This window comes from Anastrepha obliqua, chromosome 4 (assembly GCF_027943255.1).
Source record: "Anastrepha obliqua isolate idAnaObli1 chromosome 4, idAnaObli1_1.0, whole genome shotgun sequence".
Taxonomy (NCBI): Eukaryota; Metazoa; Arthropoda; class Insecta; order Diptera; family Tephritidae; genus Anastrepha; species Anastrepha obliqua.
The window spans coordinates 80,371,825-80,660,182 of record NC_072895.1 but is presented as its reverse complement, the minus strand read 5'-3'; the positions used below and the strand labels follow the sequence as shown (position 1 = coordinate 80,660,182).

The window sequence follows — 288,358 nt, the reverse complement described above, 5'->3', positions numbered from 1 at the left end:
CCGAGCACTGCGAGAAAAACGGCCGCAATACGCCGATAGACACGACAAAGTTATTTTGCAACATGACAATGCTCGGCCACATGTTGCACAAGTGGTCAAAACATACTTAGAAACGCTCAAATGGGATGTCCTACCCCACCCGCCGTATAGTCCAGACCTTGCGCCATCCGATTACTATCTCTTCCGATCGATGCAACATGGCCTGGCTGACCAGCACTTCCGTAATTACGATGAAGTCAAAAAATGGATCGATTCGTGGATTGCGGCAAAACCGACCGAATTTTTCACAAAGGGAATCCGTGAATTGCCAGAAAGATGGGAAAAAGTAGTAGCAAGCGATGGACAATACTTTGAATATTAAATTTGTAACCATTTTACGTCAATAAAGTTTCAAATTTCGAAAAAAAACCGCACGAACTTAACCATAGTCCTATTATTATACGAGTATTAGGTGCGCAACTAAGTTTTGATGAAAATACAACTTTATGCTGAAAAACTGACTACAAGTGAATCATTGAAAAGATTGCCCATCGCTGGCTATTACTTTTTCCATCTTTCTGGTAGATCTCGTATACCGTCGCGGTAAAACTGTTCATCTTTTGAGGCTATCCACGGATCAAGCCATTTTTTGCTGTCTTCATATGAACGGAACTGCTGGTTAGGTAGACCATGCGCCCTCGATCGGAACAGGTGATAATCGGACGGCGCAATATCTGCAAAATATGGTGGGTGGGGTAGGATTTCCCATTTTAGTGTTTCCAGATTGGTTTTAACGTGTTTGGTAATGTGAGGCCGAGCGTTGTCATGTTGTAGAATCACTTTTTCGTGCCTCTCCGCGTATTGCGGCCGCTTCTCGCGCACTGCTCGGCTCAATCGCATCAATTGAAGTCGATAACGGTCCTCAGTGATGGTTTCGCTTGGTTTTAACAGTTCATAATAAATAACACCAACTTAGTCTCACCAAATATATAGCATAACTTTCGCAGCGTGAATATTCTGCCGAGGCGACGGGGCAGTCGCCATGGCTTTCTTTTCTTTGGGTTGATGTAATGAATGCATTTTTCATCACCCGTCCTTTTTTGCCGCTGGAGCAGATGTTCACTGGCGAAAAAACGACGTTCAACATCCCTTGGTTTTAACCCATAAGGAACCCAAGTCCCAATGAATCATTCCCAAAGCATGCAATCGCTTGGAAATGGATTGGCGGGTAACTCCTAATACTAAAGCAAGTTCTTCTTGCGTTTTACATGGATCCTCATTGAGCAATGCCTCCAATTCAGCGTCTTCGACGGTTTTTGGCCTTATTAAATAAAATCACCGTCTTTGAAGCGACGGAACCGATCTCGGCACGTTGTTTCACTTAAGGGGTTAGGTGGGTTTGAAAATTTCAAAAAATCGATTTTTTTTTGTCTTATTAAATAGTATAATATGTTTGAAATATTCTCCTAAAATTTCAAATTGATCCGAGTAAAATTCTACGAGATAGACCCTTCAGAAGTTCCGCCCATCAGGCCATGTCAGTGCAGCGTTTCGCAGGTATACGCGTTTATCTCAAAACTCGATTTTTTAAGTCGGTGGACACGATTTCTCGAAAAGTCATGAAGCGATTTTGTTCAAATTTTGCACACATCTTTGGAATAACATTATCAAGTTATTGAACGAAGGTTTTTTTTTTTATTTTTATTACAACTAATTTTTTCGAGCCAACACATGACGAAAATTTGACCAAAAAATGTGTTTTTTTGTTCAAAGTCAGTCAAAAATTCAAATTAAATTTTTTTTTCCTTCATCCAGTAACGAGATTTATCCATGTACTAACGAAATATTTTTGGTTTTTTGATTTTAAATGAACCAATAATGAGTTATGCTGTCCACGGCAAGAGCATTTTTTTGTGAGACGTTAAGGGAGATGAGGTACCAACGGCTGAGTTTTCGGAATTTTTAAATAAAAATTTCACAAAATACTGTTTAAATATGTATCTTTGATATGCTGAATTGTTTAAATAAGATATATGATTGTATATATTAAAAAAAAAATAGTAAAAATACCCTTTTTTTGAACCTCTGTAACCCACCTAACCCCTTAAAGCACCATCTCTATAAACTTTTTGTAGCTCTCGATGCGCTTCAACCGCCGTTTTTTCGAATGAAAGAGGAAAATCAACACTTCCCGCAAATGACCATTATTCGGCATAAAATCCGACATTTTCACAAAACCAAAAATATATGATACCAAAACAAAATCACTAATGTGTCTAAGCTTGGTTTGTGATGTTTAGGTTATGTTAAAATCGACTAGCACACACTGCTGAAGGCATCTATTGACAAACAGCGAGAACTTAGTTGCGCACCTAATATAATAATTTTTCTTTTTACATTCATTTGTTTCATTTTTTAAAGAGTTTCGACTGTTGTTCTACGGCTTATTAAAATTAAGGAACATCCGAGCAAACAACTTTCCGACCAGCAGCATCACTCTTTTACGTATATTGTGGCCCTTGCATATCGGACACAAGCTGTAATTGGTTTTTTATTATTTCAGCAATTTGAGTAATTTACATAATTCGCCGCCTCTTGAAAACCGCTGATGTGACAATCTGAATGTAATTCGCCGTCATTCCTTATTTGCTTGTGCGATACGGAATAATGGCACCAGAATGCAACAAAAAGAAAGCAAAGCTCTATTTAACAAAATAAAACGTGCGACAGTACTACAATATCCACGTGCATGTGTGCACGTATGCATGTGTGAAAATATATGCCATAAAAGCTACAACTTAACACATGCGCCATTTTAAAAAATAGCATACACCACTTCTTGGCAGTTATTTTGTGTCTGCTCTCAAGCTGTTTTAATACGAATGCAGATTTTATTTAATGGATATGCAGATGTGAACAGAATCGTAAATGTTTAAGAAGCGCCAGCTAACGGATGTAGTGCGTGCGATAGTTGTTCCTGTTAAAGAAGAACACTAAAAGGCATTCTTTGCAAAGAATGTGGCAAACTGTAAATTCGAATTTCATTGAATTCGTTTATTTAACTTTAAAGAAGCAAAAGTAAGGAAGTCTCTTAAGCCGGACCTAACATAACCAATTATTCAGTTTTTTATAAAAAAAATCGAAAATTCTGCGAAAAAGTTAAAAACGATTAGAAACAAGCTAAATTGCTGCTGAGTTTGGGTACCGTGCTTGCAATTCGGCGTCCTCAAATATGTTTGGTCTCTCAGAGATTTTCGACGACATTACTTTGGAACCACTTAAACCAATATTCGCACGTAAGTTTCGATAGCCCTTGTTTGCCGTAATCCTCTTCAAGCAAGACACGTGTTTAAGCTGCATTTTTTGTCAAAAGGCAGAGCTGCCGGTAATTGACACAAAAGTGTGCTTGATCGTTGTTTTCAAAAAATTTCTGTTTTCCGGAATGTGATAATAGATTAGATGTTGACAGATATCCGCCCTACCCCTACATCTACTAAAAGCACGAGATTTTTTTAAATGGAAAAAATTCCGACAGGGACAACCAGTTGTGGTCATTTCTGCATATATACTTACATATATGTAAATGGCGTTTACACCCTGTTTGGGTGTTCGGACGAGCTCCTCCTACTATTTGTGATGTGCGTCATTTCTGCATTTCTAAAAACTTTGTTTTTGGATTATGGCACTATTGAAGTAAATGAGCAGCGATATGTCGTACATGCAAGTCTCCGCTCTTTATAGCGTCACGTTAATTTTTTTTTTGATAAAATGTTTCTTAAGAACATGTGCGTATAACGCCAAAATTATTATGGAGAATCAACAGATTTGTAGGTCATTCCAACGTTAACGATTCTCATTAGGCTTTGTATGTACAATTTAAATATAGTAATAAATTCGCACTCACTTGAGTATTAGCGCACACTTTTTTGACTATTAACGCTAAATGTTGATTGATTAGCCACTGATGTGCAAATATTTGTAAGTACTTTTTCTCAATTACTGGTAGGTGTATGTAAGCATGATATCGCACCCTAAATACAAAAGGGTCACAACTCAAAATGAGCAGATGCTCAAATATGAACGAGACGTTATCAATAAAACGGTCCGCGGATGACATATGGCAAAAATAAATTTTTTGTTTTTTGGTAGGACTGTTATAAGCTTACATGGAAAATTTCAGCGTGATATGTCACATAGTTTGTTTTCTGTGGTACTGTAAACAAGTCAAGCTCGAGTGTGGAAAATTTTGAGTTGTGCCCCTTTTGTATTTAGGGTGCGATATGTGAACACCACCAATATTGTTAAATTTTACCAAAGCGAGTGTGTTTGTGTGATGATAGAATCAAGTGCTCTCCCTCCGACATGCAACGGTAGGCTTTGAGTGTATTTCTGCCATTAAAAACTATGCAACTGCATGCCTCTCCATATGTAGTCTAACAGCTAAATTCTCACTATAAATTATATAAAAACTTCCACCTAGCACCAAGAGTTTTATGTATCAATGTACGTCCGTAGAAAATTATTTCCACTTTTTAGTAGTTATGGAAGTTAAGGAAGTTATGAGAATAATTACACTTCAAAGTAGGCTCAAATTTATTTGAAAAAACTCGTAAATAAAATCAGTAAAAAATAAATTATATAACAATTTAACGATTCCCTTTAAATTTGTTTCACGCAGGTTTTTATGCACACTGGCTTTGAATCTGGCACCAGACTTTCCAGATTGAAAATGATTCATTCAATATAATTTATATAAAATGTGCAAGTTTTTAATAAATTTTGAATCATCTCACTAAATAACTCTCAAGTCCCCCGTAACGAGCGCCTTTAATTTTGAAACCCTGGAATCAAAGTTAACAATGCGCAAAAACATCGATGTTAAGTTGAAAAACTTAAACAGAAGTTTTCTCAAAATCTTGTTTTCAGACGATAGGTCCTTTCAACTGTTCAAGGCAAATATACACTTACATATATATTATATATTCCTATAACAGCCAAATTTAGAAACATGAGGTACAAGTACGAGTTACTAAATGCCTGAAAATGGGAACAGCTGTCGTTGTCATCTCAAATACAACATTTCATTGACGTAAAAAGTAAAAAAAACGACTCCCTGAGCAGTCAAATAATTGTGATGTTCAAACGCATTCCAAACAACGCTTTACATCGTTCTGTAGCCGTGAACGATTCACGACTTTATCTCAAGACTACAGAGAGCACAAAACAATCGATACTCGTGCAGTGAGGGTGGACTGCTAGTGTTGAAACGTAAGCCAAGGTGAATATGCCGTATAACAAAACCATGGCGACGGTTTTGTTTTAGGATGCACTCGGCGTCTTTCACATCGATTACCTCGAAAAGGCTGTTGACGTCAATTAATAGCTAAAATTGTCAAATTTGGAGAAGAAAAAAGTTCTCTTTCACCGAAAAAATTGTAAAATTACATGAGATAGTTTGTGAAATGAGTTTCCAAATGGTACTGTATTTGGTCGACTAAAATACCTGACCCTCCATTAAACTAAATCTCCCTTGTCAGGAAACTCTTAAACAGGAAAAATTACTATATTAAATCATTTTATGAATATCGCTCAGATAGCTTATTTTAGTTTGATAGTTAAAGAATACTGCCTTAAAAGCAAAGAATATTACGAAGTGGTGCTGTCGATTTCACCGTACTTATATATGCACATGTCTACATATGTACGAGAAAATACAATGAAACAAATGATATAATTTATTCTTAATTCAGTTAGACAAACACTTTCTTCTGGCTTTCTGATGATCGGCATCGAAAAACACGAAATTGCACATTCTTAGTTTTTAAGGTTTGCTTTTGTTTGCTTAACGGCGATGAGTGGTTTAATAGGAAGAGGTCCATACAAACATCGGTAAATCACTAAGAATATTCATTTTATGCTATTACTAATTATTATTTTTGATCTAAAACGATGCTGATGTTCGGCGAAGATTTTTCTGATTGCAATTTATAATAAAATTACGAAAAAATGTTTAATATTTCTTAACAATTCAAAAATTTCTCTAGTTTCCGCAAAACTAAACTATGATGACCAAAAATATTTCCTTCTTGTAGCAGAAACACAAATTCTGCATTCAAAGCCATGCCCAAAAATCGTATTGGCCGATGTAATTAATCAGAATGTCACTTTCAAAAGGAAATAACCACTACTCAATTCCTCGATCCTAATCACACAAATTAACATTTCAAATAGTGTAGGCAAACACTTTCAAATTTATTTGTGGAATCATGTAAGAAATTTTTAAAAAAGAAAGAATTTGCTAAAAAAACGTAGGAATACGAAACACAAAATCATCATCTTACAATCTGAAATATTGGTTTTTGATGTGAAAAAAGGTTCACTAAAGCGCTTTTAGTAGCTCGTAGCGCTAACCAACTGGCAGTGAAATATGCACCTCCCTAATTTAACCCTTTTTTTCTTTTTATCTGGTTTTCTTTGCAGGCAAAATTTATAGCCGATTTGGTATCACGCGCCACAGGAAAAAGCTATTATACTCGTACGTACATATGCAAGTTTTTCATTAAGGTGCATGTGTGTGTGAGTACGTGTGTTTATCAGATATGTGCAGCTCGGTCAACTCTGTGATTGTTGTTACATCACTATTGATTACAATAAACTTGCCAAATAAAGAGAAAACAAAAATTCAATTACAAAATTTGACGAGCTGCCAAAAATCATACGGCTTCTCGGATACTGTTCAAAAGTATGTTTTTGTTGATATTTACGTTTTGTTTTTGGGATATGCGTACATACATATGTATTATAGTTAAAAGTTTATGTTTCCGATTTTCGACCCTGAACTTAAAAATTGTTTCTCAATTCAACGAGCAAATTCGTTTTTATTACCATAAGCGATATCATATATTTTACAGTTATGGGATTTTGGAAATCCGGTGGTTGATGAAATTTCAGCGATTTTCAAGCTAGAACTGGTACTTTCATGGAAACATGGCGCAGGAAGCGAAATGAAACGAAATATTAGAAAACAAGAGGAAATGGGATGAAATTAAATAAAAATTAGATAATTGTATTTGGTAAAATATTGGGTATCGTTAAAAGCTTCCGCAATCGTAAAAGAGGTGTGGTTGCTGTTACTACAATATTTTTGTGTTCGCTCTAGTAATATACGGGTGATTTGAAGATGTATGTATGGTATATGTGTGTATATGTGAGGTCTCGATTGCAGTAAATAATTCGTAACTTGGCTAAGAAAGGACGGACACTTATTTCCATACCCAATATATTTTAAAAGATTAAAAAATTGAATAAGTAATAATAAAATAAGATTAAAAGTATATATTTTTTTTTTTTTTGATTTTACACTAAAGACTCGTGTCAACAAACATAGTTTATATTTTATATGATATTTATAGCACAGTTTTTCTCTAACACTGCCGACCGCTCTCACATTTCTCAGTTGCAGATGTTATCTCGTTGCAAACAGTCATACAGTTGCAGAAAGTGTTGTTGTTTTGGTATTATTGAAATCATATTAGCCGATTCGACCAAAGAATATTAATGAGCGTTAATGAACGTGAATGAATTAGCATTCTCTGATTCGACTGATAATTAACATTTATGTAACTTCAAAAATGAATGTAAATGAATTAATATTCTCTGATTCATCTAATAATAAACATTTATGTAGCTTCAAAAATGAATGTGAATGAATTAACATTCTTTGAACTTTAACTTAACTTTTTATGTAACTTTCAGCCCATTTTTTAACAATATTTTCTTAGCGAGTTGGAAGTGAAAAGTTTTTTTGTGATTTGTTATTGTGTAGGATAGAAAAATACTTAGCAGATGATTTTATTGAAAGAATGACCTAGACCCGAATGACCTAGTCTTCATGCATCAGGTGCAATAAGGGCACATTTGGTGGGTACAAAATTCAAGTCTGCTACAATAGCTGTTAAAACGAAGATTGTTTGTTTTTTAAGTATTACATTTTTTTAAATAAAGTTTTTTGTTTTTGTATCTCATCCCAAAAAAATGTTTCTTGCGCATGTATGTATTATTTAGAAATGAAGATTAAAGATTGATGTAATAACCAAATGGCAAAACTTTTGTTGTATTATACCATGAACATATTAAAGCTCAAACATACTATATAAAACTTTTGTTGATGATTGATGCCTTAAATCCGAAAGAAGTCATAGTTAACTATATGTTAGTCGAATTGGTCAAGAATTAATATTTCCACATAAAAAGTAGCATTAGTACTCAGAGTATAGAGCCACGCTGCGATCGAGCCCAACGTGAGCCATGTGGGATTACTACCGAGAGCTAAGAAAAGAAGAGAGACGTATCATCCGAAAGAAGAAACGAGAGGGCGAAATACATGAGTGCGAGGAGCTTGAGATGCTGGCCAATAGGAACAACGCCCGAAAATTCTACCAGAAAGTTCGGCGGCTTCCAGAAGGTTTCAGTAGTGGGGCGTTTTCCTGTAAGAACAAAGACGGCGATCTGGTGACTGACATCCAGAGCATTCTTAAATTATGGAGGGAACACTTCTCGAACCTATTAAATAGTGACAGCTGCGGATGTCACAGAGAATGTGAAGATCCCGATACCCCAATCGTTGACGACGGAATTGTCGTTCCGCTACCCGACCATGACTAGGTGAGAATAGCGATAACGCGACTAAATAACAACAAAGCCGCGGGTGCCGATATACTGCCGGCTGAGCTGTTCAAACATGGCGGCGAGGAGCTGGTAAGGTGCATGCATCAGCTCCTATGCAAAATATGGTCGGATGAAAGCATGGCTCCCGATTGGGGTTTAAGTGTGCTCTGCCCAATCCATTAGTTTTCTAAATATCGCCTATAAGGTTCTAGCGAGCGTATTGTGTGAAAGGCTGAAGACCACCGTCAACCACCTGATTTCACCTTATCAGTGTGGCTTTAGACCTGGAAAGACTACTAGCGACCAAATATTCACAATACGCCAAATCTTGGAAAAGACCCATGAAAGGAGAATCGCCACACACCATCTTTTCGTCGATTTCAAAGCTGCATTCGACAGTACGAAAAGGAGTTTCCTGTATGCCGCGATGTCTGAATTTGGTATCCCTGCAAAACTAATACGACTATGCAAGATGACGTTTCTCAACACCAGCAGCGCCGTCAGAATTAGGAAGAACCTCTCCGAGCCGTTTGATACCAAACGAGGTTTCAGACAGGGTTACTCGCTGTCGTGTGACTTCTTTAACCTGATGTTGGAGAGGATCGTATGAGCCGCAGAACTTAATCGGTCGGGCACAATATTTTATAAGAGCGTACAATTGTTGGCGTATGCCGATGATATTGACATCATCGGCCTTAACGACCGCGTTGTTAGTTCTGCCTTCTCCAAACTGTATAAAAAGGCAAAGCGAATGGATCTGGTGGTGAACGAGGACAAAATGAAGTACCTCCTGTCTTCAAACAAACAGTTGGCGCACTCGCATATCGGCACCCACGTCACTGTTGACAGTTATAATTTCGAGGTTGTAAAAAACTTCGTTTATTTAGGAACCAGCATTAACACCGATAACAATGTCAGCCTTGAAATCCAACGTAGAATCTCTCTTGCCAACAAGTGCTACTTTGGACTAAGTAGGCAACTGAGTAGTAAAGTTCTCTCTCGACGAACAAAACTAACACTCTACAAGACTCTCATTATGCCCGTCCTAACGTATGGCGCAGAAGCTTGGACGATGACAACATCCGATGAAGCGACGCTTGGAGTGTCCGAGAGAAAGATTCTGCGTAAGATTTTTGGACCTTTACATGTTGGCAACGGCGAATATCACAGGCGATGAAACGATGAGCTGTATTAGCTTTACGACGACATAGACATAGGGCAGCGAATAAAGATTCAACGGTTACGTTGGATGGGTCATGTCGTTCGAATGGATACAAATGCTCCGGCCCTGAAGGTATTCGATGTGGTACCAGCTGGTGGTAGTAGAGGAAGAGAAAGGCCTCCTCTGCGTTGGAAAGATCAGGTGGAGAAGGACTTGGACTTCACTTAGTGTGTGTAATTGGCGCCAGTTAGTACGAAAAAGAAACGACTGGCGCGCTTTGTTGAACTCAGCCAAAATCGCGTAAGAGGTTATCGCGCCAATTAAGAAGAGAAGTACTCAGAGTTAAATCATCAGCTCGCCTCAGTTAAAGGTTTCGTCGTTCTGAGTTTTGTGTTTGACTCTGAACTCAGTTTTGTTAATAATACGTTTTTACATAACTGCGAAAGCTTACAGAAACTTTGCATTTCTGAGCAGATTTTTCTATCCTAGGAAAATACTCCATAAAAAATATTCCTTAGAAAAGTGCTTTTGTTTTTACTTAAACATTTATCGAGAAAAAGCCCTAAAAACCGAACAAATTAATGTTAAATATATGTATGTAAAGCGAATCAAATTTCAAATTAATATTTCCGCATAACAAATTATTAATTAGTGTTTCCGCATAATAAATAGTATTAGTATTCTATGATAGTTTAAAAAAAATAATAACAATAAACAATAGACTGATTCAGGATTCTAGTCCTAAGGAGCTGCTTAACCTGAATTAAAAAATAAGAGAAAAAGAATTTTTTAGTTCTCTCTACTTTAAAATTGGCTTGTGTGAACCAGCGTGTCGCGATTTAAGTATGGAATTTTTTAGACTTTTCTCGATTCTGTAACAATTTAATTTCCCGCTATTTAATTGTCTCAAACACACTGGCTCGCACACGCTACTTTGCAAAATTCGCCTATATCAAAAACTAAGCACATTAGGGTACACACAAAATCTATCGAAATTATAAAATTTCTTATATTTTAAGACGCCAAAATATTTCAGAAAATTTTAAGATCTACCTAAGTTGGAGTGTATTTAACATACCTGAAAAAATCCAGTTTTTTAAAAATACATTTAGTTGTTATATGTATATATTTTTCCCACAAAACTATGTTAGATGATAAAAGGGTTTAAACTTGAAAGATTTAGACAAAAAAATTTAAAAATAATAAGACTTTTTTTTATATTATCCCTTAAGTTTTTTGGAAGATAGTTTGAAGGAAATGTTCGATATTCGCTGGTTGTCGAAGATCTAAAATCGAATGTCAATTTAGTATTACGAGCGATGCAACCCTGTCGAAATTTTCGTTGTATACCGAATTTAGAGTCGAATGCAATTTTGCTTTCGATTGTGTAGCGTATTGTGGGAAAATTTGTTAAAATGTAAGTTGTTTGCAATTATTTACTGTTTTATAGTAACCAAATAATAAACATATACCAATTTTGTTAATTTTATGCAGGTCGAAAGTCGTGAATACCAAACAGCAATTAGAAAGGCTGGTTGCATTAATGGAAGAGAGTCCACAATTCACAAAAGGGATTTGCACCAAAGTTCAAGCAGCAAAAAAATGGGAGGAGTTTACAACGGAGCTGAATTACTTGGGCCCACTAGTTAGAACGGTAGCAAAATCGATTAAGGTTAATAATGGTTTTTTTTTTTTGTGATGTTTGTATTAAATTAAAATACGTAGAGGAAGTGAAATACATGTTTTATTTTCGAACGATGAATATTTGAAAAAGGAAAATGTATAACAAAAATAAAAAAGAAACTATGGCGTAAAAGTTTTTATTTAATACTTTTTAGTTTTTTCTATAATATTCTAAGAATTTCATTTCTTATGTTTACTGCTTCTCCGTTATTCGACTCCACTTCAATATCTCCAGCATCATCGTTAAGGGTCTTATCGGATAACTCTTCATCCAGAAGTTGAACATTGTAAAACAGACAAATGTTGTGCAAAGCTGTACACACATTAATAATTTGTGTTGCTTTTTTTAGAGAATAGTGGAGAGCTCTTGCCTGCAACAAACATCTAAATCGGTTTTTCAAGACACCAATTGTTCTCTCACTGATACTTCTCGCTTTAGCATGTTGTTTGTTGTATGTCCTTTATTCACGGTAGGCAGGAAGCATCGATAGGTTGCACAAAAATGTCGACAAAAACTGCAAGCTGGGTTGTATTTGTTGATGATTATAGGTTCAAAATCCGTTGGAATTAAAATCCTACCTGCTCCTTTTCAAAAGTTATTCATATTTTTATATTTCAGATTGGGACAATTTGGAATCAATATCAAAAGTTATTTTCTAAATAGATATGTAAAAGTGTTGTATACTCAATACATGGTACAATATATAATACGTATATCAATATTATGTAGCTATATTATTTATAATAGTTACGATAAATGCCGCTAGGTGGCAGAGGGCAGTCGAGTGCTTCCCGCAATAAAAAAGTACAGTTTAAATTTTAATTTAATTTATTAATATTAGTGTTTTCTGGCAAATGTATTTTCTAGTTTTAGAAATTCTTATATGAGAAGATTAATTAATAATGAATAGTCAGCTGAATAGTCGGGTGAATAGTCAGCATCCGCTTTATAAATGCGATCATGAAGAAAATCGCACAAATGTATGCCCTCTTTGTGGGAAAAAAATTATTTTCCAAAATATACCTTCCCATCATTTCTTGCTATCTGAAAAACATATTGAAGTTATAAAAAAGCACATTAATGGTGAATATAATATTTATAATAGTAAATTCCCAAAAAGTTTATGTAGCTCTTGCCGACTAACTATAAATGGAAATGATATTTTCAAAAGACCTTGTCCAACTATGCCCAATTACGAGGATCTTAAATTATCAAAAGAAACAAGAACGATGGGTTGTAATTGTTACATCTGTCTAACAGCACGAATTACGAGTCATAAAAAACAAAAAAAGGTAGAGGTCGAATTAGGGATTTCTCTACAAATATTGACGTAAACAAGTGTTTTGATAATACTTCGCAACAAAAAGATTTACTTTCTAAAAATGAGGCAAAGGCAACTAAACCGAGAACTTCTACTGAGTTATGTAACAGTTGTTTTCAACAAATAGGTAAAGGCATATCACATTCTTGCAGAGGTCCTTCTACTTCTAATGCTCGTAAGAATGTTTTGAATATAGTACAAAAGTTACCGGAGAAACAGCAGAACCAAATAATAACTAAAATTTTGAAAAAAAAAATATCCAACAATGATAACGAAGATAAAGATGAGCTCGTGTTAAATACTCTGGGATCGAAGGTTCGGGTAACTGTTAATAAAAAAAAAGAAAAACAATTAAGATTTTCTGCCGAAAGATTAGACAATTTCCAAGCTAATACTGGATCGTCTACAAATGATATGAAAAAATTGGCTAACTTCATTCGTAGCTCTGCTGGTAGAAACTCAGTTCCCAAGAATTACAATCAACATTTGTATGAAAAATCTAATATCCTAGAACACATTTATAAAGAAGGTTTCTACGAATTCGAAACATCCCAAGATGGTATTAAACAGAGACCAGTTGTGTATGCTACTGCATCAGAACTCGTAGACTTTGTCTTTGAAAATCGAAACATTGAACATATTGAACAATCAAAAATAAAAGTAATGGCAGATGGAGGACAAGATTTCTTCAAAGTTTCTCTTTCAATATCAATTCCAGAAGACGACTTGAAAGAAAATGACTTGGACAAAAGTAAAAATGTTTCAACTTACTCTACTGGTGGAAGTATAGCAAATAAACGTAAGTTGACTAGTGTATTTAAATTGCTTTTATTAGGCATAGTGCCTCGGATTAAAGAGACCTATGATAATTTCAAAATTTTGGTTGAATTGACGAAACTCAATGAGATACCATTTAAATTTGTTGGAGATTTAAAGCTCGTTCTATTGGTCAATGGGCAGCAAACTGCAACGGCTTTCTACCCTTGCCCTTATTGCTTCGTCACATTAAATGAATTAAAAAGTTATAATAAAATGATTGAGGAAAATTATATAAGCAGTGATGACAAAAATCTTGATTTAAAGACCTACAAGCATTTAAAAGATGACTACTTTAAATTCCAGAGCTTGGGTAATGACAAAAAAAGTCTAAAGAATGTCGCAGTACAGTAAATCACCCTTTATTCATTGAATACGGCACTACTGAAGATGATAACTTGTACGTACTTCAGAAGTGCATTCCTCCTGAACTACACCTATTACAAGGGTTTGTCAACCATCTTTTCTGGGACGGTATAGTTAAAATTGAGGAAATTGGAAAATATAGGGCGTTATTGTGGCCGAATAAATTAGGTATATCTCATAAAAGCTATCAAGGAGATATGTTTGAAGGCAATCAATGTCGAAAATTACTTAAAGAGGCCGATAAATTGCAGGATCCTGAAATTTACGAGCTTGCAGGACCATTTCGTTTACAGCCTTATATTGCTGCATTTAAAGCTATGAATAAAATTGTTGAAAAGTGCTTTGCTGCCAAAAAAGCTGATCTTACTGACTTTAACAAAAATTTAAAAGAACTCCGTGAAGCCTTAAAAAGTACTGAAATTTCTCAAACACTAAAAATTCATATTATCCTGGAGCATTTGGAGGAAGCAATCATATTCTTGAATAATGATGGCTTAGGTTTATGGTCCGAGCAGGCTGGAGAGTCAGTTCATAGCGAGTTCAATAAATATTGGAATAGATTTAAAATAAATTTGTTAGATGAACCATCTTTTATAAGTCGCTTAAAGAAAGCTGTCGTTACATTTTCATCACAGCATGTTTAAATTTACAAACTTAAGTTTATAAATTCTAAATAATATATACAGAAATAGTAACACATCTTAATATCCAAAAATAAAAAAATAAAAAAAAAATCTAAAAAAACAAAAAATCTGAAAAAAAACAAAAAAACTGAAAAAAATAAAAAAAATAGAAAAAAAGGTACAAAGTAAGTTACCTCCACGTGGTGTACCTTGGAAACGATTAAAATCGGCTAAAAACTTACGTAGGATTCTTTATTATTCTCTTGCATAATACAAATTCAAACGAAATTATACTTTTGATATTGATTCCTAATTGTCCCAACCTGAAATATAAAAATATGAATAACTTTTGAAAAGGAGCAGGTAGGATTTTAATTCCAACGGATTTTGAACCTATAATCATCAACAAATACAACCCAGCTTGCAGTTTTTGTCGACATTTTTGTGCAACCTATCGATGCTTCCTGCCTACCGTGTATTACTTCCGATAGCACAACAGACACTGTGGGTTGAGCAAGTCCTAGCATACCTTCATTACCAATGCTCAATTGGTACGATCGCAGAACTGTTGCTAGCTTTAAAATATTTGGAATGGATTTGGCTCGGGTGCACTGCTGCAACTGGTTTTCTGTACTAGACAGTAGGTTCATAAACGCCTCTTTAGATAATCTAAAGTTCTTTAAAAATCTATAAGGAAATTTCTGTAATACTAAGTACGTCAACACATTTTAAAAATTCTAGACTTACTCAATGGAAACCATTTCTAGGGGATTGGATGCTTCTCTCACCCATTTTTTACTTGTAGCTAGTTCCACTAATCTTTCATCGTCCGATGAATCGTCGAACCACAACTCCGTTGTACTCATTTTCACAAAAAATACCTTTTTTAACTTTTAAAAATGTTGTTAACAAAGAATTTCAATACAATCGCTTTTATTTATTTAATTTTGATTTGCTGTATCAGCTGAGCGATCGAAATTCACAATAGTCATATTCTTCAACGAATGAGCACCATAATACCAAATGAAAATTCGTTAGATCAGCACTTTCGACTACAGTCGAAGATCGAATGTTGCTCACAATTAGGGCCTATAACTCGACCAAATCTTGATCGATATAAATCACTAAAGTGCCACCGAATAGATATTTTCTTACCCTTTTACGTCATACCTTTCTGCCGCAAATATTAATACACATTCCCTTGACATAGTTGAAAAAATTTGTAAACATTTTTATTCAGACCTTTAGAGCTTAGACTATTCTATCACCTGAAGCGATTGTTTTGACAAGCGTATTTATAAAAACTAAATGTTTTGAGAAACTTTCAAATTGGTCCAGCTCACGTAATCTTAATATTTTTCTTTATATCGTCCCCTTAGTATAACAATAGCCTATGTGCTCATAGGCTATTATTTTTTTATTGAATTTTTGGATTCTCCATCGTCGATTTTATACGTGGTCAAAATTTTGTCAAATTCTAGTTCCACAAAGTGGGTCAAAACGTCAGTCAAAAAATGATAAATATTTACAGACACAACGAGATTTGAGTGAGAGCTACTTTCGACAAAAAGTTTGAAATTCATTTTCTCAAAACATCAAAAAATTTATAGGCTATTTTAATACTAAGGGGACGATATGATAGTTTCTGAAATATTGGCGGCAATCTTAAAATATAATAAAGGGTTTTCCTATAACAGGTGTTACAGGTGAATGGATTGCGCTATGGAGAGATGATTAACTATTTTTTATGGCCGGAATTGGATTGTATTGATCTGGACAATTTCTTTGGGGCCACGTGAAAGAGATGGTCTACGTCAACAGCCCAGGGTCGATTCAAGACCTCAAAGATGGAATTCGTGCAAATCGGTTATGGAAAATTTCATGAATAGGATATTGTCCTGTAAGCGTGGTCGTGGTGGTAATTTGCCTGATGTTATTTTCCACTATTAACGGCATACCTTCCTCTTTATAATGAAATAAACATCCCATCATTTATATTAAAAAATAGCATCATTTTTCTTTGAATATCAAAAAGCACCTCTTATTAAAAACCCTATATAATAAATTTGATAATTCCACTGAAAAACCCCTAACTTTCTTCTTTCTGCATATTCTGTCAGAAAAAGTAACGGAAATTGGGCAATAAAACCCAAGCAATTATTCATTTAAATGTATTATATCCGCTTCAGAAATAATACACTTATTCCAATGGATAATCCAATCATCAAAGCATTTTCCGAAATTGACTCAATTCTCGCCGCAAAATCTCTACTGCGTTTTCTACCGCCTGAAAACAAATGCATTTTGACGAATTTTCACTCTCAAGCGCGCATATCGCCCACATAATATTCTTTATTTACCGTTTGCAATTTTTTCTTTCTATTTTTTAATTCTATTTGATAATTCTTTTAAACGGGCTTTTCAAATAATTCTCGCTGCTCTTTTGACAGAATGTACATACAAACGTACATATGCACTGCATATTATTTTTTCCCAAACCCAATGAGTGACCTAATTTCCCATTTAACACTCTCACACGGTTTTTTTTCTTTCTATGTATGCGTTCTGATTACCTTTGATGACGATTTTTTATTTGCTGTTGCCTTGATAGTGTTGCAAACCACATTGCGTGCACTCGCGTAACGAAAAAATTCCCTATGTGTATATACATATATGCATACACATAAACATACCACTAATGTGTATGTGCAAATGTGGCGGCGTTTTGCTGGTGACAGTTCATTTTACAAGTTTTTCAAATAATTTCTTTATATTTATATTAAATATAAACTGTGAAAATATTCGCGCACGGTATTTTGTCTTCAAGAAAAAATATTTATGTTTTTCGTAACTAAGGAAATCTCTTCATAAGACCTTAAAATCTCGATGAGTATGCGGTGGGTCTGCAATAAGAGGAAAAGTAGGGCATAAAATAATCTAGATTTTTCCATAAAAACATCAACAATCTTGGTATGATTACTTGATCAAATTTTCCAGTCTAAAACTACTGAGAAACTCTCACGGTTCCATTCGTTAATCTCTCTCTTTTCAAAGAATACATCCACAAACAATATCGTACGTATTTCTTTGATTATTGCGTACAAAAGTATGACACATCTTAGTTGCTATGTATATCCATTCAATGAGTTTGGTGTTATATTTTGATAGCTTTTAACACTAAAGAGTCGGTTAGAGGTCATTTGGCCAGTTTTCAGGTTTAAGAAACTGAAATAAAATTTGTATGATATTTTTTAAATGTATAAACTTTTTTAACTGTGAAATATTAATTCTTCTTTTTTAGTGAAATTTTTTTAAAATTGTATATTATATTTTTAATTCCACACATTGTATTTCTTACAGTCAACTAACTCTTATCTATCTTCCAAGGTATGCGTCTATCTTTGTGGTGTGCGTCTTGATGTTGTTCCACAAATGGAGGGAGCTACAGTTTCAGGCCGACTCCGAACGGCAGATATTTTTATGAGGAGCTTTTTCATGGCAGATATACACTCGGAAGTTTGCCATTGCTTGCCGAGGGGCAACCGCTATTAGAAAAATGTTTTTCTTAATTTTGGTGTTTCGCCGAGATCCGAACCTACGTTCTCTCTGTGAATTCCGAATGGTAGTCACGCACCAACCCATTCGGCTACGGCGGCCGCCGTACCTGTACTAAAATTATGACACCGAAATTCTATATACAGGAGAATCAGAACCATTTGTCTATAGAATGCGAGCGACTACTAGTTGATGTGAACAACTCCTGCCATTGAGTATGGGTTCATACCTTAAGAAACATTGAGACTAAACTGTAAAGTTTGTCCTGTCTTGGGAAGGACTTTTTGAAAAATGGTATTTTCTTTCATTTAACAAACTTCATCGAATACTTAATCACTCATAACTTTAGTCGTCCGCCAAACTTTCTATTTATTCATCTCCTTCTTATTCACCTTCTTCTTTCTAAAATTCTTTAAACACTTCCCAGCACTGGTTAAACCGTTAACTTCGACTTAATTGTCAAATAGTTGTGAAAAACTGATGAATCCTGAAACTGCAAATACACAATTAATTAATGGTTGGAAGAGGTTTCGCAACAGAAGTAGTTTCTTGACTGCCTTTAATTCAGTAGGATCACTAGGCATTTGTTTATTAGATTTAAGTACTCAAGAGTCGAAAAGCATTTTCTAATGAATAGAAAGGTGTAAATACGTATACGCCCATCATATCTAGAAAAGTTTCTGGACATGGACAGGACAGGCAAATTTTGAAGAAGACCATTATTCATTATCAGATTATAAAAAATATTATGTATGTTTTATTTTTAATTCTGCTTTTTCTTGATTCTTCGCTTGTGCGATTTTGGGCCGAGTTTAACAAAATGCGTCAGTTATTTCTTTCTCATGATAACCAGGGCCAGTTGGACACAGCATGTGAAGAAGTTCTTCTCCACCTGATCTTTCCAACGTAGAGAAGACCTTCCATGGATTCTTCATGTTTGAAGCCACAATAATAAGATCCAATCAGTTGGTTGATTGTGGGTTTCAATCTTTCGCACAATACTCGTACTCTTGATAAAACCTTTTGTGCGATATTGAGAAGTCTAATTCCGCGGTAGTTGACACAAATGCAGAATCACTCTCCGTCAAAATGGCGTACTTTTTAATCAGAATTTTTAGAAAAATTACGGGTATGAAGTTTTATGGCCCAATACATTTTGAAAATAAAGTGCAATTTTGAAGTGGCTCAAAAATCGCACTGATTTTTTTACCTTTTTTTGGAATTTCTCCATATAACAAATGCTCGACCATTTTCCCTGTGAAAGAAAGCCTTCAGTGTAACTTCAGTAAACCCGTTCAACAGTATTGTATAGAAAGATTGTTTAATTTATTTTTATTGGAATTTAGCATTCAAAAACTGAAGTTGGTGTAGGTAAAACATTTATAAATAGCAGATCAAATAAACATTTTCCGGGTATAGTTCAAGGTTATAGATAGTGTAGCGTTACAAAAATCACATTCTATTTATATGTTGATTAACTGAAACTCTCGAGCAAGAATGAGTCGGCCATTCGAAATATAAATAGGTACATACACACACATACAAACATACATTTCGCTCAGCTTATATGTATAAGTGTAATCAAATAATTATTATCTACGCATAGTTGTGAGCCTATTTTTGCATTCAAATTTCCAATATTTTCTGTCTGGATTACATGAACCACTTAATAGCTTTTATGGTCTGCATAAATTTTAATGAGATAGTTTAACGCACGCACGTAGACCATATTATCATTCATGCAATATCCTTATATCTTTCCCCCCTTAAAGGGTCAACCATTGGCTTGTAGCTTTTAGAAATTGTTGCATCACAACACCGCTCAATATTTTCCAATCATCATTGCTTGGTAAGAAAAAGTAAATCGTCGTTATTTTCCAGCAACACCAAAGCCAAAGCTGCACCTAAACAGAAATGATATCGAACGCATGGTTTGCCACCAACTTCTGAGTTATGTAATTTAATGTTTTAGGCGAATAAACTGAAATTTTTAGACAGAACTCCTCTCAGTCTAGTACAGAAACTACTGACTTGCTGAAAACTGACACGATTTGATATTTTGTGGTTCATGCGCACGAAAAGGGAAAAACTTTTTGACAAATCGGCAATTTCATGAATATAACTCATACCACAGTGCATTACATGTTTAGAAGATACAAAGCTGTCTCTTCAATCGCATACAAAAGCCGCCTAGACCAAGAGAAGAAACTTAATGATCGAGGAAAATGCACGATTTCCAAAGAGGTTAAAAAAACTGCCTTTGCATCAGACTTAATAAATTGCTTACCGAAGGAAAGTACTAAAAACGTTGCTTGTGATGAAACAGTTCGAAAAACATAACTACCTTGGGCGAATTTCGCGAAAGAGGGTGGGAAACAAGGGCGCCCGCATGCAATTTGTTACTGAATATATAACTAACGCTATAGACTTCTGGAAAACGGTCACTATTTTGTATAATTATTTGATTGTTTGAAGGTATTACGATGGTCGTTTGAAAATTCCATGCAAAGTCAGAGGGATCGCACTAGTGGCGCCTATCGAGGTTATGTTTAGCTAGTGGCATCTCTTGGAAGAACGCACACCAAATTTCAGCCAGTTCGGTATTTTTCTTAGTGCTTGGCATTCGTTTGGATCGAGAAAGTCGAGTGCACGACAAAGCACCAGCTCACGCCTCAGTAGTTGTAATCCCATGATTAACGAAAATATTTCTCCAACTGGTTTCACACCCCCTATTCTCCAGACTTGGCTCTCTCGGATCACGCGGACTACTATTTGTTCACCAATTTGAAGAAATGACGGACGGAAAAAAATTCCATTCAAACGAGGAGGTAATTGCGGAAACGAATGGCTATCTTTCAGACTTGAAAAAATCTTATTATTCGGAAGGGATCAACAAAATATAACGGCGTGGACGAAGTGTACTCGTATAAGCCAAAAAGAAGACTATGTCAAAAATAAAAAAAGTTTACCCTTTAGTAGTAGTTTTTATTTTTGCACGGACTTTTAAAACTACCCTTATATACACTGATAAAGGAAAATATGTTGTAATTTAAATAGTGCGTATGGAAAGTGTTAAGTCTGGAAAAAGTGCAATATGGGTAAATTTCAATAGCGAACATCCTTAAAGATTTTTACTCAAATCAGTTGATTTTTGCTTTAAGCAATTTCAATTTCTATCAGGAAAACGATTAACCTCCGATGCTTTCCATTTCAATTCAACCAGGCTATTCGGGTCATGTTCTTCGATTTCGATGTAACTTAAATATGTTGCTCTCTGGTCAAAATAATGAGACACGTATTTTTTTGTTCGCCCGAAAAAAATTTTTTTCAAGAGTTATCGGCAATTTTGTTTTTCGGCTCAAACTCGATTTTTTTTAATTATATAAGAAATTTTTTTTTTAATATAAGTGCCCATAACTTAGTCAAAAATGAACCGATTTTAATAATTCTGGGTTCAAAATGATCGTAATTAATTACACGAGCGATTGTCTCATTATTTTGACCAGAGAGCAACATATGTAAGTTACATCGAAATCGAAGAACATGACCCGAATAGCCCGGTTGAATTGAAATGGAAAGCATCCTCCATGATTGCCAGGGCGTGGCTCATCCCCAACTGCCCAAAACTGCTCCAAACACTCACTCAATCGCCTGCTCTTAACACATATAATAGAGAATTGGCAGGAATTGTCCAGAAAACTAAGAATTAAAGTTTTTCGGAACACAAATGGGAGCTCTGAAAATCGAATGGTAAAATGTTTCACCTGACATATGTAAAAACTTGGAAAATTCTATGCCAAGACGTTTATACATTTAACCCATCTTCGGCCGCTACAAGAATTCGACATAATTTTTTCATTTCCTTTTTAGTCAGTGCTTATAGGACCGTAATCAAGAAAAATTAAAAAAAAAAAAATTCTGACCATCGGTGTTTTAGATATGGACTGGTCGAAAAATCGACCACTGGCCAAAAACCGTCAAATATATTAAAAAAAAAATACAACATTTATGAAAAAAATTTAGCACACGAAGTCAATTTATTTCATTTTATTTCAAATACAAATATTTTTTTGTTGTTTTATTGATAGAAAAGTCAGCTTACAAATTTGTATGATAATCATCAAAACATATAGTACATATGTAAATGAATATTGCACTTTTTGCAAGTAAAAATAGTATGTTTCTTGCAAAATTTACACCGCCAAAATTTGTTTTCAATGCTTCTCATGCCTTTCATTGATCCGAGGAAGGTTCGATGGACCTTCATCTCCATGTTCGTTTTCATACTCGTCCTCGTCCTTGTCGTAATTCAATAATTCTGTTGTGACTTTATTCTATACTTTGCCACCGCATTATCATGGAGATCCACACCACCCATGCCATGATTATACTCTTGAATAGCTTTTGGCTGCGGGATAGTGATAGTTTGTTTTTTCTTCCGAACAATATCTTTTAGTGCTAATAATTGGATTGACTGTGGAGTTATTAGTTATAACATTGACTACAACATTATCATTCCACGGAACAGTAAATATTTCTTGCTGATGATCAAGTAGTTGGTCAAATGTTCCTCGTATTTCTTTTTTTAAATTTCTCTAAGGAGAATCGCCCATTCTATTTTCGCGAATAGTACCAGTTGCAAAAAATCGACGTTCGTTCAGAGGGCACATTAGATGGTATGAAGAGAAAAAAATTATCAAAGAAAATGATGTGGCACTCGGGGTGAGATACATTGGCAAGCAAGTCTAAGACTGTTTGTGCGCCTAGACCAATAGTTTTATCGTGAGGGGTTGCTGCTCCCCCGTACAATGAACTAGAAAATAAGTACCCACTTTCAGATCACAAGCACCATGTTTTCAACCCAAACCGGATTGGCTTTCCCTTGATAAACATTTTGCAGGAGTGGCGTCCAAAGTATGGAATCATCTGTTCGTCTATAGAGAGATTATGGCTAAAGACTCCAAACTACATAAACTTTTTGTTGAGAGCGTCAGTAATAGGACGAACTTTCGCAATACGGTCTGCTGCGTTTAAATTCGTGTTGTCAGCGAGATGGAAAAACTGCTTAATTTTTTTAAACCAATTACGACTCATAGCCTGCTTCACAATTGGAACTCCCATGTCCGGTCGAACAGACCAGTAGTGGTCAATGTGTGGCAAAGTGTGGTACCCCGATAGGTACAATATTCCAATAAACCTACGTATTTCGATTGGCGTGATGTTAATTGGAGCATTGTGTTGGTTTGCATACTCATTTGTGAAAATGGTAATATTTGTGATCAAAAAACAATGTAAAGAGATCATAGAGGGATTTTGAGCCTACAAAATAGTGCAATTATATATACGTATACAAAAAGGATTAATTGCTTACCAATTTCAGAAAACATTTCTTCCAATTTGATTGCTTCCACATTTATTGCGGTCCTTGTGTATTGAAAATCTCTGGGTTTTCGCCATATGGGACGGGCAAAACCCGATTTACTCAAGCGAAAAACTCTAGAACTAAAAATCTTAGCGGAATGCCAACATTCCACCGCTGCATCCCTTTTAGGATAGTTCTGCCCTGGTTCGATATTAGACGAATGAGAACTAGTTCGATTTGTAGGCATTTTCTAATAGTCCCGTACCATCCAATATAGGACAGGTTCGATTTTGGAGGTAAGGTACTAGTGCTGAACTAGAATTTTGGTTCACTAGTAGTGATTCTCCCTGAAGGGGTAGTACCTTTCCTATACCACAAAGATAATCACTTCCATCTCTTTCAATAAGAAAAAAATATTGCTAGATTTTGTTCTATCCTACATGACAGTTCCTGGCCAGCGGTCGATTTCTCGACCACTAAAGTTTACGTCCATGAAACAGTAAAAATTATTGCAATATCGATATGTTACTTTTTTGATTCTCTTAATTTCATATTTTCTCTTCACAATAAATTAGTAACAATTATTTGTTTTTTTGTTTTTCATTATTTTTTCATCTGCACAAAAAACACGTAAAAATAGTGATAATTTCATTCTTTTACAAAAATCTGCCCTGAACCTTTTTTTCTTAAAAAATTATGCTCTGGAAATTAACTAAATTCCAAATTTAAAACTTGTGAAAACTGATCAATAAATTTACATTTAGTTTCTGAGATATTGGAGTCCGAAGTTGGTGGTCGAAAAATCGACCAGCTGCCGAAAATGGGTTAAAGGCCTATGTTAAAGGTCAAATAATTAGCAACTGAAAACTGATAAGAGAGTTCGGTATAATATTTCAAGGACACGCAATTTTATCCGATTATTCATGTGAATTGAATTCTATGATTATTTTTTTTTTTTGCTCCGAGTATGAAAATGTTGAATTTAAATACAACTTATTTATGTGAATATGGAGTACACTCTATATGTTGCAAATGAAAAATACGCTATTTCCGAAATTTAATTAACTTATAAGTACAGTTCCGATGTTCTGTTTTAATGTTGCGCAGTGAGTATGCACGATTAAGCGTTTGAGCCACTATATGGACATATCAATCTTGTGACTGATCCTTTGCTTTTACTACTTCATCGAAATTTCTGATTCTTGGAATAGTAAAGGCGCATAGGTCATTTACCTCTGAAATACGAGTCTAGCGCACTTTCACATATTTACCATACCTGTTTGTTCATGAACAGTGCAATTACTACTCACCCCATTGTCAGAGCAATGTTAACGCTTATTGCTAAAGATCTAATAGGACCATGAATAAGTTCGTGCGGTTTTACAACAGATGGCGTAACTTGATTATTATTCCATCGATCCACATTTCCAAACATTCATTGGAGAGCTACTGTCGTAAGGCACAAACGTCAGTATAAGTTTTTTATTTGAAGCGTAAACAACAATATTTTTACCACACTTGAAAATGTCGAATTTCGTGCCAAATAATGTGTTTTTGCGGGGAATTCTTCTTCATTATTTTAATATGAAGAAAAAAGCAGCCGAAAGTCATCGTATCTTGGTGGAAGTTTATGGTGAGCATGCTCTAGCTGAGCGAACGTGCCAGAAGTGGTTTGCACGCTTTAAAAGTGGTGATTTTGGCTTGGAAGACGAAGAACGCGAGGGTGCGCCGCCAAAGTTCATGGATACCGAATTGGAGGAATTGCTCGATCAAGATCCGGCTCAAACGCAAGAAGAGGTTGCAAAAACTTTGGGAGTTGATCAATCAACCATTTCCAAACGTTTAAAAGCCATGGGAATGATCCGAAAGGTAGGCCATTGGGTGCCGTATGAATTGAAGCCAAGAGACGTTGAACGCCGTTTTATGGCATGCGAACAACTGCTTCAACGGCACAAAAGAAAGGGTTTTTTGCATCGAATTGTGACTGGCGATGAAAAGTGGGTCCATTACGACAATCCAAAACGTCGGGCAACGTATGGATACCCTGGTCATGCTTCAACATCGACGTCGGCGCAGAATATTCATGGCCTGAAGGTTATGCTGTGTATCTGGTGGGACCAGCTGGGTGTTGTGTATTATGAGCTACTGAAACCGAATGAAACGATTACGGGGGATGTCTACCGACGACAATTGATGCGTTTGAGCCGAGCACTGCGAGAAAAACGGCCGCAATACGCCGATAGACACGACAAAGTTATTTTGCAACATGACAATGCTCGGCCACATGTTGCACAAGTGGTCAAAACATACTTAGAAACGCTCAAATGGGATGTCCTACCCCACCCGCCGTATAGTCCAGACCTTGCGCCATCCGATTACTATCTCTTCCGATCGATGCAACATGGCCTGGCTGACCAGCACTTCCGTAATTACGATGAAGTCAAAAAATGGATCGATTCGTGGATTGCGGCAAAACCGACCGAATTTTTCACAAAGGGAATCCGTGAATTGCCAGAAAGATGGGAAAAAGTAGTAGTAAGCGATGGACAATACTTTGAATATTAAATTTGTAACCATTTTACGTCAATAAAGTTTCAAATTTCGAAAAAAACCGCACGAACTTATTCATAGTCCATTAAATGAAATGTTGCTGCATTGAAATTTATACATTCTTTGTCCTAAGTACAATCATAAGTATTTAACACGTTTCAAATGGTGTTTACGTAAATTTAAGTAATGTTTTATGGTATCTAAGGAACTCTTACGACCTTTGCTCGTTGGCAGACGATGGAACAAAAAGCTGTTTGAGCTTTACGGCGACCTAAACATAGTGCAGCGAATAAAGATCCCGTGGCTCCTTGGACTAGGTCATACCATTCGAATAGAAACAACCGCCCCGGCTTTGAAAGTTTTCGATGCCGTACCACCTGGTGATAGCAGAGGAAAACCTCCTCTGCGTTGGAAAGACCAGGAGGAAAAGGACTTGGCTTCCCTTGGTTCGTCAAACAGGCATCGGCCAGCATGAGAAAGAAACATCTGTCGCGCTTTGCTTAAGCGTCAGTCAAGGAGAAGAAGAAGCATAAGTAATTCTTGCTACCCTTTTGGGCATTACTGCTACTAAATACAGGGTGGGCCATACAGCGTTTGCTTTTTGAACCACCTATTTTTTTGAGAATGGTAACACAAATGACATGTCAAATATGTTCATAATTTACTTAAAGGTTTGACATTTACGAAATGGGACGCTATACGTTTGAAAAAAATTGGGAAATATTGGAAACCTATTTCCAAAGTGGTGAGTCTTCTTCTTCTTCTTCTTGTGAAGCTCATTTTCACATCGGTGGCTACGTCAATAAGCAAAATTGTCGGATTTGGGGCTCAGAAAATCCACACGTTACTGTAGAGAAGCAAATGCATCCACAACGAGTCACTGTTTGGTGCGGTTTTTGGTCTGGGCCATCGGGCCATTTTTTTTCGAAAATGAGCGAGGAGCCGCGGTTACAGTAAATGGCGAGCGTTACCGTGACATGCTCAACGAGTTGTTTCCAAAAATTGAAGAGGATGACATGGACGACATTAGGTTTCAACAGGGCGGTGCAACTTGTCACACTGCCAAAGTTACAATCGAACTTTTGGCTACCGTTTTTGAAAACCGAATAATCAGGCGAAATTCCGATATCAATTGACAGCCTCGGAGCTGTGATTTAAGCCCGTTGGACTATTTTTTGTGGGGAGCCGTTAAGGACAAATGCTATGCGAACAATCCAGAGACGATTGATGCTTTAAAACACGAATTCGAAGTTGCCATTCATGAAACTGGAGCCCCAACAATCGAAAATGTGCTTAAAAATTGGGTTGATCGAATGGCCTACTGTAAAGCCAGTCGTGGCAGTCATTTGAACGATATTATTTTTCATTCATAAACCACAATGTTCAATCTTCAAAAAAAAAGTTTGAAAAAATATTGATTCGTTTTTTTTTATAGCCGATTCAAAAAGCAAATTTTACATGGCCACCCTATATATCTTAAGAATTAAAAAACTGTATATGAAACTTCGCCGGAATTCAATTTTTTTAAAAATATACATATTTACTCATCTTTTGCCCAATTTTTGAACAGATTTGTAAATGCTCTAAAAGTGGTTCAAACCATGCGGCCGAAAGCGTAGAAAGCTTTTGGAATCCCATCTAAGAACATAACAACTGCCAGTGTTATGGAAAATAAAGTCAATAATTCGATCTTGGCTATATTTTTTGGTGAAATTTTTAACACGCCCGCTTAAATCTACTCATCTAACACCTCCCTTTAATCCCACCCAGTCGCAATAGCCTATTTCCTTCGTTTACGGTTAAATGATGCTGACAATAAAGGCTGATAGTGAACCGTTCTAGGCAAAGACTAATAAGCTGTTACAGCAACAACAACAATAGTATTTCATAAGAAGAAAATATGTATTTATTTTCACTTCAGAGGAATAGTAATTTGAAAACTTTAAATTCAGTTTTTCGATATTTTTGATATTTGGAATATGGCCTCCTTCTAGCAAACGCTATAAAATTGTATATCCAAGGTCCATATGCAAGATAAACCAAACGAAAATTCATTAACATTTCAATTTTTGACACGTGGATTTATATTTATTTTCACTTGCTCAAGGCCATAGCTTTTTCGCTTTTCATATCCCTTCTAGTCACACACACTGACAGGCGCCACAACACTTCTTAAAGAGCCTTCGGGGAAAATTCAACGCGATTCACTAACTTATCTACCCAATTATGTACATATTGTATATGTGTATGTGTCTGCAATTATGGCAAACCAGTAAATGATTACAAGGCTAAAGTTGGATCAAAATGTGATGTGCCAACTGTTGCTCATCAAAGGATAGAAAAAAATTGTTATAAGCAGCAGTGACGTAGCACAACAACGATATTACGCTGGGTAGCTTAGCTGAATTATGGAATAATGCACTTCATACATTTTGAAAATTATTATATTATATTTTGTATGTTTCCTTTCAGTCTTTGTATCATACTATATTTGCGGTCTCATCCCACTTCCTAACCAATTGCGTTAAAAGAAACTGATGGGACAGCAACAAAGGAATCGTGAATAATGTCATCATTGTGGCGATGAAGAAGCTCAACATGAGTACTTCTTTTCTAATATAAAATAATAGGGCTTCCCTATCTACTGTATTAAAGGCAGAAAGCATATTTTAATTAAATATTAATGGGCATAGTTTATGTACGAGTGTTTACATAAAGTGATATTGTTGGTGTAATGCCATGACATAATACTCATTAGTAATTAACCTCAACATCACCCGATTTTTGCAGTCAATTATTCCTATCACAGGCAACGCATTTGAAATAAGAGCTAGGCAGATTAATATGTAGATATGTACAAGGTTTGCTAAAAACGGTGACTTTTTCCATTTCGCGTATGCACATTCGATTTTGGAATTTTTTTATTATGTTTCCGGCAGCTATAGAGATTAGACGTGTTTTAGTGTGATTTGCGGTTTCTACCGAAATTTCTTTAATTCGACCAATATAACCAACCGAGTGTAACTCAGAGCTCTTGAATGAGTTGAGTTCTGATTCTACATTTACTGAAAACGGTTTTTATTTTTGTAAAAGTATAAGCAATACAAGTAAGTATTTGGAAATGCCGCTGACATTGGCAGTCCTTAGCTGTGTCGTTTCGGCAGTGTAACCGATTAACTTTAATTATTAGGTAAGAGACAAAAAAACAAAAAAGCTAAAAATTTTAAATATGTTGAAAAGGGTCATGGCGGGTAATAAAATATAAGTATACGGTTATAACGTCGAAACCAAAGCGCAATCATCCCAATTGAAGCGACCAGAAGAGCAAAGGTCAAAAAAACCCCGAAGTTCGGGCAAGTATGAAGGTCTGTTCTTTTTCTTCGATAATGTCATGGTGCATTGTAAGTTTTTAGTAGAAAGTCTTAAAGTACTTTCACACATGCCGTGATTAGCAATAAATCCACAAAAATTAAGCTATCCATTCACATATGGCTGACAAGCTGCAAAATTGACAATCAGCTGTCAAGACTGTTTTGAAAGATTTTTCTGCATAAAACTTGGTTTGGTGGAATGTTTTAGTGTTTTTGGTTTCTTTAATTATCATTAACGATGTGAAGATAAGGCAAATAAAAGCAATTGCTAATTTTATTCCGCAATTTGCTGCTAGTAACAGACAGTTGGAGGAAATCCGTAAACCACGTCTGCTAAGGTAGCAAAAACTTGTGGCAGTAATACGCATGCGAAATTCGATATTACATTTTATAATAAGCAATAACATCCAATTCGATCACATCCGAAAAAAAACATTCGCACACAATCGTCGTGAGAGCCAACGGAAGTTTTAAGGAAGGCTGGAAACTAGGCCTTTCCGGCTCCCAGCTACGAAAAATCGAAGACTGGAAACTCGTCCTTTTCAGCTCCTATCATCCACATTTATCACACCCGAAAAAAAAATCTTGCACAATCGACATGAGAGATAACGAAAACTGGAAGCTAGGCCTTTCCGGCTCCCAACTACAAAGAATCGAAGACTGGAAACCCGTCCTTTCACATCCGATTTAATCATATATGTACATATATATTTCATTGAATAATATCATAATTAGTTTCTTAGCACTAGCAAGGAAACATACTCGTGCTACTCTAGCATATAAGATTTGTAAACTTATTGTTAGTTTCTTATATAAGAAAGATTCAATAAATAAAGAAAATGGAAAAAAGATTATGTATACAAGCTTCTTTTCTTTGCCGGCGTCCATTTCATTAAATTTTTACTTTGACGTTTCTAATTATATTCGTAATAATAATTATCGATAACACCGAAAACACAGGATTGTACGGAGATAAGTACCTTTATTATCTAAGATTTCTTTCATTTTATTTTCTTTCATTTTAAAGTGCACTTATTTTATATGCATTTAATTCTTTTTTTTTATGTTTACAGAAGTACAAAAATATCTATCGGCGGCCGCCGTAGCCGAATGGGTTGGTGCAGGACTACCATTCGGAATTCAGAGAGAACGTAGGTTCGAATCCGAGTGTATTTCTGCCATGAAAAAGCTCCTCATAAAAAATATCTGCCGTTCGGAGTCGGCTTGAAACTGTAGGTTCTTCCATTTGTGGGACAACATTAAGACGCACGCAACAAATAGGAGGAGGAGCTCGGCCAAACACCCAGAAAGGGTGTACGGGCATTGCATTTAATATTTTACATTCAACATTTTTAATACAAAACGGGCAAAAGATTATAAATTTATTTCTCCCAGGCAGTCATGGATTTCGACCAAAAAATATGTGATCGCATTGCAGCGTTTGCCTTCATGTGAGGGGCGCCTCAACAAACGTCTGTCTCGTAGCGAGCGTTTCTCACTTGAAAATGATACTTCGCACAAGTTTTACCTAAGGTGACAGCGCCACCACGAGAATAGGGATTCTAGGCTAAAAATCTATGACTCCGAAATCAGATTGTTGCTGTATAACGAAAAATACTTATAAGATTTAAATAGAAAAAATAGGCGAAAAATAGATTAAAGCTGCAAGCGCGGAAAAAGCAATGAAACATATACCCCCTGGCATTAAAAATAAATTAAGGGGTTACATACGTCCAGCAGCGCCAAAAATGCGCTAAAAGAAAAACTGTTTTTAGAAGGAATAGCAATAGAAATATATATAAAAAACTTTATTCATTGTTTATTAGTACTTTATTACTAAACTTTGTAAAGAAAATTATTTTAATTTGCCGGAAAAAGTAGTTTCGAGAAAAACAAGTTTAAACTCTCTGCCCCAAACGAAGGACAGCTACCTGTGCGCATCAAACTCTCATCGGGCAGTTACATTTTCTAACTTTGTATCTATGGGGAATTTTTAAAATCGACTTCCACAGAAATACACCGAAAACATTAAAGAATAATAATCTTAAAAAAAAAACGATTTTTTGAAAATTTTGGACGTATGTAACCCCTTAAATAGAAATAAATATACCACCCTGAACAAATAGTTCCTGGAACAACCGCCGGGTAACGCACTAAGTCAACTGATTTGAGCTCTGCCACATATTAACAGCCATACCAAAATTTTATCGCCATTGCTTGACATTTATAAAAGTTACGCTGCCTTGAGTTAATCTATCTCCGTGTTTTTGATTTTTTCAGTTTCAAAAATGGTTTTGAATTTGCATCAACGAGTTTGTATTAAATATTGGTTTAAAAATGCGATGCAGATCCTTGGAAAAACCAGCGAAAACCTTGGAAATGTTGCGAAACTGTTTCGATAAAGATACTCTAAAGAAAACAACTATTTACGAGAACACGAACGCTTTTGAAGAGGTCGTGAGTCCATCGAGGATAACGAACGTACTGACAGGCCTTCATCATCGAAAACTGATGAATACATTTAAAGTGAAAGAAAAGTTGATCGATAACCGCAAATTAAACAACATAAAGCTGGCAGAGAACATAAGCACTGCTTATGGATCCATGTTGCTTCAAAGTTGGCCCCAAAGGACCTGAATTTCATGCAAAAAACATCATCAAAGACTTGATTTCCAAGGCTGAATCCGATCCAACATCAATCAGTTGCATCAATCTTACGACTACTGGACACGAGGCGTGGGTTTGTGAGTATGAAACGCAATCCAGACATCAGGCGAGTGAGTGGAGAGCTCCAAATAAACCAAGAGCAGAAAAACCACGTCGTTTTGAATCAAAAAAGAAAGCGATGCTCACGGCTTTTATGGATTACAAAGATTTAACGGTATTGTAAACCAAGAATTTTTGTGCACCACCAGAAAGTCAAACAGTTAATATAGACTATTATTTGGCCCTTATGAGATGTTTACTAGAAGCAATTCGCCGAAAAATAAAGGATTTGTGAGAAAAAAACTTGTAGATTTTGCACCATAATAATGCACCGTCGGGCAGTGCCATCTTTATCAGTGAATTTTTAACCAAGGACGAAACAATATGATCGAATTCACCTATAAGGCTCTCTGTGATTTTTTCTGTTCGGTCGAGTCAAAAAACCACCACGGGGAAAACGTTTTAACAGCCGATGGATATACCGAAAATGGAGTTCCAGAAATGCTTCGAGATCTAAATAAAACCATCGCATAAATGCGTTGCAGTTGAAGGGAAGTACCGTAAAGGCAATAATATCACTTTTCAGGATTAATTTTATATTTTGAATTTTCTCAATATATTCCGGCAACTTTTTGATCAAAGTTGTATATAACATTCAAGTTGTTGGTAAATATAAAATTAATTTTTAATCATAAAGAATTCATACGCACACATACATATTTATATGCCCTATATTCATATATTTACATATATAGTACAAATACACACAAATTTTTTGTATATAATTCCATATAAAGTTTGCCGCTTTCGACTGTCACGATTTGTAGTGAAAGTGTCAAGTAACCCTAATTTATTAATTAAACTAAGGTGTGTTGTAATTAATTGCAAAAGCATTTGTAGCTCATGGCTCGCAGCACTGCCGCTTCCCTGTTATATTTTCTGTAGTGTTTTTTTTTTTTTTCATTTTACACTACCAAAAAAGTTAATTTTTTCCACACCACTTTACATCATCGTAATCATCAGTTTCTTAGTTAGTCTCATCTGCAGACACGGTTTATATTTACGCAGCATCCTTTTTTAGATTCAAAGTAAATCATGTTCGCTGCCTTGGTGAATGCACACGCTTAAATACACACTCGTACAAATAAAGTGCAGACAGTGGTGCACAGGTTATTTGAGCTACCATTTGAGTTATGTATGATAAAATTGTAACGGAGTATAATTCCCATTACAAGAAAAATAATAAATGACATGGCATGACATGGATAATTTTTCAAGATACAACACATACATATTTACATATAAATACATATGTATGTATATAAGTAATATTTTATTATTTAAAAAGTTATAAGCGTAAGCTATTTAAATTAGCTATTCTGAGAGCAATAGCGATGCCATTTAGTATGAACTGAACAATAAGCATTATATTGTTTCTTAATCGATTTAGAGACGATACTGATTATTTGCGTTGACTCTACAATGCATATATTCGTGGTATCTCGACTCTGGAAAACAGAGACTAACTAATACTCAAACACCTACACCTATATGCTATGAAAAAATAAGGATCAGCAAGACTGACCAAACACGTGTGAGACCAAAAGCTGTGGGCATAAAATTTTGTTATATGGAAAAAATGCGAAACACCGTCAAGGGAAATAATTATAAAAAATCAATGAATTGAGCAACTTCAAACTTGTACTTTGTTATGCTAAAAAATTCAATCAGCTATAAAACTACATACTTAAAATCTCGAAATTCGAAATAGAAAAGTGGAGTTGTGATGAAAACTTGGTTGAATTTTTGAAATTTTGGAATGGGGTTTCAAAGTTGAATTTAAGGGTTTGTATTCGATAAACAAAATATAATAATATACAAAAATAATGAACATTCAAAATTGATTAAAAAAGTGAGAAAAAATATAAAAAAATAATTCCCAAAAAAATCGAAAGTTGAGGTATTCTATGCTAAAGGTAGCGAGTTAGTTGTACATCACAAATCCTTTTTTAGTATAAAATTATATACGGCTAGATGGTTACAGTACTCGCCCTATTTATTTTGACACTACCAATACGTAGGTATTCATTAAAGGTGGTTACAATATACCGAAGAAAAAAGGAAAGAAAAAGAAAAGGACGAACTACATTCAGCAGCCGACATTCTAGAAGCTATCGATGATAGTGTAAATTTTTTTCTGGAGCCCCAATGTACCCGGCGAACGAAAAAAAACAAATCAGCCGGTCTATTGATATCACCTTTAATATAAGGCCTTTTCTATTCGCCGCTTCTTTGCTCGCTTTCTTTATGCTCCATAAACTTGACGAAACATTTGCATGCGAAAGCAACAACAAAGTTATCGAGCAAGATTCGCCGCTAGCGAGTATGTTATAACTCATTAAACTGGTATAACTCATATGTTCATTTATACCAGTTGCTTCATCTATCCGCCACTTGCTAACGCTTGGTGAAAAGAGACCTATATTTACCTTAGACACTCTCTTGCACAAGGTTGCACTTAAAAAAGGTGAACAAAATTAGAAAAATTAAATCCCTTTTGGTAAAAATCATAGCGTAAAATGGGCACAAACTGCGAAGGGTTTAAAAATAAATTTAAATTATTATTTGAATCAAATAATGCATTTTATGTGTAAATTCACCTCTTGTATGTACATATTTATGTGTGTAAATAAATATATAGTTTGTATTATACCAGAAGTTATTAGAGAAAATTTTCAACGGTGATATTAAAACATAAAATGGTTTAACTTAACCTAAGAATTTTTGAATTATTTTTTTAATTTAAAACTGATCGCAAAGTTGCGAAGTTTCACCAATATCAAGAAAAAAAATTCTTTCGTGGTAGAAACGAACTCATCATATCCAACTCTTTTCCCTTTTCTAGCTTTGCTAAATACTAGCTCGTTGCGAAACAATAATTCCTTCAAAGTCACCTCATCATCAGAAAAAAAAGCTTTCTAAATTCTTCATTGACGTGTAGAAGTAAGCCACAAAGCCGCTCGGTTTCATCAGTTGCACGTTACCACCACCAGAAAAACTTGCGGGGTTACAGGGTTGCGGGATGTGATTAGTTATTATTGCTAAACATACTTCACTTGATAAAAACAAACAAAATTAAATAAAAATACAAACTTAGAGCAACCGTACCTAGCCTAACCTTCCGCAACCTATATTTGAAATGCATCGGGCTCGAATTGTCAAAAAGTCCATATTTTGCACGCATTGCTCAAAAAAAAATGCTGTATAATGCCCTGATTTAAGCGATTTGTCAGGATGCATTCCATGCCATTATGTTTCTGGATATACGGATACAAGTCCTCGCTCAGGCGAGCTGTTGCTCATAAGCACACCATTTTGAAAATTAAATGTTTTTTCCACAAATTTTACTGTTCCTCCATTTTATTCAAAATTTCTGGAGGTAGCAATCCAGTGTCTTGCCGAGGGAGCCGATTTGTCTTGGCCAGGGAGCCGATTTGTCAAGAGGGAACGAGAAAGCTACTTACTGAGCAAACCTTTTATTTCTGAATCATGGGTTATACCTAACATAACTTGACTCCAACCTACTCTATGTGAAGTAGTTTTACGTGATCATTCCAGAGGTAACTTAATTAAAAAGAAAATTTACAAAGCTGTGAGTTTTAGAGTCCTAGGCTAAGGCTTTAACACCACTATAGGATTTTCAAAAAATTAACTTTTTTATTCGCTCAAAGCATGCTTTGAATCTTCGAAACTAAGACGAAAAAAGTCTAACCTAAAAAAAAATACCTCTTATGGCAATCCGAGCCTTGGCCTAGCACCTTGTTCAGGTCTATAATATTTTCAAGCACATCAAACGGCACGCAATTTAACACCAACAATTTTCAAGCATTCTAATTGAAAAAATTTAAACAGCATTTCAAAGTGAAATTAAAAAAACTGTTAGCCCTTTATGGTGGTGCTCCCAGAGCTGTAAAATTTTGAAATTATGTGCAGCCCGAAATTACTAATTAAAGATTATTAGATTTCATTTTTTCCTCGTTCGAAGTGAGTTTATACCTTTTTGTTTTTATTTTTATTTATTTTCACTCAAAGGAAATATGAGCTCACACATCAGAGTTTCCATTAAAGGAAAGGTATAAAATTGCAAATAGAAATAAGAAATTGTATAAATTTTTACCAATGAATGAACATTCAGATGAATGTAAGTTTTGCTGTGGGTGCATTCGTTCATTAAGTTCAAATAATTTAGTGCAAATGTAAGAAAACCCCTTACAAATTGTGAAAAACTATTCAGAGTTACATTTTAAGTTCATGATATTTCAAAAAGTCCAGAAAAGTAATTAAAAATCAACATTGTTGTTCTATAGCTATCTACAGTTACTTAGTTATACTATTTGGTATATTTATATTAGTAGTAGTCGTACAAGTACTGAATGATACGAGTATAAGTAAATGATCGCATTCACTCAATCTCACTTTAATGTACTTTTGATAGGAAATATTTCTGTGGCATTCGCATTCTCTATTGAATGCGTTTTTTTCCATTCGGTAAACGCGCAAGAATTATTAAATTTAAATTTCTCACTCTTTTCGAAAAACTGTTTATTTAAATTATATAAATTTAATATAAAAAATGTTAGCTTCTAGCTTTTCTGTATTTCTTTTCAATATTTTCAATATAGTTTAAAATAGTAGCTATGTACTACTATACATATATTTCGGCAGTAATTGGGAGACTTTTACTCTTTATGCAAATTTTTAAGTATTGGCAGATGGTAGGTAGGTAGAAGTGGCAGTCGGTCTTTAAACCAAATCACTTAGAGCGTTGCTGATCCATTGAGATACCACAGAAGTAGTTTATCTGCTGTCATTTTGTTTTAAGTGCAAACCCATTAATCTGGCTGACACTTACGTCCCTAAGGTCATCAGTATTATTGAAGAACGAGAAGCCAAAGTATCTAAACGTAGTGGCATTCCACGCGGGGCTGTACCAAAGAACTCTGACAGACTCTTCTTCCTCCTCATGTTCGCAGTTTTAGCAATAGTCAAAATGAAGGACGTTCAAACTTTTAGCATGACGACCTAGGAGATGGTGGCCTGTGATCAGAGCAGCTAACACAGAGAGGTTTTTTCTGGTATAGACACATACACATCACAACAAAACGATAGCACATCAACATTTTGATCATTTTTAACTATAATATTTTTGTCTCTTTTTTGAATGTTCATTATTACTATACTAAAGTATAGCTTATTATATATCATATAAATAAAATTTCAAATTTAATAAAAAATTCCACGGTTTTAAACTAGAGTTTGTGGGACTTTATAAGAATGCAATGTTACAGATTCTTAAATTTTAGTATAAAAAAGTGCAAGGTTCAATTTTCCAAAAAATGCCATTGTTTTTATAATTTTTTTAATTTTTTTTCTCTCTCTCAAAAACGAAATCTCGTGCATTCCTAATATGCAAAAAATGCGCAGCAGCTTGATAGAAAAAAATTATAAAATCTAAATTTCTTAATAACCTCAAACTTTGTATTTATTGTACTAAAATTTAATAAATTATAAAACTGCATAAAACTTCCAATTCCTAATTTTTGCATAAAGGTTGCACATTGGATTTATATGGTCTTTTTTAAACGACGATGATACTTTTATAAACAAAATTAAAGCTTGAAAAAGAAAAATAGTCAAATTTGGTAAAAATATTGTTGTGCAACCATTTGTCGCGAGCTGTATATAAATCAGTAGAGTTCGATGCCCACCGAGAACAGAAGTCTTTAAATACTAGAAAAAAATGTATAAATAAATTATAAGAAAACGTAAATAAATAAAATATGATATTAAAAACCTGATGAACTACATCAGCAACATAAAGCGGTTAGTACAACCGTAACTCAGTCGTCGTTCGTAATCCACAAATATTTAACCCCCCTTCTCCTTCTGTCTTATTAGTTTCCTCCACCTTACATCTTTTGCAATGGTATCACAAAGAATGCATTTAATTTATTCGTCCAAGTATGCCCCCTCTTTGGGCAACCATTTTAACCTGATCTAGCCTAACCTAAACACCGAAATAAAGAAAAACTTTTTTCTACTAGCGGTCACCTCTCGGCAGGCAATGGCAAACCTCCGAGTGTATTTCTGCCATGAAAAATCTCCTCATAAGAAATATCTGCCTTTCGGAGACGGCTTGAAACTGTAGGTCCCTCCATTTGTGGAACAACATCAAGATGCACAACTTAAATAGGAGGAGAAGCTCGGCCAAACACCCAAAAAGGGTGTACGCGCCAATTATATATGTATATCTATACTAATATTATAAAGAGGAAAACTTTGTTTGTTTGTTTGGTTGTAATGAATAGGCTCAAAAACTACTAGACCGAAAAAATTCTTTCACCATTCGAAAGCTACATTATCCACGAGTAACATGGATTATATTTTATTTTGGAAAAAAATAGGGTTCCGTAAGATATTTGGAGTTTTCGGACACAAACTGAAAAAAATCTTATATTGTAATATAAAATAAAGTCAACTTTTTGTGTGTGTTCGCTAACCGGCCGTGTCTTTGCACCGAATTAAACCAAACTTACACACATTGTTAAGAAGGTATTGAAGATGGTTTCCGTATAGTTTGGATACCTATTGGTGTATAGGGCTCGAGATATAGGTCGAAACGTGGACCCGGGTAACCTTCGGATGTGTATGTACAATATGGGTATCAAATGGAAGCTGTTGGTGAATGCTTTAGTTCAGAGTATTTTTCATACCGCTCTGTGACTAGGGTCTCGAGATAGAGACCAAAACGTGGACCCTAGAATGTGTTTGTACAATATGGATATCAAATTAAAGCTGTTGGTGAATGCTTTAGTACAGAGTATTTTTCATGCCGCTCCGTGACTGGGGTCTCGAGATAGAGACCAAAACGTGGACCCGGGTAACCTTTGGTTGTGTATGTACAATATGGGTATCAAATGAAAGTGCTTTAATACGGGGTAATTTTCATACCTATTGATGACTAGGGTCTCGAAATATATGCCAAAACGTGGACCCACCGTGTCTTTGCACCGAATTAAACCAAACTTATGCACATTGTTAAGTAAGTATTGAAAATGGGTTTCGTAAAGTTTGGTTGTAATTCGGAGCAGTGGCAACGGGTACAGCGTTCTTTTGAGCCAGCCATAATGTCGCTTACTTTTTTAACGCTTGGGGCGGAACTGAACTGTCAAATTGACAGTGTGAGTTACAATGTGTCAATATTTCTTTCTGATTTGGATGCCATAAGGAAAAAACGTAAGTGCAACATGTAAAAATTGTTTGTGCATTTTTTTGGAGTGGATTTTGGAACAGTGAATAATTTCTTACGAAATTTGAGAATTTAATGTGAAATCCGAATGAAATTATGTGTTCGTGCTCCAATGCTTAATAAAACATATAAATTGAAACGAAAAATTCATGGATGATCAGGAAAAAGACGATTGTTTATTCATATGCGTTGATTTGAAATTTAAAAACAATCTTCTTTTTTCCTGATTTTCAATTTATATTTTATATTTACTCAAAAACAAATAGAAAAACAAAAAATATTGTTTATGCCAAAGCGGTTGAATAAAGAATAAAGAAATAAATCGTCCCCTTAGTATAACAATAGCCTATGAGCACATAGGCTATTATTTTTTTATTGAATTTTTGGATTCTCCATCGTCGATTTTATATGTGGTCAAAATTTTGTCAAATTCTAGTTCCACAAAGTGAGTCAAAACGTCAGTCAAAAATAATAAATATTTACAGACATAAGGAGATTTGAGTGAGAGCTACTTTCGACAAAAAGTTGAAATTCATTTTCTCAAAATATCAAAAAATTGATAGGCTATTTTAATACTAAGGGGACGAAATAATATGAAAACCAGAAATTTTCTGTTCTAAACCATATCTATTCTATTTTAGTGTGCCCGGCGAAGGGGACCGGGTTTGCTAGTTTAATATATAGTATAACCTAACTTAAATAAAATACATAGTAACGGTGAATTATTATTAGAAGGCCATTACGCACTGCGACCAGAGTTGATCTATTGTGCAAGACCTATTTTTGTAACCCTAGAGTTTAAGGCTTTTTATAAATTTTAGCACTATTGTGGGTTTGTTGTTCCAAAGATTACATGGAGATACTACGATACCACCAAGGTGGTGAAGTCTTTGTCTGCCCAGCGCAGGACATTCACAGAGCACATGTTCTGAGCTTTCTATATCCATTTCGCAAAAGCGGCAGACATTGGTCTCTGATAGACCAATGTTATTTAAATGATACCTCAGGCTGCAGTGACCTGTGAATAAAAGTAAATAAATGAAAACCTTATAAATAGTAGCGGTATATGGCCGGTAAGCAGTGTATTTCTGCCTAGAAAATTTTCACATGAAAATATCAGGCAAAAACCTAAATTTATTGTATGCCAATAATATTGACAAATATGAATATGAAGCGATATATGCTGTGGAGCTCCTCCATATAAAAATAATATTTCAAAGTTTGTTGATACTAATTTTTACGATACTAATTTATCTGTCGCTTGGAGCCGGCATAAAAGTGTACATAGGTAGTGGGAGCTCGGCCAAACAACCAAAAAGGGTGAAAGCTACATTTATATATAGAACCAATAAAGTTTAAATGTGATTAAAAGAAAAGTATCTTTCATAATGTATCAAAAATTTTTTTGAATTTAAGTTAAAATCACAACTAAAAGTATCCAATATTTCACAGTTTCAGAATTATTCAATAGAATCCTTATAGAAAACAGCTCATATGTGCTTTCCAAATACATATGTACATATACACAAATATTCTTGAATATTCATTAAGTAAAAAATAATATTTTATTACAATTCATAACATAAATTTTCTGAAATATTTTTAATGCTCGAACACTTACTTGCACGAGTTTTAGTATTCCCACTTAAGAAATATTTCAAATATCAATTGACAAGATACACTTGAACTTGACACTTTAAGCTTTTTAAGTTTTACTATATATGATTTATAATCTCATTGAAATATCTCAGAAAAATGTATTTAAAATTAGCAGCATATAAATTTTATGTACGAAATTCTGCTTACACTTTGGGATATATATATTTTTTTTGCTTTTCAACACCATTAATTGCTATTGTATTTATTTATTTTTTTCACTTTTTTTTGCGAATGTAAATGAGCCTGGCACTAGACACTTCAAACACCCGTGCACCCAAATTTGGCAATGGATCAAAATTTAAACATTAAATCTTTTTTTCTTAACTTTTTCTACACGCGCATTTAAGTATTTAAATTTCTGTTTGTTTTCTTTTCCAACATTAATTCCGAGCCGTAAAATAGTTTGTTCACATTTATGACCTGGTACGCGCACCACCGTTTCGAAAGAAGTGCATTGATGAATGCCTCCGCGGCAACTGGCGCCAATAGCGCGAATCTGTGAGGAAAACATGTTGGCATTGTTTTGGAGTTTCCCGTCAACGGTCAGCTGAAGCAGCAGAAAGGGTCGTGGCACATGCCGATGCCGGCAATTGTTCGTGGCAGCATAGTCTCCACAAAGCGCAGGCGCAATAAATTTCATTCATGATAAATTTCAAATGCCTATATGTTGCCACTGGAGCTTAGCAACTTTTATTTAATGGCAACATTGTTGCCATAAACATCTTCGTATCTTAAACGCAAGCATTTTTCTGAACGACGAACCACATTGAAGAAATATGTACTATATTTGGTATATTCATAGATGCAAACATCCAATTATTGCTGTACACCTTAGAATGATCTATAGTAAAAATGGAGTTTTTTTTTACAGTTTTATGTTGTCGGCAAATGGCAGATGACAGAAAATTAACTCGGAAATTTACCACTGTTTGTCGAAGGGCGCGGCTGGCGAAAATCCTCCACTGAACCCTCCCCGAGGGTGCCAGCTGGTAATAAGTACCACAGTTTTCCTATTTATAGGAGGTACTTAGCTAAGTTAAGGATACTATGGGTTGGGTTCGATACTCCTCAATAGTACAGCTCTACCCAAAGTACTCTTAACGTGGTCGGGGGTGAAGGGCTGGATTAAGGTGTGATGCGACCCGTGCCGAGAATCTGTCAGGCTTGGGGCCCTTCTAACAAATAACCAAGTCTCGAACGGAGCTTACGGATACCTGGCGCCCTCCGTAATAACTAGCCTTACCCGTGTAGTTCGGAGCTATGCACGGGCGGACATCCTTTCTCCGACACTCGTGGGTCCAAACATGCAAGACGTTTCAAAAACAATTAAAAAAAAGGAGATCGGTCCTCCTTCGAAAAGACCGACAGGAACAAACAGTTCCACAATAAGAGCAACGGTTGCACCGAGCTCACATAGAACTCCATCCATCGGCCAAATAAGTCGATCAAAGCACACAGCGACAACTTCAGCGAAAGCGAGGCCAGCTGCCACACAACCAGAGCTGGACACAGGTCCAAGCACAAGTAGGGGTGCACTAGCCCGGCAATCTACTGTGATTCAGCCCCCAAAAACGGTCCCGACCGGAAGCACAGCTACTGCTAGCTCCGGTACCGAAGGATGGCCGCTTGTGAGGGTGGTAGACCCAGCGAAAGCGAGCTACCAGGATCGCAGAAATGCAGCCAGGCTCCTAAGGAGGGTGCACGAAACTCACCCAAAAGAAGGCGAATTGTCTCAGGAGTTGAAAGAGGCGATTGATAGAGCGAAAGCGATCATTCCTGATTTCAACCCTGACTTCAAACCAACACAGTCGGCTCCAAAACGACAGCGGTCCTTGGAGGAGAATAAGCCGAGTGCAAAAAGGCACAAACCAATGGGCGTGACGCCCAGAAAATCATTTGCGGAGGTTGCAAAAGACCGCTTTATCATAGGGGTCCTGGACCAGAACCATCCTGAAGGTATGATCCCCAAGGCCCAATGGAAATGGGTAGAGGCCGAGCTAACGAAAGTGGCACTGAAGGTCATTCTGGAGAACCCCGGCCCCCCGCCTGCGTGCGAAGACTTAGGCTGGCACCAAGGCCAGATAAAAATAATAGCGTGCGACGATGAGAGATCGGTTCAGCTGTACAAAGAGGCCATCTCCAAAGTTGGAGAAGTGTACCCAAATGCCAAGCTAGTGGTCGTGGACAGGAAGGATATTCCGTCCAGGCCTCGAGCAAGGGTTTGGTTACCTTCAACCGTCGAAGACCCGGTAGAGATTATGAAGCTCATCCGGGTCTGCAATCCAGATATCCCAACGCAGGAGTGGAGATACGTCAAAACCATCACCAACCAAAGCAGCGCGGACGAATCGAAAGAGCAGAAGCGCGCCACCATGCAGGCTCTCCTGCTCCTCACGGAGAACTCAATTGAACCGTTAGCGAAATGCGACGGGCAACTGCGGTACGGTTTTGTGAAGGTGAAACTCCACATTTACAAAACCGACACGGATGCTATTGAGTTCCTCGCCACGAAAGAAAGCGAAAAGCCCATGAGGGAGCTGGAGCCCATGAGTGAAATCGAGCCCATGAGCGAGGACGACCAGCCCACCGAAGAAGAATACGCCTCTTCAGGCTCAGAAATGGGCTTAGGGAGGTTGTACTTCGTACGGGAGGGTAAGTATCCCACACAACAGCGTAAGTATTCCGAAAGGGAACTTTTATGCGAAAGCAAAGAAGACCCAGACGTAACGTTAACAGCTAATGCATCTTCTTCAGATAAACCTACACCATTGTAAAGAAGCCTGCCATGCCCTCCTGGATCGTCTGGCAGAAGATCAGCCGGATGTAGTCCTCATCCAGGAACCCTGGGTACGGAATGGCGAAATCTGCGGTTTGAGGACACCAGGTTATAAAGTATATAAGACTAATTGTGAAGGTACTAAAAGAGCATGCATAATGGCAAAAGTACATCTTAATATCTTTATGATTCATAATTTCAGTAACGCAGATACTACGACGGTTAGCTGGGAAGTGAGCGGAAGCAACACCTGGCTAACCTCGTTCTATTTTGCCGGAGACGACACAGGTCCACTGCCGTCACCGCTAATAAGAAGCCTTGTGGAAGACTGTAAAGCTCACAACCGCAAACTAGTACTAGGAGGTGATGCCAATGCCCACCATACCATATGGGGGAGCTCGGATACAAACGAACGAGGTGAGTCTCTCTTTAATTATATTATATGTAGTAAGCTTTTAGTGTGTAACAAAGGCAACGAACCTACATTTATTACGCGTAATAGACAAGAAGTTCTTGATATTACGCTGGCAAGTCAAACCCTTTACGGAAAGATGACGCAGTGGAGGGTTCTGAATGAACACTCTTACTCCGATCATCGCTACATAGAAATTAAATTTGGGGGAAACAACCCACGGGCTCCACCCGCCAATAGGAACTTGAAAAAGACCAACTGGCATATATATAAACGGGAACTTAAGGAAAGACTTCCAAATTCCCAAAATATTACTATTGAAGACAGAGAATCATTGAACGAACACGTACAAACCCTTACGGAGGTCTGTAGAACTGCGCTAAACAAGGCTTGCCCTTTAAGTAGGTATAAGGGGAAGAAAAAGCCGCCCTGGTGGTCAGAAGACCTGTCTACATTAAGAAACGACAGCAGAAAACAGTTTAACAGAGCGAAAGCGACACGGGAGAGTAAAGACTGGGACTGCTACTACAGTAAACTAAAAATTTACAAAAAAGAAGTTAGGAAAGCGAAAAGGTCTGGTTGGAGAAAGTTCACAATCCCATCGGATACCTCCAAAAACCGGACAGGAGTTGGACTACTTCGAGTGACGAAACGTTGAAGTTGCTAGTGGACACGCACTTTCCCTGCAACGAATCATCTAACGTAGTAATCGACAATGGTACGGAAAGATCAAATTCTGACATTGAAGAAATAATCACTGAAACTAGGATAACCTGGGCAGTGAACACGTTCAAACCATTTAAATCACCGGGCCCAGATGGATTATTCCCGGCCCAAATACAACATTCACTCAACTACATCATGGAGTGGGTGACGGCCATATTTAAGGCCGCTCTGAAACTGAAAAGTGTCCCATCAACATGGAAAGAGGTAAAAGTGGTCTTTATCCCTAAAGCGGGAAAAAGTTCACACACAACACCTAAGGATTTCAGGCCAATAAGCCTATCCTCCTTTCTGCTAAAGACATTAGAAAGAATTCTAGAAGAACACATTAGGGCTAACATCAGCCCTAATAAGCTCAGCATCTCACAACATGCGTACTGTAAAGGGAAATCAACCGAAACAGCACTTAACTCACTTGTTACAGAAATCGAGAAGTCAATGTATAACAAAGAATTCACACTGGTAGCCTTCCTAGATATCGAGGGCGCTTTCAACAACATCCTACCGGATACCATAATAAAGGCACTGACGGATTTCGGGATCTCTGGAGCTCTGGTTGAGTTCATCAAAAACATGCTCTTGAGCAGATTTGTGATCGCAACCCTAGGGGCCACAGAGATCAAGAAAAAAGTTAGCAGAGGAACACCTCAAGGCGGCGTGCTGTCCCCTCTCCTATGGGTGCTGGCACTAAACTCATTGCTAAAGAGCCTAGAGGAGAGAGGACAACACGTAGTAGCATATGCGGACGATGTTGCAATGGTAGTAAGGGGGAAATTCCCCAATACACTCATAGAAATCATGCAAGATTTACTAAATATGGTTGAAAACTGGTCAAAAGCAAATGGGCTAAGTGTCAACCCCAATAAAACTGAACTAATCCTATTTACCAGGAAACACAAAATACCGAATATAACTCCTCCGACTCTAGGAGGAACGGCACTGTCATTTAGTGATGAGGCCCGCTACTTAGGTCTAATACTGGACCGAAAGCTAACATGGAAGGCAAATGTCGAAGATAGAGTAAAAAGGGCGACAATAGCACTATACTCTTGTAAACAGCTGATAGGACTAAGTTGGGGTCTCTCCCCATCTATCGTATATTGGCTTTACACGGCAATTGTCAGACCTATCCTAACATACGGCATATTAGTATGGTGGCCAGCTTTAGATAAATTGTACATCAAAAGAACCATGGCACACGTACAAAGAATGGCCAGTCTTTGCATTTGCGGAGCCCTCAGAACCACACCCACAGATGCACTAAATATCATGCTTAACATTTTACCAATAGAGCAGTACGGTAAGCAAACAGCTGCCAAAGCAACTCTCAGACTAAGAGAAATCGGCCTACTCAGAACGAACCAAAGAGGGCACTCCTCAATTTTAAAACAATTCCCCTGCATTCCCAACACAACGGATTTCTGTAGAACCAAGGACATCAATTTGTATAAATCCTTCGTCACAGTATTTCCTTCCAAAGAGGAATGGGATAACGGGCTCATTGTTAAGATAAATAAAGTAAACATCTACACAGATGGCTCAAAACTGGATAACAAAGTAGGGGGAGGGGTCTACTCCGACAAACTCGGAGTATGCCAATCATTCCGCTTACCTGATCATTGCAGTGTATTTCAGGCGGAAGTCACTGCCATAAAAGAGGGGCTTAAAGAGATAAAAACGAGAGTATTATCCACAAATGAAGTCTTCATTTACTCGGACAGTCAAGCAGCAATAAAAGCGCTGGAATCAAAAACACACTCGTCAAAAACAGTTCTAGAATGTTTTAAACTACTAGACGACGTATCTAAGTGCTACAAGGTGCACCTTATCTGGGTACCGGGCCACAGAGACATTCCAGGAAATTGTAAGGCGGATGAACTTGCAAGAGCCGGTACAACGCTCGATCTCGAACCGGATAAGGAACTGCTACCCATACCTATAGCCACCTGTAAATTACTTATAGAAAGGGAAACCATCAAAAAGGTAAATACAATCTGGCAAAACCTCACAACTTGCGAACTAAGCAGACAGACATGGCCGAACTGGAACAGCGGTCGATCGAAGATCTTGCTAAGATTCAACAGGGAATCTATAAGAAAAATGATAGGTGTTTTAACAGGTCATTGTTTAATAGGCAGCCACGCTAGAAGGTTAGGACTACCTTACTTCGATTTCTGTAGAAGCTGTCTAAATACAGAAGAAGAGGAAACAGTCAGACACCTTTTATGTGAGTGTGAAAGCCTAGCTAGGAGAAGGCTGCGCACCCTCGATACAGCATTTTTAACCGATGTAGCGGATATAGCCCATCTAAAGCTAACGAAACTCTGCTCGTTTATAAAAGCAACCGGATGGTTTGAAAGGGAACACGTAGAGTAAGGATAAGCTCCAGTGGCATCACAATGGACCTGCCGAAGGTCTAAGTGCGTCTTACGACAACCACCCTACCTACCTACCTACCTTGTCGAAGGGCGACCTAGAGGCTAATAGAAGAAAACTATTATATTTTCATTATGTACTCTGCTATGATGAAAGCAGTGACGGTTAGGCGAGTATTAATCGAACGATTTTCTTTATTTATTATAATAAGTTATACAATTCTACAAATAAAGACATACAGAGCATTAGCTGCCTACAATGGTACTATAATGCAGCTTACGGCTAGAAACATTTCAAAAAATATAATTCGGATTGATTTCAAAATATTAGCCCATTCTGCCCAGCATTGTCCGAAATTTTTTGTGCGAGTATTAACTTTTTATAAAATACGTCGATGGCTTCTATAACATTAAGCTAGAGCAGATTGCTGGCGTCTTTCAAGCGGCTTATTGTGCAAAGTTAGTGCAAAAACAAAGCAATTGTTGATCGAATTGTGATCGAAGACGCCCGAGAAAGCCAACAAAAATCGATAAGACAACAATGGACGTAATTTGGTAAAGGCGATAAAGGGACTATGTTCAAACAGACCAACTAGCTGAGATATTCACACACTTGCAAGTGTAGCTCTTTTGACAGTTTGTGAAAACTTCGGTGTGTGGTAAATCAAAAAAAAAAAATATCTTCAGAACAAATTGTATCATTTTATAATCTTTATACAAATATATGTGGTTCCTACGTGAAACATATTGCCTTATAGGAGATATTTGGAACCTTCCCAGTCAATGCAATTGAGTTTAGATTGCAGTCTGGCTTTGTTCAGAAAAATTACAAGGATAACTTGCTAATGCTTTAAAATTTAAGGAGGTAGCTGTTATTGCTCCTTGCAGCATTAGCACAAAATGCTACTCAAAGGCCGTTGTGGAAGGTGATAAATGCAATTAAAGTAAGCTTTTTCCCATCAACTATTTGCCAACCTTTTTTTTTGGAGGTTAATTGCAACTGCATTTTTCTGCAACCCACGAAGCTCCTCTCCACACGCTCTTCCCATATATCGAAAACAGCAACTTCGCTCCCCGCAGTCCATACCAGTCTCCGGGTTTTGGTTTTATTATGAGTATCATTTTCAAAAGAAATGTATCATTAAAGCATACTTTCATTGGAAAACCGTTGTTTGATTTTTTCTCTGTATGATTTCAAAGGCATTTAGTTTTTTTGTCATTTCGTTTTCATGATATTTTTAATTTTTTCATTGGAAAGGCACTTTGCTCTTCTCATTTAACAGGCTTCACAAGGTTGGACAGTGAATCTGACACAAATTTATTCGCAATGAAGTTTTAATTGGTAATTAATAAAATGAATTTTTGTGTGGTAAATTTGGTCGATTAAATTTGAAATTGAGGATACGAAGCACTATTGATGAAATGAAATGATTCCAGCACTACGCCAAAACGTTGTGAAGAAAATTTTTTCAAATTACCACTGAACGCCATCAGCCACGAGATGGCCCTATAATGAATGCTGAGTATATTTTTTACTCTTTTTTAATATATAATATCATATCTTCTTCAAATACATAAATACTGCAAACGATCTCAAAACAGCTGGGCTTAATGAGGGTTTTTAATAAGAGGGGATATTTTGATATTCAAAGAAAAATTTTATTTTTTAATATAAATGATCGGATGTTTATTTCATTATAAAGAGGAAGGTATACGCCACAACCACTCTTACAGAACAATATACTTTTCATGAAATATTCCATAACCGAATTGCAAAGTGGAACATAGGGCAGGTTCTCGATAGGCTCACAAATTCCATCTTTGAGGTCATGAATCGACCCTGAGCTGTTGGCATAGACCTTCTCTTTCACGTGGCCTCAAAGAAAAAAATCACAAGGTGTTAAATCACAAGATCTCGGTGACTAATTGTGATCACCTCTTCGAGAGATAACACGGTTCGGAAACTTTTCCCGTAAAAGATCAATGGTTTCGTTGCTTGTGTGGCACGTAGCGCCGTCTTGTTGAAAATAAACGTTGCCCAGATCAATTCCGGCCAAAAAATCGTTAATTATCTCTCGATAGCGCAAGCCATTCACCTGTTATTGGAAACCCCATTAGGCCTCCTAACTTTTATATTCCAATTTCTCATTTGAAGTAAATAAATAAATAAAGCGGTTTTGACACTCAACATCAACTTTCTAAGTTTCTCCACCGCAGGTAATGCGAAAAATTCTCGTTACTTGCACATACACGCACATATACACTGCATGCACCTGTATATCGTACATACTCGTACAAGTGTTTGCGATTAACACTCAAAAAGATGACAATGAAAGGCACTTAAGCTCATTAAACTTCAAAAGAGTGCCGCTCTCATTTGGCTTAGTAAATCAAATAATACCAACTCAGCCTCCGTTAAAATTGAAAAACTCTGCATACACATACATAAATATTGTATCAAATATACTTAGCGTTTGCATAGGTGAGCTTGAGCATTGTCTTATTTACATACAGTGGCTAACAGAAGTGTTTTGCATACTCCCTTGTATTTACAAATTTCAAATTTCTTTTGTAATAAGTAGACAAATCTACTTTTCTAAATGCGTTCTCTATTTGTTGCACATTTTCTAACGAAATTAAATAATCAGTTAGCCACATATTGTACCCGCAAGTAATTGTAACAAAAAACGTACGTGGCAATAACATTCTGTGCTGACAGAAGTATACTCAACCCCTCCCCCTTCTCCCAAGCCTCTCCTCTCTCTCTCCTTTCGCCCTATCGGTTTCCTTCATATATTTTCCTTTGCAATGGTATCAAAAAGGATGAATTTGAATTCTTTCTGGGCAACCATTATAACCGAACCTAACCTAACCATTCTCAGGGAACAATATTTTGTTTCGATATGATAACGATCCTAATCCTAAACTTTATGATAGTAAAATATGGATACTTTTCAACAAAAGGTATTTGCAAACACCTCCCCAATGTCTTAAGTATCACAGAAAATCGTTGGGGACATATCGGTGATAAAGTTCGAAAACATCAAATTTCATTAAAAGGTGACCTTGGGCTGTTATTCTCTAGGCATCCGAAAAAGTACCTGCCAAATTTCGTCGAAAATTGGGTCAATCTATGCCAAGACGCTTAGAGGGTGTTCCCAAAATAATAGTTATAACACGAAATATTAAACAAGCCACTAGAAGTCAAAACCAAAATACTTTTGTGAGCAATGAATTCAAATTTTTTTTACACATTCTTAAGTTGATTTGAAAATTAACAATCATTTCTGAGTTTTGCTCAATTATTTATGTAGTACGAGTATTAACCATTAATTTTGTGGAATAATTTATGAAAAAAATACAACAATTCCACGGTTTAAAGATTCGCATGCACAATATTTATATGGGCCACTGTATGTATGCGTGCACTTGTAATTGCGTATATACATACGGATGTATGCATGTACTTGGCAGGCGTTTATGTTTGTGCTGTTATTCGTTTTTGAATTGGAGAAAAGCAACAAGTTTAAAATTTATAAAAAAATACAGATACAGACTACTCTCTTAGTATGCACCTATAGACTCGTATATCTCAATCATTTATTTATTTATTAATCAACAAACAAAATGCTTACAGACTATAACGTTGGCAGATGCAATCAAAGGCCTTATGATAAGAGTCGTATAAGTAACTTTTTAAAAGCCAAATTAGAGTAAGAAAAATCAATATGTGTTGCTTCTAATGAGCAACTTATGGGGAGAGAGTCCAAAGGAAGCAAGCTGTTAGCTGAGTGAGTTCAAAGGGGCACGTGAATATGTGGTTAGTGTCGTGCCAGATGCATTCACATGCCGGTTATACTCGTATGTTGAGTATGTCGGAGTCGATTCTTGATAGGTAGAAGTTTTTGTTTTTTAATTATTTATAAAAATAGAATTAAAATTATAGATTAATCTAAGATAAAAGCTCAAGCTACCAGGGCTTAGTCAAGTGATAGTAAATGTAAGTAAATAAAAATTATAAGACTAAATAAGTTGAAATATGTTTATAGCTTTAAGAAAATTTGACATTTTTATTATATTTGCTTCAGAAGAGATGGAGAGAATGTTGATTGGATCTGCGTTATCCAGTGTTGTGGTGCGTAAGGCGGAGACAGATGGACAATGTAGTAGAATGTGGCGTATGGTTAAGCGGTTCGCGTTGCAAAAGTTACACATTGGCGGTGGACTCTTTGTTAAATGGTATTGGTGTGTTAAAAGAGTATGTCCTAGCCTTAAACGTACAAAGCATCGGTTCATCCAAGTAGTAGTCGAAGTTGGCAGTATGGTAGCGGAACCGTGTGGATTTACTTCTTTGTATTCATACTGGTAGATATACCAATTGGCACCCAGCTGAGACTTCAAAGCTCTGGAGTATATGATTTTAATTGATGTTGTACTAAATGGGTTATAAAAGTTTAACCTATATCCTATATCCTGATCGCAGTTGTGCCAAGTTTACGCGAGTCTCATGACGCAGCTGAAGCTCTTCGTCTGCGATGAGTGATGGTTAAACTCCAACGACACCATTCAGGGAGCTGGATGCGGTTTATAGCGTATCAAAAAACTCGTTGGTCAGGTAGGTGTCATGTTAAGTCCTGGACCTCGTCAATTTAGTCGAAAAGGTGCCTCTGGGTGGTGATGTGAAGTAGCTCAGTCTCCCGTAAGTGCCTGCAGGAGAAATTTCTGCAGTTGCAACGCTATAGGAATTGCGTGCTGGACATCTTACAAAATTTGGAGATGTTTCAGGAGGGCCACCAAGCGATCTGAGCTACTGTATTGGCCATCTTGAGCTATTTAATAAATCCGTGATGTCCTATCGAAAAAGCTACTTTTTATTTCAGAGCAAATTCAAAAAAAAATGTACTCAAAAGCATAAAAATTAAAACTCTTGCTAAAAAAGTTAGCAGGCAATACTGCTTTGCCCATTATGCTTTGTTTTCACTTTCGCATTTTTCAATAATATAATATATAAGTACATTAACGTTCCCTGAATCAACTGTAGGTTTAGGAGTGTTCCCTCCATAATTTAAGATTGCTCTGTACGTCAGTCACCAGATCGCCGTCTTTGTTCTTGCAGGAAAACGCCCCGGTCTTGAAACCTTCTGTAAGCCGCCGAACTTTCTGGTAGAATTTTCGGGCGTTGTCCCTATTGGCCAGCATCTCAAGCTCCTCGCACTCACGTATTTCGGCCTCTCGTTTCTTCTGTCGGATAATGCGTCTCTCTTCCTTTCTTAGCTCTCTGTAGCGATCCTACATGGCTCGCGTTGCGCCCGATCGCAGCGTGACTCTATAGGCAGCATCTTTTCTTTCGGCAGCAGCATTACATTCCTCGTCGTAGCAACGGTTTTTTTGGGCTCACCCGAATCCGATTTCTTCTTCGGCGGCGGTACGTAGAGAACGAGAAATGTTGCTCCATTGCTCGTGCATGCCGGTTTGTTGGGCAGTACTCTCTGAGAGCAGGAGTGAGAGTCGAGTGGCGAATCTTCTGGCTGTCTGTTGTGATTGCAGCTTTTCGATGTCGAACATTCTTTGTGTAGTTAGATGTACGCTTTTGGCTGCAACAAGGTAATGATCCGAGTCGATGTTGGGTCCTCGGATCGTACGTACATCTAAAACACTAAAAGCGTGTCTACCATCTATCATAACATGATCGATTTGGTTTCGCGTTTTCCGATCAGGAGACAGCCACGTTGCTTGGTGTATTTTCTTATGCTGGAATCTGGTGCTGCACACTACCATGTTTCGGGCCCTGATGAAGTCGATCAGCCTCTGTCCGTTACCGGATGTTTCTTGGTGCAGGCTGAATTTTCCGACTGTGGGACGAAAAATTCTTTCCTTGCCCACCTTGGCGGGTGGCGGGTCCCAAACCCAGCGCACAACCGGCTATCCTGGAATATTTCGTCTTCTCACTTTAGCTCACTCCCGAACGGGTGTTTGGAAGCAACCCAGAGGATACTTGGGCTAATCCCTGAAGTTGTGAGCTGCTTGAACCATATGCAGAAGAATCGTCCTGGCCACTCCCAAGTGAATGGCGATCAGTAACTTTCTCCACTTGCGTGGACTTCTACATATGGAACCATCCCCCAAGCACACACTATTAAATTTATATTTGTTTTGTTCTTTTTTTCTTTTATCAACTTCGCAAGTATTTTTTACACTATTAACTTCGTATGGGTATACAGATATGATTTGGTTATGTTTCACTCATGAAATATGAAATGAATTTTTATGAAATTGTCCTCAAAGCCTTATCCTTTGTTTCCTTTTTAATGTACAATAGAATTTCAAAAAACAAATTAAGTATGTACGTATTTCGATTTCTTAAAAAACTTAGAGAACGCATCACGACCATCCACGAAATACGTTTCTCGGGCAAGCAACTATCGCAGTGATTTATGAAGTCTACTACATTTGACATGTAAAAAAAAATAGTTTAAAAAAACTAAAAAACACGCTTTTATTGCTAATCGAACTAAAAAGTAGAAAATAAATTTTAATGACAAAGAGACCTATAATGAAGTAATAGCAAATCGAACGATCAGTTATAGTCAACTACCTCAGAACAGAATTATAACAAAAATTAAGATACAAATAGAGTAATTCAAATTAGGGTTAAAAGCGTGGGATGCATTTTGCTTCACTTTCATAACCCTCTGTACATAGGTAGTTGCCAATAGAATGATTGTAATATTTACTATATCAAGCGTGTTTTTTAGTTTTTTTAAACTATTTTTTATTTTCTACTTTTTAGTTCGATTAGCAAAAAAGCGTGTTTTTTAGTTTCTTTAAACTATTTTTTGTTTATTATGAATGAAAATTATTGTTATCATTGCAGTCAGTGAATAAATGATTCGATATATTATATTTGTGTTATATTTAATTCCTTTCTTATCGACTGTGAGTCTAAAGCTATGCAGTTATCGGCCGTGATAAAGAAGTAATCGGGATGAAGAACTTATTTCGTGGAGGGAGCCTGAGATACTGATTTACAAGAATAAAAAAAGATTTTTCATTTTACAACCAAATTCACCTTACTTTTTGCCCACAGGTAAAAAAAAGAAAATATTAATCCTGGCAATCCTAATAAGGATAATGGAAAACTTTTATCAAATTATTGCATTGTCATCGGTCCTTGATAGGTGTGCAAAATTTCAAGTCGATCAGATTTTTAGAAGCCAGTGAAAATTAAGCTCAAAGATTCCGTTACATGCACACATATATTACATACATACATACATACAACCCGACCTAATAAAAGTGTGTTAAAAAGCGGAAAAAGAATGATGGCGTGACAAAACTCATTCTAATGAGTATGGAGGGTTGAAGTAGCCCATGGGACATTGAAGAAAAAGGTTATCCGGAAGGTTTGAGAATTTTGACGCGTAGAAGATGATGAGTGCCAAAAACAAAGAAAGAATAAACTACGTAAGATTTATAACGGATATAGTCCAGAACCAAAAAAAATCATTTTTGTGGAAGCAGAGGAAAGGCCAAGCCACGTTTGAGGGGCAAAGGCCAAGTGGAGAGAGATTTCGTGTACTAGCGTTGGCCCCAGACTTCTCTTTAGGTAGTGAAAATAATCGCAGCGGAAATACTTGTAATGCAACTGGCATACAAATATCTGTCTCTCCCTTTTCCACAATCTCCATTTGCCTTTTATTGAGAGTGAGTTGAAAGCGTTACGCCTAATACAAGTTTCTGGCTTATGAGATACAGGTCAGGTACGGTTGGTTGATTAAAGTGGTGATACTTCCAGAATCCAACTAGCACTTCCGCGCCATTTTGTTGCCACATCCCGGTTACCAACTTGTTTAACGGTTATTGACAGCATGTCTATGATATACCCAGTCTGTACGGTTTAAGAACCTTATGAGGTTGTTGACATCTAAGCCAAATAGTTGTTCGAGATTCTCGAACAGCGGTTGGCCCAGAGTTAACATTCTTTCCTTCCATAGAGCAGGACTTTCACAGAGGAAATGGAAAATTGTTTCCTTTTTCTCCGGTTGCTTACAACTGTGACAGTATGTATTTTGAGGGATACCCACTTTGGCTGCTTGTTCTCCGATAGACCAAAAGCCAGTTATGACTGCCGTTAGTCTCCAGGCGTCCCGTCGTTTCATGCTTATTAATGCCGACGATTGCTTGAGATTGTAGGTGGGCCATAACGTTCTGCTAATTTTGCATTTCGTCTGGTCCTTCCACCTACAATCCGCGATTTGGAGGAATTTTTGGGAAATTGTACTCTTGACTGCACCTAATGGTGTGAATACCGATTCTGCAAGAGCGTTATTCATGGCAGATCCCTCTCTTGCCAGTTCATCTGCTTTTTCGTTACCTTCAATGTTCCGATGTGCCCGGGGACCCAGATTAAGGTAACTTTATGGTTTTCACTCAAGGAGGTGAGTATATTCCTACTTTGCTCCACCACTTTAGAGGTTGTAGTAGCCTAACCCAATGCCTGGATTGCAGCTTGGCTATCCGAAAGAATAGCGATATTGCCCTTAAAAGAGACTTCTGTAATTAGTAGCCTACAGGCTTCCCCAATTGTCAATACTTGCGCCTGTGAGAATATATACCAGCTCCAACACCGTATAGACTGTAGTGTCGAAGTTGTTTAGAGAGAATCCCTTATTCCATTCTTCCTTAGATGGAAAGAGAGTGGCAAAATTCCTATTGAATGTTACCGTCGGGACGATATAGTCAGTTCTCACCGAGGTTAACTGAGTTTGTGGCATGTTTGCCGTTTTCTTAATATGTAGGTCTATTGGAATAACGGGTGTCAGTGCATTGAACGCCTCTCTAGGACAAGATCTGATTGCACCGACTGTTATTGCACAGGCTGATCTTTGTATTCTGCCGAGTAATTTGGTATTGTACTCTCTCCCTAAAGCTTTCCACCAAACTACCGAACCATACGATAAAATAGGTCGTATAACCGTCTTATACAGCCATAATGTGTGGTTAGTTTGAAGACCCCATCTTCTTCCAAGCATACGTTTACAGGCATATAAAGCAATTTCTGCCTTCCTTACCCATTCTTCGACATTTAATTTCGAGCTAATTTTGGAGTCAAGAATTACCCCTAAGTACCTTCTACTCAAATATGAACGAGACGTTATCAATAAAACGGTCCGCGGATGACATATGGCAAAAATAATTTTTTTGTTTTTTGGTAGGACTGTTATAAGCTTACATGGCAAATTTCAGCGTGATATGTCACATAGTTTGTTTTCTGTGCTACTGTAAACAAGTCAAGCTCGAGTGTGTTCTTCGAATTCTCTTTTATGACTTCAATTGTCTCAAAATGTTTTCCACGGAGCGGCAACTTGAGCTTCTGAGTGAGAGAGTTTGTCCGTTAATATTTGGTAGAGTAAAAGTTGGTACCTTATATCTGGTGGTGAAAAGCATAAGTTCTGTTTTACGCGGGTTTAAACTTAGGCCACAGCCTGTGGCCCAAGACTTAAGCTCGCCTAACGCCCTTTAGATGATCCCACTGACCGTATTAGGACACAGTCCTGACGTCATTAACACCACATCATCAAAGTACGCCACCGCTTTTACCCCACCTTTATTAAGTTTTGTTAAGACTTTGCTAATAACGCATAACCAGAGAAGTGGTGATAATACTCCCCCCTGTGGAGTGCCCCCGTGGACCTTCTTGGTTATGCTGATATTACCCATATTAGCTTCGATGATCCTTGTTTCTAGCATAGAGATGACCCAATTACCGATGCAATCGTCCACCTCTAAGTCTATCAACGCCCGTTGGATGGCATCTGTACTAACATGGTTAAAGGCGCCTTCTATATCCAAGAGTGCCGCCATGGTATAATGTTTGTTCTCTAGAGAGTCCTCTATTGTTCGGATTACCGCGTGAAGTGCTGTCTCCGTAGATTTGCCTTTAAGGTGCGCATATTGTGCAGTTCATATACCAGAGCTCTCCAAAAAGCTTCTAAGATATATATCCAAAAGTCTTTCAAAGGTTTTTAACAGGAAAGACGAAAGACTGATTGGCCTATAGTTCTTCGCTGATTCATGTCCCCTCCTGCCTATTTTTGGAATGAAGACGTCCTTGACTAGTTTCTAACTATCTGGAATATGACCTAGGTTTAAACACGCTTTAAAAATTTCCTCTAGCCATGGTAGGATACAGTCCAAGGTTTCCTGTAACATTTTTGGAATGATCCCATCTGGCCCCGGAGATTTAAAAGGGGACAAAAAGTTTGAATTACCCCTGCAACTTTCTCCTTTGTAATTATTTCTTTTGCAAGATGCTGTGGATTATATTGGCTCCATCTGATATTTCCCCTCCCACTTTCGTGGAAGCTGCACCCTGGAAAATGCGTGTTTAGCAGAAGTTCTAACGATTCTGCTGTCGCAGCAGTCCAAGTACCATCAGGCTTTTTGACCCAAGAAGCCATTGAATGATCTTCGAACAGAGCACGGCTAAGCCTAGCAGAATCTCGGTGGATTCGATTGACGAACAAAATTCCCTCCAGCTCTCTTTCTTGGCGGCCCTAATTGCCTTCTTGTACTGTCTCCGACTCTCTCTCTGTACAATTCCCAATTTCCTGTCGAGTAGCTGAGGTTAAACGTTGAGCTATATTTTCCCCTTAGTTTTAAGAGCTCACTGCTCCACCAAGAAGGGTGAGATTTTTTGCTAAATTTTATGGGGCAGATCAGGTATACTGTGACATTTAATAATAACCGAAAACGTTACTCGCCTAAACCAACAAACACCTCACCCTATCTGAAATTACTTCAAATTAGTTTATAATTCGCCCTATGCAGTACGGCCTAATGCTCGTAAGTGTAGAAGCTCGCAATGCACCTTTGCCAAATTTATAAACATTAGCTTGAACTATGCTTTCCAACGCATTTGACTTAATCCGTACGAACTTTTCATATTCGGCGACTCCTGTAAAATTATCTACTTAAATTTTCGTGGAGCATTTTAAATGTAAATAATGTAAATGTCTTATTTTTATACCTTTTAACTACAGCTGTTTTGCGAACGGATGAAAATGCCCATTTAGGTGGGAGTTAGAGGGTTAAAATCAACTACAAGAAAATTTCTTATTAAATTCTATTGTAGATATTTGAGAACATAAATGTTATTTAAAGCCGTTTAATATTTATATGATACTAGCGTACCCTCGCCCGCTTCGCTAGACGATAAATTCAATGATTTGCTGAAAGAGAATAAAATTAATACGAAACCAAGCAAATTCTTTGATACAATTTCATTCGAACTTTATTGTAACACTTTTTGGTAGACAACGTTTTTGGTTTTTTCATCTTTCGCGTGAATAATGACGATGGTTTGCCAACTCGTGAGCAAGCTACATACAATTGTCCATGAGAAAAAATTGGGTATTCTAAATTAATACCGCACATTTGTAGAGACTGTCCTTGCGCCTTATTAATTCTCATAGCGAAGGCAAGGCGAATAGGAAACTGCAAACGTTTGAAATCGAATGGTAAATCCGCCGGAATCAGTGGAATTCAGGGTATCAAAATGTCTTCTCCTTTGTACTTCCCTTTCAAAATTGTTGCTTCGATAACGTTACCCATTAGCTTCTTCACAGCGAGTCTGGTACCGTTGCAAAGTCGGGGCACATTACTATTGCGCAGCATAATAATCGGTGCTCCAATTTTTAATCGTAAATTATGAGGTGGTAAGCCTGGCAAATCGAGTGAGTTTAAGAATTCAGTTGGATAATTTACGACCTCATCTTGATCAGTAATAGTGTCCATTGACTTATACGCAACTATGTCACCAGGTATTTGATCTAAAATAGCTGAATTTATATCATTGACGTCCTTATTTTTCCCAGCTAAAATTGCTCTTTCGCTGAGTCAATCATGGTTTTTGTAATGTTGAACTAAGTTTGGAAATACACTCTGTATCAATGCCTCTTTAGACTGTGCAAAAGTGCAGAAATTGTTAGGCAATGTTATCATTCCTGTTGTTTTTGAAAAAAGGTTTATTTTTTTGGTTAAAAAGTGTTTTTTGAAGTTTTGAAAAACACTTCGCTCTAACAAATTTCTTCTCAGTTAATTGCTGAAAATTAAATATTTTGAAAAAACTATTTTTTTTTAATTTAATGTTTTTGAGAAAATTTTGTTCTTGAAAGAATTTCATACTTTTGTAAAAGTTTAAATTGATTTGTTAAAAAAGTTTTTTTTCCGCTTTGAAAAACACCCCCTCGAAAAAATGTATTCTCTATTAATAGTGGAATATGAAATGCTTTGAAAACACCTTTTTTTTTTTATAAATTTTGTTTGGTTTTCAGAAAATTTTGTTTTGAAAAAATTTCATACCCTTGAAAAAGTTTTAATTTATTTGTTTAAAATTTTTGAAATTTTTTTTTTTGTAATTTTAGAAAAACACCTCTTCGAAGAAATTTCTTTTATCTTTTTGAGGAAAATTTGGTTTTGAAAAAATTTCATGCTTTCGAAATTTTTTTATTTTACTTTATTTCTTCAAAATTTTTGAAAACAATTTTTTTTATAATATAATTTTCGAAAAACACCCCTTTGAAAAAATGTTTTCTATGTGTCATAGTGGTATTCCATTAACTTTTATAGTCAAATACTTACAAATATCTACGCTTTCACAAATAGCAAAAATAAACAAATTTCCTCAAAACCAAAAAATTTACTTTTTTTCTAAAAAAATTCTAAACAAACAACGTAATAAATTTAGAATTTTGTGTTCACGAAAAAACAGTATTGTTTTTATTGTATTAACTGAAAACCAAAATGTTGCAAAAAATCAAAACAAAACTAAATTATTTTTTTGTGATCATTTGGTCCATATGTTCCATAAAAAGTTGATATGGTAAATAATATGCAGGGTCTGATACACGCAAATTTCCATTGACCATTATAGTGACAAAATTATCGATCACCAATTCCAACAGGATTTCAAAATCAGAGTAGGAATGAGTTGTTGTGTGGTGTACTTCTGAAAAAATGAGAAATAAACAAAATAAATCTAAAAATTCGAATTCTAACTTTATCTTGTGTATGCTCTTATTACCTTTGAATTTTTCCAATGAAGCACCATTCATTTTAAATTTTCCAAGAATTTTTTTTATCATTTCGCGTTTCTTTCCTTTTTCATTCGATTCCAACATTTGTTCATAGCCGAAAACATCGTTTGCAAACGCATTCATTTCCATATAGAATTGGTCAAAGAAAGCATTGCTCAATTGAATTGAAACATTATTTTCATAAATACTTAGGACCTTAACTAATGCACCTTGGTACATACCTAACGCAGATATTCATCGCGACCTTGACATCGATACTATTGATGAAACAATACAAAGCGCTAGCAGAAGACACATAAATAGACTATTAACGCATACAAATCCTATGGTGAGAAGACTACCAAATAAAGAAAAATCTACCCAAAGTCGGCTTCACCGTCAAACACCAACAGATCATGCAAAATCCTTGTAATCAATTGTCAACTAATCGTATATATCATTGTTTGTTAACCACTTGTTTTTAAAGAATATGTATATATTTCTTCCAAATGAGCTTGGGGGCATTGGCCCTTCAATATCACTCTCATTCCATCTTTTTGTAAATCAAATTACTTATTGTCTAACGACAGGTGTAATATTTTTTGGAAGAAATAAAAAAAAAAAAAAATTTTCATTCGAATCATTTGAAATTTCTGTATACAATACATTTCCATGATTCAATTATACAAGGTTAAGTAAAGTTTGACAACTGATTTCGGATGCTACTTAATCCATTGATGCAATGTGGAAGCAAGGGAAAAAAGGGCATAAGTTGATCCCCTTTCGGAAAATGTAGTAAAAAATTGAAAAAGGTCGTTGTAAGCCATAGAATAATCTTATGTTATTTTATAAGTGGTACTTAATTATTTATATTTTTAACTTAACTATTCCCATGGATTTGTGTCATATATATATGTATTTTGACCATGCATCGGATTGGAATCTATAGGTGCCATTTGTAAACCTACACTGAAGTAATAAATATAATAAAACAACTTGAGAATAGTGGAAACTCTTAACGAGGAAAAACCACTTTTATTTCGTCACGTCCGCTAATCATACATTTGACTTTTTGATTGACGAGATTACCTGCAAAGTTACAAGTATAAAATCTGTGTTAAAAAAAAGATAAATTCATATATACGCAGAAACGCAAGTAGACGCCCAAAGCATTGCATACTTTACTTACAATTATCTTATCGAATGCTCATTAATTTGAACAATTTTTGTAAAAATGATATCCCACCGTAAAGCTCCCTGCCGTTGAACTGGTTAAACGCTGATTCCAACATTTTAATTTTGTCCAAGAACTCGGTGCTTGGTTTAACTAATCCGCCCTTAGATAAAGTGTCAACCCAAGTAAATGTAGGCTCATTGCATGAACAATTGGTCAACTTTAATTTGCGTATTATGTAACCGGCAATATATTCAAGGGCATCTTCGTGTAAGCTATCAAAGTCAGCGTCCTCATTTAATGAATCGTTGGTATATTGGTTATTACTTCTACATTAAAACAAAACAACAGAAAAATTATTGTTTTTGTTTTAAAGCGAATATAATATTTACTTAGAATATTTTGGATGTTTATCTAACCCAAGAGCACTCACAAATATGTGATGTTACTTATGTATGTGTTTTAAGTTAGTTCGCAGTTGTAAAACAAATATTAGTTAGATGGGAAACGAGACAAAAGTAAAAAAATGGAGTCTCTAAAGGAGTATTTTTATTACATTAAAATGGAAATGCAGCTAGTAAACAAAAATATTTTGGAAAATTATTTCACTCTTATGCATATAAAGCCATGTTTAGTAACCTTTGCATTACGACGTGTTGCAAATTTCCTCATTTCAGTACCGTACGAACGTAAATGTACGCTTCATACCTGTTTTTATAAACTTTTATTCCTGAAATAAATGCTGACTTTTAGGATCCTTCATATGCATTAAGAGAGTAACTTGTTAAACCATTGAATTTGATATAGATTTGGCTGCCATGATATGTTAACGACAGGAATGAGATAAAACAGAAAATTTAACTTCGTATTTCGAGCATAACAATATATGACAATATATGTATGTCCATTTGTTACCGTAAAGACATTGCAAAGGCAGAAGTTCAGTCGATCATTCCTCCACGTAAGAAAAACATTGGAGTTAGAAGAGTTAAAATTGAAAAAATTACAAATTTATTAGTTTATTGTTTATTTATCTTGCAAACGCTCGCTTATCAACTCTGAATTGCTGGTCAACGTTACAAAGGCGCTCCTCTTATCCTCTATCAACTTTGGCGTAGAAATATATGGCCAACATGCAAAAATAACATCAAGCTCCTAGCGTCTCCTTACCATACTGCTGTCCGACGATCTTTACGTGCATTTCCTACATCGCCAATAAAAAACATCTTGGCAGAATCAGCTCTACCATCACTAATCGACAATGTGGAGGACAATATAAGGAAACTTTATCCTAAGCTTGCTCTCACTTCTAATGCTTTGCTACAAAAATGCTTTCACTCGGCAACCGTGCGTGCACGGGCTCCTAAGATAGCTTCATCAATTTCCAAATGCGCCTCTTTTGCAAAAGACAATGGACTGCCCTTAAGACTATTATCAACGAGACATGGCCATTACCCGCCATGGGTGCTAAAAAAATCATCTTTTATAAACGACTTAAGTTACATGCAAAAATCTACTACGACATCGGTAGAGTATTGCGCACATTTTTTAGAAGTTTCATCTCGCTTTAAAAGCACTAGTTGGCAGCTAATCTTCACCGATGGTTCCAAAGCGAATTACACTTCCTTTGCTGTCGTGAAAGAGAATGGAGAGCCTATATCGTATTGACTACTACTTCCGTTTTGTTCAATTTTCACCGCAGAAGCAACAGCAGTTCTCTACGCCATGCAGTATTCGTCAAAATCGAAGGGGAAATACATTATATGCACAGACAGTATGTCCTGTTTTCAGGCCATAAAGAACTATAATAATTCCAACCACATTATTGGAACCATAAGAAATATCCTGATTTCTCACCCTCATAATATCAAAATCATGTGGGTACCAGGGCATTCATGCATCAACGGCAATACAATCGCTGATAATACTGCCAAGGATATGAGCATTACTCCTACGATCACATCAAACCTTTTATGTAAAAATGATGTTTATCGACTTATAAAGCAGCATAGGCAAACCAAACTAGTAGCTGACTGGTTTCACTATAGCCACCATTACTCCAGGATTAATCCTAATCGTACTAAACCAACTTATCTATCATCCCTCCCATTTAACTATACTACGCCATATACTCGCCTACGCATTGGTCACAGTGTAATCACCAATGCATACCTACTGCAAGGGAGGCAACCAAGCCTGTGTCCATTTTGTAATACTCCAGTCAGTATCCTGCACTTGTTAGCCTTTTGCCCTGGACTAGATAGACAAAGACAGCAGAATTTCGACGGTCATGATGCACTATCGCTATTAATTAACCCTTCCGATTCCAACATTTCGAAAATCTATAAATTTCTGAAGGACTCTGATCTTCTACGACGTATATACACCAGGAATTCTTCACCAGCCAGCTGAAAGCCTCCGTTGCTAGCGCTGCGTTATCTTTTTGTTTATTTAGCAATTGTATTGTTATTTAAGCTTTTAAAAAATAAAAAAAATAAATAAAATAAATAATTTTCACAGAACTTTCAATATAATTGAAAGATGCGAAAGTCTAAGCAAAATGGAATAGGCAAAACAGTATTGCCTGCTAACTTTTTCAGCTAAAGTTTTAATTTCTAGGCTTTTGAGTACTTTTTCTTTAGAATTTGCTCTGAAATAAAAAGTAGCTTTTCCAAGAGGACAACACGGATTTATTAAGTAGCTTCAAGATGGCTAACACAGGGTGAAAATTGGCTACTTACATCACCTTTAATTATTGCTTCATGATACATTTCTGTATCACAATACAAATACAAAAAATTCAAAAAAAGTTGTAAACATAAAATGAATGTCGATTCGAAACTTACTTTAATCTAAGATTCGAGCAAGTTTTGTTTTGTACAATATTTTGATTTTTTCTTTTTTTTATATGAAGAAAATATTTAAAAGAAATTTTTTTTTGCTAAAAACCTTCCCCTAGTGGATCGCTATAATATGAAAAAAGAACGAATAAAATTGGCCTCGTATCGGCCCAAAAAAATGCGTACAAACGAACATCATTTCATTTTTATATATATAGATTTTTGATAAATTAATTGTATTTGCGGTTAAAAACTTTCGGTTCAAACCTCTTCCTCTGCTACCACCAGCTGGTACCGTATCTGGAGGACATCCTCTTTCATAAATATTATATTAGAGTTTGCTCGTGTTGAGTAACATTTTTGAAAAATTGCTGGACTGTTGGGCAATTCTTAATTTGGAATTCGGATTTCGAGAAACTGGAACGGTTCGGGAAAGCACTCTTGTTTCGAAAAAAATCTCAAAATAAACGGGCTGTGGGAGGTATGATTATAGCATTGAAAGGAACAACAACATTTTTGTTTCAAAAGGTTTGATGGAGGAGAGTCACATTTGCTCAGCTATTGTGACACAAAAAGCAAAAGTTGAACAAAACAAAAGCAAAATTGAAACTCAACAGCCTAATACCTTCGTATGATGAAATAGGGGGGATATAGATATCATAAAATCATCCAAAGAAATTGACTCTTGAAGTTTTCGACCATTTCATTGAGTTTGCATTGTAATGTGTTGTTGTAGTGCAAAATGAATTGTGAACATACCGAACTGCATCGCAAACTGGTAGGGCCTTTTGCCATTTCGTTATGATATTGTAGACGAACCTTAGCACGTTCAGCTCAAGAAGTGGAGGTTTCAAGGCGACTCTTGCAGAAAATGCTAGAAGTTGACCTGACCATCAATGTCGGCAACAAGCACTCGAACGGCTTCCACAAAGTTTAAGATTGAAGCAGCTCCATTTGCTTCTCTAGGTCATGATGAGATTGGGTTGCAATCCTTCGCATTGAATCTGTTCGAAATTTGTTTGCGTTTTATCCACTTTTCGTGCGGCCAACCGCTTTTGGATTACAAATTTGTTTGCCTGCCTTCTTGACACTTTTTCGATCTGATGATTTTCGAATGACACATTTTCCTTTGTGTTTTCTTCTTTTTTTTCAGGTTATACTCGTATTTCAGTAAGACTTTATATAAAGAAATTTCAACACGAAGTGATTGACAGAATCGAAAATGTTAATCAATTAAGTTCTTGTGCATTTGGAAAAATAGCAAAGCTGACAAAAGGAATAAATATGTATGTATGTATGCAAACAAATTTTCATGGCACACTAAGAGAAGATTATTTCTCGTTTTCAAATTTTTAAATAGTTCTACTTACCCACATTATTTGGTAGTCATGTCATTTAAAATGCAATAAGTAATTATAATTAATTAAAAAATAAATGTATTTCTACAAATCAACAAATTATTTACCAAATAAAATATAAAAATCGACTCTTCCCTTGCTAATAAACACTTTATCGGCGAATTGTAACTGTTCCTTAGCGCCCTATATATCTGTGGTACAATTATCCAACAGTGTAAGTTCATAGTGCCGGCTGGCACGGATTCACGTCCACCAATTAAATGTTTTTCTTAAATTCTTAAATGGATTTCAGAACAATTGCAATATATTTATAAATTTTATTCACACACAGCGTCACCTGTCGGTCAGATCTCCATATATTATGTTACTGAACACACTCGGGACAAAAAAAATTCACCATCGGTAACTTGACAACTATGCGCCGTATTCAATATGGCGCACTCGTTACATTCAGCTGACGTTTCGGCTGTTTCCGTCTTTCTGTCTTTTTCGGCTTAAACTTGGTCGCCTAACAAACGCCAAAATGGTATGTGACGTGTAAAAATCGAAAATTTGCCAAACAATCATTGGACTGATTCCAAATTTTTATCGTAAAATGAAGAAAAGAATGTCGTGTTTACTTTTGCATTTAAAAAATATGGAATTGGCCTTAAGCGGCTAAGACAACTCCGAGTTGTAAATTACTACACAATAGAGTTTTGAATGTATTTGTTAGCGCAGTTATTGGGCACTAAAAATGCAAATATTTATATTTTGTTCGGTAATTTATCGTGCTGTTTCTTATTTTCTTACAGTCGCTCGTAATCCCCGAAAAGTTCCAACACATTCTGCGTATTATGAATACCAACATTGATGGTAAACGTAAAGTTGGTATTGCCATGACTGCCATCAAAGGTGTGGGTCGTCGTTACTCCAACATTGTTTTAAAGAAGGCTGACGTTGATCTTACCAAACGCGCTGGAGAATGCACTGAGGAAGAGGTAGTATTTCGTAAATAATGTGAAAACCCAGAAATTATGTTCTTGTTTCCTCTTTTTAGGTTGACAAGATTGTCACCATCATTTCCAATCCGCTTCAATACAAAGTACCAAACTGGTTCCTTAACAGACAAAAGGATATCATTGATGGCAAGTACACACAATTGACATCTTCGAATTTGGACTCAAAATTGCGTGAAGATTTGGAACGTTTGAAGAAAATCCGCTCCCACCGTGGTCTGCGTCACTACTGGGGTCTGCGTGTGCGTGGTCAACATACCAAGACTACCGGCCGTCGTGGTCGCACTGTCGGTGTGTCTAAGAAGAAGTAAACAGTTTTTCAGTGGCATTGTCAAAATGTTCAATTGTTTATACAAATTTCCACAATGCATACATATTCGAATTTGATCTGTATGCACACCTAAAAATCAATTTTTATTAAAAGTGAATAATTTAAACTACATTTGTTAAGTGTTGTGTTATATAGTTTTATTGTTAATTTGTACGCGGAATATGTTCACATGGAGAAGGAGCTGTCATACATAATTTTAGATTATTTAACTCGTGGAAAATCGTAACATTTAACAAATAAGAAAGAAATCAAATACTTTCGAGAGAGGATAATAATTCTCGAGTGACATCGTGGTTTAAAGTACCAATTTACAGTTCTAATAAAACAGTGTGCAAAACTGCTTAAAGTCCTCACTCCGGGCACCTTGGACTTAAGTCAGCCTGAGAACCGTCTTCGGTATCATCCTAAAAATGTACAGAAAGAAAGATATTGTCAGTCATCAGTGTGTGGACGAGCTTGATACTATTCATTTTCGATTTAAACGATTTCTCAAACTTACATTATTTCTAGATGTATCCGATTATAAATAGCACAGTAGGTTAAACTTCTACATATCTGAAATTAATACCGACATGCTCAACCTCTGCTCGGAATGCGAAGAGTTGTTTAAGGACATGTGGGTCGTAAGTCTACTTATTTAACTCACTTTGTCGCAACCCCTCAAAATGTGTTTGTTTCATGGTAATATCGGTGGCATTGGCACATGGCGATAACAAATACAAAATCCATTTACGATTATTTTTTAGTGCCCCCGCTTGCATGTACAGTAGGTTCTGTTTTTATGCGGTAGATACGTTCCGCAAGAAACAGCATAAAAAAAAAACAGCATAAAAAAAGCTACTAGTTCTATAGTAAAACTATAGATACGTTTCAAACGCTAAAACCGCATAAATCTGAAATAATGTAATAAAATCGCATAAAAAAGGGCACTAGTCCCATATTATTACTATAGATACGTTCCATAGACCGCATGAATCTGAAATAATTAAATAAAATCGCATAAACAAAATATTGTATCTTTGAAAATTATATCTTTATATATCTTCCATACTTGTAGGGTTAGCTTTTCTGATGTAATCTGTGATGAGTTTTTGCTTAGCTGGTTTAGAATCTTGTTTATATGTACAATTCCCGATAGGTCAACATGCATTTTGTAATTAAAAAAAAAAACCGCACTATTTCAAAACCGCATAAAAAAAAGCCGCATAAAAACAGAACCTACTGTATATGAGCAAGCAGCAGCACAATAGAAACGGCAATTGGGTGCATTTTGTTGCGTTTGCCCTATAGATCATTTATTTTTCCTATTGCGAAAAATTGACAAGCGATTTATTATTAGTCGAGCTCATTATATATATGTATGTAAAGTGTGTAATATTACATTAATAATCACATGATTAAACGATTTCCTAGTTTTAGAGTTAAGAGTTTGTTATGAAAAAAACGTAAACAAAGAATTGGAATTTCTACGCCAGAAAAACAAGTCAGCTGTTGAAGCGAAAAAGTATCGATAACATATCAACCATTCGATGCCGATAGATTTAAAACGATATTTTTGGAATCGGGTACTTGAACACCAGTAGCGAATTGAATTTTTGAAGCAAATACGTTAGGAACAAATGTTTCTTGTTTTTGAAGGCTTGCCGAGGTAAACCGCTATTCGAAAAAATTCTTGGCATAGTACCAAAAACAGCAGTACGGAGAGATCTTAAATAAACATATTTTTAATAACTGTAAAAACAATGAGTAGAGCGACACCCTAAATGAGTATTACATAGATACTTTCCGATATAATTCAATGTTTTCACGGCAAGTAAATCATATACAAAAATTAGAGCAGACAACGATTTGTTCGTAATTCGCGAGATGATTGAGATTGGATTATATGCAAATGAGGGAATTCGCTCTCAAAATTGTGTATGGCGAATCATGTAATTCGAAGTGTAATTGCGAATTGAATTACGAATGAGAGGGCACATTACGTGCCGAGGAACATAGCATAAAGCAATGTCTGCGCCTGTCTGGTCGCCTGAAACTAGTGATACGCAGTGGGCAAAGCTCCAGACATACCAAAACACTGCTATTAGGACAGCGACAGGATGCCTCCCAATGTTCCCTCTACAACACCTACATAATGAGGCACAGATGCTACCTGTAAAGGAGCACAACAAACTGTTCAGCAAACAGTTTCTCCTAGGGTGTTACCGCAGGTTTCACCTATGAAAATACCTGCTTGCCTCCCAGGCACGTCAGGGGGTATCTCTTCAACTACTCCAACGAGATCCAACGCAAAACAAACCGACTATTACTGGACTGGACAGTGTTTAGACGTACACTTAACGACATTCATCGGGAGACACTCACCACCTTCTTAAGCTCCCGACTCCCTAATGCCTTAATCGGAGCCCAACTACTACCCACAAAGCTGCGAGAGAGCCGCGTAACCTTGGTACAATTACATTCTGGATACAGTAGCAGGTTAAACTCCTATTTATTCAGAATTGACCCCGACATACTAAACATATGCCCTGCATGTGAAGGCAAGCCGCACGATATTAACCACCTTTTCACATGCCCCAACAAACCCCCTCCCTCTGGACCCAACCTGTCGAAACAGCAGGTTTCCTTGGTCTGTCGTTAGATGAAGACCACCGGTTATCTACATTGCACTGGCTGGATTTAGTAAGCTGCTATAACAAAAACATAGCTTAAAGCAACTTTTGGCGTTTACTGTACCGATTTCAATAAATATGTATATATTATTGACGTGATAACGTCTTATAATTCGATTTAACAGGCTGCACGCACGAAAAAATGTGTCGTTACCTTGCTCATTAGTGTTACCTTGCTCATTGCCGTTACCTTGCTCATTTGTCGTTACCTTGAATGAACTGCAAGCGAAAGCGCGTAGCGAACGACAAAGCAAACGAACGGCAACGTTCGACATCTTGCTCTCTCCTACTTAAGTGAGCGTATATGTGTATATATATGCGCATATGTACATATATAATATAAATTCACGTATTTGTATTTGCATATGCCTTCTTATTGATTATTATTAATTTGATTTACTTGAAGAATTTAAAATAAAACCAAGTTTGTTAATAATACCTGTTGTTTTAATGTTATTATTATTTTTTGACGTGATAACGTCTTATAATTCTATGTAGACGGCTGGACGCACCAAAAAATGCGTCGTTATCTTGCTCATGCGTCGTTACCTTGCTTGAACAGCATGTTATGTTATGTTATGATATGTTATGTTATGTTATGTTATGTTATGTTATGTTATGTTATGTTATGTTATGTTATGTTATGTTATGTTATGTTATGTTATGTTATGTTATGTTATGTTATGTTATGTTATGTTATGTTATGTTATGTTATGTTATGTTATGTTATGTTATGTTATGTTATGTTATGTTATGTTATGTTATGTTATGTTATGTTATGTTATGTTATGTTATGTTATGTTATGTTATGTTATGTTATGTTATGTTATATTATGTTATGTTATGTTATGTTATGTTATGTTATGTTATGTTATGTTATGTTATGTTATGTTATGTTATGTTATGTTATGTTATGTTATGTTATGTTATGTTATGTTATGTTATGTTATGTTTTGTTATGTTATGTTATGTTATGTTATGTTATGTTATGTTATGTCATGTTATGTTATGTTATGTTATGTTATGTTATGTTATGTTATGTTATGTTATGTTATGTTATGTTATGTTATGTTATGTTATGTTATGTTATGTTATGTTATGTTATGTTATGTTATGTTATGTTATGTTATGTTATGTTATGTTATGTTATGTTATGTTATGTTATGTTATGTTATGTTATGTTATGTTATGTTATGTTATGTTATGTTATGTTATGTTATGTTATGTTATGTTATGTTATGTTATGTTATGTTATGTTATGTTATGTTATGTTATGTTATGTTATGTTATGTTATGTTATGTTATGTTATGTTATGTTATGTTATGTTATGTTATGTTATGTTATGTTATGTTATGTTATGTTATGTTATGTTATGTTATGTTATGTTATGTTATGTTATGTTATGTTATGTTATGTTATGTTATGTTATGTTTTGTTATGTTATGTTTTTTTATGTTATGTTAAAGTATATTATGTTATGTTAATGTTAACTCATTCTCTATATCCATACAAAATATCTATCAAACAAATAAAATTAAAATTTTCTTTTGAAAAATGCAACCATTCAATCAGTATTTTCTTATGACGTTATCACGTTAAACTATCGGCAGTAAACCGACTTTACAGACAACCTCTTTTATATTCAATATATGATTTGCAGGAGGGATATTTTTCTTGTTCTATTTTCATAAAAATTACACAACATTTTCACAAAGGTCAAGATCATGAGAAAACATTTTCTTTGAGAGAATAAAACAATATTATTCTTTAAATGCCCAACTTTTTATTTTCTATCGAACTGAATTTATAGGTTTGTTCCACGAACTTTCTTGTAGTTTAGTTTTAGACATTTCACACAGAACAGCGGCTTACAGAACCGAATACATTTAAGCAACTCTGAAATAATTGATATTGAAATATATATTTTAAGGTAAGAAATCAGATTATTTATAGCCAAAAAATCATAAAAGTGCTAACTGATTTTAAGTTCTCCATTTAAAATACTCACTGGAATAATTCGATTCTCCACTTCTCGGCTTGCTACGCTTGGCCTCTGCTCGCTTGACGAAAAATTTGCATGTGAAAACAACAACAAGTCGAGTAAGATTCGCCGCTAGCGAGTATGTTTATAAGCTCCTTCTATTCGCCAATGCTCTGCTTTGTGGTTACAATAAAATTAATTTAATATTGGAATAATTTTGTTTGCTATATTTGCGAAGCAACTCGTTGTAGCTCATTGCTACAAACAAACAATTTTTGAAGTGAAACTTCTTAGGCGTCGATGGACGAGCGAGAATGGAGAATAAAATTTCAAGGGCATGCAACGTTTTAGGCATTTTCGTTCCGCGAGAGAGAGAAAAGATAAAACGTAGAGGAAAAGGAGAGGTAGAGCTATACCTTATATATATCTTAGATACACTTTAGGCTATTCACATCTCCCTTTTGTGCGGTCCTTCGTCTTTTCTCCCACTCCTACGCTAAGGCTCTAGTCTAAGTCGTACGACGTTACTCGTGTTGTAGGAGCAAGAGAGAACCACATATACATTATATACAAGGCGTTAGAATATAACAGACATAGAAAGAGAGTGACGCGTAAGCGTACAGTACTGACGCCATATTACTATAGTAGAGCGAAAGAGAGCAACATATTGTTAGAATAGGATAGAGAGTATTGCGCATGCGTGTGACTTGTCTATGCACGTTATAGTGTTAGTCGCTATATGTGCGCACGGCTCTAACGCCACGCTAATACATCGGAGCGACAGAGAGCAACGCGTTGCAACGTATAGTTAGAATACGACAGACCGTATTTTTGTAAATTTTGTCTATTTGTATTCTCTGCAAATTTTGGGAATTTATTTAGATATGTATATATTCTTTCTCTCATTCTCTCTCGGGTATCTTCCTCTTTTTTTTTGTCTGCCTTGAAAGTGTCACTTCTGTTGTGTGTACTACGCTACACGCACTTTTTTTCTAAATTATTAATAATTGCAAATCGAATATTTGGTTGTTATTTGCCTGTTGTTGCTTGTAAGGAAACAAATTGTCATCAAGTAAACAGCAAAGCAACACGTCGGAGAAAAAAGAAATTAATCTAATTATTTTGACGCCGTAAAAATAACCGACGGCAGGGAATCCGTACCCGTCGTAATTCTGTGCAGCTTCATGCTATTAAATATGTTCTAATTTTGACGAGTACAACCCGTAACCCGCCGTCCACCGCAATTCTATTCAATCCTAGCCGCTTATGTTATGATCATATGCCTTGCAGTTGTTAGTTTTTGGTCTGCAGTCAGATCAACAATCAACATTGATAAGAACGACAACACAAAGAGTGTTGACAGAGTACGAGCATCACACTTAACGAGTTGAAGCAACAAATTTTTCATTGCATGAACGTTGTTAATACTCATTAAGTGCTTTCAAACAAATTTCACATTAGTCCACATTATTTCACATTAAAAAAATGGGGATTAATCCCCCATTCGGCGGGTTGGGTCTTGAGGGAGAGGAGTGTTAAGTGAGTGGGTTTAAGAGGGCATGCGAATAGGTGATTAGTTGAACTGAGGCAGCTGAGGCTTTTCATCTGCGATGGGTGGCGGTAGGACTCGGATGACAGCATTCGGGGATCAGGAGTGTAGGAAGGTACTTAGAGACTCCGGATGAACGTCGTTCAATGTATGTCTGTATACTAGTTGCGGTCGTGTCTGGTCCTAGATCTTATCGTTGCAGTGGAGAATAAATCTCCTCACTTGCCTGGGAGGTGGCTCAGCTTCTAGCAAGTGTCTGCAGGGATGATTCCTGCAGTAGCACGCCGGAAGGAATGTCTTGCTGAGCATCTTGTCGTGCTCCTTAACCGGGAGCAAGGAGGGGAAACATCAGATGCCAAAATTCTGGCATGCGCAGCGTAACCAACTCGACGAGCGCAGCGTAATTTAGAATCGACCGGCCAATTGCTTTAAATGTCAACAGCAACATTTCTTTATCTTAGCCAGGATCTTTTTGCGGTTTGGGACCTTAGTGGCAATTGCGGTTGTATGCGAAGGAGAGCAAACTATCGAAGGTGACTCCCAGGATTTTAGGATTCTTTACGGTTGGTATTGGTGTATCATCATCTTTCAACTGTAGTTTGACCTCCTTCGTTCAGGTGTATCATCATCTTTCAATTGTAGTTTGACCTCCTTCGTTTAGGTGGTAAAAAAGATCGCCGTGGATTTTGTAAACGAAACCACGAGATTTCTCGCGGTGAAGAGCCCTGTGGTGATTGAGGGAGTCTCGAGATGTAGAAGTGGAAAAGCAAGGGTTCTATGTGCCAGAAAGACTCGGATTACTTTCGATCAAGGGGTCTCGCTCCAGTAAACTAGCCCTATCTGCTGCGCTGAATCTCACCAAACTGTTATTTAAGTATGTGGTGGGCTTCTAGCGGTACCACTAGGCCTTTAAGGAATAATTTAATGGAAAAATGGAATACCAAAGAGAATAGGGGCACAACTAGGAATCAAAACTAAATTACCATGAATAAGTTAATTAATTAGTAGCAGATCATAAGAAGTAAGGAAGCGTAAATTCGGTCCACACTGAACTTTATATACCCTGGCTTATTTTAATAAATTTTAACTTGAGCTGGCTGCCAATTTTAGGAATGAAATAAAATAAGAGCTATAGTTTATAACATCAGATGCACGCATGAAAATTTAGTCTTCACATATAAAAAGTGGGTGCTGTTCATCTGGTCTCAACGGCAATTATGTCGGATTTAAATGAGGTGGAGTACAATGCGAGCACCAAACTTGGGTGAGTTTATTTAATTGCGAATTGTTAAATTTCGCTCGAGTTATCGCGAGCGCGGTTGGGTGAACGGGTAGACATGGCTTAATCGGTTCCTCTTATCGACTCTTATCGAGGAACTCATTTTTTCCCCTTTGCCTAAAACTTTTTTGTTGTTATTTTTGATGGTTTTGACGTGATAACGTCTTATAATTCGATTTAACAGGCTGCACGCACGAAAAAATGTGTCGTTACCTTGCTCATTAGTGTTACCTTGCTCATTTGTCGTTACCTTGCTCATTGCCGTTACTTTGCTCATTGCCGTTACCTTGAATGAACGGAACGAACGACAAAGCAAACAAAGCAAACGAACGGCAACGTTCGACATCTTGCTCTCTCCTACTTAAGTGAGTGTATATGCGTATGTATATGCGTATATGTACATATATACCATAAATTCACGTATTTGTATTTGCATATGCCTTCTTATTGATTATTATTAATTTGATTTACTTGAAGAATTTAAAATAAAACCAAGTTTGTTAATAATACCTGTTGTTTTAATGTTATTATTATTAATTATTTTGACGTGATAACGTCTTATAATTCTATGTAGACGGCTGCACGCACCAAAAAATGCGTCGTTATCTTGCTCATGCGTCGTTACCTTGCTTGAACAGCATGTTATGTTATGTTACGTTATGTTATGTTATGTTATGTTATGTTATGTTATGTTATGTTATGTTATGTTATGTTATGTTATGTTAATATATGTTATGTTATGTTATGTTATGTCATGTTATGTTATGTTATGTTATGTTATGTTATGTTATGTTATGTTATGTTATGTTATGTTATGTTATGTTATGTTATGTTATGTTATGTTATATTATGTTATGTTATGTTATGTTATGTTATGTTATGTTATGTTATGTTATGTTATGTTATGTTATGTTATATTATGTTATGTTATGTTATGTTATGTTATGTTATGTTATGTTATGTTATGTTATGTTATGTTATGTTATGTTATGTTATGTTATGTTATGTTATGTTATGTTATGTTATGTTATGTTATGTTATGTTAAAGTATACTATGTTATGTTAATGTTAACTCATTCTCTATATCCATACAAAATATCTATCAAACAAATATAATTAAAATTTTCTTTTGAAAAATGCAACCATTCAATCAGTATTTTCTTATGACGTTATCACGTTAAACTATCGGCAGTAAACCGACTTTACAGACATCCTCTTTTTTATTAAAAAAGACGTACCGCAAAATTTTCTAGGGTATATCTGAAGGTTTGTCTTATATTTAAATTAGACAAATTTCGAAGTACTCGGAATGTATTTTTATTTAAAATTTTGGCGGTATAAAAATCTGAATCATACTATATGTACTCGTATATGCAGGTGTGTTCAGCAAACTGTTCAGAAATTACGAAAAATTGAGTATTCGCAATTTCAGTATTTATCAGCTAAACTTTTTGTTCTTGTATTCCCTTGTCTTCAAATTTACTATTCGCTAAGGTATTTTTATTTCCATTTGCTGCAATAGGTAGAGGAAATATGTATGTGTTTAGAGAGGCACATGCGTCATCACTGAAAATCCAAAACATACATACATACATACATACATACATAGGTACATATGTGTGCACATACCTCTGAACATGTGTATTTGCAAAAAATGTGGTCATACGGTTTGTTAATGGACTTTAAACTTGACAATTTAAACAAGTTTAGAAAGTCTCATTTGCTTGTGAAATTTCAATGATAAACGTTTTTGACCCATATTGCTAAATCTTCCATTTACATACATACATACATATTCACATTTTTCATTTGTTCGCCTATATTTATGTACAGTAGGTTCTGTTTTTATGCGGTAGATACGTTCCGCAAGAAACAGCATAAAAAAAAAACAGCATAAAAAAAGCTACTAGTTCTATAGTAAAACTATAGATACGTTTCAAACGCTAAAACCGCATAAATCTGAAATAATGTAATAAAATCGCATAAAAAAGGGCACTAGTCCCATATTATTACTATAGATACGTTCCATAGACCGCATGAATCTGAAATAATTAAATAAAATCGCATAAACAAAATATTGTATCTTTGAAAATTATATCTTTATATATCTTCCATACTTGTAGGGTTAGCTTTTCTGATGTAATCTGTGATGAGTTTTTGCTTAGCTGGTTTAGAATCTTGTTTATATGTACAATTCCCGATAGGTCAACATGCATTTTGTAATTAAAAAAAAAAACCGCACTATTTCAAAACCGCATAAAAAAAAGCCGCATAAAAACAGAACCTACTGTATATGCACATATACATGTATGGTACTTTTTTGGTATTTGCAAATTTTTAAATTTCGCAAAGCTCATAAAGGAAAAATAAAAAAGTAATAAGAATGAACAGGAAAAAGAGAAATAACGAAAGTACTCCAGCGTGGCGTGTTTTGAACTTTGATAAATGTCGGCTTATGTGGTGTATTTGTAAAATCAGGAACGTGTGCAATTGTATGTTTATGCGTTTCTTAGCACTTTTAAATTGAAAGAACTTCTTACAAAAAACGTGTACGAATAAGCATAAACATGTGCATAGATATGTGTGCGTATGTATGTGTGCATAGCGTGCGTTTAGTAACGCTGTCTCATCATCGCCAAAGCAGCACGACTGCCGGCAATTCGATTTCTTGTTTAATTTGGTGAAACTTGGTTTCACATGGCATTCTAAATTAGTTTTTATTGATTCTATTTCTTCATTCCTTGCCTTCGGGCGCCAATTCGATAGAGCAATCTGAGACACAGCTAAGCAATAATTTTTAATTTAGATACAATTATTGGTGGAAAAGTACTCTGCCTTTCCAATTGCAAATTCCCAAAGGTCAATAAACAGGTCATACTGTAAAACAAAAACAAAAAACAAGTAACAAATAAAATGTATGTATGCATGTGTGCGTAAGTCCAAGCATATGCAAATAACATATTCACATTCTAAATGAGAAACTTTGGCGTTATTTATACGCTAGGAATTTGAAAATAAACTGTTAGTTTAGACCAAGACGAATTTGAGATGAATCTATACAAGGTTGTGTTTTTCAGCTGATTGGTGCGAGATTGTAAAAATGAGAGTATTTGTATTTTATTTATGGAAATTGGCAATAGCCCACCAAATTGCTGTATTTGTGGAATCGATATTGCCTTGTAACATTAAAAAAAAAACAAATCGCAAAAAACCACATCAGCAGCTCTACCGAACTCACCTTGTATGAATTCTCCTGCTCTCATGCATGTAATAAATATAACCTCAATATCTAGCGAATTAGTAACGGAAAAAAGGAGGTGGAGAAGTATTATGCCGTTTAAATCTCATTCAAGAATCAACTCAGTCAAACATAATTTTTGACTAATTCTTGTTACCTAATCCAATGTTTTTTATATTTCTGAAGAATATAGTACTGCAAATAATTATAAACTGTGTTAAGGCATTTATATTTAAATATAATATACATTTTTTATAAACTACTGTAAACATGTAATGTGTCTGAAGAGGGAGAGAGTTTTCGTTTTCTCCTGTTGATTACAACTGTCACTGTATATTTTGTAGTGCATAGCCATTATGGCTGCTCGCTCTCCTATAGGCCAGAAGTTATATAGTTAGCACTGCCGGGAGTCTGCGCGCGTTCCTTCGTTTCATATTTATCAATGTTGACGTTTGTTTGTGGTTGTAGGTGGCCCATAATTTTCTGCTAATTTTGCATTTCGTCTGGTCTTTCCATCTACAATCCGCGATTTGAAGGTATTTTGCTTATATTGCAGCCAATGGTGCGAATACCATTGGATGTTGTTGCGGCCGAATCCAGTGCCTGCACTGCAGCTTAGCTATCCGAAAGAATAGCGATATTGTGCTTCAAAACGAAGTTTGATGTATCCTGCATATAATTATAAACCGAAGTAGTAGTTAAATTCAGTAGCGTTAATTTTTTTGTTTTTCTGAGATGATTTGTGGGAATGTGGTTTATGCCGTTACTCATTTTAAACTAACAGTTTAGTTCAGACTCTTTTTTAACATTTTACTATTTTCCTTTTTGAACACGGTTGACATGCCACCTGAAAAGAAAGAAGAATTCTACACCTTAGAAACTGTGGGAAAAGGCACAAAAAACTCGCTTGTGAAATTTATATCTCAGTGTGTTTTTAAAAACTTCTTGAGGCTTCGGCATGAAAACTATGACCAGAATAAGAGCGCAGGGCAGAAGAATATGAAAAACGACGAACCATTTGGAAGCAGCGCTGAAAATAAAAATTCAATTTGTACGGTCCAGATGAATGAATGGTACAATCTACGGAAAGATATTATCAGCAAAGTCACAAATATTCCCGAGGAAAGGTATTCTCGAGGACTAGTTTTTTCCTGATAAAAACATTGTCAGCTGAATTCTGCATTTTGACAGTTCTAAATTTGAATATGTGCGTGGTTGCAAATAAAGTTGGTAAAAAGTGGAAAAAAGTAAATAAAATTATTAAACAATTCATAAATTATATTTCCGAATGGTAGCATATGAAGAAGGTGCTGAGCTAGAGCGTCAGATACTGGCACAGAAACTTTAAAAAGGTATATCAGTCTAAAGCAAACTCACTTGAATTGGCACAATCCTTCTAGGTACTAAATAAGTTTAAGATAAAATGTAGTTATCCTAATAACCAATTAATATTAGATCTGCTTCAGCATGTTTAAGTCATCAAATATCTGCATTGTACATGCACATAACTTCCCTTTTTCTTGTTTTTTTTTTTTCATAAGGGTTTTTATAGTAGTTTTCTCCCCTAATTTAATTTATATACCTGTATAATGTTGAAAAAGTATAATTAAGAATTAAGGTAGCGTACACCATATTCTGCAAATTAGGTTTAACCAAAAATTTTATTTTGAACTTTTTACTACTTAATAAATAAATAAATTAACAAAATTCTAGGTACTAAAAATATCAATTAACAAAATAATAGTTTTCGTTCTTTACAGGTTTTTAATTTCAATATCGTTAGAGCATTGTTAGATTCCACTTTTTGTTAGGGTGGCTTAGAATGCATATGCAGTAAAATAAAAATCAATTGGACCTTTCGCTTATTGTAAAATTTAGGGAATCTTTGCGCTTTTTTGCGTAAATGCACAGCCAACGGGGATTTGGAAAGAAAGAACGGATGTTTTTTTTGCCCTTTGTGCCGAAGTAATTGCTTTGACCTCCCAATTTTTAAGAAATAGAAAAGTACCTTATATAATCAAAAATACAAGAACTGCTAGAACTTCAAATAATTTAATAAAAAATAAACAAAAAGTTATTCAACGAAAATGATTCTCTTTTATCATTGCACTTTTTTACTACTAAATCTTAATAAAAATAATAATGAGAAAGAAAAAAATATTATTGTTATCCTCTTATTACTAATATAGGGTGTTCTTTTAGCTGCATGAGAATTACCGGTATTCACAACTATGATTTGACGGCTGAGAATGGCAAATTGTGTTAACATTTTGTTCAGTAAGATTTGGCAAGTCATCATGAATCGTTTAACGCCAGAATAATGCTAACCAACAATTTGGATTTAATTTTGTGCAATACTACTAAATTTAATAATGCTCTGCCCAAGGCTTGCAGAGAAGTGGGCTACTGCGTGAGTTGGTGCGGTTTTTTTCGTTCCAGCCATTCTTTCCATTTACCGGGATCAATTAGGGCTGAGGCTTCGCTATTTACATGGTGGCGTAGTCTTTCCATATGAGACTTAGCGTGTATGTTGATTGAAGTGGCAACTGATTCGATGCCAAGGTCGTGTTCGATATCGGTGTTGCAGACGTACCAAGGTGCATTAACAGCGCATCGTAGTACTTTTTTTTGGAATCTTTGCATAGATTTTATATTGGTTGAGCTTGAGCAGCCCCATAGCTTGATCCCAAATTGGTTTAAACACCTGCTTATATAAAAGAATTTTATTGTATAGGGATAAGGCTGATTGGTTGCCTATACATACATATTTCTATATCTGATTTCTAACGGTTCTTTTTTCTTTTTAACGTGAGCATTCCAGCTAAGCTTGGTATCTAGTGTCATACCTAAGTATTTGGCGTTGTTGTGATACGGGATTTGCACGCCGTTTATGTATAGTGGCAGATATTGGATTTTCTTCTGTGTGAAGTCTAAATGAACCGATTTTGTTTCATTTATTTATTTTATTTTATTTTATTTAAATAAATTTGAAGGTTTTTAATTGAGTCAATATGGGTTTCTCCAACCGACAAGTTGGCTGTGTCGTCAGCAAAAGTTGCTGTGGAGCAATTTGTGTCATTAGGCAAGTCACATGTGAAAATATTATATGTAGAGAATGGGCCCAGCACGCTGCCCTGTCGGACGCCAGTTTTAATTTTCTTAAGTTCGGAACATGTGTCTTCGTATTTTATTCGGAAGAAACGATCCGATAGGTACGACTTTGGAATATTAAAATATTGTGTTGGTAGAAGCGCATTTATTTTGTTGAGGAGCCCACTGTGGCAAACTTTGTCAAATGCCTTAGACACGTCCAGAAAGACAGCAGAGCACACCTTTTTTTCCTCAAAGGCGTTTCAATGATGCGAGTAATTCTGTGCACTTGATCAATGGTAGAGTGTTTTGTGCGAAAACCAAATTGAAGTACTGGTATTACATGTGGTTCCAACCAAAAGTCGCAAATTGCCATGCAACGCGCTTAACAATCGACTTATTGCAATATTCAAGCCACATTGGAGCCACACGGCCAGATTTGTTGGAAGAACTAGTCAAAAATGGGATTGATCGAATGGACCATATAACTTGTAGCCGCAGCGGACATTTGCCGGATATCATACTCAAAAAATAAATGCCATGAAATTATCTACCAGATTATTTTAAAATAAATCATTCCAAAAATATTTCTGTTTTGTATTATCATTTTAAGTTCTCAAACTATTTACTTTCTCACACTTTACTAACGGAAAATTCGTTTGAAAATACCATCACATTCTCCCTCTTTATATATTTGTGATACCTACTTTTTTCCAAAACATAATTTCGCCTTTTCGTAGTTTATTTGTAATAAGAGGATAGGAAAGTGGGGAATTGCAAAATGAATGTTTTGACTTATCAAGGCACACAGTTTGAAAACCTTCTTCCTTCTGGATGAATAAATCATATTCCAACAGGACAATGCGCCTATTCATACGGCAAACTACAAAAAGTTGTTCAAGGACTTTGTTATCACAATTTTATTATGACCAGTCTTAAGTCCAGACTTGTGCGTCGTTAGAAAATTTGTGGGGAATCCTGATAAGAAAAGTTTACGATCCGGAAAAGCCGTCTTGTCGTGAAAATTTCGATGAAGTAAAGGAAAAGATCAATAGCGCGTGCAAAGAAATTCCTACTGACTCTATTACGCATCTCGTTCAAAGTAGTGTAGTAAGCAAAAATATTCTTGTGTTTATTTTAACATATTTAATCGGGACTTGATGCACTAATATTAATGCATGCTCTGTAATAGGCTTTTTATGGGAGATGAGAGATTCTGGGCTTGCCTAAGCAATTTCAGACGCTGGGAAATACAGTTTGATGACGTACAAATCACAATTTTCGGCAAATAAAATTTTTCTTGGCTAATTCGGTGAAGGCATATTTTTAAGATTTTTTTTTGGCGATATAGATATTCGCACTGTTAATTTATTCAGTCAATTTCCATTTAATAATAAAATAATTAAACAATGTTTTCTTAAATGTTCAATGCAAAATATTGAAACATGCGTACCTAGCAAAAAAATTTGTTAAAGAAGATGTTTCTCGAGGCATCACGGGGAGACATTTTTTCGATATTTAAATTTTTCGTAGCACTTGAAAGCCAATACTTTTCCGATTTTACTTATGTTTTTAAAAATGAGAAAAGAAAGCTTTTTTTATTTTGTAGACAAAGTTTCTGCCACAAGAGTTCTGTAAGCTAATTTATTTACTGCAGATGCACCCTCATTATATTTATAACAGAAATTAATTTTTTTCCTGTCACCTAAGGATTTATTGTGGCACCTACTTGCGATTTTACTCTATTTTCCGCTAATAATACTGTACGTAGTGTCGAATTGCTTCAAGTCTTCCTTTCAAACAGTGTCAAATTGTGGGTTTAGCATACATCAGCTAATCGCTGTTAGTTTATCAACATGCAAATGAAATGTAACTAGCGGTTCTTATTACGTACATTTCTACTTATACTCCGTAAATACTCGTATATTATATTCTGAACTGACTTTCAAAATTCAGCGACGAAATTTCACTGAACTGGTGAAGCAGTGTTGTCATTATTTTTGTCCAAAATGATTTTAATTTCAATTATACATAGATACATATGTACATAAATAGACGAATGTGCTGTTATCATTTTGAAATTGTTAGTTTTAAGTTTGCATTATATGTATGTATGTATAAAGAACAGTTGATTTTGAATTTTATAACTTCCAACCAGTTGATGTATAATAAAAGATGAGTATAAAATAAGACCAGCAAAGACAGCCTGCATTGGCGCCTTTAACCTCAAGACAGGTATCGTACATAACCATGGTGAAAAGATTTAATGGTGCGGCCAATATCAGACCCTTAGCCGGCTCTCAGCAAATTTCACAGGATCAGCTGATGGGCTGACGTAGCAGGAGCTACGAATCGGTTAAGGAAAAAGGCTATAGTTTTCCCAGTCGCAAAAAAGACAAATGCTATTTATGCTGGTGACTATAGACCTATCAGCATACTGTCCGCATTTTCCAAAGTTTGCGAAAACTTGATGGCCATGCAAATTTCATCATTTGTACAGAACAATCGTCTACTCTCTCCACTACAATCTGGCTTCAAACATAGTCACAGTTGCTCGACTGCAATGGTTAAAATAATGGACGACATTAGAATTAGTTTTGACAACGGAGACTTGACTCTACTTTGTTTACTTGACTTTTCTAAAGCATTTGACTCAGTGAATCACAAATTATTATGTTTGAAGCTTAAACACTATTTCGGCTTCAAAGACAGTGCGGTGAAGCTCATGGCCAGCTACCTTAGTGACAGAACGTAGAAGGTCAAGACCAGTAAATTAACATCTCAGTCTAGATACGTACAAACTGGTGTTCCGCAAGGGTCTATTCTTGGTCCACTTTTATTCAGTCTTTTTGTCAATGATGTTTTTACCGTTTGTCAGTACGTGAATGTCCATGCGTATGCTGATGATATACAATTGTACTTGTCCAGTCGCATTGGTCTCGTTGAAGATTTATGTTTCAAAATAAACAGTGATTTGTCTGCTATTTCTGTATGGGTTAATGATAACTCTTTATGTCTGAACGCGTCAAAGTCATATGTCTTACCTATATGTAATAGTGTTGTGCATGTTGACAATATCCCAAAATTGTGGATAGGTACAAGTTTCCTTACCTTTATGGATAAGGTAAAAAATTTGGCGTTTATTCTTAACACAAAACTTACCTGTGCTGACCATATAAATAGGGTTGTGGGGAATATTTACGCTACATTGCGAAAGCTGAGTGTCTCCGCAACATTTACGCCAGAGAAAACGAGGCGCAAATTAGTTCTACAGCTAATTATGCCTCTCATCACCTACTGTGAGGTGGTATACAGCAAACTCGACTCCACATCTTGCCATAAACTTAATGTGGCATTTAATAACGCCACGCGGTATGTACATATATGGGATTGGCAGATATGGCCATATCTCAGCCTTCAGATCAAGGCTACTAGTCTGTTGCCTTAATAGTTATTTATCTGCTAGGAATTGCATATTTTTGTGCAAACTTATATTATTCAGGTCTCCTCCCTATCTGACAGAGAAGTTGATACCAATAAGGTCTCGCAGACACAACAAATTCATCGTTCCAAAATTTAATTACCTACCATCATCTAGATTATTTTTCATTAACGCTGTTAAAGTGTGGAACTCATTACCCGACACTGTGAAGGCTGGACTTAACAGATCTAACTTCAGGGCACTAGTCTATAATTATTTTAAAAGTGTTTGATTGCATTAAAGTAGCGTATTACATTTCTCTTTACATTCTCTAATCCTTCTCTTCTTTTCCTACTGCTTTTTTTCTTCTTATTGTTATAGTTAAGTTAAATATATTGGATTGATTTGTAAATGAACTGGTGTAAAATTTAGATTAAGAAACTTGTATGTTAAAAACATTCCAGTTTTTTATAATATTGTTGAAGTACTATTAAAAGACCTTAGTCTTACTATGTACTATTTATATAAATAAATAAAATAAAAAATAAATATGGCAAGACACCTCCACGAGTTTCTTCAATTGAACTTAAGAATCTCTCTTTAATACAGTATAAAGCCTTAAAATCTCGAGCAAGTGGAGGTAGGCGAGGCTTATAATTTTTAGAGTTTGCTACTGACCTAACTTAGCCATAAAAATACCAATTCGTTAGTATGGCAGAGAGATATGTGTATTAAATTTTTTATTATACTCTATTTATGGTTGCTTAAAGCGTAATCTGTTTACTGTCATGCACTTCTCATAGTAAAATATTTATTTTAATCGCTTTAGTTAGCAACACTTAAAACAATTCTGAAGCATTTCATTAAGGCCATCGTAATAGGTACCCAATCGGTGTTTTTTCTTTGCGACTTTGCGAGTTAGATATGTACATATGCATGTACTCGTATATTGAGAGCTTATCGCATATTACGTACGCGTTACTAACCATATGCATTTGTACTTAAAACAACCAATTGCCACATGCTGAGGATTTTCCTTCTGTTTTACTTCCAATCGTTTGCTCATCACTGCTTTTCATTTCCGAAACAAATAAAAATCAATGAGATGGCTGATTTTGTTCGCTAACCGCTGATAAAGCCTGCTGTTTCTTATCGTGCAAATGTAGTATTTTTATATGTATGCTATTATCAGTGTATGTATGTATGCTTATGCGCATCTTTTGAGGTGAGAATTAAAAAAATGTTAGAAAAAGGCAAATAATTGTGACTCAAGGCCAGATTATTTCAGAAATCAATGCGATTAGCAGAATATTTATTTGCAAGATTAAGAGGTGGATTTTCAAAAATTGATAAATTTATTATAAAAATACTACATACATGTACATATTTACCCACTGTCAACTCTGACAACCACCTACTTGCATCATTTGTTCGGAACTTTCTTTTTCTATTTCAGTTTATATTAGAATAGGGAGCGTGTCATTATTCTGTATTACAAAATTCTGGATGACAAAATTCTGTAAATTGCAAAAAAATTCTGCTTTTTTTAAATTCTGCTTTTTAAAATTCTGCTTTCTAAAATTCTGCATGTTTAATGCGAAAAATTCTGCTTAATTCAAGTTTTGTGATTTTCGTCATACAAGAAGTAACAAAATAAACATTTATTCCATAAATATACATACATACATATACAATATTTTTGGAATTATTTTTAAATATGTAGTGTGACTTAATTCATTTCTTTTTTTAATAATTCTTCGCAGCTGTTCGTTTTTTTTAGAAGAGTTCTACGCAAAAATACTGTGGATTCTATCGAAACTGAAGAAAAAATTATTATTATTATTATTATTATTTTTTATTTAATATCTCGAATAATAATAAAAAATAATAATAATAATAAATTAAATAATTACATTCCCTCCTTAACATTGTTCACATTATATTTTAATACAGAATTTTGTAATACAGAATTTTGAAAGCAGAATTTTAGAAAGCAGAATTTTAAAAAAGCAGAATTTTAAAAAAGCAGAATTTTAAAAAGCAGAATTTTGTTTTTAGAATTTTGTACATACAGAATTTCGACACCAACCCTTAGAATAGTAGACACAAGAATATTTCCACACGTTTTTGGACTCGAAGATATGTATAAATTAATTTTGTGATATTCAATTTACAATATTTAAAAATAAATATGTGTGTATATATAAACCATTTGTCAAGCGCGAATAAAACAAAGAGATGCGAATGAGTAAAGAGAGAGTGGACCGCTTTATGTAAAGAGTTTTATTTGTATACTTATGGTAAATTAACTTCAAAATGAAAATGAAATTCATCGTTATACTTTTGGATATTTAAAAGGTCATTCGGTTATATTTGGCAAATATTTTAAATGTACTACAATATTAGGTGCTTCAAAAATTATCATTTTGAGATTTTCATGCGCTCAAATCAGCCCTAAAGAGCTTATCGTGTGAGATTTTTAGCTCTACACTTTAAAGTTTTAGCAATACTCATTCTAAAAATACATTATTTACTTATAATAAATATATGTGAGTGCACATATATAAATATTTAAATATGTATTTGTGTTTAATCATTACATTCCAGAATAGTATAATTTCCATGATGTAAATACGAATTTTCCTTTACATTTTTTGTTAAATACTAGCCACTTTGAATGTATCCATGTACATTAGGATGAAGTGATCTTGTTTTTGTTTTAATCGCTTCTGGTACGCTTTGGAAAGTTGACTTTCTATAACAGGAATAAGGGTGTAAACTATTATTCGCTATTATTATGTTAAGAGGAGCCCCAGACACTACTAAATTTTGAAAACAAAAAATTTAATTCAAACTTTTATTTTTTACTATGCAAAACTACGTATGCATATGCCATACATGCATGTTTACATTTATACACAAATACGCTTGCATTAATTTTTTGTTGTTGCTAGTGTTCACATTGATTTCAAAGGTCTAAGGTGACTTGTAACGCTATTTAGTGTTGTTACATTTGGTGGAATCAACTGGCTTTCAGTGACAGTGAGCATGCATTGTGGATGATAAGTTATGTAGGTTTTTATTATTTAATATTTAAATTATTATTATTAAAATTATTATTTTCCGTTTACTTCAGAACTGCAGTCAAAACAAGTTTTTATATTTAAAGCTTATTAATAGCCGTGTAAAACTTCGTTTATTTTTTCAAATTTGATTAGGCTGGGAGCACCTCAAAACATTATCCTAAGAAGGTAATATTTTTCACTTTTATTAACTTTTATTAAGGCAGCATTTCATTGCTATGCCATTACAAAAGAAATATAAAAAATGTCTACATGCAAACGGCCCCCCTTAATGCACATAGGTCCATGAGTACACTTGCATAGGTATTATTGTGAGTTTTTAGCGATCGCATAGTGTTTTGGTACGTTTATTGGTATAGCACCATTATTAAATCGTTACAAATATTATTTTAGCCATAACTTGCTCCTGACTACTGTTAAAATGGAAGACATCAATACGAATAAAATTGGTTTTCTGCTTACTTTTAAAAGTTTATTTTATGTATTAATTTTCTTAGAAATAATTTTTATTTATTTAATTTTTATAAATAGGTGCATACAAGCATTTAAGTATCTTTAACAACAGTTTCAGTAGTAATGTTTTTATTAAGGGGGGTAAGGGATAAAAATCGATTTTTTTTTGCATGTTATTGTAGTAAAACATTTCAAAAATACCGTGTTAAAATTTTAAGTCAATCCGAGCAAAACTTTTTAAGTTATAGAGCATAAAGCCGAGCCGCCTCAAACATCTGCCGAGGCGCAGCAGTTGCGCGCGTAGTCCGTTACAAACTTTAAACGCGGTTTTCTCGAATCTTTTTTTTTAAAGTGCGTAGTCATTGGCATTTGAAAACTACTCAACCGATCCTTTTGAAATTTTGCACACATATGTTACATATAAAAAAACCTCCTCCCAACGTTTTTTTTTCGCCATTTTTTTTTTATATTAAGGTGGTTTTACACCTACAAAATGGCGGCATTTTTTCGTCAAAAATCACTTTTTACTTCAAACGACTACCAAATGGCTGAAAATGAAAATAAATCGTCAAAATAAACGTTGGGGGGAAGTTTAACTCATACTTTAACTAAATTATTCGATTTTTTTGATTTCAGATGATTCTACGCTGAGATATGCTGACTACTGCAAAATGTATTTTTGAAAAGACGTCTATGTAAATGTGCTCTCATTCGCTCATTTTGCAATATTTTTACATGAAAATTTTATCAAATATTCTTGAAATGTTACTTTATAATATGCAACAACTTTTAATAAACTGACTTGAACCGTTTCACTACAATAAATTCATGAAAAAAGTGTTTTTTTTAGCGTTTATCCCTTACCCCCCCTTAAAAAAAATGAATATATAAACTTAATATTGTGTATATCTATTTATTTCACTTATATCTACTAAAAAAACGACTTGGGTTTAAGTAACACGTTTAAAACTTTTAATCTTGTGATAGCAAATTACGGGTACTAAAAATATTCGAAAAAAATATGCCCACTGTGGGCATAAATAATAATTAAATTTTTATATTATTTGTATACACGTTTTCACACATTTTTCCAACCGCGAACCAACATTTCCATTATAGGTGTTTCTGTGAATACCCTTTATGTCATTTTAAGATAAAAAAAGGATATATAATTTAAAACTAGACAGAGGTAGATTTACATATAAGGGTATGCACAGTACGCCTCTGTAATAGTAGATTTCTAACCTAGTACCTCATGCTAAAAATGAAATTGAGGCTGGCCTATAATCAAATTGTGACTGCATAAAATGCTAAAACCTTATTCACATCGAGCACGCTAGTTTAACGGTGAGTTGCAGGTCAAATCGGAGCCAATTGAACCATTTTTTTTACTTTTAAGTTCTTTGGTCAAACCGCCAGGTACTGAATTACAGAGGTGATTGTGTATATTATATTCTAAAAGTAAGTTACATATCATTTTAATAACCTAATAAAAGAAAAATGCTCTTATTTAAGTAATTATGCACAGCAGTAACAAGAAATTTGTTTTACTAATTATAAAAATAAATAAAGTGCTAAGCATCAAGACTACGTAAAATTGTATGTTGTGAATTCATTATCTGCAATACCCCAAATGGCTGTAATTTGGGATCTTTGTATGTACAATTCAATGATTTTCACTTTTAACAGTAATAAATGCAACAAAGGGTATTGAACATTATCGCTACTTTCAGGAAAAAATAAACATTCGAACAACAAATTTTGTAGCTTCAAAGGGCTTTCACAGCCGTCTTCTCGGACATCCTGAATAGAGCACTATAAAAAATTACAAAGCCATCTTCAGGCTGTCTCAAGGAGATTTAGTATATGCGCACAGATGTATGGCATTACAGGTAGATTGCTTTACATTAAAAACATAAAAAATGATTTTCTATGAGCGCATATTAGACCGACGTCAACCGGCAAACTATTAATTAATGATTTCTTTTCCCTTATCGCTACAAAAGAAATTGTTCACGCCATCTAATAAAACTACAGATGCACAGTATACATATATGTATAGCGTGTTTATGCTGAGAGTGTATGTTACGTATTATGCGCCTGAGAAATATGTTTGATTTCCTATAGGTAACGATGTTTTGGATATAAAGCATTTCAATTATACTTGTGAACTAATTTACAGTATTTTTTTTTATAAATACTTCACTACTTTCTTATGTATTGGAAATTAATTTGAAGCGCCAGCTCAAAATAGTTACAGCTTTGTCATCTCCTCTGTGTGATTGTTCCTTAATCTGCGTGCGAGCGGTGGGATGAATAAATCAACATCAATTTGCTGATTATCTAAGTAAATTTGCTTGTTGTCGGCCCATTTCAATGCTTCCAGCAAAGAACTAAATCCATATCCAGCAGTTGTTGTAATTAAAAACCCAATTACGGAAAGCCATAAGTACGAAAGTCTATACAACCAGTAATATTCAATTTCACTCTCTTCTGAGGCCGGTTGCTGCGTTGCCATATTGAAGCTGGTGTTGTTGGCCTGCGTTAGAGCCTCGGCAACTAACGTGCTATTGTTTGCGCTCACACAGCTATCCACGTTGAAGTCTAGCGTTGGTGTTGGTGGCTTTGGCCCTCCAAACCCAATAATAAATGAAAATATCAATCCGAGCAGTAGACCCACTAGCACTCCGCGTTGATTCGCTCGCGTTGTGCATAAACCAAGAGTGAAAACAGCTAGCAATGGTCCACCCAGTATGCCGAAGATCGTGAGAGAGGCCTGCAGAACGCCACCCATAGAGCCGGCAGTGAACGCCATGCCAATACACACAAGTCCATAAATACAGGCCATTATTTTACTTGGCAGTGTCGATTTTGTTTCGTGCAGTGGGGTATTCGTAATCCGCTTATACAACGGTTTGATGTAATCCTCTAATGTGACAGTTGAAAGTGAACTTACCGCAGATGAAACAGTCGAAAGACTGGCCGAAAAGATGCCCGACACAAAAAGTCCGCACAAACCAGGATATCGACCTGTGTCAAAAGCAAAGATAATGGAAAACCATACATACATACATAGTTAGTTGAAATTGAGCATAAGTGGATGCTAATATAATATAAATACGAATTTAAATACATTCAGTGGAGGTCACAACCACAGTAGCACGTATTGCAAAATTTGGACTATATATGTATATATATTTTTTTTATAAAAATATAGTTTCTACTACAGTGAAAGTCATATAACTTAAAGTTTCAAACTTTGTATAAAATGAAAAACAAAAATCAACATTTTTTCATCAAGATTTCAAGCTTTTGAGTCTGAATTTAGAAAAATTCTGGGTATGGAGGTTTTTAATTCAATGCATTTTTTTAGTATTAGTATTAGTGTTTCTAGTATTAGTATTTCTTTTTTTTTTTTTTGTTGGAGGTGTTATGCACTTTCTTAAATATGAGAACATATTAATAAGGTCTTGTGTCTCATCTACTCATTTACCCATTGTATCCACGGCGAACAGTGGCATCAGTTGATCTCTTGATTGTATTCTTCCTTGCAGTAGCGGATCACAGTTTCTGTAGTAGTGGAATATAGCCAGTCCACTAAATAAGGTGCTAAAACTGAGTAGGCTTAAAATAGGCAGATTCCACCAGAGTGCCGATTGCGCGCTTTCCAGATTTCGCACACTTAGTAACCTTTGCACCTGCACCTGATTGACACCGTATAACGACAAATATGTCACCATGCCACCGATAATAAGACTCCACCAAGTGTGTCGCACTGTGGGATCCAAAGAGAAATCCGTGAAATTGAATCGATCTCTCTCTCCGGCTACCTTCCAAATTGGACCCAGACCGCCTGCGTTAATGGCCGACACCACAATTACAGAGTAAATTGCAGCAAACATTAAAAGCGATTGAAATACGTCAGTTATAAGCACAGCTTTTAGACCGCCAATGGTAGAGTAGAAGGTGCAAATCAGTCCTATAACCATTATGGCTGTTATCTTGCTCACGCCAGTAACTGCCTCGAGCGCAAGTGCTGGCGCGTAGAGAACAATACCCATATAAAGAATCATTTGTATGGAGTAAGCAATTGAAGCAGCGAGACGTGTCGAGTGACCGAATCGTCGTTCCAAGTATTCATAGACACTCATGGTTCGCATGCGGTAAAAAACAGGCAAAAACAAGTATGCGGCAATCGGTGTGCTGATGATGTAGGAGAGGTTGATTATGCAAAACATAGTACCGAACTGGTAGCTTTCACTGGAAACACCTAATAACGTGATAGATGACATAAAACTAGCCATCAAACTAACAGCAACTGGAAAAGTAGTCATGCTTTGATCGGCCAATAAGTATTCCTTAATTGTTTTTTGTTTGCCTCCTGTATAGCGGTAATAGATGCCAATCATCGTCGATATGATTAGGATGATAATTAATACCGCGAAATCCCAACCGTCAAAGGAAGGCTCCATTGTGAGTATTTATTTACAAGTATTTAACAGGAGATCGAAGCGATGAAAGCGATGCGTATTTACAGATGGCATGCGGTATATATCAACTGAAAGAAAACAGATAAAAATAGAAAACAGAAAAATATAGTATTATATTTATGTATGTACGAGTATATGCAGAGTACGTAAACAAGAATATTAGTTTCGCACGTGAGCAAAAGCAAAATCAACTTAGCTGGGCCGATTCATGGGCGCCAGCAACCAAATAACACATAAAGATAACCCTAACATATTAATCTTATTCCCCCACGCAAAATTTAGAATTTTTTATAAAGGGTGGTTAAATTTTAAGGGCCGATGTTGAATGTGAACCGCACCTAAACGCTCTTTTCTACATTTAATTTCAAATTTTTCAATTTCAGACTAACTCAATTTGAAGGATGGAAAGATTTCAAGCATCGTCAATGGTCAGAATGGTGGCAAGAAATGGCAACAGTGAATAACCAATTTTCGAAGAAAATCATCTTCAGTGATGAGGCACATTTTCCCCTCAGTGGATTCGTCAGAAAGCAGAATTACCGCATTTTGGCGAATGATAATCCAAGAGTGATTGCCGAAAAATCAATGCACCCACAAAGAGCGACTGTTTGGTGCGGTTTATGGGCCGGCAGCATCATTGGGCCGTATTTTTTCCAAAATGAGGCTGCCTGACCGGCCTGTGAATAGTGTTCACTATCGTGAGATGATAACGAACTTTTTATGGCCCGAATTGGAAGATATGGATGTGGACGATATGTGGTTTCAACAGGACGGTGCCACTTGTCACACAGCTAACGAAACAATGGCTCTTTTGCGCAAAAAATGTGATGGTCAAATAATCTCACGTCGCGGCGATGCCAATTGGCCGCCAAGATCATGTGATTTGACACCGTTGGTCTTCTTTCTTTGGGATTATTTGAAAGAAAAAGTGTGGGTCGATAAGCCAGCAACAATTCAAGAGCTAAAGGATGAGATAATTCGGCATATTAACCGCATATAACCTCAATTATGCCTCAGCGTCATCGAAAATTTTGACCATCGGATGGAGGTGTGCCGCCGAGGCCGCGGCAGCCATTTGGCCGATATTTTGTTTTATACGTAATTGAACTATACCAATATTATCATAATATAATAAAAAGAAATGATAATAATTTCTTGAAAAAATTGTATTTTATTCAAAATCAACACCGGCCCTTGAAACTTAGCCACACTTTATATAAAAAAACGGGAACGGTTTTTTTTTCCGAAACGTATTGTTTTCGCAAGGCCCAATGGAGTATTTAATTGTAATGCTTAATGTATCCATGTAATATACTTTATAAAATTGTCCTGGGAATGGATTTATTTCAACAACACCGTTCAAAATGATAGCACGGCACATAATCGGTTTTTCCACCGAAGAAAAACGATCAGAACGAGATTTCGTCGATGATTTTTATTTTGTTTTATGTTCATGTTGGAAAAGAAACATTTTGACTGTGATTAAAAATATCAGTAATCAGCGTATCGCATCAAAAATGCAACTTAACAGAATTGGGTTGAGGCCAGGTGACTGAGTCAGCCAGTTTTTGAGCTCATCCTTGTTTAAGGGGGGGGGTAGGGTTTAGCGCTAAAAAAAAACACTTTTTTTTTTTGAATTTTTTACAGAAATATGGCTTAAGATACTTTAATAAAATCAGTTGCATGTTATTGTACATCTTTTCAATAAGTTTTTAAAAAATATTAATAATAAAATATTGACAAATAAGCCCATGACAGAGTTTTTTTGGAGATATGTTTTTCGAGAGGTGCTCTGCGGTGCCAATCGGCATTCGTCGTAGAATCATCTGAAACTAAAAAAGTCGAATTTTTCAGTTAAAGTATGACGTAATGCTCCCCCCTACATTAATAAAATTTTTTTTTCATTTTTGTAGTTTTGGTGACGTAAAACGAGCATTTTTGGCGAAAAATTTCGCCATATTTGTAAGTGAAAAACAACCTAAAAAAAAAAAAAATAAAAAAAAACAGTGTAGGGGGGAGGTATTTTTGATTTAGAAAACGTGTGCCAAATTTGAAAAGAATCGGTTGAATAGTTTCGGAGTTGTGATTGGCACCGACTTTTAAGAAGTCGTTTCGGGAAAAACGCGTTTGAAAAAATGACTCTGAGAAATTATCGATGCTCCGCATTCGAGGTAGAGTGCCTACAAAGGCTATAACTTTGAGAGTTCTGCTCCGATCCACTTAAAATTTTGACACAACATTCTTGAAATGATTTACTATAAGATGAGTGAAGAAAAAAAATTTCGATTTTGTGACCCTACCCCCCCCCCTTAAAGCGAACGAAATTTCTTGCCACCTTGCAGGTATGCTTTGCATTGTTGTCTTGCATACCCGTTCATTTCAGAGGCAGCTACCACTCCGTATGTGGTCGCATTGTTGACTCCATTATCTGCAGGTACAACTTGGCATACATGATTTCTTTTACATAGTTTACTGGACCAGTACCATAGTGGGAACAGGAGCCCCATACTAAGTGCTTATTGCCAGGTTGCCATGTTGAGGGTTTAAAGATGCTTTCTTTCTCTAATATTTTTTAAGGTATAAAGGGGGTTCACGCGCCAAAACTGGTACTTTTCTCAGCTTTGACCTCGAAAGAGCTTCATTGCCACCTCTTTTTTTACTTTTTGACATTTATTTCTTAGCGCTAGCATTCCTTTCAGCTGAATAGCCAAGAAAATTGTGGATGGATTTATAATTTTTCTCCTTCGATGGCGATTTCTTAATAACCGTGATTTCAGCTATTTATATAAGGTTACCATTTTACCGTTATAAACCATTTGAAGAAACTTGGATTCAAAAAGAAGCTCGATGTATGGGTGTCATACGACTTGACGCAAAAAAACATTTTTGCCCGTATGGATGCATGAGAATCGCTTCTGAATCGCAACAAAATCGACCCGTTTTTGAAGCGGATGGTGACTGGCGATGAAAAGTGGGTCACTTACGACAACGTGAAGCGCAAACGGTCGTGGTCGAAAAGCGGTGAAGCTGCCCAGACGGTGGCCAAGCCTGGATTGACGGCCAGGAAGGTTCTTCTGTGTGTTTGGTGGGATTGGCAGGGAATCATCCACTATGAGCTGCTCCCCAATGGCCAAACGCTCAATTCGGACCTGTACTGCCAACAACTGGACCGCTTGAATGCAGCACTCATGCAGAAGAGGCCATCTTTGATCAACAGAGGCCGAATTGTCTTCCATCAGGACAACGCCAGGCCACACACATCTTTGGTGACGCGCCAGAAGATCCGGGAGCTCGGATGGGAGGTTCTTTTGCATCCACCGTATAGTCCGGATCTCGCACCAAGTGATTACCACCTATTTCTGTCCATGGCGAACGAGCTTGGTAGTCGGAAGTTGTCCACAAGAGAGTCCTGTGAAAATTGGCTCTCCGAGTTTTTTGACAATAGGGAAGCGAGCTTCTACAAGAGGGGCATTATGAAGTTGTCATCTCGTTGGGAACTCGTCATCGAACAAAATGGCGCATATTTGACTTAAATCGCATTATTATAACCAATTTTATGAACAATTAAAAATTCAATAAAAATACCGCAAGACTTTTTTGACAACCTTATATTTTTCAATGTATACGGAACTCACAAACTCCCTTTTTTCATTTAAAAAATAATCTATTATTTTCATGACACAAATTTTCTTTTTAATTTAATAACTGATTATAAATTTAACTATTTTACCAAAGTTGTTTAATAATTATTTTTAAAATAACAATAAGTAGTAAATCAATAATAAAACAAAAATTTAAATTTAATAACGGGAGGATAGTGGACTTCACATTGCTTAGTTACAAATAATCAATAAACAATATCCGAAAAAAGAGCGACAAGACAAGAAAGTTTGACTAAAAGGTCCTCCTATAGTACTCTGTAAAACTCGAAGAACCCAGGCGAGTGGCCAGCTACCGTATCTAAATTAGGAAGGAAGTTCCATCCTATCTTGAGGGAGACACATTACAAAATCCATTAAATTGCCTAGTCCTGGGACTGGATCTCAACTAATTTTCTGGACTTAAATCCAGTACGTGGCTCGAATGCAGCTAAGTCGAATTCATATAAGGTCGTTTCCACGACAGTCGGTTCTACGTTACCGAAACGACCCGGATTTACATACATATATCCGGCCAAGGACTGTCACTCCAGCAGCATTCCCCGTATGTAAGTGTGAGGAATGTTTATGCTGCTACAACAACAATTCATATAAGGTGGTGTTATTAGAACAGCTGATTTGATTTTTTATCGCCTGGCGTTGTTTACACTCCCATTGCTTACATTCAGATTATAAGTAAATATACACTATATATAATTTTTGTTTTTGTATTATCACTGCCACTTTACATGAATTTGCTTTGGGTAGGTTAAAAAATTCCAGAAGATAGGGTGAAATTTCATACATACTTTGTCACATATGTATGTGCATAGGGACGTTCGATATGTGCACTCGAACTTTGACTGTGCTCAGCGGTTACCTTGGTAAAGCTACTGCTGCCAAATTTGCCGGGAATACTTATTTAGTCTTGACTTTTAACCATGCAGTGCTACACAATCTAACAACGTATTGAAATAGTTAAAATTTATTATCAAAAGCATCTGTTCGCCAAACGGATTTTCATTAAAAGCACCTATTTTTGTCAATGTTTACAAAATTCGTTTTCTTTATTATTTCATTGAATCAAAGGTTTTTCACGAAATTAAGTAAAAATGTGAGGATTAAGATTTAATTCACAAAATCTTTGCAGGATTTGAAGTCAATAACTGGCATACATATAAAATGCAACAAATTCAGTGTGACAAATTTGGTAAATTGTTGACTGTGGGTTTTAGAAATAATTAAGGTATCCCCATTTAATGATACATACATGCATATGCTATAATGATACTACTTTACTTAACGGCAAAAAAAAATCCAAAAAACAGTCTCGGTTAACGTTGAGCAAAAAGTCAAGTTGCAATTTGTATTTCGAAATAATTTGCTTTGCACTTTGTCTCTCACTGTTTTTACATTTATTTACTTTTTTTTAGTTAGAACGCTGTGCGTACTTGTAGATAATGAAATTACGCTTTTTACTAATTTTAGTGAATATGAACAACATTCACACTTAAATTCACTCGAAAGTGAATTACAGAACGGCCCATATGTTTTTTTCGGATATTAGTTGTTGTTGCTAAAATTATTTCGACACGTTATAAAAATGCGCACGGATGACTTTTTAATTGTTAACTACTTATGTTCGTCAGTTTCAGTTGCTGTCAACTGTTTCTTTTGGAATAAAATACAGCTCATAGTCGATTAATGGTGGCACCACTTTACACCATCTGTTTAATATTAATTACACTTTTCTTGTTGCACATTTACTATTCGTCAACAAATAAACGAATATTAGGAGCACTTACATTTTGCACAAATTTTCTCAGCTTTGGTTGCTGTAATAAAATTTGCCTTCCACTATCACAGCATGAATGCTTACTACTTATAAATTCACATCTTTAAATGTTTATGACTGTAACTGTCTTTTGATTTTTAATGAATTGCAATTGCAGTAATGCGCTGCACATGCAAATAAATATTTCTTATGTGACAATAAGTAGCAGCAATTGAAACAGATGACAACTAGGAAAATTTCAATTACATTTTGTAGATTACAAAAAGGGACGTGCTGGAATATATCTTCTTTCTGAAATTCACAATTGTTCCAAATCCAAATCGAAAAACCACATCTACATGTAGATATATTCATATATGTGCATATTTACATGTGCACCTTTGAATAGCAATAAATTCTCATCAATATATATTTCATAAACAAAACTTGTGTTTTAAGTTTTTCCAATTCTCAATTGTAAAATCAATACACTAAAACCAACAACTGGACACACTCGGACCACTCACATTATAATTAGCGGCAAATTATTCACGGTACTTCATTTACTTATCATTAAGGATTAGCTAACATAACAGATTGAACTTTGAGTGCCAAACATATAAACTCACTCCACAACCGCACAGAACTTTTTATAATTTTCTGTTTAACGAACACCACGTCTTTCGCAAATATTGAACATACAACTAAAAACATACGAAACCATATGACTTCTATGAAAATCCAATAAGAACTGAGTGAATTGAGTAAATGAGTGAACATGTATTGGCAAGTTTAAACAAGGCGAATTCATGAAAAGTGACTTTAGTTGAGCATAAAAAGATTGATAGCATATTATAAGACACCAGATTGCGCCTGCCAAATTCGCTGCAACGTCATGCTCCACGGTCGTACAAAGAAAAGGAGACGAAGAGTAGGTGAAAGTAATAGAAACCGTCAAACAAAAGAATTATGTATACACACACACTTTCTGGCCACGGCGTCATACGCATGCAAACGCAGAAAAACCCAATCGAAGGAAAGAAAAACCAGCTGCTCTAGTCACCTTGTATGAATTCGCCGTGAGTTGAAACGAGAGAACGAAGAGACTGTTTGTAAATCAGCTGATATATGGTGTATGTTTTTTCTGCCCATATAGGGTGCTTAAAATGAAAAAGTATTAAATTGCGAAGTCTTCTTAAATGTCTTTTTTCATGGGAGCCATTCAGTCGCCGCAACCGCATGCTGCGTCAAAGCATAATCTGTCAGAGAACGTTGCAATAACGTTGTGAAGCGTTCGGTTAGTAATTTACTTTACTGAGTCTTAAGTAAGGCGACAGCGAAAGAAAAAATGTTCGAATAAGTGGAAAGACAAGTAATAACGAATTATATAATATATGAGTAAGTTTTGTTCATGAAATAGAATACAAATTCGGTGTACACAGAAATTTCTGTTTCTTTGGAATATTATTAGGCCTTCAAAACTTTTCTTACGAAGTGTTTGATGGCTATTCATTGAATATATGTAGTCACACGATAGTCAGTTCTAAGTACGGCCAAGGATTTTCACTTCATCAGAATTTTTGATATTTTTTTTGTAGCGACCAAAACAATTGAGAAAATAAAACACTACCCTTTAAATATGCAAAGAAGGGAAAAATTTGACAGCTTTGGTGCAGGGTGGAGTGAATGCGACATTATTGCGAGAAAAGCAAGACATCATTAGACATAATGAGCCTATGCTCGGCATGTGATGATATTCTGACGACACTAGCCGTTTATTCACAGGCCTTCTTGAACTCACCCCTCCCATCAAAACAGCATGTTTCTTGGACCTACCGTTAGATGAGAATGACAATGGCCACCGGCACATTCATCGTGTCCGGTAGAGCTTGATAAACTGCTACAATAACATTTACAATCTATTCACATTAAGCCGCCAATGTCCACTTATCTAACACCCTTTTCCTTAAGGAGCCTTATCGAAACAACATGTTCTCAGGGCCTACCGTTAGGTGAGATAGGCTCACGGTGCTTGACAAGGCTTTTTGAACTGCTACAACACTAACAAATATATTTGCTTATTTTGAGTGAACCAAAGTTTTGACGTCCACAACCAGCATTTTAGACCCTTTTAGTAAATTGCTATAACAACACATTTCGCCGTAGGCCAGTTAATTTTTAGTACTGTGTATTTCGTTAATCATCGTGCAGTTTTTATGTCCATTATCTGCTATTTACTGAACTTTCATTCAAAATTGACTTGACGTTTCTTGCTGTGAAAATATCGAAATTCGAAAAGCAGTTCAAGAAAATAAATTTAAAGGTTAAACTAATATTTTTTCCGTTTGGCAGCATCATTTTTAGACCAGCTGTCGACTATTTTCATATTGTTCTGCTAATTTGCTTGTGTATTTTTTGTTCTGTGAGATTTTGCGGCTAGTTTCACACGATTTTGCTGGTTTTGTAGCATAAGTTATTTGAAATAGATTTCCGGAAAAAGTAAAATATGGAGTTTACAATAAATCACTACTATAGCAAACAAAATAGCCGGTGCGGCTACTGCAAGGGCACCAAGTGCTCCGTATCCCATGGTAGGTGTTGAGGTGCTCTTTTTCTTGTGTGTGTGTATTGATTTGTCAACAAAATGTTGAATAACTGTTGATAAATTTCGGAATATGTGTTGAAGTAATAGTTCAATTAGTGTACACCATAAGTAAAAGTTTAAATAAATTCTCTGTGTTCGCGATGCAGCGTAAAACACTGCTAAAATCGCGTTTGGGAAGTGCTGCTGATGTGAAATGCGGTTCGTTCTTATCGATACGAATGTCATGGAACGCTTTAACTTAGTATAGCGGCCTGTTCGTCCTTTTTGCTTTGAGCTTATTCTATTTATGGATTTATAGTGAATCATGGTAGTACGAAATGTTCTTTAATGTGCAGTGTATTAGACCTGTGTAGGAGAAGGCTACAAGCATTAAGTGGAAAAGACACGACATACTCTTACATATATACGCAAACATATACATATATTTATATATTAAATTTAGTTGGAAAAATATAAACCTACCTACATACATATATGGACATACAAATAACTTATATGAGTTAAATATTATTTATGAATTTCTAGTGATAGCGATCTTTTTCTTTCACGATCTTTGAACTATCACGATTAAATGCAATTTTTTTAGAGGAAATTATTAACAATAACTAGAAACCTGTGAGTACAGATTGGTGGGAGGGCTGTTTACCGTGTTTCGCCAACATATGTATTTCATTGAAAATTTCAAACTAAGTTTCAAAAAATTGCCTTGGAATATTCTATTGTCATAAACATTACATTAACACGTTCACGCCGGCGCGTACCACCGGTGGCTCGCACAAGTCTGCTTCATGGGGCGGCGCGTACCACCGGTGGCCCGCACAAGATTGCTTCATGAGGCGGCGTGTACCACCAATGGTACTTTATTAAACGGTACCTATGAGATGAGATGCCATAAACGACTACCCTTATGAAAAAATTTCGTTTTATGACCTGCAATCGCTTCCGATAGAGCGAAAAGACTTAAACATTGCCGTCTGTGGGCGAAGACCATGAATAACAGCGCCGGCGGGAACGTGTTAAGCATCCTTGAATTTATAGTATCCATGCTATTCTCACCGCAACAGTCGTTGAAATTCACCATTAAGATCCCAACTCCACACTAAGAATGAAAGTATTTGAAAGAGTCTGCATTCTAACTTTCCCCTTCATATCGCACTCAAATCAATCAATACTTTTTCTTATTCAATATTTTACATATACTTATTTTGCAGGTATGCACGCCTACACAATGTTTCCTCAAGATTACCAGGAGTTAATAGATCGTGGCTGGCGCCGATCAGGACTTTATTGTTACAAACCATTAAATAGTGAAACTTGTTGCCCGTGTTACACTATTAAGTAAGTCCGTTTTGCTTTGTGTAATCGTATTCATTTTTATGTGTGTTTATATTGTCTTTTAGATGTGATGCCTTAGAATTTAAATTATCAAAATCACATAAGAAAGTCCTGAAACGGATGTCACGCTTTCTACGCGACGGGAAAAAAGACAAAAGTGAAGAAATCGAAGCATCTGATGCGGTTAAAGAAGATAAAGGCGAAAAACATGTTAATATCGATGAAGGAGGTGGTGGCGGCGCCAAGGAAAAGGAACCCGAATCCGTTGGTGGAATACGTGATGAGCCACAAGAGCCAAAGTTGCCTATTAGTGACGTAAATCTAGAAGCCGTGGCAGCCGCCAATCCGGAGAAACATGAAGCAGCGCGTAAAGAGAATGAACACTTTGATGACCAGACCTCGTCTCAATTCCAAAATGATGACGATAATGATAGGCAATGCGGAGGGCGATCTGATTCTCTGAATAGCTCTAGGAAATGTATTAACTTCGTTGTACAACTAAGGTTTTTAGCTAAAATTGTATATTCTTTTAGATTATGATGGTACAAATTCACCACGTCAAAAGGCGAAAAAAATGCGATTGGAACGAAGGCAAGCCAAATTAGCTGCCAAAGGTATTTCGGCCTCGGAAGATAAAACAGCATCGTCAAAAAAGCAGGGAAATAATCAAGAGAAAACACTTTCAGATTATATCGCTGATGCTAGTTCGAGTGACAAGCATAAATTAGAGGTAAGTATCTACCTGAATTTATATGTCTGCTTGTATTTACATGTGTCATGTATCTAAAAGTCAGCGGTATATGGGTATTCATTGTTCTAGCAATTTGGTAGTAGGGTATAAATAATAAATATGTTTTAGTTTCAGTACACAGTATTATTATGCAAATTCGCATAATAAATTCACATACAACTTGATCTTGATCTCGGTTCGACTTGTGTTGTTGCTATTTACAGGTGATTTTAATACCGCCGAATATGAAACACGTAACTGATGAAGCATTCAAATTATATAAGAAATACCAATTGCTCGTGCACAATGACGATCCAAATCGTCTAACACCGTCTAGCTTAGAGCGTTTTTGTTACAAATCTCCTATTAAGGTAAATAAATGGCTTCTTATTTGTTTTCACAGTTAAAATTGGTTCATGTAAAAAGTCAACAGTTTAAGGATTCGCTAAAATTCACATATGCGATTTACCAGAAGTATCAAACTCGCATACACAACGATCCACCGACTCATATAAGTGATTATTTGGAGTTCTTACAACAATCGCCAATTAAGGTTAATTTCATGGAAAATACTAATCGTTTGCGAAAATATCCACTAATTTCCCTTATTAATTCGATTTTGTGCATTTATGTTATCGTTAGCTGTTATGCATCACTGAACAGTTTTAATATTGTTTGTTTTTGTTTTTGTGGTTTTAGTACACAAATACACGCGATGGTCCTACAGCCGGTTATGGTTCGTTTCATCAACAATATTGGTTGGACGATAAGCTTATAGCAGTAGCAGTTATTGACATACTTCCATATTGCGTCAGTTCAGTATACTTTTTTTATGATCCAGACTATAGCTTCTTGTCGCTGGGCACCTATGGATCATTGAGGTGGGTGAAAAACGATGCGCAAATTATTTTTTCTATGTATGTACTTATATAAATAAAAATGAAAATTCTACTTGTTCGTTTTTAAAGAGAGATCGAGCTTGTTCAACAATTGGCGAAAAAAGTACCAGCTCTCAAATTCTACTACATGGGTTTCTACATACATTCTTGCCCCAAAATGCGTTACAAGGGTCGCCTGGTGCCATCGTATTTGCTATGCCCTGAGACGTACACTTGGCATTTGTTGACTGATGGTATAATAAATTATTTCACAAACATGCGAGTTATACTAAAGTGCGTATTTAATTACAGAAATTCGCACAAAGTTAGATCAACACAAATATCAACGTTTTAATTGTAATGCAAGTGCGAAGGATGCTGAAGATTTTCAGGAATCTGACTTAAATAATGTGGTGCTCTTATATAATAACACTTACCTTACATATCGACAGTACATACAGGTATGTTTCCCAAACAATTTGTGATGGTTCGGATAGTTTTAATTGGTTGACTTGTATAGTTCAGTTATGTGAAACTACTTGGCTATAATATTTTAAATTCTTTGGTTTATTCATTATTGCTTATTTCTTACATGTCCAAATTTAAATATTAGAAATTCTTATGACACAGATTTCATTCATTATATTATTTGAGGAAGAAAGTTTTACTAATCTGAATATGATATTTTCATAACGTGTGGAAGTTGTTGTTGTTGCTGTAGCAGCAAAAACATTCCTCATTCATGTACAGGGAATGCTGCAGAGAGTGACAGCCCTTGGTCGGATATAAATCCGGGTCGTTCCGGTAACGTAGAACCGACTAGCGTGTGGTAGTCATCCAAAGTCGTATAGCTAAATTGAATTTCCTTTTAAATGATATTTTAATTTAGGGCAATAAATTTGCGGGTTAGGCTCCGTACCCATTGATTATTATTTGGCGCATCATTTGCTTATTTTCGAGCAAATATTATTGTTCTTAACCCTGTACTGCATGAATTAGTAAAACGTTGCAAAAAAAAAAAAATAATAATAATATTTGTTCACGGTGGAAATAGCTTAAAAGATAAATATTTAAAAAGTTTTATATATTTTTTTTACAGAATATATAAAAACTAGCTGTAAAGAACAGAAAACAGTTGAAAAGCGACGAGAAAGATCCTTAAAAATATTTTTATTGTCAAAAAGTACTTACGTTGTACTCTTTCACCGTTGTTTTGAAAATTAATTACTCGAACTTCAATTCCGTCTTTCCACCCACTTGCACAAAAGTGCGGTTATTTCGAAATGCCATAAAATTATCGACATTTTTTGCGTTTTATTACTGCTAAATATATATTTGATGGATTAAAATAGTTTGAATTATTTTATAATACTTAATTAGGAAATAAAATAGAATCAAAACCGCAATATCATATATGCGCTCATATGCGGTACAGGGTTAATTGAAAATTATAATGTTATTATGTAACTTCCGACTATGTAGATTCTTAAACTTTGCAAATAGAAAGCACTAAATCGGAATATGTGATTTTTTAAAAACCCGATTAAATGTTTGGAGTCTCAGTTGTATATAAATGTCACAAATACACAAATCTCAATTTGCAAGAGAGTTTTTTAAACATTTGCACTCTTGTTCCTGAAACATAGATGGATCACACTCTGACATATGCTGTTAGAGCTTTCGATCGTGGATCAAATTGGTGTTTATTAAATTTTAAACAAAAACTTGCCAAAAATGGACTTTTCCTGTTTATAAATTATTATTATTAGTTGCTATCGCCCCGTCTTTTGGCGCATAGTACAAAAAAAAAATGCTTTCCAATGCTGTCCACTGCTCCCTTTCGCCCTAATTTGGGTCCATGAGAGGGATTCGTTAATTTCTAAAAATAAGGTTCACAATTTATGGAGAACCCATTGATAATGTAGACAGCTTCACCTATCTAGGAAGCCAAATTATCCTGGATGGTGGAGCAAAAGACGATATCGATGCGAGAACCAAATGAGCCAAGCCTCAAAAAGATCTGGTTTTCCAAACAGCTGACAACGCGTACCAAACTACGAATTTTTAATTCGATTGTTAAATCCGTCCTACTATTTATAAATGAGCCCATATAAAGGAATTATTTGAATATATACTGTATAGTATTATTTGTTTTTAATTATTATATTTTGTGTGTTTGAACATATTTATGCACATTTTATCATCAAACCAGCATTTAGGCAATTCTCGAGCTATTAATAAATTTGGGTGGCTTTGGACATGACTACTTACATATTCGACTTTAGCTATAAGCTCACACATTATTAGCTGCCTAGCCAACTTTTGTTCATATGGATGCTTCAATTGCTTTTTGAAAAGTTCACAGATTTGAGGAATGAAATCTGTGTCATACCCATAACATCCATAGTTTCATTGCTATATTTTGAAAACTCTGCTCCTTTTCCATGTTGTTTGAAATACCGCGCAGTCATGTAAAATACCGAGCATTGACAACATGTTGGACGTCATAAGGAGCAGAATTTACAAAAAGGTAAATAAACGCATTTTACTTGCATATATACACATATGTTTTGCTTTTTTGTTGCTAAATTTTCTGATTATTTGTATTTGTATTTTGCTTTTGGGCTTTTGTGATATGAAATTTCAATTAAAGACCAACTTTTTCAATGTGATTTTGAACTTTGTTGTTTCAGATTACTGGTGACGAAGATGATCGCGATTTAGTATTGGAGTATGGCAAATTGGTTGGCAAGTCATTAGCGCACCGTATGCTCTACGTCAAAAGCTAAAGTTGTCTACATACAGACGAACATACATATATGTTTATATATTTATAGAGAAATTTTGAATTTGTAAAAATATATATTTCTTTTGATTTACGTCTTCTAATTACAGTCAAACTGTTTATTATAGAAAAATTAAATACTTCTAGTAAACTAATTTATGTTTTGTTACTATGTAGGAAGCCATGCTTCTGTTGTGTTTATTTAGTCATGCTATTAATATTTTACTTAAATAAAATTATATTTTACTTACTATTAATATATTACTGGGGAAAATTTCTTTAATCTAAGGTGTTAAAAAGTGCTCAATGGGATGTAACAAATGACAATTCAATAAAAAACTGCTAGAAATTATTGAATAATGATCTTATATTCATTTGGTGAATATTGATTGTGTTTGGAATTGAATCTTTTAAGAAATGTGCTGAAATGTCTACGGTAAGTAAACTGCAGCAGACGGATATTGACGCGCAAGAATCGCGACATCTGAACAGAGCTTGATTTATATATGAACTTTTTGTAATTTTGGTGTAAATTAAATTTAAAAAAAGTAGTGTGATTATTTCAAAGAGTGTAAACAGGGGTATAACACTCCCAACTTATCTCTTGGCACAATTACTTTCTGGATACTGTAGCAGGTTAAACTCCTACCTGTCAAGAATCGACTCCGACATACTCAACATATAAACGGCATGTGAATGTATCTGGCACGACACTAACCACCTTTTCACATGTCCCATCAAACCCACTCATCTAACACCTCTCTCCCTCTGGACCCAACCCGTCGAAACAGCTAGTTTCATGGGCCTACCGTTAGATGAGCTAGACGAAGACGACCGGTAATTACACTACACTGACAGGGCGAAGATGCTGCTACAACAACAACTCCCAACTTACATAGCGCAACTAAGAGATGACGAGCGTTCGCTTCATTCCACCGAAACGGAAAGTCGTGCAAAAAATTTGAAGAAAAATCGATATGTTGGGGAAATTTTGGTAGTTCTTATTTCCCTTTGTTCAGACCATTGAAGATTTCATTATTACTCAAAGCTATTAAATATAGGTATGTATATATAGTCCTGCGATAAGTTCTGTTACAAGGTAAGTCCGTTATAGATATGAAATTATAATACTTTTTTTAATGAAGTTTTTTTAATAAAGTTTTGTTTAATCATGTAAATATTCAAAAAAAATCGCTGCTCGAACCAAAGATTGTTTGAGGCTCTCCAAATTTTTGTGAGGACTTCGACAGGCCATATTCTCCAATACTGACCACAAGCTGTAGTGCAATGGGTTCAGATCTGGACTTCCAGACGGCCAATCTTCTGCGGCTATGAACCGACAAATATTGTTTTTAAATATAAGACTGCCGAATATCAGAAAATGCACAGAGAAAGCTGCCGTATTACCTGTTTACCTTTTTTTTCTTCCGCTGCACCCATTATTTATTTTTTTCCGGGAGGGAAGCCGCTATTCTGCGCTTGTTCACAAAATTGTTTTTATATTAAAAGGAGTATATTTTTTATTTATATCTTAAATTTTTGTTCTAAATGTGTTAAGTGTAAGAAATGGGTAATGTTTTTTTTTTTTATGCGTGCGTTCTTATATATTTCTTATAATAAATATAATTTGATAATTTAAATATATAATATTTGAAAAAAAAAATTTTAATTTACGAAGTATCTTGAGTACGTTTAATTATTATAAAAAATTAAGATTACACGAGAGATAGGAAATTTCATTATTTTTAATTTGATACATCTCTCAACGTTTAACGGATTCTCGAGATATTAGTAATTTTTTTTTTAATCTGAATCCTTTATTTGCTGATATCTCGAAAGCTATATGACAGAAAAATAATTATGTGGATTGTCGGACTCAGCGACCGATTCTTTATGGAAATAGTTTGATCTGGTTCTTGGGGTTTGTGTTTTTGATATATGATAAACTACATAGTAAAATTCTTTCTACGTATTTATATTGGATAACTAATCCGTCGGATATAAATAAAAAAATATTGGTCATTATGATAAGTAGGTACCTGCACATTTGCATTTCATTTTGGCTGCAAATCGTAATCAAGATTCACCAGCTCTCGAAATATTCTTAATTCTTTCACATCGGGAAATTGACGGTTTTTGAAAATACGTGCCGTCATTTTCGATCTGCGGCATGACAAAAGAAAAAAAGAATTAGATTAATTGGGGTGAGATAAGAAAGAGTTTAACTTGCTCGCGTGGCAGCTTGAGCTTTCTCTAAAAAAAAAAAATAGACCTGTTTAAGATGCCGGTGTTTTATTATTATATTCCCAGTTATTCCTTTAGTAGCAACCTTCGTTCAATAATGTGTGTGACTAATTAATTAAAACACATTTTTTTTGCCAAAATTCGTTTTTATTCATCAACATAGTCCCCTTTTAGGGAGATATAATCATTCCAACGCTTTTCCAATCTTTCGATACCGCCTTTGTAAAACGATTTTTCTTTGCCTTCAAAATAGGCCTCAGTTTCGGCGATTACTTGATCATTTGAGCCAAATTTCTTACCACGGAGAATCTCTTTGAGGCCTGCGAAGAGCCAGTAGTCGCCGGGGGCCAAATCTGGAGAATACGGTGGATGGGGAAGCAATTCGAAGCCCAATTCGTTCAATTTTGCCATCGTTTTCATTGATTTGTGACACGGTGCATTGTCTTGGTGGAACAACACTTTTTTCTTCGCCATATGAGGCCGTTTCTTTAAAATTTCGTCTTTCAAACGCTCCAATATAATAGTCGCTGTTGATGGTCTGCCCCTTCTGGAGATAGTCGATGAATATTATTCCATGCGCATCCCAAAATACAGACGCCATAATCTTACCAGCCGACTTCTGCGTCTTTGGTCGCTTTGGGCGGCTTTCACCTGCTGCATGCCACTCAGCAGACTGCCAATTTAATTCTGGAGTGAAATGGTGGATCCATGTTTCATCCCTTGTGATGTACCGACGCAAAACCTCTGACTTATTGCGCGTAAACATGCCCAAACAGCTCTTTGAATCATCGATTCGTTGTTGTTTTTGTTCCGGTGTGAGCAAACGCGGCACCCATTTGGAAAACACCTTTTTCATACCCAAATGTTGGTGTATTATGGTGTGTACACTGCCTGCTGATATCTTTAGAATGTCAGCAATCTCCCTCACTTTCACTTTACGGTCGGGCATAATGATTTTCAGTGTTTTTTCAACGTTTTCCAGAATAACAGCGTCATTTGGCCTTCCAGTAGATGGAATGTCATCGGTGTCTGTACGACCACGTTTGAATTCGGCTTACCAATAACAAATGCTTCTTTTTGATGGAGCAGATTCCGTATAATGTTTTTCAAGCCTTTCCTGGCATTGAACAGTATTTTTTTTCATTAAAAAACAATGATAAATCAGCACACGGATTTGAATTAATTTTTTTTAAAAACTCAAAAGTAGCGTCACTTAAAGCACTGTAACTTGTAAACAAATGGTCGGATTAACATATGATTTTGACAGTAAGCCTAAAAAGGTTGCCAACTTTCGAAAAAAAAATTCATTTAGTACTAGTGCCGCCATCTATGTGTCAGTCACACATATTATTGAACGAAGTTTGCTGCCACATAAAATAAAATATTTTCAGCATACATAAAATTAAAATTATAAAATCGAAGATTTGGCAATGCCAAAACTCAATAATCTAAAATCTAAAGCTTCTTGAGAGTTTTAAGTTAAGTTTTAGCTAATGCCTAACACAGCTTTCCGCATAATATGTTGGACAAGAATTAAGTTACGTAAATTAAGTGTAGACTCCGAGCTCTTAGCATAAATAAAACACGCAATTAATACAGACGTTTTAGCACTTCGAGCTCTATTACCATAGCTCTGTGAATAATATTCCTCCGAATATAATATGGTATGCCATACAAAATATATTTTTTGTCGCCAAATGTAAAACCTATGGAAACGCGTCAAAGCGGAATTAAAGCCAAAGCAAAGCAAAACATTCTAAGTATGGACGATGGAAAATATCTTTGGTGCAATCGTTATGACGTGTTAAGTAGGTTTCTAGGAAAACTATGTTAAGTCTAAGACATGGCTAACAGACCTCTTATTGTTAGAAGCGAAATAAATGAAGAGAAGGAAGAATAAAACAAAAAAAGCGTTATTATATGGAAAGAAAAAATAAATATTTAAATAGAGAGACTGTAAGATATACTGAGCCACAGGATTTCAAACCTACAGTACTACAAATGTCCACCGTTTGAGTACGCAGACATATTATTAAACGCATATAAATTTAATTATTGTCTTCTGTTTTGTTACTAATGAAATAATTTTCATTTTAAATAAAAAAGTATAAAAGTAAAAATTTCCATCCCTAATAAAGGGTAATTAATTTAGAGGTATCGAATTGTAAATTGAAATTAAGCAACGAAAATTCCAATTGATTTTGCAATCTTAATTTTTTTTTGCGTATAGCCATTTATTTTTTTCAAATACAATATTACCACTAAAATTTTGAATGGACGCTGGAGGCCTTCGGTCGGTATCTCGTGAATAACTTAAGTAATGTTGACTTCCAATGCCTCAATGCCTCCACAAAGCATTTAGACGATGATTCCTCCAGCCCATAGACCGTTGTTCTTCAGCTTAAATACGAAAATTTTACTTATGACGTAGCCATTAAGCCGAAAATGGGCCTCATCGCCGAACAACATAAGTTGGTCTGAGCGCGCGTTAAACACTTTTTACAGTGCCATGATGTAGGTAATACCTACAATTGTAGATTTGTAAAGGTTGTTGAGACGTAAGACTTTCCATGATGAAATGTTAATGAATACTGAGCAAAATCTGATCTGCCAAAAAAACCCGTACTGGTAAAAGTACCTCCAATCTGATCATCCTTTACATATATTATATTTTCAAAAACAAAACAGTGCATATTATACATTTTTTTAGTTACATTAATTGTGGCGCCGTATTCTTTTCTTTACATTCAAAAATCTTTTTTGCATTCTATTTGTTTTGTCAGTTTTGTGTTCAATAATTACGGTTTATTTCTGAATGCCTCATCAAAATTTCCTAATTTCACATCAAAACTCATTTCAAATGTCCTTGAAGTTGCCGCTTTAACGAATCCGAAATAGTGATACGCATGGCGAATTATCCAGACAGTCCTATAAACACTCTAATAATACGTTTCCACCAAAGAAAAACTCTTTGATTGCAGGTCTTGGGTTTGAGAGAATTGTCAACTGTTTCCACTGCGTGTTTGATGGAAATTGGTTTTAAACTGTAATTCGTTTGTTTCATTCTTGTTTCTAAATTTTAGACGCCGGCAGCCAGTTAAATTGTCTCGATTTTGACATGCTATGTTTTCATAAGAATTCAATAAGCAAATATAAAAATGCATACAAACTCAACACAAATGCGCTGCGAAAGATGGGTTGGAAATGGTTTTGAGTTATAATAAATATCTGTAAGGGATTTGACAAGTGTTTTGGCTGGTATTTACGCTTAAACACGCTACCTGTAGCAAACCCAAAAGTAAGCTGCATTGGAAACATTATATGACCTGCTGTATGTCCAGCCAAAACATTAAACAATTTTGATTTGCCTTCAAACCGTCTGTCAAACATGTGGCTCGTATTATGATCGCGTTATTGTTTTGGTACTTTTTATTCCTGAGCCTGGCTTCGGCAAGTAATGCAAGTAATTTTGATCTAAGGCGAATTTATTAAGGGGACATATATGTACCTGTAAACGGCCATATTTTCTCTGATTTTAATTAAAATTATTTAATATGAAGAAGTCAATATATTTTTTTCAAAATTGGCATACATACATTCCAATAATATAAACTTTTTTTTTATTTTAATCATTTAAAATGGCGGATGTACACTTAATTCTTCCAGGAAGGTCGCAACGGGGCTTCTCAATCGGCGGGCATTGTAGCATCGGCCTCAGTGACCTGAACACAAAAAACCAAATTTTTTTTATTTATTAATGTCATAATTTCTATATTAACTAAAAAAAAATGGAAAAAAATCGCGGAATAAAATGCTTCAAAAAAAAAAAAAAACAAAAAAAAAAAAAGAAATGAATTTTGGGGCGAATTTTCCTACTATTTTTGCTTCGAAAAAATTATGTTTTCGAAAAATTTTCGAAAATTTGTATTCACATAGAAAGTAATATCATACAACAGATGTATGCAAAATTTCAGGGAGACCGGTCCATAACTTTTCGAGTTATCATGTGCTCCAATGCGAAAAATATAGTTTTGAGAAAAACGCGTCTAAAATTTGAATACAACGTAACTATGGTATAGTATACCTACCTCTCGCAGTGCTCGAACGCAAAGAATAGCGTCGTCACGGTTGATGATCTATAATATAAGAAATGCTTAAATTTACGTTCTAAAAATTTATTGACATATTCTTAAAGGATTGTATTAACATTTTCTGAAAAAGAATTTTTTTTTTTAATTTCACAGGTATCTATCCCCTTAAGGTGATTTATTTATTTATTTTTGATTTTCGCTGTGTACAGTAGCATGTTAGCACAAATTGAAATTACGAAAAGCCGTTCCATTCTCACCATAGTCATGTGTTTCTACCTCCCACTTCATGTCGGCTGTATAACGTAATTCGTCCTTTTCTTTGCCTTTTGTCGTAATTTTTTAGTGTTCAAAATGTTATTGTTAGTCTACCGCCGTTACCTTTAAAGAACTCGCTCGCATAAGAGTAATGGCAATTAAACAACAACTCTTGCTGCAGAAGAGTTCTGTCTACCTGGGCAAAACACCGCGAAAATAGTTTGTTTGCCGTTTAGTGTCGCTAAAACCTTCTTTTGTGCTAGGAATGTTTTTTGATTTTATGTAAATTTACTTAAAAGTTTGTTAGTTCGAGTGTTGTAGACGTTTTTAGAGAACTGCGTTTGTATAATTTGAAAATCCCTTGGTTTTTGAATTAATTAAATAAAATTATCCTAAACAAATGTGGCAGCTGCTCTTGTTTTGTGACTGTGGGTGAGTTGATTTATTATTTACTTACAAAAAAATGTAGCTGCTCGCGACAGGCAAACAGAAGAAAGGCTCAATGACATCAACGACTTCTCTGGCGGGTGGTGTCAGATTCTCAGATTTAGTTTTAGTTAAAAACCAAAGAGTATTTCAAATTATATGGTAGCGGTTTTTTATAATATTTGCTTTCTAGCAGAAGTGCTGTGGCGAAACTAAAAGAAGTCATTTGCGAATAACGGCTTGGAGGTAGAAATAGGATTAGAGCGAAGTCAGGGCAATGTAATGCAAATGCAAGTAGTGAGCAAAAAATAAAAGATGTGTGAAAATTAGAAAAATTAAAAATAAAAAGGGAATTACCGATGCATTCCAACTTTAAAGGCAAAGTCTTTGTGCTCGTAGATGCATCTGCTTGTACTACGATGAAAACGTACAAACTTTTTACAGATTTGTCATTACATAGCGAAAAGACGTAAAAGTGTGTATGAGGTATTACAACACTCGTGAGCCAAGATTGATAGAATAACGGTTTTCGGAAGGCGCCACCTTAGTTGCTTACTTCGCCTTGTGCGTGCACGAATAATATCGGGCACTTTCAAACGAATTTCATTAAAATATTCTGGTAATAGCATTGAAATTCACTCGGAAGTGAATTACAGAAGCTACCCATTTAAGTCATATTTTGGTATGCACTCTCAGTGAACGCACTCGATATAGTGTAATTGTTATTTCATTTTAATAGCGGCCTGTACCACAAACGGAAAAATATGAATAAATATAATTTAAATTTATTGAAGTAAGTACAGTTTTTACCATAATTTTCTTCAGTCTCACTGCGACTTTTAATTTGCTTAACTAGCAGAAAAACCATATTATGTGTGATTTTATTTTAATTTATAATGCGACAAGATTTGTCTTTCAAATCAATTTTCGCATTTTTTGACAAAGAAATCGTATCATCGTCTACCAGCTCGTTGGAAATCGTTTTATCTATTTGTTATTCAATCTACAGAACAAATTACCACAAGATTTAATATTAAAGCAACTATCACCCCATGACGTCACTGTAGCCTGCTGACTGGTCCCAAACAATGCAAGTATATTTGACGCAGAATTGCAAGGTCTACTATCAGCTTTGATTATGACTGAAGACACCAACAAATTGTTATATGCACTGACTGACTGTTTATTTGCCTTTAAAGCCGTCAAAAGGCTTCGCATTGACTAGGATCCTCTATACCATTTACAGTAACTACAATTAGTAATTATATAACTAACATAATAAATAATTATTATAATTAGCCTACCATCAAATGTAAAACTCATGTGGGTCCCCGGCCATACAGGTATCACAGGCAACGACCGAACAGCAAAAAGTATTTTAAAATCATGTCTCCACATGCCACATGATATTCGGACAAAAATAAATCAAAAAAATATTTTCGACAGCTCTGGGATAACGGCAAGAAATTAATTTGTCCAATTATAAACACCAATATAAAGAAGAGAGCTCTCATATGAACAGGGCCATTTTCCCAACAAACACTTCAACCGGGATGCATATTGTTTTATACGCCGATAGTTAGGTCATTGCCTTCTAAATTAAAACATTCATAAGTAATGATAATTATATGATATGATAATATTTATTAATACTAAATAATATTAAAAAATCAGGAAAAAAACTTAGTCAAGAAAACAGGTAATCTACTAATCCAATTAAACACACTCGCCAATTTTTTTTCTAAAAAACCAAGTTAACTTCTTATTTCCGTTGTGGGTACGAGGGTCGTTTGAAAAATCCGTGTAAAGCCAGAGAGATGGCACAACTGGCGTGTTATATTTAGTTAGTAGCACCTCTTAGAAGAATACAAACAAAGTTCGATTGTTTCTTCGTGCTTGGTATTCGTTTGAATCGAGGGAGTCGAGGGATTTTCCTTTTCCATCACGTTAACGCACCAGATACCGCCTCACCAGTTGTGATCGCAAAATTAATGGACATAATGTTCCAACTCGTTTCACATCCACCCAATTCTCCAGACTTGGTTCCCTCGGATCCCTTGGACAAATCCTATTATATGAAGGATTTACAAACTATAATAGAACAGCGATGGACGAAGAGCATAAGTCTTAATTGTTAGTTTTAATTTTTGCATTGTCAATAAAATGTGGCATAATTTCATAATTTTTGTCGAACTTATTTTAGACAAATTATTTTTTATAAACATCTCGAAACTGCTTTTCTGACTCCTGTAAAAGCTCAGCGCCTGAAAGAAAATTGCTTCATTATCATCAAACCGCATTCGTCGCCGCTTTGGTCATCTCGTGCGTTTGCTGGGAGAACACAAAATATCAAAAATCTTAAAAAAGTCTTCAATGTTTTCAATGCTCTGCTGCCATGAGCAAGAATTCTTATTCTCATGGGAATTATCCCCATCGTTTACGGACCCTTTAAAATTGAAGAGAGATTAATCGAAAGAGATACTGTAAATAGATATCGCTATGAATTTTTTACACAGAATTGCAGCTGGACAGAGGGTTGACAGCTGGTGATCAGCTGATCCATTTCCGTCGGAAAATTCTGTGCCTATTAGTGTGGGAATAGGCTTATATAAGTAAATATCACGCATAATGTCCTAGCGAGCGTATTGTTTGAAATACTGAAGCCCACCATCAAACAACTGATTTGACCTTATCAGTATGGCTTTAGACCTGAAAAATCCACAATCGAACAGATATTCACAATACGCCAAGTCTTGGAAAATACCGAAGAAAAGAGAATCGACACACGATGATGGACACTTGTCGATTTTAAAGGAGATGCCTTTATGCCGAATGGGGCTGGTGGTGAACGAGGACAGAACGATGTACCTCCTGCCATCAAACAAACAGTCGTGCACTCGCGTATCGGCACTCACGTCACTGTTGACAATTATGATTTCGAGGTTCTAAAATACTTCGTTTATTTAGGAACCAACTTTAACACGGGTAACAATATCAGCCTTAAAATCCAACGTAACACCTCTCCTGCTTTATACTAAGTACGCAATATAGTAGTAAAGACCTCTCTCGACGAATAAAACTAACACTTTATAAGGCTCTCTTCATGCCCGTCATATCGCATGGCGCAGAAGCTTGGTCGATGGCAACATCCGACGAGGCGTCGCTTGAAGTGTTTGAGAGAAATATTCTGTGCAAGATTTTTGGACTTTTGCACATTAACGATGTCAAGTATCGCAGGCGATAGAGCAATGGCAACATAGACACAGTACAGCCAATAAAGATCCAGCGGCTTCCTTGGCTGGGTAATGTCGTCCGAATGGAAACAAACGCTCCGTTTCTAAAAGTATTCTGTACGGTACTAGCTGGCGGTAGCAGAGGAAGAAAAGATCAGCCGGAGAAGGACTTCACTTGGTGTTTCCAACTGGTGCCGGTGAGCACGAGAAAGAAATGACTGACGCGCTTTGTTAAACTCGGCCAAAATCGCTTAAGTGGTTATCGTGCCAGTCAAGAAGAAGAAGAAACACAATTGCGACAACTAAGATATTATGGTTAAAATAAAATTAATTTTGTATTGAAATCTTTTATTATATTTATGATCGAACTCGTTGAAGCTCAATGTTACCAGAAACATCTTATGGCCGCAAGTCTGTGTAATTTCATGCTATTAAATGTGCTCTAATTTTGGCAGCGGGTAACCGTCAAGGGGTTGGCGGCCGCCGTAGCCGAATGGGTTGGTGCGTGATTACCATTAGGAATTCACAAAGAGAACGTTGGTTCGAATCTCGGTGAAACACAAAAATTAAGAAAAACATTTTTCTAATAGCGGTCGCCCTTCGGCAGGCAATGGCAAACCTCCGAGTGTATTTCTGCCATGAAAAAGCTCCTCATAAAAAATATGTGCCGTTCGGAGTCGGCTTGGAACTGTAGGTCCCTCCATTTGTGGCATAACATCAAGACGCGCACCACAAATAGATGGAGGAGCTTGGCCAAACGCCCAAAAAGGGTGTACGCGCCAATTAACCGTCAAGGGGTAAACGAAAAGCTTCTGATCATTCCCATTGCCTTGGCGTACTTATGTATATAAAAACATTTTTTTAGTTATGACGTTATTTTTGCAAACGGGCGGTATGATACTCTCAACTTACATAATTGCGACAAAATCCAGCCACAGCAATAGACTTAATTAAAGTTACCAACCTAAATTTGGAAGCACTTCCTAGAATAAAAAATTCGAAAAATAATAGCTTGGCGTTATTTGGACGATAATATCCCTGTTAAAATCTTAAGCCCTTCGTCCAAAGTAATGCAATGAAACGCATTGATTTTTGAGAACTGATTTCACATACGCTATAAACCCATTAGGTTATAATTAGATTATAAATATATATTTTTAACCCTTTTGAATGTAAAGCTCACAAATGTAATGATCTTCCACACATAATGATCGATCACACATAATATATATTTTAACTGTTATTTTCCGAATTCTATGATCACTGTTAATACGAGTACGCATTTAATGAGAAATTAAAATTATTTGAAATTCTGAAAGTAATACCTTTTCTCATATATGTTCCTAATATATTCGTATTTAATATAAATTAATATGAAAAGAGTACCCACATCATACTCTTGTAACGCAATACAGGAAAGGAATTTGCGGTTTTAACTTTTAACCCTTGTATGAATGCGCAGCTTGGGCTTATATTTAAAACGAGAAACTAAAATAAAAATGCTAAGGCTTTTTACGGGATCACTTATCCCACACATCACAGTGCTTAGTCGAGAACCCTAGATGCAATATGAAGTGGAGAAAAAAAGGGAGGAAAAATCACTACCAAAAACACCGATGATATTGATTCATTTATTATTTAAAGTCTCGTTTGGCGGAGGATTCTTAGAAAGTTGGTGATATTGATACAGGCAGCCCCTTTTCTTGCTGTTTAACAAAGAGATGCGTCGTTTTTTCTTGATTATTTTCCAAAGTTTGTCATATCATGACAATCAATTCATTAACGGTGGGTCTCAGTTACGTTGAGTTCAATACGGTTTATATAATTTTATGCTGAATATTCAGAAGGTAAATACCCCGGTAGTTGGTAGAGATTGTGCAATCTTTCTTTTTTTAAATTGTGCGTAAACGCTGCACAAATCCAAATTCCAATCGTCCATCCATATTCTCCATAAAAGTTATCATAAAATCATAGATCATAACAGCTCCTTACCGCGATATTTGAATAACTGAGCTCGAATAATGCTTTGCAGCTTGGCTTGACTTCTTCGTTTCTTGCTTGGAGAAAAAAACAATTTAAATTCGCTAAAAAAATTGTAATTAAAAATATAAATGTGAAAGTTTAGATGTTGCTGACATAATCCCGCGAAAACTATTGAACGGATTTACATGAAATTTTGCACACTCGCAAATGACAAATTGCGAACCTGCATTGAAAAATAGGCTGTTTTCTTAAGAGATTACCTGTTAAAAAAGTTAGATTAAATTAAATTAAAAAGTTCAGTCGAATATTACAATACAGCTATCAAATGAAAACATGATTTAAGAGAGCTTAAATTCGGAAATATTTCTGGAGGGGGTTGCCACCTGCTTGAAAAGTTAAGTTCAGTAAAACTAATATTGTAAAATAAATGTAAAACTAAAAAAATAACAATATGGATGTCAAATAACAAAAAGGTTTATGAGATCTTAACTTTGAAAATATTTATGAAGGGGGCTGCCACCTGTTTGAAAAATAATTAGTAATTAAAATAATTCAGTATGGGTGTCAAATGAAAGATATTTAAGAAAGCTTATTTGCGAAAATATTTTTGGAGGTGGCTGCAACTCGTTTGTAAAAGTTGTTAATTTAATTTACGAAATAATTTATAATTGTTTATATTATAAATTAAATTTAAATCAAGTTTAAATTATAAATATAAGGTTGTCAAAAAAGTCTTGCGGTATTTCCGCAAGCTTGTCTTTGCAAGCGCGTAGTTCTAGTTGTATTCGTCGCATTGGTTCACGCTAGAGCTTTTTTTAAAGCTATTTTCACGTGCTAACACGTGTTTGATTAATTGTTGTTTGCTTTTAGTCGTTCGTGAGTTATAGCGTCGCAAACATGGAGAAAAATAAAGAGAAAATACGGCATATTTTACAGTACTACTACGATAAAGGCAAAAATGCATCTCATGCTGCCAATAAAATTTGTGCAGTTTATGGACCCGACACACTTTCCATTTCCACCGCACAACGATGGTTTCAACGTTTTCGTTCTGGTGCAGAGGTGATCGAAGATGCGCCACGGTCCGGAAGGCCTGTCGTCAAAAATTGCGATAAAATCGCTGAATTGATCGTAAGAGACCGGCATAGTAGCAGCCGTAGCATCGGCCAAGAGCTGGGCATGAGTCATCAAACCGTTATAAACCATTTGAAGAAGCTTGGATTCAAAAAGAAGCTCGATGTATGGGTGCCACACGACTTGACGCAAGAAAACATTTTTGCCCGTATGGATGCATGCGAATCGCTTCTGAATCGCAACAAAATGGACCCGTTTTTGAAGCGGATGGTGACTGGCGATGAAAAGTGGGTCACTTACGACAACGTGAAGCGCAAACGGTCGTGGTCGAAAAGCGGTGAAGCTGCCCAGACGGTGGCCAAGCCTGGATTGACGGCCAGGAAGGTTCTTCTGTGTGTTTGGTGGGATTGGCAGGGAATCATCCACTATGAGCTGCTCCCCTATGGCCAAACGCTCAATTCGGACCTGAACTGCCAACAACTGCACCGCTTGAATGCAGCACTCATGCAGAAGAGGCCATCTTTGATCAACATAGGCCGAATTGTCTTCCATCAGGACAACGCCAGGCCACACACATCTTTGGTGACGCGCCAGAAGCTCCGGGAGCTCGGATGGGAGGTTCTTTTGCATCCACCGTATAGTCCGGATCTCGCACCAAGTGATAACCACCTATTTCTGTCCATAGCCAACGAGCTTGGTTGTCGGAAGTTGTCCACAAGAGAGTCCTGTGAAAATTGGCTCTCCGAGTTTTTTGACAATAGGGAAGCGAGCTTCTATAAGAGGGGCATTATGAAGTTGGCATCTCGTTGGGAACTCGTCATCGAACAAAACGGCGCATATTTGACTTAAATCGCATTATTATAACCAATTTTATGAACAATTCAAAATTCAATAAAAATACCGCAAGACTTTTTTGAATAATTGAATCCTCGTCAATTGAAATATGAATGAAAATCTTTATATTGCATATATTTTTGAATGGGGTTGCCACCTGTTAAAAAACTAAGTTCGGTCAAATAAGCATACTAATAAAATAAAAAAGGCATTTTAATAATGTATATAGAGAGCAATTTTTAAGTTGTCATATTCCCTAATAGTCCTTTGAACAATGATACATTACAAAACATATATGCGTGATAAGAAATTTTTTCTATGTTTTTCCTACATACATTGTTTTTCATATTCTAAAAGCGCCAGGCTTTAAAATCATTCAGATTTCACTTACATACATGAGACGTAATTTAAGTTAAAAAACATACACTTTATGTTTTTCGTTTTGGTCCGTTTATCAAAATAATTTGTCTAAAATGAGCCATATCAACTATGATATAAGAAAAATGATCCCGAGAAACAAATTGTTTGGAGGCTAATGAAATTTAATGACACGAGTTTTTACTATTTAAATTTTTGTTGTTAACTTTTAGCCCATCATTTCGCTTCAGCTTCATTAGAAAAAGTTGTTTCGCATTTTTGCGTTCGTTTTGTGTCATGAAATGAGTCCGTTTATAATTTTTTTTAATTTTAATATGTCAGGAAGAGGAAAATCGAATAGATAGATATGTAGTTAAAAGTGAAGGTTTTGGGTGAATGCCCATAACGTTTTTTTATTTTATAATTGGCGCTTAAGCCCTTTTTGAGTGTTTGGCCGAGCCTTTCCGTTTATTTTATGCCCTTCCACGAACGGAGGGACCTACAGGTTTAAGCCGTATCCAAACGGCAGATATTTTTTATGAGAAGCTTTTTCATGGAAGAATTATACTCGGAGGTTTGCCATTGCCTGCCTAGGGGCGACCGCTATTAGAAAAAGCTTTTTCTTCATTTTGATGTTTCACGAAGATTCTCCGAATTCCGAATGGTAGTCACACACCAACTCATTCGGCTACGGCGGCTGCCGCGTTAGCATTATTAAATTTAATTCTCAACTTGCAGTAACCGATCCTTAAGAAATTTAAACATCTTTTAATTGAATGCATTTCATAGAAAAAAAAAAACGGATTGCAGAACACAATTTCCTTTATTTGCGCAGAGAAACAAGGAATCACATAATTATCATTTTTCATATTTAACATATGTAGTTATGTATTTTGAACTCTTTGGAAGGGAGAAAATGAGCTGATCCCACGTACTAATTAAAACAAACCTACCGCTGAAAAATAGAGTCCAAAAACAATCTTTCAATGAGGCTGGACTGAACTTAAAAAATCTTTGCTTCCATGTGGCCAACTATTTATAGCTTACCCTGGACTTAGTGCTCCGAATATATTCTTCATCTAAGCCCCAAATGGAAAGGCCGAATTTATCCGCTGATTTGAGATAAAAAATTAATAAAAATAGTTTTGTTTAATATATGTATGTATTTCCAATTGGTTATTTTCACTTTGTTCATTGAGGCGTAGCAACGCATGCCTAGTAAATAAATAAATAAATAAAAAAGCCACACAAGATTACTTAACAAGATTTTATAGGGTTAAGAAATGTAAATAATATGGGTATGCTTTCGACGTATTTGAGTGCATTTCAATTTTTTTATGCAAACAATTATAAACAATCATATCGATTTCAAAATAGTTTTGGTCACGTGTTAGCACAATCTCGAAATCGCGGCGTACAACCGCACGCTAAACTTAATTAAGTGTTTTAATTTGGGTTCCCGCAATTTCTTGTGAAATATCTATTTACCATATCCGGAGTGGGAGCAGCTATCCAATTCACAAGTGTCAAATATGATTGACATACGACGCCATTTGAAAAATTAAAATCTTCCAATAGGGTCATTAATTTTGCGCCACCTTGTACTTATAGATTATTTCACACTCTGGGTATAAAATAATTTTTACGTTATTTACTATACTTACCAACAGCAACCTCTTTTATTGCTTAGATTTTTTTACACTGCGTACAAATTGTGATAAAAAAGATTTTATCTCCCTACTGTACATAAATTTGTACTCATGTTTATTCGGAATGTTTATAGGAATGTTTTCCTACGTGATAATTTATAACTAACTAACTTTTCTGTTCACATACATAAGTACACTATAATTTTTGACAAATTTTCCAAAGTATTACATTTTGTAATTTTTAATGCCGTAAAACTTAATAGAAAGACGAAAGTGAGAGCGCAAACTGTAATTTTTTGAGTGGAAGTTGCAAGGTTCCCCTGGATAAATTTTTGCCTGCAACAATTTGCCAGTAGGAAGACAGCTTTTTCAACGCAAAATCAATCATACCATCGGAGGATTTAGAATTTTCGCAAATGGCGTCGTATGCCAATCATATATGACACTTTTGAATTGGATAGCTGTGTATCTAAATAGACAAGCAATGGAGCGCATACAAGTTAAAATGAAGGTTTTTGTCACTCAAAATCAGTTTTTTTAATTTAATAAAGCAGTTAAAAAAGAAAAACAGGTTTGAAAAATTTCTGCTGAAAAACTTTATATAAAAATAAGTGAACGTATGAAAAATGTGTAGCTGTATTACTCAGAAGCTAAAATTCACAATTTTCAATGAAAACCAAAAAGTTTGCAAATTGCACACTTTTTTGAATAATTTTTTTTTTGTTTGCGATTGCTGCGGATTCGCAGAAATTTAGTTACTGGCCAATTCTTTCTGGAAAAGTACGTCAACATAGCTTATATGTACGAGTATGTGGATGTGGATAAGGCCGGTGGTTAGGACAAATAGAGTGTGTGCAAGCAAGTTAAATCGCTGTTACTACGCACTCGCACATTGCACTATCCAACAACATTTTTGCAATAAAGTATCGCTGTTTTACAACGGAATTGGATTTGATAGTGAACCTCATGTTGACAATTCTTGTCGCTTAAAACACAAATTATAAAAAATAGATTGTTCATGTTGTTAAGAAGAAGTAGTAATTCAAACAATTTTTAACCATACATCCAGAAGTGATTACGAGCTCTTCTTTTATCCTGTACAAAAGTTTGTAATGTTTTCTCTTTGTAGTACCTCAAAATTTTGTATGCAAAATTGTGACTGTTGAAACTCTGTATTGTAAAATTCTACTTGATAAAATCCTTTATTGCGAAATGAAGTATTCCAAATTTGTGTGAACGGAGACCGTGCACTTCTCAGTGTCTGTACGATTTTCAGAATTTATAATACTAGACATATAACAGAGGGTTATATCAAACCAATATTATTAAAATGACTAATCTAAATTTAAGAAAACGTTAAAATCGCTTAAAATATATTTGTATGTTGGATTCTTTTGTATCTTATATCTATTTACTTTACCGTTAGAGATATGTACATATCGACATTCAAACATAGTCATCTCGTATCTGCCCCGAATGTCATTTGTTAGTACCGCGTAATTTCAATATAAAGCATGTGAAGGTGGTTTGACTTATAGAAATGTTTTAATTCAATAGCCAAAACATTAACTCTAAATTATTTTGTCTTCACAAAATTTTCGAAATACAGACCATCATGACACAAAGGAATTTAGACTTTTTAGAATTTATTTCATATCCCATTCCAGCCCAGAATTTGTATCCAAAATATTATTGTAATACAGAATTTAGAATCACGTATTAATAAACCTTAATTACAGCTTTTATATTGAAAAAGAAAGCGAATATTAATAACCGTGAATTTTAAATCATTTCATTAAGGAGCGATTTCATGACAAGTGATCCAAGTCTTCAATTTGAAATTCAATTGAAAATTGGTTTATTTGTGGGTTTGAGTATAAAAAAACCGATTTGTTTTTTTGACCGATTCTTGTTTATTATACTTTCAAAGAACTCTGTGCAAAATTTCATGACAAAATTCGTTAAGTTGACGAAGTTATGCGTGATCAATGAAGTCGGCGCGCTCCATAGCAATAGCCGAGCCTTAATGCAACGAAAGATGCTCGAATTTTACGTCGCGGTCAGCAAATGGTACAAAATCAATTTTTTGAAGAGGAAGAGGGAGTACTATATGGTCCTGGAATAGCTGATTAAAACGAAAACGCAGTGAGTCTTAAATATATACCTTTTTTTTACATAAATATTTGAATGCGTTTTTCTCAAAACAGCATTTTTCTATACGGCCGCCATGATATCTCGAGAGCTATTCGGTCGATTCCTGTCAAATTTGACACGAATCTCGAAATAATATCTGTCTCTATCATAAATTACGGAAAATAAGATACATGCATGACTTTTTTTTTATAAATAAAAATCCGAGGAAAAAATGTGCGAAAAAACAAACTTTGTCTTTCAACCATCGCAGTTATATTAATTTTCGAAAAAAAAAAATTTCAGTAGCTCATCTGAAACTATATTCATACATAAGTAGTAAAATGCCATTTGAATTTTTCTTTTCAGACAACCTGAAGCTGAGTTATAGGGGCCGCCAGCGACCAGGAATTTTCATAGAAATTTCACCTCGAACGTTGTCAAAACCACAATTTTCCAGAAAATCGACCAAAAATTGAAGTTGATTTTATATAATGCATAATAAATATGGCTGTAAATTTTCCAAAAGATTCAACTGATAGTTTTCCCAATAAAAATTCGTAAAAAACCGTATTTTTTGTCGTTTGAAATGGGAATCCTCCCATAAGTGAGCGCCCATCACCCCAATCTTCGAAACTGGTAGTAAGAATGAAGTAACAAATTACACAGGCCGACAAAATTTAACCAACATTCAGACCCAGAAACCAGACTATATATTTCCGAAGGTTTATGATGCGCTGAATCCAAATCTGGCCTCAGAATTGCCCATATTTGAGGTTATGTAGCCTTGCAGATGTTTTCTTTCACCAAAATTAAAGGATGGCATCTTTAAATACAATCCTTCTTTTTTCAAATGGCGTTTTGTTTGCTCAAATATCATTTTTTTCGCAGAGATATCGCATTTTGATATTTTCATGGGCAAAAATGGTGTTTTTTGCACTTTTAGGTTAGGATATCTCGAAAACCAGAGCTGATAAAGCAATTCTGAGACCAGATTTGGATTCAGCGCATCATAAACCTTCGGAAATATATAGTCTGGTTTCTGGGTCTGAATGTTGGTTAAATTTTGTCGGCCTAGTTCCATTAAACACGAAAGATACGATTATCGTAAAAACTCAAACTAATAAATTAATTTTAGTTATCAATCCGAATTTTGCATGGACAGAGAAGCAGATATTAGTTTAAATTATTTCGGATACTTTTCCTTGTAGACTAGTGTTATAGGCCTATATCTAAATTATCGACTTATTTCAAACTTTTTGAGAAAGTGGTAAAGGACAAGCTAGCATTTGTTATCAAAGGATTAATTGATTCTAGTCAGCATGGGTTTGTTAGTGAACGATCTACAGTTAAAAATTTAGCTGTCTTTTCTCAGTTCTGTGTCTCTGAGTTCAAGAGTAAATCTCAAGTTGACACCATATACACGAATTTTTCGAAAACATTTGACACGGTTTCGCACAACATCCTCCACTGAAAACTTGAAAATCTAGGCTTCCACTCCGCTTTCTGTTATTTCTGAAATCAGACCTCAAATAGAAACTCATGTATTCAAATTGGGAATACTAAATCCCATACATTTGTGTCAACTGCTGGAGTAGCACAAGGAAGCATTCTTGGTCCTGTCTTGTTTATACTTTTCATTAATGACGTTGGTTGGTGTTTCAAGCATTCGAAATATTTACTCTATGCAGATGATTTGAAACTTGTTCGAAGAATCTCCTCTTCAGCGTATACATTGTTATTGCAGGAAGATTTGAATGCTTTGAATGACTGGGTTCTGCAAAACAAACCATGTGTTAATACTAGTAAGTGTTATACGATATAATATCTGGTACCATTGACTGTTCAGATCATCTACTCGGCCAAATAGTTCAATGTTCCTAATAGAGTAATTCGCTCTCATAATCCATTTTATGTTGAAGTTCTCAGATCTAATTACTTTAATTTCGCCCCTCTTACAAGAGAACTTGAAGAGTTTAATCGGCCTCGTAGAATTCTTGATGTTGATTTTGCGATGCCAAGGCCTCTATTTAAGTCATTTATTGTGCCTTATTATTTGTCAAATAAACTATCTATTTAATTTTAGTTCTTAAGTTTTTGTTATTTTAAGCATTGATTTAAGTAAAGGAATAAAGAAAAAAGTAGTATATGCACTTTTTTTACTTTTAGTTACGAGATGTCTGAGTCTTGACAATTTTGGTGTAGAGGTTCTTAAAGTGAAATATCTCCGTTTCTCCTTCTAAAATATCAAAGAATTTTTTATGTTTAACAATTTGGGGGAAAAGTTTTTTATTGCCATTTGTGAAAAATACCTCATACATTTTTTTTCTTATTTTTTCATTTAAAATTTTTATAGTTATGTGTAGGAAGGAAGGTACTATATAAACGGGTTGACTTTTATATTTTACGCTCGCTGATGAAAACCCAGTAAACCAATAATGAAAATGGCTTTACTGGCGAACAACCTTTGCTAGATTACGCTCGTCTTGGAACACCCATACAGTTTTGCTGTTTTGTTTCCGGTTCATATGCATAGATCCCAGATTCGTCACCTGTTACGGTATTAAACGAGAATAGATCTTCTTGACGACCAAATGTTCTTGAAATAGTGAATGTAGGCTGGCCCCTCTACATGACCATCTTGCGTTATCAATTGCCACACTGCGCACCGATTATTCCTGGCACAAAAAGATTTTTTGGACGGTCTTCACGAAATTCCTTTTGCACGGATCGACGGCCACGTTGGAACTTGTTGCACCAGCGTTTCATAGTGGCTAAGTGTGGTGCTTCAACGGCAACAGTCGGAAATCGTAATAAATTATCGCACGAAAATGTTCACGAGTTAATTCCATTTTTTGGGCGCATGCATTTTTCAACTCACTGAAAAAAGAACAAATAAAGCTCGTAAGTGAAAACGTTATACTCGTATGTGAAAAATACCAAACGCTACATTACACGTGGTGTTGCAAAGGCGTAAAATATAAAAGGCAGCCTGGTAATTCTTATGCAGATATACGAGGGCAGTTCAATATGTCCCGTGTTTGATGACAGAGGGCGTTCCTGATGGAAGTTGGTATTAGCATCATGGGCAAAACAAATTTCAAGCTGATTGATAGATTAGTCTGGATTTAGCAGCTATTCAAATAAGACGTGTTTCGTGATTTTCGCTAAGGTGAAAAAAGAGCAGTATCATTCGATAATTCGTATTTTTTTTGAATGGGGAAAAAATTCGGGGAGATAAAAGTAAAGTTAGATATTGGTTCAACGAATTTAAACGTGGGCGAACATCTGTTTTTGATAAGCGACCAGGACGCCCGGCAGATGTGATTACCGAGGAAATCATTCAAAAGTCCGCGACATGATTCTCGCTGAACAACGAACGAAAGTGCGCGAAGTAACGGAGGCCATAGGTGTGTTGACCGAACGGCAATTAATATTTGACATGAAAAGTTGGCGATGAACGAATTGTCGGCCCGATGGCTGTCGCGATTGCTCACAAGCAACAACAAGCGGATGCGGCTGTTAACCTCGAAGCAGTGTTTGGAGCAATTTACCGTTGGTACCGTTGATGAAACTAGGCAACAACAATGGATTTCTTCCGGTGAATCTGCTCCAAAGAAGACGAAGACAGTGCCATCGGCCGGAAAGGTCATGGCGACGATTTTTTGGGATGCGAACGGCGTCATCCGCATGGATGTTTTAGAAAACGGAAGAACGATCACTGGACATTACTACAGTGAATTATTGGACCGCTTTCACAAAAAATTGAAGGATCTCGCACCAGCACATTCGTCCGGAGTTGTAGCCGCCAAACTGCATGAATTACGTTATGAATTGCTGCCGTATACACCCGATCTCGCTCTCTGTGACTTTTTCTTGTTCCCTAATATGAAGAAAAGACTCGCGGGGGAAAAATGTAATTCAAATGAGGAGCCCTTGCCGAGACAGAGGCGTATTTTGAAAGGCTCGATAAATACTATTTTTTGGAGGAGTTAAAAAATGGCCGGAGCGCTGGGAGAAAGCTATCTTTCTAAAAAGGTATTATGATGAAAAACAAAAAAAAATGTTTTTGAAAAAATTGTGTATTCATTTCTAAGACGGGTACTCTTTGAATCCCCCTCATAAGTATTTACTTTTTCTAACTCTCAGACAGAGATCTTTGTTATTTAGAGAGAAACTCAACATCGCATTGTGGAAAACCTTATGAACAAGAAAATGTATTATATCTCAATGGACAGTGCCATGGCTTGAAGTGAAATCTATACTACCGATATTCAAATGCAAGTTTAGTACACTCGCCGTAGCCAAGCTCGAGTTCGAAAGCTACTGTACGCATAAAACATCAAATGACAGAAAAAAAATGTTCCTAATAACATGCAATGGTAAACCTCTGAATGCATTTCTGGCATGAAAAAAGCTTGGAAGCATTTACGCACCAAGTAAAAATATACAAGAACGAGTGTAATATACTTTCTGTCACTGCATACAATTTTCAATATGTAAAACCAAATACACGTTTAAGTTTCAAAATGCTAATTAATTTACTTGTAATAGAAGTGTTTGAATGCTGAGCTACATACATACATTTCTACCTAAATGAAAATATACATACCTACGTTTGTATTTAGTATAGAAAAAATATATTGTATATTGGTTTTCGAAGAAATTTAAGGTGCAAGTGCCCGAAAAAAAACTGGTTTCAAAGCTCAAAATATGATGAACAAAAAATCTCGACAAAATCATAATAATTGCGCTAAATGATTACATTGATTTTAAATGTTTACCCGTCACATGTCGAGAAACAAAAGTTCAACAAAAATTGGGTGGGGTGTGCATTTGCGCATTAGCGCAACCAATTTATTGCAATTAAAAATTTCCTCGCTCTGAGGATTCTACTCTTCATGGGGGCAGGGCATAGAGGAGTTCGTGTTAATTATCATTATTTATTATTATTTTGTTTTGTTTTGTTTTTTTTTTCCGAATTGGTTAGAGTCAAGGCTAATAGAAGAGCAGGCTGCGACAACCGGTGACGTTACTGAACAAACATCGCCAAACTTACAGTAGGCGAACTTCAACACTTTCATAAACAGAAAAAGCTATGTTAAAGTTTTTTTATATTAACGTTCTCGCTCTACATTGAAAATACTTTCGAGGTTTGATAAACAGATGTTTGGTTTTTTCCGATTACATGAATATAAAGCTCGCCTAAACAGTCCGACTGTCGCAGATCTTCTTGCCATTAAGCAGAAGGGACTGTAGGCAGCTAGTTGGACTGACGACGAAACACTTTCTGTGGGCGGAGTACATGGAAAAGGTAGGCATTCAGACAGTGCACTTTGTCTAGGGTGAAGTACATCACACTTAATGTTGACTGAGTACTGCACTTACTAGTTGTCCGGAATAAAGCTGTGGAAATATCTTTTATGTGTATTTGACTTTTTGTTCGTTTATTTAATTATTTATCTCGAAGAAGTCAATAAGCTACAAAGGTTCTTACTGACTAAAACAAAACAAATGACTAATGACTAAAATAAAATTGAGTTCAATAATTTAGAAAACGCATCTTGCGCAAAGAAAAATCAAGCAAAATAGAGTTCGAAATCTCGTTGAGTTCTCGAAGTGAACTCACTAATGGGAAATTTCTTGTGTAATTTGTGTTGAGGGTCTAGAGATAAAAAAGAAAATTAAAACGAAGTGTTCTCGCAGGAATACGAAATTGAAATTGAATAGCTAGCAGTAATACGAAGCTATCGATTACACTACGAGTACTTATCAAGCCATCTACACAAGACAAGGAAAGGATATATATATATTAGGGTGGTCCAAAAATGCATGGGAAAAAATTTATATTAAAATTTTTATGCTGCCGCCCCCCATAATGGTAAAGAATGAAAAATAAAAAGACCCGTATTTTTTTTTTTTTTAATCAGACCATATTTAATGGTGCCGCCGGGGCTTTGAAATATCCCATGTATTTTGCATGGGAAAAAAATACTTTTTCGTAGATTTCATGTAAAAACCTGGAAAATGAATATATTTTAACCGGATAACTCAGTTTCTCTTCATAATTGGTCAGGGAATAACAACCAATTATGAAATAATTTTTTTTGTATTAACTATTTTTTATAGAACCCCAAAACGATTTTTTCCCCCAAATTGGGGGACATCAGAATTCGTTTTAGAGGTATGGTTCCTTCGGCAAAGTTTCTTATTTTGATCCCTAGAATATGATTTTCATAGAGCAATGGGCGATTTTTAAATCGATTAAATAATTGGCGCGTACACCCTTTCCGGGTGTTTGGCTGAGCTCCTCCTCTTATTTGTGGCGTGCGTCTTGATGTTGTTCTTGAGTTTTGCCATTGCCTACTGAGGGGCGACCGCTATTAGAAAAAACTTTTTCTTGATTTTGGTGTTTTACCGAGATTCGGACCTACGTTCTCTCTGTGAATTCCGAATGGTAGTCACTCACCAACCCATTCGGCTACGGCGGCCGCCTTCTTCTTCTACCAAGAACTAATTAAGAACATGAAATCAAGCCTAGTATTTCTCCACGTGGAGAGAATCTGCTTCTGCCTCAGAGGTATCGTATAGAATACCTTCAGGGCTAGTACATATTTATCCAATCGCAGTGATTACTGAAAGCTGTAAACCATACGGATATGAGTAAGTGTATTTCTGTTCCATGTTAGTTTTTTTTTGTTTTTATCGACAACGAAAATGTCATATGTGTTGCACACTATTAGGGCATTCCCTTAAACGCGGAAAGTAGAAACATCAAAAATATCGAAACCACGGGATTCAGCAAATTAGTAGCTTTGTCAAATTTAAGCACCGTAGAGATAAATAAAATTTAAATTAAATTAACTTACACAAATTTTTTGAACGAATTGCACTCAGCGATTTAGCCACGGCTGACATATTTGGCATAAGAGATAGTTTCTACTCCGTAGGTAAGCGCATTTTTTTACTTAATCGCAGGAAGAAATCAATATGAAAAATAAAATGAAATTATTCATAACGAACAATATTTTTCAGTAATTGAAAGTTACTTACAGTACATCACCTACATTCCACTTAAACCAGTTCCGTGATCAAATACATTTATATCTAACTTTTTACTTAACTTGGCTGCAAAAGAGAATTATACCTACACTGCTATTATCATTTTTCAGTGATCAAATTCTTGACTTCCCTTGACATTATGAAGAATTATGAGGGCAACACTAAAATTTACGGGAAGTTCCAGGTTACATTCATACAAATTTCAAAAGCCCTTCTTCAAAGTTAGTAAAGTTTTGTGGTGTTCGAGGTCTTTTTAAATTAGGTATCGAGGTATATTCAATTATATAATAAATCATTCTTTTTGTTATCACTTGGCAGGAATGCGACTGTTTACAGCTGTAGCCGTCGTGACACCGGAGAAGCACACGACTTTTATTGAAGTATCTTTAGAACAGGTATAATTGACTGTGTGAAAACATAAGGATTCTAAACAAGATCCAGTGTTTATCCTGTGCCTTATTGATTATAATTGCAAAATCTAGACAAAGGAAAGCTAGAGTCTTTTGGAAGCTTCTCAATATGAATGATTCGAAACCTAACCAAGTTTTCTCTTACCCCTCTAATCTACCTAAGCGCCACCTATCGGTCCTTTTTTTGCAAACTTAATATACATGACGCTGATTTATATTCTGGATTATAAATACGATTTTTCTAAATAAATCGATGGCAGCGCCAGCTAACGTTTCAGAATAATCTTATGAATCTTCCAAGTATATAAATAACATTTTTCCAGTTAAGGATGGGCGCATCAGTTGTATGCCAACTTTAAACGGCATCGACATTTTTTTTCATATCAAAGAACTTGAAGGTTTGGTATTTTTTGCTAAGGGCAGTAATTTCTAAAAAGCACTTGCTTTTATCATTTTCATGCTTAAAAGCCATCCAAGTAGCTCATATAATACACGCACTTGACAAAGAACTGGCTATTACGGGAATGGGCACTCGTTCGCACTTCTTCAAGGATAGTCCAAAAATATACTTGTAGTTGAGGCTAAACTCTGATGCAAGGTGGAATGTGCTTATGTTTGTGCCGGGTCACCGTGGCGTTCGAGGCAATGAACTGGTTGTAGAATCAGTGAAATTTCGGAGTGTATACTTCGATCGGAATCAATTTTATGGTCAAGTATAGCGGGAATAGGCGAGCAATACAAACGCCTGTAAAACAACCAAATGTTTCACGAAAAGGTCTGGCAGTGTGGTAGCAAACTTCCTTCTCAGACAGAAGAAGAGTGGGCTACGGGCCGTACAGGAATAATGATGGCGCATAATCATGAGGACGACATTTGGTCTCCATAGGTATCATCGGCAATCCACTGCGTACATCTTGTTTTGAAGCTGAAAATTCTATACAGAATTTTCTCTGCCGCTGTTTGGCTATCGCCAGACTTTGAAGATAATTTTTTGGATCGGATGTATTGAGAGAAGCTACATTCTGTTCCTCTCGACAACCTGCTAAGATTCTTAAAAAATCTGTGAAGTTTGCAGAGGTGGAATGAATCCTCACAACTCCTGTCTCCGCCTATTTGTTAAATCCTCAATTCAATGCTAGTTAGTTGTATGTTACCGGAATGACACGGATTTATAAGTATATCCAGCCAAGGATTTTGCTCCAGCACTGTTCCCATACATGTATGGGGTATGTTTATGCTGCCATAACGACACCGACATCCATTAAATCTTTCTAGACCATAAGTGCTATGGGAAATGTTGCCTGAGTGCTTGGGAAATTTCCGGTCATCCACAATTTCATTCGAAGGCAAAAAATGAACCAATGAAAACAGCAACACGTACCAGCGTGGCATGGTCGGCTACGACATAACATACAGTGCGTTAAATAACCATAATTCAGGGACTTGTTGACAAATTTTGACAATTTAACTTTCTCTGATTTATTTTTATAGTCATATTCTTTGTATAAAATGTTGATGTTTCTACAAAAACTATAGAAATCCAAGTGAGAAACTTTGTGGATATTAAACAAATTTCAACGAAATTTTATATATTTTTGCAGTGGCATTGTGCATTTTCCCGTATTTCACGTATGCTCGATATGCTCAACATCAAAAGGATTTTCGAAAATTTACGCGATTTTGGATCCATTTCAAAGTCACTTGTACTTTATTGTACTAAAACTCATTGGTTTATAACCCTGGCCTATAATTTTTAGAAAAATTTCCATTGAAAAGATCAAAATTAAAAAAAATATTCAACAAAATTTCATAAACATAAAAAAAAAAATCAAAAATCAACGCGAATTTGGAGCCTCTTCAAACTTGTTTTTTATTATACTAAAATTCAATGGTCTACATATAACCCTGGCCTTGAAAAATTAAAAAAATAAAAATGTAGTTATAATAATTAATAATAAGTTCTTGCTCTATAGTTATTAACTCTTTCCGTCACGCTCTTTACTGCGACATAAAAAATTTATTTTTTGTTGTTAATTGGTGAATATGGAATACAAGTAACACACGAATGCAAAAAAAAAAATATTTATCGTTAGGTTTTTGAGAAACGAGGTGGTCACCACCAGTAACCACCATGACTGAAGGGTACAAAAATTTATTAAAACTAATGCACTCAATTACTTCACTTTTTTATTTATTTTTAGAAAAAAGACAATACAAAATTTGGTAATAAATTTACAAACAATTATTTCTTGTGAAAATCTGAAAAATATGTCTTTCCTTTTCGGAGGCAAAGAGGAACGTGGCATGTTCTGCATTGCCATACTGTGCGGACAGGGACGCTTTTGGTACTGCAAAAGGCGCATCTTCTAGGTATGCCTCTAAGCGGTTGGTGTCGATCACCAAATGCCTTCGGCAACATGCTAAACGTTTCCGCAGCCGAAATTTCATTCCGCAAACAAAATTTGATGGCACTTCTCTGCTCAATCAAATCAGACATTGTAAAAATCGAAAAATGCACTCTTGGTCGTTTGGTAAACACAACCGTAAATATATTACTGCTAAAATAATTATAGTGAAATTTTAATCCCGCGAACTTTGACAAATAAATTCACCTTACTTTTTGCCCACAGTAGTAATAATAAATAATAAGTCCTTGCTCTATAGTTATTAATGCACTGTATATGTAGCTGTATAACACATTGCATGCATACTGATTTTCAACAATAAATCAAGCACTAGTTTGAAATTCGCCCTACTCTTAATTATAACAGCCAGTTTCTAACATATAAGAACAACCTTAATGTGCATGCGCGTTATTGTGTAACTAACATTGTAGTTATGTATATCAGAGTGATTCTTTGCATCTTTTATCAGATGATGTTTATTGAGTTGTATGATACCTAATCGCCTGTGTCTTTATCATTCAAGCTCTTTAGTATATTCAGTGTATAAACATAAGTTCATAATACATGCAAACTCATTAGCGATTACTTTAGGCTTACTTAGCACAACATACAGGTACTAAATAAATTTCGCTGGCTGCATGCATCGTCACACTCGGCTTTTCTTTCCACACGCTCAGCATTTGTTGTATTCGGCTGCGCCAACAGCTGCCACAGCTTTGATGGCTGCGTCGAACGCTTCGAAATTCGCAACTTACGCTGCTTCTCACTAATTTTTCGTTTTCGGACGTATTTCGCATTCGACATAGCCGCGTTTGCGTTGCTCACGAGTATTGGCAGTGGAAGAGCGAACAATTTAACACAGACCGTTAGCCGTCAATCAATCGTCGGTTTGGCGCAAATTGAAAAAGTTAGTAGATTTGAGCCGTAAAATATAAAAGTTTGCCAACTGCTGCGACAGTACGTTTGATAATTTCGTAGCGTGCGGTACTTTAGCTTGAAAGCGAAGTGGTGATTAGTGAGAAGTTATAGCACAGAAAAAAATACGCGTGAATGCGAATAACAGTGTAATATTTATTGGTCTATTTGGCAGTTTGCAGAAGGTAAAGCTATGTTGAAGAATGGATTGTTCGAAGTATTCTAGATTGAAATGTAGTGCAAGTAAACAAAGAAGCAATGCTTGAGTGAACCGATGTTGGAGGCTAAAAAATGTTTGCAAATTGCAAAATCACCCTTTTAATGCATTTAAGTGCTTCTTTTTGTGAATATGCGTGATTGAAGTCGAAAAAGACATTTTTACTTGATTGCAACTAGCGAGAATGTGTTGTTAAGTGCGCTTTGGTTGTGAATGGTAAAGTAACTGCTTTTGTTATTTATTTTATTTTCTTAAGAGGAGTTTTGTTGAGAAATGAGATGATAAATAATAATAATGATCCTTAGAATAACTAACTCCATGCAATGCAATAACTCCTTTCTTTTAAATATTGATGTATAAGTGACACAGAAAAGTCTTGTGTTCAAAGTCAGTGGTTAATTATGGTATAAAAGAAAAGCCGAGTTAAACAAAACATAAAAAATACAATGAAAACTAAACTAAAATAATAGTAATGAAAATATAAATAATTTTGATCAATGTGTGCTAGTAAAATATTTTCCCAACATTACCTCTTTAGTACCTGCAAAAATTGACCTCCAAAATGTGTTCCTTTATCGGTGCTAAGCTATTTGTTTAAGGTGGATTTTTCTTCCAAGCCGTGTTTTAACATTGGGACAAAGATGCAGGAAGTCAGCTTGAATACGGCAACATTTCGTGGCTCTGTTCATAAAATTTATTATTATTATTATTTATAAAGGATATATACAATATAACATATTGTCTTCCTAGTCAAATGGGACAGTGTCTTTTTATTGCTGTAGTACCGTTCGCGATTGAACTTCTTTTGGGTAAAAAGGCTATGAGAATATTTTGTCTCGAATTTCAGATGGTTGGGCCTATTACCTTACGAGCCTAAAGTGCACTACTACAATTCCAAATGAACTTCTTGGTGCGTGATTGTGATGAACAGCCTGTTTTCTTAGGCAACTGTGACGATGTCTTCATAAGTATCATACATCATTGCTGTACTATTTTTTAATGATGGTTTTTTGCGAGCAAAAAGACTACGATTATTTCGTTTCGAAAGTTTCGGCAGGTTGTGCCTTCGGCGCATATCCGCTAAGGAAAAATCTAATATTTTCACTTTGCTTGGCCTTTGTGGGATTTCAATATAACTGAAGTGCTAGCAAAAAAAGATGTTTGTTGCTCGGATGGATTTTGGCGGTGAAAATGAAACAAACATTCAAATTTTTGTGCAACAAACATCATATACAGTTACAGTCAAAAGAAAGTGCACACCATATGTTGACAAGTTTTGACTATTTATATATTTATTTACTTTCTTATTTCAATTAATTAATTATATTATTTTATAAAAACACGATTCATACTACAGAAAAATTTGACACCTTTTATTCAGAATTTCTGAAAATTTCAGTTTTAAAGATCACTGAATTTTGATAATAAAGTGAAAGTTTCAAGTAAATCAAAAATCAAACTGATTTTTTTGGTCCCGCTCTTGTGCATTTTCTCCATTTAGCGTTTACTCCACATTTTTATATGGAAGAAAGCACCCAACATCGTTAGCAGAAAAAATTGTCAAACATCAACGCAATTTTTGAAACTTGCACTTTATTATGCCAAAATTCAATTATCTATGAAACTGCACCGAAGTTTTTCTAAAAATTCTTAGTAAAAAGTTCAAAATTTTACTTTATCTAGCTTTTGTTGTGGTATGAACTATATTTTTATAAGAAAATAATTGAATTTATAAAATAAATAAAAAAGGGCCGTTCTACCAAACAAAAGTAGCGATCTTTGTATCGTGGCCGCTGTAACCGAATGGGTTGGTGCATGACTACCATGCCAATGAAAAGCTCCTCATAAAAATATATGCCGTTCAGAATTGGCTTGAAACTGTAGGTCCCTCCATTTGTGAAACCACATCAAGACGCACGCCACAAATAGGAGGAGGAGCTCGGCCAGACATCCAAAAAGGGTGTACGCGCCAATTATATATATATATATATATATATATATAAATCTATTACATTTCAATACTTCCGCTAAAGCATTGCGGATATACATATACATATTTAGATTTACGTGAGCTGATCCGATTTCAAATGTCTAAAAAATCGAGTTTTTTATAAACAAAGTTAGTTTTTAAAAAATACGTTTTCGAAAATATTTCTTCAAGTAATAGAATTAAAGCTTAGCAGATCTGCAATTAAAATAATAAGATTTATATGCTATTTTGAGTTTTTGTCGTTCTGGCAATAAAGAGAAAATAAAAAAAATTTTCAACGCTCTGAAAATTAACCAATTAAAAAACTTTGTAAATTTCGAAAGCAAATTTGTTGAAAAATAAAGCCAAAGCAATTTAAAAAAATATCCTCTTGTGTTTTAGTTTTGATTATAAAAAATTTATGGTTAATTTAAAAGGGTGAAATAAAAAAAAAATTCGAAAATTTATTTATGTTTATTTGTCACAATGGTACTTAACGTATTAGGCACTTAAATATCTGACACACTTTATTTATATACTTTGAGTTTAGAAAGTCTTGAATAACTCTATCTTTACCGAGTTTTTTGCCAATATCATTATTGTGGCAGAAGTCTTCGGCTGCACAAAAATAAATTTTATAATTCCGATGGAAGTATAACAATACCAACTTTTTTTTATATGGAGAGTGATGTCATCTTCTGCCCATACGCATATAAATATTTTTTAAGCAAACAGTAGTTTGCCGCTTAACATCAGTTGATAGACCGCAGGTCTTCTGTAGTTTTTATGTCTTATTCTATGGCATTATTGGCTATATTGCTCCCCTATTTTCGTAATTCTATTCGAAATTTTTGGGTTAATATATTTTGAGTAGTACCGGCGTTAACTTTAATAATAATAATAATTGACACTTACTTGTTTCCATCATTTGGTGTTTCGTCCCCGAGGTACTACCGCATGGTATTCACGCACCAACACATTAAGCTATAGCGGTCGCCTTCACACTATTTTGCCACAAAAAATCCAAATCTGATAACTGTATATGTAATCTGAATGATGTCTCATGGAGGAATATTGCTAATGAATTAGTCTGGAACCCAAGCAAATCTCACTGCATTGCTATTTATAAGGAACCTTTCAATTTGTATCATTACCCCAAAGTACTCTGAACAATACACTGATAAGATTTACTGACACCGCTAAAAATCTTGATGTTTATTCCATAGTGTACAATAGGCAAAGTATATGGAATGTTAAGAGCAGCCTTACCTCCTTTTTAGATATTTGGCCGAGCTCCTCCTCCTATTTGTTGCGTGTGCTTTGATGTTTTCTACAAATGGAGGGATCTACAGTTTGAAGCCGAATCAGTACGAAAGATATTTTTTATGAAGAGATTTTACATGACAGAAATGCACTCGGAGGTTTGCCATTGCCTACCGCGGAGCGACCGCTATTAGAAACATTTGTTTTTATCATTTGGTGTTGTATGTACGGAGTTTCGAACCTGCGCGTTTGCGAATGGTAATCACACAGCAACCCGTTCCGCTACGGCAGCCGCCAGAGTTATGTTAGACTTCAACTTACACGATCAGTGCGGTCTATACAAATGCTGCATATGATATTTAGATCCCGAATTTGTGGGCGTACATTTTTTGTCTTCACAGTTAGTCTTTGGAACATTTCACCTCTGGATATCAGAAGTATCATTAACATATTGCATTTCAAACTAATACTATTGTGCTAAATAAATTTCAGTATCTGGCATATGTTGTCTATCGTCTGTAATCTCTCATCTCTCACCTGTCATCTGTCTATATTTTATTTTTTCCAGCTTTCCCTTTATCAACCTCATTATCCTATCATTTATCATATTCCTCACTATCTTCAAAATTTCATTGCTATTCTAATATCTTTTACTATGAAACAAATTTACATAAATAAAGCACCTGTTTGTTATGCTCGATAAATAAATATATAAATAAGTAAAAATAAAGGTTCTCCGTTTCGATACAAATAAATCTGATTAAAAAGAAGCTTTCCATTACAAGTGTTAACACTAAGCCTTTACGACTTATAATTACACAATATGTCTCTAATAAAACTTAATTAGCCAACAATAGGAAAATAGAGTTCTCAGTACACTCATTAATCAATTTACGTTCGCCTTAATTAAAATAATTGGTAATTTATTAGTCTTTAGTAGTAGTTATTTCCGCAACCCACATACATATGTTGACTGTAACTTTTCTTCGAACTATTCTATTTGCCTGTAGCTGCTTTTTACCAATTTTCAATTTTCAGCAAGAAAATAAAACCCATTCAGTTTAAAACAGAGTGGAATGCTAGCAAATATGCAACTATATTTACAATAAGTACAGTTCTGTTTTTATGCGGCTTTTTTTTATGCGGTTTTGAAATAGTGCGGTTTTTGTTTAATTACAAAATGCATGTCGACCTATCGGGAATTGTACATATAAACAAGATTCTAAACCAGCTAAGCAAAAACTCATCACAGATTCATGCGGTCTATGGAACGTATCTATAGTTATATTATGGGACTAGTGCCCTTTTTTATGCGATTTTATTACATTATTTCAGATTTATGCGGTTTTAGCATTTGAAACGTATCTATAGTTTTACTATAGAACTAGTAGCTTTTTTTATGCTGTTTTTTTTTATGCTGTTTCTTGCGGAACGTATCTACCGCATAAAAACAGAACCTACTGTATTTCATATGAGTCACTGCGTTCAGAAATGCATGACTTAAGCTGTCGTAAAAGTAAATACACTACGTGCCATAGAGGCTGTATAAATTCCCGAAATATATTTTACACTAAACTAGGTATAATTATTATATTATATTACTTATATTATTAACTATAATATTGCATTCTATTTATAACGTAGATTATTATACATACATTCAGGCACGCGCATGCCGTTCTCAACGAGGCGTATGAGTGACTTTGGCGTGATGTATTGCCTTGTGGTGAATCGTTTGAGCTCATATGCATGTGCATATGAATTGTTAATTATGTTTTACAGTAAAAGTTGTAAAAAAAGTACAAATCATAGGAATAATACATTTGCACTATTTATTATTCGTTTTTTAGTCGAAGTTCAAAGCGAATATTGCGAATATTTGACTAACTTATTTGTGAACAAAATACAAATGCATGCAACTGCTTTATTGTTGTTCTTTATTACACGTAAGTGCTTAAGTTATTTTACTCTCGTTACTGCAATTTGTGGATATATTATATTTAAGTAGTTGGAATTACGTTTGGTTGGCAATAAAGCGACAACCTAATTAAATGAAAAATGCTAATTAAATGATTATTTATAAATTTAAATATTAGTCCACTAATTGTTATATTTTTGTATTATTACTGATACAAATTCGAATATAATTGAGCAGTCTATTTTCTCATCAGTCTTAAACAATTTTTAATTTAATGTTGTGCTGAGGAACAGATGAGGTGAGCAATGTCTAAAGAACTTGTATGTAGAATAACTCAATTATATGCAAACGCGAACAATATGGCGATAGGCAGTAAAAAATAAATAAATTGGACTGAAAATTAACAGCGAAAGTACAAAATACTGCCACTGTATAGACTTTATAGGCTAAAAAAGAAGCAATCATCAAAAGAAGTTATTATTGGGAAGCACAAATTTGAAGTAATAAGTACACGCACATATCTTGGCTGCAAACTGCCAACAAATAAAACTACGTCTCTCACAATAGACGTACAAATTCAAGCAGTTAATAGGTCACATGCACCACTTATAAAACTCATCAAATCAAAGCTCCATAATAGACCCTACTTTTTTTTGGACTATGAAGCCGAAACATGAGTATTGAGTGAAAAAAAATGAAAATTCTCAGGAAAATAGAATGATGAATTGGATGAACTAATGATGAATTAATCAAGAGTGAAAATGTAGTAGGTAACATCAAAGTGCAAAGAGAATGGACAGTTCAAGAGCTCACAGAAAAGTTTTTGAGACGAAGGCATACACCATCACATTATGAGGAAAACCAAGATCGTGATGACTTGATGAAATGAAAGCAGGTCTAGAGCAACTAAAAATGAAAAAACTGGAAGAAAAAAACAATAGACCGATCAGCATGGAGGCATAGTGTTCAGAAGGCCAATGCTTACAAGAAGATTTATCGCCAAACGATGATGATGATAATGATTCAGTTATGCTATTCGATTCGTTCTTCGCTCTTGAAGCTTAAGTGAACTTGTATCCTCATATTTTTTGCGTCTATTGCTCATAAATCCTAAATCTCCTGATCTCTCTTTTTTCTCCTTTATTTTAATTATAAAATTATCAATAGCGCACGAATAAAATTGAATGTTCTCCAACAACTTAATTCTGTTCTAAGGGGATAGCGTGAGAATGAATTACTCATCTAATGCTTCCATCATCGATCTATTCGAGAGTTCAAAGTAATAAGTCTCCCTGTCTCCCTCGACTTTTCCGTTGCAAAGGCAGCTATTTTGAATCTTTTGAGCTCCAGTCTTTAGTTTTTACTTTGTTTTGTTACTTTAGTTTTAAGTTACTTTGTGCCATTCGTAGTTTCTTTGACTAATCCTGCTAATATTGCAAATGTGAAACTCAATCACGCGAGAGCGACTGAATGGATTTGCTTGAAATTTGCTTGGACTGAAAGATAAATTAAATTAGTAAGTTCAGTCAAATGTGGGAATACAAGTGTCGAATGAGAAACTATTTAACACAGTTTAATTTTGAAAATATGTTTGAAGAGATTGCCACCTATTTGAAAAATGAAGGTCTAGTATATATAAGAAAATAAATAAATTATAACAATATTGGTTTCAGAGATTACATGTTTGAAAAATTTGAGTTTCTAAGATACACATATTTCAGTAGTGTTGCCACCTGTTTAAAAAAAGTATAACAATATTGGTATCACAGGTTAGAGGTTTGAAAAATTTGAATTTCTAATATATAAATATTTTAGTAGGGTTGCCACCTGTTTAAAAAAAGAAATTAATTAAGTTAAATAATTAAAAATAAATAATTTTGAGTATGGATGTCAAATTAAAGAAATTTAAAAGGATTATTTTAGAAAAAAAATTTGGAGAAGATTTTAAATGGTTAATTCAATTTAATAAATTTAATTTGATTTCATATGAAAGTGAAGCGGCGTGCACGAACTGACAAAAAAACAAATAGAATAAATAAATATTTCAGTCCCTAAAATTTTTTATACATATTTTTTAATTCTGTTGTTTTTTACTAATATGACTTTAATTGTTTGCCTCATTCGCTCGATTTAATAATAGCACTCATTTTATTTATTTATCAAAGGAACTATACATTTTTTATAACACGTTTGATTACACCCTATTTTATTAGCTCTGTTTTTTGCACAATTACCACAATCAGAAAGCATTTGTATGAAATTTTGCGACGAGTAGCAAAAACTACAGTAAATTATTGTCGAACAAAACAAATTTTATTAATATCAATTAAATTTGTATGTAATGCCATAAAGCATACATTGTGGAGCTACTTAGGCATTCAGATTTTATTAAAGACTAATAAGCACTGTAACTACATATATGTACACGTACACATTTTAGTGGACCTCCAGAAAAACTAGTAAAAAACAGCTAGATTTTCATACGAATCCATCAATGGATTAGATGTTTCAAAAAAAAAAGTGTTAACAAATTGTATAAAAAGCTGGGGTAGATTAAAATAATTCGCCGTTTTATATGGTTTCGAAATTGCAGTTCTCTTCTATAAAATATTAAAATGCTTTACATTATTTTAATTACAAATTTTGAGAATCTTCTTGGTTTGTTGTTTACAAATATTTTCTCGAAAAGTGGTACCTCATTTAAAAAGGTTTTTATTATACCCATTCGGGATTGCTGAACACAAAAATTAAATTCATTTATAATTTCATATAAGCGTTTTCGGGATATAGGGAGAAAAAATATTTGTTTTCTAGGACTTTTTGATATTATTGAAAAAAAAAAAATAAAAATTAAAATCCATTAAAGCGAACAAAACCAACCTTTCCTGGATATCGTCCGAAAGTTATTTTTGGCTTTTTGCTTTTTGTTGATATATTTTTTGTGTCAATTGGAATAGTATTTTTTTAGTAAAAGTCGTTTTTAAACTTTTCCGACAATTTATAATTTTTATTCATTAGTTTTAGTTGACAAACTCTGTAAAAAAATAATTAAAAATGTTAAAATGTAAGGCAATCGAATACTTAGGTATTACCTCTGTATAGTTTCTTCGGGTGCAAAGAGAATTAGGCAATAGAACAACTTTTAAAGAAGTAGGTAATTTTTTTATGTAATTATTTATTTGTTTTTTAATAGTTCGTTTCGCTATAGGCAAATCTTTAACAGGCATAACTTTCGGATTTTTGCCATTCTAGAAATTATATCGCTTTAGGCAGCTGTCTGTTTTTAGAGATTTTGATACAAAAATATTATTATATTAAACATAAAGGGTGATTTTTTAAGGGCTATAGGAAAGTTTTTCAAAAAAACAGACGTAAAATTCAGAAAAACGCATGAAACTTTTATTTAAATCGATAGTAGAGTCCATATAATTTAATGTTTGAAGATTATTTCATGCAAATGTTGACTGCGACTGCGCTTCAAATGGTCCATCCGCTTAGTCCAACTTGGGCATTCTCTTTCCAATGTTTCGGCCGGTATCTCACATATACATGCTTTAATGCTGTCTTGCAATGCGTTAATTGAAGCAGGCTTGTCTAAATAAACATGCGCTTTAACATACCCCCACAATGGGTGGCCAATTGACAGGTCCCGAACGTGAAATAAAATGTTCACCGAACTCGCCTCTCAACAACATTGTTACGCGTGCTGTGTGGCATGTGGCACCGTCTTGCTGAAACCACATGTCATGCAAGTCAAGCTCTTGTATTTTGGGCAAAAAAAATTGGATATCATATCACGGTAGCGCTCACCATTCACAGTTACGTTACGATTCGCAGCATCTTTGAAGAAGTGCGGTCCAATGATATCTCCACCCCATAAACCGCACCAAACTGTGACCTTTTCTGGATACATTGGTAGCTCTTGCAATTCTTCTGGCTGATCTTCACTCCAAAATCGACAATTCTGCTTATTTACGTACCCATTGATCCAAAAATGAGCTTCGTCGCTGAACACAATTTTTCGATAAAAAGTGGACTTAAACTTTCTTAAAATAACACGCATTTTTATAATAAAATTCAATGATTTGTAAGCGTAGTTTGTTTGTAAGACGATTCATGGTTAAATTATAGACCAAACTGAAGATGGTTGACAGTGAAACAAAACACGAAAGGTGCGGCAGCTGTTTAAACCAACTGTTTAAAAAACTAAAAAACCACCCGTTATAATGAAATTAATTTATAATTACAAATATAACAATAGTAACAAATATATAAATAATTATAAATAACTAAAAACATAATTTTTCACATCCATTTTGTTCTTTTACTTATTTACTTTTTTGGCTGTAGGAAATGTTGATGGTATGGTGAGAAAATTTCTTATTTTACTTTAATGAGTTAAATGCTAAAGGAGTTTTATGAATTTATGAATTTATTTACCTGGAATACACATGCTTTCAATAGAGCTTTGAAGTGGCATTGTTTGTTTCTTAGGCTATGTGAATTGAATTTGAATGTACTAATGAGAACGGAGTTGTCCTATGAACTCGGACCATAAATACGATCGAGTAAATGTATGTAGGAACAAAAATAATTTCCTTCTATATTAATATAAGTTTCGCATTTGAGCCTAACTGGCTTGAATACAAATTTATCCTGTGAGTTTGAACTCAATTGGCTAGCTGCTTTTTCAGTTTATCGGTAATAAACATGCGCTGATAAGATATCTTATTCCTAGACCCCGAAGTTTTCTAAATCATCAAATTCTATATCGGTTGGTGAATTAATTTGTTTTAAAAACGCTTAGCCCTCTTGCTGTTTTGTAGGCTGGAAAATAAAGAATATGTATTTCTAATTTATCTCTTTAAATGTATTTTCCGGTTTATTGCAAAAATATTTGCTGCTCTTTAATTCCATGTAAACCATAGTACTAAGTTCGCATTTCACGCCAAATGGCAGTGAAATATGCGTGAAACTTCATATGCATCTGACGGCAGTGTAGTACTCGGTTCATGCCGTGAAAAGACCGCGAAGCCAGCAATATTTTTTCACGCTTATTTCAAAAGCACATGTCATTTAAAATTGAGCGAAAAGTGGCAGTTCGTTGGAGAGTTAAGCGCCTGAAATTATTTATTTCTATTATTATTATTACTTTTAATAATTGAGCCGCTCAGTGCACACATCGATTAACTCCATAAAACGAAAAGTTGAGAAACGCGATGATGTAATGTATATTGTTTTTAAAAATCCCTCTGTTAATATGAATTCAAATATATAATGTGGAATGCATAATTGCAGATATAGCTTTCATCTAATAGTATATAAAATTAATAAGAATGAATAGCCAACAAGCAATCGTCAATAATGCTACAGTTTTTATGTGACTGATGGAGTTAATGGATTTAGCAACTGAAAAAAGGAGTCTTTTTTTTAATTTTTAAGTTTTCATTACAGAAAAAGTTAGTTATTATACATTTTTATCACAGCTTTTCCATAAAAATGATTGTTGGAAGTTCGGTTATAAAATAATGTTCGTAATTAATTTATAACAGCTTTATGTTAGCGGCATTATCCTTTGGGATGATTCAGCAATATTATAAATAATGTTTTCTTCATCAGCTGTATGCGAGGATTCGTCATTTCGATTTGTTGACAAGTTCTTTAGTAATCTTGTTTAACAGGAAGAATTTTAGCAGGTCCATCATGTCTCTCCATTTTTCCTTTGTCACAGTTCTACCTTTAGGATATAATAAAGGCTGATCTATATTTTGCAAACTTTGCGGTCTATCCACTAAATATTTTCTAATATTAATGGCTTGAAATTCTGTATCTTCATTATAGTCACATTTGAATTGTATGAGATAGGGTTTGGACCTTTCTAACTTTATCCAGCGTATTTTAAGCCAATTTACTGGAAGCCCCGTGACGGTTACTTTTCTGTTAATGATTGACTGTTCCAAATGTTTTGTTGACAAAAAATCTTGGTGAGTCATTTGGATTAGATGAAACGGCGCTTTCCTTTTACATGTTTTGATTATATGGTATCAATCATCTGGTGAAAAAATGTTTTGATTTTTTTTCGCACATGACTCAGTAATGACAAAATCTGAGTCATTGGGCAAATAGCTGTGTCCACTTACCAAAAATTTCATGCCAATTAATTCAGCTTTGATTTTCGTGCTTTGAACAAGTTTCAATAAACTTAAGACGGTCTTAATATTTCTGTTTTGACCGGTACACGAATCCGAATATGTTATTATTTTTTCGAAGTTTGCAGCGTAAGTCTTTATGTACTGAAACGATTTATATTAGAGTATGGAGTTAATCGAAATAGCTTTTGAAATAAATTAGTTATTACTCAGTTGCCAAAAAAGTTTTCCATTTAACGGTGCTAATATTTATTATTCAGGAAAGTTATTATAAATATAAAAAAGTTATGACTATACCAAGGGCTTTGACACTTAAATTTAAGATTTTTCAAAAAGTGGAGTTAATCGATGTGTGCATGGATTGTCTACAGTCTTAATAATTGTCTAAAGTGTCAATATATATGTGTATGAATTTGTTTAAAAACTCTTTTCTTATTATCTTTCTCAAGAATTTAACATTTCTTCCATTTAACAATCAATGTTGCTAGCAACATTTCGTGGCAAGCCAAATGCATGTTGCTGGCGAAATTTCACCTTAAGACGTTAGTTGATTGCAGGTGTGAGATATACTTAAATGTTTATATTATATAGTATATATTTAAATGTTTTGCTGCTTACAAAAAAGGAAAATAATATTTTTGTTCACTTTTGGAGGAAAGTAACAATAAAACTACCCTCTTTTTTTATACAGGGTGGGCCAAATAAGTTCTTCTCATGTTAAGCACAAACAACTTTTTTATTTTGGGACATATTGATTTTTCTCTTTTTGTAGGTCATAATTGAATTGTTGGAAATTTATTATGGAACCCTATAGTACAGCACGACGCGTTAAAATTATCGAGTTTTTCTATTCTTGTCAACGATCAATTGTTTTAACGCAGCGTGAATATCGGAGACATTTTAATTCCAGATCAGCTCCCACAGCCTTCATGATTAGGAGTTTGGTCGGTCGTTTTGAGGAACTGGTTTCAGTGGTCGACCGTCCTGGACGAGGTGCCCATCGAAATATTCGCACTGAACACAAAGTGGAAACTGTGCGGCAGAGTGTTGCAGGTGATCCATCTGTCTCAACTCGCCGTCGTTCCAGCCAATTGGGCATTTCCAGAAAGACACTGCGTAGAATTTTAAAGTTGGATCATAAGATGTACCCATACAAAATTCAAATTGTGCAAGCACTGCTACCGCAAGACCACCAACAACGACTACAATACGCAATTCGTTTTACACAATTAGCCACACAAATTGATTTTTTCAATAATGTTTTGATGTCGGCTGAAGTGCATTTCCATTTAAATGGTTATGTCAACAAACAAAACTGTAGATTGTGAGGCTCTGAAAATCCAAGGGCAACACACTAACATCTGGTGCACCCATCTAAATGTACTGTTGGATGCGGCGTTATGGCCACTAGAGTTATCGGTCCATATTTCTTCGAAATTGAGGATGAAACGCCGGAATCGATTTCAGAAGCTTCTTACAGAACATTGATTGAAAACTTTTTGTGGCCAATGGCGAAGCAGTATCCTAATTTGTGGTTTCAGCATACTACTAGGCAAACTATGGCCCGGCTGCGTGAAATTTTTGGCGAACGTCAGATTTCCGACAGCTGAAGCAAAATATTCGAGACAAAATACTGAGCCTTCAACCAGAAACATTAGGTGGTGTAATGGAAAACGCGTTAAAAAGAGCCACTCTTTGTATCGAGAAAAATGATGGACATTTGTCAGATGTAATTTTTCATACATAATTTCCATAAAATATATTCAATGTATAAAAACAATTAACCAAAATAAATGATTATTGCAAAAGTTATTTGTCTTTAACACATTTAACACATATTTGGCCCACCCTGTATAATAGGTATTTTATATCAGGTGTATAATTTTAATAATTTATGTTGTATGAGAACTGTAAAATGGCAGGGGAACTTATATTTATTGCTTAAAAATCGATAATATTCGCTGCTCATACTAATTCGAAGCAGGAATTTTATGTACCGGAAGCGCCTAGGTGCGAGATTTTTACAAATTTATGCCTGCATTGCGACCACAGAGGCCCTCTACGCTGCAATTAAATTAATTTACATTAAATTTTTTCAGCACCGCCTAATTTCAGTTCAATAAAAAAAGAAAAATATAATTCCTAACTTGAGGGTGGCTAACAATCCAATCTTTATCATATCTTATCGATTTCTACCAAGCATTTCTAATAAAGTTTTTAGGTTTCTCAAAATGATTCAAACCACTGTTTTGGTTATTTTGTTCACCAAAACTCAAAGTTACATCTATATAAAAGTATATACACACTTACATATATACAGGGTGAACGATATGAAGTGTTACCAACTTCACACTGCTTGTATCTGTAAAACAGATGTAAACATCACCGTCAAAATTGTTCTAATGACAGTTTAATATATTGTTTGTAAGCCATCAAAAGCATTTGCGTCCCAGTTTTGTTGGATTTTTTTTTCTGTGATGGAATCAAAACGTAATAGAGCGGTTGCGTTATATTGAGCTGGAAAATCACAACCAGCCATTGTTCGTGAGCTCAGTCACCTCAAAGTAAATAAAATGTTTGTGTATCGCACTATAAAACGTTACAAAGATACTGGTAGCATTGCAAAACGCTATGGAAGTGGACCAAAAAAAAAAACCGCAACAACGCCAGAAATGGTTCGGAAAGTGAAGGCTCGACTTGAACGAAATCCACGTCGAAGTGGAAGAAAAATGGCCAAAGAACTGAAAATATCGCAAGACAGCATTCGACAGCATGAAAAATGAGCTCAAGGTCAAGGCTTACAAGTGCCAAAAAGCACACAATCTTTCACCCCAGCAAAAAAATGTTCGATGCGAAAGAGCAAAGGAGTTGTTGCGCTTGCACGAACGTGGCAAATTTCTTAACATTGTGTTTTTTGATGAAAAAAATTTCCCAATTGACCAGTTCATAAACACTCAAAACGATCGTGTTTATGTACTTGTACACTCGAAGCAATTTTCCATCGCAAGTAATGGTTTGGGCCGCAGTGACCGCTGATGGACGCTCTCCAATCGTTTTTATCAAGCCTGGTGTCAAAGTGAATGCGACTTATTATAGGGAAAATGTTTTAGAAGCTGCTTTAGAGCCGTGGACACGCGAACATTTCGGTCGTGGACCATGGACGTTCCAACAGGACTCGGCACCGTCTCATAAAGCTCGTGTGAACCAAGAATGGCTAAAAATCATGCTCAACACTTCATTTCGTCCACACAATGGCTTTCGAATTCGCCAGACGCAAATCCGATGGACTATTCCATCTGGTCCATTTTTGAGAGCAAGCTGAGGACTAGAAAATATGCCAGTATGGATGCGCTGAATAAAGCGATTACGAGGGGTGCCTTTTATATGTCGGGATTAGAGAACAAAAACAAATTTTAATCATCGAAAATCACTTTATTGTTTTTCAAAATATTCTCCATGAAGATCTATACACTTTTGCATGCGTTTGAACCAATTGTCGAAGCACTTTTGCCACTCTGAATGAGGTACCTCCAAAACATGCATTCTGAATGCCGCAACCGCTTCTTCAAGTGTCGAAAAACGTTAACCTCTCAGTTTGTTTTTTACGTACGGTGCCAAGTCAGGACTATACGGCGGATGAGCCATTAATTCGATGTTTTGGGTGCTCAAAAATGCAGTTGTTTGAGCCGATGTGTAAGAGCTCGCATTGTCCTGGTGAAGAGTGATCCGTCTTTGGCGATTGGTTTTCCTAATTTCTTGGAAGACAACTGGCAAACAAATGGTTGTGTACCACTCAGAATTTACTGTTCTGCGTTGTTCTAGTGGTACGGTTGCGACATGTCCAGTTTTTCTGAAAAAACAGGCGGAACAACTTTTGTTGGATTTGGCTCATCTTGAAACACCCATACAGTCGACTGCTGTTTACTTTAGGGCTCATACGCATAAATCCATGATTCATCACCTGTCACGATGTCATAGACGTGTTTCGAAGCCCTGCGATCGTATTTTTTGAGCATTTCCTTCGACCAATCGACACGAGCCTTTTTTTGAGCGATTGACCAATTATGTGGGATCCAACGCGAACAAATTTTTTTTGGCCGTCAAATGTTTATGCAATATTGAATGTATGCTGGTCCCACTAATGCCTAAGATTGTCTCAATCTCACGATAGGTCACATGACGATCTTGCAATATCAGTTCGCGCACAGCATCAATGGTTTTCGGAACAACAACTGATTTTGGACGCCCTTCACGAAATTCGTCTTGGAGTGAACTACGAACGCGATTGAATTCACCATACCATCGATAAACACTGGTCCTTGATGGAGCTTCATCGCCAAAAAATGAATTAAGTTCATCCATGCAATGTTGCAGAGTTAATCCACGTCGAAAGCTGTAAAAAATAATCGCACGAAAATGTTCACGATTTAATTCCATTTTTGGACCGAAATGAATCTTTATGTTACTGTAAACAACACAAATAGCGCTGGTATTTCAGAACGTTCTGAGAACGTAAAAGCCAAAAAATCTCAAACTTTGCGATACAGCTGTCAGTTGCCAGATTGCAACACCAGGGTTGCCAAATCCCGAAATATAAAAGGCACCCCTCGTATACGAGAATGGGCCAAAATACCTCAAGATCACATTCGCGCAGAATGCAACTCATTTTTTGACCGTTTGAAAACTAATTTCACACAAAAAAGTTATGGTGTTTTGAATAGATAACACTTCATATATTACTTCGGAAGAATACTAAATTGTTTTCTTTAACATTCGTTGATAACCCTTTTGTAGATCCACTATCTGGTCTGGAGCAACTTGTATCAATAAATATTAGTTTCATGACTTAATATTTACATAACTACACTAAACTTAAAAAAAAACTAAAAAAATTGAATTAGATGCTATAATTTGTTAATTTTAATAATCTGGTTTCTATTAAGCGTAAACTTGAATCCCTATAATAATTTTGGGTGCTCACCAGTCGCACATATGTGCATACATACATATATACTAAAGTATAATTATAAAAAGCAAAATGGAATTTTAATAAGGTGCTGATCTAGTATGAAATATTTTAATAGTTAATTCAATAATTTACTGAAAAAGCAAAATAAAATTGTTCGGCTTGGTATATTCTGTGTTAAGAATTATTATTTCCCAACGATGCAATTATAATTTGCAGAGCCACAAATCTATTGGCCAAAAAACATTGAAATCTATATAATTCGATATCCTTGAAAGAGATTTTCGCTTAGAATGTTAAATTAGTCAACGCACCGTGGCCTTCTGTTGCATCGGAGCTTTTCCGACTGCTTCAGGCCCGGCATTGGATACTCCGGTTAGTCTACCACCTCCTTATAGAAAACAAATGGAGAGGCCGATCTATATGTGTCTGCAGCGACAGCCAAGCTGCGCTCATGGCCTTAGCCCCCCAACTACTTCAGGTCCTATAAATCCAGGCTGATATATGTCGGTAGACATAATAGCCTGTTGTTAACATGGCTGCCGGGGCACGTGGGTATCGCGGGTAACGAGATCTCTGACACTTTAGCTAGGATGAGCTCTGAGGCCAACTTCTTTGGTCCGGAGCATGTTCTGTCACTCCCTACTACAGCCATTAAAGCCAAACGGCTTATTTCAACCCGCAACCGAGCTTGGCAGGCTGAGAGGCTGCAGATGGACAAAACTGATGTTACCTGTCATGTCCGACTGACTGTCGCAGATCCTCCTGTCATTAAGCAGAAGAGACTGTAGGCCGCTGATTTGACTAATGACTGGCCACTTGCTATGGTCCAAAACATATGTAAAAGGCATCTCAGACAGTGCTCTCTGACCAGCATGTGGAAAAGTGGATGAGACGGCGGACCACTTTCTGTGCATCTGCACAACCTTCACTCGAATCAGGCTTGATGCCTTTGGCATGTGTGTCAAGAAGCGACCACCTTGGATCTTTGGTATCACGAGACCTACGGTAATTTAAAGCAAATTAAACAGGGAACCCGGATGAAGTACACTGGACTTAATGTTGTCTGAATGCTTTACTTGCTAGTTGTGCGGACAAAGAAACAAAAAAAAAAAAAAAAAATGTCTACATATGTATGTTGATTGCCATTCGTCGTGAGGGTGTGGAGAATAGGCCTCCATTTACGCCTGGACGTCCATTGTTGGGCTCAAGTATTCCTCTCTAATTTCGAATGTAGGGAAAATAGCTTCCTCTCTCATGTGAACGTTTTCATGTGTTTCATCGCAGTTTCCACAGTTTTATACCGTCTACTAACGGCAGACGGTTTTTATGAGGAATTTTTCCATGGTAGAAAAACACTTAAAGGTTTGCCATTGCCTGCCCAGGCGCGACCACTATTAGAAAATGCTTTTCTATGAGATGATGTTTGATGCCCGGAGATTCGAACCCTGACTATGACGGCCGCCTATGCGCTTTTAATGCTACAAGTATATTTTCCAGTTATATTGCATTGTGAAAACTGTTTGCTCCAGACCAGCTTTATGGATCAACTCATGAAATGGATCGGATATGCCCGAATTGGAATAGCGCCAGATTTTCGGCAACGAGTAGCAGTGTGTTTGTAACCAGTATTGGTCTAGTTGGTAGTTATTTTAGGATCACTGTTGATGCCAGTTCGACATTTTGCCAAGCATGAGTGTCTGCTTTATGCCGCACTCATCAAGAGACCTTTTTAATTACCTTGCTAAAAATATACACAATCTCTTTTATTATTCTTGTTTTTGCATTTGAAAGCTTTTGCAAAGTACTTCTACTTGTATTTCAATTCGGCTTGAAGACGTATGACGACAAACAAAATTGCTAGATGTGCAGTAAAACCTGTCTAAGTGGTACATTGGTGGAACAGCACAAAGTGTTCGAGCGTTTAAAATTTATATTTTTTTCCAATACCATTTATTTTATTTTAAAAGTTAAATGACAGTTCATATTGATGAGCTTGCAATAAATAACTTTATAAGTTTGTTGGTAGTAAACTGAATATATTCGCTGATAGTTAAAAAATGTTGTTACTTAAATTTGATAAAATTTCTTTTATGGTGAAAGTTGTCATTTATCATTATCATTATCATGCATCTGAAGGAATTTTTTGAGATTTTTTTTAAATTCTTTTACCATATTTTTTAAAATATTATATTTACATGTAAATCAGCTACATTTCCAGATATACCTATAAATATTTCCATTTTTTCACAACTTTAGTAATACGAATGCATTTCGAATGTCTTCGGGATAATTGCAAGCTACACAATTTTATTGTGTTGGTTTCTTTTTTATAAATTTTCGCCCAATTTCTGCAAGTACCAAAAATAAATAATTGGTTTGTTCACCTTTGTACGTTTTACTGTATTTCGCGATTTTGATCTTTCCGGAATGGTTTGCTAGAAATTTCCTTGTTGCCATCTACTCTTCATACATCTCCATATTTGGATGAGAGTGCTAACTTTGTTGCCATAGTTGTTGTACTTTTTCAAGCATCACTTATAAACAATATAGGAATTGCAAAATTGAAATAATGGAATACATAAATTAATAAAACAAACAAATAAATGACCAACTAGTTTTTTAAATAAATAAAACAAACAAATAAATTACCAACTAGTTTATGCTTTGTTTTCTGTGAATTTAAAACCAAACACAACACAAAAACCGATAAAGGAAACAGTGCCAAATTTGAATGCATCATTGCTTTGTGAGACAAAACGAATTTTTGCTGTGCTATTGGCAGTGATTTTAACAGTAGTAGCTGTCATGGGATCTTTCGGTAGCGGTGCCATTCAAATTGAGCAATTAAATGCGAAAGCCATGCTAACACACCCGCGTGTTAATTATTGTCAGGTTTGAATGACGCGCTGAAGGTGCACACATAACAGCGAAGTAAACTTATCCGGCAATGGCAATAAACACTAAGCTGTTATAAAAGCTATATATGTGTGTACAAGCGAAATGAGCAAATATCGACACAGCAACGTGAACTTCACTTGTCAATGGAGCTTTGCGCATGGCGCGGCACACATCCATGCAATGCCACTATGCCGGTACGAGTATAGTGTGGACTAGTTAGATGCTCGAATGCAAACATAAAAATGTACATACATATATTTACATATTTATTATACATTTACACCGTGAACAGTAATATGATATTAAACATGGTTTGATTTTCATAATTGGGTATAAGCCAATATTTCATTCTAATTTAGAAAAATACAGGAAATTTTGAAATCGGACAAGTGTTAGGCCATTATTGAAACTCGGAGGCATTCTTCTTTTACAATTATCTATGTATGTATGTAGGTACACGGTTTGGAAAATGGTACATCTGCCAAACTAAAAGCCTTACACACACATATCTTAGTTAAATTAATAAATAGACAAATGAATAAAAATTCATGCACAAATATATTTAAGAAAAATTAATATTGAGTCTGGCTTAAAATCTTTAAACAAAAAATTGTAAGAAAAGTTGAAAAAATGGTACTTTCTTAACATTTTTTCGATTTTGAGGAACTTCCATCAGTATTTTCAGTATTCAAATCAGTTTGTCGTATATTATTTTTCTTCTTGAATATACTAATACCAGGGTTACTATTTAAATTTCTGGCCTAACAATGGAGAAATGAACATGCGTGGTTGAAAACCATTTTATTGTTTACCAAAATATTCTCCATGATGATCCACACACTTTTGCATTCGTTTAAACCAATTTTCTAAGCACTTTGCCCAAACGCGTTTCCAGGGCGTTTTTTAAATAGTGAGGGAGCCAACCACAGACCTTTTTTACCACAAGGTGATCATGCAAAATCTTACTAATGCATGTCATACTAATGCCCCAGGATAACTATATTTCAAGGTATGTGATATGAAGGTCTTGCTCTCACATCGATATTTTGTGACACATTAACTGATTTTGGACGATCAGCTCTGAATTAATCGGTGAGTGAACAGCGATCACCAGAGAATTTATTGCCCCAGTTTTTTATGTCCCTAAGAGATGAAGCTTTCCTGCAGCATAATGATTTTAATTCATGAGATGAATTTTTAAATCGACTGTAAACAACACTAATATGGCTCACACATCAAACACTTGTGCATATATGGCAAAATATGTCAAACTTTCCAATGGAAACGCCAGATGGCGCTTGACAATTCTAGAAGGGCTTTAGCCAAAATATGCTGAATGCGGGAAAACAAAATTTCAGTTGTTGAGATATATTCATTTCGAGTTGAAAATTCTGGTATAGAGTTTTTAAAGCGAAACATCTGCGGTTCTTTTTAATATTTTTTTTTTAATTAAATATATTTTTAACGAAAATACTTGGACCACTTCTCATGAAATCTCCCAAGTTCAAATCACATATTAATTTGTCCTTAAAAAAAACTCTTTTACTATACTTAAAAAGATAACAGTTAATTTTTTACTTTTTATTTCTTAAAGTTAGACATTATTTCCCCGTAAGTTAAAGTTAAAGTTAGACATTCGTTTTCCGTATAATGTGTAATTTTGTGGTCACCGCATTGTTCTTTTTACATGCATACAGATTTTGGCATTCGCCGTTTCTTGTGTAGGCAAAACGAACAAATTTTGCGTAGTCACCTGCTTGCTTGCGGTTTTTCACTATTTACTTAATTTGGGGCAGAGTTTTCTAAGATTTTCTCAATATTTCGCCTTCAGACGGTCGCACGTGCAATAATAGCTACTCTGTCCTTTAGATGTGGCTGAATAAAGTGGTTACGTTTCATTTATGTATGTATTCATGACGGAATTTCTAATTATTTTGTTGCGTCATACAAGTATTATGAGCAAAAATGCAAGGTTTAAATTACCAGAGAACTGACATACATATGTATACACTTGGCTTACTTATTTGGCGTTGCGTTTATTTCCAATACCTGATTATGTGAATACTTGCTTGTTTGCTCTTCGAAGGGATTTTCCAGTTTTCGCTCTACGCCAAGAACTTAACGATATCGCCTCTGCTGAAATTGGACTCCATTATAAGCTTTGAACCAGCTAGGTAATATGTACGAATGGGTGGAAAAGTACCGTGCTTAACACATAGATGGTACTAGTTTATTGCATTCACCTCTTTGTCAGTTAGTACAAACCTTTAAGGGACAGCTGTTGAAATTTCAAGATATTCTATTCATTAGTTCGTGAGATATTGTGCTAGGACTGACGCTACTTTTGCTATTTCCATTACAATGGATCAAAAAGAATTTCGTGTTTTACTTGCACACTGCTTCGTGGCAGGACAAAATAGCGTTCAAGCAAAAAAATGGCTTGAAAAGTGTTATGGCGACTCTGCTCCATCAGAAACAACAATAAAACGATGGTTTGCTGACTTTAAACGTGGTCGTAGAGACATTGATGATGCACAACGCAGTGGACGTCCAAATGAGGCGGTAAGACCAGAAAACATAAAAAAAACCACAAAATTGTTTTGATTGATCGAAAAGTGAAGTTGCGTGAGTTAACTGACATCGTAAAGATATCAAAAGAACGTGTTGACTTTATATTGCATGAGAATTTGACTATGAAAAAGTTCTGTTTAAACTGGGAGACGCATTTGCTCGTTGGTGACCAATACAAGAAGGTGTTGATGATTTTGAGCAATGACAAAACTACATGAATTGAATATAGAATTGCTCCCAGATCCACCGTATTCGCCAGATTTGGCTGCCAGCGACTATTGGCTGTTCGTAGACCTAAAAAAATGCTCGCCGGTAACAAATTTCTCACGAATGAAGAGTTTATCGCTGAAACTGAGGCCTATTTTAAATCAAAAGATAAATCGTTCTACAAAAGTGGTATTGAAATGCTAGAGTGACGCTGGAATGATTGTTGTTTTTGGTGGAAGTTAGGTTGATGAATAAAGCTAATTTTGAACAAAAAGAAAACGTGTTTTCTTTGTTAGGCCTAGGACTTTTCAGCCCATGTGTTATAATATTTAAGCTCTTTCATAACCAGAATGTATTCACGGTGGCTCAGCGCGAAGAGTACGTCTGCTTTCAAAAAATATGTTTGAAATGTAACTTTGATAATTGATAATTATTGACTAAGTAATACCAATAGGTGAAAAATATTAGCCTTCAAAATTGTTTTTTTTTTTATCTATAAATTAACATTTTTCATTCATAAGTTATATATAAATTAGGTGGCAGCAGTGTAATGAGCAACTTTATGTTTATAAACATTTTTAACTTGGGTGTGCAACTAAGTTTTAAAGGTTTTTTTTCGATTTAAAAAATTTATTGTTGGTACAACCTATTTTATCCAAAATACTGTCCATCACTAGCTATAACTTTTTCCCACTTCTCTGGTAATGCATGGATTCCGTCCCAATAAAACTGCTCGCTTTTGGAGGCGAAGAACTCATCAAGCCAATTTTGGATACCTTCAACCGAAGTGAAACGCACTCCCTTAAGGGCATTCTGCATCGACCTGAACAAATGGTAATCTGATGGTGCAAGATCTGGGCTATAAGGCGGGTGGGGTAGAACTTCCCATCGGCTACCATCGAGATAGGTTTTGACCACTTGTGCGACATGCGGCCGAGCATTGTCATGATGAAAGATCAATGTCTCATGTCTGGTTTCCCATTCCGGACGTTTTTTCGCAATTGCTCGCTTCAATCGCATAAGTTGTTGTCTGTAGAGTGCTCCGTTTATCGTCTGACCACTTTTCAGTAGTTCGTGGTAAACGATTCCCTTCTGGTCCCACCAAACGCAGAGCATTACCTTGCTGCCATGGATATTTCGCGCTCCTTGTCGGCTGTGTCAAAGTCACCACTTTTGAATGAAATTGATGGAGCATTCTCACCGTAAGCCTCACACAGCATCCGATAACTTTCCGCTGCACTTTTCTTCAGATGGAAGCAAAATAGCAATGCTTCCCGCGAATGAAGTTTTGTAGGCACAAAAGCTGATATAGTCTTTGTATAAAAAAATTTTTTGTTTACACTTCGACGAAGTGACACAAACTAAGAAACGACACTTAATGATGACGCTTTCACATGAAACTCGTTACACAAATACTCAGTACAATTTGACACTAGTATTACTATATGTTTTAAATCCTTTAAAACTTAGTTGCACACCCATATTATATATACATATTAATATGGTTTTAGTCAACATTTTACAAAAGTGGAACATGACATCGCTAAAATATACCAAAATTATAAATGGATTATAGTTTAAAATTTAATTACTAACACTCCGATCTGCATTTTATTTCTTATTTTTCAAAATCTATAATTCCTATATTTGTTTAATATTATATTTCGAAATTTTATTTTAATACAATTCTTTGTAAATTTCGCTTTCGATTTCTCAAGCGAAAAATTTCTATGCGAAAGCAACAACAATTTTCTCTGTAATGAGTTAATATGTAGTAGAGCGCTTAGCGTGCACCTATACTTATACATATGTATATGCATGTGTGCATTTATAAATACATTTGCACGTATGCGTTTGCAACGCACTTGAATACGCAAACCCCACTCCGATCGTTGTCTGCCCAGTTTACTTAGCTGTCTTGCCCATTATTTAGTTAATGGTGAGTGACTTTATTAATTGGAAATTCGCAAGCTTCTGAACCGGTTCGTAGCAATTAAGTCGAAATTTTTTTCAAGTATGAATTTTGGGGAAGTTTCAGTAAATTTATTTAAAAATGTATTTAAAAAAATTATTATTCCTTGTCATTTTAAACGAGTTGAGACATAGTAAAACATGTGTTTTAAATGTAAATTCCCCCAAATGTGCATTTTGTTTAACTTTTTATTTATTTTTAGCATTCGTAGACGGCTATCATCTAATATAATATTAACTATTTTAAATTTGTACAAACTAAAAATAAATTCAAATATTACTATTCACAAATTCATTTTCGTGCACCGATTTAGCCGTGTTTGTCTGCTCATACGTGAATAAGTCTCTGAACCCTTTATTAGGCAAAAAAAAAAACATTTTATTTGCAATATAGCCACCAGTTTGCTTGATAAACCAGAGGCTCTCAAAATAGGCATTTTCACCGATAATCCTTTTATTCGAACCAAATAGTCACAGAGGGCTAAATCTGAGCAACTCGTAACCTAATTTCGGAAATTGAGGTTGTCCTGGTGAAAAAGAACCTTCTTCCTCGTCAAATGCGGTTATTTTTATACATCAGCAAGAATGTCGAAATAAAAAAGTTCATATGTACCTACATAGTAATAAGAACTTACACGTAACAAAGCAGCTGAAAAAGAATAACTTGCTGTATTTTTGATACCAAATTTTCATTCACCAAACGTATTGATTATATGATATCCAAAGCATTTGCAATGGTTGGTTTCATCAAACGAAATTCTATTGACTTCAAAGACCCTTAAAACTTTGAAATCTGAGAACTGCTAATGGAACTACGAGCTTCATTCGAGGAAAATCGAAAATGTATAAAAAATTTTGACTGAAATAGCGGACTATTCTGAGCCTTACATGTATAAGTCGATGTAAATATGTAATCTTTGTCTATAATTTCGTTAATGGTAATATGGTTTGCAAGGAGTTATTAAGCCAATTTCAAAGCCATACTTCTAACCATAACCTTTCTAATAAAACGTCTAATTATGCATTAAATGAGACATTTGACCATTAACCATTAGGTTGGGGTAAATTTTGTTGATGCCCTCCCGCTATAAATCGTCTGGCCTGGTGTCAAAGAAGTTGTTGAGCCAGTTTTTAAGGATCTCTTTGTTATCGAAGGTAACGCCCTTAATATGGTTTGACAGGGAGCGAAAAAGATGATAATCGGCCGGTGCACGGTCCGGAGAATACGGCGGATGTTGAAGGACCTTCCATTCGAACTCTTGGAGTGCGGCTGTGACGACTTGTGCAGCATGGGGCCTGACGTTGTTGTGAAGGAGTGTGATTTTACCATGTCGATCAGGTTTTTCTAGTCGAATAGCCCTATTCACGCGGTGTAGCTGGGTAATATAGAGCTCCTTGTTGACCGTGGCATTCTTTTCGAGCATTTCCCAGTGCACCATACCGTCCCAGTCCTATCAAATACATATCAAGATCTTCTTTGGATAAAGATCCGACTTGACTCTCGGCTTTGGCGTATCTCCTGTAGCCACTATTTCTTATCTCCCGTGACGATTCGGTACAAAAAAAGCTGTTTAAGCTGTTGCTCGATGGTGGGCGAAATGCTGAGAAATAATTTGAAAGCGACTTTCTTTGTTTTTTTTCGTTAAGCTCGGGGGGGCACCCAGGCTCCAATTTTTTCGGTAAATTCCATTGATTGAAAAAGATGGAGAGTCTTTTTATGATCGCAGTTCATTTTTTCAGCAAATTCACGACTGGTGTCGACCGTTCTCCTTCAAAAGAGATTTGAGACGATCTTCATCGAACTCAGAAGGCCTTCCGCTACGGGACGTATCATCGACGTCAAAGGCGTCATTTTTGAACTTTCCAAACCATTCCCGTGCAATATACTTGCCTATGACAGGCCACTCACGTCACAAATGTCTCGGTCTGCTTCGGCAGTTTTGCCAAACAGCAAACAAATCGTTGTAAAATAAAATGGAATACAAAAACACTATGCATTTATTCTCCAACCCAATACAAAGAAAATATTGTAAAATTTAATCCTGATCTGTTTACCAAATTTATTTTTATATCTAACATTTTACCACCCTGTATCTTGGACTAACCTTCTTAGTAGTGATACTATTTATAAATAACACTAGTAAATTCACATATTAACTATACAAAAGGTTTTTCCAGAAACCCAATTATATATACCATAGAAATTTAATAGAATAATTACAATTGACGTTAAATAAAGTTAATTTTTGGAGCAAATATTATTTGAATAAGTCGCGATTAAAGGCATATGTGTTGTTGGCGTGGTCGAGTGCTACCATTAACTTAATAAATATTTACCATGTTATTATCCAATAGAAAAACACAATGCTTTTATTATACACACGAGTCCAAACGTAACATACGTACATCCATATAAGTATATATGTATACGTGAATATACTCGTATATATGCAATTGCTTTGTCGATTTGAAGGATGATGACGTTCGTATATAATATTATTTTATATCTATATACATATATTAACTTATTAAACGCTTTCATAGCTCTTTGGCTAACAAAGTGTGAACGTTTCTTAAAAATATAATTTTAGCAACTGCGATTGGCTTTGCATTGATTTAGTGTACCAGTACTACATACAAATACATATTAAAATATTAGCAGAATTCTATCAAAATTTGATGCATATTAAAGCAAACCAAATAAATAAATAAATATGTACGTACTTATATATACTCGTGGCTCCACAATTAAGTTATTTTATCTCTTTGCGAGTTTCACAATTTTTTTCATGGTAAATTTTTTGGAAAATGTTTTTGGTACATTTTTTATAAAAATATAGTAATTCTTAGCTTCTTCATCTGGATTCTTAGAAATATAGAAATAGAATATTTGAGTGTCTTTAAACTTTATTATACTAAATTGAATGGGCTATAAAACTGCATGCACAGAAATTTTTTAAAGATTCTTTTTTTGAAATGTGGTAAATTTTTATGAATTTTGTACAAAGCTCGTAACTTTAATTTATAAGGCCTTTTCTATGCAATGAATTATGTTTATATAAATAATTTAAAAAAAAATCCATTTATATTCCTTCAAGGGAAGAGTGGGCCCAGTGTAACATTTGGAGGCAGGGAATGGCAAACAGGTTTATGGATAGCTCGAAATTGGACGAAAGTGTTGGTGGGGGAGTATTTGTGAGAAGCTCCCCATCTAGCTCAAATTTAGGCTTTCGGACCACTGTAGTGTTTTCCAAGCGAAAGTACCTCAATTAAAGAAGCAGTGGATTGGTTGTTCGCTTCTGTAATATAATTACAGTAAAGGAGGTAAATATCTAACCCGACAGCAAAGCCGTAATTAGAGCCTTGGTCTAGTTATTTGTGCGTTCAAAATTAGTTAGAAATTAGGAATGCCTGACTTCCCTCTCGATTGCATCGAAATACTTCAATATTATCCTAACTTGGGTTCCTGGTCACAGCGGCATAGAGGGAAACTGCTTGGCCGATGAGCTGGATAGACAGGGGACCCTTGAGATGGCTTCATCGCAATATGAGGGGGTTGGAGTTCCCCTAAGAAGCTGTGGTCTGTTACTGGACAGATGGTCCTCGCGTCGCTGGGCTAGCGCGCAAACGTGCAAAGTCGCGAGATTCTTCTGGCCGCGAGTTGATCGGGTGAGCTCGAGAGAACTTCTAAGGCTAACAAAGCCACAGATATCGAATTTGGTAGGTATCCTCATTCATGTTGCGAGGCTTGGGTTTGCCTCAAGCCCTTTCTGCAGAATCTGTCTGGAGGATGAGGTCGAATCATCTCAGCACCTTCTTCTCGGCTAAGTTTTAAACATCTCACTTTTTCGCTACACCGGCGGATATTGTGGGTTTAAATATCACACATCTGGTGAAATTCATCAGGAGCTGGAAGTGGTTAATACAAACGTAAGCCCCCACTGTTGGTCGTCATCCTCTAATCCAAGCCCCTTCTTCCTTCTTTTTCCACCTGTCTGATTTCTCCCTTTTCCTTACTCTCAAGTTCATTTATCTGCATACATTTTTAACGCAATTTTTCTGTTTATTTCGAATTAAACTGAAACCTACAAATATACTAGTTTTCAGAAAAATGTCAAAATACTGTTTATGTTTGCGTCTGAGGGTGTATAGTACAAGGGTTGTTTGAAAAGTGCATGCCAGATGAGAGAGATGACACTACTGGCACGTACCTCGATGCTTAATTAGTAGCATCTCTTGGAAGAACACACACCAAGTTTCAGCCAGATCGGCCAATTTATTTGAGTTTGGCATTCGTTTGAATCGAGGAAGTCGAGTGATTTTCCTTCTCCACCACCTCATGACTCAGCAATTGTGGTCGCAAAATTAGTGGAAATGTATGCCAATATCCAGTTGGTGTTCCTAATTCTCTGTAACATTACAATACTGTAAATAGTCCATATTTCCTGAATTAATTATTTATAATTAATATTTTTACAGCTAATTAATATAATAATAAAATAACTAAATAATAACCTTGTACGAAAATTGCTCTTATAGCTGTCAAACCTTTAATGTGTTTGGACTACCGTTAAACATCTAAAACACGTTATTTTCAGTCGTGGCGGCACATTTTTAATATTCACTAACTGTCATCTGTTATGCGAAAAAAACTGTGGTTTCTTTCTGTCGAAGCTTTGGAGCACAAATAGCGCCCAATTCATATCTTGAGTGATGTTCGCTTATCTATAATGTTTGATGTAAATCATTTAAAATTTTTAAAAATTACTACTGATATGTCCAAAATTATCAATAAATCATTATATTCAGATCAAAATGGTTTATTCATGTCATAAAAAATGGCCTATAAAATTACAACAGATACTTTTGTCGAATACGGCAGCCCCTGCTCGTAAAATACGTATCTATGACGAAAGTTTGTATCAAATACCATAAATTATTTCATATTTTTAATTTCAGACAATTTACAAACAGAAATAAATTGTTAAATTGAAATATTTAGCTTTTAGGCCACTCTTACCAAATATGTATAAATGTATGAGTTAGTAACGAAATGGCCGATGCAGTTAGCCATTGACAGGGCACCCCAAATTATGTTCCGGCATGCTTTCTGTCACGCATGCCATGAAATGTTCACACCTTTTATAAAATAATATACAATTTGAGTTATATTTCTTAGAGCATGTTTCGGCATATTTTACAATAATTCCTTATTTTACATGCTTTGCGATAAATTAATATTTCGTTGATGATAATAATGTGGTGATACTGAGCGAAAAGAGTTTCAAAGTATATATTTATCGCGTATTTACTTATATACAGAGTTTTTTCTAAGGAAAAGATAAAAAAAGGAATACAAGTTTCCACAGCTAGAAAAATCTATTCTCAAAAATCAACGTAAATTTTGAACTACATTAAATTCGAATTTTATTATACTAAAAAGTCAATAGTCAATAAACCTGCATACGCGAAATATTACTAAATATTCTGAATAAAAAGTTAGAAATTTGCATGAAAAAATCATTTTTTTTTTAATTTGAACAAAGCTTAGTTAGTGTTCACAGGGTTTTTGTAGGACAATTGACTACATTTTTGCAAAGAATTATTAAAATTAAAAAAGGTCATTATAAGAATAAAAGTCACGATTGATGTGTGAATGATTGTCTTTATACTAAGTTTATTAGTTTAAATCAATTGAATAGATCGCGCGTGTTTCGATAAGAGTTCTAGAGCACAAATGACATTGTAATGCCCATATGTATGAGCGATCGGCTTAAAGGTTGTCTACGTCAGCAGCTAAGGAAGGCTTGCGATGCGGAGTTACGCTTGAGACACCCCACAGATTTAAATGCATTTTTGGAGCACATATTCAGAATTTTGTTTAAGATTTTATTTTCGGTTGTCCGGTCAACAGTATCTTTTCGCTTTGTAGTATTATTATTTTTAATTGGAATGTAATAAAAAATAAGTAGTATCGAAATACTCGTTTTTTATTTGTAATCCTTAAATTTTTAAAAACCTTAAATTAACTACCAAGCTGCAAAACCCCCAAATAACATTTAATCCTCAACCATCAATCATCAAACATCAACAATCAATATCCAATTGTCCAGGGTATTAATGTTCTTGCCTGGAACGAAAGACTTATATATTTTCGTTGTATTGCATTTGAGGTTTATTAATGAAATATTTAATTAAATTAGATTTTATTTTGAATTAAATTCAAATTTTATTCTCAATTTTGACTTCAACCCTTTGATTTGGTTTGCCCGTGATACAAAAGAGAAGTAGTTTCACTTAAATTTATTTGACGGATACAGGGATTTTTCAAGTTTCATTATTTGCTCTTGTTGCTAGCAGCGCTGCCGAATCGTTAATAAAAATAAAAAAGAGGTTGTCTGTAAAGTCGGTTTACTGACGATAGTTTAACGTGACAAAGTCAACAGAAAATACTGATGTAATGGTTGCAATTTTCAAAACAAAATTTTAATTTATATAGAGAAGGAGGTAAATGGAATCGCAATGGAATTGATCAAGTTACATTTACACAAACGTGAAAAATGACGAAACATTTATCAAATTCATGAAAGATATGTTCAATTTCGATTGTGCACCAGACGTTAATAAGTCAACAACACTAAGAGGCACCATCATCGATTTGCCTTTTTCAAGACACATTACACTCGAAACACTCCCTTTCATTTCCTACTTTTCCTATCATCGTCCTATTCTCAACAGAGAAATGGTTCATTACCATGCACACAGGAAGAAGGCATATGCAAATACAAATATGTGAATTTATATACAAATTCGCGTATACATACATATATATGCTCACTCAAGTAGGAGAGAGCCAGATGTCGAACGTTGCCGAATGCGGGGCCGATTGTGCTCTTTGTCGTTCGTTCCGCGCTCTCGCTTGCAGTTCAAGCAAGGTAACGACGATTGAGCAAGATAACGACACATTTTTTCGTGCGTGCAGCCGGCTAAATCGAATTATAAGACGTTATCACGTCATGAATAAATAATTGGCGCGTACACTTCTGCTAGGTGTTTGACCGAGCTTCTGCTCTTATTTGTGGTATGCGTCTTGATGTTGTTCATAAATGGAGGGACCTACAGCTTTAAGTTGGCTCCGAACGGCAGATGGCTTTTTTTGTGGAGATTTTTCATAGAGGTGTGCCATTGCCTAATCGTTAATAGTTACAGATAAATTACTGTATTTCGAAATTTATAAAACTGTACACCAGCTTCCTTGTATTGGTATTTAGGATTTTTACGGTGTGTAAATACGCATCTATTTTTTTCCTTTTATTAGGTTATAAAATTTAATTTGAAGTGAGTGTAGTTGAAAAATATAATCACAATTATATCTGTAATCTGATAGTTGTATTTTGATGAAGATGTAATAGTACCAGCAAAAGTCAAATGGCCAACATGGCTGCTAATGTCATTTAATATCTGCTTTTTTGCATTATGGGTTTATCTACAAGCCAGCCATGGAGTTATATAAATTTACAATTCATCGAAAGGTTTATTGGCGAATAATTAAAGAAAAATCAGCTTATGACCTTCCCTTTACTCTTTCGCACATGAACTTTGCACAAATTAGTAGTCAAGTCTTCAATAAATATCGCAATTATACATATGTATAGGTACAATCACACATACATAGGTACATACAAGTGGTTAAGCAAAACTCTAAAAACGGTAGTTAGCACACTTTGCATATTTCGAGTGTGTGGATCAGCTGTTGTGTTACACAGCCTGCGAAGTGCTTAAAATGTGCTGTTTACGAATCGATTTTACTTCTTACATTAACGTATGTCGCATAAGCTTTTTGTGCATATGTAAATGTATTATATTAGCTGATGCACAGCAAGGTTTGCAAGTTTTGAAAGGGGTTTTCTTTAGAAAATTATTAGCATCGTAATATAGGTATGTACGTATGTGTATATGTCATAGAGTCATAAAAATGATTATGCCCATGTAATTTTTTTAATTGCAAAGGCATAAATATTAGTAATAGCACTAGCGAGCAGTAATGATTGGATTGACATTTGAGAAAAAAAGCGCTTGATGATTATAGATTTTCATTGAGAAATGTAGTTGCTATTCGGTTTGTCTGTCACCTCAGTTCATTGACATTGAAATATTTTAGTTAGCGCTGTTTCTAAAGTTAGCCGAAAACAGTTAGCGTATAATTCCAAAAAAAAAAACACACACAAATCACTAAAATAAAATAAATATTGAACAAATGACTACTAAATGAAGACGTTGTACCCAATGCACATTTAAGACATTCAATGTCAGACTTATACACTCGATTTGCAACAAATAGTGCAAGCAGTAGAAAAACAAGAAAAAAATGAGAGAAGAAGAAGATTAAAAAGGAAAAAAAAGAAAATAAGTAGAAAAATAAAAGAAGAAGATTACAAAGAAGAATAAAAGAATACGAAAAATTAAAGAAGAATAAGAATAAAAATAAAAGAAGAGGAAGCAAAATAAAAGGAGAAGAAGGAGGAGCAAAACGAAATAAGAAAAAGTAACGTAAAGAAGAAGAGGAAGAAACATAAAAGAAGAAAAATTTAAAAAAAGGAAGAAGAGGAAGAAAATTGAAAAAATAATTTTTTTTACATTGAATTTTAAAAATCAACAGTGAAAAGTAAAAAAAAAGTTAAAAACTCTACATATACGAAAATATTAAAAAGTATTTAACAAAGATTGATTTATTATCTAGTTGATGTGTGCGGCTTAACATGCGTAAAAAATATATTATCACTTAACAATATTAAATTTTTGGAAAGGCAAGCAGTCTCTGCATTTAGTTGAAATGTGTTTTTGTAAAGTATGAACAGGTGGTAGTAGTAGAGCAGCTGACTTCATTTTTTTCTTCTATTTATTTGGTTTCTAAATTGTCAAATTTCGTTTGAGTTATTCTAAATCAATTCAATCGTTGTTCATTTCGTTTTGACATTGTAGGGGCCAAAAGCAAAATCAAAATACATTGCTTTTGTTGTTTTTTCTCTACTGCTGCTTCTTGTTCAAAGTGCCTTGGTGCCTACAAGTAGCGCAAATCGCATAAATCGCTCAAAAAATTCAACTTTTAACTCTCTGCCCTTGTCTGCCCTTGAAAAACACAAGAGCTTTTAAATTTCTAAAATCGTCTAATGCAGCTTCAAAAAGTAGATGTATGTACATAATTTTCATTGCAGGGCAATTTCAATACTTTTTGAATAGAAAAATAAGTGGCAACACCATTCAAAAAATAATGTTTAATTCAAACGTTCTAAAACAAATATTCGCGTGATACTCGCAACCTAATACTTAATTCATTTGTATTGTTATTTACCATTTTCATCTTAAATTTATGTGGTAGATTTGTTTATTCTTTTCAACACATTTGTTTGATATCCGTATCTAAATTTTTTGTTATTTATTTAACACGAGTCTGCATCTACCTCAGCCTCAAATGTTTCCAAAAATGGTTTTGGCCTCTTTGTTTAATGGAGCGTACACTTCTGGCCACTTACTGAAGTAGTCCATAACAACGAGCACATATTTGTTGGCGGAATCACTTGTTGGAAACGGACCCGCAACAACCATGGACACTCGCTCAAATGGTGAACCTGCGTTGTATTACTGTAATCATCCACGACTTCTCTCCTTTGGACTTTTCGCTGCTATACACTCCGCGGAATTGCGAATTCATTCGGCTACTGATTCTCTGCCATTTACTCAGTAAAACCGCTGCTTATTCTTCTCCAGCGTTTTAGTGATACCTATTCAAATACGCAGTAGGAGCTCGACCCAATTGAAGATGTACGCCAATTGGAAATTTTTCTATTTACCGTAAAATCGAAAGATTTGACAATTTTGAATATTCAATTGGTTAATTTTGAGACTCATTTTTATAACTATTTGTATTGTCATGAAATACCCTTTTTTAAATGCAACTTTGCCATAATCAGGATACGTGCATTTATGTGTGTTGGGTGTAAACAGTCTCGACGGTAAGTTATTTCGAAAATATTTGGATCAAGCAAAGCGCCACTTGATTGCTCAGTCGATTGCCTACTCTCAATTTGTCTATAAACAATGTAAGTCACGTGCGTTTGAGTCGATACGTGCTGTGTCTTATAAACTTATAACTTATAATTTTTCTTTTTTTTTAATTTCTTACTCTTTTACGACCATTTTTTTCTTGCGCTTCTGTTTTCTTATTTAACATTTGGAGGTTTCGTATGAGCGTGCAATCAAAACGAGATGTGCCATAGCAAACATAGACAAGGCGAGTTTTATTGAATGAATATTGCTGCTTTTGGTATTGCATAATTATTTGAGATTTCCGCTTCATTGAAAAATATTGCACGCATTTTGCCTTTTTTTGTGCACGAAATCCACACACTTCCCTAGATTTGTATTTAGTTGACAGTAGTTGAAATCATAAACTAAAAATTAAAAATAAAAAAAGATAAAAAATAAAAAATATAAAAAATTAAATAGTAGAAAAAAGCAAATAATTTCAATAGTGATTAAATTTTCTCCTTAGTTAAGTGTTTATAATACTTGTATATATATACTATTATATATACATAAATATATACTTGTAGCATAATTGATGGATAAATCTTTGTTTAGGTGCCTTTTATGAAACTGCTTTTTCATGAGAAATATGCGATCGGAAATTTGCCATTGCCTCTATTAGAAACCACGTTTGTAATAACTTAAAAGTTTCATGTACGCAGAGGCAGTCACGCACAAACCCATACGATTAAGTCGGCCGCAACTGCTTAGACCCAACAAATACGTAGTGTAATGTGCACATTTTAGTTGCAGCCGTAAATATTTAACAATTTTTTTTCCGAATGCAATGTTGTGTGCAATATTTTCGAAGAACATTAAAAGAGGAATTAATTAACGCAACAAAAATTACTACATTTTAAGAAACAGTTACATTGACATAAATACAAACATATGCACATACGTGTGCAATTACGATACTGTTGCATTAATTTTTTTTATACTTGTACGTACGTACATATGTATCCATACGTTTGTTCGTATGTATGCATACAATGAAAGAATTGAAACTCAGTTTTAGTTGTAAGAGCGGGTATATTATTTCTGTTTTGTTCACTGCTTTGCTTCTTAATGAATTTAGTTGGCATTAGCAAGTATTTGGCTTTACAAATGAAAATATTTATTTTTTTCTTTGACAAAAAAAGAAGAAAGAAAATGTATGTATGTAGAAGCTGTGGGCGGCATTTTCATCAAGAGGAAAAGCAAATATGGTTTGTGTTTAACAAAATGAGATTTCTGATATTATTTTTGGGGTGATAAAATGGATGGAGGCAGCATTCTGTAAATATGTCTATCTTAAAAAATAAGTTGATGCGTTTATGCGAATATGTTCTGGAAGTATAACAACAACAAAGTTTGGATTTTACATGCAATCTTAATCTCCCTTAGTTTGACAAATAATATGAGTTAGAAGTTGTTGTGAGCAATGCATTGAGAAATGAGAGAGGTAGTAAAACTAAAATTAAGAGGGCGTTTGTACGAATATGTGGTACTATATTAGGTGCTTTATTTTATTAAAAATTTTTATAAATTAATTTGTTTTGTAAAAAAGTCGATTTTTGGAGGTATTTTCAAATTGGCCCAGCTCAAGTGAATCTCAACATTTTCCCGAATATTTTGGCGAACGTCTTATGCTCACTATCTCTTAGTTTTCGGCATCTGCATTGTGGATAGCCGTCATCTGCACTGCGAGTTTTTTAAAGCAGTTTCTGGGGTACTTTCTTGTGCATTTATTGTTTACGTTTCAAGGATTTCGTAGATTGATTCTTCCGCATGGTGTAGGCAAAGTGTTTTCGTCACAATATCAAACATCAGTGGTTCTCTTATTTGAGCTGCATCTATTTTTAGCTTTTAAGCCATATCCAAATATGATAATATAAGTCCTCTGTTCTGCCGTTCAATCGCATACATTCAGCTGCGGGTTTGACCAGCTATCGGGACCATTTTTGTTTTCTTTTTTGGCCCTATACCTTTCCATGTTACGCATATGAATCATCTTGGACTACAGCGTCACCTATCGTCAATTTTGCTATGACTATATTATTCACCCAAGTTAACCAAATTTCATCGAAATCGAACAAATCAACAAACATTCATTTTAATAAATTAAATACAAGGATGTATAATTCTCACGGCAATAGGTGGCGACATACGCGAACTGCAATCCTGCTCTCAGTGAATTTGAAAGAATCAGTTCATTTGCTAAAGTAATCATTGGGGCTCGGAGTTGGCTTAAAGCTTAGAGGAGGAGCTCAGCAAAACATCCAAAAAGTGTCTCAGCGCCAATTATATGTATATAAAATAATCAGTGATTTTTATTAATTTTATTAGTGCATGGGTTTCTATAATTATTTTATTAATGCGTGAATTTATCAATTGTTACGCCATAGCCAGAAATATTATCACTTTCAATTAAGCTACATTTTCATGTAATGAGAAATTGTTAATACTTAATACAAGTAGATAACGCCATAAATTTTTAGCACAGCATAAAAGAAGAGTAGGTGGTAATTTCTGCAGACCTATTTAAAAAAAACTTTAGTTTTGGGTTATGTCGTTCTTCCAGCAAACGGGAGATATGTACACGCACGTATGTGTGTATGTGTAAGTGCTGTAAAATTCAGAAAGTTTTAGACTGTTGCAATGACAAAACGAATTGTTAACTGCCCATCTAAGTGGGAATGTACATACATACATTCACACATAGATATGCCCATGCCTACTATGGGATAGCAAATACTCATATCACGTGCGTGATACACTCATAAAACTAAATTAATTTGTTTATTTGATTTAAAATAACAAAAAAAAAAGGCTCAATTGAATGAAAATTACAGTTGACATTTGGATGCAGTGATTATTGCCGTTACCGACACGAAAGCACTTTTTCGCTGTTTATGCATTGCACAACCTCTTTTGAAATTGAGATTTTCGATTTGCTTGGTGACGTTGAATTTCTATATAAGAGTACTTCTATATGTAAAATGTATACACAAACAAAAAAATTAACGCTAAAAAATGTACGATGAAAACAAAAGGTAGATCAAGATGGATTGACGAACTGGAGGATGATATAAGGAAACTCAAAGTAAAACAAAAAACTGGAAGGAATCAACCAAATGAAGACATATTATTATTACAGATGGAAGTCGCTAGGGGCTAAATCTGGTGAATACGGTGGATGTTTCAACAATTCAAACTTTAATTCAAGGATTTTAGCCATTGTCAACCGTCAATGAATGATGAAAAAGATTTTTTTTCTTTTGTAAACTGGAATTTTTTTCTTTCAGCTGGTCTAAAGGTTTACAATTTTTTCAGAATTTATTGTTTTACCAGTTTGTAAGTAATCCACAAACAAAACTGCTTTCGCACCCCAAAAAACTAACACCTGTTTGGCCGATTTCTGAACACGAACTCTTTTCGGAGCCGAAGAGCCTGGTTCACACCACTCTTTAGCCTCCTATTTTGATTTAGAATCATGGTGATAGATCCAAGTCTCATCCATAGTGAAAGTCGCATTCGATTGTGTTTTTGTTCCATTGTGTACTCAGCTTTCTGAAACCCAGTACTTCATTAAAAATATTGCCTACACAGCCCAATGAGATGCTTAGGGCTTCTACTAAATCTCTTTCAGGCACTCGACAATTTTCCAAAACGATATCTTGTATTTTTCTACGATTTCTGTAGTTGTTCCTGTTTTTGGATAACTTTGACGTAAATCGACTTCAAGGCTTGTACGGCCAGGTTTAAATTCAGCAACCCATCTTTCTATTGCACTACTTGATAACGAAAAGTCTTTAGCAGAGCTTTAGCATTTGCTCATAAATTTCCTTTTCTTTTAAACCTTCTAAAAATAAAAATTCAATCACTGTACGCTACTTGATTTTCTCCATTCTAGAAAATACTGTGACCCGTCGATACTAAATGGTTTGTAAGCAAAGAATGAATTGACAGATTAAAATGAAACATGCGTTCATATGAAGAGTGTACCAATATAACAAAAAAAATGTAGGCTAGTAGCGAGGGTATGTTTTGCTTATCGAACTGCAAAACTTATTGAACAACCTGGTTTTTTCATACAAGGAGCACTCTGCCTGTCATTGCTTGATTATATTAAAAAGGAGCTTTGATTTCAGGCTTACACTTTTGAAATAGAACTGAAATAGCCGATACCCAAAAACAAGTATTCCTCTTTTTTCCGACCACCAAACTCATTCCAGAGGGACAAACGGAGAAAAATGAATAAGACTGAGCTGTTAGCGCGAGAGCACCTGATAAAAACGGCAAGATTTTCGAATAACTTATAGATTTGTCGCCATGCTCCATTGCACAAACCTAACTCATTGTTTAAGAAATTGAGCCAATGGTTGTGAATGATCAAGCACGAGATTTAGTATTTGATATGACCTCGTCTTACTTTTTCATTTTCCGATGCAAAAAATTTCACTTCGAAAAAACTGTTTATGACCACAACGAGAAGTGAATGGGAGGCACGAGCCAATTACCGTGCCAGCTGTGTCTGCTGCGAATATTATACCTATGTACACCTAGTATATTTGCCAAGACAACTGCATAAGTGTATTACGAGTATATACATATGTATTAGGGATGCCAATCCCGCATTCTTGATATTTAGTAGTTTATTGAGTACTAACAATTCATGGATTAGCTGGTACGATTATCGAGATAAGTATTTTAAGTGGATGAAAGATTTTTGTCTAGGTGCCTGTGTGCCAATTTTTAATCCGAATTATATTTGGCGCTTGTCTACTGATGCTATCTCACATTTACTCGCTGTTTAGTATTTTGTTGGTTATATTGCCCATGATTAAATGGCGAACTACATTATCCAGTGTTGGTCGTTCTTGTTTCCAATGCGTACTTAAGCTTAAGCAAATTCGATTCAAAAAATGCGATTAATTTTCCGCAAAGTTTATTTAAATCATAGCAGAGTAAGGCGAAATGTTTCTCGTTTTTAAAAAGCACTTCAGACTTATTGAATATTTACAAAACTTAGGAAATTTATGACCGGGAGGAATGTCAGGATCCCAGAACAACTGCTTTTTATATTGACACCCTTTATACGTATGCAAGCAAGTTTTGGATTTGATACCTGCCTTTGCATATAAGTATAACTAGCTGACCCGGCGAACTTTGTTCCGCCCTAGAGGCAATAAAAAAACAGATTTTTGATTTTATTAAGTTAATTTTTTTATTAATCAAGTATTTCAGTGAAGCTTTAATAGATTGCACTCTTCAGTTAAGCACCTTGTGATACACGACATTTTTGGTTTTATTATCAGGTGCAAGAACAAACAACGCATTTGGTTTTCCGACCCGTGAACATGCCACATATAATTGACCATGTGAGAAACATTGATTTTCTAGATTCAGACCTCAAACTTTCAAGGATTGGCCTTGTGATTTGTTAATGGTCATGGCGAATGCAAGACGGATCGGAAATTAAAGTCTTTTAAACTCAAACGGAAGATCGGTTAAGATCATCGGGATCCTCGGAATGAGAACTTCTTCCCCTTCGAATTTTCCTTTGAGTATCGTCGCGTAAACCACATTGTTCATCAATTTATTTAACACCAAACGCGTACCGTTGCAAAGTTGCAAGGAGTGTAAAAATTCAATTGGATAGTTGGTGGCTTCATCTTCATTTATTACACAGTCAATGGATTTGAATGAATGCACTGTTCCAATGATATCATTTAGAATTATGTAGTTATGGTCATCTACATCTTTATTCTTAGCCGCTAAAATTGCTCACTCACTCAACCATTCATTATTTTTGTAGTTATTAATGATGTTTGGGAATATTTTATTGATAGGTTCGTCTTTCGATGAGACAAAGTTACAAAAATTCTGAGGAAATGAAATCAATCCACTCGATTCTTCGACAGGTACTTGACCATTACCGATAGTCAGTAATTGCTCAGAGAAATCTTCAGTAGAAGTATCATTTAGTAATGCAACTCTCATGTTTGTTGTCAGCTGAAGTTTCTTCACATAGCGCCATAGATTTCATGATTTGAGGCAAGCGTTTATTTCGTCAGCAGCCGTTGATCTTGGAATTACTGGTAGCGTTTGGCGGAATAATGGCAATATCACTCTTCCACTAAGGCAGCACAATTCGGGCGTTTATCCGGAAAACTTCAATGCGCCACAATACTCGATTCAAATCAGCATTTGATAATTCTCTTCTTGTGCGTCGAAAATGATCTACAATACATACTTGTTGATCTCTGTTATTCGCTCGACGACTTCGCATTGCCAACCGAGCCGTTTCACGGGTTGCCTCGCTTTGCTCTTGTGATTGAGAAGCACGAAGTCGAGCCATACTAACGCGGCGCTCTTCACGGGCAATTCCTTGTGCTTCTTCAGTCGTTTCATTCGCAATGTTTTGTATCCTTCTTGCATTACGGTTTTGTCGGGAAAGATTCGATCATCTTGGTCGCGGCATTGATAATGATGATTCAAAGAGAATACAAATTAATGTGATTATATATTTCTGACAAAATTTATATTATCACATTTACTATTTAACCATAGACAAAATTACGTTTAGCTGTCATTTGCGTTTTGTTATTCCATATCAGATGCGTTTTTGTTATACCACATTTTATAGTGACTTCACGGAAACGCGTTCGAATGGGATAAAAAGTATCCTATGTCCGTCTCCTGGTTGTAAGCTACCTCTCCATCAATTTTCAGCCACTAACATGACTTTCTTTTATATATATAGATATACTTTTGTGTATATGAAAGCTCAAAATAATAGAAAAACCTTTCTCCTGGGCAATCAAGGACAAACCATCAGCTTAGAATAAACCTCTCAGGGTGACATAGAGATAAGTAGTATGATATTACATACATAGATATATACTTATATTCGTATATATTACTATACGTAGGTATCTTTAAGAAACAAACAATAAATTTTTAAAAATTTCAAAACACGTGTGTCATTAATTACCCAGTCTGAGTATTTTATTTAATATTCGTTCATTAGCCAAACAACATTCTGAGGCCAATAAATTATCGCTTTTGTAAGTAAGTAAAAAAAAGGAACAATACTTTTGCGAAAAACAGTGAAGTATACCAGGTTGTTTGAGCTCTGATTATTTTCAAGTGCGCCAGAGTGTGGTAATTATGTAAATACAGATTTTAATTTTTAAATTGAAATTCAAGACTGTAGCACAATTTTTATTCAAAGTAATATAATAAAGGCGATATTTAGCTGAAAATTAAATGTATTTTTTTTTTTAATCATTGCTTCACTTTAGTAACGATTTACTTGTTTTCCTTCGGGCGTATTCTATGTAGTTTTCCTGAAGATCGAATTATTGAAAAGTATTAATAAATTTAAATAAAGTTCAAAGTTCCAAAAATTAGTCCAAATCTCCTTAAGGCAAAAACTGAAAAAATATTGAAGAAAAATTGTATTATAATATATCTTTTCATTCCTAAGAACTGAAATGAACCCGAGTGATGGCAAAGATTTTCAACAGAACAAAATAAGGGTTCAATCACAGTTTTGCCGAGATCAACTGGCAAACTGTAACTAAAAAATCAATTGCATCAATGTCCCATAATAAACAGCACAATCACTCTTGCCAACGAGTGCTACATTAGACTGAACAAGATTTTTTAAGACGTATGTGTACTTACTGTCGTAGCCGAATGGGTTGGTGCGTGACTACCATTCGGAATTCACAGAGAGAACGTAGATTCGAGTCTCAGTAAAACAACAAAAGTTTTTTCTAATAACGGTCGTCCCTCGGCAGGCAATGGCAAACCTCCGAATGTATTTCTGCCATGAAAAAATATTTGCCGTTCGGAGTTGGCTTGAAACTGTAGGCCCCTCCATTTGTGGAACAACATCAAGACGCACACCACAAATATGAGGAGGAGCTCGGCCAAACACCCAAACAGGGTGTACCCGCCAATTATATAATATATATATATGCGTACTTGAAAGTTAACGCTAGTGCACAGTGCACTTGAATGAATTTAACTGTTCTTGACTTAAAATTTTTGAACCACTCTAAATTCGTGTCAGAAAATTGATTTTCCAAAGGATTTTTCATAACTTTGAAGTGCATAAGTGTAGTCGGTTGACTAGAAAAAATTACAAAGTTATTAAACAAGAAATAATAATGCAAAAAATATTATCACTGGTACATATAAAGGGTGATCAGATTGGAGGTACTTTTTCCAATACGGTTTTTTTTACATAATTTTTCTCAGTATTCAGGACAACTTATGGTGCGGCCTATGCGCTGGAGGAATCATCGCTCTAAATTTCTTCAAAGACGAGGCTGGCGCCAATGTAACAGTGAAGGGCGAAGGCTATCGCGCAATGATAAACAATTTTTTGATCACGGAAATTGTAGTTCGTGATCTCCACAACGTTTGGTTTCAAGAAGATGGTGCTGCTTGTCATACAGGCCGTTAAACAATGGATTTACGGCGTCGTCGTGTCGGTGAGCAATTTATCTCTCGTCTTGGATCAGTGGATTGGCCACCAAAATCGTGTGATATCGCACCTTTGTGCTTTTATTTTTGGGGGCATGTAAAGTCTAAATGCATTGTGCACAAACCAGCTTCGATTGAGGCATTGGAAGTCAACATTACTAAAGTAATTCACGAGATACCGATTTTCACCCTTTGTATATAGTAAATATATTGTCCCTTATGGCAGAAACATGATTGTGTAAAAGTTAAAATGTTAGGATAACAGGTTTGAAAATCTTTTGCTCTATGAAAATTTTAAGGTTTGGTTTCTGATATAAAAAATTATTTGTGGTTTCCATGTACGCATGCCATTCTGGGTTTTGTTATAACATAGATTATATCCAAAGGTTCATCAAGCCAACCCATTAACTCAAAATTGGAAAATGCATGCTTCTGACAGGAGGAGGACGATATGTATATTATAAGAGATTAGGGGAAAGAAAATAGTTGACGATTAGAAAATGCGAATAGAAAACCAATGTGAGCTCGAAATCAGGGTTAGGGTAATTAGTTAGGGTATTAAATTTGAATTGATCGATTAAGGGCTTCATCAGCAGATATTAGAAATTTTTAAGTTACACGTTTTTTGTTTTATCTCAAAACCGTTATTTGACGTTACATCGAAAATGACAGCGACTAAGCTTACATGGAAAGTGGATGGTCTAGTTTTTAGTTTCTGTTGAGTGTAAGCTAGTGTAATCGCACTACGTTCTATAAGATAAGCCCTGACTGTCACTTTAAATTGCTTTTCCTTATTGGCAATTAAATATAATATTACTTGCTTGATTTTAAAAATGGTTGGCGTTTGAATTTGCTCAGGCCTTTTACTATGGAAGTCTGAAATATGTACCAAGTGTCTATAAGATATTTAAACTCTTACGCCATTTGGTATTTCGTGATTGACGTTAATGAAAAAACAACTGACGCATACCCTTGAAATCGGTCAATGCCACTGGAGAGGCATTTAAGAAGAAATCAATTGATTGTACACCTACATACATACATATATGAAAGCATTTCAGACCGCTACATCCCCTATAGCAATACGGATAAGTATCTAATAAATACTTACATATATTATGATTATGAATAATTTCAAAACGCTTAGAAAACTACTCACTTTTTCTAATACCGGGCAAAAGCTGAGCACTTTTCCTTGGTGGATATTGTATCTCATTGCTCGAAAAGGGCAAAGTAACTAATCATATTACAATTACTACTGACTAAAAAATTGGTAATTGTTGTTGTGATCACAGATATCGCGCTATCTAAAGTGCTCAGTATGCAGTTTTACAACCCATTCAGTTTTAGTACTTATAATTAAGTGTAAGTGTGAAGTCGTTCAAAAATCGCGTTAATTTTGTACCTTTTTTTCTACGCAACGTTGAGAGTTTTCTTCCATATACAGATTCGGAAGTCGTTTATATGGCAGAAAATGGTAAACAACGCAGGGGAAAAATTATCAAAAATGAATGAGAATTTTTAACTACTTGAATCTTTCACTTTATTGTACTATGGGCTTATAAGTGAATGGGCTTATAAAAATGTATGAGTGTGAAATTTTGATGAACATTTTTTTTAATTTTTGTGAATTTTATGCAAAGTTTGGAGCATTAAGTTATATGATTTTTGTTGTAGATTGGACTATGCTTTTATAAAAACTTTTCAGTTTTTTTTTAAACTTGGGTATTTTTATTGACAACTGTCTACAAATTGAAGTTATACTGAAACAAAATGAAAGATAAGGAAGAAGAAAACTAACAATTTCAGGGTTTATAGACGAGAAAAATGGAGGTAGTAATAATAGTAATCCATTTTCATTAAGCATTTTCTGCAGAGTATAATTTTTTTCAATCGATTGATTGACATTTTGCTGCCGCATAATACGTAAAATCGTGAAAAGTAGACCAATTTTGTATACAAGTACGGGTTCTCTCTGCACTAATCTTCTTTGGACATTGGCTCATTAAAGATGCATTGGTAGTAACTGTAATTTGCCTATAAGACAATCATCCAGCGCACCTTGTAAGTCGGTTGCCCATTGACTGCAAAACGGATTTGACGAAAATCTTCACTGGAGGTCAAGCAGGTTTTTTGCGCGCCTCATGTTTTTGTACGAAATGGTCCTGTATGATGGAAGGGATACATTAGAAATTATCATAGCGCTATGTTTGCAAATATCAGCCTACATTGAAAACATAAAAAATTTCATGCAGTTTAAAGGGCAGCATAAGGTATATTCTGAAGCACCTTTCACACGCACACTTTTGTGCGACGGTGCACAACAAGAGATATAATATTAGCTGTCGCACAAAAACGTGGGCTATGGCACTCAACCTGTATAAGTAAACGTTTGGAAAATAAGATTTGCCAGTTCAGTGGAAGTAACATATACTTTGATGGCAGAGTGTGAAGGTTAAACCATTTTCCTGTTGTAAATTTGGGGCTATGTTTATTAATTTCGAACAGTCGCTGAATACGTAAGAAATAAATTGTCGATAGGGGGAAAAATTTACAAAAGGTTACAGTTGCTCAGGAAGTACTTTTATTTTCCATAAAAAAGAAAAAAAAAATTAAATTTTGAAATCATAGAGGTTTTTATTTTTATCAATCATGTCACAAAACGCTTATCTTTTTGGTCTTGATAAAATTATTTATTGGAAATTCTCTATCAAGCAAATGCAAAATCAGGCTATAAATCTTGGTACTAAATAATTATGACTATTATGGTATATCAGCGTGAATAGGGCTCCATAAAGCCTCCAACAACCCGTGATTATAAATGAGTTAACCAGCAATTAAGTCAATTTTTCCAATTGATAAGAAACAAGCACATTTGTATCGCAAATCAGCAAAATTCCACTTACCATATATTCTCAACTTATTAAATTGCAGGAGCAAAAGTTATGTACATATGCGAACACGCACATACTTGTAAATACCTGTTGAAAAAGTACTCATAAAGTATTGATTTATGGATTTAAAATTTTATTACATTTTGTCTGTGTCATTTCTCAATTGACTTTATCGCAGCAAGAGTTAAACTAATTTTGTTTTTTTTTTTTTTGTAACTGTTATCAGAGCAAGCAGCTCTTACAGAAGCGCCAGATTACAGCGACACTCAGACACTCAATTTGGATTGCCTGGCGAAAAGTTACGACAGTAATAATCATTATTTTGTCTGATAGTCGGATTAGCCGGTGCTACAAGACATCTGAACCTGTCGTGTGTCCTCATTTGTGTGTGGAATGTTTTTTATCGCGAATGCATACATTTATGTAACTTTATGGTGAGATATTTGAAGCTTAAGTGCTAACGTAATTTTAAGTGCGCTACTTTTCAATTTCTCTCACTCTTCTTGTGTATGATTGTTCTCAGTTATTATATGTACACATGTATGTATGTATGCCTGTACCGTTACACATATACTTATGTAGACATACAGTTTCTTATGGCCTAAAAATGAATGGCCAGACATTTTATGTGAATGTACCATAAGTTCATGCAATTGTTTTGATAGAGGGCGCGGAGAGGAGTAACGTCGAAATTATCTATGATGAGAGTACATGATTAGATCGGGAACTGCTGTGTGTTTCAGCTATTTAGCTGTGACTTTGAATAATAGGTTAGTTTATGTTAAACTGGTTGACTCGCAGTCACGCATACACCGGTTCGGTCCATAGCGATGCTATTTAAAGCTCATAAGTTCGCTTCAGAATTCAATAGTCCACCCGCAGAGTGTCTGTTTCTATTGCGAATTTAAGGAGTCATTTCCAACCTACTGCTGAGATATCTTCCAGTTCATCAAACTGTGGTGTCCGCAGATATTTTGCGTGTATTTTGTATAATGCAGAACATCCGCAAAGAAGATGCTCTGAATTTTCATTGAGCTCTGCTCCCTACATTTCCTGCATTTCTCACTGGTCATGATTCCTATATTATAAGCATACGCTGCAACTGGGCTATGTCTCGTCGGCCGCCTATCAGAGTTCTACAATCTGTTCGTGTTAGTGGTGGTGTAAATCGAATACGACTCTAATCGTCATTTTTACACAGAATCTAAGCCTTCCTGCAAGTGGACATGCTCTCCCATCTTGCCCTGAATTTTCTGATCGGGTTTTGTTTGTTGCATAGTATTCGTATTGACTTTGGTATTTCGTTGACAAAATCCGAGGATAGAGAGACCGCGTTTTTTCGCAATATCGTCTATTATCTCGTTTCCATCAATGCCCTTAACATATGGAAAAGTAGGCGTGGTTTTTACCCGACCTCAATATAATACTAGTTATGTTGGATCTGAAAGAGGTGGAGTGCAATACGTGTATCAAGTTCTAGTTATTAAGTCGTTATTGAGATGTTTACTCAAAAACGGGCGTGGTACCACCCATTTTTCAAGATTATACTCTCGTTGTTATTCCTTTCTTGGGTTTTCCTTTTTTTCAAAATTACCGTTAAATAGGAGGTGACCGACTTCGTCCATTTTGGTCAAAGAGTGATATGTGTAGCAGGTTGCACTTGTTCGAGTTTTCGTGTGCACGGACGTACGGACAAATGGATCTACAGACATGTAGACACGAAATCGACACCTATCATCATTTTGTGTATTTCAGTATACGAGTATATATAATATGTATATGTCTATCTCGATTTCTTTATGCTGTTCCATACAACCGTTATGTGAACAAAATTATAATACCCTTGGCCACAAGTGCATGGGTGTAGAGAGGCACAACGAACCTATGGTGGCATTAATCAAATATTTACACCAATGGTGTCACCCTTGCGGATACATTGACTTCTCGGTAGTCACGCGCGGGATTTTTTTATACCCAAATGTGGCAATTTTGTTTGTTTATATAGCCGCCGAGATAAAAGCTGCTTTCAATTTGTTAACCACTTAGCGACTTGCGAATAAAAAAAAATGTTTGTTGAATATGTGTGCACTTGGCCAAGCCCTTGAAAGAGTTTGGAGATCCGCCAGTTTATAATGGGTGTTTTTTAAAGAGCCTGAGAACTTAAAACGATAATATAGAACAGAAATATTCTTGGAATGAATTTTTTTTTTGGAATCTGGTGGACAATGCTATGGCATTTATTTTTTGAATATTATATCCCGCAAATATCCATCGCGGCTACGAGTTACATGGTCCATTCGATCACTCCAATTTTTTAACCCTTTTTCCAACAAATCTGACCATATGGCATCAATGGTGGCTTGAATATTGTAATAAACCGGTTGCTAAGCGCGTTGTATGGCAAGCTGAGCCGTTCTGTTGGAACCAAATATCATTGATGTTTAGCTGATTAATTTTCGGAAACAAAAATTCAGTCAGCATAGCTCGAGAGCGCTCGTCATTCACCGTATCAGCAGCTGCTTCCTCACTTCGAAAGAAATATACAGCGATGATGCCGTCAGTGCTGTATGAACTTCGCGAGCAGATTTTGTTTGCAAAGTAAATTTACACAATTTGGAAGCGTTGTTCTGGTGTTAAGCGATTCATGGCAGCTCACCAAACCTTACTGAATAAAAATGTCAACACAGTTTGCCATACTTAGCTGCCAAACCATAGTTATCAATATCGATAGTTCTCATGCAGCTAAAAAAACACCCGATACAAGCATAAATAGTAGCATATAAGTGCATCTCAAATTATTTGCTTAATTGGGCATTTAATTGGGCATTGAAGCCACATTTTATTTATAGTTTCTTTATAAATTTATAACTTCAAACTTATAAATTTAAATTTAAAAACTTATAAATTTTCCACCGCAAAGACAGAGAGATGGCACTACGGCCACATACAGAGGTTATGTTTAGTTAGTAGCATCTCTTGGAAGAACCCTCAAGAAGCTTTAGCCAGATTGAACTATTTCTTTGTGTTTGGTATTAGTTTGAATCGAGAAAGTGGAGTGATTTTCGTTTTCCATCACAACAACGCACCAACTCAAGCCTCATCAATTGTGGTTGCAAAATTAATAAAAATAGGGTTCCAACTCCTTTCACATCCACTTATTCTCAGACTTGGCTCCCTCGGACTACTATTTGCTCCCCAATTTGAAATGATTGACGGAAAAAGATTTTAATCACACGAGGAGGTGATTGCAGAATAAATGGGTACTTTTCAGAATTGGGCAAATCCTATTATTCGGAAGTGATCAACAAACTAGAACATCCTAAAAGAAGACTATGTCGAAAAATAAAAAAGTTATACCCCAAACAATTAAATAGTTTTTATTTTTGCGCAGAGTTTTCAAACCACCCTCGTAAAGTATTAAGGCTTATTAGTCTTTAGTAAAGTCTGAAAGTCTAAAACTTCCTGTGAAAGTAAATGTCGTGGAAATTTTTCATGCAACATAAAACCATAAAAGTTAATCTAGTAATAATTGATAAGTGGCTGAAGTGTGCCTGTTAATCCAACATAATCATACCTACAATATACACACATACAAACATATGCACTCATGTATTTCCTAGAATTTGTACAACAGGAAAACCTCTCTCGGCACGAACAGTCTTCACTAATCGTCTTATTCCGGATTAAGGGTAATTAAGATTAAATAAATATGCGAACGGATGTTTTATGAAAGTGAAAGTCATTGTGGCTTATTTTGGGATTGTGCGAAGCATGAAGCATTGATTACACATGAGCACTTTTTTATTACACGGGGTTTTCTGACTGATTTTAATTAGTTCGACGTTGCTGATTACAAATCTACTTTCACTTGCAGAGGCTGAAATTTATGAAAATATGTGTATGTATGTTGAAGTATTGTTCGAATCATCGTTTTTAGACAAGAGAGTGTTATGAACAGATTGTTTCTTATGGAAATCCAAATAGTTTTTATTACAATATATTTTTGGTGTGTACAAATTTCAAAAAAATCCCATGAATGAGTCTGACTTTGTTAAAGCAACCCCACGTGGACTACTTGGGACTCAAGGCCGCTCAATTAAAATTATCCAGATAAGTAAAATACCGGTTTTATATGTCCACGGGAGAGCGGAGTTAAATTTAAGCACTGAGGACATTTGATCTAAGAGGGATCTAGAGACTTTATAATATTGCCCCGCTTGCATATTCAATAAAGGCGAATGGAACAGTATAAACAAACTCTTAACAATGATGTGAAATATTTTAGGTGCAAAAGTCCAAAATTAGAAATAGAAAATCTGGTATTTTTGATGGTATCCAGATCAGAAAAATAATGAATAACTGCATGAAAACTATTGAAATATTTACATAGTTGCAATAAGCTCCATTCTATAGTGAAAATATTCTTTTAATATAAAAGGTCGTCGGACTATTCTCGGTACGAAGTTGAAGTAGCCCCAGAGAAAATAATCGCGTCGTGCCGTCTTATTGAAACCACAGCTCGAAGTTTTTGAATTTTGAACACAGAAATATGATTAACATCGATCGATAAAGAAAACTATTGACTATAACGGTATCTTCTTCCACATTTAGAAAGAAATAAGGTCTGATGATACCACCCAATAAGCACAATTTTGCTTCTTGACATAGCAGCTGAGCGAAAAAGTAATCCGTCCGTAACAATAGAATGGCAAACTTTAAACTTTTGAAACTTGAATAGCTGCTGCAACAAAGTAATCGGAAAAAACTATTATTGCTATCTGGTCACCTTTTGTTTAAAGAGATGCAAAAACGGTTTCTTTCAATATCCTCTCTCTCTCTCTTTCTCTTGTTATTGTTGCTGCTGTTGTAGCAGTTTACTAAGCTCTGCCAATGCAATGTAGTCACCGTCTAACTCATCTAACGGTAGCTCCAGAAAAGGTGTTGTTTCAAACGGTTGGGTCCAGAAGGAGAGGGGTGTTAGATGAGTTGGTTTGATGGGGCATGTGAATAGGTGTTTAGTTTCGTGTGGTGGGCCTTCACATGCTGGACATATATTGGGTATATCGGTGTCGGTTAAGAATGCGTAGGAGTTTAACCTACTACAATATTCAGAACGTAATTGGGCCAAAGTTACGCGGATTTCGTGAGGTAGCTGAAACTCTTCGTCTGCAATAGGTGGTGGTTGAACTCCGATATCGGCATTCTGGGGCCTAGGAAGGTGGTATGTGTCTCCCGATGAATGCCGTTTACTGCTAGCCCAGTCAAGTGCACCGTACCATCCTCTCTCTCTCTAACTGCCTAGTTCGAAAGTATTTTCCAAGCGTCGATTAGTTTTGAGACACCCTTTTTTACTTTGTGCTTGTTTTCAAAAAAATATATAGCACCATCTCTACAACTTATGAGATGATTAAAATTATAATACATTTTGGGCAATCCTACCAGAAATGGCATCCACATTTCGCACACATGCACGTCCGTGTCATTATAAATAATAAAACAAATTTATTTTCTAACGGTGTTGGTCCCTTAGGAGGTAATGGCAAACTCTCGAGAGCATTTCTGTCACAAAACTTCTTCTCTCTCTGATGTTCGGTGATGTAACCAAAAGAGAATCAACCAAACTGAAGGAAAGCTCGTCGTTGTCTTCTTATTATTATTATAAATATCAATTAACAAATACTTCTTAATAATTGTCTTGTAACACTTTGCATTATGAGTTAATATCTTTATAAAAAATCAATGCATTTTAAACAGTAATTTAATACCTCAAACTACATCCCTACATCTTACTTTCTAATTTTCATTTTCAGATTTTTTTAACTGTGACGTGCAATTTTTAACTTAAGGATATGAGTTGCTAAAGTTATTTGGAGATATCAATTGACGTTCAGATCCGAACAGAAATCAACAAAACTACCTCGTTATAAAACCACCAAAACCGAAAATATGGCGTTCATAAATTTACCTTGCCGTAAGTAAAAAAGCAAATAGTAAAATAAATGTTTTCTATAAAAGTTTTACGAATTTCCTATACACATACAACTAAAATCGAATGCGTTTTAGTCACTGTAGTCATATTTCAGCCTAGAATCTGATCATTTCTATGAGCACACAGTTTCGATCAAATTCGATATGGAAACTGTAATTGACTTTGAAATGTGTATGTGTAACACGTAGTGCAATTTCGGAAAATATGATTAACTTTTCTTAGAAAGCCTGGAATAAAAATAAAAATACTCGTGCCATTCATAGATTTATTCAAAAGTAAAAATTGACCCCAAAATATTTCACAACGAAAGCTTTAGAAGCGACCGCCATAGCCGGAAGGGTTGCTGCGTGACTACCATTCGGAAGACGTAGGTTTGAATCTCCGTGAAACACCAAAATGAAAAACAAGTTTTTTCTAATAGCGGTTGCAAAAAGCTCCTCATAAAAAAATCTGCCGTTCGGAGTCGGTATAAAACTTTAGCTCCCCCATTTGTGGGACCACATTAAGACACACGCCACAAATAGGAGAGGAATTCGGCCAAATACCCAATAAAATGGTGTAAGCGCCAATTATAATATATATAAATATATAAATATTCCAATTTAATAAGCCATGGTTTTCAAAATCATTATTAATCTTCTTTATTTGCCAATTCGATTTCGAATATAGCCAATCATACAATTTTATATGAAAAATAAATACATAATTAGCGCCTACACTTCTGTTATGTGTTTGGCCGAGATCCTCCTACAATTTTATATAATTATATTAATTACCCGCTCGAAGCCGAAGTGTAGTCGTCCCTAAATGATCCCATGGTTATCTATGCTAAGGCAGGAAGGCCATTCGAGGGTTGGCGCATAACCAGATCGTTTAGATGCGTTCAGAGCCAGATCGCACGCAAAACGGGAGGTCATCTCAACCGTGCCTACACTTCCAACCCAATGGCGACGAACGCAGTCCGAAGAGCTTTCATAAAGGAAATGGGTTTGGGTGATAGTGTATCTCCCCTACAGCTATATACGAGGGGTGCCTTTTATATTTCGGGATTAGAGAACAAAAACAAATTTTAATCATCGAAAATCACTTTAATGTTTTTCAAAATATTCTCCATGAAGATCTATACACTTTTACATGCGTTTGAAAGAATTGACTTTTGCCACTCTGAATGAGGTACCTCCAAAACATGCATTCTGAATGCCGCAACCGCTTCTTCAGGTGTCGAAACTCGTTGGCCTCTCAGTTTGTTTTTTACGTACGGGAATAAAAAGAAGTCATTCGGTGCCAAGGCAGGACTAAACGGCGGATGTTTTGGGTGCTCAAAAATACAGTTGTTTGAGCCGATGTGTGAGAGCTCGCATTGTTCTGGTGAAGAGTGATCCGTCTTTGGCGATTGGTTTTCCTAATTTCTTGGAAGACAACTGACAAACAAATGGTTGTGTACCTTTCAGAATTTACTGTTCTGCGTTGTTCTAGTGGTACGGTTGCGACATGTCCAGTTTTTCCGAAAAAACAAGCGAGCATTTGCTTGGAATTGCTTCGTACGCGAACAACTTTTTTTGGATTTGGCTCATCTTGAAACACCCATACAGTCGACAGCTGTTTACTTTCGGGCTCATACGCGTAAATCCATGATTCATCACCTGTCACGATGTCATAGACGTGTTTCGAAGCCCCGCGATCGTATTTTTTGAGCATTTGCTTTCGACCAATCGACACGAGCCTTTTTTTGAGCGATTGACAAATTGTGTGGGATCCAACGCGAACAAATTTTTTTGACAGTCAAATGTTTATGCAATATTGAATGTATGCTGGTCCCACTAATGCCTAAGATTGTCTCAATCTCACGATAGGTCACATGACAATCTTGCAATATCAGTTCGCGCACAGCATCAATGGTTTTCGGAACAACAACTGATTTTGGACGACCTTCACGAAATTCGTCTTGGAGTGAACTACGACCACGATTGAATTCACCATACCATCGATAAACACTGGTCCTTGATGGAGCTTCATCGCCAAAAAATGAATTAAGTTCATCCGTGCAATGTTGCTGAGTTAATCCACGTCGAAAGTTGTAAAAAATAATCGCACGAAATTGTTCACGATTTAATTTCATTTTTGGACCGAGATGAATCTTTTAAGTTACTGTAAACAACACAAATAGCGCTGGTATTTCAAAACGTTCTGAATACGTAAAAGCCAAAAAATGTCAAACTTTGCGATACAGCTGTCAGTTGCCAGATTGCAACACCAGGGTTGCCAAATCCCGAAATATAAAAGGCACCCCTCGTAGTTAGTGTTCTACTATTTTTTTTTTCTAATTACCAACAGAGTCGCTTCTCTCTTGACATAGTTCTTTCTTCCTTGCTTATATGCTTATTATAAAATCAGGCTAAATAAGGAAGTAAAAAAGCTCTTAGACAATGGATTGGTGAATTCCAAAACGATTTTAGTCCAATTCACACAAGAATTTATTTGAGTCTTAAACTCTAACGTACTTGGCCTAAGGAAATGAACATGATGAGCATGAAATATTTATAATAATATTATAAAAAATGGGTGAGTTTTCAAAAATTGTAAAGTTGAGGTTTTGGTCAGAATTGTCTGCTGTCACGATGTCCCTTAAAATTACTTAGCTATAAGTACACGAAAGCATGATTTTTGAATGAACCGTAATATGTGCCTGCACAAAGTGTAATCAGTAATTTTTTTAGAATTTACAGAAACGTTTTTACATATGCAAGTTTTAAGTAAACAATATTTTTAAACATTATGTTGTTAATTTTTCGAGGGTCTGACTTATGATTCTTAATAACACTTTTAGTATTATTTTGCGCAAAAAAAGTTTTAAAAAGTTTATTCGTATAACTTCCGCTATGGTTGGAATAGGTGGATTATGAACACATTTTTCCTTTTTTTATTTATTTATTTAAATGCATTTTAAATAATTTTTTACTGAAGAAAAATCTGCTTCGAGCAAATTTTATAACTCCAAACAGGTGGGCGTTGAGACTTGAACTTTTCTGTAAACCCTTGTAGAATAAATACAGTCTATGTACCAAAGCGTGAGCTGACAAAATTTAAACTTAGAGTTCCGTTATACAAAATAAGTGTACCCTTTTCACAATACGCGTTGTGCAATTTGAAAATGAGTTCGGCGAATGAAAAACGATTTGAGGGAGTGTTCATTGTACACATCCTAAAGTTCTAAAAATGTCAGATGAATCTGCAGCAAAATATTTGAAGAAGTCGCAAAAATGTATGGCGAAGTTAAATGAATGAATCGAAGTTGAAAACGTTGGCGACTTCGTCGGACGAGGTCCAAAAAATATATATCTCCAAAGCAAGATCAGAAGATCTTTGATTTGTTTCTGACAAAGCCGACCTTACAGTTGGGTGAAGTTGAAGCCTTTTTATGGAAAAGTGGTGTTAAGGTATACAAAGACACGATTCGAGAATGTTTAGATGAAGAAAATGTCAAATTCTGGAGCACATTGAAAAAACCGCTGCTCTCGTTATCACACACTGAAAAAATACTTGCATGGGCTAAGGCAAATTCAGAATGGAATTAGACAAACGCAATCCTATTTTTGGGCTAATAGTTGCGTACGTCGGTCCTAGTGTAGAGCTGATAATCGACAACTTCAACGAACTTTAAAACATCTAGTTAAGGTTTATGTTTGGGGCTGCTCTTCGAAAAAGGTTTTGGCTTTTTGTGTTTACCGCCAATTTGAATGTAGTTTTGATGAATAAAATTGACGAAAAGGCATCGTTGCCAACAGCTGCAAAGATGTTTAGAAGAACTAGCCAACCTTGAATTTTACAAGAGGACAACGATCCCAAGTTTTGAAGCTAAAGGTGTATAGAGTGGAAACAGTAAAATGGGATTGACATTTTGGATTGGGCTTCACAATCGCCTGAATTGAAAATGTTTGGCCAAGATTTAAGCAAAAAACAGATATGGAAGCCCAAACAGTTATCAAGAAAAATTCGAATGATTTGGAATTTGCTAATTGCAGAAATTAATTCGGAGATGGGAAGCCATTGTAGCTAATGGCGATGGCTATACAATTTATTGAATATATTGCGTTTTATAAATATTACAAGCTCATACAATGCAGTTTGTTAGAATCGAATTGGTCAAATATTTTCCAAGTTATGGCGGTCATGGTTTTGTTGAACAGACTGTATAATATGATTACAAGGAAAAAAAAATTGAATTTAAAGCAAAATAAAGGCGTGGTCGAGTAAGTTAAAATGTTTAAAAAAGATTCAGAAAATATTTATAATATATTGCATGATCTCTGTTTAACGTCATAACTTATATTGCATTAGCGCCCATACATATCTTCTGCTCAAATATAAACGAGACGGTATCAATAAAACGGTCCGCGGATGACATATGGGAAAAATAAACTTTTTGTTTTTGGTAGGACTGTTATAAGCTTACATGGCAAATTTCAGCGTGATATGTCACATAGTTTGTTTTCTGTGCTACTGTAAACAAGTCAAGCTCGAATGTGTTCTTCGAATTTAACGATGGAAATTTGCCATGTAAGCTTATAACAGTCCTACCAAAAAACAAAAAATTTATTTTTGCCATATGTCATCCGCGGACCGTTTTATTGATACCGTCTCGTTCATATTTGAGTAGAAGGTATGTATGCATGTGTACATATGTGTGTGCGGTTTATTATTTATCTAAATAGAAAGTAATTGAAACACAATGTTTGTTAATTTAAAGCCACATAACCACCTTAAGCATGTCACAAATATTGATCTTACTAATAAACAGATTTCCGCGAATTGTTTGCTGTTGGTTGTTGATGCTTTGGCAAGTAGAGTAGCGTGCGGTCACGATTGACAGAGATAACTCGCAAGAGGGAAATTAACAGAAAATTTAAACCTCAGTTATTTTATAACATTTTAACCAAAACAACGGAAGGTAGTAAGAAAAGAAACGAGAATTCATATAAGCAAGTTGCACTGGCTAAACAAACAAACAATTTAATTTATATGCTTACTTTCCATAAATAAACAAATAAATAATGTTTTTATATTTATAGAAAGTCTTTCGATTGTTTCATAATTTGGTGCAAGTTAAACTTAAACAGAAAAAAAAACTAGCGGCAAATTGAACTTCCATTTTTATTGAACTTATAATTTGTTTGTTGTTAACCATGAAAATTCGAAGGCATGTTTATTCTCGGCGACGACCAATTATACGGGGCAAATCAATTAACCGAGTGGAATCATGCATCCAAATCAGCGCGCGTTTTGCATATTTCTGAGTTGCTGGTAAAATCGGGAATACCATTCAAGCGGGGAATACTGTATGAAGTATAATATTAGCAAATTGTGGTATCTGTTTGGCATATGACCTTCCTTGATATAATAATACTGTACTAGGTAGGTAGGTAGGAGGGTAGAAGTGGCAGTCGGTCTTTAAACCAACTCACTTGGACCGATCCATTGTGATACCAGAGTTGCAGTTTATCCATTATCTGTTAACCATTTTGTTTTAAGTGCCAACCCGTTGTCTTTAAATTTCTGACGTTAAAGTTACTTAGTGGAATAAAAGTTGACCAAATTACTAAAGGAAAGAAGTACTAATTTTTGGTAATAAAATGCCAAAGTGGCAACCTTTACTTGACCGGTCTGTTTATTTGCGCTGGCAATCGCGCTATTTTTGGAAGCCACGCGCTTACTACGTTTGAAAATATATACACCTCACGCAATGCGGATTTACTTTGCCAATTCTAACCCCAACAAAAGCACCAATAAATGTCACGTATATTTAATTATCACATCAAACAAGTGCACAAATGTACACACATACATATGTATGTAAATTCATGCATTTAGGCTAACATACAATTTTTTTTTAATCTTAGTAGCAATCATGGAAAATCAATTTGAACAAAATTTTGTGATTCATTTATGGACTTATGTAATATATGTATGTAGAACACAGAGCCGATCAAAATATATATTGTATAAACTTTTATTTATACCTAAAATATAATTTATATAAAAAATAAGTCATCAAATTGGTTCGATACTGAGTTTAGTTGCCATAACACACAGCATGACCCCGTAGCCAAATGCTTCTCAAAACGATTAAGATGTTAACTGCTAAATATATTTTTGTTTGCCAGAAATATATTTTTTCTCGTATGTACACACAGGGTGCGTACGGTATTTGAGGATAACAATTGAATGAAACTTCACGAAATTTTTACCCAACATTAACTTATTATGTGACTATAAAATCATTCAATAAAATTTCCATTGGCTACAATAACCTCCTCGATCCGGGTCCGGAAGCGATTGCATGCCTTCAGAGAAGACATGATATTACGACGATGCCGAGGATCTCGGTTGTGCAATATAGTTCGTCGTTTTTTTTTCTACTGTCTTTTGTCGTGATATTCCTATATACAAAATGTTGCTGTTGGTCTGGCGACACCACCTCTAATGAATGCGCCTTGGTCACGTTTTAAAAAACAGAGTATAACCGTATTTCGGCTTCGAAGGCCTTTTGGCAATTCATCAAATCAAAAAAGTCTTGCTCAACGGTGCCAAACAATGTTTTTTATAATGGTAAATATGCAAATTCTGCCATAGAATCTGCCAATTTATTTGCCGACTTTTTTTGCTCTAATCTTGAACCTGGCTTACACTTCAATTCTAGTTTGCCCTCTAATAGTTTTTCACCTCTTAATTTTGGGACATTGTGCCTATCTGTTACTGATGTCGTCAAGGGTATTATGAAGCTCAAGCCTAAAACGAAAACTGACTCGGATGGCCTTTCGGGCATCTTGCTGAAGAACTGCTTGTGTCTCGCTGAGCCTCTTACAATTATATTTATTAAATCGTTGTCCTCCGGTATCTTTGTTGACGACTGGAAATTTACTTCCGTTACGCCTATATTTAAGAGTGGAAATAAAAACGATGTTAGCAATTACAGACCGATTTCGAAGCTTTCGTCTGTCTCAAATCTTTTTGAGATAACAGTGAATGATAAGTTATATTTTGCTGTCAAAGGCCTAATATCTACCAACCAGCATGGTTTCGTTGCAAGTCGCTCCACTGCCACTAATTTGTCTATTTTCAATGATTACTGCATTTCAGCCTTCCAGAACAGATCTCAAGTTGATACAATTTATACAGACTTCTCTAAAGCGTTTGACAAAGTATCGCACCGAATACTCTTGTCGAAGCTTGCATCATTGGGTATACACTCCACGTTTTTGACGTGGATCAAATCATATTTGTCCAACAGGCACTGCGTTGCAGCCGTTGATAATACGACATCCCGTGCATTTATTGCGTCCTCTGGTGTCCCACAGGGAAGTATTTTAGGACCCCTTCTCTTCATACTTTTTATTAACGGTATTGGTTCTTGCTTTTCGTTTGCTGAACACTAGTTGTGTGCTGATGAGCTTAAAATATTTGCGGTGATTAACAATGTTAGTGACTCTGAAAAGTTGCAAATCGACTTGCACAATGTCCGGAACTGGTGCTATTTAAACCATTTGTCACTAAATATAGGTTGTCAAAAAAGTCTTGCGGTATTTCCGCAAGCTTGTCTTTGTAAGGGCGTAGTTCTAGTTGTATTCGCCGCATCGGTTCACGCTAGAGCTTTTTATAAAGCTCTTTTCACGTGCTAACACGTGTTTGATTAATTGTTGTTTGCTTTTAGTCGTTCGTAAGTTATAGCGTCGCAAACATGGAGCAAAATAAAGAGAAAATACGGCATATTTTACAGTACTACTACGATAAAGGCAAAAATGCATCTCATGCTGCCAATAAAATTTGTGCAGTTTATGGACCCGATACAGTTTCCATTTCCACCGCACAACGATGGTTTCAACGTTTTCGTTCTGGTGCAGAGGTGATCGAAGATAAAATCGCTGAATTGATCGAAAGAGACCGGCATAGTAGCAGCCGTAGCATCGGCCAAGAGCTGGGCATGAGTCATCAAACCATTATAAACCATTTGAAGAAGCTTGGATTCAAAAAGAAGCTCGATGTATGGGTGCCACACGACTTGACGCAAGAACACATTTTTGCCCGTATGGATGCATGCGAATCGCTTCTGAATCGCAACAAAATCGACCCGTTTTTGAAGCGGATGGTGACTGGCAATGAAAAGTGGGTCACTTACGACAACGTGAAGCGCAAACGGTCGTGGTCGAAAAGCGGTGAAGCTGCCCAGACGGTGGCCAAGCCTGGATTGACGGCCAGGAAGGTTCTTCTGTGTGTTTGGTGGGATTGGCACGGAATCATCCACTATGAGCTGCTCTCCTATGGCCAAACGCTCAATTCGGACCTGTACTGCCAACAACTGGACGGCTTGAATGCAGCACTCATGCAGAAGAGGCCATCTTTGATCAACAGAGACCGAATTGTCATTCCACACACATCTTTGGTGACGCACCAGAAGCTCCGGGAGCTCTGATGGGAGGTTCTTTTGCATCCACCGTATAGTCCGGATCTCGCACCAAGTGATTACCACCTATTTCTGTCCATGGCGAACGAGCGTGGTAGTCGGAAGTTGTCCTCAAGAGAGTCCTGTGAAAATTGGCTCTCCGAGTTTTTTGACAATAGGGAAGCGAGCTTCTATAAGAGGGGCATTATGAAGTTGGCATCTCGTTGGGAACTCGTCATCGAACAAAACGGCGCATATTTGACTTAAATCGCATTATTATAACCAATTTTATGAACAATTGAAAATTCAATAAAAATACCGCAAAACTTTTTTGACAACCTTTAAGCAAATGCTCTCACGTAAAATATGCTAAATCAAACAAAACTTTGCATACTTCGTATAGTATTGCTGTCTTACCTTTGCAATCCGTTGAGGAAATTAAAGACTTAGGCGTTATTTTCGACTCTAAGCTGAATTTCACTAGCCATGTTAACCACGTCATAAGACGATCATATTCGATGCTAGCATTCGTACGCCGACCCAACACTCTCAAAACATTGTATTGTGCTTTTGTTAGATCAAGATTAGAGCATGCCGCTGTTATTTGGAGACCGTACTAAATAAGTCTGTCTAATCGGATAGAGAGAGTTCAGAAAGTCTTTCTTCGTTTTGCGCTCCGATCTTTAAACTTTTCTGAACCTGTACCATCGTACCGCTCTCGATGTTTATTGATTGACTTAAAACCACTTGATAGCAGACGATCTATTCTATCGTGCTCTTTTATCATTCGTATTATTTCTGGATCTATTGATTGTCCTTCCATTTTAAGTAAAATTCAATTTAATATACCCAATATGAGGCTCCGACAGTACGAAACCTTTAAAATTGGCTTCTCGAGAACCAACTATGGGGTAAATGCTCCGATTCCTAGGGCATGTGCAGATTTAAATATGTTTTTCAATTCTTCTGGTGCTGATTTTACATGGCCGTATAACATATTATTCAATCATCTTAAATTGTTCTTTTCTTCGTAACTACTAAACTATTGTACATTAGGTTAATATAGTCTGTAAGAATGTATCCAATCAAAGACAATAAATAAATAAATAAATAAATAGAGTAAGTAACCGTAAGCAGAGTGAAATTATTTACATCAGCTAATACTCAATTTTTATTTTTTTGTTATTTATTTAAATATTCATTATAAGCACATTAAGTCACTAGCGCAAATAGTGCAAATTTCTTTATTTTTTCATTTATTTTTTTTATTTAGTTTTTATTAGAAGAAGCTACTGCAGGCCATTATATTGTTTTTCCATGGCTTACGGCTTTTTTACAATAGTTAAAATAAAATCTTTCTTCGTCTGGTTTGAATTCGCGCTTTGTTACAAGCCGAATCCGACTGCAAGAAACAGCTACATTTGCTGATGACACAGTCGTTTTGGTGTTGGACAGTACCTACTAAAGGGTACGCCACACGAAAACGAAATACAATCAGAGCTGAACAAACTGATTTGACTGGTTTAAAAAGCGGATAATCGATATGAATAGTGACAAGATTGTCCAAGTTAACACCCACTAAAAACTCGAAATCAGATTAAAACCACGTTACACAACTTTACCTAGCTCCCCGGAAAATAATCAAAAGTATCCCTAAATAATAAACTTCTATATAGGTACATATACGACCATAATTCTACTAATATGGATGTATGGCATAGAAGTTTGGGTTTGAGTCCGAATACAACCTACATGCATATATATTTACTCCTTTTACGCCATAGCATAGTACTTATGGCACCTACAGATAGGTACATACAGTACCGCCGATATGCATTGTGACTTAAACATTGACGTTAGGTGCCTTCTATTCGCCACTTCTCTGCTCGCTATTACTATGCAGGACTCACTTCACAAAAAATTTGCATGTGAAAGCAACAACAACGTTTTCGAGTAAGATTCGTCGCTAGCGAGTATGGTTATACCTCATTAAAGTGGTATTACTCACTATCTCACAAACAAATGTAATTTAAGGAAGCTCCATTTCAGCGTTTCCAATATACATACATACTTTCTCACACAAGCCCTTTGATGAGGCTGCTGCCTTACAGGAAAACCAAAATCATAGAAGGGTGTATTTGGCTGAGCTCTTTCTACCATTTGTGATGTGCGTCTTTATGCATTTCCACAAATGGGGAGACCTACAGTTTTATGCCGCCTCCCAACTGCAGACAATTTTTGGTGAAGATTTATTTTATGACAGAAATATCAGTAAATTCGGAGGCTTGCCATTGCCTGCCGAGGGGCGCTATTAAGAAAATATTTCTATCATTTGGTATTTCATGCCTAAGCCATCGCACCTGTGCACTACCGAATGGCATTCACGCACCAACCCATTCGGGTACGGTGGCTGAATGTATTTCATGTATATATTTTTTTTTATAATTGGATTGTTTGACTTTTAAGTTTCGTGAAACTACTTATGGTAAATTTTTCAATAGTATTTACATTTACATTTCTGCGAATTTCTTAAACTTGATTTGTAGGCCAAAGGTCCGCAGTTTTGAGCAACCTTGCATACACTTTAATAATAATTACTTAATATCTCACCTCAGTTGTAATATGAAAGGAAGTAGTACAAAAAAATCATTCCAATATTTCAATATGTACAAAGAGCAAAAGATCTTTTCGTTTTTGGGGATACCTGGGTAAATGGATTTCTGCGTACTTAACTCAGATTTGCATATTCTTTGACGAAATGAAAAGCTTTTTGGCTGGATGTCAACTCCTTGGAATCTATTTGTCTGTTGATGGAATGTTCGTCAAAAAATTCATATCACGAGAAGTAGTTTCATTCACTATTTAATAAATTTTTGGAATAGACAAGGCTCCTTGATTCTTGCCATGATTCAACTAAAATCTTTTACTCCTTCAGAAATCGTCTCTTGGGTATTTGTAAAGTGTTTTGATAACTGCTATCGGAGGTGATTTAATAAAATAAATTATCATGTAAAAAATAAATATTGATTTTTCATTTGCAAATCTCCATCTGCTTTAAATCTTCCATTCACGTTTCTTACTGTTAGTTTACATTGCCCTTTTATGGGAGATGTTATTAACATTTTCGATAGTAGTAAATAAAATTGTATGTTATACCTCTACTCTGTAAGATATACCGGTCGTGTCATTGGCTAAACTAAACGAAACTAAAATGTATGATTACTTTTAAGTTTTATCTATAAGTATTATTTTCACTATGTTCCTCTGCAAGGCACTGTAACCATAGATTTATTAAAATTAAATTAAAATAACTTCCTAAGAGAGTACTTAAGTGTTGGCCAGTACTGTAAATTATATAAGTAAATGTACATATATGTGCATAAAGGAGCAGACATAGCTATATATTTGTTAATTACATGATTGCAGTCTTTTTAGCTTAGTATATTTTCAAATTTATTTAATATTTACTGCAAATGATTTTGCTTACTTTTCTAAAAAAAATAATAATAAATCATTTGCAATACGCAATGTGCTTACTCATAGTTGGAGTTAATTAATTTTTTTGGAATGACAATTTTAGCGAAAAGTACCATTTATCAAGTTCATATACCTGTATCTATAAATGTATGTATAAAAAATGGAAGCTGTTCTAAATTCTGCATTACTAAATTACTAGGTTGTTCAAACAGTTTTGCGGTTCGTTAAGAAAACATCATCAATACACTCGCACCAACGGGACTCCAATTTATGAATTCCATCCCTGAAGTGCTGCAAAATATGCTTCCACAGCTGTTATGACCACATCAATTAATGAAAACGCTTTCCATGCATGCAAGGTGCATTGACCTGATGAAAAATATTTCTTTCTTCTGCAAACTGGGTCTTTTTTCACGATTATTTTCCTTCAGCTGGTCTGAAAGGTTACAACAATATTCATAATTTATTGATAATAAATAAATTATTATCTTCGCATCCCAAAAAACTAAAGCAAACACCTTCTTTGCCGATTCTCGTTTCGGAGCCGAAGAACCAGGTTAACACCAGGTTAACCTCTTGTTTTGATTTAGGATCATGGGATCATCCCATCCATAGTGATGAATCGCTGTACAAAATCCACCTTATCCTTTTAAAAACGCTCTAAATGTTTCTGAGAAAGTCGCATGTGAGATGCCTAGGGCTTCTACTAAATCTCTTTCAGGCACTCGACGATTTTCCAATACGATATCCTGTATTTTTCTACGATTTCTGTAGTTGTTCCTGTTTTTGGACGTCCTTGACGTGAATCGTCTTCAAGGCTTGTACGGCCAAGTTTCAATTCAGCAACCCATCTTTCTATTGCACTAATTGATGACGAAAAGTCCTCATGTACTTTCACCATTCGTTCATAAATTTATTTTGCTTTTAAACCTTTTAAAAATAAAAATTCAATCACTGCACGATACTTGATTTTTTTCCCATTCTAGAAAATACTGTGACTGGTCGATACTAAATGGCTTGTCAATACCGAATGAATTGATAGATTGAAATGAAACTTCGCATGCGTTCATATGAAGAGTGTTCCAACATAAAAAAAAAGTTGGCTAGTAGCAACGCCTCCTCTTATTGAACCACAAAACTTATTGAACAACCTAGTACTTTGCGTAAAAATTCTTGAAAAAATGTGAAACAAGTTCTAAGCAGCTTAAATATCTGTGGGTCATAATTCTGTAAAGACAAAATAATGTAAAATAAATATTCTGGGTATTAAAATTATATATGCAAATTTATTTCGGGCCAAAATGATGTATTTTTTGAAGTGCTTTAAAGAAGAAATTAATGTTATGTTTTCAATGAAAAAATTAGTATTTTCAAAAGCCCAAATAGAAGTGAAAATAATTTGCATTTCAACAATAATATATCGATGTTAAAGCATTTACTTCTACATGCTCGTAGGTATGTGCACCTGTAATTGCTTTCGTCTTTAAAAGTTAAAACACTGCTGTAAGCTCAAGCACTGTCACATGCATATTTTACATTGTAATTACGCGGAACTGACTTATAACAATCGAAGCCGATTCGAGGTGTCAACATTTGAACATCGATATTTACATATCTCTCATAGAATTTTGCAAAGCTGTATTTTCACAATACTGAATTTTACACCAGAAAATTTTTAAATGCATAATAGAGAATCTTACCAAGCAAAATTTTTTAATATGGAGTTTTAACAGCCAGAATTTTTAATGCAGGATACTGGACCATAAAAATTGTGTGCCGTACACATAGAGAAGGTGTATTCCAAATCAAACAGGACTTAAGAAATAGAGAATTTCTTGCAGGTACCATCTACATACGAGCCATGCGTTCAAAAGGCATATTTTCTCAGACTTTGAGGAAAAATCTCATGCCCATTAGTTGACCCTGTGTTCCACACTGGAACTCTAGGAATTGATATATCTAGGATATAATGATGAATTAATTGATGGTATTTCGACACATTGAAAAGCAGAAGGCAAATCAAATTAATGCAGTATACGGAACAATTGTTGACTTTCAGAGCTAAAAAATAAAAAAAAAAACTTGCCAATAACTTCTTTTGGACATGAAATAAGTTAATTAAACAGTGAAACATATTTTTCAACAAATTTCGAATGGTCCAAGGTGTTTCAACTCATTCATTAATCGGCATGTGTTTAACTCATATTTTCCATAAATAATCTCATGATAGGCACAGAGTTCTTATATAGCTAATATGGAACAAATCTAAATTACGAAGCACTGTAGATGGGGTATTAAGATAGATTCACTCCAGAAGAGACAATCCACAACGCCTTAAATAGTATAAAATATGAAAGATAAAAGCAAAATAGGTCGCCAAGACTGCAGAGAGTTCAAATTGATAAGCAGGCATCTAAAATATACTAATATGAGGGTATAGGGTCATGAAAGCGAAGGTAACGTCGAGCAAAGCTAATGAAAACTTTTTGGATACATTTAAGTCGAGTTATATAACTTAAAATTAATTATTCTCCGTGCATGAAACAGCAAAAACGGCTTAAAACTGTAGGTTCCTTCATTTGTGGAACAATAACAAGCCGCACCCAACAAATAGGAGGAGGATCGCGGCCAAAGATCTAATAGAAGTGTATGCGTCAATTATTTTTATTTTTTTTTATGAACAACTTAATAAGGCTTCTTGTTTTGTTGATTAATAAATAAACTTTCCGCAATTAATTTGAGAAAAATACAATATGCATGTCATTCATTTAATTTAATTTTTTTTTTTGTCATAATATACCAATTTTGAAACTGTGTTCAAATGATTTTATAGTACCATATCGTGACAAAGTTAATACGTTTATTTTCATAATAGAAAATACGGTAAAGTACGTATGTATGTAGCTAATAATGTAAAAGTTGTGTGCGAAAGTATGCTAGTAAAAAAAAATTCCATACGAGGTGCGTTCTAAAAGTGAAGTAACGTTTTATTTATTTTTCCAAAAAAATTTTTATTCGTCTATATCTACTTTGTTTGTTCGTTTCAAAGCGGCCCCCCTCAGGTAGAGTACAATTGTGCCAACGATTTTTCCAATTCTCGAACCACCTCTTACCACAAAAACGCTTTGGTGTGGCCGTAGGTAGGCAGGTAGGTTTAGCAGCCGCTTGCACATAGAACAGCGATGCCACTTATACCACGAAATGGGTCGGTTGTGAGCCGAAGGGACTGGGCTACATTTCCCCTTCCAGATTGAACCATCCTGAGCTTTGGACAAAGCGTAAAAGGTTGTTGATGTCTAAACTATATAAATTGTCTATATCTTAAATATCGGCTCCTGCTTCTGGCTAGAGCCTGGCATGTGCAAAAAAGGTGTTGCATTGTTTCCAACTCCTCCTAATTCCTACAGCTGCGACAAAAAGTATGCATATAAACTCCTAATCTCCATGCGTCATTTCCTATGAGACTATGTCCTGTGAGGGCCCCTACTAAGGTCCTAATTGGAAGTCTACTCATTTTTATAATATTCGTGGATGAACGTAAATTTAGCTTCGGCCATGTTTGCCTAACAATTTGACAGGTATTGGCACTGATCCATCTTTGGTTTACAGAACTGATTAGTGCGTCCATAAAAAGAAGCTTACAAGTTGCAGGAGGTACCCCCATAAAATAATTTATGTTTGGCCTACAGGTACCTTCTCTTGCAACCCTACAGTTCCTTGGTATATCTCTGTGTCCTGGAACCCAGCACAAGATAATACGATACTGTTTAGCCATCTCATTAAGAGATTGGCGACTATACAAGACACTTCTTTACGTTATTTGGAATGCGTCCAGAGTCCCTAGTGCAACTTGTCTGTCTGATAGAATGTATATATCTTTTGATGATATTCTGTTTATCTTCAACAATTTCAAGGCTTCATGAATAGCGTTTATTTGCCCTTTAAAAACATTACAGTGATCCGGTAGTTTAAAGGATTTACTGATAAACAGCTCTTCGCAATATAACCATGATCCCACAGCGATATCCATTTTAGATCAGTTCGTGTAGATCTTAACGGGTGTGTTGGTATGGCCTGAGCTCTAACAAAATTCGGCTTTTATCTCTACAATTGTGAAAAATATCCGTCTTTTCATAAGTATTTTCTGTTTATGGAAGAAGAAAAAATCGCAAGCGACCAATTCCGGTGAGTACCGTGGTTGAATCAAAATTACGATATAATTTTGGTAAAAAAATTTCAATTTTGTATCTGTGAAAAACAAAGTACATACGCTATATAGTTGAATAGCATGTATGAGAAGCCATCTTACTTTTTGAACACACCTCGTACATATTTCCTTAAATACACTATTTCCATGTGAATATTTTAACAAATATCTAAAGTCATTATGAAAGCATGCAACGTGACAATATTGAGTTTAAACGTGGAAAGCGTACACTACCAAGGCCTTAATTAAAACTAATTACTTTGTTTTGCAATTCAACCCGTTCTGTAGATAACAGGGCAGAAATTTCTGGCAATAATGCCTCTTTTTGTGAAAGCTTGTTTCTAAAAATATGTCTATGTCTATACCTCTATACCATTAGAATTTTAACACTATTTTGTTGTTGTTTTTCCAAAATTGTATAACATTTCTCCTTCCTTTCTTTCTTTCTTTCAGTTCATATTCCAAAACGCTTCAACATAGCGGTGATGCTCTTTATGGCATGTCTCATGAGTTATATGATGCGTGTCAATCTTAGTATTAATATTATTGCTATGGTCGAGCAGACGCACTCAAATGCCACCGAACCGCTGCCAAATGTAAGTATAATTAAAAATGCGCTTGCATAGGAAACAAAACTTATTAAAAATAAAATCGATTTCAATTAAATAACCATTAAAATCTCTTTTCCAAGTACGGTCCTCGCTACAACTGGAGTCAAACGGACCAAGCCAACTTGCTGGGTGCTTACTTCTATGGCTATATGATCACCTCACTGCCAGCGGGCATGTTGGCTGAGAATTTCGGAGGCAAGCCGGTGGCAGGTTGGAGTTGCTTGGGTGCCGCCGCATTAACGGCGCTGACACCACTTGCTGCAGCTTGGGATAAATGGGCGGTATTCGCCATACGTTTCTTGATTGGTTTCTTGGGTGTAAGTTACGAAATTTCATTATGAGAATGAAATCACAGTATTCTAACTAAATATTTATATAAATTTCAGGGTGTAGTCTATCCCTGTTGCCATAGTAAGTATGTTGGCTTAACGAGAGTACCAAACATATTTTCATGTTCCCAATACTTCTACTAATTTACATCTAAACTCTTTGTAATGATCAGATTTAGTCTCAAAATGGTCGCCGCCCGATGAGAAAGGAAAGTTTGTTGCTGCACTAATGGGTGGCACATTTGGCACTGTGATAACATGGCCCATTAGCGGCATGCTGATCGAGGGTTTGGGCTGGGACTGGGCTTTCTATATGGTTGGCCTATTTGTATTGATTGTTACTTTGGTTTGGTTTTACATTGTCGCAGATAGCCCAGCACAACATAACTCCATAACGATCAAGGAGCGTGAATACATTGAAAAGAGCCTCGGTGATACTATCACTACCAAGAAGGTTGATCCATTTTTTTATTATTTTCTGGCGTAGTTTTCTTCAAATTTTTCTTTGTTTTCCAGAGGTGGCCACCATATAAGAGTCTCCTTATTTCGCTACCCTTCTGGGCGCTACTGCTCTTACATTATGGTAGCATGTGGGGTTTGTTCTTCCTAATTACGGCTACACCTAAGTTCCTCAGTGAAGTGAGTACTTACAACTACCAAAAAATCATTGACAATAGTCTTCAATTTACAAATTGTGTTACTTATTGAATAGGTGCTCGGTTTCAATTTATCCTCTGCCGGCTTCCTCTCCAGCTTGCCACATTTGGCTCGCTTGTTGTGCGCTTTTGGTTTTGGTGCCGTCGCCGATCTCATTCGCCGCAAGAATTGGTTGTCTGTGACGGCAATGCGCAAAGTGTTTTGCTTGTCGTGTAAGTTTGGAAAAAGTCGATCGAATGAGTTATAAATGTACACAAAAATATATATATATATGTATGTATTGCATTATCTTTATTGCAGCACATATTCTGCCGGGAATAATGCTCATTGTACTGGCATTTTTCGGCAGAGATCCCTACTTTTGTGTCGCCGTTATGACGATCTCATTAGGCTTCAACGGTGCGGCAACATCTTCCAACCTTCAAAACTCTCAAGATTTGGCGCCCAACTATGCAGGCACACTGTACGGCATCATTAACTGCGTTGGTACCACACCTGGTATTTTCTCACCAATGATAGTGGCTGCCTTTACCAAAGAAAGCGTAAGTTTAGTTAACTATTGCAAAAAAGTTGGATATTGAAGTTCTATTTACTATTTCTGAATTTCTCTTCCGGTTTTAGAATACCATCGATCAATGGCACAACGTGTTTCTGATAGGTGCTGCAGCCTACATAATACCCGCAGTGATATTTTGGCTCTTCGGTTCGGGTGAAATACAGAAATGGAACGAAATCGACAAGAAAAAGTCCAAGGACGATGTTGTTAATACAAAACTGTAAAAAACAACTGAAAGTGATAACCTATCGGATATTCTGGTATTATTGTAAATCTATTTGTAATTTAAGCTTTAAAATATATGTATATACAAACATATATTTTAGTGATATATATCTAAAACTGCAAACTGTGAATTTAATAAATATTGCGCTGATATTTAAACAGTTTTAAAAGATCATAAACAAATTATTTGGTTTTACTAAGAATAACATCGCTCGGAATTCTATGGTTTCAAGTCCTCTCCGGGCGATGGATTTGCCATTAAAATGCAGTAGGACTTTTAAATTACCTTTTGCGCGTCCACACCTTTGATTCAAAAAAAAGGGAACCCCACTATGGTTAACAATTTCGAGGGGTATTGGAATTAAAAAAAAAAACTAATAATCAGAGTATACCAGAGTAGGAAAATTTTTCTGATATTAATATATACCATATTATAGGCGGCCGCTGTAGCCGAATGTGTTGGTGTGTGACTCCCATTGGGAAGTGTACAAAAATTGATAGACACATTTTTAGCGGTCGCCCCTCGGCAGGCAATAGCGAGTGTATTTCTGCAATGAAAAAGTTCCTCATAAAAACCCATCTACCGTTCGGAGGCACCATGAAATTGTAGGTGCCTCCATTTGTGAGAAAACATCAAGATGCACGCCACAAATAAGAGGAGGAGCTCGGTCAAGCACCGAATAAAGGGCGCAAGCGCCAATTATACTATATATATAGAATAATATACTTATATATATATATTAATATTTAATTTGCCAATGTCTCTTTGGGGCAACTGCCTTAGATTCACTCTCTCTCTTCAGCGAATTCAAGCCGGAGATCCGTTGACACTCTTGAAAGGCACATCAGCTGACATAAAGTTTTTTTTACAATAATTTCAGACTCATCAAATTCATTTAAATTCAACAGAAAAAGCGAAGTGTTAGAATTTGCTGCAGAAAAAGTGCAAATATATTAATTAAATTATCATAAAACCACATTTTTATTTATGTCACTACTAGCGGGTGTAACACTGGACTGAAAAGTTTTGAGCCTAACATATAGATCGCACTGCTTATAGTTTTATTGCATTTACATCTTTGTCAGTTAGAACTAACCTTTAACCAGCTGTTAAAATTTTATGATATTCTATGCATTAGTTCCTCAGTGAAGTGAGTACTTACATTATAACAGGGGCCTATTTTGAGGCAAAAGATAAATCGTTTTACAAAAGTGGTATTGAAATGTTAGAGTGACGCTGGAATGATTGCTTTCTTTGATTGAAATTACGTTGATGAATAAAGCTAATTTTGAACAAAAAAACGTGTTGTCTTGGTGAGGCCCGGGACTTTTCAGCCCGTGTGTTATGAATGCAAGATATCATTTTTGGAATGGGATTCGATTTATTTTTCCTGCGGATTTCAAAGGCGGAATTGGAGTGTGTATTTATTTTTTAAATTAAAATATATGTATGTACTCACGTATTATATAATACCTACATTTCATTGGAATGAATTGTGACGTTGCCCATAGGATTATATTAGCTTTTTATTTCTTTAAGTAACAAAAGTTCACTTAATGACTGAAGGTATCTGATTCAAATTAACTCTAAAATTCATTCAACAATATTATAAATTTAAACTTAGACGAAAATAAATCAAAGGCCAAAGAATATCATTTCTCTTAAGACTCTACTTCTAGGTCGTTTCAAGAAAAAGTTTATTATTCGAACAGTGTTGAGGGATATGAAAATTTATGTATTCTATATTTATTTTATTTACTTATTTATTTATTCATTAATGTCTAACAAAATTCAGAACAGACATTTAAGATATAAATTCAGAACTAAAATACAAATTTACAATATTTAATATTAAAAAATGTGGTAAAATTAGATTATCAACATAAGAAACCATTCAATTGCTGAAATTGGTCCGACTACGTTCTAACGAGAGGCGCATCGACACTATATAATGCTATAATAAAGCCAACGCGAAAAATCTAGCAACAGCGAAAATTTCTGCAAGGAACATTAAACTGTATTTCTTCTAGGACGGGCCAATCAATTTTGCCATTAATGAGATCAAAGATAAATGATACTGCCTGAAAAGTACCTCTGTCACTTAACGGAAATAGACTAATCAAACGACAACGGGATTCGTATGATGGCTTCTCCACTCGATTTATATGGACTGCATGATAAGGTCTCCAAATAAAAGCAGCATAATCTAATTTGGACCAAACAAACGCAGAGTATAATATCTTAACAGTATATGGGTCAGTGCAGTGCGATGAGTGACGTCTAATAAAAGCGAGCATAGCAAGTGAATTGGAAACGGCATAATTTAAATGCGTGATAAAATTAATCTTTGTATCAAAGAAAACCCCTAAATCTTTTATCACATCGGACGAAGCAACATATTTATAACTGATATGATAAGAGGTATTAAGGGGGTTTTGAAGCTTAGAAAATATGATGTTATGACATTTTTTAATATTAAGAAATAGACGATTCATAAGGCACCAGGAAAATAAATTATTCAACTCGGGCTGTAGGACGGCTGCATGGAGAAGAAAATAAGCAAAGGAAAAACACGAACAAATATCATTAATAAATAAAAAAAAATAACAATGGCGATGAACTGTTTCGAAGAAACTCCATCGATAACTACAGTACTGCATCTCTTTATTAAATAGGATCGAGTCCAATCAAGGAAAGTTGAATGAAAACCGAGGCGTGCCAATTTAGTTACTAAAATCGTATGAGAGATTTTTTCAAAGGCTTTAGAGAAATTCGAATCTGCGTATATCACGTCAGTTTGGAAACCATTCTGGAAGCCTGCGTGGCAGGTACATTCTAGAAAAAAGTGACAATCAATTATCCAATTAATAATACCAAAGACAAATGAGAGCGAGAGCATAGTTCTACCGAATTTTAATGATTTTAAGATGATTAGCTTACATCTGGCAATATATGATACTATGGGTTTTCCACAAAATTCTGAGATCGAAGGGCGAAGCGAAAAATCAACTTTTAGTATAGCAATCAAAATAGGGCCTCCAAATGAAAACCACATATTCAAGTTTGGATGGAATTTATTTATTTATTTTATTTTATTTTTTAATTTTTTAGTCAAAAAACACTGTTCTTACAGATTACTGACTAGTAGTGCTAATATAAACCAATTATTAATTAAAATAAAACGGGCTGAAACTAAATACAACTTGATCAAAACAATAACAATTATTAATTAGCGACTTAAATGATGCATTCAACAAAGAAGAGCATTTATTGCAAAACTTAACGATATGGAAATCGAGATCTCATTAAATTTGCGCAGAGTTCGAGAGATAGCCGCATTGGACTCAAAATTCGTTTTGATTATCTTGAGATAAAAAGGGTTCGTAAATTTCTCACCGGAATGAGGAAGTAAATGCGTTGCAAAAGAACGTACAACGAATTTCATCTTGAATTAAATTAAACACAAAAGAGAGCGATAGAATCGTCCTTCTGCACTCAAGCGAATTAAATCCATTTAAGGGGGTGGTAGGGTTTAGCGCTAAAAAAAAAAACACTTTTTTTTGAATTTTTTACAGAAATATGGCTTAAGATACTTTAATAAAATCAGTTGCATGTTATTGTACATCTTTTCAATAAGTTTTTAAAAAATATTAATAATAAAATATTGACAAATAAGCCCATGACAGAGTTTTTTTGGGGATATGTTTTTCGAGAGGTGCTCTGCGGTGCCAATCGGCATTCGTCGTAGAATCATCTGAAACTAAAAAAGTCGAACTTTTCAGTTAAAGTATGACGTAATGCTCCCCCCCATTAATACATTTTTTTTTTTCATTTTTGTATAGGTCTATGAATAAGTTCGTGCGGTTTTTTTTCGAAATTTGAATTTCGGATCATTCCCATGGCTTTTAAACGTTTGGAAATGGTTGATTGATCAACTCCCAAAGTTTTTGCAACCTCTTCTTGCGTTTGAGCCGGATCTTGATCGAGCAATTCCTCCAATTCGGTATCCATGAACTTTGGCGGCGCGGCCAAAATCACCACTTTTAAAGCGTGCAAACCACTTCTGGCACGTTCGCTCAGCTAGAGCATGCTCACCATAAACTTCCACCAAGATACGATGACTTTCGGCTGCTTTTTTCTTCATATTAAAGAATTCCCCGCAAAAACACATTATTTGGCACGAAATTCGACATTTTCAAGTGTGGTAAAAATATTGTTGTTTACGCTTCAAATAAAAAACTTATACTTACGTTTGTGCCTTACGACAGTAGCTCTCCAATGAATGTTTGGAAATGTGGATCGATGGAATAATAATCAAGTTACGCCATCTGTTGTAAAACCGCACGAACTTATCCATAGACCATTTGGTGGCAAAAAAACGTAAAACGAGCATTTTTGGCGAAAAATTTCGCCATATTTGTAAGTCAAAAACAACCTTAAAAAAAATAAAATAAAAAAAAACAGTGTGGGGGGGAGGTATTTTTGATTTAGAAAACGTGTGCCAAATTTGAAAAGAATCGGTTGAATACTTTTGGAGTTGTGATTGGCACCGACTTTTAAGAAGTCGTTTCGGGAAAAACGCGTTTGAAAAAATGACTCTGAAAAATTATCGATGCTCCGCATTCGAGGTAGAGTGCCTACAAAGGCTATAACTTTGAGAGTTCTGCTCCGATCCACTTAAAATTTTGACACAACATTCTTGAAATGATTTACTATAAGATGAGTGAAGAAAAAATTTCGATTTTGTGACCCTATCCTCTGGGTTTCTTATTGAGGCAAACATTTTAAGTCGTCTGCATATACAATAATAGGTGCCTGACAAATGAAAAGCGTCTGCTAATATCATTTATAAACTATATGAAATAAAATTAGGAACGTATACAACAGCTTTAGGGTATACGGATCACTAAAATTAGTGGTAAAACGGCGAATAAAAACTAGGATAACATAGGATTTTGCAATGGTATGATTGATGTGGAGCTTTTCATAGCAGAAATACACTCGGAGGCTTGCCATTGCCCGCTGAGGGACGAAAAAAACGTTTTCTTCATTTTGGTCTTTCACCGAGATTCGAACCTACATTCTCTCTGAAATCCGAATGGTAGTCACGCACCAACCCATTTGGCTACGGCGGTCGATTTTATTTCATAGAAGAATGAAATTTATTTAGAAGGAATGTTACATTAACCCAATTTTCTTAGAAATATTTAAGTTTATATATATATAATTACTCCTTCTATTGGTACGCGGTCCCACATTAAACACACCCATTTCAATTCGGCGACAAATGGGTTAACTGCAAATACCTTAACAATAAAGTGCACGAGTCTCTTTTTTACTTAAAAACCGAATGTAAAAAACCTGGTGTTAATAAACAATAATTAGAGTTGCTGACAAATATTTGTAAGTTACGGATAAATGCGCATTTAAAACATTTGCTAATTAATAAAAAAAAAGTAAAAATATTAGAATGTTTGAAATGCGCAAAAAGTCAGTTTTTCAGTCGAACCACATTTTTATTGTATATAATGCATGAAGTTGAAATTCAGCTTTTAAAAATATGTATGTATGTACATATGTATGCAAGCACAAGTAAAGGGTGTTTTTTTTAGTGGTTAGGTTTTCAAGATGAAATAAAACGTATATAATTTAATGTTATGGCCAAGAATTTAGCTTTATTATAAAGATAAGGGTTTGCCAATATGTTTTAAAAATGATTTCGGGCAAGTGGCCGCCGCGGCTGGCTCGAATAAATTCCAGCCGAGAGGCCCAATTTTCGACCACTTTTTGCAGCAATTGGGGCCGTATGTCAGCAATAACGCGCCGAATATTCTCTTCCAAGACGTCAATCGTCTCGGGCTTATCTGCGTAGACAAGCGACTTCACATAGCCCCACAAGAAATAGTCCAGCGGTGTTATATCGCACGATCTTGGAGGCCACGCCACAGGTTCACGGCGCGAGATAATGCGCTCACCAAAAGTTTCCTTCAATAAATCGATTGTTGCGTTGGCTGTATGGCATGTAGCGCCGTCTTGTTGGAACCAAAGGTCGTCCACATCAACATCGTCCAATTCAGGCACGAAAAAGTCATTAATCATGGCTCTATAGCGCTCTCCATTGACTGTAACATTATGGCCGGCTTCATTTTTAAAGAAATATGGACCAATGATTCCCTCTGCCCATAGAGCACACCAAACAGTGACTTTTTGAGGATGTAACGGCGTCTCAGCAATGGCTTGTGGATTATGTTCACTCCAATTGCGACAATTTTGCTTATTGACATACCCATTCAACCAAAAGTGAGCTTCATCGCTGAACAAAATTTTCTTGTGAAAATTGGGATCGGTGGCCATCTCGTTTTGGGCCCAAATTTGCACGATTGGCAAACGTTGTTCAGGTGTAAGTCTATTCATTATGAAATGGCAAACCAAACTGAGCATAAATCAAGTGACAGCTGTCAAAAAGACCATCTACGAAAAAAGTAGTGCCAACTTGAAAACCTAACCTCTAAAAAAAACACCCTTTACAAGTGAAATTCATTAAGGTGACTTTTTTCAAACACTTTTGTCGCTTCGTTTACATACATATAGAATATTTACAAGCTGTAACTGCATAGTAAAGAAAAAGAAGTAGAAGTCGTTAGGTTCTCTTTTAAAAAAGTGTTCGTTTATTTCCCTAATTTATTTTAGTATTTTTAAAATACCGATATATTATTATTTTTTAATGCATTATGTTATTATATCTTTTAACTCGCCCTACTACTTAACGACTAAGAATAAGTTTTTAAATCTTAATTTGGCTTTCCTACTCAGCATTTACCTAGTAGATGATGTAGTTATGCAGAAAACTTCTTTTAGAAACTCTATGTTAAGTGAATAAAAGTTATTGGCTTGGCCAAGGCTTATACTCAATACTAGAACCAATATATTGTATTTGCAACCCCATCTACTACGTTCACTGCTTTATCTACTGGGGTCGTCCAATACAGCGAATTTTATGTTGTGAGTCTAATTCGTAAAATCGGTAAATTCACATTTGAGTGTGTGCGTATGCGACACGCTAAATTGCTGTTTCTTACCTATCTTACAGTTATTCCGAAAAAAAGATATATGTATATATATGTATATATATATATAAGATTTATATATATATATATATATATTTATATATATATATAAATGTTTAATAGCTTTTTTTACTTTTCAACCTCTATATTCTTGCTGTTTCATTTCACGAGGAAAAATAGTGGAACTTTCCTCCTACGAATAAAGTATACGCAATGGCAACTATAAAAAATCTATATTTGTTCTGGCGAAAAGTAATAGCTAGACATATCATCTTTCGTTTGATATTTATATTAAGATTGAGGATTGAGAAGAAAATTATTATTTTAAGGCAGTTTGGTGTTGGTAATTAATAGATATTTGTTGGGGCTTATTCTTTAACTTCATTAATCGAGCGTTCGTAAAATTCCGGATATTAAAAACAAAAGTATATAAAATTTATTTGAATATTTTATAGATTTAAAAACTACAGATACCAAGCTGGCCGCTTGCAAAAAGTTATTGAAGTTTGTGCGAAAATTAAAAATATTCGAATAGCTCCTAACTTAAACACCTGCAATGTATTACATTAACTTTGATCAGTACTCGTAAATAAAACTTAATGCGTTTGCCATTTTAATGGGAAAAACTGGGAAGTGACTAAAATTTTTTATTATTTATTTTATACTGGAAATTGGCACAGCTCGAGCAATGGATTGTTGCTCGATTTCAGATTTTGTGATTTGTTATTTATTTAGCTTCCTTGCTATTTTCAATTCATAATAGTATTAATTTCATAAATTTTGCAATTTTTTTATGTGGTTTGCTTATTGCTACGATTGTGAAATTGCTGCTAGGTTCTACGAGTACTACTCGAGTTGCAAGTTGCAATGAATGGAATATTGGATGCATCATCAGCTTTCTGTAATCGTAACTCCGAAAGAGGATTGATATCGTCGCAATCCCGTTCAGAAGCTTTTTCAAACAGTTTTTGGAACGATGACTGAAATGAAGTCGCAATAAGAGCATCCCATGCACTCTTGTATTTTTCAGGTCGATATTTCGTGACTCTTCGATAGTTTCTTCACGAGAAACAATGTGACTTAAGAGGGACGTTTTGTTGCTCAATTTAGTAAGCCGTTTTGATCCGTACAGTTTGGAGGAAAGCATGAATAAAGCGGAAGATTTTTAGCAATTTTTGATTCAAATTGAATTTGTATAAAAATGGGTTGATGGAGTAACTCTTATTTTATAATTCTCCTCAGATTTTTATCAATCGTATTCCATGCCTCTTTTCATAGTTTGCAACTCATTTTGGCGGCCGCGTGACTACCATTCGGAATTCACAGAGAGAACGTTCGTTCGAATCTCGGTGAAACACCAACATTTTTCAAATAGATGTCGCCCCTCGGTAGGCAATGGCAGAACCTCCGAGTGTATTTCTGCCATGAAAAAGCTCCTCGTAAAAATATCTGCCGTTCGGTGTCGGCTTGAAACTGTAGGACCTTCCATTTGTGGAACAACATCAAGACGCGCACCACAAATAAGGGGAAGAGCTCGGTCAAACACCCAAAAAGGGTGTACAATTCGAACCTACGTTTTCCCTGTGAATTCCGAACGGTAGTCACGCACCAACCCATTCGTCTACGGCAGCCGCCGTATCATTTTTAACGCTAAATATTGCTATTAATTCTTAATAATAATTTATAATAACATTTTTGTGTTATAACTTCTAAATTCAGTCCACGCACTTAGTCATTAGTACTTAGTCATTAGCACTTAATTTTAGCGTGGTAGCATGAGAAAACAACCCGTTTTCCTTTTATCTCGACCGGATTTCGACCGCGTAACAAACTTCTTTATGGACTGTTAATTTTTTTTAGTGCTAGTTATTGTTGCTCTATGCACGTGCAAGTTTTTAGCTAACGCATCAATGGAAGTTCCCAAATTTAATTTGTTCAGAATGTCAGCTTTTTCTTTTATTGTAGGCAGCGTATGCAAAGCAAATTTTACTGCAAAACTGTCATTTCTTCAGCAAATGAATTAGACGGTACTGCCCTGATTCATATCAGTACTTCAGCTGATTCAAATAAAAAAATGTCATTACCAGAATGACATCGTCGGTATTTCCCGGAATTTATTCTCAAAAATACAACCTAAAAAGATCAAAAGAGGAACACCAAACAAAAAATGTTGCAATTATCGAGGTATAAGTTTTCTAATGTCGCACGCATTGGTAGGTTGGTATGGTGGCTGCCACCATGACACACTTAGACCTGTCGTAGGTCTATTGCGATACCACTGGAACTTTTTCCTCACACCATCCATAACTATCCCGTGGCTTTTGTAAACGAGATTAACTTCGTTAGTTTAAGATGCGCTATATCCGCCACATTTGTTAAAAGTGCTCTACTAAGCCTGCAAAGTCTTCTTCTAGCTAATCCTTCCCTCTCACAAATGAGGTGTTTAATAGTTTCCTCTTATTTGTATTGTAGCAGATTCTACAATAATCATAGTATGGAACTCCCAGCCTTCCTGAGTGGTTACCTTTTAGACAATGACCGGTTAATACACCTATCAATGTTCTTGTATTCTCTCTATTGAGTTTTAGCAGGCATTTTGAACGACCACTGTTGAGTTTCGGCCATGTCAATTTGTTTAATTCACAATTTGCTTCATTTACTATTTTAATAGTTGTTCTGTCTATCAGTAATTTACAAGTGGCTATGGGCATAGGTATGAACGTTATATCCAATTTTGTATCTAGAGTTGTACCAATTCGAGCAAGTACATCTGCTTTGCAGTTTCCTGCTATATTCCTATGGCCTGGCATCCAAAAGGTCTACTTTTCAGTTTTAAGACCTGTCATTCAGAAGATTAGAACATTCTATGACTGTTTTTGACGAGTGCGTTTGGATTCTAGCGCTTTTATAGCGGCGACCGTCTGAGTAAATGAAGACTTTATTTGTGGATAATACTCTCGTATTTATCGCTGTAAGTCCTTCCTTAATAGCAGTGACTTCCGCTTGAAATACACTACAGTGATTGGATGGGCGGAATTATTGCTTTATCTCCAGTTTTTCGGAGTAGACCTCTCCACCTACTCTATTATCTAAATCGGTACAGAGTACGCAATGAAAAAATAACTGTGTCGTATCGAGTAGTATGCAGTTCAAGAAGCGATGAACTTTGTTGTGGAAAAACGATGGAAAGGCAGATCTAAATGTGTCTGTAGCGACAGCCAAGCTGCTCTTATGGCCTTAGACAGCCCTTTAACCACATCAGGGGTAGTGAAGTCCTGTAAATCCAGGCTGAACTATGTCGGTAGACATAATAGCCTGATGCTAACATGGGTCCCGGGACACGTGGGTATCGCGGGTAACGAGACCTCTGACTCCTTAGCTAAGATGGGCTCTGAGGCCAACTTCTTTGGCCCAGAGCCCGTTTTGCCACTCCCTTCTGCGGCCATCACGGCCACGGTTAGCAAATGGGTAACTACCACCCACAAGCAAGCTTGGCAGGCTGAGAGAGGCTGCAGATGGACAAAACTGATGTTACCTGTCATGTCCGATCGACTGTCGCAAACCCTTCTGTCATTAACACGTTCCCGCCGGCGCTGTTATTCATGGTATTCACCCACAGACGGCAACGTTTACATCTTTTCGCTCTATCGGAAGCGATTGCAGGTTATATAAAACGAAATTTTTTCATAAGGGTAGTCGTTTATGGCTTCTCATCTCATAGGTACCGTCTAATAAAGTACCATTGGTGGTACACGCCGTCCCATGAAGCAATCTTGTGCGGGCCACCGCTGGTATACGCAGCGTCATGAAGCAATCTTGTGCGAGCCAACGGTGGTACGCGCCGGCGTGAACGTGTTAAGCAGAGGGGGGTGCAGACGGCTGGTTGGACTGATGACGGGCTACTTTCTGTGGGCAAAGCACATGGAAAGGTTGGGCATCTCAGACAGTGTACTCTGCCCAGCTTGTGAATAGGAGGATGAGACGGCGGACCACTTCCGGTGTGTCTGCCCCGCCTTCGCTCGAATCAGGTTTGAGGTCTTTGGCACTGATGTGTTAAGAAGCGACCACCTTGGCTCCTTGGCACCACAACATCTACTCAGATTTCTTCGGAGATCGTGTAGATTTAAAGAAAATTAAAAGGGAATCCAAGTGTAGTGCAATGGACTCAATTAATGTCTGAGTGCTGCACTTGTCCCGACAAAAAAACAAAAAAAAAAAAAAGTGTGCAGTAATCGAGTTTCTACTGTATATCCGCGTAAAACTATGGATTTTATGAAGTAATGTTACATACGCAGTTTTTCAGGTGCTCATCAATTTAATTTGGCTCCTATTATTTAAATAAACGAAATTTGCGAACAATTGTTTCATAATTAATTAAAGTAAACTGGCATCAAACTAAACTAATTTTCTTTTCACCATATACCATACAATAATTTTTGTGGCGTTAACTTTTATATTGCCATGACTGTCGATCGAAAATTGTCGTTCTCAAATTCAAATTAGAAAATATTTGTGTTAGATGAAATTCATGGTTTTTGTTAAATATAATAAGTGATATAAAGCATTTGGTATTTCATAAATGTTTGAAATGGATTAATTTACATTTTCGCGTTGAATTTTTCTATTCACCGGTATTATATATGTATATGTATATCTTAAACAGTTTAGAGGCTTTCTCTGTACTGAGTTTTCACTTTACCAACTGCCCATACTTTCGGTGTTAAAAACGTTGGCAACGCTGAGTAACGATTATGTACTATCGATTGTTATCGGTTGTTTGTTGAGTGCTGGATGCAATGCTTTTGCATTTGGTTCAATTTCTTTCTGTCTGTCACATTCAGCTCAACTGATTCAACCATATATTTGTTTCTTATAGGGCATTTTGGCTAATAAGATAAAATAAAGTGCAATTAACTGAAAATACAAGCTAAACTTATTTAGCGTAACTACGAATTTTGTATAGTAAAGTAAAAATAGAAATATTCAAAGTGAAATGTCGGAAATTGAAGCAGTCCAAATTATCGCGGAGTCCCTAAAAGAGCAGGTGAGAATGTTACCAAAAGGGTTATGCCTTAGATTAGTGGAAAAGGGCACTCTTGCTTGAGAATATGAGATATATTACAGGTGGCATACAAGCACAAAACTTCATACGTACTATTTTGGGCTCTGGTTATCTTTGTACTTTATCAACAACAAAGATCGTTGATCAAAGTGCGCTTGTACAGTTTTTGTTTATGGTGGTCTTTGGCACGAATTGGAATATAAAGTTTTGCATACATATGCAGGTACTTACTTTTCGGTTAGGCGGATTAGATTAATAATAAAGAGGAGAGATTAAAGATTAATCTGTGCGATGAAACACCCCAAAATTCTTGATACGTTTTGTTGAAATTCAATACGAATTGGGCTTTGATTTTAACTTCAAGCAACTTCCTTTTATTTATCATGGAAATATGTACATATGCATATTTTAATATATTCAGATTATAAATACCTAACATCTCCTATGAAACAAGCACTGCGTCTGACGCTTTATCATTGTTTCGTGTCAATACTGTCCTAACAAAGTGATCTCTTCTATCATAAACATTCCCTATGACTGTTAGGGGAATGCCGCTGAAGTGACAGTCCTTGGCCGGATATAAATCCGTTCCGTTCCAGTGATTTGTTATTCTGTCTCCGTTTCCGTTCATCCTTCAGTAGCCTGAAAATAATAACAACAGGCTACGATTATGTGCCGCTAATATATTGAAATTCTCCATGAACACCAATAAGGATTTTACATCGTATGATAATATAGCCTTTAATTTATTTATTTATTTAATTATACAAACGCCAAACGGCAATATACTACATAGATTTAATTTATTCAAAAAAGGGAATAATTTATAATAATATAATAATACAGAGGGGGTATTTATTAGTTTGAGATAACAGTAAGACTAATATGTTAATAAATTGAGCAAACAAATTATGTTAGGTGCCGTTTAACAGCTGCAACAAATGCACCAATGGATCCGCCATAGAATTCCACGTCATTATTGAGTGTATTGACTAGATTCGCAATACGATTATGTGGGCCACCAATTACGTAATTTTTGCTTGACTTGACAGTTTTTAATAGGCGACGACGCCTCAGATGTAGGTTAGCCGGCGCAAATTCAAAGCAGGCTGCTGCGTCTGGAGCATCTATCAGGCCATTGAGTACTTTGTAAAAGAAAACTAAGTCTGTCACCTGTCGACGTCTTTGCAGTTCCTCGATTCCGTAATGAATGTAGATGTCATCAGTTGAGGTGCAGCCTTGAGGCTTATACCGGTGTGCTAAAGTCCTGCAGAACTTCCTTTGGACTGACTCGATGCGTTTGATCTGGTAATCTGTATATGGAGACCATATGACAGATCCGTATTCCAGGATCGGTCGTACGAGAGTGTTGAAGAGAGATATCAGCGTGTGCGGATTGGTGAAATCTTTGCTGGTCCTTGTTATGAAACCCAGAACTTTATTGGCTTGAAGCGTGATCTTATCTATGTGTTTACTAAAAGATAGCTTGCTATCCACAATGATGCCTAGGTCCTTGATATCCTCGGTTTCATGGATGTCATCATCATTTAACGTATACTTTGCGGCTTCACGGGTGTGTGACCTTGAATACGAGACCACAGCACACTTTTTAATGCAGTTTTTCTTTTCATTGTAGTTACCTTTACATCTGCACATCAAACTTTTATTTGTGCATTCAACAGTTTAACGTTTTGCTGGAATTTCCCAAGTACTTTCCAGCAGTCGTTACACAATAGTCTCTGTTTCTTACTATACAACATTTAACACGCACCAGTCCCTTGTGTCAATTTGATAAAAGTATCGCTTGATTTGGTGTAAAACATGTGAAGCACAAATAATATTTGTTGTTATTTTGCACTTATTTTTCAATGTATTTTCTTTTGATTTCTGTAAAAAATAAAACAATTCTCTTACCTTTCCTTTTTTTATCTCTTACATTGGATTTTTGATGTTGGTCAAATTGACTTTTTTGTCAGGGACTGATGTTAACCAGGTCGTATATATGCAGTTGCGCGCTTTCAACTCAAACCGGCTATACCAACTCAAAATATTTTGTGTTGTTGTTTTCCACGTGTTTTGTCGATACCTGGAGAAAATTTATGATTTTGTATGGCGAGCATTTAATGGCATCTTTGTAGAACTTTTAATCACAGCTATTGAGATTTTAACATCGGTGCATACCTAGGCGAATATTCGATTGGGTGGACGTGCCCAGCAATTCCTTTGAATATTTGCTCACATGGATTTATGCTTATTAGAATACAGTTTCACTTATTTAAATGTACATATATAATATTACGATTTTTTTTTTCAGGGTGTGGAGTATGTTTTCGGTATCATAGGAATACCTGTTATCGAGCTGTCAATGGCTTTTCAAGCGGCTGGCCTCAAGTATATTGGCATGCGTAACGAGCAGTCGGCGTGCTATGCCGCTCAAGCAATTGGTTATTTAACTGGTAAACCTGCCGTGTGCCTTGTAGTTTCGGGGCCGGGATTGCTCCATGTTACCGGTATGTTAGAGTTAGAATGAATCTGTAAGCAAAGACAAATCCCATCCGTTTTATTATATTTCTTTTCAGGGGGCATGGCAAACGCGCAAGTGAATTGTTGGCCGTTACTGGTGATCGCTGGTTCTACAAGCCAGGATCACGAAGGTATTGGCGGTTTTCAAGAATATCCCCAAGTTGAAATTTCACGTCCATACTGCAAGTATGCTGCACGTCCGCCTACCGCTTCGCTCATTCCACTTCACGTTGAGAAGGCTGTACGTTATGCGACGTACGGACGACCAGGCGTTTCTTATCTTGACTTCCCTGGAAACATACTACAATCACGTGTACAGGAGGATAAGATCTACAAGACATTGCCACTTTCTGCTCCACCCTTAGTATATCCGGCTCATGACGATGTTATACGCGCTGCCAATTTGTTGCGCTCTGCAAAACGGCCATTAGTTATAATCGGAAAAGGAGCCGCCTACGCTCACGCAGAGAATATATTGCGCCATTTTATTGAGAACACCAACTTGCCTTTCCTGCCAACGCCGATGGGCAAAGGTGTTGTGTCGGATGCTGCGCCACAGTGTGTCTCGTCTGCACGTTCTTTGGTATTGCAGCAAGCCGATGTTGTTTTACTGCTGGGCGCACGACTGAACTGGATTTTGCATTTTGGAAAACCGCCACGTTACAGTGCTGATGCCAAATTTATTCAGGTGCGAACTCTATTTTGCTTTGTGAAATTTGGTATTTACTTTATAAATTAACTATTTAAATTTGAAAAGGTCGACATTTGTCCTGAAGAGCTACATAACTCCGTTCAAGCATCTATTGCCATACAATCGGACATTAAACCATTTGCAGAGCAACTTTTTGAACAAATGAATGCAGTGAATTTCGAAATTCAGAGCGAAAATCCTTGGTGGGTGGATCTCGCCAACAAATGCAAGAGTAACCGTGAACAAGTGCGCAGCATGGCATTGGATACTGCCGCACCACTAAATTATTACACAGTGTTTCACCATCTGCGTGAATTAATACCACGCGATGCGATAATTGTTAGTGAGGGAGCCAACACCATGGATATTGGACGTTCAATGCTTTTTAATATTTTGCCACGTCACCGCTTAGATGCTGGCACTTTTGGTACCATGGGCGTTGGACCGGGCTTTGCTATTGCGGCAGCACTTTACTGTCGCGATCGTTTCCCTGGCAAACGTGTAATATGTGTGGAAGGTGACAGCGCTTTTGGGTTTTCTGGAATGGAGTTAGAGACAATGGTGCGCTATAAGCTTCCTATTACTATTGTCATTGTAAATAACAATGGTATCTATGGTGGTTTCGATCAGGAAACTTTCGATGCCATTCGAAATTCTGGCGATTTGTCACAAGTGTGAGTCAACTACGCAGTAGTTTTTTAAAATTGCATGCGCCTTATGTGCACGTTTATGATTACAGAACACCACCCTCAGCGTTGGGCGTGCAGGTGCGCTATGAAGAAATGATGAAAATGTTCGGGTTAAATGGCCACTTCTGCAAGGAGATACCGGAATTACAGGCTGCTCTAAGAGATGCACAAAAACTTACGGACAAACCAACAATCATCAATGTGGCGATAAGTCCGTCATCAGATCGCAAGCCACAGACGTTCAACTGGTTAACAGAATCAAAATTGTAGATATGTAAAAGCTGCATTTGTGCAACTGAATTGCAGCTAATCGCTCTATGTGACTATATAGTGAGCAATTGCTTTCATTCAGATATACATATATATATTTAATATTTAGGAGCATTGTTACAAAAGCAGTATTCTTCTTTTTACTGTGAAATTGCATTTTTGTATTCTGTGTGTTAAAAGTAACACTTAATTCTACAACCGTTATTACTGCGGAGTAACAATGCTCAAGTATTGTATTTTATATCACTTAAATTCTTATTTTCTAACATTCCAAATGCTTTGAAACTTGCGCATATCAACTGCCAAGCAATGACTCTTACGATCTTACAGCGGCCAGAGTTTAAAAAGTGTCATTCTGAAAATTTCGTATTTCATACGTTTTACGCGTTAGGGGCATTGCTTGGTTTTCGATATAATGTAAATGTATTTATGCATCCTTTAAAATGTGTTTAAAAAAATATTAACGCTTCTAAATTATTTAGCAAAATTTTTAATAGCGCATTATTGATATGTGAACACAATATGGAGTGATAGGTTTCTAATACAGGGCTATTATTTTCATTTACAAAGTAATTTTACTCTAAAAAGAGGTTTTTGGTAATGTAAGTGCGATAGAAAATTAAATCTTATATAAATTATGATATGCCTTTTTCCTGTCCCCATAGTTTCGACGTTAAACAACGGGCTCTTCCTTAGGCTTTGTTTCCTCATCGAGCCCCAAATGCTGCAGGAAACAGGTGATATTCACTAAACGACCCTTATGCAGGAACGGTATCTTGGGGCATAGTTCGAAGTTGATATTCATCGGGGCTATGTCAGGCACTTTGCCACAACCCATATCTATGAAGTTTAGGAAGTCGCACACCTCCACCTCGCCGCAGTCGTTATGGTTCAAAACAAGCAGCAGATCATCCACCAGTTCTGGCACGAACGGCAAACGACAGCCCTTTATCGTGGAGCGTAATTTAGTTTCGGATAGGAATGGCTTGTTAAGTGGGTTGATGTGGTGTAAATGCTCTTTCAGTTCGTCCATTGCATTCCATAGGTAACGCTTCAACTCCAAATGAACAGCAGCGCGCACTGTTTCCCGGTTGCACGACTGGGGCGGCGCTTTTTCCGCCGAAAAGTAACGGCAAACGGTTATTATTTCGTGGTTGGTGATGTCGTCGTTCAAAAGATTAATGAGTGCGCGCTTAAGTGAATCAAATCCAATGAATTTAACATCTTTAATCGACTCGGCGCCCTCGGGCAAGCACTGGCACAGGAAGGATTTGTAGTCCGCCTTTGCCGCTTCACGGATTTTCGCCATTATTGTTTTAATATCAGCCATTGGGTACTAGAAGTAAAATATGAAAAAAGCTGTATCAAAAGTTGTGCACTACCCACCTCATACGGATGGTGTTCCATGTATATGAGAGTGTACTCATCGGCGGATACAATGTGGAATATGTGATCTTTAAGACTCATTGTGGCACCGATATAGAAATTATATGGTTGATAGCATTGCGGACGCTTTGAGGTGAATTTTTCCTGCCCCGGCAGTGGTATTCTGGTACGCTTCATAAACTCGCCCCCAAGGAAGCCAGAGTTGCGTTCGGCAATTTCAAAGATTTGTATTGTGTCATCGGATAAGTAATAGGAAATGACGAATATGCGTTCACAGTTCTCGCGTATGGTGGATAGCAATTTTGCGCCAAATCGTAGTACATAACGATCCAGTTTGATGAATTTCTTGAAGTCCGACTGTGGCGGCTTAGGCTCCACTGATATGCAATTACCCTCAGAGTCCTCATATGAACCCCAACCATTGTAAGGCGGCAATATTCGTTCCTTTTGCTTAGTCGGCGCACAGTCGTCGCCACGCAATGGTATTGGTGCAGGGGTGAAGTCCTCGATTCCATACTTAAATCAGAAAGAATATAAGTGTATATTTCGGAAAATACTGGAAATATGATACAAACTCGTTTTCTGTAATACTCCTGGGTATACTCATCGCAATCGGTGAGGACAACGGCACGCCCATAAACGTTTAGAACTGTGCCAATTTGGAGATCGCGATCAGCATAGTAGAGTACCTCCTTCTCGCCCATATTTAGGGGATCGAGGGTGTAGCGGACATTTCGCATGCTTGTGCCCAAGACATTCAAAAGCGTTTGAGGGGTTTCTTGACCTGGTAGCGGAAGTCCATTAAATTCCTATAAATGAAATATGCTTTGAAAACAACTGTAATAAAGGTAAACCGAATTTGTATAACAACGGCAGGGAATGGGAATAGCTAGCCGACAGATGCCCTCTCCTCTACGAAGTTGCGACTGTTAATCATTCTAAGTACAGAGATGCCCTTCTGAGTGCGTTTCTTTGTTTGTGTTTGCGCGTGCCTTTGTATTCGTGTCATGTTTGTCAAAACTATCTGCTACCATGGAACTTTAGAGCCTGTGCAGAATAGTTCTTTCACGCCCTACAACAAATGCCCTCTGTTCATCGAGAAAGGGCTTTGCTTCTCAATTGCCTGCACCTGATCTTTCTAACGCAGAAGAGTTTTTCCTCTTCCTCTGCTACCACCAGCTGCCATCGCATCGAATACTCGGGGCCGGAGCGTTTGTACCCTATCTATTTCGTCGTAAAACTCATACAGCTCATCGTTCCAACGTCTGCGATATTCGCCGTCACCAACGTGCAAAGGTTCAAAAATCTTCCACAGAATCTTTCTCTCAAACACTCCAAATGACGCCTCATCGGATGTTGTCATCGTCCAAGCTTCTGCGCCAAGACGGGCATGATGAGAGCCTTGTAGAGTGTTAGTTTTCCTCGTCGAGAGAGAACTTTACTGCTCAGTTGCCTACTTAGTTCAAAGTAGCACTTGTTGGCAAGAGAGATTCTCCGTTGGATTTCAACGCTGACATTGTTATCGGTGTTAATGCTGGCTCCTAGATAAACAAAGTCTTTAACAAACTCGAAATCATAACTGCCAACAGTGACGTGGGTGCCGATAAGCGAGCACGTCGAGTGTTTGTTTGATGACAGGAGGTACTTCGTTTTGTCCTCGTTCACGACCAGACCCAATCACTCTGTTTCTTTATCCAATTATCGGCTTCTTTACTTAAGAGTATTTTCCAGGACTTGACGTGATGTGGCCTGTTAACTTCCTTATTAAAACAGCTCCGCCCATATATCATCAATTAATGTTCTCACCACGTCTTGGACAAGTGGAAGGACGATAATTTTATGCTAGAAGTGTTCCGTTTTTGAGTGTACCAAGGTCGTCTTTTTGTGCATGAAGTGGTGCCAGTTTTGTAGTGGTCGTTGTAGTGGGATACGGTACACTAGACAGGGCTAGTTTACTGGGGCGTCAGCCTTTGGTCGGGAAAAACTCGAATCATTCCGGTAACGTAGAACCGGCTGCCATGGGAATGGTCGTTGTTGTCTTTGCGGGAGCCATCAACACTTGTGGAGTTTATTATCTGCTGTTTTTAGATATTTTACTTTTCAACTGGTCCTAGACTGCATGCAAAGCTTATGCACATTCCAGTAATGCGGATTTTAAAATGGACACAATTGAGCGCGCCCTGGAATGGGCGAATGACCGAAGCTAGAAGTTGTGAGTTGCTTGCATCGTATTCAAAATAAACTCAATGGGATACTCCAACTGGGGATTATCCATAATTCATTGGCGTAAATTTCCCCGCACAAAATCATCGTTAATACATTTGAGGACCTACATAAATTAGTAACATTTTAGCCCCTACTTAATGCTTACCCTTGGGAGTTTGCCTCGTTTGAGAAAAAGTGATGGACCTTCACGGCCTGAATTACGTGGGAAAATTTCCTTTATGTCCATTGTATCGTCGGCCAAGTAATAACATATTTCCAATTTTCGCACATCGCCAAACTCCGAACGATCATCCCAATAACCGTGAAACTTGAGTACTTTTCGATCGAATGCTAAAAACTGCGCGAATGGATGCTTTTTTGGAGGTTGATTGTGGGTCTTCTTCCCTGACCGCTTCCGCATTTCAGTCGTGGGGTCTCTGAAAATGAAATAAACCTTTACCGACGAAAAAACTTTATAGACAAATATGCAAATATATTCTCATACACTGGCATATCGACCGGATCAGGTACGGCTATACCAGAACGATTCAAGAACTGGCGAGTGAAAATATCACAATTCGTTATATGGTATTTGCGATCGAATATTTCTATTGTTGTGTCAACATTCAAGTCCAATATCGAGATGAATTCATTTTGGCATGGTGGGGGTTTCGGTATACGCTGACGATGCACTAAACAACCTTGTGGTATGCCAGAGTTATCAATTTTCGGTTCAGTGATTTGCATGGTGCCATCTTCGAGGTAGTACATAATTTTTACTTTTCGTACTTGATAAGGCGCATTGTAAACCTCATGCAAAGTTTCCTTGAAAAACGCGTCGAAACCGAGCACTTTCTTGTCGTAGGCAATCCATGGCGGCAGTTTAGGACCAGTCTGTGGAGGATAGAATGAAGGTGTGGCCGTGGGCGGGCAATTTATGTCAATGCACATGCCGCCCGCATCCACCATGGCGGGCGTTTGGCGATCGTTTAGCATGCTGATGCCTTGGAAATTCATTAAGCTCTGGGGCTTCGGGTACTTCGTGCGGGACATCTGGAATATATGTACATATGTATGTATGTATGTATATTTATGCATATATGTAAATTCTTATAGACACTTACATCCCGGAACGTGGTGCCAGGCAAAAATGGCATTCCTGGTATGCGTAACATCTTTTTTGTTTTTTATGTTTTTGGGTTTAAAAAATCGCGAAATTGGTACAAAATGTTTCTTTGTAAAAAATCAATATAAAAATATAAGCAGACGTTTAAAATTTCTTCCTTTACAAATTTCGTAATATGTTACAAGGCCAGCGAGCAAAAATATGTACATATGTAAGTACATATGTTTCCTTCGTTTTAGTGAATTTTTATAAATACTTTTGATATTTTTTAACGCTATTTGTGTCAGATATTTGTTTTGCCTTTTGTTTGCGTATTTTCTCGCCGCTGCTGGGGATTCCGTACTGGCAAACCAAATAAATGGCAAAATAAAGTAATAAATATGGACTAAACAATTGGACCGGCACTATAGCAATGAGGGCGCACATGCGAGGTGGCCCATTGTCGGTTGCTATGACTACGTGGGTTGGCTTCGTCAAGGGTTGCTGTTTGAAGGGTTCGGGGGAAGGATGAGTTTTAGAGTGCAATGTGGTCAACAGGTAAATAAACAAGGTTGCGGTGACATCTGTATGTATGTATGCCTACTTGTATGGGAATTACGTGCGAAATTTAGAACTGCAACAGTATTTGTATTGTATTAAGTATACAGTACCGGACAAAAAAGGAAGGCACCTTAAACATTTATTATTTCGATTTATTTATAAACAAGTATTTAGTGGAGGATGGGAAATATTTTTAAAACTAAATGCGAAACAATAGAAATCTCTTTCTTTTTCTGTAGTTTTTTTCTTGTAGTTTCTCCTTCGCTTTTTATAGGGTGTTTTTTTTAGAGGTTAGGTTTTCAAGATGAAATAAAACGTATATAATTTAATGTTATGGCCAAGAATTTAGCTTTATTATAAAGATAAGGGTTTGCCATTATGTTTTAAAAATGATTTCGGGCAAGTGGCCACCGCGGTTGGCTCGAATAAATTCCAGCCGAGAGGCCCAATTTTCGACCACTTTTTGCAGCAATTGGGGCCGTATGTCAGCAATAACGCGCCGAATATTCTCTTCCAAGACGTCAATCGTCTCGGGCTTATCTGCGTAGACAAGCGACTTCACATAGCCCCACAAGAAGCGGTGTTATATCGCACGATCTTGGACGCCACGCCACAGGTCCTCGGCGCGAGATAATGCGCTCACCAAAAGTTTCCTTCAATAAATCGATTGTTGCGTTGGCTGTATGGCATGTAGCGCCGTCTTGTTGGAACCAAAGGTCGTCCACATCAACATCGTCCAATTCAGGCACGAAAAAGTCATTAATCATGGCTCTATAGCGCTCTCCATTGACTGTAACATTATGGCCGGCTTCATTTTTAAAGAAATATGGACCAATGATTCCCTCTGCCCATAGAGCACACCAAACAGTGACTTTTTGAGGATGTAACGGCGTCTCAGCAATGGCTTGTGGATTATGTTCACTCCAAATGCGACAATTTTGCTTATTGACATACCCATTCAACCAAAAGTGAGCTTCATCGCTGAACAAAATTTTCTTGTGATGCGTCGCGCGAACCGAACCATTATTTTCGTAATAAATTTGCACGATTTGCAAACGTTGTTCAGGTGTAAGTCTATTCATTATGAAATGGCAAACCAAACTGATCATAAATCAAGTGACAGCTGTCAAAGAGACCATCTACGAAAAAAGTAGTGCCAACTTGAAAACCTAACCTCTAAAAAAAACACCCTTTATAACGGCTTTTATTGGTTCGGGCATGGAATAAACAATCAATCGTAGAAGTTATATATCAGATATCTAGAATTAGCCAGGTATACCGTGTTGCATATTACCAGGGAAGGCTTCGGGAGAGGAAAGTGACGTCATCTAAAAACTTCTACTTACCCAGCTATCCAGAGATGATATCACTAAAGTCATCAAATTCGAAGAGAAGTTCAGAATTGAACTGGACGATAAGTTAAACTAGAGTAGACCTGAATTTGAAAGGAAACTCCAGGAGTGTACCCTGCACTGGTGCACAGATGGCTCGAAAGTATGGCAGAAATTTCCGTAAGCAGCGAATTGCTATTCTGAGTGACAGTCAGACGACACTCAAGGCTCTTTCAGCCTGTGAGATGAAGTCCCCACTGGTCCTTGAGTGTATCGAGAAACTGAATATACTAGGAACGTACAATCGCATCCAGGACACAGAGGTACAAAGGGAACAAAGCAGCGGACGCATTGGCGAGAGAGGCTACTGCCTCGCCATTAATAGAACCCATTAATTGCTGTGGGAAAACACACCGTTAAGGAGAAGCTTAGGAGTGAAAAGATAGGGGGCTAAGGAAGGTTTACTGGCATCAAACTAACAAACATCTTTGCCAACCGCAGTCAGAAGAAAGGCAGGTATGCTCAATCCGACTGGATGAGGTACTGTGGTGAGTAGAGGGCTCAAAAGACCATGAGGTGGAAGTACAAACCTCGTAAAAAATCTATCTATCTATCTTTATTTCGATACCGTTAATCCAAACGTCTTAAATTGTTTGGTCAAGCTCTGATAAAGTCCATAGTCTCGGATTTGTTACCCATATTTTCATAATTTGCCAGTGGCTCTCTAAGGATATGATACCCACCACCAATCCAATGATATAATACCCACCCTTGCTAAATATTTTTTACGACATTCCGAGGGACCCGAAAAGGTCAATTTTGGATTCGTCCGAAAATATTATTTTTCTCAATCCTCTTTGGCCCTGTTTTCCTTGCAGGTTAGTTTATAGGACACGTTTTTGTCGCATTTTAACAGTCATAAGTGGATTTTTGGTAGGAGACATCACGTAATTTCGTCTCCATCAAAAACTCACTTCTGATGTCTTCAGCTGTTTTGAGTCGGTCCTCAATGTTAACTTGTTTAATTCATTTGAGTGTGGTTTTTAAATAAATAAATAAAAAAATGCCGACAGTAGTTTTGGTGAAACTTATTTTTTGCGAATTTTGCGTTTACTTAATTTTTGAGATCGTAAAGTCAGAATTTGTTGCCTTATCAACTACAGTCAAATTTGTATTTTTTACACTGCTCATTTTATTTACAGCCGTGTGTCATTTTAAGAAATTAAAAAGAAGCATTTAATTGTAGCTAAATAATTTTCATACTTGTCATTAACAAATACTTACTTTTAAAAGGTGATCAATTTAGAGGTATCGGATTTTAAATGAAAATAAAACAATGAAAATTCAAATTGAATGGGCAATCTTAATTTTTTTTTGTGTAGAACCATTCGAAACATTTATTTTTTAAAGATAATCCCTTTCAACTGTTGACCGTAACTGCGCCTTAATTCGGCCATCCGTAAATACCAATTTTGAATTACTCGCTGGAAGACCGCGGTCAGCATCTCATAAATAACTGTAGTAATGTTGGCTTCCAATGCCTCAATCAAGGCTGGTTAACCACAAAGCATTTAGTCTTTACATATCTCATAAATAAATGTCCAAAGGTGTGATACAACTCGATCTTGATGGTCAATCCACTGGTCCGAGGCGAGAGATAAATGGCTCCCCGAAACGATGACGCAGTAAATCCATTGTTTCACGGGCTGTACGGAAAGTAGCACCGTCTTGTTAGAACAAACAACAACGTTTTGTGAAGATCACGGGCTTCGATTTCTGGCATCAAAAAGTTGTTTATTATGGCCAGCCTCGTTTTTGAAGAAACGATTCGTCACCAGTTATGGCCGATGATTCCTCCAGCCCATAGGCCGCATCAAACTGTTGTTCTCAATAGATGACTGTTCTTGAATGGATTCAGGCTGTTCTTTAGCCCAAATATGGCAATTTTGTTTATGACGTAACCATTAAGCCTAAAATGGGTCTCATTGCTGAACAACATAAGTTGGTCTGAGCGCGCGCTGAACACTTTTCATAATTTTACGATTTGTAAACGTTGTTGTTTCATCTTTCCATGATGAAATGCTAATGAATACTGAAAAAAATTATGTATTTGTTTTTCTTTTTTTGGGCGAACATGGGGTCGTCGTTTTACAGTTTCATATCCATTTACATTCGGATCTTAGAGTTATATATATATCGATGTTTTTGGCTTGAGGAGACAATTTTTTTGCTTCAAGGTTCATTGGATCTCAATTCCTATCACTCTAATGCACGTAAATTAAAGCTCGCCAAATGTTAGGCAATCACAATTCCATGATTTTTAATTAAAATATATAAAAAAAATGAGTATATGCGGTTATATAGCTTTTTAAATTTTAGTGTGAGTTCAGGTGCACGAAGTTCCTGCAATTTTGCTGTTAATTTTTTATACTTTTTTCTTTGGCGGTGCTGCACATTTTCTGAGCATACCTAACAAAGCACACTTTTTTATGGATAAATGCACACTGTCAAGGAAAAAAGTATAAAAAATAAGCAAGGGTTTTTGGCAACTTTCAGTATATCTAACTAAAATTTTACAAGTTTTTAAACTGCATAACAAAAAATCTTTTCAGAAACTCTAATTAAAATCTGAGGAAAATTAAAGCAAACTTTTGGAATTTTTTAAATTTGTATATAAAATTTGAAAATTGGATTTACGAGGTGTGTTCAAAAAGTATAGCGAATTTTTTGTTTTTTCAAAAGTTATTTATTTATTCATTAATAAAATAGATATTCCCTTCAAAGTAATCCCCATGAGATATTATGCACTTATGCCAACGTTTTTTCCAATCTTCGAAGCACTTCAAAATATCATATCTTTTTATGTTGTTCAGCTCCTCTTTCGATACCGTCTTTATCTCGTCAACCGTGCGTTGTCTTTTCATGGGCCTCTTCAGTTTCGGGAACAAGAAAAAGTCACAAGGGCCAGATCTGGAGAATACGGTGGCTGTGGCATCATTAGTGTGTTGTTCTTGGTCAAAAAGTCGCGCACAAGCAACGATGTGTGAGCAGGGGAGTTATTGTGATACAAGAGTCAATTTTTGTTTTTCCACAAATCCGGGCGTTTCTGGCGGATTGCTTCGCGCAAATTACGCATAACTTGCAGGTAATATTCCTTATTGATCGTTTTACCCTGTGGCAAGAGCTCATGTAGCACAACGCCCCTGCAATCGAAGAAAGCAGTAAGCAAAACTTTTACATTCAACCGAACTTGGCGCGCTTTTTTCGGTCTTGGCTCGTGCGGCACCTTCCATTGAGATGATTGAGCCTTGGTTTCCACGTTATAACCATAAACCCACGATTCGTCACCAGTTATGACCCTCTGGAGCAAATTTGGGTTGTCGCGGACAGAGTCCAACATCTCATTAGATGCCACTTTTGGGCGAAATTGAGCAGTTTTGGTATCAATTTTGCGGCGATCCGTCTCATGCACAAATCAAATCGTTATGTCTAGGTCCTCAGCAACTTCTCTAACGGTGATTCGACGATTGGCCAATACCATTTTCTTCACTTCATCAATTGTTTCGTCTGTTGTTGAAGTGATCGGGCGTCCGGCACGCTTTTCGCCGTTCACATCTTCTCGGTCTTCTTGAGAACATTTTGTACCAGCGATAAACGTTGCTTTGGTCCAAAGTAGCTTCTCCGTATAACACAGTCAACATTCGGAATGCATCCGCGCACTCAATTTCGTTTTTCACACAAAATTTTATACAGGTACTTTGATCCATCTTTTTGAATAGGTAAAAATCGGATACGAGCCGAAACACCTTCAAGCAAAGCAGCTGTCAACAATTAACTGAACATTCAAAATGGTCGAACTCGTCAGCATGAGTGAAAAACATGAGTACCAATATATCGCCACAAAAAAAATCGAAATTCGAATATACGCAACATGTGAAAAACAAAATTCGCGATACTTTTTGAACATACCTCGTATATGGTTTTTGTTAGCCATTGAGTTATACTTTTACACAAAAATAATGAACGTTCAAAACAAAAATAGAAAAAGTAGTCGAGACTGTCCAAAATATTGATGTGCTATCGTTTTGTCGCGCGGTGTAGATCTACCGATATTTTTGAGCTGACACGCAGAAAATAAACACATATTGCCCAGCTACATACATATGTATAAATGTATTACTTTCGAGTAACAATTTTCACTTAAAAACAATTCACAATTTAGACTCAACATTTATGGCCAACACACCATCCTCTTCATTTTTGGCAATAGTTATTGTAGCACGACCATCAGCACGGACCACCACACTCTTGCCCGTACAGATCGATCCAGATTTTTCACCAGAGATGATGTCGCAATAGGTACCACTTGGCAAGCAGGTTTGGAGCGAAGTGTTCAAGTCAGATGTGTCACCATTGAAGGCTACGAAACCTTTGTTGCCACGGCAAAAGGCGATCTGGTTGCCACCATTGTCCCACCAGTTCTGCACATTTGTGCCCACAACGATGTTTCTGAAGCCAACCATATTGTAAATTTGACGCCAACGATGCTCACAAATCCAACCGCCACTGCAAGAATTATCGGCATTGAAAATGGGGCTGGCAATAGCGGTGCCATCGGTTGTGGGTGGGCCTTGGTCAGTATTGGAGAATGCGAATGAAGACATGACGCGCGTAATACCAAATGGATGGGCCAACATGAAAGCACTGGCCATTTTGTATTGCTTGGCTGTTTTGTAATTGAGGATATCAGCACCACCAGCACCATGACCACGTTGATTGTCATGGTTGTCCACGAAAATGAATGCGCGATCAGAGTTCAAGAAGCCCCACTGTGGACCCCAATTGACTAGCCAACGTAATTCATCCTTACCGCGGAATACTCTGCCGATCGAATTAGAGTGAGCAAATTCAGTGACGACGCCCAGGCCCGTGTATTCGTTCTTGGAGACGGCTTCACCGCCCAAGTCTATGACTTCTTGGAATATAAACGGACGCGTACCCGAGGCAAAGCCATGAGCAGTGCTTAAATTATTCACACGATTGTAGATTACCTACAAGAATTGTTAAAAAATTTATGAAATAAGTGATTCGAGTAATTTCGATCCAGCAAGCGATTTACCTTTAAATCAGTAGGCCACATATGTTTGGCTGCATCTACACGGAAACCGGCAACACCCAAACTGACAAGTTTGTTGAGGAAGTCAACAATGCGATCTCGAACCCAAGGTTTGCTCTGATCCAAATCCTTCAAGCCGGAGAGTTCGCAGTTACGTACTTGATTTGCGTCATTGTAATTACTAATACCACAACTGGTGTGAAAATCGGTGCTGGAGTAGGGCACAGCTGGGAAGCTCTTCCTGCTGGGGTCAGCAGTTGAACCACCAGTGCCACGCGCGTTAGCATTATCGGCGGCCATATGGTTGAATACCACATCGACATAGATGCGAACACCGACGTTGTTGCAACGTTTCACCATATTCGCAAATTGCTCCTCATTGCCCGATCGCGTGGTCAGAAGATAGGATATAGGTTGGTAACGCTCCCACCAAGGACGATTTCCGATAACTACATTTTCATTTACCGGTGAAACCTGTTGATATAATTTTTTACTTGAATTATGTGAAACAAATTGGATGGAAAATTGAGGGAGTTCTCCATGGGGAGCAGATCCATTAAACTATTTAATTTCTTTTAAAATACGAGTAGTAAGTAGATCATTTAGCTTGCACAAGCACTGGACTTACCTGGACACCAGCATAGCCTTTGGGGCCAAGGAAATTTTCACATTCAGCAGCAATGTCGCTCCATTTCCACTCGAAGAGGTGAACCATTGTGGTCCTTCCCGGCACATAGTTTGGACTAAATTGGGCGCTAACACTTGCGCTCGAAATTGCTAAGACCAAATATGCACAAAAACTTGCTTTGGTCAGGAACATTTTGAATGCCGTTGTCTGTCTCTTATCAAACGTATTTGAAAATATCAGCTACTCCTTCAATGCCTATAAAACGAGCGACTGTTAAGAGCACGAATCGAACAAGTCGCTTTTATAGAAATTTCGCAGTTATGCATTATTTGTAAACTGTCTTTGTGAAATTGTTTGTAACTGCTTGGTCATTATGAACTCACCGACGCCAACTGTGGTGACAAGTGTACGAATACGGTTATCAGGCATAGAACCTACTGATGATTTAAAAAACTACTGATTAACAGGTAAAGTGAAATATTATTGCAAAACTATGAATTTATCAGTACTTCAGTTGAATAACAAAGATGATTTGGACTCATACATAGAAGAGCGCCACTTCTATTTTTAGTTTATAATAGTTCTGAATAGTTAAAGGTGAGTCGAATATTGGAAGCAGGCAACGTTCAGGGCGTAAAAGGTACAGCTGTATCTGGGAGATTACCTTCATTGGGGTATAGCGGAGCAGTGAAGTCTCAGTAAAGTTCTTGCATCAAATCGGTTTACCTAGCGAAATTAGGCGCTAGTGCAAGATTCCACGGATTAGAACCATTTTTTGGGCTTATCAAAGACCACATGAAGAAGTTCGGAATTCGTACAATACGCCATGGAGAGTTCAGGATGGAGCTAGACTAAGCAGTTTATCTTTTTCTCTAGAGAGACTTACGGACTTACGAACTTTCATTTGATACTATACGGGAAAATCTTCGTAATAATTTCAGGACACTAGGGTCAGTAGAATCAATCATCTACTGTTATTGCGAACTCGATGATGCAACTCCAGACCGCATACTCGCACACTGACGCTGATGCAACTCTGAATCCATTGATGTTATGGTACAAAAAGCCTAAGGAGAGACTCAAACTCAGCAAAAGCCTCTAATTATGGATTCGCGGGCAAGGCAATAGGCCACCGTAGTGGTCGCAGTACATTACGACCAGATAATAATACAATAATAATAATCCAATTTTCACAAATTAAGGAGTATGATGCGTACGCATTTTGACGAGAGCATGAACCATTTGGGCATTTCATTCAATGCAGATTCATTTTTTAATATTCTTAGTATTTAAAAATCTACTCGTAGCCGCTATAGCTGTTCTGCCTCTGTATCGAGTCCAGTGAAACCGTGTTTATAGCTCCTAGACTCCGTCCGAGCATAATGAAACCGTGGTTCTGGTTCCCAGATTGCTAAGAACAATGAGTTGATTAGCAACTTATTTCTGAGCTGGTAGATCTGCTCAGCTGGTTTATTTAATGATATTCATAAACTTAAAATATACATATGTCGTTTTGAAGGTAATTTATCTACCACAAAATTTTATTGTATGTAACTTTGCCTGAAAAATTATGTGCTACTTAGCTTCCGATTGGCTTTGATGCTTTTGAAATTAAAGCGGAAATGCTCCAACCTGAAGTGGCTCTGTTTTCAAGCTCTTATACATCCATATGCGAAAATTGCGATTCAGAATTGATCAAGACCTGCATATGACTCGCTCTCGTCATTTGTATTGCCAAAACACCTAAGCTGGCATCTTTCTCTGTCAGATAATGAATTTACACGGTTACTTGGCAAGACTTTTTCTTAAAGAAAATAACACTTCACTAAGTATAATTTAGAAAATACTTACTGTGTTGTATGTGTAGGTGTTTGTAATTGCGTAGTAAGTCGATGTAAGGGCTGCTTGCACCTGAGCTGCTCAACGCACTGTTACACCGTGCAACAGCACTTTTCTCACATGAGAAAATCGATTAGTCTTTTTTAAATGACCTCAAGGCATCCCAATTCTATAAAAATATTATATATGGCATAGACTTATGGGTCTTCAATGAAAGACGAATGTCCACAGAATCCAAAAATATATATTAAGGGTGATCAGATTGGGGGTACTTTTTCGAATAGGGGTTTTTCACAGATCACGAGGTACTACTGGTACACTAAGTACATAATTTTTTCATTTATTCATTGACATTTCATGATGGAAAGACTTACATCTCAACAAGGTTTACAAATCGTTCAATTGCATTACAAAATTGACACTCTGTGAAAAGCGTTCATCGCGCGCTCAGGCTAACTTATGTTGTTCAGCGATTAGCCCAATTTTGGACTTAATGGCTATGTCAATAAGCAAAATTGCCATATTTGGGCTGAAGAGCAATCCGAAGTCATTCGGAACAGCCATTAGATCTATTAAAAATAAACCGTTTGGTGTGGCCTATGGGCTGCAGGAATCATCGGCCCATTTTCTGCCGAAAATTGAAGCCCGTTATCTTCACAAAGTTTGGTTCCAACAAGACAGCGCTACTTGCCTTACAACCCATGAAGCAATGGATTTACTGCGTCATCGTTTCGGCGAGAAATTTATCTCTCGTCTCGGACCAGTGGATTAACCATCAATATCGTGTTATATCACACCTTTGGACTTTTATTTGTATGTATGCAAAATTTAAATGCTTTGTGGATAAACCAGTTCCGATTGAGTCATTGGAAGCCCTATTACTAAAGTTTTTCACAAGATATCGCCTGAAGTCTACCAGCGAGTCATTCAAAATTGGTGTTTACGGAAAGCCGAATTACGGCGCGGTAGCGCCCAACATTTCAAAAGGATTATATTTAACTAATAAATGTCATGAATGGTCTTACTCACTCTTTATTTTTTTTCATAGCAGTCCTTGCCAAAAAGTTGAAAAGATGTTTTTTGAAATTTTCGTCCTTTCCTATACTTAAATATTTTTTTGGTATTTATTCTAAAAACAAAATGTTAAGAATACCTTTATGGACCATTTGGATAGTCATAAGTTAACTAATAGATTAATAATAACTCAGCACTTTTCATTTCGAAGTATTAATTTGACTAACGGTTAAACACAGCTGGATATTGATTTTTCCCTTTTTTTTAGCAAGGGGTTTATGAAAAAATATATATTTTTAAATTTTGAATTTTTATCGAACCGCTTTGTTGCCACTTCAGGTGACCTCTAGGGAGCATTTTAGGGGAAAAAATATCTCATCTGTTAAGGACTCAGTGGATGCTCAGGAGCTTTAACTGAATAATCTCCATCGATGTCCCCTCCATCTTGAAATATGTAAAACTGTTTTCATTTAGTATTTTCGAAACGTTTCTATTTTCGAAGCGCAATAGAGTTTACGGATCTTGGACTTTCATTCGATACGAAATTTTCCTCCAGTGCTCACATTAATTTTATTATTTCAAAGTCGTACTCGCTTGTAAGCTTTATTCGGCGCAATGCATCCGAATTTTCTGATCCGTGTACATATAAACTGCTGTTTGTGGCTCTTATTCCTTCTCACTTTGGAGTACACCGTTAACATTTGAAGACCTTACGACCAAATTTCGATAAATAGAGTTAAATATAATTGAGCGGGTTCAAAAAATATTTCTTAAATAGGTAAACACTCCGTACGATTTTAGGTCCCTGTTCCATCCCATAATTCTCGGATAATTCTAATGCTATTATAATTAATCTAGAATCTCTAGTAAAGAGAAGGACAGTCTTGTTAATAGCATCATCGACTGTCCAGTTCTACTTCAGTGGATAGGCTTTAACGGTCCACAAAGAAGCCTTCTCTTTTTATAGGGAAAACTTTAAGACTAAGTTTGCGTCTATTGCTCGCGCAGTTCGAGATTAGAATCCTTCGCCCAGTTCCAACCGCCTTGATTTCGCTTTATCCAGATCTATTTTGTCAAAAAATTTGAAATTTAGTTGCTTAGAATTGTATTTATATTGATTGCTAGTATTTTAGATGCCAAATTTGGCTTGTTTTTCGTTACATTTTTGTCTACTCTGTAAGGCACTTTGTACTGTAGATTATTAAAAGAACAAAAATAAATAAAATAAAAAATAAAAATTCTCTTGACATCCTTATTTCATTCGATACCCATATGTGTCCTTACATACGAGTATGCCATACAATTTTATAGAATTGGGTTAATTTTTTAATGCTGGGGCTGTGAAATTTTGAGGCCCCTCAAAATGGAATCCTGACGTGATGATGAAAAACTGAAAACACAGATTTACTTCTATTGACTTATGTTATTGAACACATATCGCTTTAGTTATGTGTGAGAAAAAAAGTTAAAATTTGTCGCACTGTGTTGTATTTAAATAGGTAAAAACAGATACATTGCAAATTTGAATGTATCATATAGTACAATTGATTAGAACACTCAACCAAATAAAAGGTGGCACTTTGTTAAATGTTTGATATGCATTTTACTGATAAAGAAACAATTTCCTTTCGGAATTGCTTTGTTGGCTCATTAAACTGGGAGAAAAAATTTCCACTGACGAAAACCAAGGTCAGTGCTGTGTGACTTGTAAGTCATTAGTTAAAAACACAGCTTTCCCTAAGTTGTTGTTGCTTGAAATTAGCTATTATGCGATGTGTAAAATATGGTGCCTACATCTGCCATTAAAAACAAGTATATACATATATATATACAAGTTTATATAGATTAGTTAGATAATTTAAACCATGCGGATGAAGTAGCTTTCCAGAGGGCCCCATTTAACATATAGCGATGAGTCGTCTTTCGGAGTCTTTCCCCGAAAGTTTATGCAGAAAGCAAACTTTGTAAGTGCAAAAATTATGGTTGTATGAGCTTTACAGAGATATATGCATAGCGACTCCGTTTACTAGAAATGGCAATCACTCCAGCCCAGAAAGTATGCGATATGATACATATTAAAGGGGGAAGACCAAACTGGAAAGTACTCAACTTCAACGAAGATTTGTTTTGGATTAAGAAAAAGAACTTTTTTGAACTCAAGCCAGAAGATAAAGAAGAAACTAGCCCCAATGGAAACATTGGAACACAATATTAGTCGTGTTAAAATTAACAAATTAATGAAGCCAAGAGGCTTTGTAGTTTGCTCCTCCAAAGCGGTCGATCTTGTGCTACGCCCATTAGCTTTCTTCACAGCACAGTTAGCATGCATACGGGTAACGTGACCTATCCATATTATGCGCTGCGGTTTAACAAAACGCACAGCAGTCTCGTTGTCTCGAGTGAGCTCGTTTAGTTCGGAGCTGTACCCGATTCTATAGATACCATCATCCAATCTTATTGTTGGCGGCATTGATGCGATGCATGACTGCAAAAGTTAAATCGCTACTACCTAAGCAGTACTTCATTATCCTACGCCCTTACTATTTATGCGACCACTACTTCCGAGTAAAAACCAAGATTCATATTCATGCCTGAAAAAAATTAAAGCATAAAGTAGGGGTTCCCCGAGAAAGCGTATTTGCCCTTTATAAAAAATTTTGAAGTCTGTATGTCCCTACGGCGCACAGTTATGGGGCTGCTTTAGCTAAAGTAACATTCGACTTATACAAAGGTTCCAGAATAAAATTATTTAATGTGCAGTCGATGCTCGTTGGTTTATCCGTAGCTCCCATCTCGAGCGCGACCTAAATATTGACTCGGTGGCAGACACAATAAAAAAGGCAGCAAAAGCCCAGGATGTAAGATTAAAAAAACACTTCAATATGGAGGGCTCTATTCTTGTTGATCCAACTAATTGGGGAACAAAATTGAAACGGAAAAGACTCAAAGACTTAATGGAATGAACAGAATCACAACTTAAGTTTTGTATATATCTCATATAATAAATTCAAAACAAATTTCTCGTTAATTTACAATATGTATTTTTCTGTGTGACTAGTAATGTAAACATAAAATAAAAAATTGAACAAAATGGAAGTTATAATATTTTAATTGTAGTGATGGTTGATAAGAGAAGCACGCAATTTTTAGTTATTCAACAAAACTTCTCGATAACGATATTTTTGTCATATGTAGTGAGTAAAAATTATTGTTATTTCTCTTTTTATTATTATTATTTTTTTTGTTAAATATACTTTTGTTAAAAGTAGACAGTAAGAACAATTGTTTATTGATTTCTGAATAAATAAATAAATAAAATGTATTCTAATTTTTTTTAGGTTAGGTTATGTTGAAGCGGTTGTCCATTGTGGGACACACTCTGGCTCATAGCCCATTATGATGTGATCTTTTAAGTACTTTATCATTTCTAACAACAGGCTATAAACGAGGAGCGATAATTCCCCTTTTGAGTAAAAGAAAAAATTACAGAGAGCCCAATTTGGTGAATGTGGTGGTCTATCCATGATGCTTATGGCGTTCTTTAATTTCAAATTTCTTGATAGTGTTTCTACAAAGTGTATTGTTATCGTGCTCTCATACACATGCCTCAGAAGCTATGCGGTCTTTATGGATTATTTCCCTTTTCTCAACTAACTTATAATGCAGCGTACCATGATTCCATAACATATCGATGGTTTTCGAGAAAAGTGACATAATTCAAAAATACAAAATACTGAGTTGGGTCAGTTTTCTAGATAAGTGACGCGCCAATTCGATCACCTGACAAAACGACACTAACGCCATCTCTCAGAATTGCTTCAAGATTCGCTTATGATGTCTTTCCAGATAAAAATATATAAACTCTGTAGTTGATTTTTGCTTTTAACGGCAAAACTCCGAATTTGAGTTTATTTTGAGTTGTGTCGCTTTTCTCGAAAACCATCGATATCAACAAAACAAGACCAACACACGCCCATTGAGGAAATGGGTATTTAAAAAATCGTGCCTTTCTAACTCCCATAAATAAATATTTTAATTTCTTTTATTATGTTTTTATCTCTACGTCACTGGCGTTACTCTACACATGCTCTCCTACACATATGTATGAACTATAGATCAACAACAATCAATTTGCGAGTACTTTAACAGTTCAGAGAACTATTCTCTGAGGGGGTCTTATCAGTAGATATTTCGCAGCAATAAATTGTCACAACAAATTATTAAGTAAATCCGGTGGGGAAATACACACATGTGAATAGTAAGTCTATATACATTTATATGTATGTATGTGTGTATATTTATATTGTTTATGATATACGACCCAATTTCATGTGGTTTATTTGCTTGTTGTTTTCTTTTGTTGCAATTTTATTAAATTTACGAAAATAATTATTAGATTTTCACTCAAAATCCACGCTATTTACATAGTTGTATAATTAAATTTCTCTTTTAGAATGCGATTTTTGGTCAGCTTTGGAATACTATAATAGTTTAATGCACACAATCAGCTGAGACAACTGCTTTGTGTTGTCATCAATGAGACACAACTGATTTTGAATTGGCGAGCATATTTACTTATATCACAAATATATTTACATACCTACATAAATAGAGGTGATATTTAAAAATATGTACATATACCATACACGCAAATCTGAAAAATGAGAAATAATGGTGATGAGAACTCGCAATGATTTAGAGATATTCGCACTTACCCAGCAGGAAGTGCAACGAATAAAGGCACAGAAATAATATGTAATTTAGTTGATGGCGATAACATACAATTTTTTTCAAATCATTGTGCACGAGTACACATCTATCAGAATATAATATAAATCCAATTATCCTATCAAATGCAAAACTATATGCTTCTTACGAAGAACTGTTCAACCGGCGTCTTATAGAATATTTACGTGATTACAGTGAAGAGAGAAAGAACGTTGTAAGTGAAAGAATCGGAACAGAGAAAAATTTCGAAATGATATACACATGCCCCAGAAAGTCTGCTTTCACCCTACAATAACTTTTTAGTGAATATAACACACAACCTGATTTTATAATTTTTATAAATTTGTATATATTTATCTGTTTATTATATGTTTAAGTTTCAAAAACAAAAATAAATTTCAAGATTCCTCACATAAGTTTTTAGATAACGGTGAATAATGGCTGTAACAAGTAAATAAAGCGACCATAAAGTCTGCGTTCAGTCTTAAAGTCTAATACAAAAACATGATATGCTACATGCGAAAATTAAATCTAATATTTAGTTGGATATCCACGTTGCTTCAGGACTTCACTCAGCCTATTTGGCATTGAACTTACTAATTTCTATGTTTCTTCTGCTGTTATCTTCCTCCATTCCGCCTGCATGACACTCCGCAAAACCTCTTTACTAGTAATCATTTGCTGACGAATTATTTTTTCCAATAGATGCCACAGATGCTCGTTGGGGTTAAGATTTGGGGACTGTGGCGGTGTTTTAAGCTGTTTTGGGGCGTTGTAACGATCTCGGCTGTGTGCTTCGGGTCGTTATCTTGTTGAAACCAAAATGTTCTTGATAAGCCGCGATTTTCTGCACTTTGCTTTAAATTCCGTTTTAGTATGTTCAAGTATGCCCATTTATCCATCGTCGAATTAGTGAATTCTAACTGACCCACCCCATTTGCCGCCATGCAGCCCCAAACCATAACCCCGCCACCTCCGTGCTTAACCGTGCCAACAAGATTTTGTTTTCCAAGGGCAGTTCCAGGTTTTCGCCAAACAATTTGACCGCCTTTTATTCCGAATATACAAAATTTACTTTCGTCTGAAAATATTACTCTTTCTCCAGAACTGGGGAGGCTTATTTATGTAGGTACTCATAGGCAACCTGAATGCGTTTACGTCTGTTCACAAGAGAAATAAAAGGCTTTCTTCGGGCGACTCTACCACGGTATCCAGCTTGACGTAGAACATTTCTGGCAGTTTCAGCACAAATACTTTTTTTAAATGTTTGATTTATGTTTTCAACTAATTTTGAGGATGTAATCCGGGGATTAACCTTTGCCAAGTTGATTATAGAATGCTCTTCCCAGGTCGATAATTTTTTCGGACGCCCTGACCTGGGCTTAGATGTAAAAATTCCAGTTTGTCGAAAATTTGTTACAACTCGCTGAATAGAGGAATACGTTCTCCCAATAGGTTTTCCAATATTTCGGAAACTTTTTCCGTCTTTCCACATTTTTATAATTATTTTCCTCTCAGAAACGCTTATTTCTTTTCCCTTTCCTTCCATGGTCTTTAATTATCGCCAGTTATAAATAAAATGTTCAACTAAGCTTTGTTAACATTCAGTCGAAGTAATGCGTAATCAAAAATTAATATAAACAAGGAAAAATATCTCAAAATTAACGGTATCATTAAAATAAACAGGCTGAACGCAGACTTTTTGGTGCCACATTTACATGCTGCTGAAATTATTTTCCCGTTATCTAAAAAGTGAAGTGAGGAATCTTGTTTTTTTTTTTTTTGCCCTTAAAAGCTGTGGTGAATAAACAAATTCTAAAGATTTCAATTTAATCATAATATTCTATTTTGTTTTTAATAAATTTAAGAAGGCTATTCGGGTGATCGCAAACTTTGTGGGGCATGTGTATGTACGTCGCAAAATTTATGCAGCAAAAAAATATTGGTTAAGTAACCAATGTCATGAAATCGAAAGGCTACAAGATTTACATGATGACTTCAATGTTCACAAAAAATTTGAAGAAACTGCAGCGAGTCGTAGAAATACAAGTTGGTCCATCTTTGTAAACTCATACAACAATAAAACTATATGGGAAGATTATATAAAAACCCTTTTCATTGATAAAAGCAGATCAAGCAGTAGTATCCTTCGTAATTGCTGTTCGGTTTTCCGATAAGTAAGCATGAATTCGAAAATGCTATTAAAAATATAAAATCAAATAAACCCACAGGTCTTGATCGAATTCCATCTGAAATTCTGAAACTTATTGATGACGAGAATTTACAGCTCCTAGTAAAACTTCTCAATCCTCTATATCAGGACTTCTTAAACTTTTTTATATAGCGGCCCCCTTCAAGCTTAAAAAATTTTAAACGACCCCCTCCTCCATATAATGAAATATATATTAACCATAGATGTAGATGTAATATCGCACTATTTTACAATGTAAATAAAATAAGGATTAAAGAATACGTACCCATTCATTTCACATATGTATATGTATATAATTGGAAACGTTGACGGGATATCGGTCGTAATAAAACACAATAAATAGAATGACATAAAACTATATATATATTTATTCAATAGAAAAAATAAACTTTTGTAACAATTTTTTTATAAGAAAACATAAAACTATATCTATATATTCAATAGGAAAAATAAACTTTTCTAACAATTTTTTTAATAAAAACATATTATTAACATCAAACAATATTAATGTGACGGATGTGATTGTTTATTTTTACACAAATAATTAAATCTAGGCTCAATTTGAGTTAGTGCAGATCGTAATAAATTTTCAACGTTTATTAAAGTTGAACGGTATTTTGATTTTATGTAAGTTAATGTGGAAAAGGCTGATTCACATAAATATGTTGTACAAAATGGCAGTAATTTGTTCATTGCCATTTCCGATAGTAGGGGATATTCTGATTTGATTTCTATCCAAAATTCATGCACAGGCACTTGAGAAAATCTGAGTCGGAAGGTAGTATCACTTGTTAATTCGGCAAATTCTTCTGACCCCCCTGGGGGTCGCGACCCACAGTTTAAGAAGCCCTGCTCTATATGATACGGGTCAATATCTTCCAGACTGAATGAAATCAACGTTCATTACCCCTCCGAAAAAATCCGATGCTAAGCACTGCAGTGAATATACATAGATTGATAAGTCGAATGAGTCACGCCCTAAAAATATTTCTGAAAGTTCTACACAACGCAATTTACATATAACTAGCGCGAAGAAGCAATGGGACAAACACAATCTGGTTTCCGTGGAGCAATGGGTACTAGAGAAGCCTTATTCTCTGTGCTTGTCTAAAATTGCCTTTTTATGTTTCATAGACTACGAAAAAGCATTTGACGCTGTACAACTTTACAAATCGTTCAATATTTTAAGATCCTTGAACGTCGATGAAAAAGAAATTCCAGCAACTCGGAATTTATATTATCACTAAACAGCGCATATTATAGTTGATGGTGACGACACTGAGGACATACTCTTTCCCATTCTCTCCATTGCTCTTTAATATACTATATACTCCGAAAGAATATTCCCGAAAGATACATAAAGCAATGAGGACGGTATTAAAATAAAAGGTATTTTTAAAAACAACATCAGGTTCGGCGACAATACAACTCTATTATGTGACAAGATGGCTGGCTTTCAAAAACTTGTCAACAATGTGGCAATGCACAGGCAACTATGTTATATGGCCTCAAAATCAGTATCAGCAAAACTTAATACATACTTGGCTGCTAGCCGAAGAAATATGCAATACAACAATATTTATTTAACAATCAATGCTCCTGTAGAAAGAGTAAGTAAATTTAGATACCTTGGTTGCCTGCTCAACGAAAACTGGTATGTCTCAATAGAAATAAGATGTCGCACTGAAGTGGTAAGTTCCGCATTTCTTAAATATGGCAAAGTCCTAAATATCGCGTCTTCAATCTGCAACTAAAAATATGCTTCGTAAAATGCTGAGTATGGTCAATTCTGCTATATGGCATGGAAATATGGACCATAAAATTGTCGGACATGAATAGTATTTGAAATGTGTCTTCTAACGAGACTTGAAATACCCTGGATCGAACACGTTTCTAATGAAGAAGATAAGACAGACAACTCTACTCAGGTATGTATATCAAATGTAGAAAAACATCGTATCTGGTTCATATTCTATGAAATCCAAAATATGAACTGCTACAATTTACATATATTGCAGGGCAAGATCGAAAGAAAAAGAGGTGTCGGACGCAAGCAGTTTTCTAGATTGAGAAAAATGAGGCAGTGGACCGGTAGACAACGTATGGAAGCAGCTAGAAACAGCAAATATAGTTCAAAATCTATAAAAAAAAAACATTTTTAATATATAATATAATCGCTTACATCCGAATACGAATAGCAAATAAAGAAGAAGAAGGTGCTACAACAGATACCAAACTGAATTTTAATCTGTATATTAATGCCACCAGATGCTTTCCCTTTCAATTCAACCGGGCTATTCGGGTCATGTTCTTCGATTTCGATGTAACTCAAATATGTTGCTCTCTGGTCAAAATAATGAGACACGTATTTTTTTGTTCGCCCGAAAAAATTTTTTTCAAGAGTTATCGGCAATTTTGTTCCTTGGCTCAAAATCGATTTTTTTTTTCATTATATACGAATTTTTTTTTTTTTTAAATGCCCATAACTTAGTCAAAAATGAACCGATTTTAATGATTCTGTGTTCAAAATAATCGTCATTTCTTACACGAATGACTTCATGTAGAAACAATCTCAAAAAAGTAGTTGAACATTTTTCATTTTCCAAAAAACAAAAAGTGCGAAACAGGTTTTTTACTCAAAAATTCATTACTCAAAAATAACTCATTTTAGCTACTGGGCATTCAGCTCAATTGAAGTTTGAGGTTTCCTCTTGATTTGGAAAAAGTTATAAAAAAAAACACACTTTTTAAAATATTGAATTTTGAAAAAATATCAATTTTTTTTCTTTTTTGCTAAATAAAAAATTTTCAACTACTTTTTTGCAATTGTTTCTACATTAAGTCGCTCCTGTAAGTAATGATGATCATTTTGAACCCACAATTATAAAAATCGGTTCATTTTTGACTAAGTTATGGGCATTAAAAAAAAAAAATTTCTTATGTAATTAAAAAAAATCGATTTTGAGCCGAAAAACAAAATTGCCGATAACTCTTGAAAAAATTTTTTTTCGGGCGAACAAAAAAATACGTGTCTCATTATTTTGACCAGAGAGCAACATATTTGAGTTGCAACGAAATCGAAGAACATGACCCGAATAGCCCGGTTGAATTGAAATGGAAAGCATCACCATTAATTAAGTCGTTGGTGATATTGTATTTATAAAGCGGTGGTCAGAAGAATTTAATGATCCCAATGCTACGAAAACGCCTTTTACAACTCTAATAAGACCGATTGGAGAATGAGTTTCGAACGTCTGGAACTCGCAATGCCAAATTTAAATAATCAAGCTAGAATTCACTCAAAAACAGTTTTTCTTTTCATCTTAAGGGGGTCTTCTACCGTCGCGCCTTAATCTCGGGCCTATTTTTGGGAATTAATTACAAAGCAACCACTTGAGATAATGAAATCAGATTTTTTTTATTTAATTTGCACAAGTTTGCACTATTTAAAAATATATTTTTCAAATCGAATTCTTTGGCCCTGTGTCCTTGAACCGTCCTCGAGGTTGCCCTTGTAAAAATGTCCTAGGCGACTTTGTGGCACGCGATCGACCATTTTACTTATCTGAAATCAAAAAAATTTTTTTTTTTATCATAAAGTGTAGCGTTGGCTATGTTTTCCCAGTGGCGATTTTAAATATTTTGAAATTTGTAAAAAATGCGTGATTTTAAAAAAAAAGTTTGAAAATTTCCTCTTTTTTTTACACTTTAGAGGCCCGCAAAATTAAACTAATCAAAAATTGAAAAAAGTGGTCTGAGAAAACATAGCGAGATGTTCACTGAATAACTGGAAAAAAGATGGAATGAATTCGACAAATATTTATAGTAGATGTGTGACCAGAAAGTTGAAAAAAGTCAACTTTCGGGAAAAGGCGTTTAAAGATAAAGTTTGGTATAACACATGATTGCAGCATGCATGTATTCTCCCCGAAATGCTCATGAAGGAACATGTTTTTCATAAAACCCTCTTTATAGCATACTCTTAACATTAGTAGCTTTTAAAAAATCTAAAAAAAAAAAATCGATTTTTTCAAACCGTGACGGTAGAAGACCCCCTTAAGGGGTTAGTACCAAAAATATTAAAAAAAAAGTAGATCATCTAAAAAGTGAAAATTCTTATATGTAGTAACACAACAGAAACCGGTTCACAGTATTTTTTTAATTCAAGATAGTGTAATTTGATTAATTATATTAATTCATTAATACATTTTTCAAATGTAACTCGCGGTTATTTCATAGTTGCAAACAATTAAATGAAATGTAAACAATTCACTACAGCGAGCGGTTCGTCTTTGAAAACAAAATAACGCACAGTTTCAAGTTGACCGCTTGCGCGACGTCTTCATCTTCGTCTTCGGCTTCACTTCCACTCTGTCTGCAACTTTAGGGCAGTCTGCGGTTTCTACAAATAATGAGCAAAATGATAGAGTCCTTGTCTACAAGTGCTCTCAGTTCTAAAAAAACACTCTCAGCTTCCTGAAATATTCTTTGTATTTTTATTGAATCTTACAAGGAGAAACTTTATTTTTTCAATAAACAAGTCAATAGTAGTCTCTCTATGAACTCTACCACTATAAAAGACCAGCAGCTGTGTGCAAAGGATCCCAAGCTGTGTCATACGCAGTTTGCTTATAGAGGAAGAAGCCCCCAATGGCGTTTTTGTTTATATTACTGCAATGTTAGCAGTAGATATTCCCCTGCATTTTATTTCAGACCTGAACAATGTCGTCTACTGGTAAAAGAATAATCAAACAAGTCCAATGAAAGAAAATCAGCCTATGTAATTTCCCTCTCTCAATCGATAGACACGTCCGGACTCGTATAACTGTTCGAAGTGCCAAGGCAATGGGTGAAATATCTTGGTAAGCATCTCGATAAAGGTTTGCTAGGAGAACGTACATATATTTAAAGCGTGTGGCATTCACTCAGAAGCCGATACTCTGAGGGCAAGTTGAAAACAAACTACCTCGCTACAAAACTATAACTCTATAGAACCTTTCTGGACTTGTGTTATACTTACGGTATGAAGATTTTCTACGCTGATTTGCAAGTTGATCAAAGGCAATAAATGGTTGAACCACACAGCCATAAGTCCATGGACCATAAAAGGCCATTAAAACTTTACGAATATTAAACTACGCCAAGAAGTATTTTGCGTGAAAAATAGGGGCATACGAACTTTAAACTAACGAATTATTTTACTGTGTTATTAGCATCAAATGGCATAAACGAAATAAGCAACTTAATATAAATGTATTTTTCTGGTATATTTCTTTTGTTGGCAATCAATTACAATTTGGAATCAACATGAATGGCCAAAACACCATCGTCTTCATTTTGGCCAATTGAAATGAGAGCACGACCATCAGAGCCCACCACAACCGATTTTCCTGTACATGCTGAACCAGACTTTTCACCGGAGATGATGTCGCAATAGGTGCCAGCGGGCAAACAGGTGTCAATCGTGACGTTCAGGTCGTAATAATCGTTGTTGAATGCCACAAAGGCTTTATTGCCACGGCAGAAAGCTATTTGGTTACTGCTATTGTCCCACCATCCTGTTAAACTTGTTCCAGCTGCGATGTTTCTGAAGCCAACCATATTGTAAATTTGACGCCAACGGTGCTCGCATATCCAACCACCACTGCAAGAGTTATCAGCATTGAAAGTGGGACTGGCAATAGTGCTACCATCGGTTGTAGGGGGGCCTTGATCGGTGTCGTCGAAAGCGAACGAAGACATGACGCGCGGAATACCAAATGGATGGGCCAACATGAAAGCATTGGCCATTTTGTATTGCTTCGAATTCTTGTAGGTGAGAATATCAGAACCACCAGCACCATGACCACGCTGATTGTCGTGATTGTCCACAAAGATAAAAGCACTACCAGATGCCAAAAATCCCCACTCAGTACCCCAGTTAACGAGCCAACGAAGTTCATCACTACGTCTAAATACCTTGCCGATGGAAGCAGAATGGCGGAATTCAGTAACAATACCGAAACCAGTGTATTCGTCTTTCGAGATAGCTTCACCACCCAAATCTATAACCTCTTGGAAGATGAATGGTCGTGAACCGGAAGCAAAACCGTGTTCGGTGTTTAGATTGTTCAAAGCGGAGTAGATGTTCTGAAAAACAATCCAATTATTAATCTCAGCTTTAGAGATATGTCTATATAGAGATGTGTACCTTTAAATCGGACGGCCACATGTGTTTTGCAGCATCAACACGAAAGCCAGCAACACCCAAATTAATTAGTTTGTTGAGGAATTCAACTATGCGTTCTTGTACCCATGAGTTACTTTGATCGAGATCCTTCAGCCCAACCAACTCACAGTTGCGCACTTGATTTGCATCGTTATAATTGTTGATGGCACAGGTCGCATGGAAATCAGTGCTGGAGTAGGGAACAGCTGGGAAGCTCTTGCTGCTAGGATCCGCAGTTGAACCTCCAGTTCCACGAGCGTCGGAATGATCGGCGGCCATATGGTTGAATACCACATCGACATAGATGCGAACACCGACGTTGTTGCAACGTTTCACCATATTGGCAAATTGTTCCTCGTTGCCCGATCGCGTGGTCAGAAGGTAGGACATAGGTTGGTAACGCTCCCACCAAGGACGACTGCTCACAACTACGTTTTCATTTACTGGGGACACCTTTGGAAGGAGAAGAAAATAGTATAAATATGTATGCCATATTATGGTAAAGTAAATTAGCAATACTTGAACGCCACCATAACCCTTGGGGCCAAGGAAATTTTCACATTCGGTAGCGATGTCATCCCACTTCCACTCGAAGAGATGCACCATTGTGGTTCTTCCCGATGCATAATTCGGGCTGAATTGGGCGGTTACTCTGTGGCTCGCAGCGGCCAGGATTAGCAGCACACAGAAACTGATTTTAGTCAACATCATGATTCCGAGGTTTCTTCCAACAAATGCTTAGAGTTTTCAAATTGAAAATTTATATGAAACTTTGGCTGCTTATATACGATTTTAGGTATGAAAATAATCACTAATTATTTAATCAAATACTTATGTATGTTAAGTGTATTCATAAATAACTCTGCTACTAAGGCGGCTGCGTTTTGTGATTAGTAAAGTTTATGAATGGTACGAAGTTGTGAATGGGTGGTTTTGGGAAAAATAGCCCATTCACTTTGAAATATTTTAAGAATACTTGAAATCAGAAAGGCCAAGTGGATAATTTAAAAAGGAAACATATTTCAGTGCTAATTTATTCAACTTCAGATCGGCTATTTATTAAAATATTAGTAGTGGATCAAAACCAAAACCCTCCTACAAACCCTCCTACAAAAAACACAACAGTCGTATGACAAGCCTACCCAAGGATCTGCGCATGAAAGGTATGCTTGACACGATAGTGAATATAACCAAGTTTTTCACCTTTGAAGTTGCCTTCAAATGAATACTAGATATCATCATTTGAACCCGTTATATTTTTAATATACATATATCGATAAATTAAACTTAATAGAAGATAAATTCATTTAATTGATCATTGGAAATATTGCTTTTTGAAGACATGCGGTGGCTATAACTTCCTGAAACATTTTTTTCTTTTTACTCTGTTTCAGATATTTCAGACATGGAGGGTTACAACTTAACTCAGGAAATGACGAGACATGCAGTTATCGTCACTCTCACCAATTTAGAAATCCCTAATTTTCCGCTCATTCATTCATAAGTTTAGCCATGAATTGCAAGCATTAGGCGATTGTTGCAAAATGCAAAAAAAAAAACACGAAGAATCCTCCGACACTGACCGATCTGCAGAATTTATTCAAAAAGTGCGAGCGATCATTGATGAGGACGCTTCAAAATTATTGAGGATACTTGGGAGGAAACTTAATGTTTAAGAAGGTCTTATCCCTCGAGCTGTTCATGCAGATCTTCGGTATAAATCCTACATTATGCTCAGAAGACAGTTTATGTAGGAGCAAACGGGAGAACAGCGAGCTATCCGATCGAAATGTCTTCTAAAGAAAATTAAATACCCTGAAAATCAGTTTATTAAGACCTGTTTTCTGACAGTCTCTTAGTTTCACTGCAGCTAAGGTTCATGACCTGCAGCAATAGCTTTCACATGTTCGCTGGCCGTTTTAGTCTTCCGCTTCTTTGCGGGCTCCAGTCAATGCCGGATTGTCCTTTCCTCTGCGTAATATTGTGTTATTTCTCACAAATAATTTGGATATACTTATCTCAAAAATTGCGGTTGCCGTAGCTGAATGGGTTGGTGCGTGACTACCATTCAGAATTCACAGAGACAACGTAGGTTCAAATCTCGGTGAAACACCAAAATTAAAGAAAAACATTTTTCTAATAGCGGTCGCCCCTCGGCAGGCAATTGCAAACCTCCGAGTGTATTTCTGCCATGAAAAAGCTTCTCATAAAAATATCTGCCTTTAGAGTCGGCTTAAAATTAAAACTGTAGGCCACTCCATTTGTGGAACAACATCAAGACGCACACCACAAATAGGAGGAGGAGCTCGGCCAAACACCCAAAAAGGGTGTAAGCGCCAATTATATATATATTACATATATATATATGTATATGTCAAAAATTTGCCTTTGCATTCTCTTACTCTTCAAGCAGATAAGCAGTAGAGTTTATAAAAACAAGAAAAAATTGTCGGGTAAGATTAAATAAATATACATGCAAATAAATGATCCTTCAAAAACGATGCAATAAGTACATTTTAGAACTAACCAAGTCCAAATGCGCAATAAAATTGTATCGTATTCTCGAACTCGTTAGATAAGAAAAATTGTATAGGCCAGCCTGGTTGGCATTAAGCCACGCATAGACCTTTTGGTCCCTAGCGATACCAGGTGGCGACCGACCTCTATGAATATTGAAAGTAGACATCATGTAGGATGTCAACGCTTTAGGTGAATCAAAGCAGAGCTGGGAGATCCGCTTTTGAGACGTCTTCCAGACCCTCAAACAGTGGGTCTTCCAGGCGTTTTAAACGCGTTTTTGATAATGCCGGAAAAATGCACATAAGGTGTTCTAAAGTTTTCTCGACATCCTCATGTTAAATTCATGTTGTTCAAGGGTATAAATAATATAATTTACTGCAAAAAAAAAAAATTGTGATAAGCCGGCGCAAAATATTTTTGCTATTTGACGCCAACGAGGCACACGTATAATAATTATATGCGGGCCCCGTAGTCGATCCGTGATGGAACCCCAAAATCTCGGTACATGGAACCCCAAAATGTTAGAAAAAGTTTTTTCCTATAGCGGCGGCCCCTCAGTAGACAATGGCAAACCTCTGAGTGTATGTCTGCCATGAAAAATCTTCTCATAAAAGATATCTGCCGTTCGGAGTCGACTTAAATCTGTAGGTTCCTCTATTTGTAGAACAACGCACACCACAAATAGGACGAGGAGCTCGGCCAAACACTCAAAAAGGGTTTAAGCGCCAATCATATATTTATATTTAATGACCCAAAATACCCCTGAATGTCAGTACGTGTATGGCTTTTATTCACCCCATCTAAGCTCCATTGAAAACCTTTGGAGAGATTTAAAGAAGCCAATCGGAGAGGAAACATTCGAAAATAAGAAGGAGTTATGGCAAAAAATCAAAGAACTATGGAACTTCACTCCCACAGAAACTTGCCGTAAGGCTATCAATTCTATACCAAATTGAATGTAGTACAATAAGTGATATACAATTATGGTGGACATAGTGATTATTGATTCAACTTCGTTAATGAAAACAACACTTTTAATAAAATCATTAAGTTTGGTATTGCTCATATTTCTTTTTAGTACTTATTTTTGTTGCTTGTTCTGATGTCGCCCAAGGTAGTCCTAGGTCCGTTACTATTTGCCCTATTCATTAACGATATTTCCTCCTGTTTTTCCAAGAGCAACTTTCTTCTATACGCGGATTTTCAGATCAAATCTATTATGAAATGAAATATCCAGAAAATGTATCTACTCTCCAGCGTGAGTTGAATAACTTATATAGTTGGTGTGTGCGTAATCGTTGTTCCTTAACATTAGTAAATGCCACTATACTTCGCATGCGAAAGATTTTAGTATTGTTCCAACATCTTACTACATCTCAAGCTCGCCACTAAAGTGAATTAAAGGACCTGGGTGTTTATTTTGACTTCAAGCTCAACTTCACCACGCACATAAATTATATGATTTCTAAATCGCTCGCAATGTTAGTATTTACTCCTCGAAATAGTTCTTCATTTTCTGATCCTTATACTCTCAAACTGTTGTACTCGTTCTTAGTTCGGTCCAGTTTAGAATACGCGGTATTCGTTTGGAGACCGTTTCATACAGTATATATTAATAGATTAGAGTCTGTACAGAGAACTTTTGTGCGCTCGATAAAATTCGTTGATCCCATACCGTCTCATCGCTCTCCTTGCTTACAAATAAATCTCATGTCTTTCGAGTCTATACGTGTTTTGTTGTCGATGTGTTTTGCCTTTGATATTTGTGCGGGCTCAATAGATTTTTCGTATCTGCTCAATAAAATTCATTTTAATGTTCCCTCACGCATTTTCCGTTGTAATGAATTGATTTTTGTGGAAATTGATAAAACTGTTTATGGAATTAATGCTCCTTTTAGGAGGACGCTAACTCAATTTAATGCTTATTCTTCTTCCTTAGATTTTGATTTTTCTTACTATAAGTCTACTTCTAAGAAATTACTTATAAGACTCGTGTCATAGGGTCTTCATTTGTATCTATCTATCTCAAAGTCTACAAGCGTCCTGTTTGTTGATTAATAAATAAATAAATATATTTATTTTGTTCCTATTGTCTCTCTTCTCCTTGCATTATTAATTATATTTGTTATATTTATCTATGAATCTATCTATGAATGTATATAAATATATTATACCTACATTAATGACCCTGTGGTATGTATAATATTACAATATAAATATTCAATCTCCAATATATCATATTAACAATTCTTCAAATTGGACAAGACCTGTTTGAATTGCTTCACATGGGCGGGCTGCTACTGTATAGCTTTTGCTTTACTTTACAATTTCTTTCAATTCCTATTTGCTCCCATTGTTATATGGCAAGTAGGTAATCAGCAACTCTTCAAAATTTCAACCAATGAGAATTAAATTTTTGTGTGACGTCATGGCGACAGTTGAAAACAAAATGTTTTTTTTTAGCAAACATGTTGTAACCTTGTATTGTTTGGACATTGGCCAGCGATACACGCACACTAACATAAATGATTGGATATTTATAAAATCGTTGAAGTGCTTTTTTACCTCCCACAAACATACTCATTTCTTTTATTTTCTTTTTAAGTGGTTCCACTTGATAGACTTTACTAGATGCGTACACTCATACCCTTAATTTATAACAACTCTAACAATTGCTTATCGGTTTACTTATAAGTCCAGAGGACGAATATTCTTTGATTTAATCTCAGTGGTGGTCTATCTTATCAGTAGATATTCAGAGGCAGTAAATTATCACAATAAACAATTATCACACATACATACATAGACATATGCAAGCATATTATTTATGATACACTTAATTTCGCGTAGTTTATTCGATTGCTTTTTTTCTTTGTAGTCATTATGTTAAAGATATAAAAATATCGGATTAATTGTTTTTTTTTGCGAACCGTGCTATTCACATACATAGTTTACATATAATTATTTATTTTTGGATATTTTTATCTATCGAACTAATTTACTATTCACAATTGGCTGCGGCAACTACTTGGTGCTGTCATCAGTGAGGCACAACTGATTTCAGATTGGCGACTGCATTTGGCGTTGATACAAATACAGGGTGGTCCAAATGCGAATTCAGTTTTCAAATAATTGCAAACTTATTTAAAAAGTACGTGCTATGTTGCCCAAAATTGTGTATTTATTGAAAGTGTGAAGTGTTTTATTTTTCATTTTATTTTTATTATTTTTAGTTAATTAATTTTTTTTTATTTATTGCTTTAATTTTTTGTTATTTTTTTTTTAATTTTATTCTTATTTTTTATTTTTATTTAATTGAATTTAATTTTTTTTTTGTTTGGAGTGTTGATCTAACAGAAGAGCCCATCTTGTCTGCTGTCCGCAAGTGTGCTCAAAAACTGTAAGTGATTGATTAAATAGCGGACAATACAAACTCCCGTCGTCGTACGTTGCAACATAAACATGCCATCTCTCTCAACAACCCTACATTTCACGCAGCAGATGAGAATTTTGCAAATACAAATAGTTTATAAATAGTTTAGTTTCCTCACGTGAAGATAAACGAACATTAGTTTGGTTGAGATAAGAATGGAAATTTTATTTCAGATAGTAAACTCTACACGTGGTAATCAAGAAGCCAATACACACGCACTTTGAGTGGTCCCACTGGTAGAGATAGTTGCTCTGTTGTAAGTTCTTTTTCATTTGGTCACATAACCGTGCTCCCACTGCCAACACCACACACTTCATTACTTATTCTCTTCTTAGCTCACCGATTTATATTCTCACATCTCTTCTACACGTTTTGTAATTTGCTCCCTTACTAACTGATTTTTTCATTATCTAAAGCAATCTATTTCTCTTCGTTACATTACAGCAACAATATACATTTTGACTGTCACTATTAGTTTTAAGCTCATATTTATTAACAGGTATAAGAATTATGTAACCTTAGAATCATTAATAAAGCTACCTTCGAAAAGAACGGATTATTATTATATACAGCAACGTCAAAGATTATCTTGGGCCTTTGTTTTTGTTATTTTCATAAATGATTCCAGTGAATGCTTTACACTATAATTACAGAAAAAAATAAAAATTCTTTCTGATATTAAAACTCTGCAAAATGGGTTAAATAATTTACTGTAAAATTATGTAGATCTCCAATTGTACCTCACTATACTCGGCCGCCGTAGTCGAATGGGTTGGTGCGTGACTACCATTCGGAATTCACAGAGAGAACGTAGGTTCGAATCTCGGTGAAACACCAAATTAAGAAAAACATGTTTCTAATAGCCCCTTGGCAGGCAATGGCAAACCTCCGAGTGTATTTCTGCCATGAAAAGGCTCCTCATAAAAATATCTGCCGTTCGGAGTCGGCTTGAAACTGTAGGCCCCTCCATTTGTGGAACAACATCAAGATGCACACCACAAATTGGAGAGGAGCTCGGCCAAACACCCAAAAAGGGTGTACGCGCCAATTATATATATATATATATATACTCTATTTCAGATACTGTTCTTAAATCCTCTGATAAAATTAAAGACCTTGGTGGGGTTTTTGACTCATCGTTACTTATATTTACTGAATATCTGAATTACCATTTACAAGGCGCGCTAGTTTCAAATTAACGCATTCCTATATATCGGGATTTTTTAATAGCTTTAGAGCTTAAAATAATAAGAAGAATAAGAAATATTGTTGGAGTGATTTTTTTTATTATAATCTAGTAGATAATTTCATGGCATCTATTTTTTGAATATCTGGCATATGTCCGCCGCGACTACTTTTTTCTGTAAATCTGAGTAATAAATCTAAATAAGCCCAACCAGCAAAATTGCGACGCAAAAGATGGTCATTTGGCTTTAATACATGTATGAGCTGTATTTTATAGGCACATAAGCCAAGATCCTTGCGTAAAATGTTCCAGGTAGTCAAGGTGCAAAGGCCAACAAGTTGAGAAGGACGTCAAATCAACATTTCGGCGTTTTCTTAACACTTCGCTTTATGGTGAAATATTTTCAGATGTATGCTCTTTAGTACACCGTTATTTCGCTCTGAGCGAATTTGACAGAATGAGCTGATGGGCTAACGTCACTTGGGATGTGTTTACAAAAGACTGGGATTGTGTTGGTGATGACACTTCGTTGCCGTTTGAATAACGACTGATTGGAGGAGTATGTGAGTATGTGTAAAATGATTGTGCAAATTTCGGCTGGTGATAAGATTCTGTAGTCATATACGAAAAAAAACCCACACACTTCCCACTCATGTTGCTTCGTTGCCGTCTGAACAACGACTGATTGGACGAGTATGTGAATACATGTGAAATGATCGTGCAGAATTCGGTTCAATCTTCCAATTGCCATGACAGCCAAAGTTCCCCTCACAATTTTCTTTTTTACCATAGTTAAAGAGCAAACCTTGTAAATTTATCATCTTTGACTTCGCTCTATGAGCTTCGTTTTTTCAAGGTGAATTCCCACAATTTGGAAGCATTGCTCTAGCGTCAAACGATTCACTTGCCAAACCTTACTGAACAGAAATGTCAACACATTCCCATTCTCAGCTATTATGGCCTTGTATAGTTCTCAAATATAGGGATATACGTTCTTATGCCGTATCTATTTGTCAAATGGTTTTCATCGACCTCCGTTTTCACATAATCTTAAAATTTTAAATATGATTTTTGATAACTAGAAATTTTCGCCAGTTACGAGAGTCGTTTGAAAAGTCCGTGCAAAAAAACAAAAATACTTAATTGTTTAGGGTAAACCTATTTTAGTTTTTGGCATAGTCTCCTTTTATACTTGTGGACCTCGTCCAACTATCTTCTAATTTGTCGATTCCTTACGATTAATATGATTTGTCCAAGTCTGATAAATAGCTATTCGTTTCTACAATCACCTCCTCGTTTGAAGAGAATCTTTTTCCTGCAAACCATTTCTTCAAATTGGCGAACAAATAGTTGTCGGAGGGAACCAAGTGGGAGAATAAGTGGATGTGAAAGGAGCTGGAACCCTATTTCTATTAATTTTGCAACCACAATTTATGAGACGTGAGTTGGAGCGTTGTCATGATGGAAAACGAGAATCACTCGACTTGCTCGATTCAAACTAATACTAAACACAAAGAAATAGGTCGATCTGGCTAAAGCTTCTTGAGGGTTCTTCCGAGAGATGCTACTACCTAAACGTAACCTCTATATGCGCCAGTACTTCCATCTTTTTGACTTTGCACGGACTTTTCAAACGACTTTCGTATACATAATTATATAATTCAGCCCTATCTAAACTTACAACATTTTATTACTTATTTATTTTTCACTCTATTCATTTTCTTAATCTTAATAAGGTCAACAGCATCGACCCATCCTGTGCCATCTTTATTTTGTGGTCTTATATTTGGTCATCCATCTTCATGCCTTACTCGGAATCTTTTTCTGCGGGCTATTGCATTTTTTTGCGATACTGTCATTTGGCCATTCACAGCTGGTAGGCGTTTCGTTTTCGCGAGCCACCCGGGGTAGAATGTGTTACTATCGTTACATATAGACCAAACCTAAAGAGGAGGAGGACGCTTATATCAAAGTAGTCGCAAATATTTCTATGAAACACCTCTCAGGCTACTTACACAAACATATTCGTTACCTTCTTCTCAAAAAATCCTTAATTTCTAAAGTAGCTACAATTAATTCCAAATATTTATGTTTCTTGTTTTCTTTATCGATCACAACCCATTTATTGTCAATATTCAAATGTATGTGCTATTGAGAAATCGGCCGGTTTAACGGTCAAAATACAGACAATCCGATCTAATTCGGAGCTTACGTTAGCTCCTACTTCAACACAGAGATCAGTATTTGTACCATACATACAATTGCATATATCCTACTTATTTTTTAAATTTTTATTTTATGCAAAAATTTGTGGTATTTACTTAAATTTATTTTTCTTAAGTGTAAACTGATCATAATAAATAGTTTTTACTTTCATTTAACTGTACATATTTACAACGACTTTTTATTTTGCACTCTCATAACTTTAACGATCGCAAACCTCCCAGTTCAGCTGATAGTATTTTTTTCCATTATCCATCAGCCATAAGTTCGCGCAGTGATTTGAGCAAAAGTAGCAGGTGAAAATTTGCTTTGAAGTACTTCCACGTCTGCACAGCAAATGAAGTTTATAAATAAAAAAAATACAATAACTACTAAAATATATTCGCTAGTTCAATGATAACTCACCGTTTCACAGCCATGAAGTAATAGGAAGTGTACAATGGGTTGGAGCAATTGAACAGTGTACAACGGGCAGTCGGTCCATTCACTATGTGGTCATAAATGAACTTTTCCGGTAGCATTCGCTTCAGTGCCACATTTTCCCACAAGGGCATATAACGGTTTAGATATTGTACGGCGCGTAGGCAGTCATCGTAGAGAGTGACTTGGTTGTCCAGCGAAGGCACATGAAAGATGCGACGTGTTCCAAAAGGTAGCAAAATTCTAGTATTGGTTTCCTTCTCCAGCACCCAGAAGAAGCTCTCGTGCGAAACTGACCTGCATAATATGACAAAAGTTAAACTGAAATCTTCCCCTTCAGTCTCTCGCTTTGATAGTTACATTGGTGTTGCTTTTGAACGATTGTCATAGAAAGTTTGAAAGAACTTTTCGTAAATCATTGGCACATGAGTGATGGAGGTGTTGTGAAAGATGCGCACATGGTTGATAAACTTTGAAAGTGCCACCGGTAAGTAAATGAGTGCACAACCTGGCAAGGAAGTAGCAGAAAAATAAAATAGTAAGATGTGAGGACTAGAGCTGTCGAACTATCGCAGTTAGATAGTATCGAAAGCAGGTGTGCGCCAAATTGGTTTAGTTTTTTCACACTATTGACACCAATTTTGAGTGCATGCATCCCACGCTAGGTGACGACCTGCTTATTTGGTGGAAGGTATACACTACATTAAAATTCCAAAGTGAATATGTGTTAGTTATAAAATGTCTTATTTCTCATTTGTTTATATTTTTTATTCAAAGGGGCGGGGAGTCAAAACCGCAACGATTTTTTTTTCAAGTCCCCGTCTTCAGTTGAATCTGAACGAATTTTCAACAAGGAAAGTTCAATTATAAATGACCTGCGGTCAGGCATGAAACCTGAAACTGTTGATGCGCAAGGTTTTCTTAAAAAAAAAAATTATGAGATTATATTGACCGTAAATACATAATTTTAATAATATATGCATTTACGGTTAAAACAATTTACGGTGTTATTATTCGATAGTATCGTTAGTTTAAACATCAACCATGAAAAACCATCCATCGTCTCAACTATCGATAGTTTGACAGCTCCAGTGAGGACAAAACTATTTGCTAAATGACTGAGAGTTACTTACGATCGGCTGACAGTGACTGTAGCGATGGCAAGTTTGAGATTCGTTCGGGTATATGCCAGATATTGACATTATCACTGAGGTTGAGTTCGTTCAGTCGTTGACACTCGCTTAGTTGAATTGGCAGGCGTTGAAGGTGATTCTTGGATATGTTAAGTTCTTCTAGTTGTTTTAAAGCGCCAATTTCTGGAATAAGAGGAGGATGCATTGAAAAAACTAGCTTAAAAATACAAATCTACAAAGCTCTCTAATCATTTTTGTGTTACATAAATAAATATTTAAAGCCACTTTAAGTACACCTCAGTATAAATACCCACTGAGGTGCACGAAACTCATTTAAGGGGTTACATGTGTTCCGTTGGTTCAAAAAATCGATTTATTTTTTTTTGGCTTATTAATTTCTACAATATCTCAAGAATATTATCCTAAATTTTCAAGTCGATCCGAATAATAAATTCGGAGATACAGCCTTTGGAATGTGTGCGCTCAGAACTTTAAACGCGTTTTCTCGGAACTGTGTTTTCAAAGTCGGCTGTCAAATGTTCTCGAAAACTATTCAACCGATCTTGATGAAATTTACTCGTGCTTGGACGAAGAATTTTTGTTTTTAATTACAACTATTTAAAAAAAACAAAATGTCAAGCAAATTTGACCGAAATTTTCATTTTTTTGCAAAAATTCTGCCGAAATTCCATTTTTGCTTTTTGTTCCTTTCCTTCGTTCAAGCACGAGTTTATGGTCTTAACTAAAGCACTTATTTTTGTGTTCTTCCATTTTTGATGAGCCTGTCAGGAGTTAGCTGACAACGCGGACGCACCTTTTTTTCGAGGGGTCCCCGGAAAGGACGTCACAATGGAGAAGTTTTAATTTTGTTTTTTGAAAATTTCAGAAATTATTATTTAAATATGTATCTATAAGACAGAAAAAGTTTGAATTAAACAAATAATTTTTTACATAAAAAAAATATTGAAAATAGGCCTTTTTTAACCCGACGAAACCCATGTAACCCCTTAAACCTACTGACATTGAGGCATATATTGTGAAGGTTGCTTGAAATCGTTTACATACTTTTTTTTCTATTTAAATTTAATTAAATGATAAAGTTACATTTAACTTAACTATTAGAGTTAGAGTTCAACGGTACAGAAGTTTCTTTCTTTAACACTTAGAAATCTAGAAAATAAGTAAGAAAATAAATACTTCGAAGCGGAAATGGGCGGTTAAAGTCACCCTTAATGACATTGAAAACAAACGAGTGGGTAAGAATCGATCTTCTACTTACTAAAGACTTTAAGTTGACCAATAGTAAACCTGATGTCGAGGATGGGACAGGATCAAAAAATGTTACTAATCTTAGTGAAAATTTCAGAGACACCTTTTGCACACGTTTGATCCGGTCGATTAAAAATTTATTGTATTTGCGAACGAATACAGTATACCACAATTTCAGCGTATAAGGGTTCGTAAAATTTAAGCCACCCCGTCGTACAAAGCCTGAAACAGAATATGATTTTGATAGAAGGTAATTAATGTGACAATTAAATGGAAAAACGACCGTCAAAAATTACAATTAAATCTTTAGAATCTTTACGCCTTACACATAAATAGGATTTCAACCATTGCAGGAAAACATAGTGAACCCCAAGCGAAGATAATCTTTAATCTTGAAAATTTATCAATAATTACTTAAATCATTCTTGTTGCAGCTGCTAAAATTCCATGCCCGACATCATCATCAGCCCATAATTCAGAGTTGAAGATTGATTAAAAGACCGATCTTAAAAGCGATGGGAATCTTAATCACTATAATTCTGAACAAAATTTGATTGGCTTTGAATTCTGCGTAAATTGACTGCCTGTAATGGCGTGTTAGCAGTCTTACTACCAAAATAAATAGCAGATGGAACACTACTACAGGATTTCTTAGATTTAATGTAGTGCCAAAAAGTCTTACCGCTAGATTTAATAATCTCTTCAACACTTGGAATGTAATTATTGTGAAGACATTTACATATTTCAGCAATCGAGTTTTTTCAGGTACTGCTTGCAAATAAATTATATGCATATGTCTTTAAGGGGTAGTCAGAGGCCCGAAAAATGATGATTTTCAATAATTTTTTTTTTGCTAGTCAGTTGCTTTATTTTGCAAAAATAAAAACATAGCATTAATACATCATGTTTCGACTTGACTTTAGTAAAATTAAAAAAAAAAAAAAACAAAAATTAATAATTGTAATGTGTATTTCTCCAGAAGTCCCTTGCGGTGATCATCACAAGTCCTTGGAGATTCATCTAAAATCAATCGGACAAGAGAAATTAGTTTTATTAATATGATATATAATCTTGTGCCTGATTGAAGCTTTTTTTTTTAAATTAACAATATGGCGGCCTCAGGAAATATTTTTCAGATTTTCGAGAAAAAACCGACATTTAATTGTTTAAAAAAATCGAAATTAAAAAAAAATCCTTCGATCAGGCACGAGTTTTTTATGTTTTTCAAAAGCAGTATAAATTTTATTGAAATCTACCAAGCGGTTTTTAAGTTACAATGATCACCAATTCAAAAAACATAGTTTTGAGAAAAACGCATTTAAAGTGTTCCTATTGATTTATGTAGAGTTATACGAATTATTTAATTACTTACACTGTGTCATCTATTCCTGGGCCATACAATAGTCTTCAGCCGTCATAGCAGCTTCCAAAATATCGATTTGCCTTCTCGAGTGTTACCGTTAGCGCTCTTATCTGCCACTTTCATACGTGCAACATCCATTTTTTCAGCATAACGATAAGAATGAGGCCCATAATTAAGTCCCAGTGTATTCATTATAAACAATAATTTATACCTTCATTGAATATACAAGTAGCTATGTATGCAGCAATTTGTACGATAGTATAACTACATAGTATATATTTACGGTTTTTGGGCATATTTTCCATACTAGTTGATTATGAAGCTTAGTGAATTGAAAACTTTGAAGCCGTTTCTCTCCATATTTTGGTTTTTGGATTAGGACACTAATGAAGTAAATGAGCGATATATGAATTTTGCAAAGTATTTTAGGCTCATAAAAACATGATGTTGGCCTGAAATTGTAAGATTTTCACAACTACTTGGCAGTACGTTAATATAATATCAATGTGAAATACGGTCATTTTATCATTTCATCTTCTATCTTTCATTATAGCACATACACAAAATTGTATTTCCATTTATTAATTCATTATTTCAATCAATTCATTCGAAGTTGATGGGCCAATGTATTTTTTGCAGGGAAAGAAGCGAATAACGTGCAGTTGTAAAATTGTTTGTGTTTGAAGGTTTATCAGTAATCTCTAATTGTGTATCGAGGGGTTTTAGAATTTAGACGGTACTGTTCAGTTGGGCTTCAAAAAGTGATGCCTGGCCATTCCCTAATATTAATAATAAATTAAAATAATTCAGTGAGCCTCATTGAAAATAATATACACTTAAATTTTCTTCGAAGAGTTTCTTCTACGTTCACTCGTAGTATTTGAAATATATCATAATTCAATAATTTTCATGGATTTAGATACTTTTTAAACATTTTCAACATTTTCAACATTTTCAACGTTTTCAACATTTTCAACCTTTTCAACATTTTCAACAGATAAATTCGGAGCCGGGTCATTTGCAATGGTCTGCTCTTTGCTTATTTCTATCTCCAATTTTTCAGGTTGTTCGGTTTTCGCGCTCATAGCAAGAACAGGAGGAGGTCGGGATATTTCTTCATATTTCACACAATCATCTGGTAGAGGTGCTGGCTTTGTTTTGAAAGCCTTCAATGGTTTCTTACAGTAGCATTGATTGGCCAACGATTTCATCGAACCTGGAACGTACGTGCCCTGAGCGGCTTGCGAGAAAGCTCCAAGCATCTTCAACAAATCCTGTTGTGCTTTTTCAATGTTTTTACTTTTACCAGCCCATGCCATAAATATCGACGATTGCATAGTACCGTCAAAGCAAAATGTTATTGGCCACGGCTTTGGTGATGGATCGGCAGCAAAGGCATTCAACTGACAAAGAGTTTTGTCCTCCGTGTTGTCATCCGCATGCAAAATTACGCCTTAAAACCAAAGATGGTAGTTTTTTTGATATTTTTTAATAATTTCTAAATCAAAATTATCTTACCGCCTGTTGCCGCAGGGACGGTATGCCTTAGAAGTCGTAGTGTTGCCTTGGCGATTTGGCCTGGTGAATAACGTTTCGCACACTTTGAACCCGAATTTAATACAGGCACTTTTAGCAAAGTTCCTTCCAGACTGACATGATGGTCGGAAAGCGACTTGAAAATCGCCGTCAAAACTGTTTCGGTGACCTTTTCTGCACGCTCCAAGTCATTATCATCCGATGGTACTACGTCCACTTCCAGTATAGGTAACATTCGTTTGGATTGCGAGATGGCTGCGTATTTTCCTAACGTATTGGCGTTCTCAATTATTGCCAGGTATGAAGGTGTGAACTCGCCTATATTATACTGAGCTCTCCACATGGTAAAATCACAACCACAATCTTTATATTCCGCACATTTCACAGCTAAATCGTCAAGCCCTTGGGTAGTGAATTCTCCATAAGAACATAAGATGGGCACAAGCCCTTTATCTACTGTTACTCCAACCAAAATATTTTTTCGCCGCACTTGGCAGTGAAGCGCACATCCGTTGGAAGTTGTCTGATCCAATACCTCCGGATGCACTGCTATGCCCGAGATATAGTCGGACATTGTTTCTTTAGCTGAGAAAAGCATGTTGCGATACTGAGCGCGCATCTCTTCACTGCATTCAATACCAAATATTTCCAATTTTTTTTCCAACTGCAATGGGGATTCGTCTGTAATGAGTATTCCATGACCAGGTGACATGAGCATCGTGGATATGTGGACCAATTCATCAATTACGCTGCGCGAAGGACAATTGAAATATGTAGACATGTTGGATCCGATGCAGTCTTTTTCAAATGGGCAGATAATTTGCAATAATACGTTCAACGTGAAATTTGGAGAAGAAAACAAAAAAAAATATTTCGAAAAGGAGAAATTTTAATTCGCTTGCGAAATATTGTTGTTTCACTTTTTTATTTGACAAATCTAAATTTTCGTTTTTATTTACAACGAAAAGTCATCTGTAGAGTAGGTATTCCACATGATTCAATTATTAAAGGTTTGCTCACTTGTGACCTCAGTATTCTGACACTCCCTTACAAAAGGTCGCATTTGTCGACAGACAATGGTAAACCTCCGAGTGTATTTCTGCCATTAAAAAGCTATTCATAAAAAGCCATATGCCGTTCTTAGGCTGTAAGTAATTACAAACTACAAAATTAACTCTTGTTAGTAAGTTATATGTTTTTAAAACAATCTAGTGAGTACTTTCGCAACCTATAATTTAAAGGCATCGGGCTCAGATTGTCAAAATGTCAAAATGCGCTCATTGCTCCATCTATGATATCCTGATTTAAGCGGTATGTCCGGATGTACTCCATATCGTGGTCCATATTGGTCCTGAACGTACCAAGCAAGTTCTTGCTCATAAGCACATCCTTCTGAAAGCGAAATGTTTTTCCTACATATTTTACTTTACCTCCACTTTAACTATAAATTTCTAGAGTTAGCAATCCACTGTCTAGCTAAGGGAGCCGATTTGTCAAGAGGAAACGAGAAAGCTGCTTACTGAGCAAACCTTTTATTATTGAATCATGGGTATTCCAGAGGCAAATTTGAAGTTGAATTTGACCCAAAAGATTACAGAAGAGAAAGGGTGAATGATTGCGTTGATATTTTGCAAAGTTACCTCTATTAATACTCGTATAAATACAGGGTGGCTGATGAATTTTGCTACATTAAGAAACTCAATAACTTTTTTTTTTAGTGTATGGAATTCATTTATTTTTTTTTTCAAGTTGAAGGTCATTAAATTTTATTAAATGTAGCTTAACTAGTTTTAAAAATAATTGAATTTAAATGCCCCCCATGCTCGTTGACACAAGCATAGATAATTAGATGTGAAACTCTTTTTCTCGTGAGAGCGCTCAAAAATGTGCATTTTTTATAACATTTTCCACTATTGCCACACCGGTAGAAACATGAATTGGGTATTTTTGAACCAAAGGTCTGGAATTTTTATTTTCCACACCACCATTGAGGTTAGTATTTAGTGTGCGGTTGCCCAATAGCCTTATATCACTCGTAAACACCTACATATACTACAAATAAGCACAATCCGTATGAAATATGTACATAAATAAGCCAAAAATTTAAAAATTTATATGTAAATGAAATTATTTAAAACTGAAATACAAAAGTAATTTAATAATAATAAAGTAATGAACGCGAAAAACATAAGTTATAATTAAAAACATGACTTATTGCGATTTTTTAATATAACACAGAAATTGGGTAACAAAAAAAATTCTCAAACAACGAACAGAATAAGTTAAAGCAGATTACCTTTAATTTTTGTAAAATATCTCAGACACAAATTCAGTTCCCTTACCTACGCTTTTCAACCATAGAATATTTACGTATATACAAATCTACATAAACCAACACACAGTTTTCAATAAAATTACATTATGTACATAAGACTAATTAAAAGTAGAAGTCGAAAAGGATATAACGAGCTTTAGATTCTACAAACTCAATTCAATTATTACATTTCAATTGAATAAATTTTAAGACAAATAATTATAAACATTTCAACACGCCATTTCTCCATTAAGCAAAAACGAACTGTTTTCGTCTGTTATTTTTGGCGCGTTTCTTCTGGCAGTCTGCCATTTCGCCTATCAGCTGTTCAAAATCCCATAATGTGTGAGTGCTGCCAAGTTTTTAAACGTCCTCATGGGCGCGCTCTCTCTCAAAATGAATAAGTTTCATATCTAGTTATCTATGGACACAAGTGCGGCATCTTAGTAAAAAGTTGTTCATTGCTGCTTTGAGAGTTGCGACAGGAATAGCCACAATTGTTGCCCGAATGGATTGTTTTAGTTCATCCAAATTGGTTGGCTTTGTTTTATAAACTTCTTGTTTACATAAACCCCACAAGAAAAAGTCAGGTGCAGTAAGGTCAGGCGACCTGGTGGGGCCAACGAAATTCGGAGTTTCTTGAAATCAGTTTATTGGGAAATTTTCGTCGCAACTCTGTCATAACAGTCTGGGCTATGTGAGACGTTGCCCCATCTTGTTGAAACCACACAGAGTTGAAAGGAATTCTCTTTCGGCGTAGTTCTGGATAGAAAAATTCTTTCAGCATTTTCAAATAACGGTCTCCAGTAACCGTAACGGTGTGACCATTTTCTTCAAAAAAATAAGGCCCGACAATACAGCGTGAAGAAACCGCACACCACACTGTCACGCGAAGAGGATGCAATTCCGTCTCGTGGAGTATCTGTGGGTTAGAAGTACTCCATATTCGACAATTTTGTTTGTTCACATTGCCGTTTAAATCGAAATGGGCCTCATCAGACATGAAAAGGCAGTTTAACATGTTTTGGTCTTCTTCCACCATTTGCAGGATCTTCTGGCAAAATTCCAAGCGAATCGGCAAGTCTGCTGCATTCAGTTTGTTAACCATTTGAATTTTGTAGGGAAATAAGTCTAAATCTTTGTGCATTATTGTTTGCAAAGACTGTCGGCTGACACCAGGTTGAGCAGATAAGCTTCTTGTTGAAACCCTTGGATTGCTTTGTATAGCTGCAGCTACAGCAGCGATCGTTTCCTCCGTCCGAACTGGTGTGTTTCGATGATAAGGCCTTCTTGCGACTGTTCCTTGCTCAGCAAAATTATTCACCAGTCTCATTATGGTCCATCTGCTCGGGGGATCGCCGCCAAACATCCGCCTGTACTCTCTCTGTACCAAAACTACGGACTCCAGTGCGTGATAGCGGCGGACTATCCAAATTCTTGTTTGCGTGTCCCAGTTATCCATTTTAATAAATTTTAAAGATCAATCTGCAAATTAAAACAAAAATGGAACAGATAACTTAAAAAGAAAAAAAGTTATTCAATTTTTTTTTGGTAGCGGCTTTCCACAGCCACCCTGTACATTGAGTATGAAAGAAATGCTGATTATAAATATTTTAGAATAATCTGGCGGAAATGATAACGCAAAATTGGTAACGCTTTACTCAATAATTAATATATACGTGGACGTTTGACTAAACAGCAATAAAAGCAATAAGCTCATATTGTATTAATTCCAAAAATGTTCAACGGAGCAGGGAGGCCATAAAAAGGCTAGCCGCAAACAGTAGGCTGCATATCTATTGGGTACCTGACCAAAAAGGCATTATAGGAAACGAAATAGTAGATTCGTACTTACGCTCTTGCGAAAAGACTGCAGAACAATAATAGGTATGTTGGCAGGTTATAATCTATTGGCTGCACATACTTACAAGATAGGAATTGCTAACATGGACAATTGCAGGAAATGTAGAGAGGGTGTTGAGGAAACTTTAGAATACCTTCTGTGCGTTTGTCCGGCATTACTAAAAACGCTTTTGAGGATCTGGAGGACGTCTCAAAAGCCGATCTCCCAGCTCTGCTTAGATTCCCTAAAAGCGTTGACATCCTACATGAAATCTACTTTCAATATTCATATATGTCTGTCTCCATCTGGTATCGCTAGGGACCAAAAGGTCTATGCGTGGTTTAATGCTAACCAGGCTAACCTAACCCAACCTGGATGTTGTTGCAACGGTGCTAAAATTATCTAAAGGAATTAAGTCATATTTAAACACAAATGGTATAATCCAAGAATGATTGAATACAAGATTGCGCCTTTCGAATTCGCGGTGTCGTAAGAGCCCATGAATAAACTAACAAAAGGAAGGGGAATTACTTGTTTGCGAAGAGGAAGATATCGAAAGCAATGGAAATAACGAAGCACAAGAAGTTATACACAGACACACAGACTTTATTGCCACGGCGCTTGGAGAATTGGATGGGCTTAGTCTTCCAACACTGAAAGGTATGAGACTTGGTCTTTCCGATGAAGTTAAATATCTAGAAGTATTCTTGGATAAGAAGCTGACTTGGGAGACACACGTTTCACTGAAGGTGAATCGCGCATTAAGGATTTTTCAGCAATGCCGTAGAGCCTTTGGTAAAACCTGGGGTCTGAAACCTGCTGTGATCCAATGGATATACACATCACTTATCAGACCAATCATCATTTACGCCTCTGTGGTCTGGTGGCGACGGAGCTTGGTTAAGTCCACACTCCGGGAACTATATAGGCTGCAAAGAAATGTATGTTTATGAATTACGGGTGCCATGAGTACGATCTTTGGCAATGCCCTAAATGCTTGATTTGTTCTCCTTGGATCTTAAGATACAACAGAAAGCAATAAAAGCAATTTGTAGATTCAATAAATATGGTTTCTGGCACGAAGACGGAACTTCGGGACACATGGAAATCTTTAAGATGCTATCTGAGCAGTATCCACTGTTTTCGGGACCTGACGACCTGATACCCACAGTTTCATTTGGAAGAAAATTTGATGTCAGCAATCCAGAAAGCATTCAGGAAGGTTTGACGGATATTTTCTTTACCGAGGGGTCCAAGAACGAAATAGAGTCTGGAGCTGGATGGTACTTAACGGAAAGTAATAAGTATCACTATGCTATGGGGGACATGGCAACTGAACGAACCGAACGAAATTTTTTGCTATCCCAACAGTAGCCGAATGGATAATCGAGAAGAGATGGAGCGAGAAACAGATTGGAGTTTTCAGTGACAGTGAGGCTGCACTGTCCGGTCTAGAACGCTGCAAAACTGCAAAGTGTTTTGTGTCAAGTTCGAATAGAAAACTGTCAAACTTTCTACTAAAACTTGGAAGGAAAGACGTTCGGTTGATGTTCGGTACTATTACAGGACACAAACCATGGGGTCAGCATATGATCACCATTGGGATCATTGAGGACCCAATGTGCCTGTCTTGCTTGGATGAGGCGGATAGCACTGAGCATTTTCTCTGTGAGTGTCTTGCCTTTGCTAGATCAAGGCTACGAGTTTTGGGTTCAGATGTCGAGAGAATGAGTAATATTTGTTCTCTAAAACTGGAGGATATTTAAAGATTTGCTAAAGAATCTGGAAAATTCTCACAGGACTAACTACCTTTATCTCTGTCTCTATTCTTACCTATCTCTTTCTCTGATACTCCATCCCTCCTTGACTATCTACCCTCTTTCCAGAGCTCCAAATACAATGGGCTTTTTAGCCTGAGTGTTTTAGGAGCCACCAAATCTCTTGGTGCTCCTTGGCTCGACCTATTCAAATTTCATTTTCAAATTTCACCTGTGGTACTCAATTCGCCTTGTTAATCAAAAATACATTAAAAGAACCTATTAATTCAACGGTTGCTATAGACGACTGGGTTGGCGGGTGACTAGGACCCGGCATGAAAAATCAAATTATTGAAAAACTTTTATCTAATTGCACTCGCACCCAGCAGGCAATGGCATGTGTGCATTTCTACCATAAAAACGCTCCTCATAAGAAGGACTTTGCCATTCGGAGGTGGCAGAAAACTGTAGGCCACTTACAAGGACGCACAGCACAAGCAGGAGAAAGAGCTCGGCCAAACACACAACAAAGGATTTATGCGGCAATTGCATGCATAAATATATTATACAGATTAAAGTGAGTGTTAAATATCCTAAAACATTTCGTCGCCGCCGCAGTAAAACCTGCTAATGGCTCGTCACAATGGGTCCGTTCCGTCCGTTACGGCGACGCATTTGACTCACAGCAAAATAAATTATGTGTCGAACGCGCCACAATGTGCCGTACGCTATGCCGGCACAAAAATTGGCAATTTTTTATTGTTGCCGTACAACAAGTGCGGCGAAAATGACAACTGTTTAAAGAAGAACAAATTTGTATCGTTCAAATTTTTATCGATGGTGTTTTTTATTATATAAAATTAAATGCAGAAAATAAATGGAATTTACATGAATTGACTCAATTCAAATGCAGCCTTATCTTTTCGATAAAGGTTTGAGAGAGTAGAGAAAAGGCTAGGTTTAACCAGGTGGTCCTGTAAAATGAATGCGTTTCCAGGTGTCGAAGCTATGGTAGCACTCACTGTCTACGACTACCATAAATTCTATTAAAAGCATCTTTCGCTTCAATAAGCATTAAATTTATAAATTTTTCACAACCAACAAAAACCTGTTTATGCAACACAAAATATGATGTTTGCTTTCACGAAAATCAAATGCGTTGCCGCAACGGGCACAAAGGGCCCATCGTGACAGCCCTATAACTCTTTTTAACAGAGCGAAAAAAACATGATTGAATAATAACTACGCACAATATTCATAATTTGTAACCCTTTCTGTCGTTTGTAACCCTTTCTATACCCTACTTATTCAGCTTACAAAAATTACTATTTTTTCACTTTAGTTAGAAGTTGCAAATAAAAAAGGAGGATAATTAGTTATTTTGACCGAAAAACAGTAAATTGAGTACGCAACAGTTATTACTGCGGCGGTGACGATATGGGTCACTGTAAAAGTAATTCTGGCTAGATTGCGTTGGTAAATAAATTTTTAAAATAAAAACAATTTCAGAATTTTATGAAAATTTTGTTATACACTGACATTTCGGACACTTTTATCTTCCCAAAGTTCTAATGAATTGCCCACAGTCAACCAGCCTACATGCCTATTTGACAATGTGTATGTGTAGTGATTTATAAGTGTTAATAGTTTGCTCCCATTAACCCATAAGAAGCAAATGGGGTAAAAGTACCTAAATATATAATTTGGTATTTCAATTAAAATTTTGTAAAGTAATATAAAAAAATGCGTTTGAAATAAAACTCAGCTTACGTAGCTATTTTATAAAGTTTTTTATTTATAGTAATATTTTTTTGTATTGCTTTTGCTTCAAAATTTTGTTCAAATGCTGATATACCTAAACCATGCACGAGAAGTTGAAACCAACAAAGTCAACGTCGGAAAAGCGAAAGCGCTGCATCTCAATAAAATAAATATAAAACCATATAGGAACCACTGATAGTGGGTGCACAACAGTTCGAAACCGTTGACAAATTCTGCTACCTTAGTTGCATGGTCAACGCGGATGGCGGTTCTCAAGTGGATGTCGAATACAGAACTAGCAAAGCTAAATCATCCTCGGCATTCTCGCTCCATTGTGCCAAAACAACAGTATCAGCCTTCAAACAAGCTGCACATCTTCAACTCGAACGTCAAATCCCTTCTATTACATGATTGCATCACCTGTAAAGTAGCTGCGAAGATCATGAAGCGCACGTAAATGATCATAAATCGCTACCCTCGTCGGATTTTACGAATTTTCTGACCCCGGACAATAACCCACGCCGAGTTGTTGGCGCAAGCCAATCAGCTCGACGTCGCATCAGAAATCAAAAAAGAGAAATGGCAATGGATTGGCCACACGCTAAGGGAAAACCACGGCAATATCGGTAAACAAGCGCTACGCTGGAATTTATTTCAACAAACTGGTAGAGGAATTGTCAGATCACGTACCACCTGGCGGCGCTCAACATAAGCTGAAATGAAGTCTATTGGATTATCGTGGAACGAACTAAGATCCCTAGCACAAAACCGTGTCCCTTGGCGAAGAGGAGTGGTTGACGCCCTATGCTCCAAATACGAGTTAAATGATCACATATATATAATATATACGAGGTGAGTTAAAAAAATAAGGGGAATTTTCTAATTTTGCGGGCCACGTACTTTCGACTTTCGATTATTCTTATTTTTGATGTTGGTACACTCGTCTCGAAGATATGTTAACGGTTTTAGCAATATAGGCTGTTCAGTTAGTTTGTGAGAGGCATAAATAAGACAAGTGTTTTATGTGTTCGGCGATTTTCTGCTTCGACTCTTGGCTCTCCTGGACTCTTCCATTGGAACGATTGGGCTTTGGTTTCGATGTCATAACCATGTACCCATGATTTGTCACCAGTTATGGCGCTTTCAAGCAAATCTGGATCATCGTTCAACAAGTTCCTCGAGACGAGTGTACATACATAAAAAAAAACATTGAAAGTCGAATGTACGTAGCCCGCGAAATTTGAAAATTCGCCTTATTTTTTGAACAATCCTCATATATATATAATTATGTTTCCGTTATTTTCTAAACATACATTTTCCAAAAAGTTCTGTATCATTTGGCTTGATCAAATTTCTCTCTTTTTGGTCCATCCATGACCATCTACTCTCGCCCGAAATTTGGGTTATTAAATTAAGTATACCTGTATACCCCTGTATATCTCATGTTTTTCAACTACAAAATTTAGCTATGAAAGCCATTCGAGAAAGAATTTGCAGGAATCCCCTTAGGAATCCAGGGAAATGAATGTACCGACCATATCCAGGTCAAGACTAATTAGAGATGATCTCCACATGAAAACCTCCGGCGCTCAACTGGTCATCTTTTGACAACGCTCTTGAAGAAAATTAGACTCGACAAATGCAAGCAGCTTCTTCGGTGGCACGCGGTTATCGTCTATGAAAATATTTTATCACAGAGTAGAAAATATTCACTGTTGAACAAGTTTTTAATAAACACAACGACAAAATCTATGCTAAAACTTCTAAAGACGCAGAACATTTTGTTCCAAGAGTTCAACGTGACCACAAGCCAAGAAGGATGCCTTAGAAGGCGTGGTGAATCAGTTGAGCAGTACTCTCTTCAATGGAGAGCGTCGGATCTTTCAGCAAGATTCCGCTCCAGCCCATAAGGCAAAAACCACCCAGTAGTGGCTAAAAACAATATTACTGGGTTCATAGCCGCAGAAGACTACAGTTTGTGGTTAGACTTGGAGAACATGGTCTGTCGAAGGCTACACAGAAATTTGGAGAGTCTCAAACAATCTTTGGTTCGAGCAGAAAAGCATGGAAACCGTGCGTGCTGCAATAGCTGAATGGCCTAATCGTTTAAAGGTTTGTGTAAAAGAAAATGGTGACCATTTCGAATGAAAATTAAAATTGTTTTTTAATATTTACATGATTAAATAAAACTAACCTCATTAAAAAAGGTATTATAATTTCATATTTATAACGGACTTAACATGTAAAAGAACTGATGGCAGGACTAAGTACATACATATAATCTTTTTCCTCAATTTTTCATTAGAATAAAACTATTCAGCTGTTTTAAAATTAATACAAACTTTTTCCAAACTTGAAATTAGGGAGTGTGAGGTCTGTTCGAAAATATTTTTAACATATTTGGTCAGTGTACCGATCCATGCCATTTATTTATGAGACAAAAGCTAAAAATATTGTCGAGCAATGGAAGGATTTCGTTAGTCGATATACGCAGATACGACTTATGGTGCATATGCTTCTCGGGTTCTATCCCTACCTATGAAGCTTGGCTTATTGATTAGCTTAAAATCATTGCCAAACAGGAGAATAATCTTATCATCGTCTTTCATTTTCGATTTGACCAGTGGGGCCGTTGACTGTCCGGTGCTTCTTGAGAGGAGTTTCTTTAATATTCCAGCCAGAGCTCGGAATTTTTCTATATTGGTCTCTCAAAACCTCTTTATGCTTGAAATTCTCCTATTGCAATTCACTCTTATTGAGTTTAACAAATCTCTAAATATTTCGAGATAAATTCTGCATGTCCAAAGGTTCGTCTATTGGATTTTTTAAATATCTATTATAAATAGTTTATTTGTATTAGATTGGGGAAGAAGTTGCGTAGCGTTTTTATATTTTCTTTTATTTTAAAACGATTTGTTTGCTGTTTGGTAGTATTTATTCGATAGAACTGTTTCTGCTCTACAAAACTGTGTTAATTGTATTTTTGAGTGGTTTAATTTTTTATTAGTTTTGAGGCTTAGAAATGGTATACCCTGGAGGCAAAAATGAACATTTTCGATACTTGCTCTTCTTTGCTTTTCATCGACGCCAAAAAGCTGCCAAAGCAGCCCGGGACATTTGCGACGTGTATGGTGCCATATGCGAGCCTACAGTACGGAAATGGTTTGCAAAGTTCAAAAATGTCAAAGTCATCATTTGTCGATGACACGTCCCACAGCGGGAGGCCTTTTGAATTCGATTTCTTCATGCAAAGAAGATCATGATATTTGGTGGGACTGCCCTCGTACGCTGGAAAATGCTCGAAAAGAATGCCACGATCAACAATGAGCTTTACATTGCTCAGCTACACCGTGTGAATGAGGTTATTCGACTGAAAGAACCTAATCCACATGGTCAAACCATACTGCTTCACGCCAACGCCAGGCACTCCAAGAGCTCGAATGGGAGGTCCTTTACCGACCGATTACCTTGCACCGACCGATTACCATATTTTTCGCTCCCTGTCAAACCATATGAAGGGCGTTACCTTCGATAACAAAGAGGTCCTTAAAAACTTGCTTAAAAACTTCTTTGACACCAGACCAGACGATTTATAGCGGGACGGCATCAACAAATTGGTCGAGAGGTGGGAAGAGGTTGCAAACAGTAACGGCGAATATATAATTGATTACTTACTGATATAATTATTGTTTTTTGTTTAAATAAAATATTTCGGTAAAAACGCTACGAACTTATTCCCCAACCCAATAATTTTTTTAATGCCTATTAACTTAATCTTTAAAAATTTATTATATTCATTGTCTTCATAAATACATAAAGAAACATTTCAATTTATCACTGGACGATCTGCATTGAAATTAATAGTTAAAAAAGTTTTAATTAAAAAAAAATCCAAACTAATGGAAATCCTGACCAAACCGCAAACTAATTTTATAAATAAGTGAAATAAATTATGAACTCACCAGCGGGCAACTCCGTGAGTTCGTTCCCACTCACATTGAAACGCTGCAAGCGGTCCATCAATCCCACGGTTTTTGGGAGCTGACGTATCTGATTATTCGACACATCGAGAAATTCCAAATTTTCTAGAAGGTACATTTCCTCTGGAAGTGCGCTCAGATTATTGCCAGCCAAGTGTATGAACTTCAAGGTCGTAACATTTAACAGCCATTTGGGAATTGTGGTGATGAAATTCTCCTTCAGGTAGACCTTTGACGGTAGGATTGAATAATTCTAAAATAAATATTCCGCTGTTGAAATACATTTATTCCAATGTGTTGTTTACCTCCTCAAGATCTTCGTAAAGGAAAAGATCCATGGGCACATCTTTGAAGTTGAGATAGCTCCAGTGCAGTGTTGTCTTGTTCATTGTGGCGTAGCGTGGTATAGGGAAGGGGAGGCGTATTCTCGGCTGATCAATTTTCGTGCGTAGTTGGCGCTGCAATGCGCTTTGGAGGAGCAGAAGCTTGACTTAGATCACTCTGGTGAAGTGAAAATGCCGAAAGCGCTGATGTGTGACAATGCGGATATGCCACGCGTTGATTTTTTATTTTCGCATTGAACTCACACGCATGAAAATGTGTGCAGTTGGTTTTATAACTAAACCATAACTAGCACTACTGACTTTGTACTTTATAGAGCAAATTATTACACAATATTTCACTACATACGTAAATGTACTCCTCCGTTGTACGTCGTGGCAATTTATTATATTGTTTTATACTAAAGCACTTACATGTAACTTTGTTATCAATTATATCACAGCTTAATTTTGGTGTTGTCTACGAGAACCGAAGAAACAAATTTAATTAAATAAAAAATGTCGAAAAGTATCCGTTAACGCCTCTGCAAGAGCAATGATATCTAAAACACAAACCTTGTTTGTGCTGCAGTGCATCCGCGGTTCGATGGTGGTTCGTACAATGCTGCGGCACAGTATCAGGGTTGTCGGTATGTAAATTCAAGCGCGAAATATGTTACTCGGTCATGAGCGCTACCCGAAAACTAATTTGAGAACGCGAAAGATCGGAGAAAATACATCGATGGATCCACGTCAAAGAGGATTTTTCTTAGAATTTTAGCTTTGCAAAGCCAAATGTGTTTTTATTTACTTTTTTGCAAAAACTATTAATCGATCCCAAACTATTTTTAATCTAATAAATATTATTTTGGCATACATACGGAAAATTATCTCAAAAGAGTTTGGGAAACAAATAAAATTCTTTGCGATTTCACTCAGAATTTTCCGAACACGAAAATCGCTAGCAGAAAGCGTTACAAAACAAAGAGGCGAGACATTTTTGAAAAAGAAAATGAGCAAAATAAATAATAAAATACATATAATCAATGGCAATGACAATTTTTGAACTCAAAAACAGTGTGTGAACGTATACGTGGGTATGAGTGTTGGTATCTGTTTATTTGCATGCCTACTCGTAGATGCCCTGCGAGGAAGACTTCAAATACGAGTAGTGCGACAAGTTTTTAAGGCAAAAATAGTACAGCTGGCGAAAAAACTAGAGCACCTCAATATTTTGTTTAGTTGTAAAGTTTTTTAATTTCCATTTATGTATGCCATCAAAATTGAAATGAGTTATTTAAATGAAAAATTTTGTTTGTTTTATATAAAAACAAAATTCACTCCATAACACGTCCGATATTAATCACAATTACATACTTTGTACCAAGACGAATTTCATAAAGGTGATAGCAATAGACTGGCTGATTTGTACTTGTTTCTTTCGCCGTGTGGGTGCCAGCATTACTAAAATTTATAAGCCATGAAATTGCATACCAACAAGTTTTATATAAATTCATATTAAAAACCATGAAATTGTGAAATTTTCGATTTCGTGTATAAAGTTTGAAATTAGGATTTATATGGTGTTTGTTACACAATGAGCTACACTTAATAAAAAAACAAATAACATTTAAAAAAAAGTCCAAACTGGTAAAAATTATTGAGGTGCTATAGCTTTTCGACGATAAATGTATGGGTAATGACCTCGAATCATTCGGACACGCAGAATAATATCGACGACTTGGTTCAGGAAATGAAAAAGGTCGGACGAAAGATCAATGAGGAAGAAACGAAATCACTAAGAGTGAATGTGGCGGATCGTGGGAGCAGTTTTAACGCGACAAATACCAGTATTGAAAATGTCGACTACTTCACTCACTTTGGGTGATGACATTCAGTTTTGAATCGCAAAAGCCCGTGACGCTCTTGCGCAACTTAACAAAGTCTGGAATTCCTCCACGATTTCCACTATTACTCTAAGATGCGCATTTTTAACTGCAACGTCAAATCGGTTCTTCTGTATGGTTGCGAAACATGGCTGATGACGGACTTGCTCGCCAACAAACTAAAAGCTTTCACCTACATTCGCCTACGGCGGATTCTGCGCATCTGCTGGCCCAGAACAATCACCAACGCAGATTTTTGGGATCAGCGCAAGCAACTACCCATCCAGTCTGAGATAAAACTTAGAAAGTGGAAATGAATCGGGCATACCCTACGAAAGGACACAACTGAAGTCTGCAGACAGGCGCTGGAATGGAAACCACAAGGTAGCAGACGGCAAGAGAACGCTTGAAAAGGAGATAAGTGCTGCCGGAAAGTAATTTAAGGAAATTAAAGTCATTGCGAAGGGCCGTACGCGATGGAAAGGTTTGGTGAAGGCCCTATATTCCATTCGGAGCAAAAAAGCGGATGATGATGATAGATTTGCGACAGTTTTATGAGAGTCCTTTTCTGAATAGGGGGAAAATCTGATATTATGGCAATCACTGAAAGAAATGCCATTAAAATTTTTATTTTGGTCTATATGCGCTTCGAAATTCATTACAAATACTAAACCAAAATAAATAAATATGAGAAAGTTTTACGTGTAACAGTTTCGTCAACAAAAAAAAAAATGTGTACGCAATCGCCTTATTTGCATGCCATCAAGGCATCTCAACTACTCGCAGAAATACTATATTATGTGAGACTGGGGATTATTTAAAGTTAGGCACAAAAAAATTGTTATCTGCCGCACTTAAATTTCTCTTTCGACATGTAGAAAACAATACCCATGATTAAGGAGAAAGTAACATTTCTTTCCTATAATAAATCTGAAAAAAATATTATGGGTTTTGCAGATATATGGGGAACTCATACTAAGTAGCCCTCAAAAACAATTGAGGAAGGAGTAATAGTAAATCCTTTAAAGAAGTAGTTAAAGTTCAATTATAAGGCCCATTTATATTTGTGCCATTCTATAAAACTTCCATTCACTTTCAGCATCTGCTCCCTGTAAAAACTAGAATCCTTTCTTATACCTCGGAGAGTGAGGATGTTGGTTTTGTTGTAAAATCAAATCAGTAAGCAAGGAAAAATCGAATTAAAAACGTTAATAATAAATAAATAAAAACTTGAAGCAGTTAAAGTAGTTTTTTCCGGCATTTAAGGGGTTAGGTGGTTAGGTGGTGGTTTGAAAATTTAAAAAAATCGATTTTTTTTTTGTCTTATTAAATAGTATAATATGCTTAAAATATTCTCCTAAAATTTCAAATTGATCCGAGTAAAATTCTACGAGATAGACCCTTCAGAAGTTCCGCCCATCAGGCCATGTCAGTGCAGCGTTTCGTTTTTAAACGCGTTTATTTCAAAACTCGATTTTTTAAGTCGGTGGACACGATTTCTCGAAAAGTTATGAAGCGATTTTGTTCAAATTTTGCACACATCTTTGGAATAACATTATCAAGTTATTGAACGAAGGATTTTTTTTTTTTATTACAACTAATTTTTTCGAGCCAACACATGACGAAAATTTGACCAAAAAATGTGTTTTTTTGTTCAAAGTCTGTCAAAAATTCAAATTAAATTTTTTTTTCCTTCGTCCAGTAACGAGATTTATCCATGTACTAACGAAATATGTTTGGTTTTCTGATTTTAGATAAGCCAATAATGAGTTATGCTGTCCACGGCAAGAGCATTTTTTTGTGAGACGTTAAGGGAGATGAGGTACCAACGGCTGAGTTTTCGGAATTTTTAAATAAAAATTTCACAAAATACTGTTTAAATATGTATCTTTGATATGCTGAATTGTTTAAATAAAATATATGATTGTATATATTAAAAAAAAAATAGTAAAAATACCCTTTTTTTGAACCTCTGTAACCCACCTAACCCCTTAAACTGATTTACCAATCGAGAAATTTTGGTATATCAAAAGTAAGTACAAATAGTGATATCTAGAAGACATCAAATGATCTGTAGCTACGGGGTTTGATGTTATTAATTGTTAGATTGAGTCGAGATAGAAAATATAGAGATAGAATTGCAAACTTTCTTTGTTCTTCCAAATCTATTTCAACTCCTCCAAAGTAATTTCAAACATCAGGATTTGTCTCGTCTGTGCTGAGTTAGACTGATGAAAGTTAAATAGTGAATGAAAAGTACCCTTTTTATTTTTCAATATAAATCCCCCCAACTAACTTTTCGCTTCGTGAATAATACGCTTTATCTATCTTTATGTCACTGAAAAAAATATTCTTCTTATTATTTGTAGGGGATATATACAATATAACCCTAACTTAATCAGCACACTGGCTACTAGGGCCTTCGGGGTTCACTGAAAAAATATTCAGATATTTTTCAAATAATCACATAATGAAAAATAAACAAACATTTTTTGCCTTTCCAAAAATTGAACTCGTTACCTAATATCAACACCAGTCCCAGTCCATCTTTGTATAAAATTATAATAAGAGAATAAGAAGCGCGAGTTAGGCTGGCTCTAAATTCACTTGATGTCCATCAGTTTGATAGGAATGGATTTTCCAACTGGGTTTGTTGGTGTACACACATATACACATATCCCTACATATGCATACGAATGTATGTATGAAAGTTATTCTTGTGGATTCACCTTTCATTTTTAAATTAATTTGCAAATCTTCACACTTGCCGCCACGTTTAAGAAGCCCAAACTAATGCAAATTTGGAAAATTTGTAAACATAGATTTTCAATGCCAAAAGCCGAAAAATTTACGTCACCAATAGAAAAGACCGAAGTACTTTTCTATGCGTTGCTAAAAAAAAAAAAAAACATCGACCTTGACATGTTTCATTTTATTCCGATTCGCGTTGCATACTTTGAGGCTGCGAAAACAGTTCTTCATACGCCGGAATGTAAAGTGCGTGCGAATGGTATCAAAAATTTAAATAAACAACGTTCTCAGTATACACAAGCAAGTATTTGAATTTGTCGTACCGCTGAAACTAATAACTTTTATTCGGATATCTAATATTTTTTCTTACATAAAAACACCTGCATTCAACCACTACTTTAATAAACTATTATCCAACTGCAACGAGTGTGGTGAATTCGACGCTTCATTTCGTTGATTTTTGTTGACATTGACATTGCAGCTTGACTTGAATGCAACACGCTGCACTTTTCAGCGTTTGCGTTTTGCTGGTTCGATCGATTTTTTCCTTTACATACATACATTCAAACACACTTCAATACATACACACATGTTTCTTCTGTCACATACTCATATGAGGTTGTATGTACATGTACGGATATCTTATTTATGCCGTTTTTATGTCCGAATTGCAACCTGTTGGTTGTTTTGTGGGTAGTTCTGTGACAAAAAAAGTGTTGGCCACGTCTATTTGCATTTCTATGCACTGAGTGAATTTCTGTAGAGCTTTCTGAAGCTTTCGAGTTTTTTTTTGTTCTTTCAAAGTATCCCTCAAACTATGTGCCTTCGAAAGTAAGAGTGAAAAACAGCTGTTTAACGAATGCACATCCGCATATGGTACATACGTACACAGGGGTCTATACATTCATATACTTATATATATACATGAGTATGTATGTAAGTTAGGATCTCAAAAGGTTTGATTGTAGTTAAAAAGTTAAATATGAGCGAAAAGTAATTTTGATCCCCAATAACAAAGCAGAAGTATGGGAGGTTTTGTTTACTGATGCTTTCCATTTCAATTCAACCGGACTATTCGGGTCATGTTCTCCGATTTCGATGTAACTCAAATATGTTGCTCTCTGGTCAAAATAATGAGACACATATTTTTTTGTTCGCCCGAAAAATTTTTTTTTTAAGAGTTATCGGCAATTTGGTTTTTCGGCTCAAAATCGATTTTTTTTAATAATATCATATAAGAACATTTTTTTTAAATGCCCATAACTCAGTCAAAAATGATCCGATTTTAATAACTCTGGGTTCAAAATGATCGTCATTACTTACACGAGTGACTTAATGTAGAAACAATTGCAAAAAAGTAGTTAACATTTTTTTATTATTTTATATATTTTATTTTATATAATTAAAAAAAATCGATTTTGAGCCGAAAAACCAAATTGCCGATAACTCTTAAAAAAAAATTTTTCGGGCGAACAAAAAAATATGTGTCTCATTATTTTGACCAGAGAGCAACATATTTGAGTTACGTCGAAATCGAAGAACATGACCCGAATAGCCCGGTTGAATTGAAATGGAAAGCATCTACTATGAGACAATTTAGGGGTTAACTCAATCGTTTATACCCCATGCACAGTAGCGCACTAGGTGATTGGAAAAACAAGAACTAAAGCAATAAAAACGAATAATATTCTATTTCGACACTGTCAACACATTTTTTTTTACATTTTGCTTTTCCAATTCTTTAGAATGTGTTGCGTGATTAACTTCGTTTTGCTGTTATCTCGGCTTTGCAATGATCACTTCGATACTTTCGCTTTATCACTCAGTGATAAATTTTTACTTACTTTACTCGGACTTCAAATTTAAAAGCTGAAGTTCTAAAAACCCTGGCAAAAGATGACCCTTTGATATTACGCAATTATTAAATTATAATTACTATTTGGGTAAAAGCGTTCAGGAATTGTTTTAAATGTTTTCGGTAACACGTCTGACAGTTTGTAATGTTATAAATCGAGCGAAAAAAGAGAGTAGATTAGAGCAAAAGCTTGCGGGTGGAAATAACTGGACGTGAAGAGCGCTTGATGATCCCAAAATTGGATCAAACACCGAGAATTTCCTTGAGAACAATTTCAAAGGAGCTTAAAGGGGAGTCTCGTATTGTTGGCTCTCATTAAGCAGTGCGTCAAGCCATACTGCACCACAAATATTCATCGAGATCAGCACGTAAGATAGTGCGCTATTACAACGATGAGCCGACTAGTGGTTGGTCGAAATACATATAATTCCTATGGTTAGGTTAGTTAGGTTTGGCAGCCGCATCGCACATAGAGACAACGATGCCACTTAGACAACGAAATGGGTCCGTTGTGAGCCGCGGGGGCTGGGCTACATTTCCCTCTCCATATTGGACCATCCTGAGCTTTTGACAAAGCACAAAAGGTTGTTGATACCTAATGTGTATAGATTATCTATATTCGATAAGAAGTAGGATTTTAAAAATCGGTTCCTGCTTCTGGCTATGGCCGGGCATGTGCAAAAAAGGTGTTGAATTGTTTCCAACACCTCCTCATTTCTGCAGCTAAGACAGAAATCATGCGTGTAAGCGCCAAATCTAATTGCATGATTTCTTATGAGACAATGTCCTGTGAGGGCCCCTACTAAGGTTCTGATTTGAAGTCTACTCAGTTTTATAATACTCTTGGACAGACGTAGATTTAGCCTTGACCATGTTTGCCTAGCAATTTCACAGGTGTTAACGCTAATCCATTTTTGATTTACAGAACTTATTAGTGCGTCCTTAATGAGAAGCTTACAAGTTGCGAGAGGTATCTCCATAAAATTACTTATGTCTGACATACAGGTACCTTCTCTTGCAAATTGGTCTGCCCCACAGTTCCCGGGTATATCTCTGTGGCCTGGAACCCAGCATAAGATTATAAGATATTGCTTGGCCATCTCATTTAGAGATTGTCGACAACGTAAGACACTCCTCGATGTTGTTTGGAATGCATCCAGAGCTCGTAGGGCAGCTTGGCTATCTGATAGAATGCAGATATCTGTTGATGATATTATGTTTATCTTTAACAATTTGAAGGCTTTATGAATAGCGTTTATTTCCGCTTGAAAAACACTACAGTTACCTGGTAGTTTAAAGGTTTCACTATAAGAAAGCTCTTCGCAAAATAACCTTGATCATACACCGGTGTCCATTTTAGATCCGTCCGGGTAGATCTCAACGCGTGTGTTGGGTGTTGGATCTTCTTCAAACCGCTCCAGTCTAGAAGGGATTTTCATTAGGAAGTTCTTTTCGAAGCAAAGAATGGGAGGGTGATAATCACAGTCACTGGGTATATCCGTGTAGGAATCTAAGATGGTTGAATGTCCATGTGCGACAGTCCTCCATTGTGAGCTCGCTTGTGAGCCGTAAAGCGGAGTAGGCCGCTAAGTATTTGCAGAAGAGATCTAGGAGTGGCAGATGTAATATGATATTCAAAGCCATGGCGTGGTTTTCATGACGCCACATATTGCTAATTCCGCTGATCTCTGCACCTTATTCAATAAATTAGAATAGGTTTTTTTCTGCATAGCACACCACCAAACAACATTTCCATATATGTAGAAGAATGGGTCTGACGACAGCAGTGTAAAGCCAATGAGCAACCTTAGGTTTAACTCCCCAGGTCTTACCTAAAGCTCTCTTACAAGCATAAAAAGCTAGGTTCACTTTCCTGACTCTTTCTAAGATGTTTGACTTACAAGTTAGTTTCCTATCTATGTTTAGTCCCAAGTACTTGGTTTCTTCCGAAATCACAAGAGCTTCCCCCTTGAGCATAATTGGACTTAGCTGAGGGATTCTGTGTTTCCGAGTGAACAATATGAGTTGTGTTTTGTCTAGGTTGACTCCTGGACCACACTTTTCTGCCCACCTGGAAAGTACCTATATCCAGAGCATTTTGTATTAGGTCTCTTAATGTAAATACAAATTTACCAGAGACAGCAATAACAACATCATCGGTGTAAGCTATCACCTTACAGCCCACCGATTCCAGTATTAACAGAAGTTTATTTACAACTGCGTTCCATAAAAACGGTGAGAGGATTACACCTTGCGGTGTACCTCTACTTACCAATCTCCTGAGCACCGATTCTCCTAGTTTCACTTGTAGTGAAAGTACCATCACTTTTCTGTAGCAGTTCCCAATTTTGAGGACTTCCCGCTAGAATCTTACGAAGTCTTGAGGTCTCAGTTGCCCCCTCAACCTCTTCACAAAAAGATTCCTAAGATTGGGTTTGGGCATTTCTGATTTCCTTCCTATACATTCTCAGAGCATCTTTATAGCCTTTTCAATCTTCTGCGGGATGTGTTTTCTTTGCCTCATTAAAAGCGCTTCTGCTTGTTTTTTGAAGCTTGCTTAGTTCAACCGTCTACCACTTAGGCTTGGGTATACCCCTCAGTCTTCTTATGGGACAGGCTTCTGCTAAGGCAGCATTCATGTTGTAGGTAATCTTGTCAACCAAATTTTCGAGTCCTTCTGTGCTTTGTGGTACCACAGATGGACATGTTAATAAGGGTAACCCCGATACAATCTACATACTTTTCTTGAATCAGGACAATATGTTGCCCACCTTTGGCTTGGTGGATTATGATCTGGTTTTAAGTGCATTGGTTTGATTCCGATATGTTTTTATGCTTTTTTCAAATTTGTCGTAGAATAGCGTTCACTAAAATTGCATCTCTTTATTATGAAAATGATCCAAGTCAGCAAATAAATAAAATAAAAATTTAATCAACAAAATCCACGGATCCGGAAAGAAGAATTTCATTAAGAGGCGCATTGAACAGATCAAATAAAATATTTATATTGTAATATTGTAATATATACTAACACATATGAGTTACATGTATTCATATAAGCACCAGCAACTTTGCTTTTTCAAGTTGTTAACCCGTCACTTTGAGGAGTATCCGTAGGTGGTTTTGTAAAATAGCTCTCGGAACCACCATAATAGTCGCTATAGTATCCGTTGTAGTGGCCGTCATAGGGGTAACCATAGTAGCCGCCATAGTAGCCGTCGCCGTAGCCGTCGCCATAGTAGTCGCCATAGGGGTAGTCATAGTAGTCCCTACTGTAGCCGTCGCCATAGTAGTCGCCATATCCACCATGGTGGTGGTGATGACGAGGGTGGTGGTAATGATAATGAGGTTCGTGGTAATGAGAGTGGTGGTGGTGATGATGAGGATGATGGTGATAAATCGGTGGTTCATAGAAATGAGGATGATCGTGATAAATCGGTGGCCCGTGGTGGAAATGATGATGTTCGGTTATATCAGTTGGTGCCGATTCTGATCCCTGGACTATCGCCAATAACAGAAGATTGAGAACTACAGCAGACACCTTCAGCTTCATTTTGTCGTTTACGCGAAAATCACTCGATACCTGCACAACACTCGCTTAAATCGTAATGAAATTCATATGCAACTATTAGCGCATTTTATAGAAATCTGAAGTTTGATTGTTAAGAGAACTGCAAATGGTCTCAGAAGTACAGCACAGCAGTAAAACTTGACGTTGTAAGAACAAATACATGTGCGGGAGTATGTGCAGGCGTAAACAATTGCAAAATTGAAATATACTTCATTGCTGCTATTGCCAGTGAATGTCTAAATGTATAAACATCTAAACTCTGTTTTAAAAATGTCCCTTACTGGACCCAAGAAGTTTGGGAAACGATTTCCGGAAAGATCCACAAGTTCACCAATCAATCGGAATTAATCGATTTTCATCACTCAAAATCATTTGCCTTTATTTAGTAAAAAAGTTATTCAAAAACAAAATTGTGTAATCAATTTCTCGTATTCTTTTATATTTGCGTGTTCACCTATGCATTTATGAAAACGTAGTGAATTTCTACGAAAAAGCATCACTCAAAAACTACTATCCCGATTTGAGCCTTTTTCGTACCGTTCTAAGAAAAGTAATTTATTAAAAACTCCGATTATTTGATTAAAATTCCGGTTATCTAAAACACCTTGAAATGATTAATCCGCTGTTTCTATTGACCGTTAAGGAACAAATATTCTCTCGGAAAAATAGTCAATCCTTTGTGTATGCGTGGGATAATTCGAAACTTGGCGAAGTCCTTAAAAGACAGTTCTTTATAATTAAAAATTTTATACAAAAAGGTGAAAGAAAAAAAAAAACGCGCTATGTTTTCGCAAGTGACATATGTATGTAGATGAAAATTTTGTGTGTTTGGAAAAAATTAATCGGAAATATTTCACCAGAAATCAGAGTATACTTTTCGAACAATTTTCGACATGCTGAATCTAAATTTGTGGTTGTGGTTCAACTCTCCGAGATATTTTAAGCTGAAGTGCAAAAAAACGCAATTTTGGCCAATATTGGAGGTTCATTAGCAACGCGATTTCGTTTCTGTTTTTAGTTTATATAAAATACTATATACACCATCTTAAAGTAAAAGCTTTATTTATTTTTAAAATTTACATTTTTCAATATACAAATTTTTTAATGTATAAATTCCTCCAATTGAAAAATTATAGACAATATTCAATACTAAGGACCACGCAGGCATCCAACAGTCGATTAGTGGGCGAGTTAGACCACGTTCTCTTCTATTTTGAAGAACTTGTATAGACCCAGTTATCTATTTCTATAACTGTA

At 35.8% G+C, this 288,358-nt stretch overlaps 11 protein-coding genes and 3 long non-coding RNA genes across 37 annotated transcripts; 4 read left to right on the top strand and 10 right to left on the bottom strand.

The window, feature by feature from the left end:
• Positions 1 to 66,298: 66,298 nt before the first annotated feature.
• Positions 66,299 to 67,304, top strand: LOC129245725 (40S ribosomal protein S18). The gene is made up of 3 exons (XM_054884067.1): positions 66,299 to 66,390; positions 66,659 to 66,844; positions 66,904 to 67,304. The coding sequence occupies exons 1-3, from the start codon at positions 66,388 to 66,390 to the stop codon at positions 67,171 to 67,173; spliced, it is 459 nt and encodes a 152-aa protein (XP_054740042.1). The 5' UTR covers positions 66,299 to 66,387; the 3' UTR covers positions 67,174 to 67,304.
• Positions 67,305 to 67,422: 118 nt separating this feature from the next.
• LOC129245726 (uncharacterized) lies at positions 67,423 to 67,951 on the bottom strand. The gene is made up of 3 exons (XR_008582429.1): positions 67,840 to 67,951; positions 67,693 to 67,748; positions 67,423 to 67,597 (listed from the first exon to the last, which is right to left on the bottom strand). It is a non-coding gene; the product is annotated as an uncharacterized LOC129245726 (long non-coding RNA).
• A 20,863-nt stretch (positions 67,952 to 88,814) lies between these two features.
• LOC129245135 (putative sodium-dependent multivitamin transporter) lies at positions 88,815 to 98,597 on the bottom strand. 3 transcript variants are annotated; one of them, XM_054883138.1, is made up of 3 exons: positions 98,390 to 98,597; positions 91,454 to 92,518; positions 88,815 to 90,990 (listed from the first exon to the last, which is right to left on the bottom strand). In XM_054883138.1, the coding sequence occupies exons 2-3, from the start codon at positions 92,430 to 92,432 to the stop codon at positions 90,215 to 90,217; spliced, it is 1,755 nt and encodes a 584-aa protein (XP_054739113.1). In that variant the 5' UTR covers positions 92,433 to 92,518; positions 98,390 to 98,597; the 3' UTR covers positions 88,815 to 90,214. The 3 variants fall into 3 exon arrangements, with proteins under 3 accessions (XP_054739113.1, XP_054739114.1, XP_054739115.1); XM_054883139.1 differs by having other exon boundaries at positions 98,492 to 98,597; XM_054883140.1 differs by lacking the exon at positions 98,390 to 98,597 and adding an exon at positions 97,894 to 98,001.
• Positions 98,598 to 100,227: 1,630 nt separating this feature from the next.
• Positions 100,228 to 106,454, top strand: LOC129245206 (arginyl-tRNA--protein transferase 1). Of its 6 annotated transcripts, none has more exons than XM_054883239.1 (10): positions 100,228 to 100,453; positions 101,679 to 101,805; positions 101,868 to 102,280; positions 102,336 to 102,532; positions 102,936 to 103,085; positions 103,232 to 103,413; positions 103,501 to 103,664; positions 103,723 to 103,871; positions 105,878 to 105,940; positions 106,104 to 106,454. In XM_054883239.1, the coding sequence occupies exons 1-10, from the start codon at positions 100,369 to 100,371 to the stop codon at positions 106,197 to 106,199; spliced, it is 1,626 nt and encodes a 541-aa protein (XP_054739214.1). In that variant the 5' UTR covers positions 100,228 to 100,368; the 3' UTR covers positions 106,200 to 106,454. The 6 variants fall into 6 exon arrangements, with proteins under 6 accessions (XP_054739214.1, XP_054739215.1, XP_054739218.1 ...); XM_054883240.1 differs by lacking the exon at positions 102,936 to 103,085 and adding an exon at positions 102,757 to 102,903; XM_054883241.1 differs by lacking the exon at positions 100,228 to 100,453 and adding an exon at positions 100,570 to 100,665.
• Positions 106,455 to 112,972: 6,518 nt separating this feature from the next.
• Positions 112,973 to 205,527, top strand: LOC129245369 (sialin). Of its 4 annotated transcripts, XM_054883484.1 has the most exons (11): positions 135,267 to 135,448; positions 136,328 to 136,390; positions 186,667 to 186,827; positions 203,420 to 203,562; positions 203,658 to 203,894; positions 203,964 to 203,988; positions 204,080 to 204,360; positions 204,423 to 204,545; positions 204,619 to 204,775; positions 204,864 to 205,105; positions 205,185 to 205,527. In XM_054883484.1, exons 3-11 carry the CDS (start codon positions 186,803 to 186,805, stop codon positions 205,341 to 205,343), a joined length of 1,392 nt encoding a protein of 463 aa, XP_054739459.1. In that variant the 5' UTR covers positions 135,267 to 135,448; positions 136,328 to 136,390; positions 186,667 to 186,802; the 3' UTR covers positions 205,344 to 205,527. The 4 variants fall into 4 exon arrangements, with proteins under 4 accessions (XP_054739458.1, XP_054739459.1, XP_054739457.1 ...); XM_054883483.1 differs by lacking the exons at positions 135,267 to 135,448; positions 136,328 to 136,390 and adding an exon at positions 112,973 to 113,217; XM_054883482.1 differs by lacking the exon at positions 136,328 to 136,390.
• Positions 205,528 to 217,222: 11,695 nt separating this feature from the next.
• On the top strand, positions 217,223 to 222,285 carry LOC129244539 (2-hydroxyacyl-CoA lyase 1). The gene is made up of 5 exons (XM_054882226.1): positions 217,223 to 217,456; positions 219,789 to 219,984; positions 220,054 to 220,685; positions 220,755 to 221,362; positions 221,428 to 222,285. The coding sequence occupies exons 1-5, from the start codon at positions 217,406 to 217,408 to the stop codon at positions 221,645 to 221,647; spliced, it is 1,707 nt and encodes a 568-aa protein (XP_054738201.1). The 5' UTR covers positions 217,223 to 217,405; the 3' UTR covers positions 221,648 to 222,285.
• Positions 218,013 to 219,589, bottom strand: LOC129244540 (uncharacterized). Its single transcript, XR_008582370.1, has 3 exons — positions 219,389 to 219,589; positions 219,115 to 219,277; positions 218,013 to 218,116 (listed from the first exon to the last, which is right to left on the bottom strand). It is a non-coding gene; the product is annotated as an uncharacterized LOC129244540 (long non-coding RNA).
• LOC129244538 (EF-hand domain-containing family member C2) lies at positions 222,108 to 226,823 on the bottom strand. The gene is made up of 6 exons (XM_054882224.1): positions 226,363 to 226,823; positions 225,744 to 226,291; positions 225,405 to 225,675; positions 223,609 to 223,842; positions 223,034 to 223,549; positions 222,108 to 222,983 (listed from the first exon to the last, which is right to left on the bottom strand). The coding sequence occupies exons 1-6, from the start codon at positions 226,411 to 226,413 to the stop codon at positions 222,321 to 222,323; spliced, it is 2,283 nt and encodes a 760-aa protein (XP_054738199.1). The 5' UTR covers positions 226,414 to 226,823; the 3' UTR covers positions 222,108 to 222,320.
• Positions 226,824 to 232,380: 5,557 nt separating this feature from the next.
• LOC129244537 (alpha-amylase A-like) lies at positions 232,381 to 235,927 on the bottom strand. Its single transcript, XM_054882223.1, has 4 exons — positions 235,831 to 235,927; positions 233,980 to 234,234; positions 233,355 to 233,825; positions 232,381 to 233,286 (listed from the first exon to the last, which is right to left on the bottom strand). The coding sequence occupies exons 2-4, from the start codon at positions 234,169 to 234,171 to the stop codon at positions 232,447 to 232,449; spliced, it is 1,503 nt and encodes a 500-aa protein (XP_054738198.1). The 5' UTR covers positions 234,172 to 234,234; positions 235,831 to 235,927; the 3' UTR covers positions 232,381 to 232,446.
• A 13,090-nt stretch (positions 235,928 to 249,017) lies between these two features.
• On the bottom strand, positions 249,018 to 255,541 carry LOC129244535 (alpha-amylase 2-like). 9 transcript variants are annotated; one of them, XM_054882216.1, is made up of 5 exons: positions 255,171 to 255,541; positions 250,816 to 250,857; positions 250,500 to 250,717; positions 249,963 to 250,433; positions 249,018 to 249,901 (listed from the first exon to the last, which is right to left on the bottom strand). In XM_054882216.1, exons 2-5 carry the CDS (start codon positions 250,832 to 250,834, stop codon positions 249,062 to 249,064), a joined length of 1,548 nt encoding a protein of 515 aa, XP_054738191.1. In that variant the 5' UTR covers positions 250,835 to 250,857; positions 255,171 to 255,541; the 3' UTR covers positions 249,018 to 249,061. The 9 variants fall into 9 exon arrangements, with proteins under 9 accessions (XP_054738191.1, XP_054738190.1, XP_054738192.1 ...); XM_054882215.1 differs by having other exon boundaries at positions 255,299 to 255,541; XM_054882217.1 differs by having other exon boundaries at positions 255,447 to 255,541.
• A 3,679-nt stretch (positions 255,542 to 259,220) lies between these two features.
• Positions 259,221 to 282,205, bottom strand: LOC129245487 (leucine-rich repeat and death domain-containing protein 1). Of its 6 annotated transcripts, none has more exons than XM_054883671.1 (7): positions 281,999 to 282,205; positions 277,024 to 277,519; positions 276,701 to 276,971; positions 260,896 to 261,078; positions 260,123 to 260,270; positions 259,748 to 260,059; positions 259,221 to 259,668 (listed from the first exon to the last, which is right to left on the bottom strand). In XM_054883671.1, exons 2-7 carry the CDS (start codon positions 277,105 to 277,107, stop codon positions 259,545 to 259,547), a joined length of 1,122 nt encoding a protein of 373 aa, XP_054739646.1. In that variant the 5' UTR covers positions 277,108 to 277,519; positions 281,999 to 282,205; the 3' UTR covers positions 259,221 to 259,544. The 6 variants fall into 6 exon arrangements, with proteins under 6 accessions (XP_054739646.1, XP_054739648.1, XP_054739647.1 ...); XM_054883673.1 differs by having other exon boundaries at positions 282,046 to 282,063; XM_054883672.1 differs by lacking the exon at positions 281,999 to 282,205 and adding an exon at positions 281,654 to 281,722.
• On the bottom strand, positions 262,189 to 263,910 carry LOC129245488 (uncharacterized). The gene is made up of 3 exons (XR_008582410.1): positions 263,811 to 263,910; positions 263,537 to 263,738; positions 262,189 to 262,386 (listed from the first exon to the last, which is right to left on the bottom strand). It is a non-coding gene; the product is annotated as an uncharacterized LOC129245488 (long non-coding RNA).
• On the bottom strand, positions 264,369 to 266,006 carry LOC129245486 (fructose-bisphosphate aldolase-like). Its single transcript, XM_054883668.1, has 2 exons — positions 265,046 to 266,006; positions 264,369 to 264,980 (listed from the first exon to the last, which is right to left on the bottom strand). The coding sequence occupies exons 1-2, from the start codon at positions 265,842 to 265,844 to the stop codon at positions 264,454 to 264,456; spliced, it is 1,326 nt and encodes a 441-aa protein (XP_054739643.1). The 5' UTR covers positions 265,845 to 266,006; the 3' UTR covers positions 264,369 to 264,453.
• Positions 282,206 to 286,609: 4,404 nt separating the features above from the next.
• LOC129244238 (histidine-rich carboxyl terminus protein 1) lies at positions 286,610 to 287,083 on the bottom strand. The gene has a single exon (XM_054881852.1). It carries the CDS (start codon positions 287,081 to 287,083, stop codon positions 286,610 to 286,612), a length of 474 nt encoding a protein of 157 aa, XP_054737827.1.
• Between the last annotated feature and the right edge of the window lie 1,275 nt (positions 287,084 to 288,358).

Excerpts from the sequence above, each read along its gene's own strand:
- LOC129245135 (XM_054883138.1), bottom strand. The coding sequence starts at position 92,432 with ATGGAGCCTTCCTTTGACGGTTGGGATTTCGCGGTATTAATTATCATC. Across the intron at positions 90,991-91,453 it reads GTTCGCCGTGGATACAATGG|GTCGATATCCTGGTTTGTGC; the intron begins GTAAATGAGTAG and ends CTTTTGACACAG.
- LOC129245486 (XM_054883668.1), bottom strand. The coding sequence starts at position 265,844 with ATGTCTACATATTTCAATTGTCCTTCGCGCAGCGTAATTGATGAATTG. Across the intron at positions 264,981-265,045 it reads CGTCCCTGCGGCAACAGGCG|GCGTAATTTTGCATGCGGAT; the intron begins GTAAGATAATTT and ends TTTGGTTTTAAG.
- LOC129244238 (XM_054881852.1), bottom strand. The coding sequence starts at position 287,083 with ATGAAGCTGAAGGTGTCTGCTGTAGTTCTCAATCTTCTGTTATTGGCG.
- LOC129245725 (XM_054884067.1), top strand. Across the intron at positions 66,845-66,903 it reads GAGAATGCACTGAGGAAGAG|GTTGACAAGATTGTCACCAT; the intron begins GTAGTATTTCGT and ends TCCTCTTTTTAG.
- LOC129244537 (XM_054882223.1), bottom strand. The coding sequence starts at position 234,171 with ATGTTCCTGACCAAAGCAAGTTTTTGTGCATATTTGGTCTTAGCAATT. Across the intron at positions 233,826-233,979 it reads AAGGCTATGCTGGTGTCCAG|GTTTCACCGGTAAATGAAAA; the intron begins GTAAGTCCAGTG and ends TTATATCAACAG. Across the intron at positions 233,287-233,354 it reads TGTGGCCTACTGATTTAAAG|GTAATCTACAATCGTGTGAA; the intron begins GTAAATCGCTTG and ends CAATTCTTGTAG.
- LOC129245369 (XM_054883483.1), top strand. The coding sequence starts at position 186,803 with ATGGCGTTCATAAATTTACCTTGCC. Across the intron at positions 204,546-204,618 it reads CACCTAAGTTCCTCAGTGAA|GTGCTCGGTTTCAATTTATC; the intron begins GTGAGTACTTAC and ends CTTATTGAATAG. Across the intron at positions 205,106-205,184 it reads CTGCCTTTACCAAAGAAAGC|AATACCATCGATCAATGGCA; the intron begins GTAAGTTTAGTT and ends TTCCGGTTTTAG.
- LOC129245206 (XM_054883239.1), top strand. The coding sequence starts at position 100,369 with ATGGAGTTTACAATAAATCACTACTATAGCAAACAAAATAGCCGGTGC. Across the intron at positions 101,806-101,867 it reads TGCCCGTGTTACACTATTAA|ATGTGATGCCTTAGAATTTA; the intron begins GTAAGTCCGTTT and ends ATTGTCTTTTAG. Across the intron at positions 102,533-102,935 it reads GTGACAAGCATAAATTAGAG|TTAAAATTGGTTCATGTAAA; the intron begins GTAAGTATCTAC and ends TTGTTTTCACAG.
- LOC129244538 (XM_054882224.1), bottom strand. The coding sequence starts at position 226,413 with ATGTTACGCATACCAGGAATGCCATTTTTGCCTGGCACCACGTTCCGG. Across the intron at positions 225,676-225,743 it reads GATCCGGTCGATATGCCAGT|AGACCCCACGACTGAAATGC; the intron begins GTATGAGAATAT and ends TTTCATTTTCAG. Across the intron at positions 223,843-225,404 it reads AACGAGGCAAACTCCCAAGG|GAATTTAATGGACTTCCGCT; the intron begins GTAAGCATTAAG and ends TTTCATTTATAG.
- LOC129244535 (XM_054882214.1), bottom strand. The coding sequence starts at position 255,084 with ATGAGTATGTTTGTGGGAGGTAAAAAAGCACTTCAACGATTTTATAAA. Across the intron at positions 250,434-250,499 it reads AGGGTTATGGTGGCGTTCAA|GTGTCCCCAGTAAATGAAAA; the intron begins GTATTGCTAATT and ends CTCCTTCCAAAG. Across the intron at positions 249,902-249,962 it reads TGTGGCCGTCCGATTTAAAG|AACATCTACTCCGCTTTGAA; the intron begins GTACACATCTCT and ends ATTGTTTTTCAG.
- LOC129244539 (XM_054882226.1), top strand. The coding sequence starts at position 217,406 with ATGTCGGAAATTGAAGCAGTCCAAATTATCGCGGAGTCCCTAAAAGAG. Across the intron at positions 217,457-219,788 it reads CGGAGTCCCTAAAAGAGCAG|GGTGTGGAGTATGTTTTCGG; the intron begins GTGAGAATGTTA and ends TTTTTTTTTCAG. Across the intron at positions 220,686-220,754 it reads CTGATGCCAAATTTATTCAG|GTCGACATTTGTCCTGAAGA; the intron begins GTGCGAACTCTA and ends AAATTTGAAAAG.
- LOC129245487 (XM_054883671.1), bottom strand. The coding sequence starts at position 277,107 with ATGAACAAGACAACACTGCACTGGAGCTATCTCAACTTCAAAGATGTG. Across the intron at positions 260,060-260,122 it reads CGTTCAAAAGCAACACCAAT|GTCAGTTTCGCACGAGAGCT; the intron begins GTAACTATCAAA and ends CATATTATGCAG. Across the intron at positions 259,669-259,747 it reads TACTTCATGGCTGTGAAACG|ACGTGGAAGTACTTCAAAGC; the intron begins GTGAGTTATCAT and ends TTTGCTGTGCAG.